Here is a 258,407-nt window from a genome sequence, read left to right as displayed (position 1 = left end):
TTCCAGGTTTTTATAGCGTTGGAACACTCAGCAGCTGCTCGTCCCGCACAATTTCATCCTGCGTTTTTTTCCCAACAGATACGTACAAAGTGGGACGGATGGGTCATTAGTGCACTGGCGAAAGGGCGGGAAACATGTTGACTCTTGTTGCCATGGATACTGCTCACTGCCCTGTTAGATCCGCTCGGCTCATTGTCTCGGTGGTATTCATTTGTTTGCACTGTGCTGCAGAATTTTCAGTCAATGTCAAGTCTGCAATCGTCGGGTGGTCTTCACGTCAATCACAGGCAGTATTGCAGACGTTGTTTTCGATTATTTGGCCGTCATTTCGACAGTCAGCATGTATTGTTCGGTTATACTGCGGCTCGTGTTTCTGTTTTCAAGAATCTCTTCCATGATTTGGTGGCTTTTCAGTCACTGTTTGTACAATCTTGGGCAGTCTGCATGTCAATTATCGCAGGAAGATATGAAGACCTTTGGCGACTCGCCAGCCTGCTTACTGTTTCGTTAGCAGGCTATTTCGTCTTGAGAAGACATAACCCCGTGTTGAACCCCGACAATCGCAGCATAAACAAACAAAACACATCGCTTTGCATTACCGAAGATTAAACTGCTTCAACATGAAAAAAAAAAAAAAAACCTTACAGAGAATCTGAAATCTTATTTATCTCCTCCTTTTATCTCAACCGCCAAGCCTTTTCCTGAGTATTAGCATATTGATGCGCGTGCGTTGCAATGCTTCAATTTCCACGTAGGAAATAATGGAAACGTCCCGCCGGCGACGGCGGTGGCGGAAAACAGCAAACTCGGCATCTCGGGTCCAAATCTAATCCCGGTGATTATTTTGAAAGCCCGTCGACACAACGCCGTTATTTTCCCAAAAAATAGACCGTGGCGCCGACAACAGGGAGGAACGTGTCCAAGTAACAACATTATATTGCCAGTGTAGCACGGCATGAAATGTGCATTCACTTGAGCTTTGCTTTCAGGGCCAAGGTCATCCAATTCAATGTAGCTACTGTATAAAGAATATATACAGTACATATTATTATACACATAATGAGGCTATTCTGTCGTTTTCAAATCGACATGGAGATGACTGTAAACGGAACTGACTGTGAAATTGTGGTCACACCGTGGCTCTGTAATATCGTGCCACAAACCATGATAGGAATGAGGTCGGCGACACAAGTGCATGGATACCGTGTCATTTTTTTTTTTTTTTTTTTTTTACCACAATTTAAATAATAATGCATTTCAACAAATGAAGGATTCACCCCTAATAAGTGCCTTCTCCCAATTAAAGTTAATACGTAACTAGCCACTATTTGCAGCAAGATAATTTTTGCAACAACATCAATGATATTTTAAAATACAGGCTAATATTAATAATAAAAGCCGAGCCACTACCTTAATTTATTTAATAAAAGCCTGGTGCACTGCAGTTGAGTAAATACATTTGACACTGTCATTATTCAAACAGCACACCGAGAATTGTGGGTTATGACGACAACCAGAGCGTCAAATGCATCTAAACAAGAAAGCTTTTTACATGACAGCGAACAACAGCGTCCATTTAAACGGACGGGAACGATACGCCCTTTCCGTTATGACACCGGCACACACACGCACACACACATCTGGCCGTGATGGCCAAATTAAAGTCATGCTCGCTGGCACACACTCACTGGCAAAAATAAAACAATAAGAGGGGAATAATGTCCATCACTTGCAAACAAATGCCGACATTGCCTCGCCGCTCAGCCAAGTATTTCTTTATTTCGTTATTGCTGGTGCTGCTGCAAGGCCAAATTAAATGCCCATCAGGGGAAGAAAAAGGGAACTGTAATTACGCTATCTCAATAGTGAGAACATCCCTAACATTTATGGCTTGACACTCTAACCCAGGCTCGAAACCCTAATTTGAAACGCCGACCTTACCCCTGACCCTGGATTCAATCCATAACATAGGCTGGATAACCTGATTTGAAATTCTGAACCAGGGTTGAAACCTGGATTTAAAACCCCAATTTAAAAACCTAATCCTACTTTGAAACGTTGACCCGGGCTTCAAAGCCTAATTTCGAAAACCCTAACCTAGTGAGCGAGATGCTACGTTTCCGCCTCTGAGATCTTTATGCTTTGTAGCGCCGGAATATTTGACGAAGAAAAAGCAAAGGAGGAAGAACACAGAACATGGAAACAGTTGAATAAAAAGTCTGGATGCGGCAGGAAGGGCAAGGCGACAGAAACGATGCTAGAAAGTTTCTTCAAGGAGCGAGGCGAGAAGCACGTCTGCTCACATTACAACAATCGCGTTTGGGAGCTTACAACTCGTCGTGCCGCATACTCGCGCACGTCAATCACGTTCCCGTTTTTAGCACCGACACCGTTTTTTTTTTTTTCATTATTTCCCAGAATAATGAATTGCTATCGGGGGCCGCCTTTTCCGCCCATGCGCGTCATTTTTTCTGCATTCAAGCGGCAGAGTTCAACAGGTTTGATATGACTTCCCCCCCCCCCCCCCCCCCCGCAAATAATTGTGTTTGTGCACCTGCGTGCGTCACGCCGCCTTCCGCTGCCAACCGCCTGATTCATTCAAGTGAATTTGGCTTGATTAGCTCGCCCGGATTATTCACTCGCACTTCCAGTTCCGCATGACACGCTGAGTTAAATGCTTGGGTGTGTACCGATTTGCCTTTTGTATATATTCTATTAGGTGTGTAGTGTAAAGTAGTGGTGTAGAACTAATAGCAAGGGAGTTGTATAAAAATTGTGTTTGAAGGACGCCGGGAAAATGACCCTAAAATGGGCGCTTCAAGCCAAAATGGCAGACTTGCTGTCTGTTTTAAGGCATGGCTTCGAGAGACTTCTTTTTTTGTGTGGCTCTCGTCATTATTTACATATTTACATTTACCAAATTTCATGTTGCTATTTAACATTGGCCTCAGGAGCTGTTTTTTTTTTTTTTTAAAGTGCTGAAAAAAAATATTCAGTATTGCAAAATTTGTTTTAAAATGTTATACAATTTGTGTGTGACTTTACTGACCAAAACAGTAATGTTTAGGTTTTTGGAATCCTATTTCATTCATTTCCGTGTATGCTTTTTTCCTTGAATTTATCTGAGGTGTTTTTATCAGGAGTTTCTTTCTTTTTTCTTTTTCTTTTTTTTTGTCTTTATGATGAAAACACAGAGATAATTGGAGACTCTCCTGTGGTTTAAGTCTGGCGCAGAGATGCAAATGAGTCCCTTTTCCCTTTTTATCTATGGCTGCATTTGTGTGAATATGACGATAAAAGGCTCCACCGCAGCAGATTTCGAGGAAGCAGAGACGGTGATGGGGATGATGAGGATGACGAGGATGATGATGCTTTTAAGGGAGACAGACGGAAAGTGTGCATGCGGGGGAGGGAAAGTACATTTTAAAAAGTTGCATAAGGCTTTAGTTTTAAAAGTTAGGTAAAGCTCTAATACTGTGTCCAACTTTCAATGTTGGAATATTCCCCAAAAATGTTCTCGTATAATAACTCAGAATATTATGCCTTTTTTCTCATCATATTATAGATTTATTCTGGGCACCTTTTCTTGAAAGGGAAATTACAATGACATTGTCGCAATATTACTTCTTTTTATTCTTGTCATATTTTGTCTTTCTTGTTTTTTTTAAAATTGTGACTTTTTTTCAAATATTGCACTTTTTTTTCTTGCGCTATGACAACTTTGTTCTTGTAATATTCTATTTTTGGAAAATTGTGACTTTACTCCCTTCGTGGTATCATTTTTGTGACCTTTTTTTCACATATTACAACTTTTTTTTCTTGCGCAATGACAACTTTATTCTCATAATATTCCGCTGTAATTTTTGTAAAATGATGACTTTACTCCCTTTAGTGGTATAATTTTTTTGCTCGCAAAATTCTAAGTTTATTCTCAGAATAGTATGATATTTTGCCCCCCTCGGAAAATATCAACGTTTTTCTATTATTTCTATTTTTTTTAAGATGACAACCCTATTTTTGGAATATTACAACCTGTTTCATCATGTATTAACAAATTTATTATCAGAACACTACGACTTTTCTCCTTGTAAATTTACAACTCCATTCTTATGATGCTCAACCAATATTCACAAAGAAAAATCCGTGACAAAAATGTTGAATTTGATTTACTTATTTAATTTGATTGAAAAACAAATCCTCAAAATATTTTGGCCTTGTTCTAATAATACTGCAATTGTTTTACTTTAATTTTGTAATTTTACGACTTTTTCTCATAATATTCAATGAGTTAAAAAAAATGGAAAGAAATATCTATATTATCTGCTGTAATCCCTTAATTTCGCCTCTGGTGATCAATAAAGAATATCTTATTTTACTTGGAAATGAACCACATGCAGCTTCATTAAAACATTATCTGATCACATGTAGCAGCACGCTCTGGTAAAATTCCATTTCCCATTTTTTCCACGTCACATGACTTTGTCCTCATTTGCATAGCGGCATTTCAAACAGCTCCGCCGAGTCTAATAAAACACAGATGGCGAGCGCAGTCAATAATTATGATGAAAAAGTGGCGGAATTAGCTTTCCGTCTCATGTGTTATTGATTCTACCAAATAAAAGAAGGAAGGCTATTTTTTTTCCCGGGGAATTTAATATCGACCAATTCCCGAGTCTTGCATGGGGAATGAATGCGTTGATACAGTACAGGTTGCATATTTACGCTGAGTTATGTTGTTGATGTGTTTTTTTTTTTTAATGTTCATACCTTTCGTGGGGGCATGAAATAAAAAATAGTGCTCTTTTGCCAAAATGATATTTGGACTGCGCTCCTGCTCTTCTGTTGTTTTGGACTACGAAAGCAATAAGCCACATGCTGCTTCACCAAAATCACCCAATTAATATCTCTCGGCCTAAGAATGATAATGAGGATCTAACAGGAAATTTCAAATAAAGTAAAAAAAAAAATTATTTAAAAAAAAAACATGGAAAAAAAAGCTGCAGTGCTAGAGGTATAAAGTCATATTTTTCAAGAAAAAAGTTGTAAAATGATTATGTTAATTCTCGTAGTAATAAGACTTTTTTTCCCATAAAAGGACGCCGTGGCTCCGCCTCCAGGAGGAGGTTTCCGACATTATTTGCTTATCATTATGACTTTTTTTAAATTCGAAATTTGCCTAATATTTTAATATTATATATTTTAATATATTTAATATATTTTAATATAATAATATTTTTGCTATTCTTGGAGTGTTTACCGTCACGCACATAAGAAAACAAAATAGTAAATATTTCTAAATTTGTGAGAATAAAGTTAAAATTATATATTTTTTTGCAAAATGATGAATTAATTCTCATAATATCAATACAGTTTAAATATTTAATGTATATAGATTATGGATTTTTTTTATATTTTACTACTGTTCTCCTGTAAAATTCCAACTTCATCCTCATAATATTTAATGAATATTTGCATATTATTTAAACTTTTTTTCTCTAAAATTACAAAGAAGAGCAGGAAATTTGCGAGAATAAAGTTGTATATATATATTTTTTTTGTTATTAAAAAGATGACTTTTGTCTCATTTAGAATTTTTTCATAAAATTCAATTTTCATTCTCATAACATTTCGATTTTATTCTTGCAATATTATGATTTATATTATTGCAAAATTAAGATTTTATTTTCATTGTATTTCAACTCCGGTTTAAAAAAAAAACATACAAAAAAAACCTTGCGTCATGCGTTTTCTGTTTTTCTGAGTTTTTGTTTGGGCTCCCGAATTGCATCGAATCCGAGTCCATTAAGACTGTGCAGGTACACTGAACGCAGCACTTATTGGTGGAACACACACTCAAAACTGCATTAAGGCCATTAGCCGCAGACCCTCAATGCGAGCTATTCATCACCAGCTGATCACTTGGCCAACCTTCAAAGTGTTATTAAATATAATTTACAAGAACATCAATTATAAAGCTTCGATTTTGGTGTCCTTCTGTTTATTTTTATTATTGAAGCGAGCACAAATCATACATATTTTATGCAATTACATGTTAGGTATGGATAATAATGTTGGCAGGCTGTGTTGCTGGATGATTTTGTTGTAGTAGCTGTGACAGAAGATGTTTTGCCCTTGTGTTTCTGTTAAATATTCATATCTTTATTTCATGTATACCTTGACTTATGAGTGCTTGACTTATGAGTTTTCTGAGATACGAGCGATCCGTTTGTCTTTTTTTTTTTTTTTTTTTTTTTTTCGTGTTGTGAGCAAAAATTTGACTTACAAGTCAGCGTCAGCCTCTCTGCCACTAGCGAACTGCAAAAATGTAGCAATTAAAAAAATATTTTTTTTATTTCCATTCGATTATATTACGTTACTACTGTATGTTTTATACAGTACAATAATGTTTTGGTTTGTTGCTATTTTTATTGTTTTAAAAAAAAGTTGTTGTTTTATGGTGTGGCTGGAACACAGCATTTCAATTCCTTTCAACAGGGAAAGTTGATTTGAGTTACTGCTCCATGCATGCTCCAGGAATGAAATAAACACTTAAGTCAAGGTACCCTGTACATTGATTATTTTTCTGGGTTATTGAGGCTATGACTAGGAAAGGTGCATCACAACACCCCTCAAAGTCAGGTTTTGCATACTGGAGTCCCACAGGGCTCTGCTCTAGGTCCACTTTTTTCGGTTTCTATCAGTTATTCTCACTGAATAATTAACTAAATAATATATGATTATCATATACTATTATTTATCCACAGTAATTTCTTATAGCACACCAACTACACTAATGACATTCTGGTGGTTGTTTTACACCCTTTCGAACAGAAGAAGAGACTATAACGACCGTAAGGCTTTTGGCTTTTTCATTGATTGATGTGGCATTGGAAGAATGGGCTGCTTGATGTTTTATCAAAATGGATTCTAGCTTGGTTGTACAGTAAATGAATTCCTTGAAGGACAATCCAAAAGTTTGTTCTCCTGCCAACGCGACTGCTTTGATGGTAAAAATGTATTCCAAGGACATAAAAGTGAAACTCCTGTTGGCATGCAAGTTTGTTTTCCAGGGAATTGTTTACCTCAGGGTAGCTGCGGCAACTACAAAGCAGCAGGCAGGCCCGATTAGAGAGGTGATAATTCGATCGAGCAGCTGTTCTGCATGCCTTCCCACCTACCCCCGATGGCAAAACTGCAGCAAAAAAAGAAGGGGGGAAAAAAACACAGAGCATATCAAACACACCTAGAAATGTTGTGTTTGTGCGTGTTTGCATCTTAAATTAAGAAAAATACAATACATTTTTGGTTGAAATACGGGGGGGGGGGGAATATTGAGTCCTGTGCACACAATAATTTAGTACAATATTCAAGAAAATGCTTTGTTATCAGGAGAAAAATAATACAATTTAGGTTGAAATATGTATGAAAAAATGCAGACCTGTGCAAACAGTAATTTAGTATTTCATAATTTAGTAAGCTATTGTGAAATTTTGTGTTTTCAAGTTTTATATTTATGTATAAAACTATTCTGTACAATAATTCACCACAACAACAACAAAAATGAACAAAAATGCCATGTAATTAGTAGCAAAGTATGTGCATCTTTGTGGCATTCACAAATTTGCCTAAATCCTTTGCAGATTGTTATTATCTGCGAAAAGACTCGCCAAAAATAATTACCGTAGCACATTCTTATGCAATCTGGGTATTGTTGAGATTCGGCTTGATGGCGGTTTTTTTGTCTGAGTTTGAGATGTCCCTTTTTTTTTTTTTTTTTGCTGTGTGATGCCACACCACTTTGTGCTAGTGTGTTAATTAGGCTAATACGCTAGCTAATACTACGATTAGCCTCATTTGAAGGTGGCTTGTTTCCGTTGAAAAATGTAACCATCAAATACATTTGTTAATGTAACATAGGTTCATGATTGTGTACATGTTAGATGCATGGTGAAGATGCTATAATGATTATTCTTTGTGCTGGGGAACCGTCGATTATTCACAGATTTTTGCTGTTCGTGGCAATGCTTGGTCCCTATCCCTGACGAATAGCTTGGTTTTACTCTATTTATACAAACTTTGTTATTTCCCAACATCGACGCACACACAGTTAAATCAAAATCCTGTTTTGGATTGTGAGTGAAAGTCAAGGTGTTGAAAGATGCAAGAAAAGTTTGCACAGCAGTTCTCCCTTGTGTTTGAAATGAAGGAATTAGCGTGTCACTCTTTTCAGGTACTGAGACGTGTAAAATATCTGCGTCGCACCTGCTTCACTTTTTCCGCCACCTGCCATCCAGAAGCACGCGAGGCCTGCTGCGCCGGTGTGCCGCGTTGTTCGTGTGATTAATGTTCAAATCATGGCCGACGGTGTCTCTCGGCGTGTGTCTGGCGAACACCTGGAAGAGAAACAAACAGCGAGCTGTTGGTAAAAAGCCTCGTTATTGTCGATCTCCCGAGTCTTTCCACCGCCTCGCCTCACCTCGCTGCCATCCATCACGTTGCTTCTTCTTTTGCGTTTGTACGCTAATGTTGTTTTTCTTTCTTTGATGAGGGGGAAAAAAATATGTTTTTGTAATTGAGTGAGAATGTGTGAACTGATGCATGTGATTGCTCCTCATTGTCAATGTATTTATTTTTGTATTACACACACTTGCCACAAAATCCGAATGCTGCTAAACGAAACCCAATCCAACAGGGACCATTTGAGTCCTTCGAGGAGCGTACGAAATAGTTGATGGCGTTTGAAATTTGTTATTTAATTATTATTTCTTTCAGTACATGTAGTTCAATTTAAAAACTGAAACTCATGTAGACTCACGACACAGAGTGAAGTATGTAATTATTTATGTTTTTAATTGTTTTAATGTTGTTGAAGATTATACGGAGGTTGCATAGATTGAAAAATCAACAATTCATCTTAGAATTTAGAAATTAGAATACAGTGGTGGGTTGAGATAAAAGTTTAATTCATTCTGTGACCACCCCATGAAATTAATGGAAATGACAAAAATCCATTCCAGTCTAACCCCCCCCCCCCCCAAAGACATTTTTTTAATTGTTTTTTAATTAGACAAACAGCACTCTATAATATTGCACTTCATAAATCATACACTAATGACATAATTAAATAAAATATAAAGAAATTTTAAAAAATGTGCTTCAATAGTATGCCTATAAGTATTCTTATATTATCCATCTACATGTGTTGCTTCGCCGTTTGTGCTCCACCGTCCGTGGCTTAAAAGGTTATAACACCACGACACCGATGCTATTCTTTAGCCTGTCTGTGGCGTTTCCCATTAGGCGTTAGCATTAATCTGGCCGACTTCAAGGCAAAGTTATGTGGTTGTTTTAAATACGCAACTTGTAATTGTCTGTTTTATGTTCAGTTTGACAGTAAACTTCAAGTGGGAGTGTCAATAAATAGTAAATAAACTGCTGGTTGTTGTGAACTCAGGTGAGTTGGCTGCCAATTTTCTGCTCGCATGTCAAAGCAAAATCTCAGCCAAAGGACTGCTCGTATCCCGAAAAACCCCTAAGTCAGGTCACTCGTATCTCAAGGGCAGGCCCCACTGTACATGCTTTTGGTTGGACAGCGACAACACACTAGTATACAGCATACAAGCATTTTATTTTTCCTGGATTAGGGTTAGGCAAAAAACACATTTCATGAATAGTGGGGGGAAATGCCATTATTTAGAGATATAAATAGATACCAGGAAATCACCTCTCTTAAAGAAAAGTAATGAGTGAGTTGTCAAAGGGAATTTTACCACATGGATGGTTTGCCAAAAAAGCAATTTAATAACATGAAAAGATTCTGTCCTTCCTGTCCGACAGCTGATGTGGACGTAAGAAAAAAAAATCAAACAAAGACACGCGCTCTGATCAAAGCTGGATCCACACACACTTGATTAAGTCTCAGCCGAACAATAAGACGCGTCTGCAGTTCTTTCGCAGAGGTACTGACAATCATTCTTCAGCTCAGTCCTTGGTTAAAAAGAAAAAGAGCTTCAGTTTGAAAATGTGCAATTACTGGAGAGAGAATATGAAGCATGCTCAGAATGCCATTGCAATAATAATTGGATGTAAACGTATTCGTTTGGACATTTAAGATGCTACGCTAGGATTTTGAATGTGATGTCTTTCACTCCTACGAGGGAATTCTGTCCAATTGATGCCCGAATGACTTATGGGAGCTTTTATTTCTGGAGCTCGCACTGGAGCTATGCCCAAATGAAAACCAATCGGAAGCCGGTATCCTAGACAGATGGATGACGCTAAAGAGTGAAGATTTTTTTTTTGCCCATGCCATCTAAAGTGGGCGGAGCATGGCGTGAATATATTACGGTCATTTCCAGAGTTCTCAGAAAACCAGCCCCTGACACCAGTTTGACCAATCGACACAGAATTCGGTGCGCACGTCTATCGCACGAAGAAGTCTCAAGGACCCATGCCTGAAACGCAACAGGAAGGCGGCCATTGTGGTTTGAAGCAACTATTGTTTTTCCAGGGTTGAGATTCTCAAAGTGTGGCACGGGGGCTCCCTCTAGTGTACTGGTGTCAAACTGGTCGCCCGGGGGCCAGATCCGGCCCACCACATCATTTTATGCGGCCCGCGAAACCAAATAAAAATTGCTAGTTTTGTTCTAGTGGCATACCACTGAGATATTTGCAAGCATTTTTCATTACTAATCCCCCTTTGAAAAGAAATGTAATAGTTGAAAAACATGTTTTTATAGGCTTCTGATTTTACAACTGGTTATCCATCAATGTGTTGTGTATACTGTATGTAATTGCAGTATATGAGGTCATCTTTCATTTATACGGGTTCACAGTCGTAGAAGTCATAACTACGATGTGGCCCGTGACAAAAATGAGTTTGACACCCCTGCTCTAGTGGAATGCGAAATAATTACTACCGAAGTACAGTTCAATTGTACAGGTCTTTCACTTTTAAGTTCAAAGCATTTGCATTAATCTTAACTGTTTGTCTTAAAACATATACTTAGACATAACATTTACTCAACATTTTTATGCAATACATTTTAATTAAATCATTACCTAAGTACAACGCTTTTTACATTTTATTTTAGTGAATAGGCTCCAGCTCACCCATGATCGACTTAAATATCAAACCATTCATTAATTTTTTTGTACCACTTATGCTCACTAGGATAAGCAGTACAATAAAATTGATTGACATTTAGGTGAAGTGTTAATGTTCAAACTGGACAATGTTATGGTGAATTACAATAATATTACATATACTTTTTAGGAGTAAAACGGCTCATTTTTAATGAACACGTAGGCCTACTATGCTGCTGTCTTTCTTTTTTTAAAATGTTGGTCATTACAGCAAGGACAACAGTATCTTTTTATGATACCATGACAGTATGTTAAACGACATAGGCAATTATGCTATTAGGCTAAAAATATGTCAATTTGAATAAATGCTTCATGTGTATAATAATTTAAATACACCTTTATATAACAATTTTCAATATTTTTCCCATAATTTTGAAAGAATTTCTAAATTATTATTTTAAATGGTAAATTGACCTTTGGATGATTTGACTCTCTTGGTAAACCCACTTTAACTGCTAATGGCATCGAAGCTCCATCAGAGCATGTGTGGATTGTGTGCCTAATAAAGAAAATAGCTTTCGGTTCAATAAATTCAGTAAGTTGTCTGAACGTCGTTTCCATCAGGCGGATTCGCGTACCGTTGTTTACGCAAGCTGTTGGTCCTGCGCGGCTGCCATTTCTTCCATCTATAAACGCTCTCTTGTCAATCTGTTGAGTTTGCAGCCAAATGAGCAAACGCACATTGATGGTGTTTGCCGGCGACTGCTCCAAACGACTAAAACAAAGGCGGCGAGGCAGATGAGACGCTCGTTTCATCCTTGCCAGGACCATATTTGGATTTCGAGGGGGTGGTATTTTCCTTTAATTTGGATCATTCTAGTAAAACACTAGTTTGATGCTACTAGTGTAGTTTATATGCTACCCAGTTTCATTGCACCATACAATGACAATAAAGGCTTTCTATTGTATTGTATTCTATTCTGTTCTATTCTATTCTGTTCTACTATTGCTGTAAGTGTCCCTGAAAGGCGCTTTACAATGGATCCCCACATATTTGCGGTTTTGGTGTCCGCAAAGTCACCGATTCGTTGATTTTTTTTTTAAACCTCTGCTTATTCATGCCCCCCCCCCCCACAGTAATTATAAGGGAGTGTGATTATTCGCTGCTTTTATTTGGACAACCTGTTACCTGTTATGCGCGTAAAACCCGCTTACTCACTTTTTTTTTTTTACCCAATCCCCTGCTTATTTGCTTTTTTTTCATGTGATCCCCTTTTTAGCGTTTTTTTCATATTTTTTTTCATGGCAATTGTAAAAGATTGTTAATGTTTCAAATTGTCTTTGGGGGTGGGGGGGGGGCGTATCCCCTGTTATTTACAGCAATCCCCGCTTATTAGTATGTGGGTGTTTTTTTATCCAATACCCGCTTATTTGCGTTTTGTCCGATTTTCTTCCCCACAGCTATTATTTAAATTTTTTTTTTTTTTTTTGCTATTTGTGGGTGTCCACTGTATACACTCCCCTCTTAAAGTATTGACAAATGGACTTTTACCTCTTCCCTTGGCTTCCCAATTGTTTGTTTTTCAACCAAAGACTCTGGTTTTTGTATTGGTTGCAGTGCATTGAGAAAGTACTTACAGCACTTCACCTTTTTCATTCTGCAATGTTATAACCTCGTTGCAAAATGGATTGAATTCATTTTTTCCTCAAAATTTACACAGAACACACCATAATGACAATGTGACAATTGTTTTTTGTTAGGGTTTTGCAAACCTATTAAAAACAACAACAACAACAACAACAAAAACGTGTGCATAAGAAACCAAGATAGGTGTGCCAAGCTTGGAGCATCATATCGAAAAAGATTTGAGGCTGTAATTGATCCCAAAGGTGCGTCAAAAAAAGTATTTCGCAAAGGTTTTGAATACTTACCTATTTAGGCCTACAACGTGATTTCTTTCAAAAAAAAAAAAAAATAACGTTTTCCCTGTTGTTATTATGGAGTGTTGTGTCTCGATTTTTTGTAACATGGAAAACTGAATGTATTCAATTTAGGAAGAATTCTATGTATATTATTATACTTCCTAGTTGGGGAAATTACAGTCTCATCGTTCCGTCAACCCTTTGGGAAATAAATTCATCAAACATGCTTGCAGTTCATGTACTCAAATTCATTTACTGGCCAGTTGCCGTGACCCAAATTCGACCGAATGTTACAGCTCATTCTGGGCCTTGGCAAACCCGAACATACTGAGACTGGCTCTCTGACAGTGAATTATGTAAATACAAGCGGATCTGCCAGCCCCATTTGCATGGAGGCCTGAATAGTAACAGTTATTACATTGGTGTCATCCAAGTGTTATTTCTCACCTGTGTTAGAAAAACACACAGTGGAAGGAGGAAGCGGAGGAGGAGGAGGAGGCAGGTCAATGAATATTTCATGAGTTTCATTACTGCATATTTATCATGCGTTCTACCATTCAGTCAATCTGTCTGTGTCCTCGCCACCAGCCGATCTTTAACCCAGCCGCCAAAAAAAGCCAGACATCTCATTTGACGGTCCCGCCAAGGGACGGAATCTCGTTGGCTTATCTACTGTCGTCTTGACGATAAGGACGGGATTCAGCGGAAATCCACAGCGGGGGGTGGACGGCTATGGCCATTTATACAGTTGTAAATGTATATTAAAGCTATGTGTGGCATAACAATCGCACTCTGATGTAGTTCAAACAAAATCACTCGCAAAGCTACTGTATGTGTGGCATAACAACCACACACTCACAAAGTCAACACAAATAACTCTCGAAGCAATAACACACTTGTTGGGTAGAGCAATCACTATAAAATATATGCCTGACATAACAGTCACTCACTTTTGGAGTCCAACCAATCACTTGCAAAGATACAGTATGTGTGGTGAAACAATCATACTCTGGTGGAGTCAAAACAAATCCCTCGTAAAGCTACGTGCGGCTTAACAACCACACACTCGTGAAGTCAAAACAATCACTCTCAATGCTACGTTTGGCATAACACTCAGACACTCGTGGAGTCAAACCAATCATTTGCAAAGCTAAGCGTGATATATAAATCACTGGTGGAGTCGAAACAAATCACTGGCAAAGCTATTTGTGCCATCACAATCACACACAAGTTCTTGTGAGAAATAATAGTGGCCAAAGGACATGTTAAAGCTATATGTGGACTAACAACCACACACTCGCAAAGCCTAAACAATCTCTCGCAAAGGTACGTGCGACATAAAAAAATTAAAAAACAAACGCTCAATGTTAAAAACCATCACCCGCCAAGCTTTGTGTAGCATAACAATCACACACTTTGGGAGTCAGGACAATCTCTCTAAAATATATGCATGACATAGCAATCACAAACTCATGAGGTCAAAACAATCACTCACAAACCCACCAATCTATGTGTGCATAACATTCAAAAGAAATCACTTGCAAAGCTTTCTATGGCTTAACAATCACATGCTTGTGGGGTCGAAAATAAATCACTGAAAAAGCCATGTTGGGCAGACCAATTGCACACCTCTGTTCAAGAGACATTAAATTTATATCAAAGCCATACGTAGCATAACAAACACACGCTTGCGAAGTCAAACCAATCAACGGGATGTTAACATTTGGCTGTCCTCCAATGTTCAAGACCTTGCAACCTGAAGCAGAGGACGATATAGACACATATATGGGATCATCAGGCCAACAAATTCGGAGAGTAAACACACACACACACACACGCACACACGCGTGACTGAGGTACTCACAGATGCTCAGCTAATGAAGGAAAATGTCATCAAACGCATCGTCTGTCATCCTTTAGGCTCTCGTTCTCGTCCTCTTTCCTTTTCAGCGTGACGACACAGCAAACAGAACAGAAAAAAAACCTGAGTTCATATAAATGTCATTTTACATAATGCATAGCTCATTTGCATACATTGTTCTTTCTCTCTCTCACACACACTCGCAAAAGCTATTTCCAATCCAATCGATGTGTGGCTCACCTCCGCGACATCTGCTGGCAAAATTCAAATCCTTCAAATCTCTGTGTTGCCGGGGCCTGGCGTGATGAATGATCTCTGGGGTCAATCAATTCTATTTAGATAAGCTCGCCTCCGGAGACGACAGGTCTGGGGAAGGAGGATGGATTTGATTTTATTTATTTATCTATTTATTTTTGAGAGCGTCAACAACACAGAGGCCCAAGGTTATTGTGATTTCGTTTGCGCCGCTCTACAACCTGATGCTCAACAGCCAGGGTTGGCACAGAAGTACTCACACTGTGCATAAGTAAAAGTACAGCGACTTTTATTTCAAAAAAAATAAAATAAATAAGTAAATAACTGAAAGGTAGAAGTACTGATTCGACTCGAGGTAAAAATGAATTTGTTTTAAATTATATACCATACCCATTTCGATAACTTCGCACAGTGGGAGAAACAAAACAAAAAAACTGCATTGGCGCCGACTACGTATATGTTATGTTTTACTTCATGTTATAGTTTTTTTTTTTTTTTTTTTCTGGCTGAAAGAACTGTTTGTCGTTTACATCCACAGTTAAACGTTAACAAGCACGAAGGATGAAGTCTTTCTCCACGGCCTCACTGAACTCCTCCCATACTCGAGTTTTTGATTCAGCGACCACCAAAGCCGCATTCCACTTGGCCAGAGGGTACCCATCAGCTGCCTCAGGAGTCGTTCCTCCCAATCACGCCCTTCCAGGTCTCACTGTCATTGCCCACGTGAGCATTGAAGTCCCCCAGCAGAATGATGGAGTTCCCAGCGGGAGCGCTCTCCAGTACCCCCTCAAAGGACTCCAAAAAGGGTGGGATACATTGGCACAAACAACAGTCAGGATCCGTACCCCCACCCAAAGGCGGTGGGAGGCTACCCTCCTGTGCTTTGTTTGGCTCCTCACCGAGGACCCTTTTTGACATGGGGAGACCCTACCAAGGACGTGAAACCCCAGACAACGATAAGATACGATAAGATATAAGATCCCTCAATGACTACTGCCAAACAGGTCCCATATGGTCTAGCGGTTAGGATTCCTGGTTTTCACCCAGGCGGCCCGGGTTCGACTCCCGGTATGGGAACATTTGTTTTCTTCTTCTTCTTCAAAAAATAAAAAAACGCTTTCAAATAATGCACGGAGAAAATGCCTGTACTTCAACTTAATGCGGAAGTCTAATATGAGGCCATTTGTTTTGCACAGAAAGTGCAAATACAGTGCGCATCAAGCACTTGAAAATTCCATGACGTCCGAGAACGCAACCGCAAATTGTCCCCAATTACAGTCGGAAATGTTGAGTGAGGTTTGAGAGGTTACAGTCAATCGCTTTTTTTCATTCATTTCCCAAAACCGCAGGGGATCCTCGAGGCATGCTGTGTTCGGTGTTAATGTTCACTTACGAAAAGTCGTTTTTTCTTTTGAGGAGTGAATAACATGGACCCCAAAAATTGCATTTTTCATGGAGAATTACCAGAAAAAGAGGTGAATGGAAAGCAGATTGAAAGTGTATTACAGTACGTGAACTCAACTTTTGATACATAATGGCACAGCGCCCTCTGTGGTCGATTCGATACACAACACAGACGCCCTGAAAGTGTTTTCAATGTTGTTTTGAGTCTTTTATTTATCTTTTATGTGTGAGCGTCTGCTTTTACATTATAAAATCACCCTAATACATTTGAAAAAATCTTTTGTTGGGGAAAGAAAAAAAGGACAACTAATTCTACAAGAATAAAGTCATATTTTCAAGAACACAAAACATCCAGTATGTAGCTTTTTTATTTTCATTTTAATTTTGTATTTACTTTTTAAGGAAGTATTTTTTTCCCCCTCCACAAGTCGTATATTTATAAGGAAAAACTCCTAATCTTTTTGAGTTACGCGCTCTAGCTCGAAGCAGCGAACTTCACAACAAACAGCAGTTTGGCAGGTAGTGAACACGTCTTCGGAAAAAAAAGATGCTTTGAGCCATTTTTTTGTCACTCCTGCTGCAAGTTTCCTGTAAAACTGAACACAAAGCAACGACAATTACAAATTGTGTATTTATTCAAACCACATTACCGTTGACTTACGTAGGTCCGCTAGCTTGATGCTATCACACAATACAAAACACCATAAACGGGCTAACGAAACTAGCACCGATGTCAAGGTAATTATAAACCTTTGAACTTAAATTTGAACACAAGTATCATACAACCCCAATTCCAATGAAGTTGGCACGTGTTAAACATAAATAAAAACAGAATACAATGCAAATCAGGTTCAACCTATATTTCATTGAATACACTACAAAGACAAGGTATTTCATGTTCAAACTGATCAACTTGATTGTTTTTAGCAAATAATCATTAACCTAGAATTGTATGGCTGCAACACGTTCCAAAAAAGCTGGGACAGGGTCATGTTTACCGCTGTGTTACATCACCTTTTCTTTGAACAACATTCAATCAACGTTTGGGAACTGAGGACACTAATTGTTGAAGGTTTGTCGGTGGAATTCTTTCCCATTCTTGCTTGATGTACAGCTTCAGCTGTTCAACAGTCCGGGGTCTCCGCCGTCGTATTTTACGCTTCATAATGCGCCACCCATTTTCAATGGGATACAGGTCTTTTTTGGAACGTGTTGCAGCCATAAAATTCGAAGTTATTGATTATTTGCTAAAAACAATACAGTTGATCAGTTTGAACATTAAATATCTTGTCTTTGTAGAGTATTCAATTAAATATAGGTTGAAAATAATTTTGCAAATCATTGTAGTCTGTTTTTATTTATGTTTAACACAACGTCCCAACTTCATTGGAATTGAGGTTGAACTTGCCCCCATGGCCAAGGCGTGCACACCAGAAGGAGCAACACAATGCCCATTGAATTATCATGATGCACAAACTCTTTAATTCTTTACATTCAATCTAACCATTTTATTACTGTATGTTTTGATCAGGAAAATGACCGTAGAGTGCAACTTTTCTCATCGTTGTGAGTGTTTTTTTGGTTGCGCTGGAATGTATTAGTTGCATTTCCATTCATTTCAAAGCACGACTGTATGCTTGTTAATCAAAGTTCGTTGACGAGAGCCTCGTCCTCTTCACGCCGAGTGAACCGACACATCCGCGCGGTCTTCCTCGCTTCCTCGCTCACCCCCCGCCATCAACCCCGCTGCGGCCGCCCCGTCGTCACGTACCTCCCTCCCACTCTGTGCAGGCTCGCCGCCACCCGCCTCCTCGCCGCCGGCGCGGCAGTTGAGTAAGAGCGGTGGCAACGGGACGCTGCGGGCCAGCTCCTCCATGTGCCGCGCAAACTCTTTGGTCTTGTACTGCGTGACCTTAGCCAGCTCCAGCGTCTTGGCCGACGTGACGATGGGGATGTGGCGGGCGATCTCCAGGGCCTTCTGGAGCTTCTCGGCGCCCTCAGTGCGGAAGAAGTCGTTGATGGCCCGCTCCGTCTTCTTCAGGTGGCTCCGGACCATGCCCAGCAGGGCCATGTTGAGGACCATGGTCATGGAGAAGGCGGCCAGGCACACGCCCACGTAGTACACGCCCAGACCGCTGTGGGTGTAGGCCACGCGGATGGTCACACTGTAGTTGCCGCCCTCCGTCACACACGTGTAGCCGCCGCGGTCCTCGAAGGAGACGGCCGTGATGTTGAGTTCCCCCGTCTCCTCGATAAGCCACTTACCACCTGTGGAGACAAAAACGACGGGTGTTAAGTTGCCCTATTTCCTCGATGAGTCACGATCCAACTGCAGTGACAACTCTTGTTTACCCAAAAAGCCATGTCTACCTGCAGAGATGACTAGGATGCTAAATTGCCCTGTTTCCTCGATAAGCCACTTCACAACTGCAGTGAAATTGCCCAGTTTCCCCAATAAGCCACTTCCCCAATATTAGTGACATAACAATGGAGACAGGTTTGCTGTAGAGTGGCCCTGTTTCCCCGATAAACCACTTCCCACCTGCAGGGATGAAGCAATTAAGTTATCCTGTTTTGAGTGCTAAGTTGCCCTGTTTCCTCAAGTCACAATCCAACCGCAGAGACAAAAACAAGTGCTACGGTACGTTGTCCTGTTTCCTCGATAAGCCACTTCCCACCTGCAGGGATGAAGCAATGAAGTTATCCTGTTTCCTCAAGTCACAATCCAAATGCAGGGATTGCCCTGTTTCTTTAATAAGCCACGTCACACCTGCCGTGAAAAGACAACAAGTTTTAATTCTCCGTTTTCTCAATAAGCCACTTCCCCAAAAGAGGTGACAAAACAACTGAGATTACTGATGGTAAATTGCCCTGCTTCCATGCCAAGCCACTTCGCCGCTTGCATCGACAAAACAACGGAGATGACTGAATTTGAGTTGCCCCGTTTCTTTGATATGTCTTTTTCACAACAGAAGTGACAAAATAGCCAAACGCCATCTGTATTGTTAAGATACATCATTCATCCCACATACAAAATTAAATTGAGTGGCCCTGTTTCCTCGATAAGCCACTTCCCCAACAGTTATGACAAAACAAACAAGATGAAATTCCAATTGCCTTGACAAGCTCCTTCCTACCCGTGTGATGCTAAATTACCCTCTTTCCTCAATAAGCCACTTCCCACCCACAGTGACAAAACAACAGATGACTAAGATATTAAGTTTGCTTGAAAAAAATAATTATGTTTCCGCAATACGCCACTTCCCGCCAACAGGAACAAAAAAAAAGGGTATTAAGTTGCCCGATTTCCTTGATAAGCCACTTCCCCAACAATAGTAACATAACAACGGCGATCACTGTCACGTTAAGTTGCTGTTTTTTCTCGATAAGCCACAATGGAGGACTTCCTCCTACCTGGGACCTCGACCAGCAGATGTCCGCCAGGACCGTACCACCTGACATCACTGCGGACCCCCGTCACGTTGCACTCGATCAGTGCATCGGTTCCCTCCTTCAGCACGACACTGCCGGACACGGTCTGCGTATCCGAGCGTTTCTCTGCGCCATCTACCGCGTGCACGCAGAGGAGCAGTAGCACGGGGATGGTTATAGCCGTTAGCATGTCGACGAGAGCCAAACCTGCAAAAACGGGTCAGGTGACATTTTTACACCCCTCATCATCAGCTACTGTAGTCGCATGTACAGTGGAACCTCCAACCATCCATCCATCCATTTTCTGAGCCGCTTCTCCTCACAAGGGTCGCGGGCGTGCTGGAGCCTATCCCAGCTGTCATCGGGCACGAGGCGGGGTACACCCTGAACTGGTTGCCAGCCAATCGCAGGGCACATACAAACAAACAACCATTCGCACTCACATTCACACCTACAGGCAATTTAGAGTTGTCAATTAACCTACCATGCATGTTTTTGGGTTGTGGGAGGAAACCGGAGTGCCCGGAGAAAACCCACGCGGGCACATGGAGAACATGCAAACTCCTCAGAACTATGAGGCAGACGCTCTAACCAGTCGTCCACCGTGCCGCCAACCTCCAACCAATATATCATAAAACTAAAATAAAATTTGAATACAAATGTGAAATTGAGAGTTGGCATTACATTAGCACTGGGGTGATGAATTTGTGCTTCATTTGATTGATATGTAACTAACTATATTTATGAATCATAGTGGTCTGCATGGATAGACCCTGTCCTGTGTCGTAGTAAGACCCACTTCCATGTCTATAGTTATCATCACCCTTCTCAGATAATATCGAACTCACCAAAAAATAAAATAAATTTAAAAAAGCCAAAGAAAAAACAAAACAATTCTCGGAATGAATACTTTCGGAGCATACTAAGATTTAAGTCTACAAATGTGGACCATTTTGGGAAATTGGAGGTTCCACTGTAAATGACACACACACACGCGCGCGCGCGCGCACAAACACACACACACACGCACACAAATATGTGCTAGTAAATTACTTAGTTACTGATTACTTGTACTCAGGCTTATCTTCAAAATCCTCAACCGACACAAACGATTTCAAATTTTAAAGGCTTAATAATTATGTAAATGTATAAAATGACTTGGTCTTTCACCCATAAATCCTCTTGTTGATGTCAATCCAGCATTAGAAGTTTTAAAAAAACAACCTGAGTTCGCTTGGGTCGTGTCGTCGACTTCCGCGTTCAGGTAGGAAATTGTGGAGTAAACGGAGTGGGCGTGGCTTGTTGTCAGGTAAAGCCATCGAGAAACTTCGTTGTTTTTTCCCAAATTAAAAAATATGTTTTTGTTATATTTGCATTTACATATACAGTACATATGTGGTCATAATGTGTTTCTATTTACCTAAATATTACTCATTTTATTATATTACCTACTAATACTTATTTGCAACTCTCGAGGCAAATACGGAAGTTGTTTTCGTCCCCTGTGTTCAGGTAGCCAATAGTAGCCGAGTGAGTGGGCGTGGTCTGTTGTCAGATAATCCACTTGGACAAACGTCGCCTTTTTCGAAATAGCACAATAAATTGTAGTCATAGTGACATTTGTACATACAATTCATGTATTACATATTGATATTTACTTAATTATTGCACTTACTGTCTGCTCTCGAGCCAACTATCGGAAGTTCGGTTCAAACGTTATCACTTAACCTTTATTTTGAAATGTCCAACCAGATTTCCTTTGGTTGCCTAGCCGTTGTTGGCGTAGACGCGAACGTGACGTGGCTAATCCATTTTGGAGACAAAAAGAGGAGCAACATTATGAACATTTAGAGGCTTTATCCCCTCTAAGACCATACGAGTACACCGATTCACGAACTAGTACCGTGGACGTATATAATTTTGTTGTTGGTAAGAGGGAAACTTTGCACGGAGGCTAGCGTAACTGCTAGCATCCGCACTTTGACAGTTGGAGAGGACGAGACGAGGTGAGTTGTTGTTTACAAAATGATGGTCCTAAAAAGATGACCAGTGGTTTTTAAATGCATTAAAAGCCACCAAATCTGCTTTAAAACATAACCGTTAGCTTTCCTAATATGTCTTCGATTAACTCTGGCCGAAACTTGGTTTAATTCGTGTTAAATAAATCAAATAGTGTTCACTGTTTAACTGCTCACGTGGCTGGCTGATGACGTCATCTTTCTATAGTTTTCATCAAATGATAAGGTTCAACAAACGTTCACAATCGTTTATGGGACTTTGTAGCTGCACGTGTAGAGATACTGCGTGTCATGTTATGGTCCAAAAGACGCATTTAACAGCGTTGGGAGGTAGTAAATGAAGTAATATAGTGCAGTAAAATGTATCATGTGAAATATACAGGGTGGGCCCAAACGTACTGTAAGCTCCGAGTGTGAGCCTGTTGATTTGGCGGACATCAGCAAGAAATGAAAAAGGAAAGGAGCATTTCAGATGAAACCGCAAAGGGACATTAAAGCTTCAATGTTGGCTCAAGTTTGGAAGTCTGGGTGTGGAATTATAACTACTACTAATGATAGTATACATTAGTAGTAGTTATTTTACTTACTGTACGTGTATACCTAATTTAGGCCCACCCTGTTTATCAAATGTAACCCTGGAATGTGCCACACTGTCTCGTTAATTGTACACGTCAGCTTTACAGATGCCGGGTATTTTGATTTATTTTTTCACGGCAGGCGTGCGCTACGACTCGACCATGTCGGACAGCGAAGCTAGCGCACGCGACGTTCGGGACGCCGAGACGCCCGACGGCTCCCCGCCGACCTCGCCCGACGTGTCGACGGACGTGGCGCCCACCAGGAAAGCCAGGAGGAGGGCGGAGTCTAAAGCCGAAGCGGAGGAGACGCCTAAGCTGGAGGGGCAGCCGGAAAAGGTAGCCGTCAATTACGGAAGAGCCAAATCAATATATTTTTATTTACAATATGGTTCTGAAAAGAAACTCAAAGCTGTTTTTTTTCCACTTCAAATAGCCCTTTGTTCACTCATTTTGTACGGAAAGAAAAATGGGGGGAAAAAGTACATTGAAAAAGAAGCCAGATAGTGTATTTTCTTCACAAATAGTTTTTAAGAAAGTTCCAAAATAAAGCCATATGTTCAATTTTTTTTTTTGTTATTTAACAAAATGGTTCAAATCAAGGCCTTTATTCACAAATATTAAAACTAAATGATCCAAATAGTCATTTGTTAGTAAAACATTTTTTTTAATTTTGTTCTTTGTTCTCCATTTTTTAATTTATCAAACTACATACAAAAGGTAAAAAAAAATCAAAATAGTCAATTGTTTTTTACTTACTACAAAAATCCAAACTAAATCCTTTGTTTGCATGCAAAAAGTAGTCAATCGATCACAAGAGTTACAAAAAGATCTAAAAATGAAGTTCTTTGTTTCCTATTTTGGTATTTAGCAAGAGATACAAATGAAGTCTTTTGTTCACAAGGAAATACAAATTGTCATTTTGTTCATAGAAAAAAAAATCCAAATGTTAAAAGGTTGAAAAAGTTCAAATACAGCCCTGTGTTTACATTTTATTTAATAAACATCCAAATTGTTAGCAATTTAACAAGAACTTCCAAATAAAGTATTTCTTCACAAAAAAAAAATACCAATCTAGTCACATAAAGTTCTTAAAAAAAGATGCAAATCATCCTCTGTTCAAAAAAAGAAAAAAAGGATAATAATGTCACAAATAGTACAAAGATGCAAGTTGTCCTTTTTTCACAAAAAAGTAATCTGAATCTGTTTACTTTGGTCGTATTTTGGTGATTTAACATATGATCTAAAATGTTGACATTTTTTTTTTTTTTTTTTTTTTTAAAAAGCTCTGAATAAAGTTCTTTTGTTCACAAATGTAAAAAAATGAAAGATTTTTCAATACTGCCCCTGGCTTTCTATGCACCCAAGTGGAATGAAAACAGGAAGTAGAAACCTACCGAAATAAAACACTTGACTGCATGACTGTGCTCCTTCCTTTTAGGCACCCCGTCAGTCCGCAGTTGCCCAGGGAGGCTGGGGTTACTGGGGCAACTGGGGCAAAACCATCCTGTCCACCGCCACAGCCACCGTGGCCACTGTGGGTGAGTACGCCTCAAAAACAACCCCACAAACCTCCACGTACTATGACATCACATTCGTCCTTCAGGCCAGGGGCTGACCCAAGTCATCGAGAAGGCCGAGACGTCGCTGGGCATCCCGAGCCCCACCGAGCTGTCGGCCGACGTGGAAGACGGGGATGAGGACGATCAGAAAGGAGGCGAGACGGAACGGGCGGCCAGCGATGGCGCCACGGCGGTGGGCGGTGCCATGGGGATGCTCACGTCGCTCAGCAGCGTCGTTCAGAACACCGTAAGTCCGTCGTGGCGTCCTTTTAGACAACAACATCGTGGTCGAGGGCATGTTTGGACACAAAATGGATGCCACATGCCTCACTTGTGGAGTTACTACTTCAAGTTGAAGACATTGTTTGGAAGTGTTTGGAAAAAAGTGGACAATTGACTTTATTTGAAAAACTTTTTGAATTAATTTGCTTTCTTTTTTGCATCTATATTTTTGAGCGAGGATATATTTTTACAAGATTTTTCTGGGCAAAGAACTATTTGGATGTTTTGTTATTAAACTTTTTGTTAACAACGGACTTTTGGATCTCTTTAATAAAAAAAAATTGTGAGCGAAGGACTTTATTTGAATTTGTTTTTACTTTTACTTTTTTTTTTTTATAAAATACTGTAAACAAAGGTCTTTATTTGTATTTTTTTTTGTAATCCAAGGACTTTAATTGGTTATTTTGTTGCTTTTTATTCATAAAGGTTGAAACTGTTTTAATCAAAAATACTTTTGTTAATAAAGTACTTCATTTAGCTTTTTCAATTAAAAAACAATTGTGAACAAGACTATTTATAAAACATTTTGGGGATCTTTTTCGTGTGAAAAACCTTTGGAAACAAAGGACTTATTTGGATTTTTAAAATAATAACTTTGTTTACAAAGTACTTGATCTTTAAAAAAAATAAATTCTAGACAAAGGACTATTTGAATCTATTTTTAAATTAAAAAAATATTAATGAAGTACTTCATTTTAATTTTTGTAAACATTCTTTTTAGCAAATAAAGGAATGTTTCTGTCTTTTTAAATATTTTTTTGTTTAAAAAGGACTTTTTTTACTTTTGAAAACTTTTTATTTTGTACAAAGGACTTTTATTTGCGTTGAGTTTTCAATAAAAACTTGGACTGGCGCTCGATCGTCTCGCGTAACAGTACGGTCCCGTGCCTGCAGGGTAAGACGGTGATCAGCGGCGGCCTGGACGCGCTGGAGTTTATCGGGAAGAAGACGATGGACGTGATCGCCGAGGGCGACCCCGGCTTCAAGAAAACCAAAGGGCTGATGATCAGGAACTCCACTCTGTCGCAGGTGGAAAAAACAAAGCGGATAGGAGGAACGGCGAGAGCCGAAGGACTGACGCTTCCGTCTTTTCGTCAGGTGCTGAGGGAGGCCAAGGAGCGAGAGGAGCTTCGAACGGAGGAGTCGTCGGCCTCAGAGAAGAAGGCGGTGGCTCACTACGGGATGCTCTTTGACCAATACCAGGGGCTGGCCCACCTCGAGGCTCTGGAGTTGCTGTCTCGGGAAAGCGAGTCCAAGGTCGGATGGAAGAGAGGGCGAGGAAAGGAAGGACTTTTTCTTCATTATTTTTTATTTTTATTTTCCCCCCGACAGGTGAAATCGGTGTTGACAACACTGTCGGGAAATGAGCAGCATAAGCTCAGGGACGAGTTGGAGCTCATCAAGGACGCTTTCTCCATGACGGAGTTTGACGACGAGGACGTGGACGAGAAGAAAGGTTCAAAGTCCAGCACGGGTTGTTTTCGTTTCAGAATGTCCACGTTCAAAAGAATGTCGTGGTCTAGGCAGTCAGACAAATATGAAAGGTAGACAAACTGCATTAGCAAACAAATATAACGGAAAAATACTCACCGTGACGGACACACCGGGTAATGGAAAGTGAAATCAATTCAGTTAACTAATTCAACTAGCTAAAAAAATTATGAAAATAGAATTTCTAAAGTATTTTAAACATTTAAAAAAAAGATATATTAAGTTGACCACTGTAAAGTAAAACCAAATAAAACTACAGACCATGATGAACACACTGACTAATGGACAGTAGATTACGGTAGATTCAATTCTATGCATTACATACATTCATTCAATTAAGGAATTGCATTTAATTAAAGTATATTGTTAAAAAGACTTTTACACTTGAAAAAGTCCTGATAGAAGTTCGCAACTGTAAAATAAAACTAAAATAAAGTAAAACTACTGACCCAATGAAGACACCTGAGAGATGCAAAACAGACAGGAAACTGTCGCTAGTCGTTAGCTACAATGCTTTTTAGCTACATGCTAACGGCTACTCTTGTGTGTAATTCCAGACCAAGATGGCTCTGAGTTCGAGGCGGAGCTCGCCCAGGCCCTGGAGGGTCTCAGCGTTTCCGCCACGGCCGAAAAACTCAGCAAGGTGCCCATAATTTCATGATATAAAACCTGTATGGAAACCCTTTAAGCATTTATTCCATATCCTGCTAGTGTGCTGAATTGTCTTACTAGTGAGGACAAAAGCGTACTAGTACACAGACTTTAAGATGGATGGCAAGGATATGGAATAAACGCTCAAATGAAGATTTCACCACCTCCTTGGGCTGTTAGTTGATAGCGTGTGGCTCGGAGCCCTAACAGGCTTGTAAAGACGCCTGCTGTGTGATCGTGGACCTGAGTGAACCGGCGGACGACGACCGGGGCGACGAGGACGAAAGGACCAAACTCACAGTGGCGGTACGGACACACTAACCACCCCGAATGTAACGGCACCATCTTGTGCTCAGAGTATGCAAGTGCTCTGAGCACTAGCGTTTAAACATTCGGAGCGCATTCAAAGTACTTTACGCCTTAAATGTACGACATTTTTGGGAAATGCAGCATCCCTCATTTTAGGCAGCATTAAATCCTATTAGTGTTTACAAAAAAAAGAAAACAATTATTTATATATTTTTTAAAGAGTTAGCTAATTGCGACACTATATTTTCTTGGTTAATGACTTCCCTTTTTTTTTTTTTTTTCAATTTTTTTGTGAATGGTTTGTCAACTAAAAATGTGAACAAAGGACTTCATTTGGATCCTTTAACTTTCTGGACAAATGATTTAATTTGAGGGTTTTTTTTAAAGTCCAAAACAACTTTTTAGCAACAAGTGACTTTATTTGCATGTCTTTTTTTCCATTTGTTTGAACAAACATGTTTTAGTGGACAGAGGACTTTATTGGGATATGTTTTTACTTTTTGTAGAAGCAGGAAATTATTTTGTTTTTGTGGACATTTTACTATTTAAATCTTTTTAAAGTGAATAACTTTTGTGAACATCTTTCTTTCCTTTTTGTGAAGAAAGGACAATTTGGACAGATGACTTTTGGGGATTTTGTCAAAGGATTGGATTTTTTTGTTTTTGAGGCCAAGTGACTAAATATTTTTTGAAGTACAAAATATATTTACTATTTGTGAACAAATGACTTTATAAGAAGGAAGCACTGAGTAAAGATGTGAACTGCTACAAAATTCTCAACCTGGCCACTAACCGGTTCGCAGCCACATACGTCCCACATAATGCTTGTTATGTTATAACACAATACATTACAAAGGCTTTAGATTTCATTTAATTTAGGTCCCAGTACTACTTTGAACTATTTTCTCGTCCCCAGGAGGTGAATGCCGCAGCCATCAGGAGTCTGGCCGAGCTGACGGCGCGCTCCATTGAGCTTTTCCACAAGTTGGGCGAGAGCCTGCTGCTCTCCAACGGCGGCGTGGAGGCGGACGTCCTGTCACAGTAAAATAAATACATTGTTGTCCTTTACTCATTCACTGCCAGCCTTCCCAGTTAACATGGATATTTGACTTCTAAAGCCGTCAATGGCAGTGAATGTGTTAAAAGATGGAAATATTTTAATCCTCTGGCCTTTTTCCATTTTAATAGCTTGTTCGGAGCCATTCTTGGCCGCATACGTAGTCTTGTCATTTTTTTTTATGCATACGATTTTAAGCAACATAAGGTCTTTTCATTGGTCTAACATATAATTTTTTATTTTTATTTTCAACCGTTTGAATTCCAGTTTGTTTGCACAACATGCAGGTTAGAAAATAACCACAAAATTTTTTTTGTTTTTTTCAATTATATATTCTATATACTGTACCATTAAAACATCATTCTTTTCCAAAGTCAGGAAAGGGTATCTTCACTTCTGAAAAAGCAAAATTTTGCCATTCATTTACTGTGAGCCCCTGTCGGAAACTAAGAATATTACATGAAATTGCTCATTTGTTCAAAAAATTGATAAATAATAGAACCTGCTAGCAAACAAACCAAAAGTGTTGAGTCCTGAATGAAATCCATTTGACCAAAAATCCAGTAAATAACAAGGAATTAAAAAATAAGGTACAATTTCATGTAAACAGTATATTATTATTAAAAGAGTTGAAGTTGGAAAGGACAAAATCACAGAGGTTTCATTACATTCGCATGAACACATTTAAAAGTATTTGTCTTCCTTTCTTTTCCCACGCTCAGGCTAACTGTCGTGTTGTGTAAAGAAGTCTCGCTGCTTTCCAAGAAGTTCACCGCCTGTTTAACAGCAACCGGGGTGAGTACAATGATCAATATTAAAAGATAGGTATGTACATATGCAACGATAAGTGATTAATTTCAATTTTCTTCTCTAGGTAAACGAGAAGGGAGAAGTCCTCAACCCGCTAATAACAGGAGTCTTCTTAGAGGTTTGTGTCCACATTTAAGAGGACGGGTGGGGTTTGTGGCTCGTAAAACGCTGAACTGTCTTCCCCCTCTCGCAGGCGTCCAACAGCGCGTCGTACATCCAGGACGCCTTCCAACTCCTGATGCCCATCCTGGAGATCTCACACATCCAGAGAAGATCGAACACGCCTGACGCCTGAGAATGAGACCTGTGTGTTTTTTTTTTGTTTTTTTGTTTTTTTGATCATACAGTGTTAAATATGTTTTTGGGGTATGAGTTACACTATCAACTTTCCACTGCAGAACTATTAACCACTGATGCTTGGTAAATAGCGCCCATTCAGGTTGTAAACGAAACAAACAAACAAAAGAAATCCATCAAGAATTTCAAAGCTCAGGTGGTCATATATGAATGAAGCCTCGTGGTCAGGTCATGTGTGGAGCGGCATTGCATTCATCTATGTGAAGTGCTTTAAAATAAAATATTTTAGAGAAAAAGTTTTTTTGTGTATTTTCTTATTTCACTACTGAACTGAAATAAAATCCACTGTGCTATTGTTTTTCCTAAGTAAAAGTGGAAAAAAAAAAATATATATACATATATACATACATACACCTGTATTTGTATTTATATTTTGTATATGTTTAAAATGGATATATATTCATTGTAAGCGGAAGTAATATACATTTTGATATATTGTATAATGCTTTTATAAATTATATATAATCTAAATTTAAAAATATATATTTCACATTTTTGCTAGAAAGATTTTAAATGTTTCAATACATTTTGCATGTTAATATAACACTTGTAAAGATTTCATATCTGAACATGACAGAATAATACATTTTACATATTAATGTAACTTTTAAATATTTCATATATGAACATTATGGAAAAATATATTTAATGATATGAAATGAACACGATAGATATTTTATATAATATAAATAAAATATATTTTTCCACATTTTATACATTTTGAAACTGATTTTAATAATAAATATTAAAATGTAATATATAAATATAAGAATGTGCAGAATTTCTTGTTTTAAATTTAGAAATATGGAAGAGAATTTAGAATATTTGATCACCGGCAGTCAGCGACCCTGAACAGGATAAGCGCTATTGAAAATGGGTATTAGAAAAATATTAATTATTGTGATACATTTTTGGTTTGATTAATTTGAAACACGATTTTGATCGTATTACAATTCTCATGTTGATTAATAAATAATCATAATAATATTTAAATACTGTCGATGTAATAATAAACAATTTCTTTCAAACGTTGCTTTGCACCTTCCGGATGGCAGGTGGCAGTAATCACAGGAACCGGAAGCTGTAGGCACCACAAAGAAGGAAGTGACCCGATCCGCGGGAGGGAAACCACGAAGAAGTGCGGTGCGGCGCTTTGCTAGCTCGACCACGGTTACGTCGAGGAAATTCTCTGGTAAAGCCTTTTATTCCTTATTTTTTTATTACTACTCCACCTTTTTTTTTTTTTTTTTTTTGCTGTCCAAAAAGCGGAACCGTTTAGCGACAAATGACGTTGGAGCCGTCGGGAGCGAGAGGATGCGCTGGCGATAAAACGGAAGCATTTCGTGCTAAACTCGGTCCCGTTTTGAATTAACTACTATCATAAGTTTCTGTTGTTTATTGACGGAGAATTATTGCTGCGTATCGTTTTTTGTTATTTTGTTAGTTTTTTCGTTTTCGTTTTTTTTTTTGTCCACAATTCAAAGCAACGTGTTAGCTCGTCCGGTAATTGTAAACAACTGAAAGCACCATACCCATCATGCAAAGCGCACTGTTTAAGAAAAACATCACCACTTTTAGGAAAATAAAGTTATCGGACGCCATTTTATGTTTTCTCTTAAAATTGATGGTAATTAGAGTTAATGAGCTAAATGGCACCCGTTCGTCGCATGCACTTTTTACTCAACAAAACTCGAGTTGTGAGACTTTTGGGAGTCAAGACCGAGGAACGAAAGAAAGAGACCTTCAAAACCAATTTTAAAAATCATGACAGGGTTGAACAGTTAAAGAGCATCCTCTCTTTAATTTCAATTTTCTTTTAAATACGTTTGACAGGCAAAAATAGCGTCTGCAACTCTTTCAGAGCACGACCCGCAAAAAAAAAAAAATCCAATCTTAATTACCCCCCCCCCAACTAAATTCTCCCACAAAGTAAATCCTTGTGATTATAACCGACTGCAGCGTTTTGTGACTTTAACATGCACTGGGTGGTCTCATAATAATGCCAATTTAAGGTGGAATTAAACCCTCTTTCCAAAAATATTCATCTGAGAAAGACAAAACTAGATTTTCTGGTATTACTTACAGCTAACATTACCTGTGTTTACTTTCATAGGAGATTTTGGCTCAAGTTTCACGTTGTCTGTGCCATTTCAGAAAGTTGAAGACTTGAATTTGCACACACCAGTGTTTTCCTTTTCATGTTGTTTTAACAGCTGAGGTCTTTTTTTGTTTTCCTTTTCCTCCTCCTCCGCAGATATTATTTGCAGCTCCCCCAGAGTGCCGCGGGGATCGTCGACGCTGTCGTGAGCCGCCGCCAACATGCCGGCCGCACTCACGGACGCCAGTCAGATCATCTGCGAGGTGTGGGCCAGCAACTTGGACGACGAGATGAAGAAAATCCGAAAGATCGTCCAGAGCTACAACTACATCGCCATGGTAAGGAAGGCGCGCCCGGTGGGAGCCGTAAAAGCATTTTACTTAAAAACATTCTTTTGTTGGTCGTTTTTTTTGTTTTTTTTTGTAATGTATGCTAAAAATAAATCCTTTTCACAAGATACAAAGGTTATATATGAGTACTTAGTCCACAGTTATGTTTTCAGATTTTTTGTGAACAAATGACTATTACTTTTGTTGTTGTGACAAAGGTTTTTGATTTAAATATTGAGAGAGAGATTAAAAGACTAATTTGCACACCTTTTTTAACTTTAGTGAACGAAGAACTGATTGTCATCTTTTACTTTTGAACAAAGGACTTTAGATTTGCATCTTTTTTTTTTAACTTTCTATGACAGAGTCCATCTTTTAACTTTTTGTGAATAATGGAATTTAATCTGCATTTCATTTTTTTGTGGAAAAGGAGACCAATGCATTTTTTTCCCAACTTGTAAACTTAGAACATATTTGATTCTTTTGCTTTTTGAGAACAAAAGAGTGCTATGCCCCTTTAACGTTTTGTGAACCAAAGACTTAGATTGGCACAAAGGACTTTGATTTAAATCCTTTATTTTTGTGTGTGTGAACAAAGTGCTTTGATTTGCATTTGAACATTTTTTGAACAAAGGACTTCCATTTGCGTCTTTTACGTTTGTGAACAAAAGACTAATTTCCTCCTTGAACTTTTCGTGAACAAAGACTTTGATATGCATTTTTAAAAACTTTTTGTAACTAATGGACATTTTTCGTCACTATTGTGAACAAGACAGATTTGATCATTTAACTTTATGTAAATCCAAAAGTTTAGATTTAGATCGTTTTCTTTTTAATTAAAAAAAACTGATTTGCATGTCATTACATTTGTGAACAAAAGGCTGATATGCTCAACTTTTTTGTGTACAAATGACAACTTTTAGTGAACAAAAGAGGTTTGTATTTTTTTTTAATGAACAATGGATTATGATTTGTATCTGAGGGGTCATGGACTATGTTCCATTCCCCCTAAATTCGACCCGTAAGTGGGATCCTGTGTAATGACGACTTTTATTAAAAAAAAATTTTTTTTTTTACCCTTCACAACGGCATCCCCAGGACACGGAGTTCCCCGGCGTGGTGGTGCGGCCGATCGGCGAGTTCCGCAGCACGGTGGACTACCAGTACCAGCTGCTGCGCTGCAACGTGGACCTTCTGAAAATCATCCAGCTGGGCCTGACCTTCATGAACGAGGACGGCGACTACCCGCACGGCACCACCACCTGGCAGTTCAACTTCAAGTTCAACCTTACGTACGTCAATTTGCAGACATGTGAAAAAGTCACTGAGGGGGGAAAAAAGAAGCAAAAACACACTTTCCTCTGTCTCTCATTTGATTTCAAAATCCATCAATCCATGTAGCGAAGACATGTACTCTCAGGACTCGATCGACCTTCTGCAGAACTCCGGTCTTCAGTTCAAGAAGCATGAGGAGGAAGGCATCGACACGCTCTACTTCGCAGAGCTTCTCATGACGTCGGGCCTGGTGCTGTGCGACAACGTCAAGTGGCTCTCCTTCCACAGGTGGGGATCTGCCTCTTTTTTTTTTTTTCTTTCATCGCCACGACAACAACAACCTCCTCCTCCTCGTCCGTCAGCGGGTACGACTTCGGCTACCTGGTAAAGCTGCTAACGGATGCCAGGCTGCCCGAGGAGGAGCACGACTTCTTCCACATCCTCAACCTCTTCTTCCCCGCCATCTACGACGTCAAGTACCTGATGAAGAGCTGCAAGAACCTCAAGGTGCCCCAACACACAAACACAGTCTACCAGGGTTATGTTTCACAATGTTAAACGCCTATTAAAAAAATAAAAACAATTATACTTTCACTTCAGCAGTCTAAACAAAAATACTTTTTTAAAGTGCCACAATTAATAAATCAATCAATTGTTCAGAGCCAGCGAAGTCCAAAAATCCTCAGAATTTCACCCTCCCAACAGTAAATATTCTCAGATTTCTGTAGTTGTACTTATTCAAAAGAAGACATTTGCAAACCAGTCATCAACATTTTTACCTTTTCTCCTGACATTTTACAGACCAAACCACTAACTGAATCTTAAGCGGGTTGGTTGTGCATTTTCTACACTGTCAATTTGAAATTATGTCCTGTTTTTCAAAAGATAGGGGAGGACAATTTTAGGTTACTTTCAGTGGTCTAAAAATGTTTTATTTTAATGTGCTACCCTAAAATTAAGTCAAATTGATCTTCCTGGGAGTAAGGGGAGGCCGTTTTACATTCGTCATTGGTCGAAGAAAAACAAAGGTGCTATGCTAACATTAGCAACTTGTTTTTTTTGTTTGTTTTCAGGGCGGCTTACAAGAAGTGGCCGACCAGCTGGAGTTGAAGCGTATCGGGCGGCAGCATCAGGCGGGTTCTGACTCGCTGCTTACCGGCATGGCTTTCTTCAGGATGAAAGAGGTAGAACACACTCTTCCATCTGGGGGGGTGGCACTTGGTTTGCACCACCACCAGCACCGACCACCCCCCTCCGCTTTCCCCCAGCTCTTCTTCGAAGACAACATCGACGACGCCAAGTACTGCGGCCGCTTGTACGGCCTGGGCTCGGGCTCCACGCAACCCCAGAACGGCATCGCCAGCTCGGGCCAGGAGGAGAGCAACAATAAGCACTGACTCCCGGCTTCTCACTTTTTGCACTTGTTTTAAAAACCTTTTAAATCCAACAATTTTTTTTCCGTTTTGGGTTCGCTTGTTGTCGTTAGCGAGCGTGGGACCACAACACCAGCGCCTGTTTTTCTTACCAAGCTGCGATCACTCAGTTTTTAAAGTGAACGCCGGTAGGGCCCCACCACCCATTGTAAATTTCTAATGTATCATTTTTCAAAGAAAAGAAATAAAAAATGTTTTAGAATTTTTCTCCAGATGTTAAGAGAGAACATTTTAAACGCATGCGTCCGTTTTTTGTCCGGGCCAAACTACTGTCGGCGTGAAGATGTGACCGTTGTTTTTACGTTCTGACTTGTTTTAAACTGTTGTACATTAAATTGTTTTGTATTTTCAAAGTATACTCCCTTATTTTTTAAGTGTGCAAAAAAGGAAGCTCTGACATATGAGTTTTTATTTGAATCCAACACAAAGGCTGTACTGTCTCAATTTAGTTAAAGAATCGTCGGGAGACCTTCTCCAGCGTCCGGCATGTTCCGTATTTCCGCAGCAGGTCTTCGGCGTCCCCCCGCAGGCACTCGGGGACGGAAGAACCGAGGTGGAGGAGGACCAGGCAGCACTCAGCCACATCTGGACGAGAATTTGACTAGACAACGGAACCGAGGAGGAGGATAATGATTTGTTAAAACGAGCCTGTTGGAACTACTAGGAATAAATTGTGAAATCAAGTGATTCCACTCATCCCGCACCGGTTACCTTGATGATGTCGGGAATGTCGGTCAGCTGTTGTTGATGTTTGGACATCTTCGCAGTCAAGGAGAGGAAAGTCTCCTCCTCTTCAGGCCTGAAGGAGAAGAAAACAGATTGGAGGGTTGGAAACAGTTTTATGTTTTTAGAAAAAAAAAGTGATTATCCCATCAAGTAATAAAATACAAATGTATTTTGGGTCCAGGGTGTTGACAGTAAGGCCTTAAGATACAAGCTGTCGTACGGCCGATATTTTTCTTGTTGCTGCAAACTCGATGCGAGCGCACATGTTGGCTGTGACGTTTCCATTGATTTAAGTCACTCACTGCTGTCCGGCCTCGGCATGCTGCTCTCCGTGGGTGGCCATATTGCGTCCGTGCAGAGCCACCATGGCGGCCAGGCGCTCCTGCAACTCCTCAGTCGCCCGCCGCTCGGCCTGGCAGGCGGCGTGAGCCTCGGACAGAAGTGAGGGAGCGTCGAAGTCCAGCTCACCGGACGTCTTAGTTTCTTCTTCCGGTGATCCTTCGAGATGGAGTCCGTTGCTGATGACATTTCCCGGGCGCCGCCACCAGAACTCGTACAGACGGTGGTAAGCGGCCCACGCCCGAAGGCTGTCGGCAGCGGCTCTGGCTTCTTCGTCCAGATTACAATGGAACACCGCCAAGGCATTTGCTAGAATCCCAAAGAGGGCGGCCGACACTTGGAAGTCGGCGGCCTCCCGCAGCCACGCTGACGCCAGCCATAGCTCCTTCGCCAGCTCGCTGCCGTCGTCCAACAACCAGGACAGGACGCCGCGGGTCACATGACGGGACAAACACAGCAGCACCTGAAAGAGAGGGCGTCATAGACTCATTCCACGTAGGGAGCATAGGTCAAATCCAGCCATTAGAAAACTAGAGTGGGCTAACTCCATTTTTGTTATTTTTAAGTACAGCATTGAATAGAGAAAAGGCATATCCCTCAGATGAATCATCTAAATCTATGTTAAGTTACAATTTTGACATAGAGGAAGCAGCTCATTATTGCACTCAGCACTTTTTATTTTTTTTATTTTTTTACTTTGAATGGATGTTATTCATCATCTATCCCAAAAAACAGATACATTTGGAGTCAACGTTTTGTGGCAGCCATTCGGCGGCAACCGCAAAACTAAAATCACTCCTTATGATGATCCCCTCTCCTGCAAAATAGCAAAACTGGAGTTGGCCCACTCTAGTTCCCTGTGGCCCACCAAGCGGTACCTGCGTGAGGGGGAGGCTGGCGGTGGGGGTGGGGCTCTCCATGCTCTGGAGTTCCACAAGCAGAGCGTTAAGGTTGCTGCGACCGGCGTCCGAGTCGGCCCCAGAGACGCCCATTTGTTGGGTCCAGATGTCGCGCGCCCACTCCAGGATGCCGCCCTCGCCCGGCGACGCCCAGGCGTGCCCGACGCCGCGCATCCCAGGGTGGATGAGCGAGAGCGAGGCGCACAGCAGCTCGGCCACGCTGAGGTGAAGCCTGTGAACCTGCACAACGACATGGACACATATCACTCATGACACTATTTTAAAATGATTATAATTTTTATTTTATCATTACATTTTACTATATGGCTTGAAGACTACATGGTCAAAAGGTGGACCATGATCAATGACTTTTCACATTCGGAACCAAGCCACTGAAGGCACCACGATATGTGAGGTGCATATGTGAGTAAATTGGATAGATTTCAATGTAAAAAAAATTACAAATCGGCTCACTGCAAAAATGTAAAGAACTTAAGTCAACATATTTTGTTAGTGAAACTTTACTTACTTTTTATATTTAAAATAATTATGACCTCTGTATATTATTTCAAATGCTCTTATTTTGTCATTATTATGAATACACAACTTAACACAAATATTTATTACACAAAACAATTTTATATGCTCATACATATTAGTATTATAACTTACATAAACACATTATGACACAAATACATAACATTATGCTGTGCCTTTTTAAAATAAATATTTGTAGTTTTAAAAAAATATTTTTACCCCCCCCCCCCCCCCCCCCCCACATTGGACTTTTATGATGTTTTTCAAACTATGTAAAGTACATTCAAAATAAACATTACTTTTGGATATTTTACTTTTATGGCAGTCATTAAAATATCTAAAAATAGTTTTTTAAGTGCTTCTGATTATTTTCTATTAAGTTAAAATATTGAACGTTAATAAAGTATACTGTGTGTGTACTAAACATGAACTCTTAGGACATGCCATGTACATTCAAAAAATATTTGTAAGTATTTTATTATTTTCTCAGATTTAATTCAAATATTTTTATTACCTCATCTTTAGCTTGTTTTTTAACCAAATATCCTTTCAAAACTTACCACCCCAACTGTAGTCCTTTCACCCACAAAACCAAATTCAATTAAGTCATATTTTCCTCATTTCATTACTTTTTTTTTTTTTTAAGCCCGGCTTTTGCTGTGGAATGATTATTATATAAAAAAAGCCCGCAGGCACCGACCAGCAGGCTGGGGTGTGAGGCGAGGACCTCCTGCGCGGTGATCCAGTCCCGCGCGGCCGCCAAATCTTTGGCGCAGCGCAGCGCCAGCGACTGGGCCAGCGTAACCTCGCCCGCCACGCTCGCCAAACGTGCCGCCGTCCTCAGCGAGGTCACGTCGTTCTTGCGGGCGATCACCTTGGCTGCGTCGAAGCTGTCGCCGACCGCGATGTAACTGGGGGACGGAATTCAATTAAATTAAATTAAATTAAAATAAAATAAAATAAAATACGCACCATTTTGCGGCTGCGGAGAAATGTCCGTCTTTTTCCAACATGACAGCCCAGCTGGTGTAGAGCTCCTTGATGACGGGATCGTCCTCGGGCAGCCGCGCTTTGGCCAGAGCGATCGCCTCCCTGAAAAGGGACGTTGAAAGTATTTGTAATGATTATATCTAATATGGTTATGGCTTAATTTCATTGAGTGACATTTTAATGTATTTAACTTTCAATCATTTGTGTGTGTGTTTATATATATATATATATATATCCATCCATTTTCTGAGCCGCTTCTCCTCACTAGGGTCGCGGGGGTGCTGGAGCCTATCCCAGCTGTCATCGGGCAGGAGGCGGGGTACACCCTGAACTGGTTGCCAGCCAATCGCAGGGCACATAGGAACAAACAACCATTCGCACTCACAGTCATGCCTACGGGCAATTTAGAGTCTCCAATTCATGCATGTTTTTGGGATGTGGAGGGAAACCGGAGTGTCCGGAAAAAGCCCACGCAGGCACGGGGAGAACATGCAAGCTCCACACAGGCGGGGCCGGGGATTGAACCCGGGTCCTCAGAACTGTGAGGGTGACGCTCTAACCAGTCGCCCAACGTGCCGTATATATGTATATATGTGTGTGTGTGTGTGTGTGTGTGTGTGTATATATATATATATATATATATATATATATATATATAAAATTGAGTAAAGCTAATTAAAACCTAATTATAAAAATGTGTAAGACATGAAGAACAAAAAATCTAATAAATATGTTGTACCTTTGGAAACAAATCTAATTAAAATGTAACAAAACTACTACAATGTAATAAACTTTAGAAAACCAGAACATTTAAAAACAAGTCTAACTGAAAATGAAACAGTTAATATTAAAAACCTAATTCAAATGTAATAAAAACCTGTTAAAAATCTAATTAAAATGGAATAAAATCTGCAGTCTTCATTTTATATATGTGTATAAAATAAATAAGATAACCTATTTATCTGCAAAATACAAATATTCACATTTTATGTACAGGTATATGATAAATATGTGATCAAGTACAAGAGCTGTATAGGAAAGTGAGACTTTGTATAAAAAAAAAAAAAAAAAAAAGAATTTAAAAATAAAATAAAATAATACAATTTTTTTTTTTTGTTTATAATGAGAATTTAACAAATTCATTATTGTAGTAGTGTATTATTACATTAGAAGGATTATAACTACTGCAACAACGACGCTAGTTTCACTAGCCTGTCAATGGCGCTTTGCATTGCGTGCTATCATTAAGCTAGTGGACCGCCAAACCGCTCCTTGCAATGGCTGCCAATAATCTACCTGTGGAGCTTGTGAGAGCGCAGCAGGTGTACGGCCTCGTACACTTGGTTGATGGACAGCAGGTGGGCCGCCGCCTTCAGGTGCTGCTCCTGCAGACACAGCTGCTTGACGTAGCGCTCCACGGCGCCGCGCCACACCGCGTAGCCCGCTGCAAGGACCGCATCCGAGGCCAAAAGTTACACACTTGCGCGCGATCGGCAGGTTTGTACAAGTCGACGGCCAAAGTGTTCACCCATGGGAGCCATGGAGACCAGGTGGTCGCTCAGTTCTCCTCTCTCTGCGGCCAGCTGCAGCGCCCCCTCCAGGTCGCCGCTCCACAGCCGGAGGTAGACGGCCGACTCCACGTGCCCGCCCTCCACGTGAGCCTCCTCTGGAATGAAATGTTCCAAAAAAAACCAAAAAAAATCATTGTCTGACTGTCGTCGTCGTTTTTGTTGTCTTACTGAGCCGAGAGGAAGTGGAAATCAAACGCACCTTCTACGTGGAACATGCGACGTAGGGCCGCTCTGTCGGAGAAGAGGCCCAGATGGACGTGCTCGCCCTGGCCGGCGACGCAGCCCGCAGGGGGCGCTAACGTGCCAAAACAGAGCAGAGGAGAATCAAAACTTTTGCCAAGCCGGTTTGTTAGTAAGCTTCACACTAGAGCTGTCACCAGCTAATCTTTTTCAAATCGTATAGATATTTCATCGAAATAAATATCCCCCCCACCCTCAGGCAAATTGTATTTTTTTTTTTTTTTTTACTAACATGAGTTTTATTCTCATCTCTGAGGGCTGGTCTTCTATTCTTAAACTAACAACAAAATCAGACTATGCTGAACGGTTAGCTTTCGAAATTAGCATTAGCGCGTTAGCGATTACCATATTAGGTTTAAAAAAAACAAAAACAAAAACTAATGACTATTCCGCTCACTCATACATCATGTTATATTTATATTACACATCTAATAGTGTCTTAAGAAATCACTTACAGTCGCTCCTCTGTCATTTTTGGCAAAGTTTATCAGTGCCTCAACACTGTGTCCATCTGCAATAAATGTATAAACATGTTTCCGGCTGGAAATGTATTTTTCTTTATTTGGTTCTGGCAGAACTTCGAGGTAGAAATTCTGCGTCGATCTATTTTTTTTTTAAATCAACTTAGCAGAGTTATTAGTTTTTTTTGTTTAGTTTTTTTGCCCGTCCCTACTTCTCACTTTGTTTTGACACTGTCCATAAGTAACGTTAAAACACCTCCTGAAAAACGTCTCGTTGTTGAAACGACATCCTCTTGGCACGTTGTTCGCAGATTCTGATTGCATTCGGAGGATGAGGACGAGGCGACTCCCGCCAACAAGACGCTCACCAGCGGCGTGCGCGATGGAGGCCATCGTGAGGCAATCCTGGAGCAGATCCTCTTTGGGCCGATGGTCCATGGACGTGCTGAGGGGCAGGATGGAGCGAGCCTTCTTCCTCTTCAGAACGTTCGAGTCTGCGCACGTAAACACGCATGTTACACATGCGTTATACACGCACACGTAACATTGGCCATTATATCAGTGGTTACACTTTCATTGCTCAATGACTCGCCACACGCGTGTTTTTTATATCCTAATAAAACGTATATTTCGTCTTAGTGGCAGTTTGTTGCGATACGAGAGTGACTCCAACCACCGGGGGACAAATTCCTTGTCTTGTAACATACTTGGCCAATAAAAGCCGATTCTGAGTGGACCCCTGCTATTTGTGGGGATAGGGACCGGGCCGGGTGCATTATAATTGCAATACAATTCTAAAAAAAAAAAAAAAAATGTTAAAGCCCAAAACATTTTTAAATAAAAGAGAGTAAACCACAGTGTTTTCGTGGGTGGTTCCCCCCAAAAAACAAAAAGATTTTATTTATTTTTTTATAAGATTTGAAAACAAAAAAAAATCTGCAAATTGGTGAATCTGCGGGGGTACACACACACACACACACACACACTTTTGTCTAACTTACCTTGTTTGTCTTTGCTCTTCACTACAGTTGTGGTTTTCCTTTGAGTTGCTCCGCTGGCTAATGAATGGACAGTCCACACAAATGTCGCGTTAGCAATAAGGTTCAAAAGGTTCAACAACACGAAGTGAACGGGGGCCATTTTCACCTGGTGGAGGCACAGGACTGCTCGCAGAGCAGACCTCGTCCTCGTCGGCTTCATCCGAGGCTTCCTGTCCGTTGGTCGCCGTGGTTACCCCCGTAACGCGCTCGCCGATTACTCCTGGAGACGATGCTTCGGTTGTCTTTTCTGTTTTTCTTCTTCTGCTTGGCCTTCTCCTTCAGGTCCACCATCTTCTTTCCTGAGAGGAAGTCACCGTCAATGGCGGAACCACTGGCTTTTCACGGTTTTGAGGGCGTGGCAGAGCGTCACCTTTGGGCGGCGTAGTGAACTCCTGCTTGGAGACTCTCCACTCCTGCACGGTGAAGTCCTTCCCTCCGGTCCAGATGACGTCCGGGTCCACGGGGGACCAGTCCACGCACAGCAGGTAGCCCACGTGACCCCGGTAGTTGGAGAGCGCCGCTTCCTGCTGTACATCCCACACCTGAACGCCACACACACAAAATTAATCTCACAACTCTAAATTTAAATAAATACCGCATTACTCCACTTATTTTAGTATGACTAAAATTTCCTTTGGTAATACCAAACAAAATTTTAAAATACTGGGATATACATTTTCAGTAAAAATGTTTCAATTTTTTTTTTTTTTAAACTATACAATAGAGCAGTAAAGTCAGAAAATTGTGAGTTAAAAATATTTTAAAATATGAAAAAAAAAGTCATTTCCGGAAGAATTTATTACAAACAAAAAAAAACAAGTAAAGGTGATGAGGGAAAAAAAATATTATGGAAAAATGTGAAAATTTGAAGATAGTTAAATAACAGTATTACAAGGGAAAAGTTGTACTTTTCCTACAAAAAAAGTATTATGAAGGAAAAGGTTATTTTACTATGAGAAAATATCAGTTTCCATGGGAAATTCTTAAAAAAAAAAAAAAAAAAAAACAACAACATTTGAAAGGAATAAAATGTTTGTATGAGTTTACCCCTACTGTTGTATTACCCACAGTACCCGGCGGCACTGACCTGGGCGGTCCCGTCATACGAGGCGCTGGCCAGTCTGGCGCTGTGGTGCGGACTCCAAGCCAGGCCGGTGATTTTGGCCGTGTGGCCGCAAAGTCTGCGATACGGCTCCGTCAACACCAACGGGCTTTCCGGAGGGTTCTCTGCAACATGAATGATCATTAACATTACAACTTTTCTTAGGTAATGCACCTTAACGATACACTTGCACACTTCTTGCAATTTTAGGACTTCTTCAAGACAGTGAACTACCACTTTTTTTTGGGGGGGGGTGGGGGTATCACTTGCACCCACACTATATTGTGTGTGTTTAAAAAAAAAAAAAAAAAAAAAAAAAAAAAGTTTTTTTTAATTCCCATGTAAAAGAATTCCCTCTAAATTCCAATTACCTAAGACCTGGCGCAGGTCGTGCACGTAGACGATGGCGTTGCAGGAGCCCGAGGCCAGCAGACCGTGCAGCTCCGGGGGCGCGTTGTCGTCGGGGTGCCATCGCAGCGCGTTGATGACCTTGTGGTGCTGCTGGATGCTGCACAGCAGCTTCAGGGACGGAGCCTGGTAGACGTCGATGCACCTGCGGGGAGGCCAGGGGGTGATGGTGGTGCTGAGCAGTACTGGAAGCAGCCAGGCCTCGCCGTTCACTTTACCCGTCCTCGTTGCCGATAGCGACCGCTTTGCCGTCCGGTTTCCAGCTGAGGTCGGTGTGAGGAGACAGCTTGTGCTGTTTGTTAACACAACGCAAGTCACTATTTACAAACTTTTATTTTTCCACAACATAAGACAGTCACAACTGCTCAGTAAATTGCAATAATATTAATCGTTTTTTCCCGCACGGGATAAAAAAATAATTGTTATATTGTCTGTCTACATGTGTTGCTGCAAAGTTTGTGTTCAAATAACCTTTGTTTAAAGAGTTATAAAACCGCAACACCGTTGGTAGTTTCATTAGCCCGTCTAATTTTACTCTAATTCGAAGAATTGTTCACTATCTGCCAAACTGCTCCCGCTTGTTGTGACGTTTGCTGACACCATCTAGCAATTGTAAAAAAATAAAAAAATAAAATAAATAAATAAATAAATAAATAAATAAATAAATAAATAAATAAATAATAAAACCGCAGCACGACGACTCGTAGTTTGAAAATTCGGGTCACTCACTTTTAAGTTGGGGTCTCAATGCATTACAAGAATACATTTACAATGTCAGAAGAAAGTAAAATGTAGAAGCATTTTTTTACGAGAACGTCACATGAACAAAAGTCATATAACAGGAAAATAGTTGACTCAGGGGATATTTGCATTTTTTCCAGAAAAAGTGTTCATAATACTGCAAGAATGTCCAATTTTTATCAAATGCTATAAAATTAGAAGTATATAGTTGTAATGTCAAAAATGTTATTACACAAAAAGAAAATTTTCAAGTATAACATCACTGAGAAAATAGTAAAATCTAAATTGTACGAGAATAATTTTTCACTAGTTTAACCGTATATTTCAATGTTAAAGACACACCATTTCTGTTTTTACGACAAAAGTATATTAGTAATACATTGTTCCCTGTTTGAGCAAAGGCGTTTGTCCTTTCTTCGTCGCTGATCTGCCGGCATGTGCTTATCAGCAGATTGTGCTGCTGTACATAATTAAGTGGCAGGTGGTGTACACGTATCATTAATAAGCAGTACCAGTAACAACTGGATGTACAATGAAAATACTTTAAGTACTTTGCAGTTCTAGTCCAATCCACATTCATATTTTTTTCCCCTTTCCTTTTGTCGTTCACTTTGCTATAACCCCAAGAGGTCAACAACACTTTGTGCGCTCCCACCTTGATGTTGTTGGTCTGCCGGATGAGTTTGTCGATGTCGCACGCGTCGCCGCTGAGCTCGGTCGGGTTGTGCTGCAGGATGACGCCCTCGCCAGCGCAGCTGTACAGGCTGTGGGACGCCTTGCCCTCCGCTGCACCTTAACGTCACACATACACCGCATCAGTGGGAGAGACAGCGGCGGGTTGACCACGTGCAGATTGCAAATCATCTTTGCCCATTGAAATGCATGGAAATGCCATTAATCCGTTCCAGACCCCCAATCCCCTTCCCCCCCAAAAAAAAACACCAACAAAAATGTTAAGATTTATACCTAAAAAGTCATTTACCAAAACATTCAGTAATAACTAGAGGTGCAACAATTAACTCATTCACTGCCAGCCTTCCCAGTTAACATGGATATTTGACTTCTAAAGCCGTCAATGGTAGTGAATGTGTGAATTGATGAATCAACAACTATGGAAATCGATTATCAAATCATCTATTCTGTTTTGATAATCGATTAGAGGACTTGTTTATCTTGAAATTGTCCAAATCCACAGAATTTCAGTCTTTCAACAGTAAATATTCTCCAATTTATGTAGTCCTCCATGAAAGCAAACTGATTATCATAGTGTTTAATCAAAATAAGACATTTACAAACATTTGCTTTTACTTTGGAAAATAATGGTCAACATTTTTGTCTATTTCCTGGACATGTTACGAACCAAACCAGTAACTGAATCATCATCAGTTTATGTTTGTGCATTTTCTGCACTAGTATCAATCTGAAACAAAGTCCTGTTTTTGGAAGAAGAAAAAAAAGGGATGTAAATAAAAAGATTTTTTTTATCCGATTGATCGTTAAAATAATTGACAGATGAATCGATTCCCAAAAGAATGATAAGTTGCAGCCCTAGTAATAATGTCAAATATAATTTAAAGAATGAAACACTTTATGCATTATGATTTCATATTTTAATTCATGGATTGCGCAGCTCCTTCTGGTGTTCAAGCCTTGGCCACCAGGAGGTAGTATTATACAGACATAAATACACAAAGAAGACAGTCACAACTAAGTGACCAGGTAAGCTGCAGTAAAATGAGTCATTTCTTGCAGAAGATAAAGAATACATGTCTGTGAGTATTGTTATTTTGTCTGTCTACATGTGTTGCTACACAGTTTGTGCTCAAATATCTGTTGCTTAGAGGGTTATAAGTTACCAAGTTAGTTTCATTAGCCCGTCGATGGCATTTTGCATTGTGTGGTAGCAGTAAGCTAGCAGACTTGTTGTGGTTTGGTTGAATACACAACATATTAAGCTTAAGCTTAAACTCTGTTGTTGCTGGAAACTCAAGACAACAAACAATTAAATAAATGGGCCTTGCAATGAACCTTATTATGAAAAACTCTGTAGTCGAGTCACTCGTAAGGTAGACGGATGCCTGTATTGACTGCATTGGCAGTGCCAGTTTAAATGACATTTCCACTCGGCATGCAGGTGTTTAAATGTATTTAAAAAAAAAAAAAAAGCAAAAAACTTTCAAGACACTTAAGACAAATGACCTGTGCTGACATTAAAGGCTTCTTTTTATCCCATTAAAGGCCACCCGGCAGATGGTCGGCATGGCAACACTCAGGGTTTGTGAGCCAGGGTTTGACGGATGGAGTCATTAAAACACCATCTGTCCGAAGCTGCTTAAATGAACGTGGCTGGTTCAATTACGCAGCCAATTACAAGAATGGTGGCTGAAGAGAGCTGTGAGAAAAAAAAAACTATTTCTCACTGTCTTTATTATTGTATCGTGTTGTTGTTGTGGTGGTGGTGGAGTTGGAAAGACGCTTATACCAAATGACATCGGGGGGAGCGGCGGTCCCCAGGCCAGCGAGTACACCGTCTTTTTGTGGTAGGTGCTGGAGATCTGAGGCGGCCTGCGAGGAGACCACAAAGTCACCAATAAATGACGCGACGTGTGTTGAATAACATTCGTTCAAAAACTCGTACTTGCTGGAGAAGACTTCGTAGATTCCCACTTTGCCGTCGTCTGTTCCAAAAGACAAGGTTCCCTCGCGTTTAGGATGCCAAGCCAGCTGCAATCAACAAACATAACCACTTGCACGTGCTTTTCATCTGACGTTTTACAGCTTTTTACGCAAATAATGGAGGATACGTTCCCCCCCAAAAAATCTGAAAAGCAAATTGTGAATATGTGGGGAAACTCTGTATTATTGTCATCAAATCAAAAGGATTTGAATGTGTTTTTAAATGAATGACATCTAAAGGGCTTCTTACCGCCGTGACCTTGGACTTGATGCCCTGCCAGAAGCAGCGGGCGTCGTACTGGTTCTGGGCGGACAGCGTGTTCCAAACCCGGATCATGTTGTCCCCCACGCCCAGCGCCAGGCAGCCGGTGGCGACGGGCGAGAAGGCCAGGCTGTACACGAAGCCGCCCAGCGTGGGCAGCGTCCAGCGGCAGTCCAGGTCGGCCAGGTCCCAGCATTTAACCTGTGGAGTACATCGAATGGCAACAAAGTCAAATTAATGCGTAAAATAAAAAAACGGTGAAAATGTTTAAAAACAGAGAAATAGGACTCTACTGTACTGTACTTTATAAAAACATACAGTAATGACAATTTAATAGAATGTAAAAGAATTACACCGTTTTTGCATCATGATTTCATGCACTAATTCAATGGCCAATATCAATGCTAGCCCATCTATGGCATTTTCCGTTATGTATTAGCATTAAGCTAGCTGACTTTCACAAGGCAAGGTTAATGTGGTTTGGTGAAATAAACGAGGTGTAATTTTCCTTGTTTTATGTTTAGCTTGGCAGTAATCTTCAACTGGGGGGGACATTTAACCGCTTGAAGCCTCGCTTTGTTTTGGTTTTTGAAGAATTGTTGAGTTCGCCGCAACCATCTAGCGCTCATCAGTCGCGTCACTCGGAAGTCGAGGTACCGCCGGATTATGAAGAAAATACAAGGAAACGTTGCATAGAAATGGACCGACGCAACATTGTAACCAATCACATTCAAACTTTGGCGAAATGGGAGTCAGCGGCACAAATAAAGCTCAGCTGTTCGAGGAGGCTTTTTCTGCCATTGTTTTGCTTTCTAGCAAAAGTCTAAATGTGCCAACACTAGCCTGGTTTACATGGAGCACAATAGTCTGATTTGAGCCAGGTTAGAAGAAGAAAAAAAATGCTGCATATAAACACCTCAACAGGAATAAATAGGCCAAAAACGAAAGGAACGGGAAGACTTTTTACATCCACTATACAAGTATTTTTCTTTTTTTTCCCTAATGGGAAAAGGCATGCATTTATTGGCACTCTTTTAAACGGAAACGCGATGCCCACCTCTCTGTTCAAGGACGTGCTGACGAGCAGCTCCCGGCCGTCCGGCAGCGTGAAGGCGGCGGTGTTGAACACGATCCTGCTGTGGTTCTGGCCCTCGGAGGACGAGCCGAACAGGGTCCACTTCTGCTTGCCCGTCCGGGTCAGGTCCCACATCACCAGCTCGCCGCTGCGCATGAGCACGCGCGTTAACCGCCGGTTCCGCGGAATGCGCGGAGATGTGGAAGGGCAAACCTGAAGCAGCTGGAAACCAGCTGCGCGGGTCGTCCTTTGGGCCAGTGGACGTTGAGCCAGAGTCTCTCTTTGAGCGTCGGGTCAACGGCGGAGCCTCGTCTCTTCAAGTAGGGCAGCTTCAAGGTGGTCACACCTGCAAAAACACACCCATAACTTGGTTATCAGAAAAGTACAGTATGTTTGTCTGTTTAACTAAAGGCTGGACAGACTTTTTTTTTTTTTTTTTTTTTATAAAATGGACAGACAGGCCAGGTTAATTGTAGATGTAAAACTGTGTCATTATAATTAACAAATGATTTACTAAAGTAAATACAAAAATGTTAAACATATGTAAAATATATTATTTTTCACCAGCATATTCACAATTTGGCATTCGCAAATTCAGCTATTTGCAGATTTTGTTTGTTTTTTGTTTTTGGAATCTATCCTGTTATCTGCTGAAAAAAACCCACTGTTTTTGGGCTCAGGCCAAAGCAATAACAGGGTCGTTTTGGCGCCATCTTGATGCTGAAGTGAGTTGACGAGCTTTATTCGGACAAAAAGCAGTCCTTTGCTTGCCATCTTGCGGCTTCTACATGCATTTACAGTACAGTATAAAAATTGCCATGTTGTAATTACGCAACAACGACGGGTAATGTTACAAAATACTTGCAAATGCCCTAAAAAAAAAGTGAGCAGCCATAAAGACGAGCATCGATTGTATTTTCACTCATGGTGGCAGCGCTTCATCACCTGGCTGCCAAACTGCACTTGACACGTGAACGCTGGTTGAAGAAGAAACATCTCACCTTTTCCTGTGGCCGTGCTCCAGACCCTCACAGTCTGGTCTTTGCTTCCAGATGCCAGGTAGCAGCCCTTCTCCTCTCCTGCATTCACCCCGTTAGAAGCTGGAACATCCACAAGATACAGTATATTTCACCATACATTTAGGGGGGGGGGAAGGAAATTAAAAAGAATATGATTCACCGTTACCGTCCCCGGCGTCCGCTCTCCAGTTGAGAACGTCCTCGTTGGCGAGCGGCGACCACGCCAGCGAGTGGATGTCGTCGTCGTGCCCGCGGAGACGGCGCGTCACCTCCCCCTTCTTGCTCACGTCGATTAGCGCGATCATGCCGTCTTTGTAGCTTCACGTGGACCGAAGCATGCAAGACATCAACATGCGGCACTAAAAATACTTGAACATTCTAGTTGTCGTTTTAGCCAATCAGAAACCTTGCGACGCAACCTGAAAACCTTTTTATGAATTAAATTATTAAGTAAAATATTTTTTAACATTAGACTTGATAGAGTGTAAAGAAAATTAAAATAGAGAAAACCAAAATGGTTCAAGTATAATAATAATAAAAACAAAAAACTGTGGTATAGTGTACTGTATATTTTAAAAAATAAAAGGTGCCAGGAGAAGTAAAATGAAAAATTTTATTAAAACAAAATGAATGGTTAAAGTACTAGTACTTTGTACTTTAGTAGTAGTAGAATTAAAATGAAAATATAAATATAAAAAAATTAAAAGTTAAAGTGCAAAAAATTTAAGTTTAATTGTAAAAAATTGTGAGGTATATTGTACTGTAATTAAAAAAATCAAAAAGTAATATATATATATATATATATATATATATTCATATAATGAAATACTAATCATCAAAAACCAAAACAATGTGATGTCTTAGATAAAAATACAAATAAAAAAAAATATTTTCATACATTTATGTACTTGTTTTTGAAAAGGTATCAATGCGCATTCAACTAAAAAGTACAGTAGTTTGCCTGAGGACAAACGGGGGAAAAAATAAATAATAACTTTAGTTTGTAAACTGTTGATAGTTTGGTCTAAAGTCACAGAGGAGGCCCTGCAGGAGGTCTCGATGTCAGCGGCACTTTGTTTCAGCTGTGGTTATGGGTTTTTTTTCGAGAACCCTTTTTCATAAAGTTGAGTTGAGCGTTTGTGTCCTCATCTTACCCGACGGCCACCGTACTCCAGGTGTGCGGGGAGCAGGTGAGGCAGACGATGGTCCTGGGTTCGGGGAAGAAGCGTGCCGTGTCTCCCGTGTTGTACCGGTGACACATCACGATCCCCTTCTCGTCCCCGGACACGACCAGGTTTTTGTCCAGCGGGGACCAGTGCAAGGCCGAGACGGCGCTCTGAGGATGAAACGGCGCTCGTTATCTGGGACTGGGATTAGACCCGGAGCGGTAGAACTGACCTGATGAGACGCGTGCTCCCGTAACACAGATTTAGCATTCGTGTCCCAGAAGATGACGACTCCATCGCCGGAGGAGCTGGCACAGATGTGACTCTGCGTAGCGTCCTGGCAGAAAGAAACGCCTGACACCAAGCCTCTGTGGCCCACAAGAACACCTGAAACGTAAAAAAAAAAACAGTTACACAGTCTTTATAGAGACAACATTGAGTGACAAGATGCACTGGGGTCAAACCACAATAGCAACTGAATCTAATCAATCAGTGGTAATCAGCACATCTGATAAAGTCTCTCTTTGTCAGACTAACACCGCAAAGCACACTCGGAGTTGATTGTAGAGTAGTTTAATGGGGCATGCTCTCACCTTGAGTACTGCAGGTGGCTGCCGACACGTCAATCAAGTAGATGAAGTTTTTGGCTCCAACGCCCAGCAAGCCGCCGCAGCTGACGTCACAGCAGCGGGAGCAGTACCAATTGGGAGATGCGGGAAGGAGCCGTTCGTGCATGATGATGAGCGTTTCACTGATTGCCGAATATAAAAGTCTCTTGGAAAGTCACAAAAATCGAGCTCATCTCACATGTTGCCCAAAGACTGGCGTAGCGTCACAGCAACGACCGTATGTCGAAGCGGTGTCGTAAAATCTTCAAGGTACGGAAGACAGGCTACGTCAAACATTCCTGGTTACAACACATTTGGAGCTAAGTAACGTCTTTAATGGGTTGTTTTCTTAATTTATAAGTATTTATTGAATTATTGATTATACCTAATGTCTTTTATATACGCGTTAAATATCGTTGGACTAGGTTTTCAATAAAGTTACGATAAAAAAAAAAAAAACTACAAACACGACACCGCCGTAAGGCGATTCGGTGACGTTATCAAAAATGGCCGCAACCATGACAGGATGCGGTATGGAAATTAAAACATTTACTCGATCAAATGTCCAAAAAGTGCTTTTAATCAGATTTTTATTCACGATTTATTTACAGGTGTTGCGTCAATAAGGAGTATATTTGGACTTGTTCATCCGAGGTATGTTGCGATGTTTGCACGCAATGCTATCAGAAGGACGAATCGACATTGTTACTCACTATCACACATTTTGAACATTAATTGAAGTAATGCAGCGGTTTCACACATTTATAGCATTTACTATTTAGGAATTATAGCAATTTTATGTAGAGTACCGTAAACGATGGAAGTACGGTTATATTTGTAAATACAGTGTGGGGTTTTTGTTTGTTTATTTTGCATCGTTTATGAGCTTGGTTAGATCGGATTTAAATTTCCTTTAATTCCTCCTCAATGGTCCACTTTGTATTTGTGTGTATGATTTACTGGCGACCAGTCCAGGGTGTGCCCCTTCCTTTCACTCAAACGCAGCTGGGATAGGCTCCAGCTCACTTGTTCCCAATAAGTGCTAGAAAGGCATTCAACTAAAAATAATTCAGATTTGAATATTCATTTTAGCCCCTTTTTCTATTCGTGTGTCCAGGTTGGCGACAGTAGCCGTTGGTCCTCAGCAGCTCTGCTGCCTCCACACCAGCACCACCCTAGAAACAAAGAACTGGGAGAAGAGGAACAAGATTGTTTATCCGCCTCAGCTGCCCGGCGAGCCTCGCAGACCAGCCGTATGTCCTTTTCCACCGTGAAATTGTGTTGTAAATGTCAAATATCAAACACGCCGTCACCCTCCTACATACAGGAGATCCATCATTCAAGGAGACAGATCAAGTACAGTAAAGACAAGATGTGGTACCTGGCTAAAATGGTGAGAAACAACATTCCGGGGGAACATTTATTTATTTATTTATTTTTAAATGATTTATCTTGGTCTCATTTATTATTTTATTATTATTATTTTTTTTACATCACAAAAGGGGTGTGTAGACTTTTTTATATCCACTGTCACTGATCCTGTGACGGTTCCCTGCGCAGATCCGAGGAATGAGCATCGACGAGGCCGTGGCGCAGTTGCAGTTCAACGACAAAAAAGGGGCCAAGATCATGAGAGAAGTCGGTGATGAGCTCCACGTGTTGTTTACCAAATTCAAATGTCCACATTTTCATTGAAATTCCAACGTTACGTCCCAGGTGCTCCTGGAAGCTCAGGAGATGGCAGTGAAGAATCACAACGTGGAGTACAAGTCCAACCTGTACGTAGGTGAGTGTCACAATAAGGACAAAGGTATTGGGACACCAATAAGCGGTTACCTTATTTGGTCACACCACACGGCTCGCTGTGAGGCAGGAGAAACGTGTGATTTCTCCCAGCCAGTCACTGAACAGTGGCAATAATAAGAAAGAGGTTTAATGGAGAAAGCAATATATAAACGTGACTAGTGTATCATGAGTAGAACTGTATTGATAAGACAATAAAGTTGTACTTTTCTTGGGGAGGAATAGTAAAATTGCAAGACTGTTGTAATTTAACAAGGTGGAAACAAATATATTTCTGCAAGAAAAACAACATTGTTACAAGAAAAATATGGCAAAATTACGAGACTATTGTAATATTACAGAGGGAAAATACATAATTTTATACAAAAAAATGTGGCAACATATTTGCCAGAGTTACTAGTTACTGGCTAGTAATTACTTTTTTCCAAGATGACATTTGTAATATTACAAAGATTTTTTTTGTTTTTAAACAAAAAGAAAATAAATCACAGTTTTACAAGAAGAGAAATGTAATTTTATAATAATACATTATAAATATATATATATTGATATGGACCTGACTGGAAGTCTTCATCAATGCTGCCGGTAACAAAGTACATAAAGATGAAGAGGTTTAGAGAATGAAATGTATGCATGAGCTGAGCTCATTCACGCATGTTATCATCAGTAGATAATAATAATAATAATAATACACATAGTAATCAAATCTCCACCCCTATTGGATGAATTATGAAACATGTCAGTCTATGTGCATCATATAAGACTACCTAATTTGCTTTGGAAAAACCTCACAGTAAACTACCAAACAAACATGAAAAGTATGAATACTGAAATCATGATGATTTCTCAATTTTCAGTCACAAATGTACTTTACTCTGTGAAATCTGGACTTGTTTAATTGAACATGATATATTTGCATTGAGCCATCAGCAGAATGAACAAATGGTTGTTTCGGATTCATACAAATCATTTCAATGATAAGACAATAACAACAATAGTAATTCAATGAAATGCTGTGATCATACATCCTGTGTTAATTTCACTTTGAATCTAACTATGCAAGACATCATTGATTTTCCTCGGAATCATACCGAACCGAAAACGGTGACCGCAGAACCGAGATACGAACCGAACCGTGGATCCTTCCTCTTCACCTCATCTCCGTTAATGCTTTCTCTCCGGCGCTCTCCCTTTGCCCGTGTGGCCGCCACGGCAGCCGAGTCTCACACGGGCAAAGGCATGTACCTGAAGCGCATCCGCTACCACGGCAGAGGCATGTTTGGCATCATGGACAAAGTCTACTGCCACTTCTTTGTCAAACTGGTGGAGGGCCCGCCGCCTATCACGGAGAAGAAGACCAGCCTGGACCAAGGCCAATGAGTACGTGCAGCTTCTCAAGAGGAGGACGGTCATACACAGTCTGTAGACCACCCGTTCAATATGTGTGTGTTTTTGGCAATCATTTTTGTAAATAAATCACTCGAGACATTCTTAGCGCTTCTCTTTTTGTGTACTGCGATGTGAACTCCGTTTGTCCCAGGGGATTTGTTCCCGACACACCCGCAAAAGATGAAAATCCAAGTGGTAAGATTACACAAAAACAGAAAAAGTGGTTATTTAACAAGGAAAACAACTATATGAGTAAAAGAATAAAGTAGCAAAATTTCAGGCAGTGGAGTTGTCATAACTCCAACGTCTTTCCCCATTGAAATAAATATAAATAAAATGAATCAGTTCCAGCCTCCTCCAAGAGGGAGCAATAACAAATATGTCCACAAGATGGAGCCTTGCATTTTTTTTTTTTCCATTTAAAAAAATAAAATAAAAAATCCCATCACCTGAGTAAAAAACAGGACATTATTTCAAATTGACAGTGCATCTACTGGTTTGGTCCGTAACATGTCAGAAAATAGGCAAAAATGTTGATCATTCTTTTTCAGAGTAAATGCAGATGTTTGCAAATGTCTTATTGGGATTGAAACACAAGGATAATCAGTATGCTTTTTATGGTGGACTACAGAAATAGGAGAATATTTACTGTTGAGAGGACAATTGAAATGTAAACATCATCTTTAAGCCATTAATCCATTTGCAAAATAGTTGCCGATTAATCCGATAATCAATTAGTTCTCGATTCATCGAATTGTTGCAATGGCTGAAATGAAAAGCAAAGTTCCATCACCTTGCAAGATTCCCCCCAGCATGAGGTTTCGCTGTCGTGCAAGAAAGTGGTGAGAAACATTCATTCAGGCCTCTTCAACAAATGAACGTCGTGACTTCCCTCCAGTTGGGAACAAATAGACAATATAATCGTGAAGAGTAAAATCGGGTAATTGCTCCACAAGTCTATGAAAAAATAAATGGAGTATTGTTTCTTTCTACCGAAATAGCGAACCTGTGTTGGCTTTCACGCCTTGCTGGAATTGGAGAAAAGTCCGTGGGGGTTAAACAAAATCAGTTGGTTATCTTTCACATGAAGTACTGCGAAAATAATAAAAGGTGCAAAGACATTGTACCACTTATGATTTCTTGATGACTACGTTGAGGAGGGGGTAAAAAAGCCACATGCATCCACTTTTTACTGTTTTACAAAATGCATTTGTAATATTACAAGAAATATTTTATATGAATAAAGTCGTAATGCAAGATTTTCTTTTTTTTATTAATAAAGTATGATTACAAGAATAAAGTCATATTACAAGTGAAATTTCACAAAGATAAAGCTGTCATAAATTTTTTATTTTATTTTATAAAAAAAAAATCGGATTTGTCACAAGAATAGGATCATAATTTCCAAGAATTAACCTGCAACACAACAAGTCATAGTGTTACAAGAAAGGTATTTTTACAAAATAGTACAAAAACATTGTAAAAATACTACAACTGTACAGTAAGTTTTTTTTTTTTTTTTACAAAAATAAAGTCAATTTTTGATGAGGACAATGTGCTCTGATTATGATAAAAACAATTTTATGAAAAAAAACTCGATGAGAATAAAGTGTACACGAGCAAAAGTCATGATTTAACTAGAAAAATGGAAAGATTACATGAAAAGGTTATTTTTTTTTTGGATGAGAATAGAGCAGAATGTTTTTAGAATAAAGTTGTAATATTCCTAAAAACGAAATACTGGTTTGTAACGACTAGAATTGTAATGATCATGAAAATAAGATCAAATATAAATACAAAATTCAAATTGACTATGCAAAGCTGCAGTTTTATTTCAGTACACTAGATGGCATTCTAACACCACCAACTAACATGTTTTTCGTCCTCTCATATTTACATCTCAGCCCTCATTAAGGTAGTTTGAATTTTTACAATCCCACAAGGCATCATAAAATGGCGACTATGTACCATTAGGTGAGCTAAATGTTGCTCTTCACCTCATCTCCATTAATGCTCTCGCTCTGTCTCTCTCGTGCGCTCTCTGTGCCTGTGAGGCCACCTGGCAGCTGAAGCACATCCGCAACCACAACAGAGATGCCATGTTGGGCCTCATGGACAAGGTCTACTGCCACTGCACTTTATCAAGCTGCTGGAGGGCCCGCCGCTCACGACGACGGAGGAGAAGACCAGCAGGGACCAGGCCAATAAGTACGTGCAGAGCCTCAAAAGAGGAGGACCGTCATTCTCAGTCTGTAGTCTGTTTCATGAAAACAAAATGCAACATAAATGTCACCCAACAGTTAAATAAGACACTTTCAATGAACTGCGGGTAAAATAAACACGACATGAGCGATACGTATTAACATCCTTATTGTTGCAACAGTTCACCATTGCATGGTGCAATGCATACTGGGAACCAAGTGGCTTCACAATTCATTGTCGCTACAATTTAATCAGAATGTAAATCGTTTTATTTCAGCCACCGTAAAAAGAAAACACATTTTACAGTAATACTATACAATATTATATTGTGAAATAATAATAGAATGGTGATTTCACAATAACATCCTCAAAACAGTATTTTACTGTGAAATATAAAATATTGTGAAAACCTGGTAACATTTTACAGTGTAGAACAACCTAACATCAGAACTTCAGAATAAAATAATATTACATGAAATGTTTTTTTTTTATTTATTTTTTTATTTCTTTAGAATACACCAATATTATGAGAAAAAGACAAAAGGTTACAAGAATAAAGTCATAGTATTACAAGAAAAAACAAAAAGCTCTCACAATTTTCAGTGACTAAAGATATAATATTACATAAATATTCTGGAACCAAAAGGTTTTTGTCCGCTAATTTTAGCAGAAACAATTTAAGATTAAAATAATATTCAAGTTTTATTGGAATAAAATGCCATTATTGGAAAAAAAAAAACTACAATCATACAAGAAAGAACATTTTATTTTATGACCATACAAGTTTAATTTGTATCAGGGAAAAATAGTAAAATTACAAGAAAAACATCATAATAGGTCGTAAGAAAGAAGAAAATAATAAGAAAAAAGTCCCAATATTACCCCATAAAAAAATCATACGATATTCATAAAACATTCCAGTTGTAATATTACAACTATAATCCCATAACTTCTCTCTAGTATCATGTGTGTAGGCGTTGCTCCCGTTAGCTGAGTTGTAACACTTTCACATTCAAACCATTCGCCGGCTCCAATTTCATCGAGCGAGCGCCCTCCGTCTCGGGCTGGAAGGTCGGGTTGGTCCCGCGCGGCAGCAAAACGCCGACCGTTTCTTTCAATTGGGTGCGTAAGAATTTTGTTTCTCTCCTCTCGAAATTCATGACGCTGCTGTTGCCCTTGACGATATGTCTCTCCGAGTGCAAGCACTTACAGCCGTCATTTAGCAGAATGTTAATTAGCACTCTGAAGGTCATGCTCGATGTTTGAGGCAACAGTTTAAGCATATTGGGTCATTTGGTTGACAGAAGTTTATTTTAAAGTAAGGTATTTTTTTTTTTTTTTTTTTTTTTAGACCTTGACACTTGACATTTTATGTGACTTGTAGATGAGTATCATATTTCCTTGTACAGCAGATATTATTGACTCAACTGCAGGGAGTATCAGCTGTCGATTTGAAGTACGGCATGTATGTATTGGGGTGTTATTTAAGGAAATGTGGTATTCTATGCAAAAGCATAACCACAATGAGGGTGAATTAATGCACAGCTAAAATAAACTTACAAAAATGGTCAGGTTTGAGGCTCAATTTAAATATATTTGGTCTTCATGGAGACAATTTACAAAGTTTATTCAAGTAAGGCATTTATTCTTCACATTTTCTATTTTCGACCTCAAAGACTTTACGCAGCATGTAGATTTTTATCATATTACCTCTTATCGGGTATTTTATTAACTCAAGTGCAGAGGCTCAGTGTAAACATATTAGGTCTTTATTCAAAACTTTGCAAAGTTTTGAATAAGGTGTTTGTTTTTCAAACTCCCCATTTTAGACCACTACATTCAACACTTTATGCAGCATGTAGGTGTTTACGGTGATGCTTCATGGTGTGTTTTTTTGTTTTTTTTTTACTCAACTGCAGAGCATAAAATGTTTCTATTTGAAGTGTGGCGTGCATTTATTTGGTGGTTATTTGATTAAATAAATACCAGTGACCAAAATGTGGGTGACGATATAGCTAAGATTAAATTGCATTTGAAGCTCCGTTTAAACAAGGTGGGTCTTTTGGAATAGAATTCAGGTTTATTAAAGTAAGGCCTTCAATTTTTTTTTTTCATTCTCTGTTGTTAGACCTCTACATTTGACTTTTTACATGGCTTGCCGATATCAACCGTATTTCCTCGTGTAGTGGATTTTATTGCCTCAACTGGAGAGTGTACTGGGTGCGTAAATTTTGGGGCATTATTTGAGGAACCACAATACCACAATGTGGGTGACTTATTATTTTTAACTGCACACCAAGTTTACCAGCATTGTTACTGGCACTTAAATATTTAAATAACTGCTAAAGAAGTGCGCACACAGTACACCGAGTCCCCAAAATCAGCAGGACAAACAAAACTTTTTTTCTTTGATGTCCGTTGACAGAAGTCGCTGCTGCTGGTGGTGAAACATTTATGTGGGTCCACTGTGATTTTCATGAGAACACACACACACACACGCGCGCAAACATGAATAATTGAACACAGACTAGGTTCTCGGCAACACCCCCACGAACCATGTTGCCCCCCCGTCCAACGGAGAGACAAGAAAACATGCTGCAAATGTCAGAAATCAACAGGAGGAAAGATCTGAATGAGTCTGGGCTTTTTTTAAAAACATTTTTATTTATGAGATCAAGAAAAAACACCAAATCACTACACACGCGCACACACACCTGGATAAAAGTCTGTTGTTTTGGTTAGCTATGGCGTTTCACGTGGGATCAGCTCTGTTAGCTCTTTAATGTCCGTGTCTATTCACCAACTGATGTGAGTTACGGTACTTTTCTTAAAATAATTAGAACGGATTGGGGGTACTAGTTGTTGGAGTTCAGTGACGCATGGCGTCAGAAGAGGGATGACACTTGGAACGGGACAAATGTGTAACAGACCCTTGATACTGTTGAGGCACTAGAGTGACTGAAATGGGTTGAGGGTAATAACGGTCAGTTCTGTGATGTGATGTCAGAAGTGGGATGACATTTGCAACAGGTGACACCTGGGAAACAGATTCTTGTAAGTATGATGACTAAAATGAGATTAGGGAATTCCTCCTTGGAGTTCCACGACACGTGTTATCAGAAGTGGGATGACACTTGGATAGCAGACCACTGTGTGACAAACCTCGGAGGTGGGTGAAGCACTAAAATGACAGGAATGGGTTAACGATGCGATTTCATAAAGTTCTTTGACACATGGTGTTAGAAGTGGGATGACACTTGCAACAGGTGTCTACTTTGCAAAGCACTCTAGAGATTGCTGAGGCGCCAGAATGACTGCAATGCATTGAGGGTTCTACTTCTTGGAGTTTTGTTACACATGGTGTCAGATGTGGGATCACACTTGTGACAGGTCAAACTTTTGCATAGGGGATTCTTTTGATATATTAGCTACTATTATTCATGTAAATTTAACTTCTCCTGGAATTTTGGAGCTGTTTCAGGTTATTCAAGCAGTAATCATGTCTTTAGCGTTAAGTGTCGCTGTTTCATTGTCGACATTAAGGCCAGCCACCCTCATATTACTCGTCCACAGCACGTCTTTTAGCGCCGCGTGACGCCAGCGATATTACAAAGCCACGTGTCAGGGTCCTGCCGGGTACCTGCACGGCCCTCCATTCATCAGGCATATCATTTCAATATTCAAATGTGGCACGCGCGGTGGCAACCCAGCAGCGAAGAGACAATGTGCGGCATGCAAGAAAGGTCATGTAGTGTTAGTTTGCTTGGCTTCCCCCTGGTTCTATCCCGAGCATTTACATTTCAGGTCCTCTTGAAGCCACAGTTATTTGTAATAACAAAAGTCTAACACAAAGGAAGATACCGTTCTTTGATTCTTTCAACCTGGATTTGAACTCAGTTTACAGACTGGGTTAAATATGGCTTTAGAACACTGTTTGGCAAAGTTATGTTACACGTGGTGTCAGAAGGGGGATGACAGATGGGGCAGGTGAAAACTCTGCCTCAGCCCTAAAGTTAGTTGAGGGTCTAGAATGACTGGAATGGGTTGAGAGGACTACATTTTAGAATTATGTACACATGGTGTCAGAAGTGGGATAAGACTTGGGACCTCTTTTATGATAGACTCTGTGAGTCGAACAGTGAGGCAGTAGAATAGTTGAAGTGCGTTGATGGTACTCCTTGGCAAAGTTTCGTGACACGTGGTATCAGAAGTGGGATGACACTTGGGACAAGTGACAGCTTTGAGACAGACTGGAGATCGGTAAGACAGTGGAAAGATTGAAATGGATTGAGAATACTACTTGTTGGCATCCCAAGGCACATGGTGTCAGAAGTGGGATGACACTTAGGATCAGAAGTAACTGTGACAACCGTGATAATAACTTTCGCCCAACCTTGACTGGCACTGCCAACCGAAGACTAGAGGTTATTGTGCAGAGAAAACCAATACGCCAGAAATCAATCAATCACAGTCACCTCCGTTGCATTGCGCTGGTCCAGCCTGAAACTGCTCATACATCATTTTCAATTTGTTCCCACTGAAGTGCGTAATCTCTACTGAGGAAAAATGTATGAAAAGTCTCGGGATATTAAACAAACCAGACCCACATCAGATAAAAGCTTTTGATTGGTGAACGATTCGAGTTCAGAGGGTCCACTGTACCTCATTTTGGCCTTTTAAAAAAAACAAAAGAAAACAAAAAAACAAAGACTCGGGCTAAAATCTATGTTGAGGGTACTACACATCATAGTCCTGTAACAAATGGTGTCAGAGGTTTATGACAGAAGACCCTTTGTAATAGACCTAGGCGAAGAGTGATGCAAATTATGTCAGAAGTAGGATGACACTTGAGACAGGGAGAGATTTAGGAGACGCCTTCGAATTTGTATGCGATTTGGCAACCATAAAGAGGGACCAGGGTTGAAATCCAGGTTAAGTGTTCGATAGATTGAAGTTCCGAGACAAATGGTGTCAGAAGCAGGATGTACTATGGGACACATGATTTGTGATTTTCCATGAAATCATGGTTCAAATGGAGGTTGAGATTACTACTTATCATACATTCTGTGACAAACAGTGGCAGCTGGCCAGTAAAGGGCGCTAGGGTGCCGCGCCACCCCTGCCGGTGGTCACCACATTACAATACTGTGTAAAATATTTTCAAAATATATGCATTTATAATTTTATATGGGCAGGATAAATAGCATATTATTAATGATGAGTAAAGTTGTTTTGTACATCGCTGCTGTTTGATTGCTGTTTGACTTCCAGTCTGGGGCACAAAAGCTGCCACCGGTGACGATTGGTATCAGAAGTGGGATGATCGGCAAAACGATCCACTGGCTTCGACCCTCCTGTTTTCGACTTTTCTTCCCATTGTGCCTTAGTCGTCCTGACCTTTTTCCTCCAAAGACGAACAGATCGTTCAGAAGCGATCAATGCAAAAGAGGTACTTTTGCCGGAGTCGTCCTGAATGATGAAGAAGGGCAAAGAACTTAACTTTCTCCGACCCGCCGGGCTCGGATCCCGAGTACGTCGGCGCAGATGTTGTTGTGTTACCTTGCAAAGTCACCCGCGTGCTCGTCCATCACGCTTCCCCGACGCCCCGAAAAACACCCGTCCGCGATACAGTCGTTTCGTCAAGGTCCTGCGTGATGAAGCAAACCCTTGTCTACGATCTCCCTCCAATTTAATGATAAGCATCACCTGTTGCTGGAGTGCTTTGTGAGTAATTGGTCTGTGCCTTTTGCTTGATTAATCTGATTGCGGCATTTTTCACTGCCCCCGCCTCACCCCCACCCTCATGATTGCGCCTGTGCTACAGGTGCCCAGCTACATTAATTACCTCCCTAATTGCTTTGGAAATATGCTGTGCACAAGTTTGTTTTAGCGGGGAGTCGCCATAATTGTGGGTAAGGAAACGCGTGTGTTTCTTTGTGTTTTTGCTCACAATAATGTTTTTATTCCTCAAAAAGTCCACCTGTGTTCTGTCTAAACATTCACAAGGCAATTATACAGTAACCATATAGCCTCTAACTAATACATTCTTTATAGATGCTTTATAAACTGGTTATTAAGGCGTAATAATGGTTCAGTAAGGTGCAAATAAATCTACTATTATAGTACAAAAATATAATGCTAAATAGTGAGCCCACCTTTGGCTTTACTGCTTTGCGCTTGCTCACCCTACAAACAATTAAATCTCAAAAGAACTATTATCTTAAAAAGACTCTAAAAGCAAATGCTTATAATAAAGAGGACCCCCACTATTCGCAGGGGAAGTGGGCCGAGCCTGAACGCGAATAGCAAAAATCTGAGAGTAATTGACACTTCCTTGAAATTTTGTCATGAAAATGAATTCTGAAAAACAATGAAGTGGGGCATCGGGTAAAAAAAATAATGGGGGAGAGGTTCACCCCCCCCAAAAAAAATCCACAAAAAGCATGAACAAACAGGCATCCACTGTATGTCTGCATCATAGTTTTAGAGTTTGGAGGTTAACGGGGTGTAGTTACAGCAAGGGGATTGATTACGAGGTTAAAATGAGGGTTAGGTGGTTAAAGTTCGTGGATAGGGGCTATGGCTCGGCTTTGGGTTAGCGGGTATAGGTTAGGGACTAAGGTTAGGGCTCATAGGGCAATAATGATGACTGCAGAATCAGACATATAATATAATAGAATAGTTAAAAAGTGAATTACAAAGTGGTTATAACTAAGCCAAATATTAGCCAAATAACCAATTATTACATACTATATCCCCTGTCACAGGAAAAATGTGAACCCTTAGTAGACAAGACGGTAAGCTCTTTGAGAGAAAATGAGAAACAATTTTCTAAGACAGTTCAAATACAGCCACGTTGGCGGCTTCTCGGAAGTGCGTAACTATTTTTCACAAGTGCACACAGATATACAAACATGAACAGGTAGTTAGCTTCTGCCTTGACGCAACTGGCACCACCAAACATATCATGTTTTGTCTGTTTTGTGATACTATAATATCAGAGTGAGACAGCGAAGTAGGCAGGAGCATGGTGACCTTGTATTTGTCTTCACACTGGACCAGAGTACATATGCTGTTATAATTAAAAGAGTAGAATACATATATTTTATGAGTGCAAAGAAATACTTTCCTAACATTGAGGCGTTTGTAATTGCGATGAGATGCCACAAGTTGGTGGCAAAGCACTTCAATGGAGAGGACCATAAAGCACCAACACCATACATCTGGCTTGTACGCAATCATGAACCCATGATCAATAAATGACTTTATTCAGTTGTTCAAGTAATCAACAAAAACAAACCGCCTTCACATGAGGCTCATCAATAACATTAGCTAGCATACTAGTCTACATAACACATTAGCACAAACTGGGGCAAACAAATACGCACACTCGTGCGTTTCACAAAAGATATTAAGTCATTAAACTCACCTTTTGGCATTGAGGGACAAAAATAAATGTTAGGTCCTACAATAAAGTTGTAGTGGCTGAGTAGACTACACAGGCTACTTGTAGCTCCATCGGAAGAGAAGCAGAAACATACTTTCAATTTCACTTCCGAAGGGGCACAAGGTGCATTCGAGGACTACCAACAAAACAGGGCATCTCAAATGCAGACAAAAAAAAAAAAAAAAACAATAGCAATGGATTCAACACAACAACAACACGATCCTACCTGAGGACGGCAAAGTAATCTGATTTTTTAAAACGCACCATCCATAAAAGCTAGCATACAAGCTTCAAGCTGCTACAGTGTTAATTTTGTTTTCTATATTTACATTTCAGTATTTGACGGATGCAAAAATTTACAGTAGATCTTTAGCTAATTTGCCTACAGTATGGCTCTTTCAATTTCTTGTGTTTCTGCGGTCTTTTTGTCCTCTTATCAACAAATGTTTGACTAATTAAAGTTCTCCAGGCAGTCAGTACCATGCGAGTGTCAGAATCTATCATTTGAAGTGAGCTGAAGGTCAGGAGAAACCGGGGGATGGATGGGAGTTATTCATGTCGCCGGCTAATTAAGGAGAAACCCCTCCCTTTAAGTAATGACTTAAGATAGAATAATACTTTAAAATACTCCATCTTTTTACGGCAGTGTGAGTAAATGTCTGGAGATGACGCCAGCGGCGGTTGCGATCTATTTTGTGCTCTCTGTCGTAAAAAGGCGCCAACGAGCACTGATGGCTGACTTTTAGGGGGTTCGGATTGAGATTGATTTTTTTTTTTTTTTTTTTTTTAACCGAACGTGTTCTTGATTGTGATTCACGTTCCGACACCGGGCATTGACAAGCTCATAAACACAGAGCATTGCTTATATTGGCACAGCGGGTGGACTGTTTAGTCGGAGGATTTTTTTCATGTCGAAGCCTGATGGTGATAAGGGTTTATGTGCACTTTGCCGGGTTACGCAAAACTTAATTTTATGGTATCATTACGAGATCGCTAGGTGAGTTTATGGTTGGTTCGTTTGTTGGATAGCTAGTAGCAGTCCATGCATCCATCCATTTTCTACACCGTTTATCCTCACTATGGTCGCGGGCGTGCTGGAGCCTATCCCAGCTAATTACGGGCAGGAGGCCGGGTACACCCTGAACTGGTTGCCAGCCAATTGCAGGGCACATATAAACAAACAACCATTCACACTCACATTCAGACCTACGGACAACTTCGAGTCTTCAATTAACCTACCGTGCATATTTTTGGGGTTTCAATATATGTGAAAAATAGGTGAGGCAGGATGCATGTGCCACCGTTTTGCCTTAGCAGAGGCCTCTACGGTGCTCTAAAATAATTTTCTGTATAACTATATATTAAAGGGAATTAAATATAGCACAAGCGTTAACAAATAATTTCGCTTTGTATTTCCATTGGTCGTCATCATCATTCCAGACACATTTGTGATTCCGGAATTGATGGTACTTTAGGGACAGCTGGGCTTGACCTCATTTTGTTTTTAATTTTTTACTTTTTGCAATACAACTTGATATAAATGAGGTCGGTAATGAAATATGAGTATGAATGTGCATAATCAGAGTCTGCATTTGGAGTTTGGACTCTTCTCCGGCCTGATGAGGCTAAAGCAACAAGCTTCTTGTGCACTCATTCGTGACCCCGCACTGCATCTCAGCTCGTCTTAATCATGTAATATCCTCCACGGCATGATCTCAATAATGGATCTGTGCTCTGTAATGTTTGACCCTCTGATCGCTACGTCTGGCCTGACATTGTGACCTCTCTTTGCTGAGGAAGAGAGGAGCCCAATTTGCGGGTGTACACAAACTCTGACATTCATGCAGCCGTCAAGTACCTTTGAATCTACAATAAAACCATTCATCCATTTTCTATACTGGTTGTTGTCATTAGGTTGAGCTGGCGCTTATCTAATCTGATTTTAGCAACTCTATTACTGTTCTAGGAAGTAGTACCTTCAATCTGGACTTCAACTCGGTGTATCTATCTAGTGTATTTAGTGTTTGCCCGTCTTTAGTTGTCTTTTGAGCCTTGTTTTCTGGCTTGACAGACCAAAGTCCTTACATGGCCTCCTTGCTCGCTGTGCGTGAAGTCTTTAAATCGGTTGTTAGCGGTTCTGACATTCAGAAATTCCTCCAAGGTTCCGAGGAGCTAGTTTTTATTTGCATCTGGTCACTTCTTCCCGTGTCCGCCGGCCAGCAACAATCAGATCTGCTTTCGAGTCTTCTGTCATTGATTACTGAAGCCACGCCTGTCAAACACAGTCAAAGGCACCTTGGAGGGGGGGGGGGGGAATCGCCGGACTCCGGCCTGTCACAAGCTGTTTAGAAGACGATGGATGCCCCCTGCCCCTAATGAGCTTCGGAGTCACCATCGCGTTAGTCATGACACATTTGCACCGACAGTCCAATCGGCTGTAATGGACGTCAGAAGAGAGGCAAGGCCGTTGTTGACTTTTCAGGTGTTAGATGCTCGTGGTAATGAATGATGTCTGTCAGCCTGCTTTTACCGAACAATCAGTAGCTGGAATGTTCGGCCGACGGATCGCATCTTTTAATGGTTACAGAGACATTATCTATGTGAAAAGAATAAACAAATATTGTCTTAGCTTTGGATTAATCAGATAATAGTATGGAATAATGAAAAAAAACTCAAATCTAATACCTCATAAAATTACATTTGATGAACTTTTAAGCCTTGATTTTGGCAGTTTTCTACTTATTAGCTTTTCATACTTAAAACACCCTTCACCAATTTCTCACCCCTTGCTGTGATCTTAAAACAGTTTAAAAAGCAGGAGACCATCATGTTCCATTTTGCTGTTTCTGGGAAACGTGGCAATGAACCACACTAATATCGCCCTTAACACACTAAAACCAGTGGACCGTTTTAAGTATGTCGTCTCAGGCATCAAGAGGTCACGTAAACGTGATAGTGGCCCAAGGCAACAGAAACAGGGAGTCTTTGTCGCCCGTGGCAAATGACGTGCCCGTGCATAGCAAATAGGCGTTTGTTTTTCGACAATTCACGTCACTGAAAATGTTGATTATCTTTCTATTCCATGCCTCATCTGGGAGTTTTTAATAGAGCTTCGCCAGAGCCGCGTGGCATGTTCTCAGCATCAAACCTTTGAACACAACGAGAAGTTTCACCTGCCGTTTAGGAATGGTTGGTGCAATGGCTGTTTTCTTCTTCTTAAAAATACGGCGGCATCTTTGATCTTTAGTACAGTTGTATTTTAGCTTACAAGTGCTCCAACTTAGGAGTTTTTCAAGTTAAGTGCTATTGCTTCTTAGATTTTTTTCCTCTCTGTTGCGAGCCAAAATGTTAGTTATGAGCGAGCGTGTATCTTGAGATTTTTTGGTTGGTCTTCTCATGATAGACATGTCTAGCAAATTTAATCTTTCTAGCTGAATTTCCCCCCCCCCCCCCCCCCCCCCCCCCAAAACTAACGGGGTGCTACCAACCTGGAAATGGCTAAAATGGCCCCAAAAAAACTTGATGTTTATTTTCAGACAAAGGTTCTTGAGATTTTTTTGTGGGTGTAGTCATGATTGACACACCTACCAAAACTCGTTTTTCTCATTAAAACAGGCATTTAATTCTGGGCCACTACTGACCTGGAAAAACTAAAATTTCCCCAAATTGGCTGATTCAAAGAGAACTCGAAGGTTTCGTGTGTCTTTTTAGAAATGGATTCTTGAGACTTTTTTGTGGGTCTGCTGAAGATAGACATGCCTGCCAAATTTCATGCTCCAAAGTGAAACTGGCTTCAGGAGATGACTTTGAAAAGCGTACACTTCCACAGCCAAAGCTGTAATGATGTGAATGGGAAAAACAAAACTCCTTCTATTATGGACTTCATCAGCGTCCTCAAAGCTCTTCAGGTTGGCCGCGGAGTCAACTCGACATAACCGAGGTAAGGTTTTTTTTTTTTATGCCTTGCGTTTGTTAGCCTAAAGATCTTGTACACTATGTTTCATGGAGCACAGTTATGGGAATATCCTGCTGTAACTTACCAGAGTGAGGCATCTACACGTGATCTTCCTGTTAGTGCAAAGATCTTGTACACTGCATTCCATGCAGCACATTTATGACAATTTCTGGAATTTACGTGATCGGGGCGGCTACATGTATTTATATGTTAATATCTTGGGTCAAGCAGCATGGTAAAGTCTATCGCCCGAGGTGATTTCGTACGCTGTGTTCCGAATAACTGTACACAACTATATGTTTGTGATCACATTTGAATGTTAGTCCAAGCGCCTTATGTACTCTGCATCTGGTCTACGCAATTTCTCCTCTTCTTCTAAGCTTAAAAAGACAACTCTTAGTGTTTATTACAGTGTTCCGTTGTATTTTTTCATTATCTAATTTACGCCAAAATTGCATATAGGCAAATTATATCTTTGAACAAGTGCCCTATTTAGTGAAATGCGATATTTTAAAGGGGTTTGACGGAACACATTTAAATTAAACTTGAGGTTATTTTCTGTTCATTAAGTGATCAGTGAGACTAAATCACGTTTTTAAACGGACATACTGTTGCTGCCTGAACTTTTCACAGGGCATCAATCAGTGACTAAAAACTTACTGGTCAACCCTTCACCTCATAGACACACACGCAAACACTTTCTCACACACACAAACACACGATTGGCCTCCATGACTGCGAGACAACCCCAGAGTGGGCAATTGATTGACGAGTGCCAAGTTTAAAGCAAGGACGCCGGATCATCTGCAAACAAATATGTGTGAGCAGCAGTCCAGAGCTTTCAATCATAACGCACCACCGCAGAGTGTCGACACGATGCCCTCGTCACAGCACGCGGATTAAGGCATCCAGGCGACAATTTTATTAATGATTGTCATATGAAAGCCAGAGAGGTCAGGCATCCGGGATAAGCGTCACTTTGACAAGCTAGATGACGCTCGATATGTCTCATCGTATTCACTACATCACTTTGAGAGCCTTTTAATGGCGGTAGTGTCACCAGGAACAAGGATTAGGCGAGGCAAAAAGTTAACCTCAGAGTCGTCAACGAAACTCCCGAACATACAAGTGTTTGCAGGCTGGAACAGGCCCGTTCGAAATAGCCTCGCATAATGAGTCACACCGTGTTTGGCTTTTTAGTTAAACATTTTTTTTGGGGGAAACCGCGCAGAAATAGTGGAATGGTGGCGTACAAGGTCTTCGGACTAACACTGCGGGTGCTGTAGCACAAACAGAGCTGCCTGGTGATCACAAAAGTACAATTACTGACAGTTTTCTGGCATAGAGTGTTAAAAAAATAAAATTTTTTAAAAATTTAAAAAAAACTGGGCAATGACCCTCATGCTGCTGCAACAAGTATAAGGACAAGGAGGTGACGCGCAGAATGGTTGCATACAAAGTCTTCCGTCCTTTTATTTTCACTGGGCCAGCGCAGGAAATGAATCAGGCATCCACTAAGTATAAAAAAAAATAATCAAATACTGAAAAATAAATCAACATGTTACAGGAGCTGATAGGCTTCATTAGCATTGTGTCATCTCTTTGAGGATTTTTTTTTTTTTTTTTAAACAAAAAATAGTAACATAATGTAGGTTTAAACATGTCACTTACCGACTAATACATTACCCTCTTCAGGTCTGGCAGACAAACAAAAATAAAACAAGTCCATAAAGTACCAACATGATTATTGCAATGTTTTAAACTTTGTTTCTATTTTTGTTTCCCTTCAGTTTGATTACCCATAATTTGAATGAATTTGCCTGAATGAATGAATACATTCGAAAATTTGCTAATTGTTCATTAACCTCCCAGAAAGAGCGGGGTCATTATATGCTGCTTCTTCCCCCCCCCTCTCCTGCAGTTTTGACTGGCAAGCGTGCCGGGAAAAATACGGCAATTTAAAAAGACATCATGTCTCCTGCTCTCGAAGTAGGTCGTAGCTAATTGCGTCTTTGCGGGAATGTAGGACGGCTGGAAGCAGACACTAAAGGTAACATTCTCTTCTCATGTTCAGTACAACTCATTTGATTCTCTTATTAAAAAAGTTAAGCGGTGTTCATTTTCTCTGCAGCTTCTTGTATTACATACAGCTTATCTATTTTTTTTTTTTACACTTAATAAAGGCCGGCGGCTAACAGAGTTTTCGCGTGTTGAAATTATGGCAATTATGGCAGCTCTTCATAAGCAGTTCATCCAGGAGTGTGAATTAGAAGAAAAGAAGAAGTGCATCTTTGTTGAAATTTGATTATTTGACAAAATGGTTGTGAGTGACATTTTTCACCTTTTTTCATCATAAGTGGGCGTTTTAGTCTTTGCACGATTTGTTTCCAAGTTATTTTTGTCATGGCCCTGTGTTTCCAATTGTTTTCTTTGTGTTGCAGTGTCTGGGTGAGCAAAGGTGGGCGTTGACATCGGTGACGCACCTGTCATGAATTGTAATCATCAGCCTTTTTAGGGGGCACCGTGACAGTGTGTGGGCGTCGGTTTTTGCCCCATGTTGGCCGCCGACGTCTGTCCTCTGTCCCAATTTAGGTTCTCTACGGTTATACCACACGGACCTTTTGTCGTGTCCCCATGCGTTATCTGTTTTTGATTCCCTCTGGTTGTGAGTCCCTTTACCTTAGTATGTCTCGCCATCACATGCTCTGTCGTTGAATTAAAATTTTTCGGACCTCTTACCTAGAGTCTATTTTTTTGGGATCTGCCCTTACGGCATTGCCGTCCGTGAGAATTTTAAACAATTACAGTGAGCAACTTGTTTTGTAGCCTGTGATGTGTAGTTTTTACCAACTTATAAATAATTTGATTTTCTTTAACCATTCCATCCTAATACATTCTCTCAATTAGCATAAAAGTTAGCCTGGTTCACCCTATCCACCGTCATAATGAATTGTTTCGACTAATCACAAATGACGTTTAATATTTTGATGAGCTGCACGCCATGTAATTTCAATTCAGCGCACTAGTGGCAACAGTGATGAATAATGCATTTCATCAATTTACGTTTCTTTTTTTGGGCCTTTTTTCAAACAAACGTTTTGAGTTACAGTTTGACGTTATGTAGCGGCAGCCCAGCGGCTCCTCGAATGTGACAGCTAATTAGTGCCTTGTTTATTACAGGCAGGTGCTTTTTCATGCTGTTGCACAACAAAACAGATAATATATGTGAAAAAGTTTGAGGCGGAATGCGAGTACAGGGACCAGGAACTATATTAGCGACATAAGGGAAGTGGAAGCAAAGCTAGCATTATTCTGATAGGATGCTAATTGTGATAGTGTAATTTATACTGCTACGAACAATTAGCGTCAGTTAAAAAAAATATATATATATTTATTTTATCATATATCAGTAACAGTCCCATTTTTTTTTTGTTTTCGCGCCAAAAAAAAAAAACCCAAGGCAATTCCCAAAACAATAGGGTACAGGCGCAACCAAATTCGGCAAAACAGGTCAAAGCACTTCCTATAGCAGAACCATTTAGCAGGCGACCGAGACAAAGCATATCGCTAACCCTTGTCAAATGCCTTTTTTAAAAAATGTATTTACTCTGCTATAAACTAATAGCCACTTAGCTAAAAAAAAATATTCTCAATAAAAAAAAATTATTTACTTGGAAAGGGAGAACAGAGCAATGCAAAGCAACTGATGCTAAAGGGACACTAGCATTAGAAGGGTAAGATGCTTGCTGCTTCCTTTGCTAACTTTTATTAAATGAAAGGGGAACTTGTGAAAGCTGCATGTTGCATTTAAAAGTTACGTTAATACTGTATAAAGAGTCATTTCCCAATAGTTACTTATATAACCATTAGCCAATTAGCAAAACAATTATGTGAGATGTATTCAGTTTCTTGATGAATTTTTGTCCGTCATTTATTATTGCATTAAGAATATTTTCAATTAAAAAGGTTGTCACGGCAGAGTCAAGGCACATCCATTAAGTGAATCCTTTTAAATTTGACATTTCCGCGACAGTGACAAGATCAACATTTGAATTACACGGCCATCTACTTGGCTGAAGTAAATGATTTAGAATTCTGAGTTTAGTGGGGTGTTGGCACTTAAACCCTCTGCACTCTCGATCAAATATTGCAGTAAAATAACGAAAAAGGAGACTCAAATGGTACTTTCAGTGTTATAAGTCATTATTATTTCAATGATGGGGTCTGGAGGTGACTTCATTGCGTTACAGGTTATTGCCTCATATATCAAAAATGCAGGTGGCCTGGCTTTTTGTGTGGCCGACTGGGAAACTGACTGCTCTCCACCAGCCAGTCATTAGTTTGCTGCGTATATGGAGAACGAGAAAAGACAGTACCAATCGCTGATATCGTGTTTTCCGCCCAATAGTGTAGTTTGATACGAATTTTACGGCAGTTTTTTCTATAAAAAGGCCCAATATCGGACCTGTAGCGTCCAGGTTTTTGGGGTGTCCAGTTATATATTGAAAGACAAACAAACTTCCAGTACAAATTATTGTAATAATTGTTTTGAATTTTACAACAATACAATAACGGTGGTAAAATAATTTTGGCAACAGCATACGGTACGACATTTTAATAGGCTTGAGTTTTGCAATAAACAAAATCACAAAGTTGGCTAAATAGTTGTGGTAACTAATTAAGGTACGACTAAATCCATTGTAAAATGGCAAAAATATTTACTAAAATGTTGTAACTACTTACAACTTAAAACATCTTTTCACTTTTGTGAATAAACAAAAACAAATATTGGTGACATTTTTGCAATTAGTAACTTTTTTACTCTTGAAGTTTTGTGCCACAATGTCAGCTAAATTGTCGTCATAACTACTTGGGGTATGACTTTTATAGTTGTCTAAAACTTTGTGGGAAATAATTTTTAAAATGTCACATTAGTCGCTGTCACTGTAGGGATTATTTTGATAATTGTCTTGAGTTTTGGAAATAAACAACACAATAACTTTGGCAAAATGAAAAATAAAAAATCGGAACTACTTAAGGTACAACCTTTTAATAGTCTTTTGTTTTGTGGAAAACAACATTACAAAGTTGGCTACATTGCCGTGGTAACGACTTATGGTATGTCCAAATGCACTGTAAACTTACTTTTTTTGTGTGTGTTGGCAACATTTTCATAATTAGTAACGGTACAACTTTTAAATTCGGCCCTCAAGTTTAGCGAATAAGCACCACAATGTCGGCTAAATTGTTGTCGCCGCTACTTACGATGCAATTTGTTTTATATTGTCTTGAATTTAGCTAAATGTTGGCAAACATACAACTATACAACAATTTTATTTAGTTTTGATTTTCTCTAAAATGTTTTTGGATTGTTTCTGAAAAAAACAGCTTTGATATTTAATGTGCACCCTCAACAATGTGATTGAATGTTTCTTAGTAAGCGCTTGCCTTTGAAGCAATGCCATTGGACCAATTTATTCACATTATTGCTTTGTATATTATCTTGCCTTTTATCTCTTCATACAAAAAGTCCAATATTTGGGCAAGGATACGCGCTTTGGCTGAGAAAAGTAATAGCTCGTCGAGTCGTCCACCCTGGAAGAGTCGCCCATTTAGTTTGAGTGATGATGTCGCTGTCTTTGTTTTATGCTTGTTTGTTTTCGACTTTGGATTTATGGCTGGTGTCGTCACTGCGAAAACATATTTTTAACATCTTAATCTGAAAGTATGTCAACAATATACATCACTGTGAAAACTTTTACTGGTAATAAACCGGACAGATTCTTAAACTCGCTCATGCATTTTAAGTTTGCGGCGCGGTATCAGCCATAAAAAATGAATAAATAGATCGTTAAAAGTGCGACGTTTGGCTGCGGATGGAGACGTTTTATTCTGTTGTGTTTTCATGATGATGTAGATGTCTGCGTTTGGTCATTAAAGTTTAAACAGAGCTTTTGCGGCGAGAGGCGCCATAGTGCATGATTTATCCGACGGTCTCTCTTGCGGTTGGTGGAAAATCGGCTTTGTGTGCGGTTGATGCAAGTTAGCTACACATGATAAACAGATCAAAGGCAAATATTGTGTCCAAGTAAGAACTGCTTTGAATAAACCAAATCATAATACAACTTCAAATATTGTTTACAGTTTTCAAATAAGGTATTCTGAGGCTAACTGGTTTTAGCAATTCTGATAAGGACCATCATAGGATGTCTTTATTCTTTATGCATCACCTTCCATATTTACCACCCCCCCGGACTGCTGCGATAAGTGTTGCTGATTCATGCAGAAAATTGTTAGCTTCCTCCCAGCTCAACTCCAACCACTTTCTATCTGCTCTATCCATCCCTTAACTGATACGGTCTTCAATCCCACCGCAAACCACTGGAATTTAACGCTCTTGGCGGTGACGAACTCTCTCGACACAAGCAACGGTAAAGACGCTTGGCGCCATGCGAGGGACCCAGACAGCCAGAAAGCACAGACTATATTTCAATATTAGGAAGGACACTTCGAAGACAAAGTGGATAACTGGGATAAGCTAACCTTTTAACCCTCCTGTTATATTGTGGGTTAAATTGAGGGTCTACATCTAGGTTTGTATAGGGTCTAGTCAAGGTTCATGAATGGTCTGGAGGAGGCTTATGTAGAGACCAGGACTAGGTTAATGAAAAGTCTTGGATTAGGTTGATGTAAGATCAAGAACTAGGTTTATATACGGTCTAGTCAAACTGGTCTAGACATAGGTTCATGTAGGGTCGAGAGCAGGTTTACGTACAGTCTAGACCTAGGTCCATATTGGTTCTAGATTAGGTTTTTGTTTAGAACTATGTCAATGTAGGGTCTAAACTAGGTTCATGTAGGGTTTAGAACTTGTTTCATGTAGTTTCTAGGACTACTCGGTCCATGTTGGGTTTAGAACCAGGTTACTGTAGGATCTAGTACTAGGTTGATGTAGAAATAGAACTAAGCTCATGTAGGGTCTAGATTTAGGTTCATAAAGGGTCAAGACTACTTGGGTCATGTTTGGTTTAGAACTGAGGTATTGTAGGGTCTAGTACTAGGTTGATGTAGGCTTTAGAACTACGTTCATGTAAGGTCTAGAATAAGGTTCATAAAGGGTCTAGACTTGTTTCATGCAGGGTCTGAACCTAGGTTCATGTTGGGTCTAGAATAGGTTCATGAGGGGCTTGGAACCCAGTCAATTTTGGATTTAGAACTGGGTTCATGTCAGGTCCAGACTTGATTTATATAGGGTCTATTACTAAGTTTATGTCGGGCCTAAAATAAGGTTCATGAGGGGTGTCGAAATAAGTTTTTGAAGGGTTTAGACCTAGGTTCATGAAGGGCTTAGAACTCGATCAATGTAGGGTGGTGGCCTAAGATAATGCAGTCTATAGATGCAGTTTATGTAGGGTCTAAAACTAGATTCCTTTAGGGCCTAGATCTATGCCTATGTAGGGTCAATAATTAGTTTCATGTGGGGTTTAGAATTAGATTAAAATAGCGTCTAGACCTCGGTTCCTATAGGGTCTAAAACTGTTTTTGTAGGGTCTAGAACTAGTTTTATGTGGGATTCAGCACTGTAATGTAACCGATCTCAATGTCTTTAGCCAGAAGCAGTTTGTGTGCATGCACTCCCATTAAACAGGTCTGAGCCGACCAGACAAATCCTCCAGCCGTGTTTAAAGAATGTGTCACATCCACTTTTTAACAAGTAACTCTCGCCTCGCGTCCGGCGGAGCTTAAATTGGCTACAGATTAGATTAAATAAGCACTTGCACATTTGTTTTTTGACGCATGCTCGCGTGTGTGCATGTCAGTGTGTGTGTGTGTGTCTGACGGCGTCGTGGCCCCTAGTGGTGCTATTTAATATACACAACCAACCACGTCTGCTGACACACGCACACACACTGCAGATGTATACCATCTTGACAAAACCTAAAGGACCTTTGGGGGCTAGACTCTTCAGGCTTCCAAGCACATGAGGCACAGACAGCTCAAGTGCTAAAGTGCTAAAGCTACCAGACAACACAAACATGACCGGGTTACGAGTGCAGCTTTCTGATACATTTCATCCTAGAACCTACACAAACCTAGGTCCAGAACCAACATGAATCTAGTCCTAGTCCATATATTTTCATAGGTCTAGATCCTATACGAACCTAGTAAATAGACCCTTCATATACCTATTCCTAAAGCATAAATTTTGTCAAGACTACAATACAGAATCTAGTTTTCTCCAGAATCAACATGAAAAATGAAAAATCAACATGAAAATGACCCTACACTGACCGAGTTCCAAACCCTACATCAACCTAGTTCCGGACTCCACATAAACCTAAATGTGGACCCTTCATTAAACTAATCTCCAAATCCTATAAAAATGTATTCTAGACATGACACAAAACTAGTTCCAGGCCTTACATGGTGTAGCTGTAGACCCCAGGGCACCATATTTCTAAACCGTACAAAGATTTAGTTCTATTCCTATGCAGACATACTGTAGCTCTACACCCGGCATGAACATAGTTCTAAACCTTAAATAAATATAGTGAACCAAGTTGTAGACTCCCCATGAACCTACTGTAGTTATATAACCTACATAAACCTCTCGAACCCTGACATAAAAATAGTTGTAGACACTCAACAAACCTAGTCTTAGGCTTAACATGAATTTAGTTGTAAACCCTACAACACCCTATTTCTAAATGCTAGCTAAACCTAGTTGGAGACACTGTGGGGACATAGAGCTACATTTACCCTCCACCTGCAATTAACTAGTTCTCAACCCAACATGAACCGAGTTTCAAACCCTACATAAACCTCGTTGTAGATCATCTGGCGACATACAGTAAAGAGGCTCTCCACATACATAATTAAACCCTCACATGAACCAAGTACTAATCCTTAAATACACTGGTTTTAAAACCTACATGAACCTAGTTGTAGCCCACCATGCACTCGATTGATTCTTTTCCTGCTTGGCTCACACTGCGAGGATTTGGAGACAGGTGGCTGAAAGACGAAACATTGACGAACCCTGGGAAGAAGAAAAGAGCCAGCAACTGGGCCCAAAACGTGATGCATGAAAGAGACTGAAAAAAAGAAAACAATTCAGCCTTCTGACATCAAAGAGCAGCTGTGCCCAAACTATTCTTTTTTGCGGAGAATTCAAAACTAAATGGCTAACGGGAATGCACATTTCATGTATGGATTGCAGCGCAGTCACAAGTCGGATTGCTTCAGGTTTTTTGTTGTTGTTTTTTTTTTTTTTTTTTTTTTTTTTAAGGGTATCAGTGTGATGTCACACACACACTTTCATTTTAATTCCTCAGCATCACCGAACTGTCATCTCTTCTCACACCGTGCGCTTGTATTTCCTTCGTGTACCGCAGCATTGTTACAAAATATATATATTTGACTATGATGCAACAGAACCTCGTTTGCAGCAAGACAGATAAACACGCTGGGCAGGGAAGTGGAGGTTCTTGTGAAGGGTTCGGTGCGAGCCTCGGGGTGCGACGTTCCGAGTGCCGCTGCAAGCAGCTCGCCTGCCTCGATAATACTACAGGTGGTACTTATTAATATGGGTACCGAATATATATAATATATATACGTACGTAGCAGGGTTTATTTTTCTCCGTCGCACCCGAAGAGGCGTGCGGATGTGCGAATGATACGATCAATATTATGCTACTTCGCAGCAGTCGCCGCGGGTCGGCAACACCTCGCCGGATAAACGATCGACCTGCTTTCAAACTCCAGAGTACAGCCACCTGAACCGACAGTGCATGCTGTAAATCAGGTCCCTGCGCGGTATTAAAGATGATACTGGGTGATGTGGGAGGCGGTGTCTTTAATGACGATTAGCGTTCCAGTAGACACTCACATGTGGTCACCCCACAATGTTGTGTGCGTCCTAGTTTTTAGTCTGGCAAATTACTTGTTCAGTTCTTTTTGTTTCTCCATAATTCTCCTTCTAATTTGGTTTGAAACTCTACTTGCATTAGCCTCTGGTACGTGGTCGAATGTTGTGCACATCCTTGTTTATATTCCACCAATTGTTTTCTTCTGCATTCTATTCTTGCTGTTTTTTTTCTGCGTTTCTCTGTAAAAGTCTTTTTATTTGGGTTTTAACTCTTTCACTTGACTCTTGACTCTGAATGTTGTGTGCATCCTTGTTTTTAGTCTATCAGAGCATTCAACTTTTTAATTAAGCATAGAGTAAATTAAGGCAAATGCAACCACAAGAAATGGTTGTCAACTAACTTTTGTTTACACTAAATAACACAATAGGTTCACCAGGCAAAAATTACATGCGATACGGAAATGTGTTTTTTCAAGTTTGAAGTGGCGTTCTTGTAGACTGAAATCGGGACATTTTTAGGCAGACACAGGTAACAGCATATGACATAGCTGTTCTTTATCATTTTCTGTAAGATAAATATATATTTCCGCTATGCTTCATGTACAGTCAATGAGTCACATTGCACAAGTCTCTCATACAACCCCCCGCGAAAATAAATAAATAAGATCAAGCAATAATTAACAGAAACAAATAGAAGTACAGCGTAGAGTCTCAGTCAAATGAATGGAGTAAAAGTAACATTTAAAAAAAAAATTGCATTAAAACTACGCTGGAAACTACAAGTTGTCCCATAATGTAAACGGAACAGAGTCATCTTGATGTAGATGCACATGATTTGTTTTAGCAGGCCACATAAATGATGTGACGGCCCCCATGCCTTGCATTTGACACCTTAGACAGATGAGAGGCAGGGGGGGAATCGTTCGCGCGTAGAGTTAATTACAGCTGCGCGCTGTCAAACGCGCATACGTAAAAAGGCGCCCGCACGCCTCCCGCTGTCAAGGGAGCGTCTGACAGGTGCAGGGCCGACCGCGGGGGAGCTCTCTCCTCCGATTCCGAACTGTCGCGATGCGCCCGAGCTTACTCTGTTCCCTCTACGCCGGCAACCGTTGGGGGAATTCTGGGCACAGAGTGATGATAAAGATGCGGGAAGGCTGGAGCTACAAGAGGAGGCCTTGCCCTCCGCTGTTGTAGTTTCTTGATGCGAATGCGCCCAGTGGGGAAAAGAGAAGCAACAACAAAAACAACAACTGCTGGGCTTCCTCAGCTGGATCCGGGACCCGCATTCCGAGCACGTGCCGCCGATTTACAATGATGCAAGTGGAGTCCAAATAAATATGGACTTGGCTGGACGACAATACTCCACCAAGGCTTCTATTAAAGCCTCGTTTAAACCTGCTGTAGGTGCAAAAGTAAGAGTTGTTAAACGGTAATAACATTTCTCTTTAATACAAAGGACAGGAGTGAAGTTTTTCACAGCACAAGGGTGGAGGAGGTATCAATAAATGTTCTGAGAAGAAGAGAAAATATGAGTCAGGAAAGCGCAAAGAAAAAAACTAAGAGGCCATAACGACAGTAAAAGCACAGTTTGTATTTCCCTCAAAGAATTAGATCAACATGCCAGCCAATTCAACTTGGCAATTACAGAGAATGACTGGAATGATGTCAAGAAAAATAATGAAACTGTTATGAACAAAAATGAAAGAACTTTAATTTTTAAAATTATAAAGACATCATTTTAAAAGAAAAAAAGAATCATAATTATTACATAAAGACAATATTTGACGAGAATAAAGTTGCAATTTTCATACAAAAGTTTTACATTAAAACAAATTAAAAATTTTTTTGAATTAATAAAAGAATAAAGTAATTTTACGAGAAAAGACTAATTATTCCGAGAATAAATACACAATCTTACAAGAAATAATATTTTTTACAATAAAAAATAAAGTCATCATTTTATGAAAAAAAGCCTCACAATTTCACAGAACTGCACAGGATTGATTTAGTTCAGGTTAAGATAAGAAAAAAAAGGCACATTTTTTTGTCGTTAGGAACAAATCACGAATGTCTGGGTGGAGCTTTGCCATAGTGCTAATTTAAGGAACTGCGATAACACATCTAACATTAATGAAGACAATCAACATGTATACTCATTCAACACAGCCAAAAATGCTTTAAAAAACAAAACAAAACAAAAAAATATAACGGCACAGAATATTTTTTGCTCTGACAGTCAGCTCGACGGGAATCCGAGACCTTGTCGTTGTCGGGTTTTTGCTCCTCCAATTAGCCTCCGTCTTGACAGTCGCCCCACTGTGTGTTATTTACACAGCTACATTTTCTAATTGTTATTTTCTTTGGTGTGACAGAGCAATCGCTCCTCCTCCGCCTCCCCCTTACGCGTTACTGTCAGCGAAATGAACTTTTGCCGTAATGACCTGCTTGGGCGCTCGCTTATCGCCGCTCTTATTGGTCGGATGTCGGCGACGGAGTGGAAGGAATCGCACATTCTCATTGGCTGCTAATTGAATTGCCCGAGTAGCGTCTTACTAATTATAGGACAGCATGTACAGTTTATTTTGTGTAAACCAAGGATAGCGTTTTTCTTTTTACATGCTTAGCCTTGTATTGCAAAGCCTGCATGTTGTCCATGTTGGCATGGTAACCAAGTCAGTCAGACGGTCCTCCATTAGGAGGAAATAAATGCCCTTATTTTTCCAACTTGAAATCGGACTGCGTTCTGAATACATTAAGATGGGGCCGCGTTCGCTATGAAAAGCTTTGTGAACGGTGGAGTTGGAGGATACTGTATATACTGATGGACCAAGAATGTTTTTTGTTTTTTTTAATCTAAAACAATAAATAACATTATAGAAAATCCAGAGACTAGAAAATAAAGACATTGGGGGGGTACATCTCCAAAAGATGTATTACTGATTCGAACAACATTATTCTAGTAATAAATGTGTAACTTAATATTTACAAATATAAAAAAAAGAGAGAGAGAGATAATAAGATAATTTATTTTGTTTTACATTTATGATGAATGGTTAAAGGTGTGTGGATAAAAAATATATATATATATTTTTTTTTCACTGGGTCAACAGCATGTTTTGCTGAAATGGAATCCTTGAATTGTATTGTTGTTTTGCTTTTCCAGCTAAAGTGACGAGAGGATAAATAAATAACTCCCAAGTGACCTCATGGACATGTTGACACCCCCAGGTAAAGATAAGTTGTTTTCCTTTTTGTGTTGAAGTCCTTGGAGAATAAAACAAGTATTTTTATTTTTTTTTCCCCCCCAGCCACTGCGCCTACTCTGAGACCTCCAGGTAAAGATAAGTTGTTTTCCTTTTTGTGTTGAAGTCCTTGGAGAATAAAACGAGTATCTTATTTTTTATTTTCCCCCCAACCACTGCGCCTACTCACTTGAATTGTTTGCCTTTTTTTTTTTGTTTGCCTTCTCGTCACTATCACAATAAAGAAAGAGGTCACCGTCCGTGGCAATTTATTACATTTTAAATGTACACGCTCTTAGTTTTTAACACAGTCCTTGCAAGATGTTTTGCAGGGCCGGTGACACGTGTAAATACTTGAAGAGTGTGCTACATTGCGCTACTACTCGGAATGCACATATTGGGTTAGCGAGAAACATTGTTTGAGTGCTCTTGTGCCAGCAGCTTGAGAAAAAGAAAGAAAACCATATATGCAGACATCTGCGAAGAGAACGAACCGCTATCTTGAAGGCAAAAGGGAAGAAAAAAAGTTGAATTATTATCAGAAGACAGACGCAATCTTATGAGAAAAAAAGTCCAAAATGTACGAGAATAAGGCTGGAGGATCACAAGAAAAGTCAGAATTGTACGAGATTGTTATGAAAGTAAAGTTATAATTTTACAGAATTGTAAAAAATATGGGAAAAATTCATATGAAGAGAAAAAAAATATTGAATTATTACAAAAATAAATACAACATTTTATGAGGAGAAAAAGCCATAATGTATTACTTTATAATAAATTAAGACTTACGAATCTGAGGGAAAAGTTGCTATCTTAGGAAAAAGAACTGAATTATTTTGACAAAAAAAAATTTTAATTTCCAGAGAAAAAAATTAGAATTATTATGGGAATAAAGTTATATATTTTTTTCAGGGGTAAACACGTAATTTTTACAAGACAAAACATTATAAAAATAAAAAAAGTTAAAGTTTTTAAGTTAAAAGTTTTAATTTTCCTTTGTAAAAGGCTGAATTATTTCAAGAATCCTACTAACTGTAATTTTTACAAATAGTCAACAAGTTGAATTTTTGCCTTAAAAAAAGTAATTATTACAAAAAGTCATAACTTTACAACAACAAAAGTAGAATTATTACAAAGCATAAAGATGTCATTTTATGGAAAAAAAGAATGAAATTTTGTAATAAGTATTTTTATTATTTATAGAAACATGTTAGAGGTAGAAGGGAAAAAAGGGAAAAACTAAATGTTATACTGAATTTCTTCAGATATTTAAATTACTATCAAAAATATTTATGATTGTACAAGTAAGAAGCTCAATCATCATGAAAATAAAGTTGTGCTCATATGAGAATAAAGTCTAAAGAAAAAGTTGAATGAGTACAAAAACAGTAATCTAACGAAAATGGACTTTGTCATTTTCAGTTGTAATATTACACGTTTAAATCTTAAAGCAGAAACGCAAGATGAAAGTCGCCAATTTGTATGCTGTATGTAAAGCACCAACAATAATATTACAGGAGACTCCTGCACCGTGGCTTCATAATGTTTCCATTCCTCACGGTTTATAAACTTTAACACTGATAAACACATTTACAGTCATCTAACGCAACGGCCTACGGCGCAGTGCCGCCGGATACTTTGTGCACTGCGCTGACAACGTGGCAGTAATCCTTTTTCAAATATGTTCAACATCCCATAAAAAAAACGCTGACCTTTTCAAGACAAGCCGATGGCTTGACATTTGCAATGACAAGAGCGCTTGTGTCACCGCGCCATTACGGGACAGGTTGTAAAAGAAAATCAATGTAGCGCGTACGGGGGCGGGGATGCGGCGTCGGCGTCTGGTACGGACAACCTGGCAGGTAGACTTAAAAATAAAAGAGGGAGATGAGAAATGACAGAATACAAACAAATTGATGAGACAACAAGGCACACCTGGACGAGACACAAGTAGCTGGAGGGAGCTGATTGGTCGACACAAGGAACTGGGCTGACGAAAACAGGTGGAAACGGAAACCTAACGAGCACGACAAAACATGAACACGGAAGAAAGGAAAACAAAACTAAATATAATCCAAACAACAAAAACACAGATCATGACAAGAGTCCTAATTTAAGGGGGGGAAAAAAGTGCTTGATTATTTCTGGAATAAAGTCGGAATTTGACCTAAAAAAAAAAATAGAACAATGGTGAGAATAAATATGGATGTTTACGAGATGAGATGAAAGTTTCATTATGATGAAAAAAAATGAAGTTGTAATTTGATGAGAAACATTTGAATTCCCTTGAGTCGTAACAAAGACATGCTTACCTTTTTGTACTAAATCCTTCGAAATCCTGTCCAAAAATCATTTCCGAACGTGGAAATGTCAAGAATGTCATATCCCCCTCAGCAGGGCTCCACATCAAACCGTCTCCAGATATGATGTCTCCCCCTCTTTTTTGCCCCCACGCTTTTAACGTCAAATTGAATTCCCGCATCGACCTTCATCATCATTAAAAATCCACTTAACAAGTTCTTGACTCTCTCAGCATCCGGCCCTCCATTAGTATGTAGGACCCCACGTGTCATTAGCGGACATGTGTACTCTCCTCGGCCGGGAGGACATAACGCGTGATCTACGGCTCCTCCTATAATCCCACGCGTGTGCCTCCGTTTGTGTGCATGCGTGTGTGCGTGCGTGCGTGCGGCGGCCTCACATGCCGTTCGGCATATTCGAAATCCAAAGTCCTTGCACAGCACCTACATTTCTTTCATGTCACTCGCTATTATAAAAAGTCATTCTACAGCAGACCACAATAAATTTGTGACTTGTTATATATCCTGCATACTGCAGGGGGGGGGGGGGGGGGGTGTCAAACTCATTGCAGTTCGGGGTCCACGTGCAGCCAAATTCATGTCAAAAGGGCCGGACCACTAAAATCATACCGTATTTAATATAATAATAACAAGTGTGTCTCTTTATTTGAATGCAAAACAAGTATATAAGGAACATCTTTTTAACAATTATTTTTCAAAACAACCACAGATTTGTGCATAATAACTGATCGCAGTGATTGTATTTTAAGGCCCCAAACCACAGGTATTTGGAACTTAAAAACTTTAACATCAAATCAAATTATGAAGACCTAAGAATGATTACCATTCCATTTTCTACATGAGCATAATAATTCACAAATGTATCCTTATTCCCCCACCCACCACCGCAGTGACTTGTGTATTTCTTCACTTTCAAATTCTTCCCGCGGGCCGGATTGAGTTTTTTGTTTTTCATTTTTGTTGGTGTGAGTATACTGCATTTGCTCTGTCTGTATGTAGTTGTGTTGAATGGTTAGGTTTGGTACAAGATGGTTGCAAAAGCTTTGACTTTCCAAAAGCCAATTCTCACCGAATTTGGCGGCGGGGTGTCGAATACACCGAGGGAGACGCCATTCAATTTTTCATGCTGTTCATGCTGAAAAACCCGCCATTGTCGGAGGAAGACTCGGCCAAAATATCTTCACCGAGATGTAAAAGACGAATTGCTAGTTATAGAAAATGCTTGATTTCAGTTGTTGCTGCTGATGACGGCCCAACCAAGTTATTACGTTTTGGTGAGGACTTACTTTTTCACACAGGGCCAGGTAGTTCCGATTTTTTTTCCCTCCCCTTAAGAAATACAATCACCATTTAAAAACTGCACTTTATGTTTACTTGACTTTTTTGTAAATTTGTTTGTTTTTTGATGATGTTAAACATTAAAGTGGGGGAAACCATGCAAAAAGATGAGAATTTGAAAAGGGGGCCAATACTTTTTCATGGCACTGTACATGGAGTTAGTTTGACGTTAGTCAGCATGCATTCTTCCATTTTCGCTGTGGCTGGAATAACCTATTCACAGTGTCTCTTTTAGTAGCCAGGATGTATTTTTTCTTAAATTTCCCCTTGGGTGCCTGCGAATCAAAGTATAATTCCACTCGGCTCCCCCGCCGGCAGCCCCGCAGAGGACCCCTTGCTGGTCGAACAACGGCGGGGGTCACGCGCAACAAAGGCTAACATTTGCGGTTTGGTTCGATGACACGTCTCATTTTCGTTCGCACTGCGAGAGTTCCGTCAGGCTCGGAGGCTCGCGGATGATTCGGGGCGACACGTGTTGCTTACCTCGACCGAGTCGGAATGGCGGCTCCTCTGTGGGGAAGTGCGGCAGCTTTGCGGATGTGGGTTAGGGTCCAACAAACACGGGGATTGGTCTGGATTTTTGCGCTAAAAGAGAGAAGTTCAGTGAAGTCGTCACGCGAGACGTGTTCAGCCTCGAGCAGTTGAAAACAAGACGACATTTCCCGGAAAATCAAGAGAAAAGTAGCATTCGTCCACCCTTCATTCATTTTCTATGGCGCTTATCGTCTTCATGGTCACAGGCTAGGTGAACCCTATCCCTCCTGACCTTTTGCAACAGAAGCAAGGTACACCACAGAGAAAATAGGGATATTCAGAACCCAATTTTTTCAGACCGATACCAGTATGAATATTCATACCGATGAGTACCGATGCATCGAGTACTTTCGCTGCATAAAATTTCAATGAACACAATGATCTATCACACACACAAACTTCTTTCTATTTTGCCGATGTGTCAAACTATCGACAAGGAGGACCTAATCTATGTAAGATTTTTGTTCTTTTTTTTTTCTTTTTTCTTTTTTTGCCTAAATTATCGGTGGCTGGTATGAGCAGTCTTTACGAATAAGCGATACCTTTAAATAAGGCCGGTATCGGCCCGATACAGATCCCGTGATGGGTACTCGTCCATCCCAAATAAAAAGCATTTAAATGTGAACAATTATTTTCCATACACATATTTCCTTTCTTCCTGTTTTTCCAACTCCCTGGCCCATCTGTCTGTTTTTAAAAATAAATATGTGGCCCCGGATCTCAAACGTTTACCCAGTCCTGGGTGAGACGACAAACTTTCTCGGGACTTGCAAGGAAAAGCCACGCAACAATATTCCCCATCTACTCCAACTGTATTTTTATTCCAAATGCATTGTCTCTTCCCTTGTTTTGTATTCCGCACGGCATCCACCTGAAGTCCCATATAATTGTTGTGTGGAAAAGCGTTACTGATTAATCTCTCCGGTCAGGGTTTTCCCTCTTATTTTATTTATTTTTTTTTGTAGCGTGAGAGCCCGGAGGCTGTCATCGTACTCCAAGCCGGAGTCATTTTAAATAGCTTTGCCCCATTTATTTTGGTCACGGTGCTTTTGGCCGAGGTGTTACCTCCGAGCTTTATATCTCCCGCATTTCACAGCGTGTGAGCTCGGCGCCAGGCGAGGAGTCGTCTCCACGGAGTCATCCGTCCTCTCTTTAGGGTTTACAACTATAATCTACCGATTACTTCGTGTTTTCAGACTTTCCGCCGGCCTGTGCGTGCCTGGGAGCATACCTGCTTCATTTTTATAATGGCACATTTTCCATAAAGAACCCACAAGAAATACAACTCAAAACATGTAATAGGAAATACACTAAAACAAATCTACCAGGGGCATTAAGTCATACGTCAGAATATTATGAGAAAGACAAAAATATGACTTTATTCTCTACAAAATATGACTTAATTTGTCCTATTTTGTGGGGAAAAAGGTGTCATGTTACGAGAATAAAGTTGTAATTATACGGGAAAAGTTCTTTTCAAGAAAATATAATGCAGTTATAATATTTTGAAAACAAAGTTTTAATCACGAAATATTAATTAAAGTCATAATTTCCCAATTATGAATTTTCAATGGCCGGTAATCCAATTAGGACCTTTTTTTTTTTTTTTCCCACGGAATTAATATCTCTCAATATGAACTTTTATGTACAGGTCGCTGTGTCTTGCACAAGCCAAGTGGCGATGGCAACTCGTAGCATAGCTTCACTTTAACAGCAACAGACTTTTTTTTTTTTTTGCTGGCTGTAGGCCAGCTGACATTTACCGCCTCTGCTCTCTCGCGCGTGTGTGTGTGTGCCTGTGAACTGGCAGTTAAAGTCAGAGGTAAATACGATGAAATCCAACAAACCGTCCTGACCTTACAGCTACGTCCCCGTTTGGGAGCTTGAACACGTTAGCGTTGAGATTTTTTTTTCTTTTTGAATGTTGGTGCGGTGGTTGGCCTGCAAATTTGAGGAAATGACAACATGAATTTTTGGGGGTCGGATGAACTTCTGCTCTTGTTTTTTTGCCAAAAAGGACATTTTAGAAGTCCTCACTCGTCTTTCGACTCGTGCGCTGAATCCGTCTCGAGCATACTAGTACTAGTACATTATGCGTACATTACACACTACTAGTGTGCAACTACATGCAGCCAGTAGTTACATTTTTGTAACATGTATGACATTTTTGGACAACTTTGGCTAATAGTAGGGCTAATAGTAGGGGCAAGTACATTACTCGTCAGGCACAACTGAGCACTAGTTGACAACTGTGTGCTACTAGTACTACAGTTACATTCTCAATGTCAAAAAATGCAGTTTTGCTTTCCAAGTAACATGTACTATAGTTGTCCCATTACTACGCTAAAGTAATGTATGCAGAAATATCATTTCTTTTTACATTTTTCTTGTAGTTTGTACTTTTTTACTCATAAAATTCCATCTTTATTCTTGTGATAGTTCAGCTTTTTCTTGTAAGACTGACTAATTCTGTAATGAAGAAAAAACAATTCTGTTTATTTTAGCGCATCTGTGGCATTCTAAGTTAACTTTTTTCTTTTAAAAATGTCACCCTTAACCTTGTAATAATCAAAAACAATGTCCCATAAAATTACAACTATTTCAATTACCTAATTTTTGTGTAATAATTCACACTTTTTCTTGCAAAGAGAAACATTTTTCTCCTAAAATTACATTTAATTAAGTTTTTCTTGTAAAATCACAACCTCTCAAAAAAACTACGACTTTATTTTTTTTAGCAGTAGTTTCCTCCAGACATTCTTTTACAATAAAGCCTTTTTTCTTGTAAAATGATGCTATTATTCTTGTAATAATTAAGAACAATTTCTTGTAAAATTAAGACTATTCTTTAAAATTATTATTATTATTTAATGAATATTTTTCTTAATATTTTTTTAGACTGACATTGTAACACATAATGCTGAAATTTGCGTGGATAAAAAAAAAGAAGTAAGAATAGACTGTTGGGAATAAATGAATATAATTTCATGGAACGAAAATTAATTGTAACAGAGCCAAAATGATGGCCAAATAAAAACTTGGGGGAAAAAAAATTATAAAAAATGTACAACTAGGGCACAAGTGACTAATTTAAAGCTTGGAACGCATCCACGGCGCTTTGCGAGATCGGACGCAATCTGATCGCGTCTGATCCGTTCATGCTTAATTACTTTCTTTCCACACACACACACACACACACACACACACACAACACAACACAACACGAATGATGCTAGCTGGCCATTCGATTGTTGATCTATAGACATGACATTAGCCAATTACCCCCCTTCAAATACTGTCGAAATAAAAAGTCTACACACCCCTGTTCAAGTGCCAGTTCTTTCTGTCGTAAAAATAACAAGATGAGTAATTTCAAAAACTTGGTCCGCTAATAATGTGACCTGTACAACTTAAGTGGGGAAAAAAAAAAATCTTTTTGCGAAGGGAAGTAAAAATAAACTGAGTTAATGTGTTTGCACTAGTGTGCACACCCCCTTATAACTGGGGATGTGGCTGTGTTCAGAATTAACCTGTCACATTCCAACTCATGTTAAATGGAATTCAGCACACACCTGCCACCATTTAAAGTGTCTCTGTTTCACCCCAAATAATGTTCAGATGTTCTAGTAGGCTTTTGTTTATTTTTACTTTTCCTCTCTCAATTTGTTTCCTATTAAGTTGTACAGGTTATAGGTCACATTGATAGAGGTAAACGTTTTTGATGTGATATATGTCATGCTAAATTGTCTTCCTTTAGCGGTCTTTGTTGTTTCCGTGCCTTTTTCTTCACTGTACTCCTTATTGATGCCCATTTTACCACCATTAGCATTGCAAGCAGCTGCAATGAGTTGAAACAGGTACATACTGTACTCTATTTAATTCATGTTGTTTATGACAGCTAATAAATGTATAGGAGTGAATTTGGACCAAGAAAAATAACAAAGCTAAAAGCCTCTTTGGCTACTGAGCGTCTTTTTCACCATTCTTCTTCATTACGTTCAGCTAATTTGGCCGCTGCACAATGTGTGTCGCCATCTGTGTCGTTCCATTATACGCTCGCATGAAACATTCCTTTAGTGTTTCCTGGGATCGATAAAGAGAATAAAGATTATCATGTAGGTTTCTCATCGTATAACTTTTGAGTACAGTGCTACCTTTACACAATTTGACAAACGTACGAAGTGCTGCATCCCTGAGTAAAAACACTTTTATTGTCTTCACAGGCACTTTTGTTTCCACAATCTGGGCTGATATTTTCGCGTCGAGGTGTCGCACACCTGGTTGCAGTGCCCAAGCTCCGCCCACGGCTGTCATGGGGATGGAAGCCATGGTACCATTGGCAGTAGAGGTAGCTAACAGGCAAAGTGGGCTACAATATACATATATGCAATATACAGTGGTGCCTTAAGATACATATAGCAAAAAAATGCATCTCAAATAATCGTTCCCTATTGAAATGAATGGAAATACAATTATACATAATACAATGCAGCCCCCCAAACAACACCCAAAATAATATGTTGAACATTTTTTCATTTAAAAAAATTGCACTCAACAGTATTGTACTGTATAAAAACACACAATAATAACATTAAACATTAAACTATAGCTCCTTTAATATTAGAATGGTTAACATCTGCGAATGTTGTGACTTAAAACGTTTCCTGTACTTTTCAGAAAAGCAATGATGCCAAATGTTTGACAGTAGGACAAACCATTGTAATTAATCTCGACGGGGAGCTTTTGTCTGGAAAGTCAAGTAAATGTAATTCATATTCATAGTAGTGGTACACGACATTGAATTTGATCACTCCCGTGATATAAAGCCAACATTCATCATCCGTAGCAGCCATCCATCCCGCCCTCCACTTTATTATTCCCCCTTATTTCCTTACATCAGCCCCCATTCATCTTTTATGCGCCCCGAACAAGAGAGTCAGTCGCCCTTAAGGACCGTCCTCCAGCCAAAGGCCCAGTCACTGGTGGTGGCGTTATCCATAATGCATTTCTCTCCCGAGGAGGCCCGCTCCCCCACCCCCGCCCCCATCCTCTGATAGAGTGACAATTTCCACACACACACACACACGCGCACGAACCAAGGGGGGATTCGAATATCGCAAGAGTCGCATCTATTATGCATTGAGGGGGTCCGCTCTCGGAGCACGGTGTGACTGATTCCCCCACATGACAATAACAAGAGGAACAGTTAGGGGCCACAAGTATTTGGACAGCACCAGAGTGGATTTGAAATGAAAGCAAATCAACATATGATACCGTAGACGTGCAGACTCTTGGCTGTCACATTTTAGGAATGACTCGCTTCCAATTTCCACGAGGAAAAGGGTGATGATCTAAAAATATGGAGCATATAAAAAGTCTACACATCCCCGTTCAAATGCCAGGTTTTTGTGATATATGAAAACAAAAAATACAATTCAAAACTTTTTTTACCGCCATGAACGTAACCAATAACCTGTACAATGCTCCTTTTATAACACAAAGAATATGACATTTTTCCACTTGCCGAGGCTGCTAATCTAAGATTTTAAACTTCAGCTCTTTCTTTCTTTCTTTTTGTAACATTGGTCTCTCCTGAACTTTTGTCTTGAGATTCAGGACTTACGTTTCTCTGCTTTTCGTCCTGAAGCTCCTCTTTCCAAAGGTTCAGAGAATATCAGGCACATCCACATCAAAGAAGAATTAGTTTTAACACACAGCTGTTGTTTATATTTGCGGGTTATGACAGAATATTCTCACTTTAATTTCATTTTCCACTCATTAACATTAGACGTAATACCTGTCCAGGGTGACCCAGGAACTGAGTCTTTCTATTTTAATTAAAGTGAAAAAAAAGAAATTTATATATATATATATATATATATATATAAAGGAGCGCTACGTCTTATAAACACACATTTACCACTGAAAATATGATGGTAACATGACGCTAAATGGATTCCATAAGTGACCAACTATGTACGCAGTGTAAATAATTGTTCATCCTTTGAAATAAACATTTGAAATGGAAGCTAAAACACATTTATAGTCATTCTAGCGCTTGCCCGTGGACAGACAGCGCAAGGAACTCAGCCTTCACACCACCAAAGCTGACATTTGATCAAATTCTGAATCCTCCTGCTCGTCTTTTTCCTTCAGTGTGACACGACATTAACATTTCTATGTATTCTCCCAGTATGTGTGCACACATATATACTGACTTAGACAACCTCTGAGGAAAAAAAAAACATTCTTCAACGTGAAACAAATGAAGTCACAGGGACGTAAACAGAGAAGCTACGCAACATTGTAGTTGTGTAGAATGTAGTTTCCGTGGCTAAAACTGAAACCTCTTACTGGTACAAATCTAGTATTCTCTGTCAAAACCCAAATCCAAATTTCACAATTGACAGTTTTTCATCTGTGGACATGCATTCTGTTTTTTTGTGTTGGTTACACCTCTGGTATCAATGTTGTATTCACAGGCAAAACCCAAATCTGAAGCTTCACAATTATTATTATTATTATTTTTCTTTTTACCTGTAGCGAGAACGTTGGATTTCATGTTTCCTTTCATCTTGGTATGAATGGGGTCTTTGCAGCTAAATCCCCAAATCTGAAGCTTCACAATTGCTCATTTTATACCCTTACACAGCTGTCTTGTTTTCATAGTTGTTGAACTTCTAACCTTTATTAATGTAGGTAAAACCCAAATCCGAAGCTTCACAATTGATTGTTTTTCACTCGTAGACAGCCCTTCAGTTTTATTTTGGTTACACCTCTAACTCGATTAAATGTAGCCTTCATAGCCAAATCTGAATCTTGACATTTTTTCATCTGTTATGCAGCGCTCTGGTTTTCATGTTGGTTACACCTCTAACTGGTACCTCTAACTGGATTTCACGAGCAGAACCCAAATCCGAAGCTTCACTTGTAGACCTTGTTAAACCCATGATTTTATGTAGTCTTCATGGGCAAACACTCAAATCTGAATCCGAGCGGAGACATTCAGCACTATTTTTTTTGCTTGATCCAGATGTAAATACCTGGAAAAGTTGGATTACTAACTGTAAAAACTTGGGCGCCTCGGTAAGCGTCGGTCGGCATCAGTCAGACCGACACCGAGACTCGGTCAAGCGCATAAAAAGCATCACCTGCGTGTGATGTACAGCGGGCATCCAAATAGCATGTGATGACCTGCGGAGGCCGTCAGCCGCCTCCGGAGAGCGCGTTTGGCTGCCGGCCCGGCGGAATAATGCATGTGACACCAGATGAGTTCTATCGGCGGCGTGATGACTGCCTGTCGCGCTTACTCGGGATGATGAACATCGGCCAGGGCGGACTGAGCGCAAGTGACCTTTGCAGTGCTAAAATGACGGCATTGTTATGTCGGGCGACAGCAGCCGCCTTTTAACTGAGTTGTCGACCATACAACACCACCACCGTGACAAATGCCCCAACAAGGTTTTTCGAGCGTGAGCCAAAATTTGAGTTTCGGCTGAATTTGAGGGACTTTAGGGTGAAGTGAGAAAAATATTCAAATACTTACTGCCACCGACCAATTTTTTCGTCAAGTACACAACAGGTGGGGGTGGAAAAGAGTCTTGCTTGTCTGTGAAATTCAACTTTCGACATAACTCTAATGACAAACAAATGCCAGTCGATGGCGACTTTGTATCGCTTTGGATTTTAGTTTAGCACAGCATTCGAATAGAAGATAAAGATTAGGCGTCGAATCTCAGCTTGTGACATCGACTGTCAGCCGTTCATTAAATGGAGCAAACACACAAATTAAAAATGAGAACACTCGCAAGGCGCTGCTGTAAGCCTCAACTCACCCTCAGACGCTCACGGCGAACTACCCTGCTCCAGCTAATGACGTCACTCACCAGGCCACGCCCCCTAAAGCCACACATCAACACGTACTGTAACTACAATTCATTAAACACGTTTATTTCTTTACACTCTCTTTTGGCCTATTTTATAAGGTTTTTTTAAACAAAGTGTGATTTTTCTTCATTAAAACCCCATTTCAATGGGGAAAATTGAGCTGAAATGAAATTTGAATAAATTGTGTTACGAATCTCTGACCTTGGTCAAGGATCGAATTAAAGTCGTAAGTCAACGCACCGGTGTATTTAATTATTGACTCCGAGAACCTTATTGATTTTGAATGGTAGCCGTGGCTGATGTCTCTCTCGTCGAAGTGTAAAGCATCCAGGGGCTCTTTGGCAATTTAAGGCTTGAATGTGACATTAAGAGTTATGTAGCCAAACGTGAGGCTAATTCCAATGTCACATTCGGGCTGTTTGTCTAAAAGATGATGATTACGCCTGGGCACAGTCGACAGGCTGACCTTCACTGGTGCAGGTAATGGGAGGAAAAAAGGGGTGGAGACACCTCGCTACGGAAAGCCGTTTAAACATTTATCCCATATCCTTGAAATCCAGCTTGAGGTCTCTGTGCTATGTCCGTCCCTTTATCCCTTGTCGCAAACTTTTAGCCGCGCTAACGATTAGCATCAGTAGTCACAATCCTAGAACCCTTTAAGCAAGGGATGTTTCAGCACAAATAGTGGCGCAAGACATGTGGACAGACAATATAACAACATTTACTGTACATATAGTCTTCGTCCTCTACAAAAGAATGACTAGTGGTATTGTATCTTATCTGGTATATGTAGAATGTCACATGGCCAAACCCGGAAAAAAGGTTAGCGGACTTCCAGTGTATGCTGCACTAAAGGAGAAATATATGAATATCTCCCGTGGGCTTACGTTGAGGTCGTGGCTCTTTTTGCATTCGTACCGGTACCCAGTACGCCCGGGGGATAAAAAAAAAAAAAAAAAAATCCATCCATCCATCCATCCATTTTCTGAGCCGCTTCTCCTCACGAGGGTCGCGGGCGTGCTGGAGCCTATCCCAGCTGTCATCGGGCAGGAGGCGGGGTACACCGTGAACTGGTTGCCAGCCAATCGCAGGCCACATACAAACAAACAACAGTACGGCACTCACATTCACGCCTACGGGCAATCTACAGTTGTCAATTAACCTACCATGCATGTTTTTGGGATGTGGGAGGAAACCGGAGTGCCCGGAGAAAACCCACACAGGCACGGGGAGAACAACTCCACACAGGCAGGCACGTGGATCGAAGAACTGTGAGGCAGAAGCTCTAACCGCCTGAGATAAACAAATAAAATAAAAAGTCATATTTGCTTAGCCTCGGGACGCCGTTTGGGGAACGACGCCAGGGTCCGTCCTCCGACGCTTATCAATTTAATGCACGGAGGCGTCTTAATCGCGGCCCCTTTGCAGCCAGCCTGGCCTGGGTTGGAGATATTATCATCGCTATTCATGAAGCTGGAAAAATGGAGCAGCTTGTAAAGGTTTGTAGAATTACATCACGAGATATTTCCTTGTATAATATGGACAGTTTAAAGATACGCTTTAAACAAAAGAAAGAAAAAACATTTGGCCTGTTTACTGTACCCATTAAATCCATTGTAACAATTAAGGATACACAACTAGAATGGACAGAGATAAATGTGAATGGTAATGTTAGCTTAGTGCAGAAAGCCACAGTCTCCACTTTGCTGCAGTTTGCCGTCAGTCTTCTCTCAGATAAAATGTGTCCAGGTAACCACGAACATTATTGGGTGAGAGATTGGTCGCTATTACATTTGAAGATGCAAGCCTTGAAATTGATAAACTTAATGTGCATGCTAATGTTAGTTTGGCTACTTACTGTATATAACACAGTCTCCACTTTGCTGCACTTTGCCCTCAGTCTCCTCTTGGATAGAATGTTTACGAGTGATGCAAAACAATTGATCTCTCTGATTTTAACGTTTGAGAACAGATTACAGATTAACATGCGTACTGATGTTATTTTAGCTCTGTGTTGTTACCTTCCACAGTCTCCTCTTTACTCCACTTTGCCCTCTCGCTTCTCTATGATAAAATGTTCACGGACAACATAAAACATCATTCGTCCCACAGATTGTTACATTTGAGGATATACTGCTAGAAATGACAGAGATAAAAATGCATATGGAGGTTATCTTAGCTTAGTTTATTAGACCCCGCAGTCTCCACTTTGCTGCACTTTGCCCTTTAGCTCCCCTGGGATACAGTGTGTATGAGTTACGGGGGGAAAAAAAGAGAAGGATACATTGCTAAAAAAAATGACAGTGATACACAGATGCTAAGGTTAGCTCAGGTCAGTTTATTAGTCTCCACAGTCTCCACTTTGCTGCATTTGCCCTCATTCTCCTCATGGATAAAAATGTTTCATTTGTTAGCGCTTCTCGTTCTGACCGATGCCTTCAGTGTGACGTGTTTTCCCCAGTTTCCGAATGAAAATCATGTTTCCAATGAAATCGAACTCTACTTTGAGTCTCATAAAGTTGAGTCAAAAAACAGGAAATGCCTTTAACGAGCTGGGGCGTATTCATACATCTTTGCCTGAAGAAATATGTCACACTTTATTTCCTGTTTTCTGATACACGATAGGAAATTTTAACACATTTCTCCCTTTCAGAGTCTTGATTGACAGCTGCAATCTCATTTACGCTGTTTGCTGTGACGATAGCGGCGCCTCGGGGGAGAAAAGCCATGTTCTTTTGGAGACGGAAACCTGCAATTTGTGCAAGAATTATTGTTTTGTAGCATTAAAGTGTCCTAATTGAGGTAACGCGGCCTCTGACATGACGTTTTGAGTGGGATGATGTTATCATGGTGGCCCTCTTGTTCATGGCAAGCTATAATAGAAATAGCCTACCCTGTTTTTTTTTTTTTGTAGCACAGACTGAATATGAAATAGGGCAGATTGCATGGTTGATAGAAAAAAATGGGTTGGCAATAGAATGGGAAACAACAATATGAATCCCCGAATATTTATATTGAGTTGGGGAAAATACAGAAAATATCAACGAAGGGAGAGAGAGATGGGATTTGAAGAGTCAGGGAGGGCGCTTTTATTTTTTTGTTATTATTATTATTTTTTTTTTAACTTCACTTGACGTTTTCATTTCAGAGGCAGAAAAATATGATTAAAGCCAAACAAAAAGTCAAAAAACAAAACAAGCCAGCAAGGTTGAGCAGCATGGCTCGCTTCATTCATTCAAATGACACTCGGTACAGTGCCGATATTGTGTCTGGGACATTTGAAATAACAACAGCAAAGGTCTTTTGTGTTCTTAGTTTTCATTTTTGCTTACCATAGGAAATAATGGAAAAACAGTAAGCCCTTGTAGAAGTTGAAAGCCTTGGAATTCACTCATAATGCCTGTTTCAAACCAGAACGGCCGACTTCCTGTTCCATTTCGGACATAGGTCCTCGCGACTTTTCCGTGTGTCCTGTTATGATCGACATGTCCGCCCAATTCCATATCGATCAGTTATCCCTATGTTGGGGCCTGAATTTTTCAAACTTTCCTAGGGGGTGCTACCTCTGTAGGTGCTGCTGCCTTTGTTAGCAACAGAGTTCAAATGGGCTCATCTCTAAAATCTTTGTGTAAATAATAGCAGCTATGAACTCCGATAATTACACTTTCTGTTCTTCTAAGGGGAAAATGGAGACATTTATTTTTTATTTTCACTTCTATAATTCTGTTCTTTTAGTCCAATTTATTGGAGCAGAAACAGTTTGTTTTGATTGTGGAGACCACCGCGGCAAGGCATCCACTGTTGTCCCGCTGTGATGTATGCATGATTTAGCGAGGCGCAAGGGAGATCTGGCATCCTCACACATGCTAACATAAGCCGACAACCCCCACCCCACTTCAGATTAATTCACGTCTGTTGATAGAGGAAGCCGTGGTAGGCTAATCGACGCTTGCATAGTTGCATAAAGTTCACTTGGCTCCACCTAATTGCGGGTCAAAGCACCCCCCCCCCCCACCTTGGTATTAACATTCATAATTCACTATTATGTGTGTGAGTTTTTTAGCTCCCCAGGAAAGTGAGGTCATAAACATTAAAGGAGTGCAGACAGTGGAGGTTAATTGCTCAGCAGAAGGTCAAATCACTTATTGGCATACACGAGGCGGGTGAAGAGTTCACGGACACTCGAACATTTCAGACCCCCCCACCCCCTCATCCGCTGCCACAAAGCAAAGACCACTCATCAAGGAATACCTTAAATGGAAATTCGATTAAAATGGATTTGAATTATGCACACCAACCAATAATTTTGGATTCCGTTAATGATTTCCAATACATTGATTGTGTGTGCGGGGGGGTGTGGGGACGCGTGCGTGTCTGTCTCTGTGTGTGAGTAGGTTTGTGTGCGTTTTTGAGTGTGCGAGATTATGTATTAAAAGACTAACCATTAAAGTCCATGTACTGTATACTGGTGAAAATTAAAAGTATTTCACGGGACTCGAACAGGATCCCCCTAAACTCAGTAGTGCTCCACTTTCACTGAGTCACAAAAAATTGGGCGGAGACATCTATCATGACAAGACGTACAAAAAAGTCTCAAGGACCTTTGCTGGGAATTGAAAAGCAATTCTGCTATTTTGGTTTGAAGCAAGCATTTTGGGGGAAAATTCTATCGTGATGAAACGGTATGTATTTTAGGGGTCCCAAGCACAACACCCTAAAAATCACTCAGTAGCACCCCCAGGAAAGTTATAAAAAATTTAATTCTGCCCGCATGTCAGTTTGACTGATGGATACAAAATTGGGTCTCAAGAACCCATGCCTGAATTTGAAGAGGAACTTGGTCATTTCGGTTTGAAGCAGCCATTTTGGGCAAATTCCAGGGCTTGTACTTTGATGATCTCCTACTAGGGAATTCGTCCAAAATGAACCCCAAACGATAGCAGATATCATTGCCCATTGACCGACGCTCCAAGCTTTTTTTCCCTATGCAATCTAATGTGGGCAGAGCATGGCATCAAAGTTAGACAATGGTTTAATGCTGAGTGAGATGTACATGAGACGCATGGTGGGAAGTCATTTTCAACAAGATCAAATCTCTTATCAATGTAACAAGAACCTCAACGTTACCTTTATTGTTTTTCACCGCGGACACGTAACCATGCTGCAATTTCCCTGAACTTTCAATTAGCCCATGCCGCCTCTCAGTAATGGCTTGCGATGAGAAATGACTTCACTGACAAATGAAACACTCTTTTTTTTGTTTGAAATTGGACCGCGTTGAATTATGATGGCCCGTCTAGCCTTTGAACGACCTCCCTTCTTGTTCATCTTCTCATTTTCAATGCAGGCCTTTCGCCAGTGAATAATTAAAACATTAGTTCCAACGTAATGAAAAATTGTTCTCGACAGCGACAGTCGCACTGACGCAAATCAGAATTAATTGTCATGAAAAGAGTTGTTGGACCACGGTACTATGTAGCTTACTTCACGTTCGGACGACAAAAAAAAAAAAAAAAAAAAAAAAAGCATGAATAATAGTTCAGTTATGCACAGTTTACACAACATATTTAGTTGTACTCCCTGGTCACTATAATCTAGTATAGTATGAAACACAACCAAAAACGGACAAAATCAAAGTCAATCACTTTTGATTTGTTACAAAGTTGCTGAATCATGTTCATCAACAGCAACTAAATGGCTTCACATTCAGGGTTTGAAGTCTAAACTGGTTCTGCATGCATCATTAGTTTCAATAATACACTTCCCAAGATCCTGGCATATGGTCTCTCTTTGAGGACTTCGGCTCATTACCGTTTGAAAATTCAGCCCACAAAGCCAGTTTTACCTAGCAAGGTGAAACCATTTTGGTTTAAAGTGGGCACTTTTTGGGTCACTTGGGCCGTTTCCAGGTCAGTAGCGACGTGCGCCCCAGAACTTTGTCTTATCATGAGTCGACCCACAAAAAAGTCTCAAGATGCCATGCCTGCAAAGACACAAGAAGGCTGCCATTTTGGTTTGAAGCAGCCATGTTTGGGTCATTTTCGTCGTTTTTCGGTCTGTACCATAATGATAGAATGAAAAAAAGAAAATTCATCCCCTGTAGCCAGTTTCACGCAGAAACTTGACTTTTGGTAGACACGTCTATCATGAGTAGCCCTACAAAAGACGTCTTAAGAAGTCATGCAGCAATCTTTAGGTTATTTCCAGTTCATGAGTGCACACCCGGAATTTTTTCTAAGATTCAGCCAGTTTCTGAAGCCAGTTTCATTTAGCATCATGAAATTCGGCAGCGAAGTCTATCATGAGTCGACCCGCACAAAAAGTCTCAAAAAGGCATGGCTAAAAATGGGCAAGATTCTCTCGATTCTTGAAGCGACCCTATTCGGGTCATTTTGACCTTTTTTTAGTCAGAGCTTGACCAAACCACTTGTGTGTGTGAACCCTACTGGCAGCAAAAGTAGAGATCCAATAACTCCACGAGAGCAGATGGACCGACGCGTCTTCCCGCCTGTCACCGCGGATTAAACGTTTCCTCTCCGCGCTATGTTCCTAATGAATCTGGCGGCGATGAAGGCAGGCGAGGACACGGCAAGCGATCGGTAAAGCGAAGCGAAATGTCCCGTCACGGAACAATTTAGCCTCCTTCAATTTAGCGCAAAAGATAAGGCAGCTAAAGTCCTTTTAATAGAGGCTTCAGTTCATAATGTAACTGCTGCATGAGTAATAGGCTTGAGGCAACAATGTTAATAAGATGTGACAAGAAAATATATGTTTGGAATAAAAGCACACTGTAAAATTGTTCGTCTTCCTGGACTAGGTGATTAAGCTTGTAAATGACATTCAGTAAAATATTCTTATATTCCCCCAAATAATTTTTGCTTTGCAATATGGGCTAAGGGCAAAACTAAAAACATATATTGGAGCACAAATGGTTAACCGCGATATAACCTGGGGTTTACTGGAGAACTTTTTTGAGCTCAATTTCACTACTCATGTTTTAAAGTGTGTGAGCCAATTAAAAAAACACAGTGTATCAGAAATCATTAAAATCCAGACTTCTTTCCTTGATTCCCCCTCGAAGACGCTTCAGGATTAAATAGTCTGTCCTTGTTTCGCAACCCCAACCTTCCCTTCATCTGGAAATTTCACTGGCGTCAAATAAATGCAGGCAGACGCTGAAGGTGCGTTTATAGCGGCGGACGATCGTTTCAAAGGAATCTCCGGAAAACGTTACTTTAGAGGCGCCCGATCATCCGGTTTGACCGTGAGCACTCGGACGAGCAAACAATCGAACACCTCCTTTCCTCGGAGGTGTCATCCTTCAATTAGGCCTCATTACTCCCGCCGGCCAATAGAACGCCTCCGTCATTGCATCGAACACCATAGCGCTAGAATCATACGAAGGTAGCCGCGGCTATAAAAGGATGACACGTCTGTGTCCTATCACCTTCGGGCGTAACATGACACAGTTATGGGAGTGTGTCACTCTTATTCTCAACTTCCAGGGGGGCACAACCGTGTGACTTTGGTTCCGCACAAACATTTTCACCAGCATACACGCACTTCCAAACTTTGGTGAACCTTTCGGCCTTTTGAGACCCCCAAAATGCAATTCATTTGGAGTTCCCGTAATTTCTTTTCCAAAAATGCCTGCTTCAAACCAAAATGGATGACTTCCTGTTAAATTTCAGTCATTGATCCTTGAGACTTTTCTGGTGCGTTCTGTTATGATAGACATATCCACCCAATTTCATATTGATCTGTGAAACTGGTGTCAGGGGCTGAATTTTTCTCTTTTTTTTTTTTTTTTTTTTAAACTTTCACAAGGGAAGGCAAAACAAAAGGTAATCGAATGGAAAGTAAATTCCAAAAGTCCCTGAAGGCGACAGTGCAAATGACAGTTCGGCGCCGCAACTCACCGGTCATTATCATTCACGTCAAGTCACGCGAGCGAGATGGTCTCCGTTGGCCGAGGCGAAAGCATCCCACCTCATACATAAGCCGTTATCTGGCCCGGCGAAGGCAAAGCGCCATTGCTCCCGACGATTTATCGGTCAGCGCCGCTTCGCTATCGAGGTCAAACAGCCAGTCATCGACTTCCCCGAGAGCCGCTGCGGGAAAGGCGATGGAGGGAAGACACGCCACTTTGTTTTTAGTGGATAGAAACATTCAGCCAGTAGAACAGCTGTCGCTACTATAATATGGAAGGTTACAAAATAAGAATGGAGCGCTTTGGTCTCCTACCTTTGTTTTTTTCCCCCTCTGTTTCTCAAAACGCTACACTGTATGCTTGTAACAATTTTTGTTACATTTCTTACGATTTCTCAGACTCATTTGTCGTTTTCTCTCGCGGCATCTGATCTGCGTTTCTGTTGACTTGGTTTCGACTAGATTTAGTTTTGTTTCATGTTCTGCCATGTTTTTCTGTGTCCTTTGTGCGTGACTTATCAACTCGTTAGGTTCTCATTTCCACCTGTTCTCATCCGCCCTCTTCGTTGTGTCAACCAATCAGCTCCCTCCAGCCACTCTTGTCTTGTCCAGGTGTGCGTCGTTGCCTCGTCAGTTTGTTTGTATTTTGTTCCTTGCTTTCTTCCAGTCTGTCTGTTTGTTGCTGTTGCTCCCGTCGCGTCAAGATTCCCTGTAGTTCGAAGTGGTGAGTGATTTGGTTCGCTGTGTTCCTTTCTTAATTTGAGTCTTGTTTGCCTTTTTGTTCTTGAAACTTGAAATTTAACCTAAACTCCGGTCTTGCCTCCCTGCTTCACTATGCTCGAGTCCTCCACTTTTGCTTTCAACACTACGAAAACCCAAATACCCGACATTTTGCTTGAAACAATACTACTGTCGTAACGATATGACTTCTCATTTATGAATTTTATCACAACTTCCGACTTTTCTCATACACTTCATTACTTCTTTTTAATCATAACAATGACTTTATTCTCATCACATCTTTTTTTCTTCCAACACTGCAAATGTATTATAGTAACGTTTGTCTTGTGATTTTTGTTTTATTTATTTTTTTCCTGACATAAGTTGTCAGGAAAAAAAAAAAATCTTGTACAAATTCCTTGACCTCACAAGGAATTTGTATAAGATTTATTTTTTTTCTCACAACAGTATGGCTTTTTTGTAACATTCTGACTTTTTAAAATGTTTTCACTTATTTTCATTAACTTTTTTCATAACATGAATATATTCCTAACATTATCACTTTATTTTCATTTTAATAACCTTTTTCTTTAACATTACAAATGTACTCGTGATATTACCTTTTTTTTTTTTTTTTTTTCTCTTGGAATGTGACAATTTGTGTAATATTAAAACTTAATTCGGGTAAATCTAAGATTTTGTTTCTTGTAAAAATAAAAACCAACATGCCTTATACATTATTCATAACTGTACAACCTTTTTCTCGTAACTGTACACTTTTTAAAATGTTTTCCGTTAGGACAACCCCCTCCCCCAAAAACAAAGATTACAATTTTACTCTAATCATACATCCTCATTTAACCATTTCTTTGTAACATGTTGTCTCATAACGTCTCCACTTTATTTTCCGAACTGTGCAACTTTTTTTTTTAACCAATTTGACCAATTTCACTCTGCACATAAAAGCTAACCTGTCAGTCCAGCACCAGGAAATAATCCTGTTGAGCAAAGATGTCAATTTTTTTGTTCACGTGCACCCAAAAAAAAACCAAGCACAACTTCTGATGATTAGAGAAGAAAAATGCATCTAAAAGGAGCTTTAAATGTTTAATGAGAGCACATGACGACTTCTGCGCCTTCGTACACGTCTGCGTCACCGCCTTGTAATCCTCTCGAAAATGAATTCTCCCTTCTCGCTTCTCCTTACACGCATGTCGTAGATATGTTAGGACATCAGGAAATGTCAGGAAACGTGTACTTGGCTGAGCGGCGGCGGGGTACGCAGTGTTGCCGCAAAAGCAGGAGGCAATTATAGCAAGAATGTGTTCGTGGGCCGTACCTGACACACAATTTCTATTGGTTTGAGCTTAAAAGTCACGGCTGTAACACGATTCGAGAAGACGTACACCGAACCTTCGTTTACCGACACACACAGTAAGAAGGAAACAGTTTGTGCATCATGATAATTCAACTGGCAGCCTGCGGGCACACTTTGAATGGCCCCTCAGTTAATTTTAGGAGGGGAAAAAAGTTGGGGGCAATTTTTATTTATTTATTTATTTATTTATTTATTTTTTTTTTTTTTAAACGTGGTAGACTAAATGCGGCCAGCACCCACACTTGGAGTAGCCCCTAGATTGTTTAAAAATATAAATTTTGCGGGAGCACTGACAAAAAATTGTGGCCCCCGCCATCATTTACGTTGCCCATCCCTGAATTAAAAAGTTTGTAATGAATTTTTTATATATATATATATATATATATGCATGCATATTGTATGCATCGTGATTTCATATTTCGGTGTCCATTGATTGACATTGTCCTCCTCCAGCTGTGTGCCTTGGCCATTAAAGAAAATATAATACAGACATACAAAATACACGAAGATGAGTTTCACAACTAAGTGATTCAGTAAGCAGCAATATTTTATGGTTAATATTCCGGTGGACCTACCGAGTTATAATAAATATTCCTTTTCAAAGCTTAACGAAAATGAGGCGGACGGACAGATGGACGGAAAATGTTCGCGCAAAATTAGCTGCAATCCTGCTGCAACACTTCAATTCCCTCATCCCCTTTGTTGTTGACGGATTTTTCTGGGATATTTTTCAGATGAGAGAAGCGGGTTGTGAGCTGCCGCTGCTATACGGAGGCGGGCGGGGGTCATGCCGCCTGACAAGATGGCACTTTGTCTTCTGCACATCAAAAGGCGCTTGAGGATTGCACTCAGTCAACACTTCATTGAAGGGGCTTCAATCAGGTGGGTTTGCGCATGCTTAAAAGCTAATGACCACAACGTCTAGACGCGTTCGACAAAGTCACAGTGCTCCGGAATGACGTACAATTAAAATGCTCATTTTCACAACTTTTTGTTCAGGTATGATGGAAGGAAATGCATGCATCTCCTTTTTTAGCCCCAAAACATTTTTTAAACTGGAGATTGATGGGAAAATTCATGATTATTATTAGGGTTTTTAAAATTTACTACTTTTTTTTTTTAATTAAAAGAGCAAAAATTTTCAAATGAAAATAATTTATGGTGTTTTCCTGGCTTTTTTTTTTAAAACTTTTTTGCTGAAAAACTCAACTTTTCACGCTTTTTGTGCTTCGGTGCAATCTTGCGGCATCTTGGTACCAAGGAACTATGTTGAAGTGAGTTGAGGACCAAGTATTTTTTTTTTTTTTTTTTTTTTTTTTTTTTTAAGAAAACCACACGCACAAACAGAGTATGGAGGGGGGGGGGGGGGGGGGGGAAGCACACATCAGTGACTTTTCCGAGTCTTTCTGCCTCTGGTCTCAAGTGGCTTTCTGGCCGACACCCTGACATGAAGACGGCAAGCAACGGAGAAGAAAACCTCCACTACTGTTGCTAGGTCACTCAACACTGCTCCGAGTGCCGTATTTAACTTGGCACTGACACACACACACACACACACACACACCTGATTAACGGGACAGAAATACTTTTTTTTTTTTTTTTTTTTTTGTTGTTGGGACATTTTAGGCCATGAATGACCAATTGGATTTTGCTACCAATAAGTGAGCTAACTAATAAATGCTAGCTGTTGTAAGATCATGCTACTCGTGCTAAAGTTTAAAAATGTATTTAATGCACCTTTTCTTGCAGCCCTTACATTTAGCTCTGGTATTATCTTTACTCCCTCTGTGAGTTTTGGGATGCCGACAAGACCCTTTTTTCAGGGAGCTCGTCTGCCTCCTTCCTCCTCGTGGTGGTGAGCGGCTGGCGTGTAGCGGACATTTTTTTTTTCTTCTGGCGCGTCTGATGCTTAGCTTGTTAGCGATGCCCTCTTGCCTGCTCCCACGAGGGCAGAGCAAAATGTCAATGATGTGGCAGCAAAGAAGAGCCGAACCCGCTGGGTTTGTTTGATAGGCGATCACCAAAGGCTGCAACAACAAATGAATGCTGCTAAAAATCGATAACCTGTTGGTTACGAAGTTCATTATCTATTTTTTTTGTCGTGTGATTATTTGCGCTGAAAATATTGTCCCCTGTTATTCCCGACAGAGGTGGGGGTTGTCGTCGGGGGTGGCCAGTGAAGTGGGCCCCCGTATTTCCGCCCCTGGGCAAGTTGACCACAAAAACTAAGAAAAAAAACAAATCACATTTGGTTTTAATGGACTTTTGAGGTGGCTTTTCCCCTAAATTGTCGCACTTTTGGGGGCGTTTCAGAAAATGTAGGCCACACGCAAGTTCCCGCGGGCACGAGTCGTCGCTACTTTCGACCTCTGATTTAAAAACTAATCTGTCCCCTTAGATAGCGCTCAGAAGTAGAGCGGAAAGTGCGCCGCTAAACCCTTTTGAACATCTGTTATTGGACGCCACTTGTCAGACACCAAATGAAAAGCCTCAGAGGAAAAATGCGAAACTAAAAAAGGCAGCAGATCGTCATCACTCTCCAGAGGCCAGAATGTGGTGCATGTAGCGACACAAGCTAACGGGCGACAGATTTATACGGTGCCACTCAAAGCTGATTGCTCAAGTTTGTGTGTGTGTGTGTGTGTGTGTGTGTGTGTGGTTGTGTTGTCTTTTTGTCAGTTTTGTTTTTTTGGCTGTGTATTGTTTGCGTTTTTGAGGTTGCATGTTTGGTTGTGTGCCTGGTTGGTTGTTTTTTATGTAATGGTGTGTATTGTTTTTGTCGTTTAGTTTTTGTTCCTGGTTGTTTGTTGTTAGTTATTGTTGAGTGCTGTTTGTGTCAGTGTTTTGTGTCGTGGGTGTGTGTTGGTGGTTTGTCTGTATTTTGTTTCACTGTGTGGTGTTTTTGTGGCTTGTGTGTTGTTGGTTGTGGTGTTTTGTTTTTGTGGCTTGTGTGTTTGGTTGTGTTTGTGTGCCTGTGTTGTTTGCTGTTCTACTGTTGTATGTGTTTTTGTCTGTGTCTGACAGCTGTTTTTGTGGCTTCTGTTTTTTTTTTTTTTTTTTTTTTTTTTTTTTTTTTTTTTTTTTTTTGTGGTTGTGTTGGTAGTTTTTTGTTGTCTGTGTTTTGGCCGTTTCTTTTTTCTTTTTTTATGGTATGTTTTTGTGTGCTGTGACGAGGGCATTGTTTTTGTGCTTTGTGTTTGTATGTGACGAAAGCTTGTCTTTTATGCAGCCAAAAACGATCGTGAGATACATTGTCATACTTGTTTTTTTTTTTTGGGGTGGGGGGGAAGGTAAAATATATATTTTTTTAAATTTTATTTTGTATATATATATATATATATATTTTTTTTTTTTTTTTTTTTTTGAGGGTTTGAAAAGACTATGCGGATGACCATATAGCTTTCTCCTGAGTCTGGATCCATATATCTGATATCTCTTCCACATAGCCCGCCCTCCTTTCTGTTTTCGTGGCCTCGCTGGTTCTGATTAACTTTGCTTTCTACCTCACAAATCTGGCAAATGGAGACCCGCTCCAATAGAGAGGTGGCAGAACGAGCGGCCCGCATCCGTCCATCTGACCGTGCCGACGAGGCGGCGACTTGTCCTCTCGCTAATTTATATTTGCGAAAAACCCAGATGTTTTTGAACGTAGCGGGGTATGGGGCTTTTCATGGCGTTAGAATAATTTTGGATAGAAAGGTGGAAATGGTGTGACATTTCCATTTGGATTCCTTGTGATTTTCCGCAGTGGAGGCAGTTCTCAGATGTCATTTCTTGCATCCATCTTGCTCGGCAACAAGCGCAGCGCTAACTCTGCTGCCGTGTTCATGTGCGTTTAGAAGCAACAAAGTACAAACACTGTACAACTTAGGTTGATTTTTCAGGTATCTTTACATGGGTATTTATTTTTCTGATGACTTTTTACCTTTCAGTCTCTACATTTGAGAAGAGATGACTCCTTCGGTAAAATACATTGCTACGTCGATTTAAGAATGACTCGTTGCTTAAATGTTTTTATTTTTTCTGTCAATTCCTCAAAAAAGGCCAGTTGCTGGCTTAAAAATGTTCATTGCCACTCCCAGTAGAAGTTCACTATCAAAGTAAACTCGGAACAAAGAATTTGGCATTTCGTATTTTAACCAAACCACATTATCTTGCAAAAGCTTGCTATCATAACTCACAATGCGAACCGCCGTAGACAAGCTAACGAAACTAGCATCTTTGTCGCAGTAATTATGAACCTTTAAACATTATATATATGAACACAAGCGTTGGCAACACGTACAGGCGTAGTGACTGATGCACAACTTTCACATCGTGGCTTTGGAATAATTTTCCACTAGTACGTTACGAGTATCAGTAACTGATGCGTAATTTTCACATTAATACTCGCGCATATAACTCAGCTTTTGAACAATTGTCCAACGTAGTGACTGATGCATTGAATCATTCTCCACCGGATTTACATTTTCTGTACACTGTAGTGGCTGAATGCATAATTTTTCCATCAAGACTCGCGTACATAGAAATGCAGCTTTTGAGTTCCTGTCAACTGTAGTGAGTGATCGTCTACAGTAACCCTTTTCCACCATTGTGACTTTCTCCCACTTTTGGCGTTAAACTACCTGTAGTAGTCTGTTCACGAACTTTAGATTTGTTTGTTTGTTTTTGTTTTTTTTTTTCCGCCTGGATAGCGCAAAGAACAAATGGCATCCCGAGGTAAGCCGACACCAGGGTCTGTTCATCCCGCTCCCATCCAATGGGTTTGCGTTATTTGTCCCTCCTGATTGAACTCGCAGCTGGAGGAGCTCTGTTGCCCGTTGAGCGGAATACCAAAAAGCACTAGCGCCGGGCCTCTATGGGGATTTTATTTTATTTTTGTCTGGTTACCGTGGACACGGTGGAAATAATTCAGTTGAGGCGATTTTTATAATTTGGCCGTGTTGATGGAGTCGCGCCAGTGTACGACGGGAGGCTCGGCGCTAATGTACGCTGCTGAGTGACTCCGCCGTCCCGGAGTGCGCTACTACTGCCCGTCCCCGTTTGCAATCAATGCTTCGCCGACCTTTTAAGCGTCTAGCCTTTAATCGTGCTGATGAATTAATCAGGGAACTTTGGTCCTGGTCCCGGTGATTCGTTTCCGCAATCCTCTGTACAACCATAAAGAATGGGAATCTCTTTATAGCAGGGTGTGAAATAGTGCACTTCCCCCCCCCTATTTCACTTTACTATAATTCCCTTCCTCCCACATGTCAGCAGAACATACATTCAGCGTAGACTCATAGCGTTGCATGCATAATTAATCTGCCGCACTGAAGCCGGGCTTTGTTTGTGGTGCTTCAAAGCGTTGTTTATTGCTTGCCTTTCATAAACAAGGCACGTTTATTTCTGTCATGTGGAATTCTGAAAAAAGTGCCCGTAAAGGTAGCATGGAGTAAGGGCGGGACTTTGTGAGGGAGTAGTGTGCTAAGCAAATTCCAGAAAAAGTGAGCAGAGTTAGCGTGACAAAGTGCGATAGCAGTGCGCTTGCACAAAAGCCTGAAAAAGAAGCCCAGAGCGCGGCCGTGACATGCGTGATTGCAAAGTGCCACACATGCCTGAAAATGCACACCGAAAGAGTGTGATAAAGCAGTCCTGCGGCGTGCTACATAAAAGTCTGAAAAAGATGCACGGAGTGAGTCTCATCGAGTTGCTACACAAAAACCTGGAAACTAGGCACAGAGTGAGTGTGACAGCAGTATGTTACACACAAGCCTGATAATAACAGTGAGTGAGTGTAAAAGCCTGAAAAAGCACCCAGAATGAGTTTGTGAAAAGGCACAAATGCGGTGTGCTACAGAAAAGCCAGAAAAAGAAGCACTGAGTAAGAGTGCGACATTGTGTTACACAAAAGTGTGAAATCGGTGTGCTACACAAAAGCTTGATAAAGAAGCACACAGTCAGAGTGTAACATCAGTGAGTTACACAACGCTCTGAAAAACTATAGAGAATCGCTTGTCCCTTTATAGCGTCGCATTGTAAAATCTATTTTGCATGAAAGTGACTCTAGTATCAAAAGCACATGCATGTTCCCCGTACGGCGTCTTTTTGCCGCTTAAAACGAGGACTTTCTCCGACAATGGCTCGCATGCATAATTAATTTTGCCATGTTGCAAAGCGTTGTTTATCGACTCCCTTGTCGCAGTCGCTCAGTCGTAATGATGCCGGCGACCGCTCAATCCGGCCTCGCTTGTTTCAGCGGTGTCAAATGTTCCGAAAGCCCATTCGTGAGTTCGATAAGTTAAGGTTGGGATTGGGGATCAACTGCTTCTTGCCGTTCCTCAGTTAGCTCCTGGTTTAATTGTTTCCATTATGTACTAATTATATATTTATAGTGGAATTATTTACAGTTGACCATAATAACAGTGCGGAATATTATTGCTGCTGCCCTTTGTTCTGCTTATCAGTTATTTATTCACAGCTACCATTGACTCCTGCATATTTAGTATTTTGTTTCTTAATGTTCTTTCAATGCCCCAAAACGCTCGTTGGCGGTTTTCCCCTTGCTTTTCAAGAAGTTTTTTTTCCGAGTTCAGAAAAAATAAAATAAAAATCACATTAGCATATTCAGTACATAGTATTGACATTCTCATATACAGTTGCCAAATACAACCGCTGCAGACTATTCTTGCTGCCTTTTTGTTCCCAGTAATATCTCTATTGTTTATACCGAATGGAACATTCGTTTCCACAATAGTTTTGAATGAAAAGAAAAAAATCATGACTAGACTGACACAAAGATTATTCACGTGCGTAGCAACCCAGTCGGCATTAATTATTCCCCCATTTTAACTGTCTTGTCTTTGGTGACGGCCAACTGAAAAGCAAGCTGCTAATAATAGCGACGGCTGCTCAGAGAAGCGTGTCTTTGAAATGTTACATCATAGGTTTGGATTATTTTTTTATTTTTTTTTTCTTCCCCCCCCCACCCAGTTTTAATAGAGTAGACTCAGTCGAGTTTGACCTTTTGTCCTTCATCACTTTAAGCTTTAAAAAGTATCAATCTTGATGCACTTCTCCCTTCAATTTAGTAGTGTGTGCGTGCGTGTGCGCACACCAGTCCCTTTTAAGTGTGCTTCTTTAAATATTCGTACCGATGTTTATGATCCTTGGCAAGAGGAGGTGGCGTCAGAGCGCCAGCTTTCCAAGTGCGGGCGCGCACACACACACGGGGACATAGTAGCCTACAGTTGATGGAGGTGGACCACACAAAACTCACTCACTAGTAACATGCAAACATCCAAAGTTGTCCTACTAGTGTGCAGAATTGCACCCTAGTTGTTCTACTAGTGAGGACAGAGTGTACTAGTACATGGATCTTCAGCTGGTTCTCATGGATATCAAATAAATATCACTTGGCTTTATGGAAACCTGTTTCTTGTCACTAGTAAGACAGTTCAGCGCACTAGTAGAATCCCTGATCTGCACGAGTAGAACGACGTTGTCTTACAAGTAACAATCCACCCCCCACTGCATGACATTTCTGCATACTAGGACAACTGCATTTTACTAGAGAATAGGGATGTTCAAAGGCACTTTTTTTTTTTTCTTTTTCTTCCTTCAGACCAATGCAGTAAGAGTATTCATATTCTTTCAATCAACGCTCTCGCGGCTTTCCATACCCCGCCTCTGTTAATGTAATCGCTACCGTCTCTCTCTCTCTCTCTCTCTCTCTCTCTCCCCATCTCCACCTCCCTAAGAAATCCTCCTCATCGCTCACCGGATCCACTTGGCGCTCGCCGCCTCCTGCTGCACTCCACCTCTCCTCCTCACACACACGCCCGCATGCATTCGCTACCTCGCACGCGCTTTATCTCCCAGTGCAGACTTGTGGAGCCCGGAGAGGAAGACCAGATGCTACCCGAGGAACTGTAGTTATTTTATTTCGCTTAAAAAAAAAAAAAAAAAAAAAAAAAGAGAACGATGTTGACGGAACGCCACGCGTTTTGCCTCCTGTCCAGAATCGGAGCATGTTGCTGCAAAATTGGATCTTCTGACGACTGAAAGGATGCTCATTTCGGACCAGGAATATTCCAACTCTCAGACTGGACACATTTGAGGAGGAGGAGGAAATGATCGCTCTCCCGATGGACTTCTTCAACTAGACTTCAGATTATCAAACCGCAAACACGCAGCTTCATCCCAGCCAATTTTTGGCATCGGACTAAGAGGTAAGGTTTTTTTTTTTTTCTTTTTTTTTTTTTGGAGTCACTCTAAAGTCTGTCAGATTTGAGTCTGTAGACCTCGGGGCTTCTTAAACATCACTCGGTGCTCCGTGTGATTGGGCATGACTGGTGCTGCTCTGTCCTGCTTGCTATGCATCATTCAGCAGTTGGAGCAATGAGCATCACTGTGTCGTCTCTGCTCACCAGACAGAGGGAAGAGGCAGCTGACACGGGCGGCAAGGCACTTGGTTGGATTTTTCTGCATCCGGCACCTCGGTTTTTGTGGGGTCTGGTCTGAAGGCAGTCAGGTGATTTTAATCCATGTGTGAAGAGGGTTTTTATTTATTTTAAAAAATTTATTTTAATTTTTTTAAATTTTAATTTTGCATTTTTTTTAATTTTTTATTCAGTTTTTCAAATGTTTGGTTTTGCAGTTGATTTGGTAGGCACAAGAGGTTTTTGTGGTCTTGTTTAGTCAGTCGGTCAAGTTATTTAACAGTCAACTGTGAAGAGTTTTTATTTAAAATTCTTCATTTAACCTAAAAACTGTTCGTTTTTGGATCTGCCACTAGAGAATTTTTTTTGTGGGCTGATCTGCAGACAGTCAAGGTGTTTAACTACCTCTGTAAAGAGTTTTCAGTTAAATGTCTATTTATAAAAAATTAAAAAAAAGGCATTTGGTTATGCAGTGGAGGTTTCTGCATCCAGCACCTGAGATTTTTGGGTTTTGTCTGCAAGCGGTGGCTAAAGTTAAATATCAAGTGTGAAGAGTTTTGATTTCATATTCTGCATTTAAAAAAAAATAAAAAATTGGTTTTGCAGTGGATTTTTCTGCATCCGGCACCTGAGGTTTTTGCGGCCTTATGTGCAGTCGATCGGGCAAGTTACTTAATAGTTAGGTGTGAAGAGTTTTAATTTTAAATTCCACATTTAAGAAAAAAAAAAGTAGCGTTTAGTTAGAATTTTTCTGTATCCGGCACCTGACGTTTGGTGGGGTCTGGTCTGCAGTCAATCAAGTTATTGAATGTGTCATGTGGTTTCCTTTTTATATTCTGCCTTGTATTTGAGATCAGCAGAGGATTTTTTTGGAAGCTGTTTCTATTGAGGTTTTTGTGGTCTTGTCTACATCGAGTCGTCGTCATTTTGAACAAGATGAACATTGTTTAGGACATTGTCAGATGGAAGCAGCTGATATTACTAAAAATGGCTTCGTTTTGAAGTGATTTGTTCTGCATCCGGCACCTGAGGTTTTTGTGGTCTTGTCTGCACTCGGTCATGATTTTCACTCCATGTTCGAAGAGTTTTTGTTCTGAAAACCACTTCTGACTGAATGAAACATTAATAATTAACATTCATTGCTATTCCGCTGCATATTTCCTCTTGCGTTAACGCTTTGCTTGACTGGCTTTTAAGATGCCTTCCAAAAATGACGTCCAGCGCTTTTATTCATATATTTTTTTGAGGTGCTGCTTTCGATGATTTGTCGTCAACCGAGCTCGGTGTGTGTTTTCTTGCTGCTTCACACAAACAAACGAATCATAGCGCTAATCATGGGATAAAGTAGGAATTTTGGTGCCTAGCACTGACAGTTGGTGAATTTGTTGAAATACTCCCAATTAGCTTCGGAAGAGGGATTTTGGGCAATTTTTCTGATCAAGGAATGATTTGTGTCGGTTGAGAAATTATAATTTTTTTTTTTTTTTTTTTTTTTTTTTTTTTTTTTGTTAAAAGTGAATTTGTTAAATTTCTCCCAAATTTGGAATTGTCAAATGTAGAATTTGTCAAAAAGTAGGCTTTGGGGGAATATTACTGCCGTTAGAATGAATGGAATGAGATGAAAATGGTGAATTTTAGTTGAATTTGTTAAATTTCTCCCAAATAATTTGGGAATTTTATCAAATGCAGATATGGAATTCTTGCAAAAGGGAGTTTGTTTTTGTGCATAATAACATGCACAAATTGACTATTTTTATTACCTTTGCTAGTAAAAGAAAATACCCCAATAATCACAAAAATGAACTTGAAAATGACTAAATTAATAATCACAATTTAATGAAAATTAACAGGCATTGTTCTACCTTAGTGCTTCAACAGAATTATCTTTAAAAACAAAAAAAATCAACAAATGAAAATAACTGCACAAAAATGATGGTACTTATCTTAAGTTGGTAATTTGAGGTAATTGCTCCAATCAAACAATTTCAGAGACTTTTTAGCATGTCAGGAGGACAGATATTTTTGCCCACAAAGTGCTCCAACGTCACATGTCCTGGATTGAGGAACGCAGCCGCAGAACACAACTGAGCCTGCTGTTTATTTCACAGTAGGTACAGTGTTCTTTGAACCCTTTTTGTTAAAGAATGAAAAATCCACAATCATTACAAAAATGATTTGAAACTGATGTGACTGGATTTTGTCAATGTATATTGACGAACACTACCATCGTTTTTGTTTTTGTTTGTTTGTTTGTTTTTTGTCGTCCAGGCCATTTAGATTGGTTTCATTTTTGGGATAATTCTGTTGAAACACAAAACATGCCTGCTTTTCGTTTGGTAATTTCCATTAGTTTCACTAGTTGTTTTTTTAAATCTATTACTAATTTTGTCAATTTATTTCTAGAGATTTAATTCTTAGTAACAACAATTGTCCGTGTTGAGTGAATGCTCTTCCCAAACGAAAAACAGAATCCTTTTACAGTAGTCTGCGACTGTAGCCACTATTAAAAAAAAAAAAAAAAAATAAATGAATAAAATAAAAAATAAAAACCTGAAAGATCAAGAAAAACAAACATTCGATTATAAAAGAAACTAATGGTCGGCAGAGGAAGGAGCAGGTGTTGACGGGAAGACATCCAAGTGGCAGTGACGGAAAAATGCAAGGATGCATGAATGATGGATTGCCAGCAATATCATACACACCTTAGTTATGTCGCTAATCACTTGGGCAGAGTCTATTGTGAAGGAAAATCCACATATACAGTGCCGACCAACTTTATTAGACCGTTTAGAGACCATCCGGTATCATGAAGTGCTTTAATGCGGACGATTTTAATGTCTTTGAGATCCCATTTTGAACAGGAATGAATGATTTTAAACTGAAATCGCCGTTTTACGCTCCCAATTTCAGCCGTCAGAAATGAATGCAGCCCAACGTTAAAGCACTAAAACTCATTTTTCTGTTCAGCCTTGGAGTTCGGCCCAAATGACTGCTTCAAAACAACATGGCCGACTTCCTGTTCGATATCGGTGATGGGTCCTTGAGACTTTTTCGTGTGTCCTCTTATAATATAAGAGACATCCCCACCCAATTTCACATCAATCTGTAAAACTGGTGTCGAGCTTTCAAACTTTCCAGGGGGCGCTACTGAGTAAGCTAAGGGGCTTGTGTTTGGGACCCCTGAAATACATAAATGTTCACTGTATTGTGTAGGACAATGTTTCATTAGTTTTTATATGAGAGCTCTAAAAATGTACATATTAGAATCTGAATGACATATACAGTACAAATAAACTATTTGCCATACAATTAGCATAACATTAAATGGGCGCCACTGTATGCTATTGATGCAGCTAATACGCGACAAGCAAAACAAGCGCATGAATGGAAAACAAAACACGACGACATAAACAATGACAAATGGCTCGGCATGAATATTTAACGCGAGGGGGGAAAATGCAAGGCGATTCCAAATAGCGGATTTGTCTTCGTCGTTTTTGTTGCCTGTCAACACAAGGAGCCCGATTTTGTGTTTTGTCCCGCCCCAGCCTTTATTTTGCTAATGCGATCTGCTGCGGTGACGGAGGAAGCCTTAAGTACGTCTTTTGATGTTCAACACGACTGCAGCTTATTTGAAATAACATTTAAAATGGAAGCGCTTTTATTTTCCAAGGTACAGTTTAATTAGAAGTACACACAAGCATATCTTGTACTTCTGGAAGTGGTAGCTAAAAACAACCGTTAGTCTTTCATTAATCATACTTAATCGGGCAAATGGTTTATAAATTGCTTATGAATCTGTTATGAATGGTGAAAAAAGAGAAGCGCGAAGAGGCGGGGAGGACTTTTAAAACATGCCAGACTTGACAGTCATAGTGTGGGCCGGGGCCGGTTTAGAGCGCCTTGTTGTCTCAGCATGGAAAAGCCCGATGGGATATATTCCAGCCTCCAGAAGCTTTTCACCGGTTTTTATTCTTTGGTGCCTCAAATATTATGTGTAGGCATAAGAAGGATGCGAGACAAAGTACCATCAATTTTTCCAGGTTGTAGTGGGTGTGATTTTAGCGCATTTGCCGGACACGCCCGCAACAGTTGAGCGTGACGAGAACAGCTTGATTTTGCACCATTTTGAATTCTTATTTAATCATCTTGCAGGTTTTTTTTTTTCTCATTATTCAAATTTGGCAGGGATGTGAACAACACATTTCTCTGTAGTGTCAAATTTACAAGACATATTTTCCCTTCACGGGGACTTAAATTTAACAAAAAAAAAAAAATAAATAAATAAAAAATAGCACATTTGCAAGAATACATTCACGATAGGATTTAAGACTTTTAAAGCTGTATAAAAATGTAAAGAAAAATCCATGAACTACTGTGCGTTCAGGCTTGGGTTTCGACTTGCTATATCGATTTTGGCGGCGACGTAATGATGAAAACGTTCAAGTTTGACGATCAGCGGCGAAGCCCGATCTTCTCGGCATGCCACAGTCACAACGTGTGATGAACGCACACGAGAGGCTTGGCAGTTTATCATCATCCATCTGTCTATTATAGCCTGTCGGAATATGGAAGAGATCCGATAATTCCCCGTTTGAGGAGAAGGTTAATGCCGAACACCTTGAATTTCGGGCCGTTTCCAACTATAGTTACGCCTTTCTCAGACAAACTTTGCCGCCGAGCTCTATGAGGGAGGATCGTCTCTCACACACACTATGTGTATATGAGAGGATCTCAGTCGCGTGTGTGTGTGTGTGTGTGTGTGTGAGCATGTAGCCTGGTTTAAACTTGCAAATAACTTTGAAAAATACACTCCAGCGTGCGAGGTTTCCAACCTGCAGCAATGTGGATAATTCATGGGCTAGCGTCTCGTTTGCTAGCGCCGCTTCATCATTTCATTGCGATTCCCGCTGCGAGAACGAGTTTCTTTGTTTTCACTTAAAAGAACACCGTAACACAACAAAAAAATTTTTAATTGATTTTATTCTCCTTCCCCAGGACAATTGGTACAGTACACCTGGCCGCAGAGCTAGAGCGCTGTTTTGGAAGTTTTTCTCTTACCACCCTACCCCAAGTCCCAGCCGTATGAAGAATACTGCAGATTGTTGTCTGCTCCCAACTCATATGCGCTGATAAATTTGTCGTAAGGGAATATTTTCTGATGAGCAATTGATTGCAGTAAATCAAGGCCTTGTTGCGTTAAGGGTAACCCATTCCTCAGCAGAGCAATTTGCGCAATAAATACGGAATTCATGGATCGAGGTGCGGGAAAATGACCTCTTTGGCCAATAGCTGCTGGAAAGTATGGAATTGTCCTCGAAGAAGCCAAATTGTTTTCCTTGTTCGTCTGTCGTCTTCTGGAGTCTTTTGGCTCGTGGAACGCGAATTACAATGATGCTTTCACATTTCTAGTGTTTGTTGGCGCTGTCAAATGAGGTAGCTATATTTTATCCTTATGTTGAGAATTAAGGTAGTAGAGTTAATATAAATGGATGCTAAAATGAGTCCTTTTTTTTTGGCAGGACTGCTGACTTGGACTGTCTTGAAGCAATTGAGGCAAAATTGCACACACTCGTCTGCTTTGGCCAGTGTTTGTTGTCTGAAAAGACCCAAATTATTCTATTTGGTAAATAGAGCTACAGCAAGATTATTCAGCGGAATACCAGACTGGCACGGAAACAGAAATTCAGAACATTTTCCAATCACTCTAATAACACAAAGCAGTCGACCCTACCCCCTAAACCCTCGTTCTTAAATTTAACCTTGAACCCTAATCTATATCCCTTGTACGCAAATCTAACACGCAACAACCTACATTTATTCTAACCTCTCAGCCTAACCCTTTCACCCGAGACCCTAATCCATGAACTTTTATCCTTTAAATTTTAAAACCTAAATGTAACCCTTCAACCAAACCTCTCAGCCCTAAACCCCAATCTTGAATCTGAATCTAACTTTTCAATCCTAACCTTCACCCCTGAACCTCACCCCCAAAACCTTGACTCTAAGATGAACTGCAGTGCGAACCCTCCGCCAGAACGAGAAGCACGCCGCATAAATCCAATGTAAAACCCATTTGAACCCACAGAGTGACTTCCACACAGCTTCCAAACACATCCACTTTCTCTCCTGTGGCTTTTATGCGTGTGTGCACATAAATCCCTCTAATAACACCATATTGTGTGGAGCTCATCCACTTCAGCTGTGGGAGACGCTCCACCGTACTACATTACCGACTGTTATTTTGTGTGTTTGTGGCTTGTGTGTATATCACCGTTGTCCTGTAGACTTCTAGTACCAGCCCCCCCCCCCCCCCCCCCCCTCCGAGCTGTGGAGAAAATCAAGCGAGTTGGGATGTAAAATTCATTCATTATTTGATTTCCATCTCCGTTGGCACAATAACACCGGCGTATCGTTCTCATGCAGACGCGCGAGTCAAATGTAAGCCGGCAGACTTGTTTAGTATTACGTGCTTTCTCCCCCAAGCAGCGTAATTTAGTGTGTTTACCGAATGGAATGGATCTATCTGGGAGCTCCACAAAAGACGACTCCTTGGCTCCCGTCAAGCCGAGGGGTCGAGTGAGCCCCAATTGAAGAAACCAGCAGCTGCGTGCGAGGAGTCATATTGACTGTATGACGGATGGTCATATTCCGCCTGCTCGAGGGATGGCTGATTTGACTAATGACCTCCTGATTTTTCATTTTCTGCAGTCACAGTGGTTCAGCGTGAATTAAAAGACCACGAGGCGGCGAGTCACTCGAGGCGTAATCCCGACCTCCATGTGTGAGTTCCAGTTCTTGGGTAAAATTCTGACTCGGCATCATTTCAGTCCAGAGTTGTTGGAGGTTCTACTTCAACTCAAATTTTAAAAAGGTCCAGATCAAGAAAAAAAGCAGCGGAGCACAGCAACAGCCAGAGTATGCTAACATTAGTATGTGTGTTTTTTGTTGTTGTCATTTCTAGCTACTAGTACCTCATTGTACTGAGTAGCCTACTAGTTACCAATCACTTTGCCATCTGACACGGGGAAATATAGAGGTTTGGTTAAAATTTGACAAAGTTTGGCATTTAACCACAGTCACTTTGTCAGCCGTTTTGTGTCAAATATCATTCCAATTCAAAACGGTTCTTGCACATGGTACTTCTGACCTTAAAAACGTTACCAGCTTTGGTTAGAAATGACAGAAAGTTGGACAATTTGTTTCAAATATAATTTACAGCTTTGAGTATTTCCTCCTGGCACCAGAGTTTTTCCAGTTTTACCAGTCATCTTGGACCTCCCATTTGTTTTTTGTTTTTTTAAATCAATATGCCTGTAATTTGTGCATACATTGTAATGTTTGCTATGCAATTGATGCCGGCAAATGGCTGAACGTGTTGTCGTTCGGCCGCCTGTGGCCTAGTGTATAATCAAAAATCGATAGGGTTCCCTCTGTCTCTTTTGGCCTACCTCTTCCACCAACGCAGCCGGTTAATTTGACAAACCGCAGAGCACGCACGGAGAATATGAGCGCGCCGTTTAGTCTGCAGGAGGCGATTAATCCAAGCAATAAGCAGCCTGACGGGAATGAATTGTGACAGAGGAATGTCTCGGATCAATGTTTGGAAAATGCAGACGAGGGAATTGAGAACAAATGAGGAGATTAAATGCTATTCATCGTTGTTGTTTTTGTTTTGCTAATATCCCATTTTAACACAGGGTTACGCGCCTGAATGAGCTCGTCAAGGGCTTTAAATCAGGCATCTGTACATTTTTTTTCTTTTTTTTAGACTTGATGAGTCATGATATATGGATTTGGTTGTAGGCTCGCTATTAAAACGTGATGTACCAAAGGCTACTCTCTCTTTGAATTATCCAATATGCGGATGCACCAGCTCGGAGCCCGTCATATTTGTCTCGATATTCCGGGAGATTTGACAAGCAGATGTGAAGCAACTTTCGGGGATGTCAGCAAGTCTTGCGGTGGCAGCTGCTCGTGCCGCGAGTGAGTGAGCGAGCCTCTCTTGCTTTCACTTAAAAAAGAAAAAGAAATCTTCTTCCCAGATCTCTCACCGCCCTAACGCCCAATATGTGGCAATTTTGTTTTATGGTAAGTTGTGGAACTTTACGCACGAGCTTCAGGTGCCGACTATCCCAATGATTCTAATGTTATGCTACAGACCTGGAAATGGCCAAGGTGATCCGAAAATGCGCCTGCTTCCAATAATACGAGGCCGACGTGGCCAAGCATTGTGCAAAAAAATAAACTAAAATGAGCGATTGCCATAGCGCCGAAAGTCTTTTTTTGCGGCATTGATTAAATCCACCCGTTTGCTCTGGAAAAACAAAGTAGCTGAGAAGAAAATATCTTTAATCACTTTAATTGCAACATTCAGAGGAAGAAAAATGAAGACTCTTGCGTCCAACAATATTACATCTGTAACAGGCTCTTATTCTTAAGTGTGTGAAAGTACACCGCCAAAACAGAAGCTCCTTGTCAAATACGCATTAGTGCTAGCTTAGGGAATTTTCCTCTTCATTATCACACAGTCGAAACATCTGAATGCAAGATTTTCTTGACTCCTTCCTGACTTTTAGTGTCAAGATTGGGCAGCGACAGCGTGGAAATAAACCTTTTCTGATTTAGCCTGGATTTACGGCAGCTTCTCTGAAAGTTCTTTTTCTTTCTTTCTTTCAACTGAAAACTGAAAATTTCTGGTGAAATAAAATCTGGGGAAGCTGGGCGTAAGGCTCCTATGACAAGCTAAATCCAAGGCCTGAAATCAAAATTGCACCACTCTGTAGCAAAAACAAAATGCTTTTTATTTTATTTATTTTTTTAAATCACAGAATGCAAGCACGGGGACATATTTGTCCGCATGCGCGAGTGTTCAATCTGCCGTTCCTCCGAGCCAAGTGGATCAAGCTCGCCTCTCCAAAAATGAGTGGAAGCACTCGGCCGGAGCTCATTAAAACACCAAAACCTTCATTTCCTGCTGCCTCAGCCTGCAGTCACTCTGCCGGCACCTGTAACCTCCACCAGGTACCAAATCCCTAAAGAATCCCTGTTTTAAAGGGGGGGAGGGGAAAAACCTGATTTTGATTGGAGGCCACTACCTGAAATTAAATGAGTGAGGGGGAAATAAAGTCCTAAACTCTAATTAAAGAAGTTTAGTGCGTCTGAGGAAGGGGAGTTGATGGAGAATAAAAGCTTCTAACAAGCATACGGAAAGAGCCAACCCGTCACCTCCACACCAATATTTTATTTTATATTTTTATAGGAGCACTGAAGAGATGACACTTTGCTATAATGTGAAGTAGTCCACGTACAGCTTGTATCACAGTGTAAATTTACTGTCCCTTGATACACAGATAAGGGCTGAACGGCTGGCAACAAAAGTGACTACACCTCGATGTGAAACTGTCCAATTTGGGCCCAATTAGCCTGCTGTGTATTTTATTTATTTTACTAGTTACAATTAAGCCAGAAACGTGAAATTGATATTTTCAGACAGGAAATAACGCAAAAATGGGGAAATAAAAATTATATTTGAAAAAGTGTCAGACTTTAAGACTTTTTGTTGGGCTATATTCATGGGAAATTCAAACTTCACATTTTCACAAAAACAATCCAGATCCAAAATGCGTCATAACCTTTCTCATGTACTGTATATTTCAATGTCATTCTTTAGAAATGATTTGAATCCGCTAGGACTACTGATGATGTTCCAAATAATTTCCAGTCATTTTCAAAATGTAAAAAAAAAAAAAATTAACAATTTATCAAGTGTAATTAACATTGTAACCAAAGTCACAACAACTGTATTGTTGTATGTGTGCCTTTCAGGGGCGTGGTCCAGTGCGTGACTTAAGGACCTTGGCTGGTTAGCCCGTGTGTGAGCGTTTGGGCAGGAGTTGTGGTTAACAGCAGATCCTTGCGAGTGTTGTCATTGTGAATGTTCGGTGCTTTCAAGTATTTGTCCCGGTCAATAAACAGCTGAAAGTGTATCAGCGACTGTGGTTCTCCATTTTAATTTTTGATTTATTTATTTTTTCTTTCCACTTCACTTGATCGGCGCCTTGTCTAAAGCTCACTTGTAACACGAATTTTGACTGACAACACAGAGTTAATTGACTGTAATCGTAACTTGAAAAATTCTGGAGTCGGGGCACTCGTAAGTCAAGCTACCACTGTAATTATTTTCTTTAGTTACAATTTTGTTCAATAGAAGAAATGTTCACGTTTAAGCTGTTTTGTACATTTTGTGAGTAAAACTCACACTTTGGGACATGAACAATGTAACGAGCCGAAGCCCTCGAAATCAAACTTTGACGCCACATATTGGATTGAGATTAAAAAATGCTTGGCAATTTAGTGTCAGCCATCTGTCAAGGATGATTTCTAATTGGTTGGGACGATTTGAAGGAGTTCGATGAAATACGAGCCCTGGAATTCGACGGCAACGTGGTAGCTCCAAATTAAAATGGCCGCCTTCCTGTTGGGTTTTGTGTTGCGTGATAAAACTGGTGTTGGGGGCTGATTATTATTTTTTTCTTTTCTTTTTTCCCCCCTAAAATACCTAATTCATGTATTTTCCGACACAAAAATGTGGCGAGTTTTGCGCATGTTAAGACCTACAACAGGCGATTTCTCTGAAGAAAATTAGGTCGATGAAAATTTCGAAGAAGTGTATCATATTCTCTTAGTTAGTAAAAGTAAGAATTATTGTTCACTACAGCAGTTTTGCAAAGACTACATAGATGTAATTTTGACTTGAGCCTAGCCTAGCTAATTGCACGTCAAACCTCAATGCCAACAATCAAACTAGCGGCTAGCCTTTGCAAATTCATAACATTTAGTTTCCGTACAGTCCACTTAATGTCTTGCAAAAAGTTAACTCGGGCGTGTTTACAATATGTTGTTCAAACTGTTCACACGTTTGTCATAATTTATGAACACACAACATTCGCTTGTTAGCCGCGGCTGCTAGCTCACTTCCCGTCTCGTGATGCTGTCAAGGTTGTAAACGCGCGCCCCCACCCCCGTAATAACGCGGCATCCGGAATGAATAGGCAGCACTCCAGCTGTGTTGACAATGCACAATTGATGGGCGGGGAGAAGACTGGCGGCGCAAAATGCTGTAAATCCACCGATACAAGGCGCGCTTGGGGGGGACTTTTATTTATTTTTTTAGGTCATTTGCGACGTGCGGAGTGGGAAGAAAAAGACAGACTGCGGCTGATTAATCGCCTCCACAAAGAGGACGAATGAAAGTCGGGATTTGTACAACTAAAGGTGTTTGTTTTCTCCCTTTTATTCGAGACGACTAGATCATACAACACAGAAAGACGCACGGAAAAGGCCTATCTTCTTTGGAGAATTCTTTGCTGTTATCTCCAGCGGCATTAAAAGGAAAAAAAGACAAAATCCTACTTTTTTTTTTGCGAGATTATCAAGGCGCTTGTTGTTGTTTATCCAAACCGCCTAACTTAACATCTGTTTGGCTTGTCAAGCGTTGTTTGGACAGCCAAGGATTTGCTTTCCATTTGTATTCTTTGCCGACATGAACTGGCCTGTCGATATTTGCTGAATGTATAAATCCGAAGAACTCAAAGACGGATGCTGGGCGGATCGAGCCAAATATCTAAATGTTCTCTTTAGGGGTGTGAACTTGGCTGAAAGCCCACTAATTTTTGCAAACTTGTGCATCCTGGCCATTATGATAGGCCTACACCCAATTGTCTGTCAATTGGTAAATTATTATTTCCCCCCCCCCCCCCCCCCCTAACTTGCCAAGAGGCACTATTGAGTTGTGAGGGGGGTCGAGTTCAAGCCCCCTAAAATACATACATTCCCACCAGGGTGCAAGCCCTTATGATGGAGCGCTTCTCCCAAAAAGGCTGCTTCGAACCAAAATGGCCGACTTCCTGTTCATTTTCACGCATGGGTCGTTGAGGCTTTTTCTTGCATCTTGTCGTGATAGACATGTCCACCCAATTCCGTGTGGATTGTTGCAACTGGTGTCCGGGGGGCAATTTATTTTCTAAATTTCCAGTGGGAGCTACTGAGTCAGTTTTGGGCTGTTGTGTTCTCGACTCCTGAAATATGAAATTGTTTTACCTCACCTGTGAGCTGATTTGAACTCTCTTAATTAGTTTTCAATTCTCTAGTGCTGAAAGTTTTATTTGTCTTCTGAACTGCAAGGTTGGATCCAATGCGCAAATGTGCCCACGAGCCTTGGGTTGCCAACAGTTGTGTTCTACCGGAACAATCTGTCTTTTTTTTTTTTTTTTTTGTCTCAGCTGTCCAGCCTTGGCAAAATATGCTTTCTGTCTCCAGGCGGCTCCTCGGGCCACTGTCTTCCAATTATCAAACGATGGCTGAGCAAGAAACCAAAAAAAAAAACAACCCCCCAAAAAAAAAGAAAAACGCAAAAATGTGCATTGAAGTATCTAAGGAACATTTGACAGTGAGATGTTTCACAAAGTGGGCTGTTTCCTTTTCACCTGTTCCAGCCAGTAATTTCAATACGGTATCTAACTTTAGCCGCGCTAGCAGCAATCTAATGTTGTGTGTGCCAACGCCAAGTACAACTTTCATTACCGTGACGAGCACAGCTACAGTGGCTATAAAAAGCCTGGTATTTTAACGGGGTGTGTAGACTTTTTATAACCACTGTACTTTTTGGGGTATGAGTCTAAATAAATGAGTGTGAAAAGTGCACGTGATCCCCCCTAGTATGGTAACAGAAAGGAGGCCGGACAGCATGGGTTGTATTTTCACTCGTGGAGGCAGCACTTCGTCACCGAGCCACTCAATTACAATGTTAATTATGTGGTGCGTGCAGGGGACATATCGCCAGACACAAACGTATTCCTCGCACATTCGAGTATCTGCCGCTCATCGGAAGCAAATACTAATCATGCTGCAGCTCTGCTTACCTGTTGTCGTTTCCGTGTCTTTTCACTTGCAAATGCCGCATATTCACCCAGCCCAGCTGCCGAGTCACAGGCGGGCAAACCTGAGTGTTGTGTGACAGTCGGGAATCGAAAAATGTGACTTAAAATATCGCCTCAAGAAATGAATGAAGCTTTTACGACGGCGACCGCTTTTAGATGTTTCTTCTGGGGGAATCCATTGATTTCCTGGGAAGCAATTTTGAATTGGATTCGACCTTCCACTGTAATAAATATTTATGTTCATTTTCATTTTGTTTTCATCAGTAAAAACCAAAATACATGAATTAATCTTTTCCTTGTACTAATTTCCTACTTGACAGCACCGGCTTAATATTATGCAACTGCTGCTCATTTGTGTTAAATTGTTGCCGCAAGCATGGGTGTCTGATGAGGAGCTTGAATAAAATAAAGAAATAATAATTAAAGCTGCAAGCAGTGATGAAGGAGCACTCGCATCCCATTTTCCTCGATATTATCATCAACCTTTGATGCCGTGCCACGCCCACATAGATGACCTCGTCAAAAAAAGAATTCACAATGTAGCGTAGCCCACCTGCAGAGGATATCCGCTTCCAATCGTGGCTCAGTTGGGTGAATTCCCTAAATCAGGTGTGTCGAGGGCCACATCGTAGTTACGGTTTCCCTCGGAGGGCCGTTATGACGGTGAACCCATATAAACGCGTGATGGCTTCATATTATGACATATACACAACAAATTGATGGATAACTCGTTTTGAAATCAGAAGTCAGTTAAAAACTCTTCAATTAATGTTCAATTTCAAATTCCCTTCATGATACCTGACGGCTTGGGAATGTGTCCAGAATGGCAGCTTCAAACCGAGATGGCGAAGATTTGGGGCATGGGCCCTTGAGACTTTTCCGTGCAGCCTGTTATGACAGATGTCTACCAAATATTGTCAATCGGTCGAACTTGTGTCAGGGGCTGCTTTCCAGGGGGCGCTACTAAGAGAGTAACTCTTATAGTGCAATCTGGGGCCCTTGCCAAAAAGCGGGAAAGCTAAAGGCAGCCTTTTCCCAGGGCTTGGGGCTAATGACCATAAAGTGAATATACATCTCGGCAGCATCCCGAGCTTTAAATCTGCAGCAAAGAGCTTCCCCTCCATCACGGGCGGCGAGCCAGCGCCGGATGATTTAACGGCGTTGTAAAAAATACGGTCCCGGATGCAGGCGAGGAAAGTCGCACCTTCAGCGGTAATTAGTTTCCCCCCGGAGGGCCTCCTGCGCCGCTTCCCGACATGCACCTGCCGGCCGCCCGGTCGATATCAGTCATCGGAATGCCGGCCGCTATCGCGAGCGGCTCATTTATTTGCACGGCTTCTATTATCATATGCTTTTATTGCCGTAGCCCGCGTTGAATACTGAGTCTCTTTTTTTTAAAAATTTTTTATTTATTTATTTTTTTTTTTTTTTACAAGCCCCCTCGCTTCTCAGTTTAGATCACACTGTACATCCGGCTCGTGTTTAATCATTTATTTAGCCAGGGAAGGAAAAAAAAAAGGTGGAGGTTTTTTTTTTTTTTTTTTTTTTTTTTTCTTTTTTCTTCTTCTTTTCCCCTTGAATATGTGGCGCGCTCCTTTCTGGCCTCGTTTCTGCTCGACTGATGACATACGCTGACAAATCCTCAAAAGAGCAACATGGCCGCGAGCCTGGGGGGGGGGGGGATTTAGGCCGATTTTGAAAAATTATTCCGTGTAATTAGTACACGACTGCCTTTTTTTTTTTTTTAAACAAAATCTCAGACAAACTAATAGATTGCACCACAAGGTGGCGCATCAAGGTAATACTTAGAAGTCATATTTTGAAAAAAAATTAATGTTTGAGTCTTCAGCAGAATGACGCATAACCGGAGAGAGCAATTCACAAGCGTCATCTTTAGGAGAGAGTGATATTTAAAAAATATATCTGCACTTTTGCGGCTGTTTTTCCAAATGTAGCTGAAATTGTAATCATGGAAATTTCCAAAAGCAACTGTAATGTAATTACACATTTTCATCCAGTAATATAATGGATTATAATTACTGAAATTTTGTAATTGAATTTTGGAATCAAGTTACATGTAAATAGCTACTCCCCAACACTCCTTCCAATAATATTTTGGAAAAAAAAAAAAAAAGCATGTTGGTGACACCTTGATACTTGAGTCGTGTCAGGCCGCCGAGCCTTTTAAAACTCCCGTGCGACAAGACAGCATCTCGTTACTTCGGCTTCAATCGGACGAGCTCCGAGAGACGCAGGCAGCTCGTCAGTGTGAGCGACAGCGGCGGCGTTGCTCGAGTTTGCGGCGGGCGAGACTTCCTTCAGACGGTGTTGACGGATAGACGCGGAGTGGAGATTACAGGTTTCCTTCCAACCAAGTACTTCTGTTTTCTTATGCCGAGTCAATATGAAAAACGGAAAACACTAATTAATAATTGAAATATGTTTACTTCAAAGTCGTGTCATGTTTACTACAAAATGTACAGTTTTATTACTCCAGAAGATACTGCCAATGTTAACCGCCAGGCGCTAACCAGAAAGTAGCTTGCTAATTACCAAACACACTGACAAACAAATCAGAAGGCTGTGCTGGGATTTATTCGTCTTTCTAGCTTGACCATATTTCGTAAGCGGTGGGCAAAGGTCGTGTTAAAAGAAGACATGGGTTCAAATGCAAATGTTTCCTTGCTGATGCTGGCCAAGAACTCTCTTAATAACACCAGGCGGTGTTGTCTGAAGACGTGGGGATTGAGCGCTAGCATTAGCTGCTAGGCGCTAACCAGGAAGTAGCTTGCTCACCAACAGACAAATCCAAATGATGCGTTCTAACGTCCTACTTCATCATACGATGAACTAACTTCTCTTTGGATTTTTCTTTGGCTATTTGTGTGATTAACTGGACTGCTAAATAGCCTGCTAACTAACAAACGTAGGGATGAACAAACCCAAATGAACACTAATTTGGTGCAAATTTGTCTGTAGATTTTATCGTTTGAATCGTAATGGAACGGTTACCCCGGCCCCGCAGTAGAAATGGTACGTTCCTATTGCTTTTCGTTGTAGAGTGTTCGCTCAGGGCTTCGACCTTGGTGGAGGTCTGGACTGTCACAATTGGGATTGTTATTCAAATTATCTGCAGTACAAGCTGAAAATTGGATGAATAAAAATGCAACAATAGCGCTAATGTTATAGGGACTAGATTTCTTGTAACCGTTGGTCCCAGTTGACTGTGCCATGAAAAATCTTTTGAAGGTAATTTGGCCTCCTCAGTGGAAACCCTATCCTTGACCCCGGTATAACAAAACCAGTGGGTGGTGAATGGGTGGTGGTCCTCAGTGGGCTACAAGTGGGCATTTTTGGTCTCTCCATATGCCACAATCCACATAGTTAGACTGAGTACGTCAGTTATGTTTTATTAATTTCCTCCCACTTCCAACCTTTTGCGCTGAAAGAATCCACCCAACAAGTTCAAGTCATGTTAATTAATTCGGCATCAAGGCAGATTAGAACAACATTTAAAAAAAAAGGGTAAAAAGTGCTCATCACCACTTTGCTGGTGAAGACTTTGAATGAAGATGGAGGGAAAAAAACAGAGGCTACTTATTTAGCATTCATAAGGCGGCCGGCTAAGCGAGATAAGTCTTATCAGCCAAGCGTAGCGGGACGTAACTCAGCCCAACTGCATTTACTGAATTCCCGGTAAAAGAAAATATAATTTTACATATGAATTAGCGCTGACATTTATTTAGCTCCCGCTGTAAAACGTCAAAAATGTTTTTACCAAATAATGGAAGCTGCGTTGTGTTATTCATTGATTTAAGTGAGACGAACGGATTAATGGCATTTCCGTTCATTTCATTTTCCTCTGCTATCGGACATCCGGAGCTCCAGTAAGCAAACCTGACGCTGCATAACGACCCGTGAAGGAACCTTTTTGCGGCGACATTGACAACGAGTCGCTCGCACTGCGTCAGCCAAGAGTAGTGGCTAGTGACTGCTAGTGACTAACCCTGTCACCTCTGCTCCGGTTCTGCATTTGTCATTCACTCGTCCTGCCGGGAGTTGGAGCCGCTGAGTTGCAACACTGGAGCGAGAACGCACGACATCCTCCATTTTGTCTTTTCACTGCTGTGGACGTTGAATGTTCTTCAACTGGAATCCTTCCACCAACTCGTCTTATTTAATTATGTTGTTGTATTTGTCAAGTCATGTTAGACAGGATACAGCAATTTGTTTTGAAAAGAGCTGCAGTTCGTAAAATGTCAAAAATTATGATGAGGCTCTTCTTGGGCCGCATGGAAAATGAACAGATGAGAGCATTTGTACAGCGTCCATGCGCAAATCGATTAGATGCGGCTCTTCCCGGCTGTTTCGCACTAACAGTTTGACGGGTTTTTTTCCCCCCCAGTCCGATCTATGTCACCGGCATGCGGGCGAGACGTCTCCCGACAAGAACTTGTTCGATCGATTCTCGCCAATTGGAACACCGGCAAGTCACACTCAGCCGCACGTTTAGCTCTGGTGTACAGCAGATGGGAAGGAGGGGGGGAGGGGGGGGGTGTAATCCTCAAGAGCCTGGGAGGTGGTGGTGGTGGGGGTGATTGTACTTTGGAAACTGCAGCACAAGGTGAATGTAAGTGTAGGTTTTTTTTTTTTTTTTTTTTCTTGGATTCAAGGGAAAGCTTGTCCTTGAAATCTACCAATCTGACAATGTCCATCCATCCATTTTCTGTATCGCTTATCATCACTAGGGTCGCTGGTCTATTGTTACAGAGGAGTAAATGGGCAAGAAAAGCAATTGTAATCCAAGAGAATAAAGTCATATTTTTTTAAAGGAGTCTCCAAGTTCTCAAAAAAAAAAAAAGTAGAAAAGTCCTAATCTTACAAGAATAGCGTTTATTTTCAAAAAGGTTATTTTTAAAAAAGGCATGGATTTCTTTCGACATTATTTCCCAAGAAAAGTTTTGATCTTCTGAGGGGAAAAAAATGACTTTTTTTTAGATGAGAGGGGGGAAAAAAAACAATAAACAAAAACCAAATCTTCAAAAAAATTCACAAATAAATATATATAATATATATTTAATGACAAAAGTGCTAATCTTACAATAGTAAAGTTAGTTTTTTTTTCAGGACAAGTCATGCTTTATTTCAGTAAAATAAATATATAGTTTTGGCAAAAAAAGTTTTAAATTTAAAAATATATATATATTGCAAGGAAACAAAACCTCTTTTTCAATAAAAAAATTTATTTACTAAAGAAAAAAAAAAAATTTGATTTGAAAGGGGATGGGGAGTCAAACTCTTACAAGAATATAATGTATTTTTTTTAGGGGAAGATTTATATTTTTAATTTTACGAAGAATGTCCCAATTTTATGAAGTATTTTTTGGAAGTTATTTTTTAATTAAAAATATTTTATTCCTATATATTTATTGGTCTTATTTAATTTGTTTAGAGAGCTATCTATTTGTGTATGTATGTATTTATTTATAGAAAAGTGTTGAGTCCAGCTGTACCAAACTTACTACAAAATTGAGTTTGAAATTGCCGCCGATGTGGACTCATGTTAGCTGCCGCTAATCCGGTTTAACGGCGACATCAGACTCCTTTACACTATTGCTTACTGCCAGGTAGCTAGCGTTAGCCATAGAAAAAAAAGGCTCTTTTTTTCGTGTGCTTTTCTGATACAATGTTTACAATTCTACCCCCTGCTTCAAATATGCGGTGTCACCGCGAGTGATGAGTGTCGCAAATTATGAGCTTTTCCAGATATGAACCGTCACTCTGCCGTTTATTTTTTTTCTTTTTCCTTTATTTATTTTTTTTTTCTTCTTGAGTTGCGAGCAAAAAGTTAGTTAACAAGTGTTAAAAAAAAGAGGCTTCAAGCTGTTTATTGTCGCTCCCAGTTGAAGTTTACTGTCAGAAAAATATATAAAACAAAGACAATAACATGTTAGGTAGCTGGCTCCATCTGTCTCTCCCTGCCGCGTCACCGACTCAAACCGCGGGGGCTGCGGGGTGGGGGGGACTACACACCCATCCCTTGATTTGTCTCCGCAGACGCTAGTGCACTTTTCATTTTAACGCCGCCATTTTCTTCTCAACTCTTAAATTAACTTTGAGATGGGACGAACCGGTGCCCTTGACGCCGCCGTTGTGTGTTTTTATTTGGAGGAAGTCCGACCGGACGTGAGGACGTGCAGATTCTATTAGAGCCTTGCCGTCTATTATTTTCCTGTAACCTTCCCAAGCGTCTGTTGGCTGCCCTTCACCAAGATCAGGCCTCTAAGCCTGTTAGCCAGATAATGCAAAAACTACACACAATCACGGGGAATATGTTCCAGAGCCACTGGCGAAAGACGAAAATACACGCCATAGAAAGACCGCCTGGAAAAAAAAATAAATAAATTGGCGTGCAGTTTTACTCCTCCCGCATGCTTTAAATACATTTACTGTAAACTTATTAAAACACACTTAACAAAATTGTCCCTTTGTTGGTCCTTCCTAACAAAACAAAATTCTGAAATCCATTTCCATATATGACTTTCATATTTTACAATATCGTCACAATATTTGTATGAAAGACGAAGTCAAGTTCTTGTAGCTTGTTTATCATAGTACCGTGCATCTGACTTTTAAAGAAAAAAATAGTGGTCTGCTAGAAGGGGGTTGATAGGTTGATTAAGTATAAACATGACATCACACGCGGCACGGTGGACAACTGGTTAGAGCGTCTGCCTCACAGTTCTGAGGACCGGGGTTCAATCCCCGGCCCCGCCTGTGTGCAGTTTGCATGTTCTCCCCGTGCCTGCGTGAGGTTTTCTCCGGGCACTCCGGTTTCCTCCCACATCCCAAAAACATGCATGGTAGGTTAATTGATGTCTCTAAATTGCCCGTAGGTGTGAAGGGTTGTTTGTTGATGTGTGCCCTGCGGTTGGCTGGCAACCAGTTCCGGGTGTACCCCGCCTCCTGCCCGATGATAGCTGGGATAGGCTCCAGCACTCCCACGACCCTTGTGAGGAGAAGCGGCTCAGGAAATGGATGGATGGATGACATCACACTAAATTTTTAATTTTAAAGAGGACTAGCACTGTCACAGTTTGCTTGCATCGGGGGAAAGTGGGGCTGTGACCCATCAAGAACAAATGAGTCTTTTGACTGTTATTTCTGGATAGCTTAGTTTATCAATGTTACAGTCTGCTCGCATTGGGACCAAATGGGCAGTGCTCTCCCGGGTCCATCCATCCATGGCTGGGTGGAACGTGTACCGCCCTCTACAGGACTGGAGTGTGTTGCCTTCCAGGTTATGAGTTCTTCAGTCCAACGAGACGAGAAAAATGATCCATTTTCTACGGTGCTCATCCTCTTTCGGGTCGCGGGTTCTCTGGAGCCAGTTGCAGGGCACACGTTGACAAATGACAAGTCACACTTCATTCACACCGATTGGCAATTTTGCTTCTTCTATGAACCAACCGTGGATGTTTTTAAAATGTGGGAGGACGTCTTGAGTACTCTTAGAGAACCCACGCAGGCACTTGGAGAACATACAAACTGAGCCAGGGTTCGGACCTAGCTTCTCTCGACTGTGAAGCAGACATGCTAACCACTATCCCATCTTGCTGCCCTCAGGGCATTTAAAATTCTGCGCGCTCGTCGGCAGAAAACCATTCAAATTCCTATCCTGCTGTTCTTTTGCCGTTTCAGTTTTGACTGGGTTACATTACAAGTGGCAAACTGTCAGCATGCCCCACGTAGTGGCGCAGCCCGCCTGCCCTTGCCTTGTGATGTGTTCAAAGGCCCCCGGTGAAAGCCAAGCAGCTGACTAGCATGGGAAATATCCAAAAGTCCATATTCTGAATGTTGTTTCAGCACTGCAGGTGGTTGGCGTAGAGGTTGCAGTGTGTCTACATAGCAGGAAAGGTCAAGAGATTTTGTTGGTATTCCGCAGTTGTGCTCTTTCTTTAAAGGGGGAGGTGGCGGGGGGGTCAGAGTACTTGATGGCACAGCGGGCACTCGAGCTTGAAATGATGCGCCTCCCCGTGCCACACGGCTCGCCCGCGAGGCCGCCGTAAATCGTGCTGTGTAAATAAAGATCGACCTCGCTCCGCCAGGTCTCGGCTCTCCAGTCTCTGTATAAACAATGTCCTGCTTCCTCCTCCTCGCTTTGAGATTTGCATCTCTCTCACTGCCGGACCTTTCTCATTTGTTGTACAGCGTGTAATGGACAACTAAAGATGGACGCCGAGCGCGGTATCGTTGGCATGCATCAATACCGGATTTTCTCAAGCACCACGCTTATCTCAGCATCAGAGGTGGGAGACTCGAGTCATATGATTTGGCTTGAGGAAGATTACTCTACTCACAAAGTTCTAGGGTTATTGGGCTTTCGGGTGAGATTTTTCGTTGAACCTAAAATGCGCTATATAACCTTTACAGGTGAACTTCGGTCGACCTTTTCAAAACTTTTGAATGCCCAACTATTCAATGTTTCAGCACTTTTTGCACAACTTGCTGTTCTGTAACAAGGGAGCTGCACTGCAAACTTCACAATTGAGCAATGGGAAATTTCCCAGGATGTCCACTTCTGTGCCTTTCTGTGACTCTTCCAGTCTCTCTGTTGCATCCTGCTGATGACATTCTATGACGCTCTCAGCTCAGTGGCCACTTTTGTTCTTCAGTGCCTTTCTGTGACTCTTCCAGTCTTTCCGTATCTGTCTGAACAAATTTTTCTGCACTACTAACGAGAGGAGCGGCGCTTGCCATTGATGGATTTTCAGGGGGAAACTGAAATTAGAGGTCCACTGATTTGACGTGACCAGAAGGCCCAAATTAGGTCCAAATTTAAATGTTGAAGGGATTTAGCATTTGATCCCAACGCTTAATAGCTATCCAATCAGATGGTCCTTCTTTAATTTGTACACACCAAGTGTGTCAGAAGTGTGATCCATGGTGTGCCTAGTTAAGAAGACCCTTCAAACTGTTAACTTCAGTGCCATAGATACCTGTGAGATGGATTGGAATATGCCAGAAACCGCATTTTGATGGGAACCACTCATTAGACAAATGGTGTCAGAAGTGGGCTCTGCAGTGATCCTAGATAAGAGCCCCGGGACTGGTAATCTCAGTGCCATACATGCCAGTGAAATATTGGCATATTACACACAATTTGTGTTGAGGGCACTACATTTTAGAGAGATGGTGTCAGAAATGGGATATGTGGAGTGCTCAGTTGAGATGACCTTTAGGATATGTGACCATGGTTCCATACGTTCCATCGAGATGGAAATGACCACCAAATCTGTGTTGAGGACGCTAGCCCTCTGGTATCAGAAGTGGGATGCCTAACCAGTACATGTTACAGCAATCCACCATGCTGAAAATGATCTTCCCCAGTTCAACTCGATGATGATTTATATCTGCAACAAAGTGAGACTTCCATGACAAATGGTGTCAGAAGTGAGATCTGTGACCTGTCCAGTACCCTTGCGACCGGTGGCGCCATTGGAATAAATCCTTGTGAGATGTAGTGGAATTGGCCACCAAATCTGATGAGGGGGACTACACCTCTGGTGTCAGAAGTGGGATCGCTCACCGTGACATTGTTTACAATCCGCCATTCTTAGCTTCGTCTTACCCAATTCATATAACCTAATGTTGCTTTACATGTGCAACAAGTTGAGATTTCTGTGACGCATGGTGTCAGAAGTCGGATCCATGATTGGTGGTGTTGCCCGGTTTGAGAAAACCTTAGACAGGAGACCTCAGATGTTGAGAACACGTTCCCTGCGGTGTCATAAGTGGGATGGCTAACTGTGACATGACCTAGGACTCCACCATGCTTAGAATCTTGTTCCCCGACCCATTAAACCCAATGATGCTTTTATAGCTGCATGCCATTTGATAGCTCCCCCTATTCCGTTTAGCTTTCAAGCAGTGGTGCCCATAGTTAAAATATCCTTCTCATGTTCCAGACAATCATCTTTATTTCACATTCTAATTGCACCGTAACGTGCTACTGTCTGCTATAATTCAGCAAGCGGAGGAACGGCATGGCGCTAAATTGAAAATCTCCTCGTGCCACACTCGTGCGCTTGTAATGCGGTTACGATAAAATGTGGGCCGACGTAGCGCGGCGACAGAATTTTAATTGAGCAATTACAATTGGATCTCCGGCTGGCAGATGAAACGGGCCCGGCCGCCGTCGCCACGGCAACAATTAACATTCGCACTTATTAACCCTCTCATTCCGGAGATTTAATAAAGCCGTGCGGGCGGAGTGTTGTTTATTGAATGCGCCAAGACGTGGAACCCGACAACATCTTTAGAGTTAGGGAACTTTTATGTACTCAGGTCGTTGTAGCCAAGTCACGAGTTCCATTTGTGCTCCTATGGTTATCGTCACATCATCGCTAACTTTTTTTATCATTCACTTTTTTGTTGCACTCCAAATCGTCCCGCTTTTGAGGCATTCAACTTGATCAATGTAATCTAAAGTAAAAAAAAAATAAAATAAAAAAAAATAAAAACACGAAAGAGATGAATGAGAACAGCAGTGAGATAAAAAAAAAATAATCTTGTTAAAAATCATTATTAAGGAAGGAGATACATTGGAACAAAACTAACAAATCTATGTTAAATTTAAACAGATTAATGTTATTCAAAGTTATATTGGGGTTTGTATTGGTTTCTCATCGTCGGCGCAGAATTTGAGTGGTTGGAGGGAAGTAAACCGAAGTGTGTTGCGTTATTTGTATATTTTTCAAGCAATTTTAAATAACGATCACAAACAAGTATAACATTGCAAATTTGGATTTTTGTTCATTCTCATCACTCATTAACGTATCAATCAAATCGGCTCTGCATGGTTGTCATAGGCAACGCAGACCTTGGATTGGCTGGAGGGAAATAAGGACCGCCTTTGTTTAGGTGGAAAGGTTAGGTTGCGTACGAGTTTCCGGGGTCCGTTTGTTTCAAGCAACTGAGACGTCATCTGACGTTAAAATAACCTCATTCTCTAAATGTGCGATAACGTAAAGTTGTGTAATATTTCCGTATATTCAATAGTTCGGTGCTGGTACTTTGATGCGGTTTTGCCACAGACCCGCCCATCATGTGTACCGAGCCGTTCCGTCACAGGGATCGAGTAACTCTCGAGACGTGACAACATTGATCCATAAGTATATGCCTGTTATTATTATTATATTATTTTTCATGTTTTCATAACCCCAATTTCTATGTAGACGTGTCTCATTACATTCAGTAATTAGCCACACGGTCCTGCTAATGCGCATTTGCACAACAGGCGCGTCTCATTGCATTCAGTAATCAGCCACACGGTCCCGCTCACGCGAATGCGGACAATAGGCACGTCTCATTCCATTCGGTAATTAGCCACACGCGCATGCGCACAACAGACGCGTCTCATTTCATTAAGTAATTAGCCACACGGTCCTGCTAACGCGCATGCGCACAACAGGCACGTCTCTTTGCATTCAGGCACTCAAGAAAAGAAAGGTGAAGTCAAAGTCATTTTGGCAAAGACAGTGATCACTCATTTGGAATATCACGCTTCAGTGATTTCCATCATTAAGATGCGGCCCTTTTTTTGCTCGCGGGCCTCTTTGAGCCCCTCCTTCCCACCTGTTGCAGACCCTCATGTTGCGCACCTTGCAAGTCAGCGAATCATTTGCAGGTGAACGACGTTCTCAAGTCATTTGCATGGCCGGTCGGCAGCATGAAAGGCACATAACTTTAATCTGGTGATTAGGAATTAATTTGCCACTAAGATTGAATGCATTATGTATCTGCAAATCATATTAGCGGGGAAATGGAGACCGAATAGGAAAATAACGCGAGTAGAACTCAGCAGAACAACAAATAAAACGCTGCAGTGAAGGTTATTTTGTGCTGTTATGAAGATCACATTAATAACGGAAATAACAGAGTCCAAATTGAAGTAAACATGGTTTGGATGAAATCCAGAATCTTAGCTGTTGTAAGAGTAAATGTGTCGTCCATATTGGTGCAATAAGACTCATTAAAGGGGATTCGTTACGGAAAATGTACTTTTTAATAGCTTGGCTCTCCCCACAAAATGTGTATAATTCCCAATATTAATACAGTGTTCCCCTGCATTCCTGATTCGCTATTTGCAAATTGACCCAATAGAAAAGTCGTGCTTGGAAAAGATTAATGGCATTACCATACATTTCAGTGGGCATTACCATACATTTCCGTGGGGAAAGATGATTTGAGATACACGTGTTTTGAGTTACGAGTGGGTCACGGAACGAATCAAACACATTTTAAGGCACCACTGTACTACTTTCCTATTTGCCATTCTATTAGTTTTTGACTCGGTGAGTCGCCTACAGAATATAATATACAAACAAATGTTTTGCCCATAGGTGCCTTCATGAAGCTCCTCCACTTACTTCAACGTAGTTCGTTGACACTAAAATGCCACAACCCACTGTTTTCCAATTCAAAGCGGGCTGCTTAACATTTTTGTACGATGTACCGCTACATTGTCGTGTAAATATGGCGAGATTCAAACTCAGAAACCCTTGACTGCGAGGCAGCTTTAACCAACCACGTCCTTCACCTTGCCGCGTCTTCCATTAGTATTATGACAAAGCAAACTTTCCTCTCAGCTGTCAAAGCACAGAATAAAAAAAATAAAAAATAATAATTCTAATCGGGCATGTTAGTATTAAGTAGCTCCTGACAGCTTCCTGCTATTATTGTTTCAGGGCTTCTCGAGGTCGCCGGTAATCGTGTTTCAGCTTAACTTGACAGCGCTGCACGCTTTTTGGGGGGAGTGGTTGGGGATTTTGTCCTCCCTCTCCCCATTTTGCTTGGAAAAGATCATCATCGCACACAGTAAAAACTGACACACACACACACGCACACAGACACTTATAAATCCTGCACATACAATCTCTCGGGTGCACATATGCTTGTATACACACTGATGGCTTTCTTTGAGATTCACGGCGTGCTGTAAAACCATCTTGTTAAAAAAACCAAACAAAAAAAGTGTTGGGCCTTCTGCCTCAACTCTGGAGTGTTCATTAACTGACACGCACGCACATATAGCGAGGCGCCAACACACATAAAGTGACCCCTGCGAGGAATTCATTCATTTTTATGCCTCCTCCTCGCCGCATGACTGTTTATTTGTTTTTCCGAACCATTAGGTCAGCAGCTTTTTCGGGACTCGATTCACTTTTTTTTTTTTTTTTTTTTTCTTAATTTTCTTTTTTTTACTTTGTTGAATGTGTGCCACAGCTGCTAAAATGGCTTTTAAAAGATCTTAAAAGTAAAACTGTCTCATGCGTTTGACTTGGCAGCAAAACCTTTAAATGCTCACGACGAGCAAGTAAACTTCTGTCGCCTCTGTCATAGCGATGTCGTCATCCGATGCACGAACTGTTGCGCTCCAAGAAAACCGGTATTAATTGTGTAGGGAGGTAGGTTGTGTAGCAGTTTGCAGTTTCATTCAAAAGGGCATGTCACAGAGAACGCATTGCTAGCACTAGCACTGTAAACAAGCCGACGTTGGCTACGGCTGCAACGTTGATGGCATGACTTGTTACTATAACACAAAATGTATTGTTTTGAAGTTTTATTTTTTTTGGGAGAATGTACGATCAAATGTGACTAATTCTATGTCGCTTCGGAATTGATTTCTCATTTCAGGTCTGTGATTTCTTAAAACAAAAAAAACCCCCTGCAAACTCACGCTGTAATGTGTAAAATGCTGGCAACAAAAGTGAATACACCCCTAGGTGCAACGGTCCAAATTGGGACGATAGGATAGTCGTAGGGTGTCACCAACTAGTGCCCCTCTGATAAAACCCATGGCCCTAGCCTGCCCCCCAGTAAAATTGGTCTGGAACCAACACTGATGCACAGAAGGAGCAGGGGTGTCAAACTCATTTTTGTCACGGGCCACATCGTAGTTATGACTTCCCTCGTAGGGCCGCTACAACTGTGAACCCATATAAATGAAAGCTTACCTCCTATACTGTCATTACATACAGTATACCCAACACGTTGATGAATAGCCAGTTTTGAAATCAGAAGCCTATAAAAAGATGTTTTTCAACTATTACATTGATTTTCAAAGGGGGATTAGTAACAAAAAAATTTTTGCAATGGTATTGCACCAGAATACAATGAGCAATTTTGATTTGCTTTCACGGGCCACATAAAATGATGGCCGGATCAGGCCCCCGGGCCACCAGTTTGACACCGGCGCTTTAGAGCAAACGTCCTGATCTGAGCACTGACAAGCGGAACAAGTCCTGTTAAACCTCTTCAGCTCAGTTTCAGGGTGTGCTGTTGCTGTGACCAACCACGAAGCCGCCTTGCTGCCCCCTGGTCAACATGGAAAGCGCCACGCGCTCATATGCCCACCTATCTTTTGATCAGAAGGGTAACGGCGGCTAGCCAGTCGGCGGCTACCAGTAGAAGCTAACGTAGCATTATATATCTTTGCACATAATGTGCCAGGTTTGCAGGGTTTGTATGGTTGTTTGAGCAGCTGTCCGACATTTGCCTCCGGCTTCCCCCCTTTCGTCCTCCTCGCCCTCCTTCTGTATATTCATGCCAGCATATTCGTAGCTCGCGGTCAAACCATCTGTGAAGTCGCCGCGTGCCAGCACCGGAAAACATTGCGCCCCGCCAGTACGAGCCACGTTGTCACAAATCGTATGCGCCCATATAAATGAGCGTTATTACAACAAAAAAAAAATAAAGCTTACATTTTCCGTTTTCCACCTGAGCTTAAACGCAACGTGCTCATGCCCCAGTTTAGACCTTCTTGTGTGGAAATGTCACATCTGACCTTTATAGACTTGTACAGTGTTCGAGAACGATGGCGTGGATGGTTGTCTGTATGTGCCCTGCAATTGACCAGTCCAGGTTGTAGACGGCTTCTCTTGTCCAAAATTAGTCGTATCCTACGATTGACTGTCGACCAGTCCAGGGAGTTGTCAAAATTTTTTCACAGGTATCAATAAAAATTGTCTTTGAGCAATTTAGCAAAACAAAATTGCTCAGCCTGCTAGTAGCATGCTATTCGTTTCAGCGTCAAAAGACTGTGCGCTATTAATCTGATCAATGCAAAAGTCAATTTATTAGCCAGTCCCTCAATGATCATGTTACTTGTCTGAATTTCCACCACTTTTTTTTTTTTTTTTTTTTTTTTTTTTTAAATCAACTTATCTGTTGAAGTGTGACATACACACTTCACACATTCAAACTACGGCGGTAGAGAAAACGCCAGAATAATTAACTTAAGCCGTTTGCCTTGTTTTTAGTCAAATGGGTTTGTTTCCGAGTGGTGCCATCGGGAAATATGTGTGACGTCATATAAATTTAACATCCTACCGCTAAGTAGGAACCAGGGGCCTGACTGGACCAGAAGTGCCACACCAGCAATGTCATCTTTTGATTTGCTTTGCCGGAGTGAGGGATTGTGGGTAATTTATAGCACCGCTGAGAGACCGCGAGTTCAAGAGCAGAACTTATTAGACAAGTTCCAAGACTCCCTGTTGCTTTGTAACATCAAATAATGGACCTTAGGAGAAAATACCAAAAGTGTGCGATTTTTCTTTTCTTTTCTTTTTTTTCTTTTTTTTTGGGAAGACTATTTTTAGATTGTGTGTGTGTGTGTGTGTGCATATGAAGTTTTGGCGTGTCCCCCTGTCAAGACGAGCTCGGGGACACTGGAGCCGGGGGACCTTTTGCAGGGGGAGTCGAGCGACAATAAATCTCAAAAATCAATATGACAAGGCCCGGGGTAATCAGCATCAATGATTTTAAAGCGGAATAAGTTCCCAGGGGCAACGCCAGAATGATAAAATCCTCCGAAGCAGGGGAGTCTAGGGGGGGGGGGGAGCAAACATCCCGGGGATGAAGGATGGCGAGTTGTAGAAAAAAGAGGAGGAGAGTGAGCGAAAAGGATGAGGATTATTGATGCTTTTCATCCAGAAAGCCTTCAAGCAGTTTGGTTGTGCCTCGACTTGTCTGTTTTTGACTCCCCATCACTCACAATCACCCTTTTTCTTGACTTAGAACATTCAAGTAGCTTCTTGTCTCTTTATTTCTCTTCAAGGAACCGGCTTTTGTCACTTTCTCACTCTTCTCAGCTTCACAGTATTTCTTGTCTCTTGGCCAAATATGCTGTAGTGTTTGTGTAATTGCTATTTTCACACCTTTATTGAAACCGCAGCAAAACAAAAATAATTGAAGTGAATAAACCAAACCTGAAGCCTCTGGGAGAATCGACAGGCAAAAAAAGCTCATTAAAAAACGTGTTCTTGTGGGAATTTAGCAGGCTTTGATTTAAAAAGTTGCAAAAATTGTCTACTTATGAACAAGTCTTTCCCAGTTGACGTTTGTCGAGAGACGCGAGATACACTGGATAAATTGTTTCCCTAAACATCATTCAAAAATCGTCACCTGCGGCAGAAATATCAATTAATTGACACACCGCAAGCACCGGGGGGCGCTTTGTATGCGATTCGCAACGTATGGACGATGGCCGCACTTGAACAACACACAACAAAATTGTGACCAAAGCAAGCGTCAGTGGCATGAAGCCAACGCCTTCGACTTTTAAATCTGACATCTGGGGGGGATTTTGGATTCCCGTGTATATCCGGAACGCTGGAAATAGACAAAAAGTACGGTCTTTTGTAAGCTGGGCTGGGCAGAATTTTTATTTTCATCCCAATTTACAGGAAGAAAAAAATAATTTTTTTAAGTTAACATGCACTTTTTCACTGTTTTTACAGAACTGTCTCTCTTTTTTTTTGTGTACTCCATGTTACAAAGTTTATTACTGTGCAAAGTTTTATTTTATTCCTCATAATGTGAGGTGACACATTTCACATGGGCATGACAATGAGTCCATCTTACTGAATCAATGTCAAAACATACAAATCATTGTCGAGCTTTGTCTGTCGGGGAAGGAGCTAAGTTTAGCCTGGGTTGTTAGGGGAAGTTACGGTGAGCCTGTCACATGTGCAAGTTACATGTGCACTTTAAAAAAAAAAAAAAAAAAAAAAAAAAATCAAGTCTGTAAGCCCTTTTATTTTAAAGGATAACATTGAGTTTGAAATGATATCAAAATTTATCGGGATCATAGTCTGCGGTTTACGATTTTTAATCTGTGAATTCAGTCAATTATGACAATTTTTAGGGGCGTTAGTTACTTGTGACTTTTCGCTATTCGCCACAGAGCTTGCAAGGTCCCTAGCCATTGGGGGTTTACTGAATTTATGATTTCAAAATCTGTTGTGATGAATTTTTTTCCCTTATATTATATGATAGTTCCTTTTGCTATACTCTGGGCTTGGCTACTGAACACCCTTCTCCCCATTGTTAAAAATGTTTTTTATTAGCTCCGAGGCTTGTTGCAACTATTGCGACAGTGGCCTTTTGCCCCGATAGAAGACTATCTCGTCAACACTTCCCTCTGTGGGTTCCCGTGATATATTTTGTGTCACCTTGCGACGCTCGAAGCTGCACCCAGGCTGTCCCCGGCCTGCCCGTGCCGGATGCGTCCAAATCCCAGATAACGCTCTTAATACCCTCAGACTCTCCGCATCCTCAACTCCACAGGCATCCATCTTAAATGTTTTTTTTTTTTTTTTTTGTCAGCTGGGCCTTTCTCCAGCAGATAAATGTAGCCCGGATTCGGGGATTAGCCTCTTTTCAAAGCGAATGCAAACCTCCCAAACTCAGTTGAGAAGCTTGGATATTTTTTTTTTATTTTATTTCTTTTTTTTTTTTTTATTTTTTTTTTATTTTTTTTTTTTTTTAGGGCAAAGCTATCCCACCAAGCTACACGGCGGAGATCACTGAATACGATGAATGACATCTGTTTTACACCGGGCTCTGCCCTTCACTCTTCTCGTGTTCATAATGAATAGCACCTTGTCGCACAAAGCAAGTGACCTTCATTCTTGATGGATGATCGAAACATGCCTTTTTTTTTTTTTTTTTAATGCTTTTGTCTGGTGATGAGTCTAATATATTCTGAGTGCTTCTCGGAGTTGCTGCAACTGTTATCTTTTTTTCCTGCATTATCAAGTCAAGGTTTGTGTGTGTTTTAAAAGATTGAAATGGGCTTTGACTTGTATAGCGCTTTTCTACTTTTCAAGGTTCTCAAAGCAGTTTTAGTGTGTCCTCACTCCCCTACTGACGATGCGGCACCAGGGGGATGCCACCGACAAACTACCTCATTCGGCAAAACAGAGTGAAGAGTTTCCTTCTGGCTCGGGTAAATGGCAAAGGAAAAGCACCCGTAAAAACTTTAAATGTCCACAATATCTATTTTCAAGAGCTACAAAGGATGACAATATCCCATGTTTCGGCTTCGTTCGTGTTGACATGTATCATATAATATTCGTATCAATAAATGATATATGTCGATGTGTATTTAACTATTACCCGAAGACACCAGCCATAAGAAAAATGTAATTTTAGAAAGTTTGGGTTCATACTATCATGTCATCGACCCATTGTTGTCCTCGTTATCACATAAGCCATAGGAAGTCCGTTGACTTGTTTTTCGGGTTTGGTCACGTGATGTTCCCACAACCTTCGGGGATAGGTTGTAAAGAACAGTTTGTGACACCAGGCTACATCGCCGATGATGTGTTCAGGCGCATCAGATGTATTTAAGAACTATCCCTAACTATGTTGAAGTTTTCTTTTTAAGAGACATTTTGTAAATTCCTGTCTGAAAGTAACTTCTATTTGTGTTCATTTCCATAAATTATTGTTAATTGCCGTGGAAAGTTTCCAACTTTAGGAACTGACGAGATGGAGCGGTTTCTTCTTCCCCTCCCATCTGACTCACTCGTCTCCGCCGTAGCGCCCATCGATTTGACCCCTGTTTTTAGACCCCTGTAAACAGACCTTTGGAGACCTTTTGCATGGCCAACGAGACCATTCGCGCATGCGAAGGGGGACGACATGCTGACATGTTACCTTTTGCTCAGGCCGTATCTCCATCCGACGGTAAAGGTCAAGCCATGACTGAATTCACGCTGCGACTCCTCAACGCAACACGCGACGCAAGTGCGTCAGGAATAGGAATTACCCGACGTCCCAGCCAGGAAGGGCAAGAACACAACATTCATCAATCATGAAAATAAACGAATATAAAAAATATAAGAAATGATGAATAAAAGTACTACTTTTTTCCTTTTTATTTGGAATAGTCTGATCTCAGTATCTTGAAATAATTTCAATATATAACTGATTGATGACCCATTATCGTTAGCATTTTGCTATGTTATTTGCTGGGGAAAATAGTATTACAGTTTCAGGATTTTAGTGCTTTTCTTGTTAAGTTTAAAAAAATAATTTATTTAAAACTCATTTCCGTAAAATTCCTAAATTGGATTTCTGACTTTAAAACAATTCGATGACTTTGTGAGACATTAATTATTGTCAATTGAGAGTATTTTTAAATTTCTTTAGCAAATTATTTTTGATTTGAATTTCAGGAGTTTTCCTCTAATAATATGACTTTGAAATGACAATTTTTAAAATAGGAACTCCATGAATTTGTTCTTTTTTTCAGTTTTTCTTGCATCCTATATGACAAATTATTATTATTTTTTTTAGTATTTGTAATGAGATTTTATTAAAATGTTTTAAAAATCACATTGTGTGGTGATGGCATCATGTAGTACTACAGATGATGTACCTTAAAATTATTGCACGTCTAGTGGGGAACCTAAAAACAAATTGATTTATTTTTTTCATTAATTTCTGAAAGCTTTCAGTCGGTCTCCCTGAGCGCGTTTAATAAACGTCGTGGTAACCACAGAATCAAGCTAGGGAGCTTGAATGTAGCTAGACTAGAAAATGTATTAAATCTCCTGTTTATTAATGAAGTACAAAGTGTGGGAGGCAGCCAGCTGCCAAACTCCTCGCCTAGCGCTGCTCTCCATTTATGTGCTCGCATTAGCAAATAGTGCCGGATGCCCTGCGTCGTCGCCAGGTGCGACGTCCGCTCAAAGAAATTTGCGCCACCGCCTTGCCTCAAATAGACGCCTCAATTTCTTCCTCTCAAGATAAAAACACGAGAGAGGCGCTGAATGAAAGGGAGGCTTTTATTTGTACAAATATGCAGAATAATATTAAACAATGTTACACGTATAATATTACATGGATATCTCAAGTTATGTCACGTAAATAAATATGGAGTCGGTTTGTTTATCCGAAAGGGAATTACACACTTGGCGAATAAGTGGTGGCGTGGCGTCTAATCGAGGGACGGATTCAAGTTTCTGCTCTTGAATTCGTCCTAAATCCTAAATCACCTGGTTGGTGCAGCTGTTTTGGTTAGCAACAGAGTTGTAAATGGGCTCAGCAATTGAGTTTTTGTTGCATTTACAATCCGGCCTACAAACTGAAATAAGTACACCTGCCATGTTTTTAATGGCAAAGTGAAAGATTCTATTTGAGGGAGGTGTTTATTTTTTTCCTGACTGTCGTGAAATGGAAATGCAGCATCTATTAGTTGGGGGGGGGGGCTAATATACAGTTACTTGCTGCACTATTTCCTGATGATAGAGAAAAGACTATTTGAGGGAGGCGGTCATTTTTCGTAAGTGTAACGACACACGCAGTGACAAATTAGGGTGCAGCGTCAATTAGAGGGACACGATTAAACTACAAAATAGAGGCTATTAACCAAGACAAAACAGTTTGTGACTAACTGGGGAGCGGCCACTATACAGTTGCTTTCTGTACTATTTCCCGATGATGGAAAAAAGGCATGTGTCTCTTTGAGAGAGGCGCTCATTTTTTGTAAGTGGGATGACTCTGGGGCACGGCATCAATTACAGGAACACTTATACTAACTCAGATGGGAAAAGTTTTTTCGTCTCAAGAGAATGACTACCTCGCAACCGTCTTGAGAGCCTCGCCCCTCATCGCTAAAAGCATGCTATTTATTTTTGCATTTTCACGCTCCGTGGTTATTACTGTTGGAGGCACAAAGCGTTCAGCTAATGAATGCACGCTAGTCAAATGTAACACGACTGGTATGGTACTCCAGATGCGAGCGGCAGGGTGTGAAAGGGAACAGATGAAGGAGATACTCAAAGAAAGAAAGCTTAACCTTTACCTTTACAGTTTTTCCCCATTCATCCTTGCCTCCATTAATTTGGAAGCAAGAGTGACACTAATGGCCGCCAGCTCGCGATCGGCGCCGCCTACCTTGTTAATTAGACGGAGCAGGCCGGTGTCATGTCGCTGCACTCATTCTGCACTTGTGCACATAAAATGCAAAAGTCGGTCTCAGTGCCTCCCCTCTAATTGTATCGGCTGACTACCAATTGGAGTCATATTTTTGACCACATGAATTAGAATTAAGGAGCTACTGCATGATATTCAAAATCCATAAAGTTTATCATGCCCTTTGCAAAATGGTCATTGCACCGGACTATTGCAATATTAGTCATTCGAACTGCTCTAGGTGCTAGAGGACTCTGCATCTTTTGCACAATTGTCAAAAAAAAATAAAAAAAATTGTACTGGCATTACCAGATAACTATTAACCCTTTATTGCTCAGTGACTGTTTTTTGTCAATGTCTTTTTGTCTTAAAAGTGTTCTCTGTCAATTGCCTGTCTGTTGTCGTACTAGAGCGGCTCCAACTACCGGAGCCAAATTCCTTGTGTGTTTTTTGGACATACTTGGCAAATAAAGATGATTCTGATTCTGATGTATCGTCTTCAGTAATGATCGGCGGCGTTCTGTCGTCTGAGATATGGCATTTATTAGGAAGGAGGCCTTTATTTGTGCTAATGTGTTTTGCAATAATATTCAGTTCTGTATTTCCTCAACTCGTGCGCCACTACTCTCATAGACACATTTCAATTAGTCAATATATAAGGTAAAAAAATAAATGTCTCCCTCTAATAGTCAACTTCCCCTTTCCCCATACTTAGGAAATAGTAAAAGCAAGTAACTGTATAGTTGTCCCTCCTCCAATAGATGCCGTGTTGTAATTAGTCACCACACATCCCTCAAATATGCACCTCCCTTTTCATCCTCATCAGAAAATAATAACAGCAAGTAACTGAATCGCGGTGCCTATTGCAATAGATGCTTCGTTTCAATTATTTGCCGAGTAGAGAAGAGAAATGTCTCCCTCAAATAGACACCACCCTTTTCCCCAACATCAGGACGTAATGACCAGTAAGTGTACAGTGGTCCCTACTCTAATAGGTGCTGTGTTTCAATTAATTGGCGTTTAGAGAAAATAAACACCTCCCTCAATTAGGCACCTCCTTGTTCTTAAAATATCAGGAAATCATAACAGCTACTAAACTATAGTGGTCACAAAATAGGTAATACAAGCAGTAACGGAGTAAGTGTGAGACAAATAAACGCCTCCCTGAAATAGACTCCTAAAAACTGGTGGTGACAGTCGTGACTCGGTTCATAAATTCTATGAGGATAATAATGTCCTTCTAATTGACACTGCGCCACTATCCGTTGCCGTTTGGACCGTTCCGCCGAATAATAAAAATAAACACCTCCCTGAAATAGACGACTCACTGAAATATGGTGTGTATTTTAGTGTGCGATATGATCTCGCGAGTTAGCTTCAGACATCTTCTAAGAGCCATGCAAATCACAAACACACCCAGTTCGTTAGTAATTAGCCAGAGAATTACCCCCTCGTTTCTGGCGTCTTCACGCCTCCCCACTGTGTCTATTTTATTTTTCTCAGCATGGAAAAAAAAAAACGGAAGGCCAAGTAAAGTTCAGAAGCAAGAAATTTGACTCCTCCTCCTCCTTCCTGTGTGGCGGCGCATGCTAATTTGAAGAGCAGTAACCCAAACCCGAGACCCCGCTCGCAAACGGTGTTTTTAATTTCAGCCCGGAGCAGAGCGGCGCCACCCTTCGTTAACCTGCCCCGACCTGCTCGTTAATTCACACTCCAGCTCTAATTAGGCGACGGCATACGTGCATGTGTGTGTCTCGCTGTGTGTGTGTGTCAGTATTTTATGCAGAGTAGAAACAAAATAATTAATAAACTAAGAGCCAAGAGATCGGTTTCTATCGGCGGGACAGAGTCTGAGTCGGTTGGGGGTTGCTTTTAGAAAGCTACAAACGTCAATTAAAATGAAGAGGAGCTGTTTTGGGAGAGGTTTTGGAGACAATGGGAATCGGGAAGGGTTCAATGTGGGGGGGAAAAAGAATTTGCATCACTAAGTAGTTAAAATTCACCGTTGGGCCAATTACACAAAAGATGCTAATGCATTCACTCTTGTGAGTAATGCTAATAGATCCAATGTTATTTTTTACAACACAAGCTAAGAGGGGGGGGGGGGGGGGGGGGGGAATGTTACAGCCTTAGGTCACTTTTACGTTTATTGCACCACACAGTAGTTTTAAATAAATTAAAATAATATAATCAATTAGAATATGGTAGAAAAGTAAATTTATTTCAGTGCTCATACATTGTATACACTCAATAAACACTTGGGGAAAATACTTTTCAGAGGGCAAATTCCTGCCTAAATAAATAAATAACAAATAAATTTGTGTTAAAGTTGAATTATAGCGTCCTTTGCTAGGAATGTCCTAAGACGCGCACACCAAAAGGAGCAGCACAATCCCTATTGAATATAATCATGAACTCATGATGCCAAAGCTGTTTAATTCTTTACATTCTACTTATGTTTTTGTACAATACAATATGGAAGGGTGATATTTTGCTTTAAAAAAAAAAATTGTTGGGGGGGTCTAGAATAGATTAATGGCATTTCCATTCATTTCTATAGGGGAAAAAATGACTTGAGTTACAAGCTTGGTCACTGAAGTAATTAAATACTGAAGTCAAGGTACCACTTTACATACATGTCATTCTAGGTCTGATACTTGTTGTTTGGACAGAACAGCGACCCACAAAACGGGTGGGGAAAAAAAGCCTAGTGGAAAAAAAAAAAAAAAAAAAAAAAAAGCTGCAGCATGACTTTGTTTTCACCAGTAAGCCAATAAAGTTGGGGCATCAACGTTTTCTTTTTATAGTCAAATGGAGCAGCGTCATCACAACAATGTCACTGCTGGTGACTAATTGCCACTGTACTTTTTCCTAATATTCAAGTGGCGCCTGCAACGTTGCCAATTGGCTAAATCACGGCCGTTTAACACGGAAACCGCCAAGGCCGATGACCACTCGGGGAGGCCAAGCTTCTTTGTGATTTCTTTTGTTTTTTTGCCGATCGGCTTCACCTGTCGTCTCATTTTCTCGAAAGCGATGACGTCGGGTGACGAGCGGCGGCGGACGAAGGCGGAGTCGTAATGACCATGTGGCCCCCGAAAGGATGATCAGCTCAGCGGCGGCCCGCCCGGATCGCTCGGACGCCGAGTCAGCAAACTCGCACGCTGAGGTGAGCTTCTTTTTTCCCCCCTCTTTTGTGGTACCATTTTTTAAAAATAAATAAATAAATAAAATTTTTAAATACATTTTAAAAATTCATTCCACTTGGAAGATATGCAGCTGATTGGTTACATTACAGACTGTTTTGCACTTCAAGGAGGGTACCAAACACTGGGTATGGTACCGAAAGAGTCCTGGTTTTCCATTTACAAAAGGCACTTTGGGATACCAACTGCAGTGGAACGGTACCAAAATGATGGCGTTTATAGGGTATCAAATTGATTTGTTACACAAGGTTATTTTTATTTATTATTGTTTTTTTTTTTTTTTTTTTAAAAAGAGCCCAGTAAATAACAAGCATGCCAGCTTTGTTTAGTTGGGTACAATACACAAGGGTACCAAAATAACTTATCTATCATTTGGGCTACCATTTATTTTGTAATCCTCATTCCAACAACGGGTGGGTTTGTTTTATTTTAATGCCTTTTTGTATATTTTTTGTTTCCATTGCAATGACGTGGTACCAACTACAGAGGTACGGTACCCAAAAGATAGAGCTTGTCGTTAGGGTAAAATAACATCCAACCGTCGGGGTTCCTATAACAACAAACCTTACATTTTGTTTCAGTTGGCTAAACGACAGAAGGATAATTAACCGATCGCTTCTGCTTCTTTTCATTGGGGTACCAAACCCCAGTGTTTGGCACGGCCTAAAATTTTTTTTTTTCCCCCCAGAGTTTACAACAAGCATGGCAGTTTGGTTTCGTAGGGTATCTTAAAAAAGATTATATCTTTTCAGTGAGCCAAAACACACGATTGACCAATTATACGACTTCAAGCTGTCACGGCCATTGGAGATTGATAAAGTCGACGTGTGGACTATTCGACGAGTCGGTTCAACCCCGAACGAGTGTTTTGAAAAGAATTCTCAGAGTGCTCCATTGTATTCATTCGACACTTGAGTTCGTATGTGCGCCCTCATTTGTTAGATGTTGAGCGTATGAAAGATCATTTTTAATGGCAATTGCTGTAGTTTTCCACTTTCTTCTGATGAATTGAGTGCATGCTGAGGCTAAATTGCCCCCTTTCAGATCCCCTCACACCTTTTCCGCTCTCTTTTATTGCCAATTTGTACTTTTGACCATTTTCTATCATCTAGGACCATTCTTTACCGCTTTCCCAGTGGGACAAACACAGTAGTTACTCAACTTGCACTCGGAGGCATTCAGTTTTTAATCTTCAGAGTGCCCGCAGAGATAAAACTGCCTCAATTATAGCCATTATTGCACCATCAGGGGTATAAAATTCACTCCGGAATGATGGTTTGAATCATCAGAGAGTGAATATCGCAGCGATAGAACCGCTGTGCTTGGTGCCTTTCGTGCGTTTCGAACTGCCGGCCAATTTGACATCACCGAAATAATTAGTTGCCGCCTCTTAACCGGGCAGGAAACAGCCTCTCCGGTGAATAAACCCAAAGGCGGAGTGCACTGCAGCGTATTGTCATCTCACAACGGCACGAAACGGGATTTCTCAGGTGCCTCCCGAGGCAACAGAAAATAAAAAGGGATTTATTGAAATCAAACCAGCAGGCACGATATCCAAATCTGTCACATCTGCTAGATTTGCAAGCGTGGATGTATCGGGCTTCGTTTTATGGCGTACACGCTGTAAAAAAAAAATGACAGATTGAACTTGCAAGAACATTTGGCATATGCTGGTTGCTGCAAATGTGTTTACTGCTTTTTTTGGGGGGGGGGGGGCGGATAACTTGTGACCCTAAAAGACATTTACAATGGTTCCCTGCATATCTGCCATTAGCAAATTGTGCAATTCTCAAATTTCTTTTATGAACCCATCCTCTGTCATTTGTTGAAAAATTCAGTTTTTCACTGTTTTTTTTTTGTAATCGGGCCGGTAATGGTATTGCTATGGCGGCCATTTGTGGCCATCTTGGTGCCAAGGAACTATGTCGGGGCTTCACTTCCACATGCAGTCGCAACCGCCAAGCTCCGCCCCCCCGGTCGTCATGGTAATGAAAGCTGGACTCGCCACTGGCCCAGCAGTATATATGGAGGGCTCTCTTATCGCTCTTATTTTATATCTGTCTTTGTATCATCGGTAGATTTGATCCTGTTGCCATCGAAGAAAGTAAGTGTTTGTCCTATCAAAAGTGAATGTAAACTAGTTGTATTCACACGTACAGTATATGCAAATTTCTGCAAAAACAAAATAAAAACCCAAAAGTCTCGAATTGATTCCTGTTTGTCAAAGATGAGATAATCACCGCACTCTGACTGCATTGTGGTCCCGATGACACCTTGGGAGCGTTTAGCTGAGCAACAGCAAATGAAATTGCAAATGTCTTCTCGCCAGACATGAGAAGAATTATAAGTGCATGACGGCATTCATTAGGAATTCGCCATCTAAAAACACGCAAAATGTTTTTTTTAAAAAAAACACAAAAAAAACAACATCTGGTATTGTTAATAATGCTTTTAATTTGAATTTAAATTCTGTTAGTAATGTCTTGAAGCATCCATCATGCCTTTTCTATCCATTTTCTATGGCGGTTGAATTGGGTTCCTGGTTCACTGCAAGTGGGCGACACCCTTTATCGCAAGGCACGTACAGTAAAGATATCATCTGGAGTAAAATGCTGCATTACTTTCATCTATTTTAAGTATCGGGATATTTGATGGTGGAGAAAGTAATAACTTTTCCACTGCAAGCTTCCACGAATCTCCTCGCACGACATAAATACTGACACACATCTCCTGGATTTAATATTTACTTGCCCCGTCTCAGGCGACGTTTCGGCACGCGAGCATGTTTCTGCGATTCGACTCGTTTTTTTTTTTTTTTTTTTTTCGTTTTTTTGTTTTTCTTTTTCATACTTTTCCCCCGAGCTCCCGTTTCATATTTTATCAGCTTCTTCCTAAAAGCGTTCAAACGACTAAGCCGCCGCTGTTTTTCCATGCATCAAAAACGCTTTGCTCAATGGAAGTGGAAGGAAACTTTTACCTACGACATTGTTGAAAGAAAGCTTTTGGTAAATATTGATGTGACTATGGGCTGGGAAGAGAAAAAATGCAAAATATGAAGCTACAGTAAGTTTGGTCGAAGTTTTGGAGATTCCCAAATATCCTCAAACGCCCCTTTCACACTGTAAGACAAAACTCGACATAGTGTGCTTTCACACGGCTCCATTAACATAATTCAGGGTTTTTCTCAGTCCAAATGTCAATGAGTGTTTTCATTCCCTCATTCACTGCTAGCCGTTTTTGGAGCATTTGGAATTTTGAGTTCTGTGAAAACATAAAATATAATATCTAAAAAATATATATATATATATATAATATATATATATATATATATATATATATATATATATTTTTTTTTTAAATAAAAGAATTCATGTCATGACATTTTTGCTTCAATTCAGTGAACGTTGTGCTGCTCCTTCTGGTGTGTGCGCCTTGGCCACCTGGGGGAAGTATAACGCAGGCAGTAATACCCTCCATCCATCCATCCATTTTCTGAGCAGCTTATCCTCACAAGGGTCACGGGCGTGCTGGAGCCTAACCCAGCTATCATCGGGCAGGAGGCGGGGTACACCCTGAACTGGTCGCCAGCCAATCGCAGGTCACATACAAACAAACAACCATTCACACTCATATTCACGCTTACGGGCAATTTAGAGTTCTCAATTAACTTACCGTGCATGTTTTTGGGATGTGGGAGGAAACCGCAGTGCCCGGAGAAAACCCACGCAGGCACGGGGAGAACATGCAAACTCCACACAGGCGGGGTCGGGGATTGAACCCCGGACCTCAGAACTGTGAGGCAGATGCTCTAAACTGTCGGCCACCGTGCCGCGGCAGCAATACCATTTGTGTTATAATATTTCCGTGTGTTTTATTTATTTATTTATTTATTTTTCCAGAAAATGTAGGCTGAACTCCCAAGTCTGCACACTTTTTGGCCACGTTCTGTTGTCGGAAAATGGAGACGTCGAGTGTTATTTAGCACACACACACACACACAAAGTTTTGTGAAAGTTTGGCATGCGTTGACAACTTTGTGGAATTTAACTTCACTCTGTCTCCGTTCTGACAGTGATGGTGAAGAAAGCAAAAAGAAAGTGAGGGGGGGAAAAAGTGAGTCTGGGCTGGAAATAATGGCAGCTGATGTGGGAACAGAACAGAAGCTGCTCGCCATCCTCTGACCTTCTCTTAAACATCCTCCTTTTTCCACGCATTGATAAAAATAGCCCCTGTGACGACCGACAAAGGAGCACCAAAAAAACGCCTTCTGGCATTTTAATGCGCTTCCCCCTATGTCCCTTCCTGCACAATAATGGCCGCCTGAAGAGTCCTCCCATGAGGCTTTATTATTATAGGTACATATGCTGACACTAATTAATTGCTCAGCGGAACTCCACTCCGGCGACTTCCACGCGTTGCATACTAGGAGCAAATGATTTAGCATTTTGACCTTTTCCTTAAAGAGCCACGGACTCACCAAATTAAAGCTCATGGAAGGATATCTTCAAGACCCCACTTCCCCCACCCCCCGCCCCGGGATTGTTCCTATTGTAGAAGAAGTGCCGCTTCTTTTTACTTGGAGCTGAAAATTCTGTGAACTTTCCAGAGAGCTGCTGCCGCTTGCACTTTGTATTTTTATGGCAGTCAATCATCCGAGAAAGCGTCTCTACGTAACATTTTAACAAGAAGAAGAATAAAGCTCGTAATAGTTTCTCGACGAAAACGTTAGGCGTCGGGTCCTGGCTTGCGTTTAAATCTATTCATTTCCCAATGGTAAAAGCCTTCTGAAAATCCTTGAAAGCCCCTTTCATGCAAGCATTTATTCACTTTTCCCTTTAAAAGCTCAGCTCGAAGTGTTAGATTTATCACAAAAGCTTAAAAAAAAGAAAAAAAGTAATCATTCGGAATGAAAATTGAAGATATCAGCGTCTTTCTGAGCAGTCGTAATTACATTTTGGATATTTGGAGTTTTCATTCACAGAACTGCGGCGGTATAAGCGCCAAATTGCCGAAACGTCTTTTTGCCAAGGTCACGTTTACGATTCAGGCGTGTGGAGTTTCTCATTTCACATGTCTAAAATTCAGTTGCAGATATCTGCAACTGAATTTTAGATATCTTTAACTCCAGTTACAGATACCTACATCTTCATTTTGCCTGGTTAAAACTTGAGTTAAGATATCAGCAAGCTCAGCGTTTGTCTATCAAAATGTTGTGCATCAGGCTGCTCGCATTGTGTACTTTTTTTTTCGTGCGTCACGAGGAAGCGCGGAGGCAATTTTACTGTATTTTATGGTGGCTAGTGGCTACGTTGTTTAAAGAAAGCCTCGGGTAATTTTGATGCAAATGTAGGCTGGGAAAGCCAAGATACGAAATAATACACAAAGTTTGGGTGAAGTTTGTAGGGTTCCAAAGTCCTCAGAAGCCAATTTCACGCTAACTTTGTTCTCCTTTCCCTTTAAAAAGTCATGTAGAAGTGCAAAATCAGATTTGCTCTGACATTGGGCATCGAGTGCCGGCTTTTGTTTAACACAGATTCAAAACATTATTCACACATTCACTGCCATTGACGGCGTTCGAAGTCAAATGTCCATGTTAACTAGGAAGGCTGGCAGGAATGAGTTAAGTTGAGAGCATGAAATAAAAGAACTTTGAATTTGAAATTGAAAAGCGTTGAGACACATGAAGGGCAAAGCTATACACTGACATTGGAAAAATAAATATGACAAATATGCACTTCAAATAGTTTACTATTCTAATGTTTGTACTTATTTTTAATGGAAATGCAAATGCTGCAAATGCTTGCTTCAATGTCAATACATTATTTTCGAAAATGCCTCATTTTGTTTTCATTGCCAAAATGAAATGGCTGTGTCCTGACCATTTATCGCTAGAACAAAAACAATTTCCCCATTAAATCCACAATGTAGATGTATGTTTTTCATCAGCAAAAAGCTGTACTGAGGTCACAGAATAGTTGTGAAAATATTTATACACATTACTGTAATAACCACGGAGGAAACGTATTCTGTTTATTGTAAACCTACGCCATCTCGTGTTCACAAATATACACATTTTGACAGTTCCCTGGAACCGAGAGTGCAACGTAACCTTGAGCCACATGATCTGATCACTGATATTGTATGTAGCATAATGTGTTCCCACATACATAATGTATGACAAAAATAAATTTGACATTCTGGTTTAGTTGGTGCATTTTCTGTCAAGCTAAACATGACGCAAAGACAATTACGGGTTGCGTATTTAAAACGACTAAACAACTTAGTAATACGCCCGCTAGCATGCAATGGGAAAACACCACCGTAATATTCAGTAATATCAATATTTGAATACAAATGGTGAAGCAACGCATGTAGACAGACAATATCACAATACTCACAGGCATATATTCTTTTTCCTTTGTTTAAAAATATATATCTATTATTGCTGTTTTTTAAATATGCCTAAGGGTAGGTTTAGATAAATATTGTTGAGCGCGGGGAGATTTCCAGCTGAGTTTCCCGATGTATTCTCTTAATTGGACGTGCGCCGCTAAGATGCCTGCCCGCGCACACTACACTGCGCGGCGCGCTACACGCACTTCGGCTTCCAGGCCAGCTGCGTGCCGAGCGGAGGCAAACGCGGCGGTTGAATTATTAAACAAATCAACATATCCCGGGCTTGCGTGCTCATGTGAAATCGGTAATGAGGCCGCTGGAGATGCTTCCATAAGTTGTCTGAGATGTACTGCGTCTCTATTTGTCCCACACTGCGTTAGAGTGCATGAGCGTCACAGCTTCATTTAACTCCCATTCCGTTCCCGAGACCTCCTGCTTGATGGCTTCATTCATCATCGGTAATTTCACCAAACCGTCGGGTCTTGGCTTCCCCCCCCCCCCCCCCCCGATAGTAAAAACTCAGTCACTGTTAAAAAAATAAATTGGAATGTGCACTTTTTTTTTTTTTTTTTGGACTGTGTACAATTACAGTTATCCCTCGTTTATTGCGGGGATAGGTTCGGGACCACCTCCGCAATAGATGAAATCGGCAAACTAGAAATCACATATTTTTTGACTTTGTGTTTCAAAACTAATGATCCAACCATTTTCATGTGTAGCCTGTGTGTAATAATACGACACATTCATATGGTTTCGCATTCATAACAGCCCTCGAAGGGAAACAGTCTGACCCATAACAAAAATGAATTACATTTTAAAGCACTTTGAGTTGCGTTTGATGTATGAAAAGTGCTGTATAATCAAAGTTGGATTGATTGATGACATTTGATCAAGTTTTTCCACGGCAAACTCCTCCAAGCATGTCTTTTCCGAGCCTCGTTTTGCACACTGGCAGCAGAAAATGACCTCTCCCGAAACTGTTCCTAACCTTCGACTGAAGCATGTCGCACTAATGAATACCTACGGAAATCTGCATTATTCATAAGCTGCCTATCATGGTTCCCGCCCACACGCCCCCGCCGCGCCCCCCGCAGGCAGGCGACATCATCATCATTATCGACGCCCGACCCTGATCCGAGCACTTCCCAGCCCTCCCGAGAATCATCCTGTTTGTCAGTCTGCGTGGATTTCTTCTTTAGACAGCAAACCGGTTCAGGCTGAACCAACTACGTGCAAATTCCCATGAGTTCATCGAAGAAAACGGTCTCTTTGAAGAATTAACCGCTGATCCCGTTTCAGCACTATTCTGATTGTTGCCACAAAATGGCGGCAAAGCACTACTTTGGTCGAAATGAAGCGCCGCCACTCACTTCTACATAGTTCTTTGGCACCAAGGTGCCACAAAATGTCAGCAAAGCACCAATTTCCTCTTAATGAAGCTGCTCAACTCACTTCAGCATGGTTCTTTGACACCATGATGCCACAAAATGGCAGAAAAGCACTACTTTTGTCAGAGGAAGCGCCTCAGCTCACTTCAAAATAGTTTTTGGGGCACCAAGATGCCACACAGCGGCAGCAAAACACCATTTTTGTCCGAATGGACATCAACTCACTTCCACATAGTCCCACAAGATGTCAGCACATTTCACATTTACTTGAAATTGAAACATTTTCTGTTTTTAAAAAAAAAAGTCTTATGTTTTTCTCTCATATTAAAAAATGTCTTCATTTTTTTCTGTTGAAATATTTTTCAAAAAATCCTCATGCAATTGCCACTTTTACAAATCCATTTTCGGAATGTGTCAACTTTATTGTTTCAAAATCAACCACTGCCATTGTTACGTAAAACAAACACTTTGAAAAAAGACTCCAAATGAGCATTAAATTGAATACAACATGATTATTAAAATAACACAAGTGTTTTTTTCAAAGCTTGTTCACACTAACTGTTGCCGTGTTTTCCCTCTGTCGCGCTCTTGTCTCTTTGCTTACTCATAAATGATTCATTGGGCTCTTAAGACAACATCTTTGACATGCGCTTCCCGGGACGACGGGATCCAAGCTCCCAGCTGTGATCTCGGCGCTTGTTGCACGCGTCGCTTCCTCCTCACCTTGCTTTTCACCGCCGTTTTTGGATCAGTCAAGAAAATGTTCAAAGAAAAGCCGTTCCGCGTGTGCTTTCGTCGGGATCTTGAGTCGGGTTGGACTGACTCGAAAGTGTAGTTAAGTACGAAGCGCTCGTGCAAGATCATCCTTTAGCTCGGTTGTTTAATTTGCGCCAAGGTTGCATTGTTTCATTAGCTTAGAAACGGTTATGGAAAATTGAATTTGCAATTGCTTGTATAAAAATACATTTGTGAATTTGACTATTCACAGATGTCACATCAGTTTTCTGCTTGCGTGTTATTTAGGCTAGCATGCTTGCTAATGCTATGAATGCCTCGTGAAGATTTTTTTCATGTTGATGAAGTGAACTACTGAAATCAGTCGTTTATGTGACATAGGTTCATGATCGGGTACATGCTAGATGCATGGTGTCGATGCGTTGCTGATTATTCTGTATGTGCTGTTACATGCCGTAATAAATAAATAACTACAAAATACCGTGATCTGTTTTAGGTGCTTTGCTACCATATTGTGGCATCTATAGCCAACTGCAAACCAATTTTGGGGGGTCGGGGGTGGGTGTCAATTGTTTGCATACTTTCACTTTCGCGTACTGTTTTTGACGGGACACCACTGAAGAAATGACACTGCTAAAATGTAGTCAGTGTACAGCTTGGCTAGCGGTGTAAATTTACTGTCCCCTGAAAAGAATTCATTGCTCTGCAGTTGCCTAATCCGCTGGCAACAAAAGTGAGTGCACCCCTGAGTGAAAATGTCAACAGGACATGGTTCCAGTAATCTATGTCCTCAGTCTATCTGTCTTTTGCTTGCTTTCTTGCGTGTGATCTGTAGAAGAGCCCCCACCCACCCCAAGTGTGAAGTCAAACAACCATGTCAATCTTATGTAATCTGCCTCCCTTGGGAATTGTTTTCAAATTGTCATCACGACTGGGGAAATTTGCAGAACACATCCCGAACACCCACTTTCTCCTCCACATGATCAGGTAGGCTGGTCGGAGATCCAGAGCCACTTTAGAACGTGCTGGCGGTTTTCCTAGGAGGCTAGCAGCTTTGCTAACTTTGTATTGATTTATTTATTTATTTTGGGGATGAGTCCGTATCATGTGACGGCGAGCATACAGTATGAATCACTGGAGCGTGTCGTCTCCCTGCCGGCCCGAACTCAAACATGTTAAACGGCACAAATGAGTCCCACAGCTTAATTACGCTCCCGTTAGCCTGAGGCGAACTGTTTTCATACTCGCGTTGTTAGGAAATGATCACATGACTCAAGTTAGCAAGCAGCTGCATACAGGAATACATTCATCCATCCATGTTTTATATTGCTTTCTTTTTATAAGTGGAGCCTACGCTAATGAATAATTGCATTAAAATGCTAATTTGGGATTGCCTATGATAGCACGTTTATTCGACGTTGAATATTGGCAACGTCTCGGTAGGGCGGAGGCAATGCAAATGAGGGAAATTGGGTTACATGAGATTTTCTCTGACATTAAACATTGCAGTGTATCAACTATTCATACAGTCTAATACAATTATTTTTCAGCCGCTGGAAGGAGTTTTTGTTTGGTTACAAGCGCGTAGAGGAGGAAGAAGCGTGTTTGTGCCAAAATATTTGTATTTTTTATTCTCATACAATGATGTCTTTTTCCTCGCAAAAATGACTAATTTATTCTCATTTGACGAGATCAAACTCGTGAAATACTTTTGTAATCTTTCAGTTTTATGTAAATTAAGATTTAGATAAAACGATGTAATTTTACTCCAGTTTTCTTATGAATTTTTTATTTATTTATTTTCAGAAATGTTTTTCTTTATTCTCTAATTTGCCACTTTATCTTGGAAACTTACGACTTCATTTCCACAATGTTCTCATTTTATTCTTACAAAATGAAAACATTCCTTGTACTATCACGACTTTATTCTTGTAACAGGTTTTTTTTTTTTTTCACGTAATATTATAACTTTGCTAAGTAATGCTCATAAAATCACTTATTCTGATCATTTTTTGCTCTCTTAAGACTTTGACTCAAGATAGACATGGCTTGAAAAGACCATTTGAGGCTCATTTTAGGCTTGTCGGCTATTGTTTCAAAGACGAACCCGTCCAACAGATTTTATCCAATTTCTACCAAATTTGAACAGTATACTCGATAGTTGGACGACAGTAAATTGCGAAACATGAACTTTTTTTGCGTGAGGGTGGAGCACTGACTCACCATAAAACAAAAACTGTAAGTCATCTCCACAAGGTGAAAGCCTAACCAAACGACGTGTGTGTGTGATTAAAGTCCCCGCCTTAAGAGATTTATTGGCGGCCCCCGAGGAACCCACCTGTAATTCACCATATTCGGGGGTCGCCCATTGGGAATCCAAGCGTAGCAATGCAGGACAGTGGTCTGCATCGAGATGTAATTTGCCGGGAGTTCTTTAATGTCAGCCCTCTCGCTCTGTTTCATCGACTAATGTTGTCTGCTGCGAATCATCATCATCCGTCTTTCTGGCTAAACTCCCTGACGGGAACAAAAATGAAGAGCAGCGCATTCCTGCCGTTGTCTTCGGCGTCCTCCATTGGAGCGCAGTGATGAAGACTCAGTGGGATAGGGGGGAAAAAAAGCCAGTTTCGTCGGGGCGGTTCGGACAGATTGCATTGTGGGTCCTCGGAGAAAAGGGATAAGAGGCTGTCGTGGAAAAAAGAGAAAAGAAAATGGATCAAACGAAGCAGCAGTTTATGTTGCATCCCAGGACGGAAGAAGCGGAAAATGTCATCGGCACATGCTGAACCCTCAAACTTGTACTTGAACGCACAAAAAGCAGCAACACATAAAAACAGAGCATACAACAACAGCAACAAAATACTTTAACACTGAAGTCTTCTTCACAAGGAGAAGATTCGTCAGTAGATTTGAAAGTCTACATGAAGGATGAACCGCAGTATTGAGAGCGCGATAGAAGAACATTTGAATCTTGCCTAATTCAGCAGGCAGCAATCATTCTAAAAGCCATGCAGTTTTTTGGGGCATTCTTCACTTCCACTGTTCCCCTCGTTAAAACTTGTATAATACCCGCCACCCGCCATGCCGCGCAACCTCCGCGGCCCTCGTTCGTGTCGTCGTCACCCGCAGCTCATAATTAACGGCAAACCCGCGCAGCGCTGCACTGCACCGCACCGCACCGCACCTCTGGCTTTCCATCAGCATTCTCCCCATGTTCCCGTCGTCCCGGCCACCCGGTCGCCAAATTACCTCGTGAGCCTCTCAGGGAGGGAAAGGGCGGGCTGGGGCTGGTTTCCATTACACGCCCGGCAGATGGCGGGGGGCCCGAGGCGGCGCAGCGATCATTAACCTGCCGGGCTTGTCTCCGTGCGCACAGTTGTCGCTTTCAATTTGAAGCTCTGTCTGCTCTTAAAGCGCACAGGACAACTGTCACTTTGTTGTTGTCAGCACGTGGATTGTCCAAGGTCATCCGTAGCGTCGCCAACAGACATGGGAACTCGAGTCATTATGACTTGGACTCGAGTTGACTTGAAGCGCTGTTTTGATGACTTGATTTGGCAAAAAACTAAAAGACTTGAGACTTGGACTTGGGAGTGAAATTTTCAACCCCAAACAAATTTGACTTTCCTGGACCACAATAAATGATGTGACGGGCCCGATCTGGCCCGTGAGCCTTGAGTTTAATACGCCGACTTAGACTTTGTTGTTAACCAAAACTGTATTATTTAAAAAAAAAAAAAAAAATGGATGGAGAGCTCAGGTCCTGTGTTTAAGGGCTGAGCAATATAATGAAATGATCTTGATGTTGATCCTAATGTCAGTCAAACTCCTTTCGAGGACAGATGTTGAGTTCCCGTTTCTGTGATCATCATTACTTTTCCGGCTAATGAGATTTTAATGGAAAGCTCATCGGGTATTTAGAGGATGCTGAATATTGTATCGGCAAACATTGCCAATTTGAAACGAGTCTGCGGCCTATTGCATATTGGCTTCATTCATTTTAATGATGGATTTGACTCCGTGGCAGCCTTGACTCTAACGAGCTAACCTGGTACGGCGACATGGCCGCTTCCAAGGAACAAACCTCGTTATGATTAATTACGGCGGATTTCTGCTTACGTTGCGCCTGTAGCAGGAAGGACATTGCGACTCATCAAAAATTCATGCGAGACGGAAACCTGCTGGGGAAATGTCAGCAGAAGCCTTTTCCTGGTCGCAGCAAACGTGTTGCTAAGCAGGGTTCGCGGGGCTCAATCATCACCGCTAATCATAAAAATAATGACGCGAGTCAGCCAAATGAACAGAATTACTCCCAGAACGGGGAATTTTCACATTACAGTGAAAAAACAGATTAGGGGTGTGAGAGGTGTGGCTACTATGAAGCTAAATGTTTATTATGTTTATTGTCCATTGCTTTAAATAATTATAATAACACTTTTTTTTTTTTTTTTTAATTCGGCTCTTTTGTAAAACTCAAGGTCACTGGATAAAATAAGTGCTGTAAAACTGATTACCAGTGTAGCTATAACAGGTACTAACATGTTTTAGTTACTGAGAAGAAATATTTGTTTTTTAAATGTTGCTTGACAGATGATCGAATTCCACCCTAAAATTAATAAATAATGATCTAAAAATAAGTATTAATCTTTCCAATGATTAACTAAACCTATGTATTCATAATATTTAAGATTATTATTTTCAATTTTTTTTTTTTAATCGAGCAGAATCGTGAAAGGCTGAAAAAATTGACAGCAATTTAATCGAATATCAGCTAATAACAATAACAGCAATGATTATTATTACTATAACTAACAATAGTAAATAATGATACCAAAATATTTTGTTATAAAATTAACTGAAAGTTTTTGTATTTTTAAATATACAAACAAGACCAAATCTTCTCTCCTTTGAACTGCTAAAAAAGTGTTTTACCTTGAAATTCGATAGGACCCCACAATTAAAAACTAATTACCATATTGAAAACATGTAGTAGTAGTAGTAGTATAATTATTATTCATAATGCTTCTGTCCTTTATATATATTATATATTTTATGTATATATATGTATAGTATATATATTATATATTTTATATATTATCATTGTACGCATCGTATTGTTTTTATTTTTTTATTTTTTTGTACACTTCCTGTGAGATTGAGCCTCCAAATCAGGCACTTCTGACTTCGCCATCATGACAAGATTAAAAAAAATAATAATAAAAAATAAAAATACATTTTAAAAAAATCAACACACTCCAGCACTAAAATCAGCGCAGCCATTCTCTTGCATTCTGGCTTAGTGGAATCCACTCGTCGGTATTGGAGCGCGGTGCCCTGATTGCTCCATTATTTATAGGAATAATTGGTTCCAAATATGGCATGGTGAATAGGGGGGAGGGTGGTGATTTTCAGCCAAATGGAAAATATGGATTTGCTTTTTGGAAATAAACTACCTGGATGGGGCCGCTCTCGCTGGAATTTGACAGGAATCGAACTTGAGCTTGTTTTCCCAACTGCTTTTCGCATCTTTTCTCTCTTTAAGAATTATTTTTTTTTTCCGGTGAAAAATATATGCCAACATTTGAGGTTTTAACTTGCATGTGTGTTTGACTTTATGGGACTGGATGATGTGAGACAAATAGGAGCCCAAAGTAAAGACGGATGTGTTAGCTTCTTGCTAGTCACTTGACCAAAGTAGCCAAACAGACAATGTAGCGCACATGCTAAAAGTAGTGCACATACTAACATTAGTGCGTGTCATTGCTACGCCTTAGCTCTGGGCTTTTATTTTAATTTTTGTATTCAATTTTTGTGGTTTGTTAGCTTTTCGACTAGTGTGGTCAACGCGCCGTATTTTCTGCAGTTTCCCGCGCGACTGTTTTGAGCAGCAAAACAAGAAAGAGCACTTGGTCAAAATGTAGACTGCTATGTTAGCTTCTTGCTTGTAATAGTTTCATGTTTTATTTGTTTATGTTTTAATGCTCTTTTTTTTTTTTTTTCAATAAACACCGTATATTTAAACACCATAACGGAAGTCCGCTAGCTTAATACCAACATATAATGTGAAACGTCATAGACGGGTTTACGTAAATTAGCATAAACGTCACAATATCTAAAAAACTTCAAAAAACTGCCACTTAAACACACGCTGAGCAGCAACACATACAAACAGCATACAACAATATTCACAGGCACACTGTATGCTCTCTCTGCTCTGTGGGACCAGCGACTATTACTAGTTGGGGACCTTCCCTTCCCTCTCTTCTTTTTGTTAATAATCTCTATTTCTGGTTAGTGTGGTGTGTATTTTTTTTAAATGTTTTTGTCATGTTATTAGATAAATATTGAGTCTGAACTGCTTCAGCTGATGTACATGGCACAGTTGCATGCTGTTAATATTATGGTGGATTAAGATCGGCAAATCCCCCACGGAAGGCCGAGGTACTAAATGCACCGCCCGCCAATATCAAAATGAAAGGCGCTAATTAGTCCGATTGATTTTTGTTTTGTAGCCACGCTTCCCTGTGGGTCACCCGGTGAGCGCATTGTTGCTCGTCTTTGTAACGCGGGGAACACATTATCGCCACTGCAGTCGCTCGAGTTCCGTGAGTTACGCGAAGTGACACTCGTTTTGTTTCTCCATCACTCATCTGTCAGCGCTCGGCGTCCCTCCGGGCGAGTGTTCCGCCTGTGTCGCCGCTGCTATACAAATACACAGCAAATGTGCTGAATGTTGTTTTCGCCGGGAATAGTACTGTATACCCCAGATGGCCCAAATTAAAAAGAATTAAAAAAAATAAAATAAAATAAAAAATAAAAAAAACCTTTGTTCACAGCCAATTAGGAGCCCGGGCGGGTCTGCTGCTTGTGGTGGTCGTGGGGGTTTTCTCGGCAAAAGCAGCTGAATATGTAGTGTGGCACAGATGTCATCATGAATAAACACAGCTGCGTATTGGATTCAAACTGCACTCCACTTGTGTTTTTTGTTTGTTTTTTTGTGTGTGTGCCATTTCCCTCCTTCAGATGCAAGCCTGATTCTTCCGGCAGCTTTTAAAATAAAAAGTGTTTTCTCGCTATATCGCAGATCCTTATTAATTTTTTATCATTATGGATTTGAGCTCAGCACAGCTTCTGATGTCAAAGATAAAGATTAGGCAGTGATTTTGTCGATTATGAGGGCGAGAAAGTCGGACAGGTTTAGGCACCTGACACTCAATCCCAGTGTATATACAGTATGTATGGTAGAAACCTAGTGTTATACACATTCTAAAGCATTATGTACAATACCAATACAAAATATGCATGTAAAGTATTGGTTTTGTCCACTTGGGGTCACCATCCTCACGTTCTACACGGTGGCATCTGTGACTTTGAGTGTGTGTGGCTTTAAATGGCAGGGCCTGGCCTTTTGAGTGACATAAGAATCCGCGAATGAGAGTTTAAATGACTGTTGTTAGCTCAGGTTAGCCAGTCTGCATGTTGCGTCCCTGGGCGTCAGTTGTGGCGCTAGCAGCTAGTGTATGACGTTGCTTTTGTGTTTCTTTTGTTACCATTTGTTCAATAAAGCGATTGAAAGTGCAATTGGCAGTTGTGTCTGTCCTCTTGACCATTTGTGGGTGCATTAAAATACTTTCTAACTAACGGTGTTAGGCTACATGAAATCAGCTAACAATGTTTACGTAATTGTGTCGGCGCGTTAGTAGACACTTTACTATCGTTTATGATGCGTCATTTTCTATCTTTTCCCCGCAGCACAGTTGGCTTGTGGTTAGCACATCCGCCTCACAATTCTGAGGTTTTGGGTTCAGAGTCTCTGGTCCTGTCTTCCTCCCGCATTCCAAAAGGCTAGGTTCATTAAAGACTCAAAATTGTACAAAAAACCCTTTATACTGTGCATTTTGTTCTTTTACTGAACCCAACTATGACCTTAAAAATATACCTTAAGGTGCATACCCGATCACAATTTTCTTTTCCCCCCCGACGAGCTGTTACCTTTAGTAACAGGTCCGACTAGACTGTGTAGCTAATATGGTTGTCCATGCTTGACATGCAGTCCAGCGAGCACATTCCCTTGCTTTTCTGCCCCCTTTTGACGCAGGCCTTCTCAGACCCGCCTCGGCTGCAAAACAATCATTGCTCTTGTTTTGTTTGTAGTTTTCCTGCGCCCACACCAAACAACCCTCGTTGGCTGCCCTGCTGGCGAGACACAGCCTTGCATTTTCATCACGGCTTATGTGGGCGTTCACTGGCATGGAAACCCAAACACGGCATTTACTGCAATTACCAGGACATATGGAAAAAAAACAATTTTTAAGGGCTTCTTCACAAATAGTTGTCTGTGGAGTGCCTACCCCATCATCAAGTGTGAAATTAAATTCTATTAAGCTACCCATTTACAAAAATGTCTCTTTGAGTTAGCTGTTTTGAAATTTTTGTTTTGCATAAAACCGCCCCCACGCTGAGTTTCTCCGCCCATGACTTGGCAGCTGGGCTGGGTGGGGGTAATACGGCATTTTCAAGTAATGGCCAGACTACACAGAAAATCAAAAAAATAAGCAGAGCTGCATTGAGATTTTGTCGGATGCAGAAAGAACTAAGTGTTGGCTAACAGCATTAGCTTCTGATAAGCGAAACATTCTTGAATGCTAGGTGAAGTTTTCCATGTGGTGGGGGTGGGCGGACTGGTTTTTGTGTTTGGCAATGTCTGTTACACTACTTGACAAATGTATTTCAAAGTCTTGGTGATGAAGTGCTGTTTCCATGAGAGAACATGTCATCCTGAATGTCTTTTTGGGGGCCTCGGTTTTTTAGACCCATGGCTAAACTTGACTTGACTGTCGACTACGCCTCAGGTACACCATTGGTCGAGTAAAATAAAAAAAATTAAATTAAATTGGAGCAATTAAAGGTTTGCAATTTTCAAACCACTAGCAAGATTTGAACGTAGCCTGACTTTGTTGGCTACTGCTCAGCTTTCCGTGTTGCTTCTGAATGCTCTCAGCTGCCCTTTGCTCTGCTTCTGTTTGCTATTCTTATGCTCAGTTTTTAGCAAATGAGGAATGGGCATTTTTTTGTTTTGCTGTTGTCTTTAAAGCAAACTTTTTTGTTGTTGTTTGTTTTCGGGGTAAATTGGGTTACGAGCTAGGGCACGGAACAAATAAAACTTAGCCAAGGTACCACTATATTAGTAAAGCTTGGTTTACGCTTGAGGTCCGCGTGGCAAAATTACGTCATTTTAGCAACCACACCCGTTCACGAAGCGTTTCCGAAGTTTTCCGCACCGCGCACCTCCAACAATATGGAACTACGCGAACGGTCCAGTGCAGAAAAACATGGCAGACGAGCAAGAGCTCCTACCAGCAGGGGGTGAAACAATAGTGTTTTCTATTTCTATTATGGTGTAGTGTTGTTTATATGCCATAGATGCTCCACACTGCCGCCTGCAGTCTGGGAGAATAGCGCCTAACACCGGGGGCAAGCGGCACAATATAAATGATGCAAATGTTATGTTGTGTTCTGATTCCGTGCAGAATGTACATGTGTCACGCATAAACCAAGCTCAAGACACCTGGTTGTTGTTTTAAATTGAGATATTTTTTTTTTTTTAAATAAAAGCATAATATGTTAATTAGCGTTGTTGCGAGTGCTTTTACGAGGTGTCTTCTGAAGCCAAATGGGTCACAGGACAACAATGACTAAACTAGGGAAGCTCATCTAGCACACTGACTGCAGTTAACAGCAATTTCCAGCTCAAATTAGCCCCCATTTCCTCCCCTTGTTTGTCCAACAAAAGCACAGTGAGCGAGTCTGCTGGCTGCAGCATCAAAGCACGACCCCCCACCCCAAACCGTCAGCATCCGTCTGGCGGAGCAAATGGGATCACAGGGGGTGGGAGCTCCAAGGAGACGGGAGAAGGAGAACCTTTGTCCTCGGTCGCTGTTGGGAATTTGCATTCTCGAAAGCGCTGCTTCTCCCGCTGCAGGACTCACTGTGCACCCCTAACAATGTGCATTCTTAAATTGTGTTACCATTCTAATGCAAATGAGATAAAGCATATATACTCTGCTTTCTTATGTAGTTGTCTTCACACCAGCTATGTTTAATCCAGTTTCCACCCCAAAGCTAGTTTTCCTGTCTTGTGAACAAGCGGTTAGGGCGTCTGCCTCACAGTCGAAAGGTTCTGGCTTTGAATACTGGAGGCCAACCTGTGTGGAATTCGGTTAGGCTCTTTGACGACTCTAAATTGTCCATAGTTGTGAACGGCAGTGTTTATTTGTGCCCCGGGATCGAGTGGCAGCCAGTTCAGAGTGTACCCCACTTCTCTTACCAAATGTATGCTGTGCACAGTGAGTGACTGTAATCTGGAGATTTAAAAACAATAGAATAAAATACAAATCCTTTGTCATTGTATGGTGCAGTTACAACATAATTGGGGAGCGGGTGACCGTACGAAAAATACAAATAAAACTCAAAGCTGGAAGCTGCTGCGATTGTACGTGTTGCCATTTTGAAATATTCTCCCATATAACACCCACTTTACCATGTTATGTTTTTCCGCTATCTAATTTAAAAAGAAACCTTTACATTTCGATTAGTGAAACAAAACCTAAACTTTCTTAACGCTGCAGTTTCAAATTACATTTGACCATTGTTATCTGTCATACAAATGTAAAAACAAGTTGACATAATATTGCAAAAAAGGGTGTGGGGGGAGGGGGCTTGGCCTGGGTCGCCGTGACGACGTATGGCAAGTAAGCTCGGCCCCTTTCAACTTTCCAGCACATGTGGCTTCTAAATCTGGCAGTCAAGGCAGAGGGCAGTCTGCAAAAACTTCACTCGGCAGCAAGGGAGGAGAGGGAAAAAAAAAAAAAGTCTGACAGTTTGGGTCACGGGTGTCTAGGAAAGAGTGAAAATAGGCGGGGGTCGGGGGGTGGGGGTGGGGGGGAGGCGTTGTGGTGTTGGAAAAAGCTGACGAGAGAGTGAAAAGAAGTGCAGCGAGCACCACTTCGCTCACGTCCTATTTTGAACAGCCCAAGCCGAATTATTGCGTGGAAGCTTGACAGGAAACGGGACGGAAGCGAAAAAGCGCAGCAGGCATCATGGTAAGTTTTGCTTTTGCTCGGAAAGTGTCGTGGGCGTGGAGGTGGGCCGAGCTGGATTCCTCTTAACTCTTTCCTAGCCAGGAGATTTGAACGGAAAAGTTGCAACAGTCATAGAATACTTAGTTTTAGTTCCGCTCTGCGACCTAAAACAAAACCTGCTTTAATTGAAATTGTTTAATTTTGTGCATCCTTTTCTTCGCAGTTGTATCGTTCCAGATTAATTTTGATCGCTTGTTTTAGATCGCTTGCAATCCTTCAAACGCACTGTCCATCATCTGTAATAGCTCCTCCTATGGGACATCTTTAAACGAGCTTGTTTCTTAGTTTGTATGTTGTGAGGCCTTTTGTTAGGAATATTGTATTCTTTATATATTATAACATTGTTATATTCTTTATTTTGTTTAATTTAGCTGACTAGCTAGCCTCTACATTTTTAGCATTACCTTCAGTACAACAGTTGAAACCGGTTTAAGCTCTTTCTTATTTTGTGCATTGTGAGCCCTTTTGTCAGTGTTTGATTTCTTCCAGAATGGCTAGATTTTTATTTTTATATCTTTAACTTAACTAAAATTCTAGCTTGTTGTCACTCGCTAACAATGTTTCTTATATAGTCTATTATAGGGATTCCTGCTGTCCGACAGCTTTAAACTTGCTTGTTTCTGATTTGATGTCCTTTTTAAAAAAAAAAAAAATCAATTTTCTTCCACCACTAGTACACGTTGTTAGTTTTCTGACTTGTTTGAGCTCACTGTCTTTACTTTTAGCGTTGCCTGTAGTGGCGCCTCCTGTGGTTTCTCTTGTAGTTTCTTGGTTCTCATGTTGTGCGGTGGGCTGGGAACATGAAACCAAGCCAATGACTGCGATTTGTGAAGAAATGAAGTCCACTGCTCACATTTTCCAGCCATGTTTGTGTACAGCGAAGGGGAGGAAGCGGGGGCGTTGAGGGTTGGTTGGGTGACGGGGTGGCTCCCGGCCACACATTTGGTTTCAATTGCGTCGTCTCTCTGGGGAAAGGGAATCTGCTATAAATAAGTAAGACGGGGTTGCGTGCTGAAGAGTAAAGCTACTGGCTGCTGGCTGCGGGGAGCGCAGCGAGTGACCTCCCGAGGAAAGCCAATATTTGCTCGAGGGGCTTTTTGGGACGAGTTCAAGTCTGGAATCTTGATGTGGTCTAAAGTATTCAAAATTCATTTTAAAAAACCTATAGATTTTCTTTATATTATGACTTAAAAATTCAGAAAGCATGTTTTAGCTTGCTCGTTAGCCTGTGCATTCTTTTTGCGTTATGTGTAATAGCGCCTCCTACGGTACCGCAGTGCTTTAATTTTGCTACTTTCTTTTATTGTGCGTTTGGAGTCCTTTTGTTATCACTTTCTGATGGTATTTTCCCCTGGTTCCAGCTTGCTTGCTGGTCTCTACATTTTTCTAGTTTGACTCTTATAGCGCCGACCATGGTTAACAAAGAAAACCAGCTTTAATCTCTGCTCTTTTTTTATTTTGTGTGTTGTAAATGCAATTGTTAGCACTTTCATTGAGAACATCGTTTCTTTTACATAATTTCCCCCGTGTTTTAGCTCGCTCGCTAGCGTGTACATTGTTTTACCGTTATCTGGAGTCGCCCCCCCAATTTTACAACATTTAAAACTTGCTTTAATTCTTACTTTTGCACATCATTTTGTGCATCCTCGTTTTAGCTCGCTATTCTCAACATTCTTTTTTCATTATTGCCAATAGCGCCTCCCATGGTGCAGCAGTAAAAACCTGCTTTCATTTTCCTTGTTTCTTATTTTGTGAGTTGTGAGTCCGTTTATTAGCCTTCAGTGTCTTCCATAACTTCTAGATTTTCTTCATTTTCTGATGTTTTTTATTTTTATTTATTTTTTTGGGTAAAGGCTCATTCATTGGCAACGGAACCCTCCTTTGACCACGTCTCAAAAAACATTATTTCAAAATTGAGGTGCCCCAATACAGCTGTTGTGAAAAGTAATTAATAATTCCCAATTGATGCCTCAGGATTTGGCATTATTCTGCTCTCATTATCTCCATATTCACAACAAGGATATCCGCGGACCTCCAAGACAGGACGTGGCCAAAACCACGCTCGATTAAGCTAATTGAGAATATGTGCCTTTTCTAGCCCAGGACGTTCACGAAGGGCAAAGTTTGTGAACATTTGTTGTGTCATTCATTTACAATATTATGTGGACTTGTCTTCGAATAGACATACATACAGTAAGTGTTAAAACAAGAGTAGGATTGTTAAAGTCTCATTATCCTCTTTTTCTTTTCTTTTTGTGGAGGTTTCAGACGGATCGTGATTGTGCAGAAAGCATCGCCTCCAGCCACATGAAGCTTCATGAGATCCTTCTTCTGATATGAAAAATAATTCCCGGGTAGTCAAGAAGTTTGTAGCTGCTAGAGCACGGACTAGAATCTGAACTAACATGACACAGTTTGGCCAAATAGTCCCTCTGATGCAATCCGAAATGAGCATTACCGCTAAAGAATTTAAGACTTCACCCACCTGAAGCATCTGGGGTCGGAAATATGCTCAGTTCAATAAGATACGATGAAAAAACTGTGGCTGGCAGAATGCGGAATTGGAGAACCAGCACTGGTTTAACGCAACAAAACTTTACACAATAATCTCTGTAAAGCAATACTTAATTTGTATTATCGCTAAAAAATACCCTTGTTCTGGTTAAAAAAAAAAAAAAAAAAAAAAAACATGGTGGCCGACTGGTAAGCACAGCCACCGCAGAACCTGCATTGGTTTAATATGTGTAAAAAAACAGAGCTTTGCTTTGTTCAGATGAAAAATCCCCGGATTTTGAAAAAAGTTGTGGCTGCTCGAGTGCCGAATACAACCAGCACGAGTTTAACATTACACAGCCTTTCATGTCCGTCAATACTTAATTAGCATTATTGCTTAATAAAAAATAAAAAAATTAAAAATTGATTTGATGGTGCTAGATTGCTGACTTGTTTATCACAACACGACTTGGCAGAAAGATCCCTGTGACTCAATCTTTAATTAATTATTATTATTATTATTTTTTTTACAATTAACAATTCCCCTATATTAAAGAAGATTGCTGCAGGTAGAGTCCCGAATCGAACCCGCACTGGTTAAACTTGACAAAATACTCCCAGTGAAATGATCCTTAATTACCGTTAGCGCTAAGAAAATGTTCCTTTTTCTGACAAGATCCCCCCCAAAATATCCAGCAGATTTCTGCCTATTGAGTGGTGACAAGAACCCACTCTGATTTCCTGTGTGTCCTGCTGTTTTTCCCCCCTCCCCAATTGTTTTAAAGGCCTCGGTCTGAAGCAGACGAGGCACGTAGCGAACGCCCCGCCCCCAGCGTTCCAGTCGGCAGCTGTCACTCGACACACTTTTAGTCCTGTCCCCAAATATGTTGCGGCCTTCCAGCCCGCGACCCCGTGTCTCCGTTCCCCTTCGTGTTTTTCATAGTCTTCGCTCCTCCGCCAACCGAAGTCCCTGCCAACTTTTTTTTTGAAAGGGCAGAATTGAACAAGGTTAGTATTTGAAGTTAATCCTTATATGGTGTCCTCTATGGAACGCCACCTGATATCCAGCTTAAGGTCCCTGCTCTAGTACGCTCCTTGTCCTCTCTAGTAATACAACAAGTAGAATGACTGTCTTACTATATTTTTTGCCACTTTTGGCCTTACAAGTACACGATTGAACCTTACTAGTAAACATCTGTCCAGCACCCATAATACTACTAGGCTCAACAAATAGGCTTGTGTCACGCCCAAGTAGCCTTCTGGACCCTCCTAGTAGCACCAAAAATTACATTTAGTAACAACTAAATGTTTTGTTTTTTTACATACAACAGTTGTTCCACTAGTGCTCTTACTAGTAATCTTACTAGTGAAGACGAGCAGAGTAGTGACCTTAAGCTAGACAGTGAGACGTGTTATGTCAAAAATAGAGTAAATGGAGGGCTCTCAGGGGCTGCATTATTTAAAAAAAAAAAAAAAAAAAAAAAAAAAAAAAACATGCAAAAGGTGAATGTAGCAATCCAGTCATTCGACCCTGGAGGCGACACAGCATGGCACTTGAGAGGTGCAATTTTGCAAAGCTTTCAACTGTAAGGTAGAGCCATTAAAAGTACATGACAATTGCACTGTAGAGCCTGAAAAATGTAAAACTGCATAAACGCAGGTCTCAAAAGTGGATTTATTTTTTTTTTTTTCAGGGGGGGGGGGTGCAATTATTGATTGCGCCGAAGTGCTGAAAAGGATTGTCTGTAAAAAATAAAATAAAATACAAAAATAAATTTAAAAAAATACGACTTGTATGCTGAGTTACAAAAATGTTAGAACACAGATTCTGATTCACTGCATTGTTGTAGCGTTTGTGCTTTTAGCTTTGAGTTCGCGATACCGCGACTGCTTCTTACTTACAAATTACAGTATGGAAAAACAAAAATGCTGAACCTTGCTTAAGTTACCAACCACCACATTGTTCAAGTTGATATTATACCCTAAATTGCTACCATATACCATTGTGCACTAACCTCAACACGGCACCACCCCAAAATCATGTTTAATCGCTACTTTAATACGCTAACAAATCCCTGATCATCAACCACACAATAAGGCTTTAAAGCTTCACAATTTATAGCAAATGACTGTGGTTACATCATCGTCCCAAACTTTTTTTTTTTTTTACAGCTCTTAGAGCCATGAGTCATGCAACAAATAAAATAATGAACTGACGAAGCATTGTAATAGGCAGAAATAAATCTGTATGAAAGTTACTTTCGTGGCTGACCGCTTCCTTCTGTACCGAAGCATTACAGCGAACCATTTTTAAATAAACAGGCTTTCAATCGTTACTGTCTTAAAATTTTAAAAAAAAAAATAATTTACAGACTTGCAATCTTGAGGCGACAAAATGCCGCACGGCTCCTGCAGATTGGCGGAAGAGGCGGAGTAAATATAAAATATAATGCGAAACACCATTGATGAGCTAATAGAAATTAGCATAGCTATTGCAATAATAACAATAATGAACCTTCAAATGACTCCTACTGTAACACACAGAGCAGCAACACATACAGCGCATACAACGTGTTTGATAGTAATGATTCTTTATGTTGAAAGGCCTGCTCATGACGATTCCTTTGGTGGATGTTAAACAGTCATACATACTCATATCTTTTTTTTTTTTTTTTTTTCCCCCTTCCCTAACCTCATCACATCAAAAAGTTATTTTGGCCTTTCATCCTTTGGGCGGCTGCGCGTTGCCGTGGTTTACAACTCTTTGTTTGCTGCGTCAAGCGGCGGCTTGACAGTGGAGCCAGAACGATGGTGGAGCCAGAACGATGGGCACTTAACGCAAATGTTATTGTTTTAGCAGGTTAGCAAGCGGCGTGGCGCATACCAATGATCAGTCAGCCGGCTTCCAAAAGCGAACACGCACACAAACAAATACAACAACAGGAAAATCTGACTTTTAAAGAGACGGTTACGTCGAGAGTGGGATTCGTGGCGCCGGTGAAGATAAAACGGGCCAGACAGCTTGGGGAATTTGTGCATTGAAGATTCATCCAGAATTGCGTGTTTTGCATAAAAAATACTGTTAAGGACATGAACTGACTCTGCTGAGTTGTAATAAACCATTGGGAAAAACAGCACAGACCTCCAACAAGGCTGCCAAAATCATTTTTCCTTAGCCTTTGGTTGGGTTTCAGGGAAAAATCAGTAGATTGTTTTTTTGTTTTGTTTTTTACATCTGTGCTAACATACAGGGCAGCATGGTGTACTAGTGGTTAGCACGTCTGCCTCACATTTGAAGAGGGAAAGCTACGGACTGTTCAAAAGAAATTATTATAACTGGGCAATATGACTTTAAAATAAAATGTCTTTTTTTTTTTCCCACAAAAATCTGCTTTCCAATTTTGATCGATTTTTTTTCTTTCCTTATTAACCGTTCACTGATAGAAAAAGCAAATGAAAACTAGACAATGCACTTTCTGTAGAAATAGTGTGTTAATGCTATGAAGCTGAATTGAAATGCTGTGGAATCGATTTAATTGTTGAAATGCGGAATGTGAGACTTGGAATGGTTTGAATAGATCGAGAAATGTGTAAGGAGGAGGAGGTAAATACAGTATATAAAATCGCTGATTTATGAATTTTAATGTTGGAAATTTGTCAATTTCTGGAACGTGACAAGTAGGTCCTAACATGTCCTGAAAGAGCGGAATATTTTGATGTTGGAATGGTTTTAATCGGTAACGAAATGTGTAAATGTGTAAAGGAGGTAAATGTGTAAAATGTTTCTTAAATTTGGGAATTGTATTGTAAAAAGTGTGGAATTTGGGAAATGTGGGAATTAGTGGAATGTGGAAAATAGTTTACAAGATGATGATGATCGATTAATCGTCATTTTAAAATATTGTTTGTACCGGGATGAGAGATTGTTCCTGAATGTTATGAAGTTAGACTAACACTGCCTCTGATGGTTCTAGCTTGGTATTGCACTCCATTGTGCCTTAAAACGCTGTTAATCAATAATCGATCTGACCGAATCGAATATACTCATTGCTAAAACACCCGATCGAATGATGACCTAAGACTTCTGCACAATATCGTACAAGAAATGAACCTAATCCCTAAATCCCCTAAATCGAGGAAGGCCGGAGTTGCGAGAGACCGGGATACCTTTCTTCTCGCAGAAGACACGGCAGTTCTCTAAATCTTGTGTGGATAGTTCTAGAAGCTCACTTCAGCCCACTTCAACTTCAAAGTAAGGAGACGAGTCCTCATACCTCCCGAGTCAATCGCCATGACCGCCCCCCTTGGCTAAAAATACACTTTGGCGCTGGTGGGTGGTCAGAAGTGTTGGGCGAGCTACTTCCAAAATGGAATATAAATAAACTACTGGTTACTGCTATTCGAAAGGATTCGTCGTATTACAATGTTACTGCGCTGTGATTGTAATGGGTTGTACTACACCAAAACTGCTCATTTTTAGGGCTCATTTGGTCAAATTCCCCTTGTAGGAATTTGCTTCAAACCAAAACGTCTGATGAAGAAGATTTTTGTTGATTGGTCAAAATGGTATCCAGGGCGGATTTTTACTTTTCAGGGGGCGCTATTGAGAGAGTGAGATTTTGGCAGGTTGTGTTCGGCACTCCAAAACTACATTTTCATCAGTTTATATACACACTTGTCTTTGAGTCATCCTTGGTGACACTGTAAAATGTGAACAACGGCATTTTATTCAGCGTTTTCCTCGCCTTCCATCAACAAGACAGGTTTTATTCTCATACGCACTGGCCCTTCGCGTTGTGTTTAATACTTGGAGACCGTAGGAAAAAAACAAAAACAAGCAACTCCCTAATCACAGTCAACACTTAAACGACTTTCAGACCACATAGAGCTATTTTTTATTTTTTTTTCCTAAAAAAGGATGAGAAAGCAATAAATGGTCAGCCGGTTACGGCTTTGAACGCAGGCCCGGCGGCAACAAAAGAGACAATGCAAGTTAACGGTTGATGGATGAGTAACTTTGTCCTCTTCGTGTTTATTCCAAATCGGCGGCGTGTGCGGGAAATGTTTTTGGGAGCGCCAAGTAGCTTTAGCAATGCTCTTCAGCGGCTTTGATAATAATGACGAGAGAAAACGTACTGATTGTCGCCGTTTTGTTAAAAAGCGGCCAGCTGCAGGCAACCACTGCAAATGAACTTTATCAAAAATGTCACCCACAGTAATAACATCCGGCCATCCATTTTCTAGAAGCACTTGTCCTCGTTCGGGTGGCGCTTAACTGGAGTGTCTCCCGCTGAACTTTGGTGAGAGAAGTTTGCAATGAAGCTAAGTTGAATACAAACTATTTGGGTTTTTTTTCTTGCCATCTTTGACTTTTTTAAGTCTCAAACACACACACACACACAATCTAATAGCTTTCATCCTGGACTGGATTCAAAGACACCTAGAGTGGAGTATCTGAGGGAAATAGAAGTGAGTTTGCCAGGCTTAGTCTTCACTGGCACCCCGCCGTCATGACGACGACGTATCCCAGGCTCCGAAACCTCCAAAAGCCTTTTCCCCCCCAAAAAAGACGGGAAATAAATTGACGGGGAGAAGCTAGCGAGTGAGCAGCAGACAAACATTCTAACAAAATAACACAATTATAGTCATTTGTATGGGCTTTTAAAAAAATAAAAATAAAAGTTAACTTCCTGAACTGAACTGTTGAAGCTGTAAACCCTAAAAATCCTCCCTTCCTCCCTCAAGTTCCCTTATGAATGTTATACCTCTTCCCTTTTTTTCTTTTTTTTTTTCTTGTCACAGTCTTGCCAGAGTTGATGTACCAAAACGTCTGAAAGAGGCTGGGGTGCAACCCTTAATTAAAAAAAAACCTAACCTCCATACTACAGTTTTAAACAATTTTAGACCCATTACTAAACTCCCTTAAGTTTTAAAAATACTGGAGAAAATTGTACTCTGACAACTGCAGTCTTTATATATATATATATATATATATATATATATATATATATATATATATATATATATATATATATATATATACACACACACGTACGTGGCATCCACGAGGTTATCCAATCTGAAACAGAATCAGCACTTGTAAGAGTTTGTAATGATTTGTTTACAGTGACTAACAGTGGGGACTATGCCATTCTTATTCATCTTAGACCTTACAGATTCCTTCGACAGAGCGGACCACAATATCCTCATCTCTCGCCTCGACCATTGTGTGGGCATTAGTGGTACTCTTCGGTGGTTGCGGTCTTATCTGTCCAATAAAAGTGGTTCTGTTCGTCTTGGTAAGCATCGCTTTTTCCGCTGCGCTTCTTGAAAAACGGAGTCCCTCAAGGCTCCATTCTTGGGCCTATCCCCTTCTACCTGTACCTGCTCCACTTGGGGGCTATCATTTAAAAAATATGGCATTTCATTCCACTTTTATGTAGACGATAACCAAATCTACCTGCCCCTTAAACCAAATGTCTCTAATTGTGTAACGACCTTGCTGGATTGCCTGAAGGACATTGAAGCTTGGATGGCTATAAACCTTTTAAATTGCAATGAAAGTACAACCAAAATCATAGTGCTTGGACCCATTGGTACCTCTAATGCCCCTCCTAACTTGAGTTCCCTTGCTCCCAATATCAGACACACTGTTACGAATTTGAGGATAAAAATTGACAGTGATTTTAAAATGGATCAACGGATAAATTCAGTTCTAAAATCCATCTTTTTCAATTGATATTTTCATCTAAGGATGAGCCTTTCCTTTCCTTTAAGTACTGTGAGAGGTTTATTCATGCTTTTGTCACCACCAAACCTGATTATTTTAATGCCCTCTATGTTAGTGTCAGCCAGGCTCTCCTCGTTCGTTTACAATTGGTCCAGAACGCTGCTGCTTGCCTCTTAACTGGAGCACGCATTTTTTACATTTTTAGGAGGCTGCCAATTACTCACTTTTTTTTCCACTCTCTGTTACTTACTCTACTTGCTGAAGTAAGGAAGCAGAACTAACATTCTATTTAGCATTGAGTGATTTCCTGCGATATGAAGATAATTTGTTTTTGCCTTCATTTTCCACTCAGGGATTGATGCGTCAACTTACCTTTTTCCTCCTTTAAAAATGATTTAAAACCCAATTTCTTTTCCGCACCTCGTTTACTATTCAGCGGTGATTAATTAGCGATACGCGTGGATGTTTTTGTTGCAAGCGCACGCCGCCTTAAAGGAGTGTTTTTTATTTAAGGCTTTTTTGGAGCACGGAAAGCATCGGTCTGGCTCCAAGCAATTATATGGTGTTGTTAATGATCAAGATGTGGCTGAAAATGAATCGCACAAGGCCACAGTGAAATTAAATGTTGCGTTTATTATATCTGCCCACTCCCCCTCAGGACAATCTCACACTTGAATGAAAAATAATACTTTTAAAATGTCATGGAGGACAGGTCAATGGCACACCGCTCACCATCCTCCTCGCAGAAAGACAGCGACGCTAAATTGATTTTCTCTTTATTTTCGTTTTTGTCTTTTGTTTTTTTGCTCCTCTTCGCATTCACCTCGCGGTGAGAGGCTAACATCTTAATCATAATTGTGTCATGAACCGTAAACACTCATATGCTTGGCGCAGGGAAGGAGCCTCTGGCTGAGTCGCAAAAAAATACAACACAATAAATTCCAGCACACAAAAATAATAAGTGGCGTCGCTCTGCAAGATTTCTTTTTTCACTTTTTGTCCGTTGAATATGATACGGGATAAAAAGGTCAGCTAAATATAGCACAAATACCAGGATTAATCCATATGCCCACTAAATTAATGTGGTGTTCCCCCTGGACTGGTCCCTAGTCACCAATCGATTGCATATAAAAATTGCGGATGCTCGATGCGATATCATCCATCCACCCATTTTCTAACATGCTTGTCCTCCTTAGGGCGGCAGGTAACTGAAGCCTATCCTAGCCGAGTTTTGGCGAGACAAGCGGGATGCCTGTGAACAATTTAGTCCGTTACCTAAAATGTATTATTTGGGAATATGGGCGGAAGCCAGAGTAACTGAAAAAAAAAAAAATTCTACTCAAATATAGGAAATTTAGAAAACTGTCCTAATGCAGTGCACAATGGTTAAATAAAAATGGTACCTAAAACAAACAGATCGAAAAGATTAAATGCAAATGTATTGGACTTAAAAGTTAAATGCAACTGAATTATACTTTACAAATCTACTGTAGTGAATTAAAAAAAAAAGTTTATACCACTAGCATTGTATGGCGTTTGAACATATAATTCAGTGAGTCTTTTGCGTACCACTAGAGGGAGCGTGTTTTTTTTACGTTAATATATTACTATAACACTGTCTTGAAATGAACGTTTGCAACCAGCTGTCAGAGTTGGCGTGTCTACAATTAGTGGAATAAATACGATAGACTCGCTATCAAGTCAGATAACTAGCCAAATAGCAAGGCTAATATCCGTTTGCTTCCGCCCGAACGTTATTTCACAAACCGGGCGTGAGCAGAGTAGTAACTTCTCATTTTCTGAGAAATAACTACTTTTACTCTTGTACTACATTTTGATTTGAATGAAAACAGTTATATTGTTTATTGTCTTTTCATGTTTACTAATGTACGTGCAGCGCATGTTCAATGGGGGGGGGGGAAGTTATTTCCCCAAACATTTCAATACATTTTAGATTGGTAATTGCACTACCGTGATACTGTGAAACCGCAATATTTTTACTCACGGTTGTCATAACAGAATCTTGACACCGGCCTGTGCGTACGTGTGCCACGCTCTAAGAATCACTCTCCTGCTTCAAACAGTCAAGAGTCTATGAGGGTAATCCTTGCATTTAACCAATCATTAGCCCCCCACCCAAATTTACTTTTTTACCCAACTTTGCATGCCACTCTTGTAGTGAAAACTCATTCGGTTTCTTTGGCTGGTGGAGGTGTTGTTCCGTGACCTTAAACTTACACCCACTAAAACTTTTTAATCATTTCTGTAACGGTTTGTTTATCTGCACATTGTGCGCTAATATAAAGCGCCGCTGGCTCTCGGCCATTGGCTCGATTCGTATTCGTACGGCTGCCGAGGGGCCGCGGCCGTTGGCTGCGGCGGGTCCTGGCTGGTACGCGTCCACGTGCAGTCCATAAAAGGGCTGAATCGGGCAGCTGCTTGGCTGTTTGGCGCTCTGACGCGGCCAATAACATTTTTGTAAGAAGCTCATTTCTCTCGTAATAAGAGCTGTACTTGTTTTGTTGTTGTTGTTTTTTTTGGGTGGGGGGGGGGTTGCTGTTTTTTTTTTTTTTTTTTTTTTTCTCCTCTCTAGTTGGTTGAACAAGTGTCGCAGCAGTGCATGCACGAGGTCCAATAGTTTGTTTTGCCTCTGATTAGCTTCTCCTCCCCCGTCGTCCATCGCTGATTTTGGCACAGTGATTCTTTTTACTGGAGCTCCATCATTGGATTTTGTATTTATTTATTTTTTTTGTCTTTTCAGGAGAGCCTTTGAAAACAATGTCACACCGAATAATCGAGTGAGACAAAACGGCAATTAAATCTGATTAACGCCGCCGAAAGTATTTTTAGCGCTTCCGGCGATAACACTCCCTAAATAGTCCGCCAAGTCGCCGTCGCCGCATCTTTGTTCCTCGACTGACGGATTAGGCTTTCGTGAACATTCCATCACGTTCCCTTCAACAGGGATTTCATAAAAATGTCTTTCTTGCGTTGAAAACAAAGTATGTGTTTGGCTTTTTTACTTTTATGGTCATTTTTACAGCTCATTGCAAACAGGGATTGTCGTCTGTAAAGTGAAACGTTTTACAAATCCTGTATTTACGAGGTTGTTCTTTTCCAGGTCTACCCCAAGAACCTTTTGTGGGTTTGTGGCATAAACACTTTATTTATTTCGCTTTAGAAGAGCTGTAGGCGCCGAGGGCGAGCTGCTTCGAAATCCATATGCACTTCCCATCCCACTGTGAACAGCCTCCAAGTTTTTATACGCCCTATTACGGACTGTCAGCTTTAGTTGTGATATTACTACAGCCGACTTGGTTTCAGATGGCGTTGCGGGGATATGTCTGTGGAGACTTCAGTGCTGGCCGGCATGACTCGTAGCAAAATGTCGTACTACACTGAAAGGCGTCCAACTCAGAATTGCAAACAAAATTTGTACTGACTTGAAAGTGTTCGCAGGTCTGAAATGTTGGTTGTTGTTCATTTGATTATTCATAAGTAAGGTTTTGCAGTGGCGACTGTAACCCGAATTTGTACGCAAGTCAGACTGCGCCGTAGTCTGTCACTAACCTGCACTAGCACAGTCGTAAAGTTATACTGTAAATATTTGAAAAATATGAAAGGCACTTGAAACAGTCAAATGAAAAAGCAAGTACTGCGGGAACTCATGGACCACATATTCCTACACCACGGAACAAACGAGTTCATTCCGCGCAATTGCTAACCTCGAAACGCCGTATGTTGGTTTGGTCGTCAGCCGAGGGCCCGCTGCAGTCGTTGCCACACCTTTGTTCCTCTTCTCATAGATTAGGCTTGAGTGAAGAAGAGCTCACGGCGGGGTGGGGACACGAGTTGAACTAAATCCCAGGAAATGAGACTGCCAAGCTTGAAGCCTGGTGCGAATAATCGGAATTTTCTTTGCTAGCTTTGCCCTCCCGCTTCGTGATTTCCCTCCCGTCCTTTAGCCCGAGACATCAAACAAAAGATCCGCCGTCCAATCGGAATGGAAACAAGCAAGCTAGTCTACAACCGGGGCCTCACGTCTTGTGCCATTTGTTTCAGTTAGCCGCTAACGCGCCTGCTTGTCAAAAGCCATTTGACGGCCAAAAACACTGAGGTTGTCTTTTAGCCGCAGAGTTATTCAGGCGGTTATTTCAAGCGCCCCCACTTCGGCGTAGTTAGACAATTAGAATCATCATTAATCGCTATCGGATGGCATCGGCAGGGCTGAGGAGACACGGAAGCGTTTTGCTGGCTTTATGGGCCGATCAGTCAATGTGATCGCTAACTAAACTTTTGTCAAGCACTCGACGACGAAGTGCATCGCGTGAGCAAAATTTACGGCCACGTCGTGCCAGCCAGGATGGGAAGAGTTGCAATTTAAAGACTAGACAGATGACGTCAAAAAAACATTTATTGAGACTGAAGTCATAAAATTACCAGCAAGTTCTATTTTTCGCAAATAAGTTTATACATTAACATGAATAAAGTCGGAATTTAATTTTTACGAGAAAAAACTAAAAATAGTTATGCGTCTAAGAGATTGAAGTCAGAACTTTACATTCTTGATATTGCAAAATTATTACATATATTGTATCATAGCAATAGCCACGCAAACAAAAAAACAAAAATAATAATTTTTTTTTTTGCTCACCTCACAAGTACCAAAAATCATTCCGACTTTGAACCTGTCGAGTCAATTTGTCATATTTGTTGTCATTCGTCATTTCCGTGACGAGACCTCCATCGATCCTGATCCTGTTCTGTCGATCCTGTTCTGTTCTCCCTGGCAGATGACCCAAGAACAGTGCAGTCATAGGAACAATGTCCAGAGTTCAGAACAAGCGCAAGTGTACAAAGTGGGAATCTACGGCTGGAGGAAACGCTGCCTTTACTTCTTCGTCCTGCTGCTGATGATACTCATCCTCGTCAACCTGGCGCTCACCATCTGGATCCTCAAGGTCATGAACTTCACCATCGTAAGTCCCGTTGGTTTTACTCGCTTACAAATGCTGCACATATACAGTAGCTAAAAGGGAAAAAAAAAAAAAAAAAATCTGATGATTTTTATTTATTTTTTTCGTTCTTTTAAAGCTCCCCTTCCATCAGAATATTTTTGTATAAATCAAAATAAATCTGTGACAGTGTTTAAAAATGTTTTATGTAAATAGCCTCTACATTTTTTGACAAAATTAATATTCAAGTACATGCCCACTTGGTGGTTGGTACCCACTCAATCAACTCAGCTGAACGGCAACATGCATTTCCGGTTTATAAGCGAGCGAGTCTCAGCCACACAAATACAGTCTATAAATATACAAATGTTGTTTTACAGCAGTTCTTAATTGTATTTATCATTTTTAATGCAACTGCACCAGCAATGATCGTCGGGGCAGGTTCAATTGAAATGAAAGTGAACGGATGACGAGCCCGACCTCAAAATAGCCCCCTCTCTTCATTTTTATACACAGCCCCTTTCAGCTCACATAGAATTAAAATTTTTATTTCCTGTATGTTTCTTCTCCGAACACATCACATTTTTCAAAATAAATAAATACTACTTACTTGCTTTTTCCTGAAAAATAAGTTTTCTAAGGGGGGGGGGGGGGGGGGGGGTGTAGGAGGGAAATGTAATTTTTGCCCCAACTTTCAACTGAAAACTGTCTCGATTTTATAAAAAAAAATATCCTGGAAAATTCAGGATTTTTCTAGAAAATTACCTTTAAAATAAATTTGCAAATGTGGCCGTTTGTTTCTGAAAAATATTTTTTTTTGTATGGGGAAAAAAAAAATATTTTCCTGAAAAATCAAATGTATTCTTGCAATATTACGACTTTATTCCAGTAAACGTACATATTTTTCTCAAAAATTGACTTTTTTCTGAAAAGTTATGGCTTTTTTTTTTTTTTAATAAAAACTGTTCCTGAAAATAAAAATGCCATGAAAAATGATGCCTCTTCGGAAAAAAGAAAAATTATCCCACGGATTCCGAATACTTTGATTTATTTTTTTTTCCCAGAAAAAGTCCGACTTACAAACTTTTTTCTTTTCTTTTTTTCTATTACATGGTTGTACGAATTTTCAAAGATTAAAAGCCGTGACACACCCATGAAACGGCCGCCTTGTTGTCGCAAAGAAATACGAGGCCCGATCTTTAGCTCGTCGTCCGTCACCTGGGGCGAGAGCGGCGCTTGGAAACGACGACGTCCTTGTCGCTAATGCGTTTCTAATGTTTTTGCCTCCCTTTGAAACTCGCAGGCCGACATATTGAAGCGTCATAGCGCCTCACGCGTGCCACGAGAAAGTACTCACTGATTTATGTAGATCTCATATTAAAGCCCCGCTGTGAAGTGGACCTCATGTTTTATTCATCACTATCGGCGTTTGTGTGACGGCATGTTCGGCGCGTGTGTTCGTTGGCATGTTCTGTGTGTGTTGCGCTTTGTAATATGTGAGTCATCGTGAGCGTTGTGGTTTACAGAGGGGCGAGACAGATGAGTTGACACAGTGAGCGGGAGAGACGGCATGAAAGCCAGAGGCGGGAAACAAGAGTGGAATCTCAAATCACGTGATTCCAGCGGAAGAGGGAAAGTTACGCTACTTCCGAAGTGTCGGAATGTGCAGAATCCAGCCCATTTATAGAATTCAGTCAATTGGTGGAAAAAAGAAAAAAGAAAAAATCAATCCATTTTTTAATTTAATGAGAATAAATCCATAATACACTAGTGCAAAATAAAATGTTTGTAAATGATTTCAAAAAATTTTTTTAAAAAAAAGCCGCAATAGTCTGATAAAAATGTATGTATGTTCAGGAGAATAAAGTTGAAGTAATAGGATGGAAAAGTCATAATTAGAGAACTTGCAATTGCATGAGGAAAAAGACATGACTTTACGGCAAAAATAGATTTGATTTTAATTTATTTTAAAAAAGCAATTTTACAAGGAAGAACTTGCAATTGTATGAGATGAAAAGGAATGATTTTACAGCAAAAAACTATTTTTTTTAATTAATATATTCTGGAAAAGGTGGTAATGTGAAAAAAATCAGAATATTAGGCCATCCATAATTTTCCAGAAAATGTTGTAATATTACGAGAAAATAAGAATAGTCATATTTATTTTACAAGAATGAGATCAGGATTTATCAATTATAAAGTTGTAGTAATATGATAAATTTGTTGCATTTAAAAAAAAAATAATTGTATATGTGGAAAGAGATACGTTTACAACAATTGTCAGATTTTGTATTTATTTATTTATTTATTTTTCCTGAGAATTTCTTTAATGAATATACTGTAACGTTGTAACAACATGATTTTTAAAAATGGGTTTGCAGACATTAGTTATAAATATTATGAGAAAAACATTCTGACATGAAGGATTTTAAAGCTGTACTAACATGACATTTGTTGTAATTTTCCAGAAAAACAAATTGTATGTACGAGAAAAAAAATCAAAGTTTGCAAGGATGAAGTTAGTTTTTTTACGAGAATAAAATCAAAATTTAATGAATATAAAGGTTTGGTAATCTGATTTATAGAATTTTAAATGTGCAGGGAGGAGTCGTAATACAACGAGAAAACAAGTCTGAATGTATATATTTGGAGTAATTTGATACTTTTTTCGCAATTTTCTAGAAAAAAAAATGGTAATGAGACGATAAAAACATTTAAGTTTACAAGGATAAATTCAGAATTTTTGATCAGAATAAAGTCAGAAATGAATTATCATCGTCGTAATATGATCATTTCTTTTGTAATTTTTCATTTCATTCTTTTTCAAGAATAAGGTCTGACTACAAAGTTGTAGTCATATGATTTTCAAGAATTTGAATTTACAGAGACTAGTCATAACATTTGGTGACAAATTCATCATTTTTAGAGAAAAGTTAGCTGAGAAGAAAAAATACAGAGGAAAATTCGTAATTATGAGCACACGTACAACAACTACTTTGGTTACAATTTGACATTTTTCTAGAACAATTGCTGCTGTATTCTTGCAGCACGAAGGGCGCCGACTGCATAATGTCGTAATGTTCGGTGTGGGCTGAGCAGATGGCGTGTGCATGCGAGAGGCTTTTGCTCCGAGGCGGCAGCGAGAATCTCTTTGCATATTTGAGCAATTTAGCTCCCAGCTCAATGTGACACTCTCCAAAAGCATCCGAATGGTCCGGCGGATCAGACCTGAGAGTCGGGAGGTCGTCTCCCTTTTCGTCTTTATTTTTGCCCCGCTGCACTTCTAACTTTGGAAGACGCAGATGTTCCCTTCTGGCAAGCGCGCAAGAATGCTAATAGCCTTTTTATTTAAAGAAACACTCGTTCGACGCAGGACGGAAGTCTTGTGCACGGTTTCGCCGCCAGCAAGTTGTCTTTAACCAAATGAGCCCGTCGTTTTTCTCCAAATAGGCCGTAAGGCCGTAACGCTCATAAAAATTAGATTTTTTTAAAAAATTTGCTGTAAAAGGTTTCTCTTCCTTGAAAAAGAATTAGTTCTTCAGAAAGGTACATCTTTTTTTTAAATTAGATTTTTTGTTGTTGTTGTCATATTTTTTTAGTAGTTTTACTGTACTCTTGAATGAGTGACTTTTTTTCTCAAGTATATTTTTTTCATAAACATACATGTAATATTACTTTTGCCCCCAAAATGTATTATTTTCAGAAAAATATTTTTGGTGAGAAAAACATTTTAAAAAAGTTGTTGTTCTTAATACTAAACTTTGTAATCATGTTACAATATACTCATACAATAACGTTTTCTCAAACGTATATTTTCTAACTTTAACAATTTTTGCAATATTATGACTTTATTAGCTGTTGTTTTTTCTTCAATCAACTTTTTCCTAAAAAACAAAACAAAAATACAGATTTTCTTTATAGTGAACGATTTTATATTCTTTCCGAAATTTTTTTTTGAGTGGTCAAGGAACCAATTAAATTCATATCTCGAGGCACCACTATATATCCTGAAAGAAATTGCACCCAAAATTACCAGAAAAGTTCTTGAAGCGTGAGTTCTTTTCAGAAAAATAATTCTCAAACAAATCTGAAAAAGTTCTGAAACTGTGACTTTTTTTCAGAACAAAAAATTCTAACAAAAAATGAAAGCAAATGCTGAAAAATTCACATTCTGCGAAATAACAAAACAAATATCCTGAAAATTTGACATTTTTGAAAATTGTTTTTATTTCCTAGAAAATTCTGATATTCGGTCTGACAATTTTTTTCCTGAAGAATTTTGCCTTTTATTTTTGAACCAATCCTTGGTAGATTTTGACTGCATTCCCCTACAATAATGACTCCTAATATTACCACTTCTTCTTAGCACGTCCCAAGTTTTTTTTTGTCGCAATAATTCCATCTTTACCCTCGTCAACCGGTAGCGTGCCACATTTCCGTCAGATCGATCGTGTAGTTCTACCTGAAATGGTTGTCTACAAATTATACCAAATCATCAATTAAGACATCAATTTTGTGAGTTTGAGGTGTCCAGAGTACCAGGAAGTTGCTTTCGTAAAATAACGCCTGTACCATGTTGGATTTATATTGCTGCCAAATGTGCAGTCTGGATTGAAATTCACTTTGGTTTAAATCGGTTTGATTTTGCTGCTTGCACACGGGAAATTTTGTTCAAATTTGCTACCGATGTCCACGCATGTTTATTGGGATTTTCCGTTTTTCAAATTTGCAATCTGGATCAGATTCGAATTCAACTCAATTTAATATTCGAGTTTTTGATTCGTCATTCACGTGCGCAACTTTGGTTCAAATTTGATACTCATGTCTGAAGATGTTCATTGCGATTTGACATGTTGGATTTAAAATACGCGATCTGGATCCGATCCGCATTCAACTACATTTCACTTTCATTTTACGTTTCAAATTGGATACCATTGGGAAGAGATACAAACCAGCAATTTGTGTTGATTTGAACTTGCTTTCCGAATCTGGATCGGATTGAAATGGAACTTGTTTTTGACATTTTACTTTCTGCATACACATAAAACAAAAACAAAAAAAAACTGCCTGGACACTAGTTTCCCCGATCAGCACAAAATTGAGTGAACTATCATCACAGGACTGATGAAAACCTCCAAGGACGTGTTCCCTAAATTGAACAGGAAGTAGGCAATTTTACTTATCAACATCAAGTATTTTTATTTCTTTATTTTTTTACACGTACTTGTTTTGTCCCACTCTTTATATCATTTTATTTTATTTCACCCCTGGTAGTATATATTTAAAAAAAAATAATAATAAAAAAATTAAAAAAAGTGAAAATGCACAAAGCTGCACTGAAAATAAAAACATAACTCTTTTGGTGGCGCATGAACAAAAGATAGCAGGTAAAATAATTGAATTATAACAGATTTGCAGCCAAGGTCGAGTAGTCACGCTTTATCTATTTATTTTCTCGACGGACTCCCGAGCTTTCTCGCGAGCTGCGCAATTGGCTGCCGGCGGCCTTAAATCTCCCGCCGCTGGTGAGATTGGAGCTACGTGGCTCTCATTTGAGGCAATTAATTTATTTATTTTCCATTCATCCCAGCTTTGGTCAAATGGTCAGTGGCAATGTCGTCAAAAGGAACACCGGGAGGGGAGGAGAAAAAGAAAAAAGAAAAGCGAACTCTGCGGCAACCTGTTTCCACAGTTCATGTGCAATTTGCTGTGTGGAATGGAGGCAGTAATGAGACATGCAGTCGAGAGCAGTTACAGGAAGGAAGACTCTGCAACTTTGCTATATTCAGCGAGAAAAAGAGTCGTATTGTAGCCGACAGAAAGTGATTCAATACAAAACAATAAGGAACACACGGATTTGACAAATAATTACCCGTCGCCGTGGCAATATTGGATTGTTTGCACGTGTGTGCGTTTGTTTTAATGTCATTGAAAAATACAACTTTGTAGCGTGGCGTTGAGATGAAACGAATTCTTCCATTTTCCACTCGGCTGCCTCGCGCTTGTTTGGATGTAATTGCCTCGGAAGAAAACAAGTTTGAAATGAGGCTGCGGTGCCGTACCTTTTTGTTTGGTGATGTTGGTTGACTTGCGCGTTTTCAAAAGTCGGGAATAATAATAAGGGAATAATGTAAAGGCAATTTTGCCTTTGTTAGTTGTGCAGCGTTATTAGACCATAAGCAGGGCCAATTTGGTTTAAATAGAAATTTTAGCTAACATTTATATTTTCTTTTTTTCTTTTAGATTTTCTAAAATGTGCATTTAAATTTTTTTCATTTGCATTAATTTTGTATTTTATTTGTACACGTCATAAATGTGTGAAGATATGTTCACTGCAAGTAATAAAACTTAGCGTAACAATACTGAACACATTGAAAGCATGTTTTAGAGTACATTTTGGAGTAAACTTGTTAATAATCATAGCCATAAATTTTAAATGAATTTTTTGCTTTGGATTTTTTTAAAATGTGCATTTATTGAAAATGTTTCATTCAATTTTCATGTGCCTTTTTTTTCTTGTCATTCAAGTATGAAGCAAACTACATGAAAATAAAGTGAAACTAATCACCCTTTGAAAATGCTTTTCAGAGTAAATTTGCAAACGTTGAAATTGTGTTTGAGATAGATAAATACTTTATTAATCTCGCAGCTCACAGTCAAGAAACCCAAATGCATACATATGTACATACACAGAAATACATGAATAGCAATGCAGGCAAAAGACAGGCAGCCAGTAATCAACCACTGAATCCAAATGATAGAAGTCTGCAAATCAGTTTAATCAATAAATAAATAAAAATTGTGTTGGCGTAGATTCCAGTTGTATGTTGTAGGAAACTGATTGCTTCGGAGTAGCTTTATACAGAATTGACTGGCCACCCATCTAGGGTTTACCCCGCTTCTTTGGCGAAGTGTCAGCTGGGATTGACTAAGGAAAATGAATTTGTTGCAGGGTTTGGGGGCTTATATGTAATAAAAAATACAGTTCCTTTGAGGTTTCGTTTTAGTTTTGGGGGGGAATTTCATGGTGGACCAGATCAAATGCACTTGTGGGCCCGATATGGCCCACAGGCGGTAGGTTGCCCACCCGTGGATCAGAGGAATGTAAGGCCGCTTGGCGCAAACACTTTGATGTCTTTTTTTAGCCTTTTCTTTTCCTAGCGGCCTTTCCATAAGAAAACCAGCAAAAGTGGAAAGCAAAATGGCGCGGCGGCGGCGGCGTCCTCCAAGGCATTACTAGTGGCCGCCGCACAAAATTGTATTTTTAATAAAAGAAACGCTCCATTTCACCATACAAAGCGAGACTCAAGGTGCAGTATAAAGGAGAGAGCTTTTTATTTTATGTTGAAAGTGTGAAGGATGCGAAATTCAAGTGATTTTAATGAGGACTAACGAGCTTGTTCAGCGTTCCCTCAGATTGTGACATTCTGCTCAGTGATTTTTATAGTATTGAATTCATTAAAAAAAAAACTTGTTTCCAAAGGTTTCATACCTTCAAGAGCTTACTGCAATAAGAAAATTAGCCATCCATTTTCTGTCCTGCGCGTCCTCTTCAGGTTCATGGGCAGGCTGGAACCGATTCGAGTTAACTTTTTGCAGAGAGAAATGGGGTACGACCTGTACTGGTGGCCAGTTAATTGACTTTTGGTGAGAGAAGCGGGGTGCACCATGGGCTGACCAACCAATCGTAGGCCACATAAAGACAAATAAACTCTAATTCTCATGGACAATTTAGTCTTCAATGAACATAACATGCATGTTTTGGGGATGTGGGAGGAAAGCTGACTAATCGCGGTGAAAGAAGCGGGGCAAAATATGGACTGGTCGGCCGGCACAAATAGCCGATCGTCAGATTCATACCTACGGGTGTAATTACGCTTGCTTCCTTTTTTGTTTGGCTAACGGAAAAAGTTGACTTGCTCCTGAAGGAGGCTTTGATTTCCCTCAAGTGGCTTTGCTGCAGTTTTTAGCATGAACACATTAATGTGGCTGCGACAGCGGCCATTCTCTCGCCGATGAGCCGTAAAAACAATAAGCACATCCAATTAAGCCAAAGTAATGACTTAATAATCACTCCACTTTGGCTCCATTTATTCACAACAATGTGTGTTTGGGGGTGTTTTGTCCTCATGGGGACCGGTCAACATTCAAGAGAGAGAGAGCGCCCCCCGCAGGTTGCAGGCATCAGCCGTCGATCGCAAGCGTAGCAAAATCATCGGTGGTGGGCGAGCAGGAAAAGGGGTGTGTAGAGTTATTTTCTACCCACTTCATGTCGACACTGTACGTACACTGACGATAAAGACCACAACAGACTGTCATCGGCCGGTTGCAAGAGTGATACAGAGACAGCGCCCCACCCCTTCTCCTCACCCGTGCCGTCGTTTTATCTCTCCTCATTTGGGCCGCGACTTGTGGGCCCTATGCCCTAATCTGCCTCTGCGCGTTTGTCTCTCTGTGTGCCCCATCGTTCATTCTCAGACTGTCGACCCTCGCCCTCGCCCCTCTTCGACTCTCATCTCATTGATGGATGATGCGGTACGACGTCGAAGACCTCCGTCGGGCCCGTTCGGGTGGGGCGCGAGGCGGCAATCTCAAAGCTAATTCCGCTGATAGCCATCGTGTAGCACTGAGTAATGATATCGACTGCTACGTTAGCTGCCATATGCTTTGTCACCTGGGATCCAAACCAAAGTCCTCTAGCTTAATGCTAACCTAAAATATAAAACCACATTGATTGGCTAATAGAAATTAGCATAGATGTTCCTGTAATTATAAACTTTGATTAAAAAAAAAAAAAAATTGTTTCTTGACTAATATACATGTGACAATACAGTAATATATGTTCAGTCGTCCCCCCTCCATCACGGGGTCACGTTCCAGACCACCCCCCCAAGTGAAATCTACGAGATAGAAATACCCTATATAAAGACACTCTAGGCATATTTTTATACCATTGACGGATTCACACTTTTATAACGAGACAAACACATTTAAACACACACTTTGCAATATATTGAGAGAGAGCAAGAGCAATGGATAACACTAAAATATTGTACAAACAGTATAAAAAAAAAGAGAATTACAGCTGTTGTGATTGTGGTGTGCAATTCTAAATTCGGATTTGCCCGTATACTGTTAAAAAAAAAAAAAAAAGTTGCTTAAAAATCTGTGTTATAGCACGACTGCAAACGATGAGCTGATGCTAAATATCGGAGGTCCACTGTATACTTTATAAACAAAAAGAACATCTCTGGTTTAATGGCAGAACCAGACAATTTGACTGACATTCTATAACAAACAAGTGTTCCCCTTTTTCTTTTGCAAAACTCTTGCTGAACAGATGGCCCCAGATGGTGACTCATCCAGTCAGTCTTTTATTCTCAAATAAACCTTTTGATCTTGATTTTTGAGAATAGATTTTTTTTTTATTTTTACCACAGTTCTCGACGAGAGAGAAGAGTCCTAAGTAGGTCGTCCATGCAAAAAGGTGGCGCAAGACTAAAATCCCAACTGACTTTGGTGATAGAAGCGCCATACACACTGAACATGCAGTAGAACGGAAAAATGACCCTTAACATTCCTATCTGTATTCACATCTCTGCTCAATTGTTAGCTGTAGCAAGTTGAATTTTGGTGAGCGAAGTAGCGTTCGATCTGAGAGTCTTTAATCTGAGAAGAATTTTTTCGGGGTGTGTGTGTGTAGGTCGGGTAACTTGAGAACGGAGAGATTAGAACCCGAAGCTCCTGACTGTGAAGCACTTCATCCCAAACGGTTTGATCAAAGTTGAGGTTTGGCTGGTTATGTCATTGTTAGCGTATCCCTCATGCTCCTTGCGAGTGTTTTCATTTTGTATTTGTGTGTTTGACCATGTGTCTCGTTCAGTAAGTGAATCGGTGACTGTGGCTTTACTTGCCCACATGCCAGGGCATCATGGCACATTACTTGCTCTGGAAAGCTCCAAAGCTTCCAGCCAAAAAATAAAACAAATAAACAACCAAACAAAAAAATCAATCCATTAATGTCCCGTATAGCTCGAAAAACCTGTATGTTGGGGCACTCGTATGTCAAGGTACCACTGTATATTAAACGCTCCCTGATTGTTTCGGTTAGTTTCCGTGCCTCCATCTCAATATTGTGAATTATGAAAGTCCTCTGTTCTTTGTCGACTGGTGTATTTTTAATGTCGGGAGTCATTGTGATATTTCCCCCCCAGGCCTTCAGAAGTCTATATTTGCTTTCGCCTCGGGTTAGCCAGGGCTTGATGCATATCGACGCAGACACTCAATAATAGCCTGAGTGCTCTGTATTATTGATAACCAGACCTCGCCGTACCTCTGAAGGCATCTAAAGGAAGACGAAGGAGAAGGATGATGAATGGTTATGGGGGGGAATACGAGCTGCTGCGTTAGCGTCCATGTTGCTGTGGCTCGTCTGTTGCCAATCAATCTGAGTAGTCCAGCGACAAGTATACACACACACACACACACACAGAGAGAGACACAAATTCCCAATCGTGCATCAGGATCAGGGGAGACAGTGTAGGCAACGATCGATGCGGTCCTTGTAGCAGAAGCTGTCTTTTCAAATACGTACACACAGACACAAGTGTGACCGATCGACACGAAATTGGCTGGCATAACAGGACGCACGAAAAAGTCTCAAGGAACCATGCCCGATATTGAACCGGAAGTCTGGCGTTTTGGCTCAAATCGTCCATTTCGGGAAATTCCAGAGTTCATACATTCGCACAATTTAGCCCAGATCAAAAACCTGTATCAGTTTAAAATGTCACATCACAGGATGCACAAAAAAGTCTCAAGGGCCCATGTCCGAAATTGAACAAGTCGTCGGCCATTTTTGGTTTGAAGCGAATTCCGGAGCATGTACTTTGACAAACTCCTACTAGCGAATTCGACTAAATGAGCCCTTATCAGAAGCTGCTGTAAGACAGATGAGATCATTTTTATTGTCCACTTAGTGACGAACTGACTGAAAACTGCTTTAAAGAACCATCCGAAGTCTCCCTAGATTTGCTAACAGCCTTTAACGAAAGTTTTTTTTAATGAACCCTTTTAATATACTTTTTTTCTGCATTTCTTTGAATTCCAACCCATTTGAGCGCAGCTGTGGTTGGAATGAACGTGAAAAACGAAGAGCCGCAGGGCCCCGGGCAAAAGGATGGCAGGTGGCATAAAAAGCCGAGTAGACAAGGAGGCAACCATAGTTGTCATCAAGGGAGCCCAAACAAGGGTGAAGACTTTTTCAGAAGATCAAAGTTGACGTTAGAAGACAGCCCTGAAGAAGAAGGTAAAGCTGCTCATCTGAGTGTCCTGCTAAGAAGTCGTTATCATGTGGTGAATTATTCATGGGCGCTCGCCTTGCCATGTGCACGCAAAAGAGAAGAAAAAAAAAAAAAAAGTTAGGATTGGAAGGCGAAATAAAAACAGTTATATTACTGAGAACTGAACAATGCAGCTAATTAGCATACATCAGTGTTATTTATTTACTGGGATACATCGTGGGGGGTGGGGGGGGACACTTTATTAACTAATTCACCTCAAGCTGTTTTCAAAGCAGAGTTCCCCATTTTAGAGCATTTTCAAGATCCCCCAAAAATTGTTGACACTATAAGCCCTGATCCTCTTCTTTTGCCAGAAAAAAAGTTTAACTTGTTCCATTCTTTAGTAAACATCGGTTTCTGACTATTAAGTTGGGGGAAAAGATTTTTTGGGTGAAAAGAAACACGTCAAGCAGAACAGTGACTTTGACGCTAATGTTTTTGACTTTTGTAACCCATCAAACTATAAAAACGACAAAAACACGACTGGGAAAGGGCTTGATGGCAAAATAATTAATTTAGAGATATAAAACTTTGAAATGTGTCGTTAGTGACGCTGACTTACTGCGTGACTCAAGTTGAACGTCAGTGGCGTTCCTCATTCCCTTGCGTCATCATCTCTTCTCACGATCATGACACACACTTTCTACTCCCTATCGCGACAAATACCATTTATACCAGACATTGTCATACAATGTTGGCGAGTCAGGTGCCTAAACTTGTCAGTCTTCCAACGTTTTGGCATTTCTCTCCCTCATTTTTGATGTGAAAAGCCGAGATTCAACACCTAATCTTTATCTTCTAAAAGCTGTCCTGATTTCAATTCCATAGCGATACAACGCTGCCATCTACAGGGATCTGTTAATCATGACAGTGGTTTACAAGCCTGGATTTCACAGACTAGGTGGGCGAGACCCTCTTCATGTGTACCCGTTGGAAAAACGTACTTGACGAATATATCCGTCGGTGGCAGTAAACGGTTGGATTCCAGTTGATGAATATCAACGTCCACAACAGTGTCCCCTCTGTGCTTGTGTGGGTTTTCACCAAATAGCAACGAGAAACGTTGCAGTCGATTTTGACATATCACCGGCATACAATGTTGTACGCGTCTGTTTAGAAACCTTCCCTGTGCCTTCCCCATCTGCAGTTGAGTAGCTAACTATCCCCTGCCACTATAGATGGTATTTTCTCATCGGGAGGCAATAAGCCATTTCTGCAATATAATACAGGGAGAATCGTCCTCTGCCACGTCGGGATTCACCTGCCTTGATCTCCATGTGCTCCCTTAGAACCCGAGGGAGGAGTAAGAATATTTCCACTTTCACGCGCCGTCTTATCTTTGCACTGATCCAGCAGGTGATGGAAAAAAAAAAAGGCAGGATATAAAGTCGCTGGTTAATATCCTCTCTTGCTGCAGTGTGCGTGAGTGTGTGAGAGACAGTTGAGAGTAGAGTGTAAATGCGTGAGTGACAATATGGACGTACATTAAATAATATACACAATATGACCAATGTGTGTGTGTGTGTGTGTTTGTTTCCGTGGCAGGACGGCATGGGCAACCTGAGAATAACGGAGAAGGGCCTCAAACTGGAAGGGGACTCGGAGTTCCTTCAGCCTCTTTATGCCAAAGAAATCCAGTCCAAACCAGTAAGTCACTAACTTACGCTATATATTTATTAAATCAGAATCATCTTTATTTGCCAAGTATGTCCAAAACACACAAGGAATTTGTCTCCGGTAGTTGGAGCCGCTCTAGTACAACAGACAGTCAATTTACAGAACACTTTGGAGACATAAAGACATTGACAAAAAACAATTGCAACATTGTATGACAACAAAAAACAAATCATTTGTCTCCTTTTTTTTTTTTTTTTTTTTTTTTTTACATTTCTGTATCATTAGTTTTATATTAATAAATAAAAATGTTAATTGATACTTTCATATTTTAGCAATATAAGAATTATTCTATATTATGTCATTATTAAAGTTACCACATAAAAATAAATAAAATGCAAATATTGGTTATTGTCTTGTTTCTATATATTGCATTCTGTAAGGAATTTTAATTATTAAATTATATATACAGTTTTGTGTTTTTAATTTTAGTTCCTCTATTTATATTTGACTTATTTTAATATAATGGTTATTACCAAATCTAGAACAAATAATGTATTATAATATATTAAATGCATTGTTTATTTTTATTTCTATACATTCTATAATTTGCAATTATGAATGTAAATATAAATTATTTTTATATTTCTATTATTTCCTACTTGTCATTTTTTGCATTATATCAATGTTATGTCATTCTATTGAATGTGATTAAATTGAAAAACAAACTTGATCAACCTAATTAATAGTATAGTACTGTATATTTCATGTTTTATCATATCATTTGATAAAAAAATTTTCAAATTTTATCATTTGTTTTTTATGAAAATCTATATCCATATAAAAATATTAAATGTAGTGTGCAAATATTTGTGGTCTAATTTATATTTTTTATATATATGATTTTGTTTTTTACACTTTTCTATTTTATTTCCTATATTCATTTTTTTATTGTCATTTATTGATTTGATCATACAAGGCATTTGTATTTTTAAATTAGTACATGTATCCTCTTAATATTGAAATTTTTGGGACATGTTATCTGATATATATATATATATATATATATATATATATATATATAGATGTCTCTCCCTGTTAGAGCAGAAAAAAAATCCACATTTTGTTGTTCTTGCTCAAGCAGTTGCCGCTCACACTTTAACACATTGAAACATTTGAATTGCAGAATTTTGATCAATTCTTCATTGAAAAACTTGATATTCAAAGACTGAAAATTAATAAACAGATGAAAAAATATATATATATTTCGGCGCTTGAAATGACACTCCACTTGACATCTCCGGGCATATTTTCCCCTTCAAATGTGCTCAGCCCACGAAGTTTTTTTCGTAACCGCAGACTTTTATATGAAGGCTCTGGGCCTAAAATAAAAGCAATGCAGACACACAAACACACGCACACACTTTCTTTATGTTTCGTGAGAGACGAAGACGTCCTGCCGGGACTAACATGCCCTGTTGCCTCGGTGACGGCAGAGGATGTGGGACGGTGGATCAAAAGCTGGCCGTCGCCAACCATTTATAGTGAACCCCCCGTCGTGCCAGAACTACCTAGGATTTGCGATACAGAGAGACCATATAAAAACATTTTTTGCTGTAGTTTTACCACTTCCACATGCTGTAAACATAAAGCTATTGGGGGGGGGGCAAACACTTATTAAATCACACTTTAGTGTTATTTCTCATTCTCTTGCTGTCAACATACATACAGTACAACAATACTCACAGGCATATATTCTCTCTCTTCTGTGGAAAAACTATTACTGGAGCTTAGTAAGGCACCGTGTCTGCCTCTTCTGCTTGCTAATAATTACACTGCATGACTTCCAGTCGAGTTCAGTGCTGCCCGGCATGTTGCGCTACCAGGTGGTGCTACACTGAAGATGTGCAAGCCTAAATTTGAAAAAAAAAAAAAAATTGAGAAGCAGGCAGACTTTTTCTTGTCGCTGTAGTTGTTATATTTGCGTATGACTTAAGAAAGCCAAAGCATGTAAGATTAAATAACAGTGGGCTAAAAAATTACCCTTGGGGGACACCGTGTGATGTCCGTCCTACAGGACTAAAATCCCTAACACATACGAAGTAGTGCCTGTAATGTAAGTTGGTTTTAAACCAGTTAAGAACTGGACCAGTTAATAGAACCTATCGTTCAAGCCGCTGTGAAAGAGGTCAACCAATGCAAGAATGGATAATTTTGGCGAGTTTCTGTTTTTGTGTAGGTCATTCACAACTTTGATGTGAGATTAGCTGGATGCAAACTGTCTTTTCAACTATTTTGCTGAGAAATGATAAGTTGGAGAAGTGCCTGTAATAGGTTATGATACTTGGTAGGTTTTTTTTTTTCTCTTCATGCGAATTTGTTTTTATTAAAAATAAATGAAATAATTGTTCGTCCGCAGGGTCGCCCTCTGTACCTGCAGTCGTCCCGAAACGTGTCTGTCAACATTGTCAACAGCAACAACCAGCTGCTCACGCAACTCGTAACAGGTATGACATGGCCCGAGAATAAAAAATATACTTAACGATGCTTTCACTTGTCAAATGTTTTCAAAACGCTGATGACACCGACTGCAACAACACAACAAAAAGTTTTCCTCTCTGATCTTCGTGTGTGTGTGTAGTTTTTCGCTTGTCTGCCGCTTACACTGCCCGATGGTGGCAGTCGCACACATCAGAAGGAGCCACAGTGAATTAATCAACATACATAATCTGTTTAATTATTGACATTCTATTTAATCATGTTATTACTATTTGTTTTTATCAAGTGAAATATTACAGAGTGCTATTTTCCTTATTACAAGAACAAAATGGTGGTGTGTTTTGGGGAGGCTGAAACTGATCCATGGCGTTGCCATTCATTTCAATGGGGAAAGCAGTTCCAAGCTTGGTCACAAAAAAAAATAAATAAATAAACTCCTAAGTCCAGGTACCACTCAACTTTGTTGTTTTTTTTCACCAACGTCTCCTTGTAAAACTTCACGTGGCACTTTGTAATTGTTCATGCTATACCGCGCCGCTCCTTTCGTGTGCCATCAGGCTGCCTGGATCCACGGCCGCCGTAACTCCGACGTTGCGCTCTCGCGGCTGATAGAGTCTGGCAAACTGCAAGGTTTACAAATCACTCCGCGTTAACCTGCACGCCGAGCGCCTTTGACTCTGACACGCAAACGGTGTCTGGAAGGGACGTGAACAACAACCGCCCACCCACCCCCGCTGCCCTTTTCAAATGGAGAGCAACAGAATCAATTGGGAGTGTCAATCAGCTACCGTTTTCTACTCCTTTGTATAACTACTTTTTGGGGGTTGGTCATCTCGCCGTGTCAAAATAAAATAAGGCTTTCAGTATTCGAGCAGCTGCGGCTCATTTGGGTTTATCAAAGTACAAGTCCTGGATTTTGTCCAAAATGGCCAACTTTCTGTTCAATTTCAGCATTTGTCCTTGAGGCTTTTCCATGTGCCCTGTATTACTGTATTATTACTTTATTTACATGACCTAATGTTAGATATTACTAAGTGTTACTTACTTTACTTTATTATTATTACTGTGTTATTATAGACATGCCAACCCAATTTTATGTTGGTCGGTGAAATTTGTGTTGGAGGCTGATTTATTTATTTTTTCCCTTCTGTGTTTGTTGGGTTTAGGATCCAGCGGGTTCAAAGCGCGAGGGAAGATGTTCGAGGTCAAATCCACGACCGGCAAGCTTCTGTTCTCGGCCGACGAGCAGGAAGTGGTGGTGGGCGCAGAGAGGCTCCGGGTGATGGGTGAGTGGTTCGTACCTCGTTTTTTTTTTTCGTCGGATGACGTTGTGGATCGAAGAGTTTTGTTCTGACTGATGAAATTGTTTTTTTTTTTTTTGTTTTGTTTTTTGTCCAATCAGATTTCAGCCTGTATGTGTTGCCATGTTAATGTAATCTGCCCAGGGCCTTCATAATCAGTAATGCTGGCCCATGTATCTTCAACTATTCAGCATTATTCTGACCTCTGAGTAAATATTGATTCTTAACTGCTCCGGATAATGTATGTGGCGCATTTGTTTGCTGTTACAGTATATGGCGTCTGTGTGTGTGTGTGTGTGTATATATATAGATATATATATATATAAAATAGTATTGCAACATATAGTGGTGGTATCATTCAGATTCCACTGAATCTTTTGCATAAAAATACCCATCAGTCACGGCGATCTTTTCACCAGCGTAATGCGCTCATATTTGAGTAAAAATGTATTTTGCAAAAAAAAAAATAATGTGAATGAATCCCCCTCGAGGCGTCGCCTGAGACAATTTGCGCCTCGCGTTTACAGATGAGAGCGGTTATTCCGGCCGCTCATCTCCATGCACTTAACATCCTTCGCGGTCATATTTCGTTAGCGTCAGCCCGCTGGAAAGTGCCGCCGAGCCACAGATGGCGGCAGAGGAGATGGAGGGAAGGATAATGGGACGGACGCGGCATTGTTCCACTTTTAAATCGCGGCGAACACGTCCACTCTTTGCTTTTTGTTCAAGGAGTCTTATTATGGTTTATTAATTTTTTTCTTAAATAACAACATTAGTTCCCAGGTGACTTACGAACATGTCTGCGTTGCACTTTTCGTCTCACTCTAATTTTAGCCTCGCTGAATTCAGCCTGTTTTGAGAGGGAGGTTCTCTCTCTTCTGCGATCATGACAAACAGGGGTGGGGTTAGGGGTTGCGACAAAGTGAGCGGTTTCGACTTCAGAAGGACGGTAAACACATCTGTTGTATTTTCACTTGTGGAGGCAGCACTTCATCACCAAGCTGCCCAGTTACACTTGTCGATTCCTGTAGGGGATCTGTGCATGTGGCGCATGCAGACGATGAAGTCACAATCCTGAAACATTCAGAAGGGTTTACAGACAGAATTTCAGAAATGGGCAGAAAACAAAAAAAAATTATCTGGGTGTGTGATTTTATACTACTTCCACTATTTGTGTTGAATAATTATAAGCAGTAGATGATTTTTGGCACTGGTCTGCAGTCAATCATGCCTAAATCTACTCCATGTGATACGACACCACCCATCCTTTAGTTTTCTATCGCGCTTGTCCTCATTAGGGTCGCAGGTAACTGGAGACGACCCAAGCTGACTTTCAGCGAGAGAAGCAGCGTCAGACCTGCTCACCAGTCAGCCGTTCATAAATCTCATTCTCAATGTGATACAATACTGCCCATCCATCTATTTTCGACGGACCTTGTCTTCATTAGGGTCGCAGTAACAGACAGACAAATTCACACTGACATCCTCACCAATGGACAAATTCGAGTTCTGCCAAGACACGTTTTGGGGATGGGATCAAACGTGTGGCAGACTTCTCCATCGTGCTGCCTACTAGAGCGCCATTATTTCCAATTTCGCGCACCCCCTGAAGGGTGTTCAACTGCAGTATCGGAATCTCTGGCATAGACCGTGAAATAAGGTGTAAATAAGTTACATTAGCAATGCATAGACCTTTAAATAAGGAAATAGAGAGCCAACGGGGGCAGACGGCGTAATGCTGTGGTTACCAGTTAGTCCAGGCCAACTCAATGTTATGTAATCTCCCCCCCCCCCCCAAAAAAAAAAAAAAATAATATATCAATAAATAATAATTTATTATAATAAATATGTTTTACTTGTCATATATGAGAGATATGTTTGGGACCTAATAGTACACCTTCAAATACAGTGCAGGTGCAGTCTGAATGGATTAAGTCTGAATTTGGTGATGTGCTGCCTTTGTGAGTGAAAATACAAAGTTTTTTTTACTGAAGCTCCAATCAATTTTAAGTTTTGACATTCTTTATGGGCTTACCTATCCCCCGTTATTTGCCGAAACCCCTGTTTATTCGCTTTATTTTTTTCATGATCCCCAACTTATTTCTTATTTTTTCATGGCCATTGTAAGGGAGTATCAAATATTTGGAAATGTTCACGATTTGCAGCCGAACTAGTTCCAATTCCTCAGCTATTCGCCGGGGGACAGTCGCTGACGCCCTTTCATCCGTTTATTGATTGAATGAGACAAACAGTCAAAGACACAAATTCAAAATGAGAATACTCACGAGGAGCTGCTGTAGGCCACAACTCACGCCCAGACGCTCACACGCAGAGAAACTAACTCCAGATCCTGACGTCACTCAGTAGGCTACACACCTTAAAGACACTTTATAAACCTACTTGTTGTTGTTGTTGGGTTTTTTGTTTTGTTTTGTTTTTTCCTAAAAAATGCAGTGCTATTTTCTTTTTTTTTTTTTTTTTTCTGGTACCGTACTGAACGGAAGCACTTGAAAGAAACGCTCGCTAAAACCCTAAGGACACGAAAGCTTTCAGGAGCGAATACCCAGTTGTAGTTAAGTCCAAACCTGAAACATTTAGTAGAAGCGCTTCCCCGTGTCGAGGCGACTTCTCCCCGGAGTGGCGCCGACCACCTTCTGAATCAGCTCTCGTTTCCTAAGTAAGCGCTGCTCACTCGTGCGGCGTGTTTCCCCCTCGGAGATCAGCAGCGAGCGGACGTGTTCAAAGTTTGACTCCTGCGGAGAGACGCAGTGGAGTGGAGGAATGGAGTGCTGGGGAGCAGCAGTCACCTTGATGCTGAGGTTCAAGCGCATGAAGGGGGTTTATTTACCTGACAAATGGGGTTATTTACCGATCCGACCGAAAGGACAGGTTGCTTAAAGCGTTTGTCTCTGCCTTGGCCTTCACCTTGTCACTGAAACAAATTAGAGCGACTGTCTATGGCCTTGGATTTAGACTGCGAAAGACGTAGATTCCGCCATCCACTTCTCTCACCAAGGGCTTGGCTTCAGGATCGGTTTTGTAGGGGAGCCCTGCAAACATCTGTTTTTTCAAAGTATATGAAAAAAATATCAAAATCCTGAAAAATCGAGTCGTTTTTCTCTGCCCTCCAACGCTGTGTGCGTGTGTCCGCTGAATTTGCTGAAAACACGTCCTGAAAAATAGATGCTACTTTGTCTAGCATCTTTCATGGCTGAGCCGCAAAATACAGTATAGCCGCTCAAAGCCTCTGTGGCTGGATTATATCCCACCGGGTCGTCGTGACTACGAGCCGCTCTAAAGCAGCTACGCAAGAGAAACGTAGTGCTATGCCACCATCTTGTGGCATTTTGGTGCCAAGGAACTATGTTGAAATGAGTTGGAGTTTCATTTTGAGAGAAGTAGTGCTTTGCTGCTATATAACTGGCAAGGAACTATGTTGAAGTGAGTTGAGGTTTTGTTTCAGACAAACATAGGTCTTTGCTGAATCCTGTGGCATATTTGTGCCATGGGACTATGTTGAAATTAGTTGAGAAGCTTCAATCAGACAAGTGTAGTGATTTGCCGCCATCTTGTGGCCTCTTGGTGCCAATCAACTACGTTCAAGTGAGCTGAGGAGTTTCATTCACATAACTGTAGTTCTTCGCCATATTGTGGCATCTACAGGCAATTATAAACCTTTTTAGCGGGGGCCTCAGTTCCTCACAGATTTTTGCAATTCCGCCGTGCGAGGCCTCCTTTTCTTGTTTGGCTCCTGCTGTTGTACCATCAACGGCGTGATCATGTTGTAAGTTCATGGAGACAAGGTGTCTTCCTTTTTATATTTGCCATCCGTCAAAGCTCCTGCCGCGTTTTATTCACCGCTGTCCTTCCTCCGGAGTGGACGCCGTTAAGCTGTAATGAAACGATAAAAGACAGCCGAGTTACTGTGCAGAGGCGGCGGTGCGCCTTTCACGCCGTTATCTGGAGCGCGTGGCCAATGTGCAACGGATTCCTGTCGAGCGACCGCGTTCCGTGCAAAGCCCTGGCGACGGCCAATGTGCTCTTTGTGCGTTTCTTTTCTTAGGAGCCGCATGTTAGCTTTATACACGGGCGGTAAGCAGCTTGAAGGGTGACAGGGTATCGTAATAATAAGGCACAACCGTTCCTTTCAACCGTTCAGATATTCCAAAGACTGCTCTGTAAAAATGTTCTCTGGAATTATATTAGTCTTGGTGCAATGTAGGTTTAATGTATCGGAGACTTGGATGATCATAAAGATGATTTACTACTGCTTTTTATATATATATATATATATATATATATATATATATATATATCCATCCATCCATCCATCCTTTTTCTGAGCCGCTTCTCCTCACTAGGGTCGCGGTCGTGCTGGAGCCTATCCCAGCTGTCATCGGGCAGGAGGCGGGGTACACCCTGAACTGGTTGCCAGCCAATCGCAGGGCACATTGAAACAGACAACCATTCGCACTCACAGCAATTTAGAGTCTCCAATTAATGCATGTTTTTGGGATGTGGGAGGAAACCGGAGTGCCCGGAGAAAACCCACGCAGGCACGGGGAGAACATGCAAACTCCACACAGGCGGGGCCGGGGATTGAACCCGGGTCCTCAGACCTGTGAGGCTGACGCTCTAACCAGTCGGCCACCGTGCCGCCATATATATATCAGAAGTTGAATGGTCTTCATTGACTATAGGGGGTGAACAACTAAATAGTTTTTATAGTTGACTGTAATTTGATGAAAGCCCAGTCAAAGTCGAGGAATTGAGTCGAAAGTCCTTCGCAAATTGTCTAATTGAAAGACAAGATGGGGGGGGTGGAAAATGCAATTAAGGATTAGTCGACTTCAAACTTTTAAACTAGTCGACTAATCGGTTCAACCCCTAGTTGACGGTTGTTGAAAGTACACATTTTATTCCGAGTTCAAGTTGAACCTTTATTTTTTGTTTTGGCACAGAAAATGCAACAAATCTGTGCGCCTCTCAGAGCTTTTCTCCATGACAACCAAGGTAATGTTTGCATACGCACTTAACGGCCATTTTTAGCTACAAGAAAGGATTTTAAATCCAAAGAACAAACAAGGTCACTGGTGTATCATCCAATTAATCCTTAATCCACCTTTTACCATCCCAAACAAAACTAGTTCACACAGGGATATTGACGAACCCGTTTGAACTCTGTTGCAAACCGAGACAACGGGAGCGCTGCCATTCGCCGACGATTGCAATTTTTTGGAAACGGCAACAAGACAAGTGGCCGACAGTCAGTCAGTCCGTTCCGTTCGGCTGTGTCGCTTAGTGTGGGGCGGGCCTCAGTTCTGCCATTTCGCTGCATTTTCGCTGTCCTTTTTATTTCATGTACTGTAAATATTGTAATACAGCGATCACGTTGCTTAATATTATTCGACGGTTGCTCTGCAGTGTTGTATATATTGATGTTTAGGTTCCAGGAAGCAATTTATTTGTTTCACTCAACCAGCCTCTCTCTTTGCTCCCCCCCCCCCCCCCCCCCCCCCCCCCCCCCCGTAATAGCCCTTTTTGTGTTTTTCCCGCCACTGTTATTGTTTGTGGTTGTAGTATACGAGTAACATTCCACGAAGCTGTGATCTAGCGGCTTCTGTGCTCTCGGCCCTAAGACTCGCAAAAGTAAACCCAATCGATTTAGACCTGCTGTCTCTTTATGGGGGTTTAGTACCTTTTTATCGAAGCAGGATATCCAATTTCCTGGCTAAGGAATCTCGCCTCGTTGTGTGTTTGGCCGGAAAGGAACGCGTGCGCCTCACACATGGCTGGCCGCTGGGTTCGAGGACACCGCCGCCAGCCTCGTTTCATGGCTGACATAAATCCCAACGCCGGTGGTCACAAAGCCCGATTAGATTGTAAACAGGGCTCTGGGTGGGGGCGAGCTCCTTCCTCCACCACCCCCGCAAGCCTTCCATGCTCGGGGGGCTTGTGAGGCTGGCCTGAAAAATGGGAAGCTGGTGGGTCCTTAAAGAATTTCTGAGGACCCTCCAATGTCTATTTCCTAGAAAATAAAACTTAATCTTTCGATTAGAAACTCATAACTTTGGGAGGAAATGCAGTTATGAGAATGAAGTTGTGTTTTTTTCCAAGAAAAAAGTTATCTTTACTCGTTATTATCAGGATAAAAAGTTGGAATCATACAAGAACAAAGTTGTATTTTTCCAAGATAATCATAATATTATGGTATTAAATTCAAAGTTTAACGAGGTAAGAAAATCATATTTTAACAAGCGAATTTCAGAAATACGACTAAATGAATGCTCAAACGGCTTTTCGTCGAGGCGCATTATTTTGCCGTGAGAGATCAAAAAGTGTGCCGTGGCAAATTATCCAATTTCACCTGATTGCTCCAAAAATGATTAATTTACGACAATTATCTATCTATGCTAGCGACTTATAGTGAATATGGTGCTAAAGCTTACTTTTGTACACAGAGTTGTTCAGCGAATAATGGAGGATAGTTTTCACAAAGATCTGCAAACATTACGGCCGTTAGACAAAAAACTGCAAAGTAGCGACTGCATATATATATATATATATATATATATATATATATTTTCGCAGTCTTTCCTCCTGTGTCGCACTAATTGCTACGCAAGTCTGCAGTGACATTAGTCCGTTTGGGGAAAAATAATCAGTGCAAAATCCCGCGGTGTGGCGAAAAGCCCAAGATATATTTACACATACGATTTTAAAAAATCTGCCAAATAGTGAGACCCTAAAAAGTGAACCGCGTTATGGCTAGTGACAACAGTATACTCTAACAAATACACCATTTAGTACAAAAAAGACGACTTTGTTTGTAATTATCATTCATTTAGATTCATGTACGTAACAACCTTATCAGAGCTTTAACTGAGCCAAAGCTGACGTCAGGAGGAGTAATATCTTGATGTATATTTTATTAACCCCTCCTATGTAGGTTTGCGCTTTCTCCAAATCGTACGACTTAATAATTTATTCCAAATGACTTTTGGGGATCCCCAAGCTACGGCTCGTGGACCCCAGTTGAAGAATCACTTTCGTAGATCTCATGAGCTGCACCGATCTGTCTTCACGACCCCCCTCCCTCCTCATATGACGAAGCATCCATCAAGAGGGAGGAGGCGAGCGCACTGTGTGCTAATGCCATTACAGCATCCGGCACGGAGGCATTATCAGCGACAGCGGCGATGCCGGCGCATCATTACTGATGGATCTCCAAGGTGACTGTGAAAGTCGTCTCGGCGCAGAGAAGAGAACATTAGGAGGATTCTTGTATGCTTGAGGGGCACCAGATGAAAACTGAGAACTATGTATTACTCAATTGTGCCGATATAGCATTGAACTGTTTTCCCACCATCCAACACAATTACGGCATGCGGCTAGCTCGCAAGCTATGCCTATGCCCCAAAAATGCAAATGTCGGCCATCAGTGCGCGCATGTCACGCTGAGAAAGTTGGAAACATCAAGAAAGGAAAAGAAGAGGGACAATTTTTTTTTTTTTTTTTTTTTTTTTTTTTTCCCCCCAGTCTGACCTGACTAACAACGTGGACCGAGGCTTCGGGCTGGCATAGCCACATAAGAGCGCCTCGTTGTCACAACTGGACAAAAGCCCCTACCGGCGGCTTTAAGTGGATATATTTGTGTGGCTCAAACGGAGTTATATGGAGTTATAAGAAAGAGGCTTAGATGGAGGAGCATCCATTTTTCCAGGCCGCAGAGCAGCTGTAGACATACTGGGTTTGTGATTTCACACTCCTGAGACACAACTATTTCTATACAAGCAATTGAAGAGTCCATTTTTCTTAGCGTCTTCGTTTAAAACGCATCGTTTTAATTTTAGGCTTCCAGTGACCTGTGACTTGAGTTGTACACTCGGTTTTGTACTCTTGAGACTTAAAAACCCCATTTTTCCTGACATTTAATACACAGCAAGGTCATCCGCATTGTGTTTGAGAGAGGCTTTACTTCACCTTCGCTTGTTTACTGCGCATCTTTCCTTGTTGATGCAAACTCAGCTTACCCCAGCTCCATCTAATTGTCACCATATTTATATATATTTTTTTGTGTGTGTCAATACTGTACGATGATGATTCGCTGTAAATGTAAGGCGCATGAGCTGTATTCAAACAATTCTGCCTTTACAAAGAGCTGAGTTGTAAGGTAACCCATTCATGGATCAAATAGGCTTTTGGGTGTCATCTGAAATCAAAAGTGCTTTGCTTACATGGAAGCAAATTACTGTTCTAATTATAGTCACCGTGTTTTTGTTTTGCGACCGAGCCCCTCTTTCCCCACCGCCCACCGGTGAAACGGAGCAACGTGTTGTTTTTGAAATACATCATGAAAAGTGTGGGATTATTCAGTTGAAGAATTGATTGAGCTGGGCATTGAAATAAGCGCATGTCAGCACAAAGGATAATTACTGTCGCAAGCCTTGTCGCACTTCAGTACGTATCTGCCTCTCTGTGAAAAGGATTTTTTTCTGATTTTTATTCGGGCTTTTGTTTTGCGCACAATTGCAAACAGGATGACGAGAATTCAGTCAAAAAGTGGTAAGGTCTGGTAATTGCATTTGTAATTACCAAGCTCATTTATTTTATGTTTCTATAATGGTTAATACACACTGGTGTATTAACCATTATGGAAACACAACCCAAATTACATGTTTGATGATAAAATATAATCTTTCAGGCTTTTACCATACTCCATAAAGTGTACAGCTGCATTAATCCAAGTGCAAGTCTATGTGATGAATTAGCTTAGTAGCGCATCCCAGAACCTTTGAAACATTCAGTGCCCGGAGGCAGTTTTACCGAGCAAAATGAAATTTGGCAGCCAGGTCCAGCATAAGTAGACATATAAAACATTCACAAGAACCAATGCTGTCAAATGCACAGGAAGTCGGCCAGCTTGTCTCAGGCGTGACTCCCAGAAATTGGCTCAGGAGCACCATCCGGAAAAAGATTTGCCCCTGGAAGCAGGTTTTACCAAGAAACATGAAATTTGGTAGGCTGGTCCAGCACAATAAATATTCTAACAAATATGTTATGCACCGTAACTGTGCACTGTATTTTCTATTTGTCTCACCATGTCCTTCCATCCGGTCACTCACCAATTCTGTTCACCGTCACGGACACTAACTCCATCATTCAAAAAACATCGCCAGCTTTTCTTTGAGCGAGCGTGTCTCATTTAGTCATCTCGTCTTTGGTCACGGCATCTCCTCCGGCTGTCTTTGACCCGCTCCTAATGAGTCAATGGCCTGGCCGCCGCCACATATTTCATGCTAATGTGCAATCTCGAAAAAAGCTCCAGTGATCCACCCTCGAGGACTCGTGCGGTTCAAGACCCTCATCTGCTGTACACCGAGCCACGCCATCACCTTCGTCCTCCCTGGGATAAAGATGGAACTCAGTCTTCGCCCCCACTAGATCGCCGTTCATTGTTTGTGGTCCTGCTATATTTTTAAGCAATAGTTGTTTCTTTTTAAATGAGCTTTTACAGTATAGATATGTAGTATGAAGTGGCGTGGCTTCAGTGTAGCTCCACATTGTGCCACAGCACTGAGGTCTACTAAAAGAAATGCATTGTAATTCAAAACAAAGAAGAGACAGAGATGGTCCTCAACTAAACTCTAGTAAGGGTCTTTGTTCCCACAGAGCGGAGACGGTGTCTGTTTTTCTATGCGCTGACTGTACACACTGCTGCTCAGTGTGTAATGAAGTAGCAGTTGTTTGAAGGTTTCTCGTTACCCTAGCAACTCTGCTCGTTTCCTTTAGCCAGTCGTGACATTTTGCATTTAGCTGACCTTCGTTAGATGAAATTATGACTTGTTTGAACATTTTGTCGTTTAATTGTTCAATTGTGTTTTGTTTTATGCCAGTTTATAAGTACATTTCAAATAGGACTGACAAATAAACGGCTCGAAGCAAGCATGCTGTGCCTCTTATTTGGGCAACGATGCATCAGAGAGAACAGGCGCTAGGAAATACTTTAAATGTGCCTGTTAATGAGTGAAGTTAAAATGTGTTTAAAGCGTTTTGGAGGGGTAAATTATTAAAACAAGTATTGTTTTTGTACACTGTACTACGGTCTCACTTACAGCGTGGCTTTTCTCCTATGGCAGATGGGTATGGAATACATCCTCTGCGATAAATGGGGTTCACTGTCATGGCAGAGAAGGAATATGGAGGGGAGTCACTGAACTTTTTCCGCAAAATGCTGAGTGAGGACTAAAGAGAAAACCCGGGAGCCGTACACCTTCCAAGCTGTGGCTCCCATCACAGATTGATGTCGTCTTTTTTTTTTCACAGCGAATGGAAGGCGTTAGAGCTGAGGGCCAGATGGATGCAGCCAATTTCCCCTCCACTGGGCCACCTGCTGCTTTTTCAGCTCGGGAGTGGTGTAGAATTTGGCATGCAGACCCTGGCTTCCGGCGGCTAATGGCGGCAAGCCATTAAGAAAAGCCTCATTCCAGGGGTGGAGAAACAAAGGGATGCCATTTTCAAGGGTATTCCAATATTTCATCTCTGAAATGTGGACGCTGATGACAAACCACCAAAAGGTTTGCTTTGCGCCGACGATGCGCTTTTCTCCGCTCGCCGCCGTTCGCTTTGGACTGATGGGCGTAATGACGTCGTTTAGCGGCTGACAGTTAGACAACGGCACGCTAATTGCTCAATCAAATGCTGCTGTTTTATCATGTTTTAATCGCAGGTGAAATAGGGAGCTTTGCAATTTTCCTTGCTTTCTTTTTATGCCTGCCAATCGCTCGGTTGCTTAATGTTCAGACAGCCACTTAACTGATCGGCTGACATTAAATCGCTCCCGAGTAAACAGTCTTCCGACTAACACTGCAGTCGCTGTAACGACAATAACCTTGTGCGATGAACCACATGCTGCGTCACAGTGTCTAAAAGACAGTACAGTAATCCACTGCACGTTCATGGTTCACTAGTCGCAAATTCAACTATTCTGTTCTACTTTGGGGAGGAACCTATCCTCCCATTCAAAACGTTTGCACTTTAAATAGGAAAGTAGTACGGTTCGTCCGAGGAAGTGATGCATCTTTGCTGAGAGACAATCTTTGTATGTCGGGGAGTAGATAGGTTGTCGACTCGACAAGCCAAGATTCACCCGAATCTATATCTTCAACTCAAAAGCTGTGCTGATCTCAAATCCAAAGCGACGCAATGCTGCCATCTACCGGCCGCCGTTTGTCATTACTGTTACGTCGAAGTTTGAACTTCACAGCTCAAGTTGGGCGAGACCCTGCTCCACGCCTACTGTTTAAAAAAAATGCACATGACGAATATATTCGTCAGTGGTAGTAAACGGTTGGATTTCGCTGGATGAATATAAACGTTCACAGCTGGGAATGAGTTAATATTGGCAATCATCAACATTTGTAAGGTGGGCGTCAAATGTCTTTTCCAGTTTTTGTTTGTTTTTTTAAGGTCTCCTGACTAACACAACAGTCGCTGTACAAGAATAAGCTCGGGCGAAGAACACCATGCTGCTAAATACATTATATGATCCTGTGTCTGCTCTTGCAAATTTCCATTAGCCAGAGATGTCACTTCTTTTTTGTAGCAGCTGTGCTTTGATCATACGTTCTTGCAGATCCAGCCCGAAATAGCACATTGCCGGCTGACTTTTGTTTTTTTGTTTTTTTTTCGTCAGCATGTTTATATGAGGTTTATGCCAAGACTGGTAAAAACCAAGACAGATACCACATGCCGGCTGACGTTTTAAGGTAAACCTTGTGGAGTCGCCCTGACAGCTCTTAAACGGGGTAAAGGATTTACTGCACGACGGGCTGGGGAAAAAAAGGCGTGTTCGAATGAAATCTTCTGACAGCTTGGGCGATGGAGCTTAGAGGTGGGTCGATGTGATCTTAATGGTCTGAGAAATGTCTTCCACGGGAAAATTTGGGGGGGAACAGATGGTTGGTCAGGTTATCAATCTACTTGCAAAATACATTCACTTCCTGGACTCGGCCATCTGGGCTTGAACGGCCCAAGTGGCTCATTGGCAATGTATTTTTTTGAGAAAGATATTACTTTTTATCGGTACTCTTGGCTTTTTTATGTCTTTCTATGAAAGTTCCTGTCGCCCAATTTTGGGAGTGTAATATATACAAATGTATTACAATATCACTTAAAGTAGGCAATGTATATTAGTTAGAGACCAGGTTTTTTTAGCACTAGTGCAAAAACGTATGATAATTCCTCTTATAGTGGCCATTTCCTCAATTACCTGGTGAATAAGGTGTCGATTTGAAAGATGTCGCTTTGGGGTATTTTGTTTGCTGTATTTTTTACCAGGGTTCGACATACACAGTAAGTTGAGCTTTGTAGTTGTAGCGAATCAAGACAGAGCAGTCCAGAAAGTCATTAACAAATAAATCAAAACAATTCCTCCAGTGCTTATTCAGCTCAGCCAGTAATCTATATTTCTTCATTATTCATTTTACCAATGCAGCTTCACCCACTCAGTTGTTGGTAATAATCCGTTTTCAACATAACAGCGTCGCCTATACCTTCCACCACGAATGGCCTTGCTATGGATCAGCAAAACCACTTCAATTGGAGTATGAATGTTTATGAATCTTCTGGGATATGTTTCATGTTTGCGTCCACCCGCGTTTTTCCACGTTGCTTCGGTTCCGCTGCCCTCCGAAGCTTTACTCACGTCAAGCATCGCATGCTTCATGAGGTTCTGATTTATCTGGATTGTGCCAGTAAGTGAGGAGAAGCAGTGAGAATGAAAAGGCATGCAGGAAGTGGGAGTGTGTGTGGGGGGGAATCAAAGTTGGGGGGGGGGAAAAAGACTGATGAAATTGAAGATAATGTGGTGTGTGATGAGGGATTGAGTGATAGCGAGAATACGAAGATGGAGGGACAGGAAGATGAAAAGAAACGCGCATGATCACGTTTTTGGAAACCCTACCCATGAAATCGTCTGGCGAAAGAGGAAATTAGACGACGAGGTGGGTTCTGTCGATTCTCGCGTGGGTAGAGGAAGGCTCCCGGTGTTTACGAGAGCAAGAGGAAGCCGATGCGCAACCGCAGCTCGTCTACATTGATCGCCGGCGACTGAGGCGCCGATGGCGAGCGATTATGCCTGTGATGAGGCTTGATGGCTCAAAGGACACGTCACAATTCTTTACTTCGGATTTGCGTCATTCATGGGAAATGTGGAGATAAACCACATAAACCCCATCAATGAGAGTACAAGCGTAAAATCTGATTTAACCAGTCGGGCTGCGACTGTGGAATAATTTTAGAATCAAGTATTCTACCGATTATCCCGTCGATTAATTGGATTAAAATGCGTTTTTTCATTATTAAATCCAACGTGCATGTGAGGTGCAGGTTTTACTTTTGTCCACTTTTGGTCGTCATCCTCACATTCTACTGTAGTATCTGCGACTTTGAGTGTGAATGGCTTTACAAGGCAGAGCCTCAGCTGGCGAGTGACGTGGGGGTCAGCGAATGAGTCTTTAGATTTGGCTGACTGCTGTTGAGTTAATCGACGTGAGTTGTGCCCTTTGGGAGCTTGGCTTTGAATGTACGAGCGATTACAGTTAGTTGGCCGTATTACAAAAATTGCACTTAATCGTAATGTTAAGGGTAAAATGATCGCAAACTTTGGACATTCTCTCTGTCTTTTACGGATTCTTTCCTCCTTGCCAACTTCTTTCTTCACAGAGTGGTGCGTGCGACTGCAGTAACATTAGTCCGTGTTGAAAAAATGATCCCTGCGAAGCTTCGTGTCAGAGATTTTGCTTTGGCAATCTAATTACTATTCAATTAATCGTTGCAGCCCTTCTAACCAGTCAATGAAAGGTCAGCATAAACACACGGATTGGATACGCCCCGTCAAAGTGAATGCGGCGTAAACGCAAAAATCGGATGTAACCCGTCAATCCAAGTGCAGTTTAAACACGCAGATCGGATACATCATGTCAATGTCAGCTTGACATTATCGAAATACATCGATTAGTGATGTACACACAGCCACGTCTGCACAAACAACACAAATAAACACATTAAAAACACACATACACACCTCTGCGACAAGTAATAGCTTTGGAAAGAATTTCCTGAATTTTGTCTGCGGTACCACTTGGACCCACGAAGCCCTTTTTCGTCTTTATTGTCACATAACGCCTCCTAATCCTAGAAAGTGTGCGCGCGTGTCTGCATGTGTGTTGCTGGACAGATGACAAAGAATATTTTAAATGTGCGTGGGTTCGTTATGGAGCAGGCCCGTCCAATAGGTTCCTCTCCCAAACTATTTCGTGAATGTTATTTTTGTGCAAAGAGAGACTGAATATAAATAAGTTTAAAATACGCCCACACACACACACACATCGCTAATCAGCCTGCGCCCCCCTTTTCAAGTCAACGGTGCCAACAGGCGCCATTTTTTGCAGAGGGGGATAGCAAGCGTCCCATTCATTATCATCGTTTCCAATTAAAGAATTAATAGGAGAATATACAGTCGGTGTCACTTTAAGGGTTGAGGCCTTTAAATAGCACTATTTTCTTTTTTCACATCAATATGTATTTCATTACAGAGCAGCAATCTATGAAAATACTTGTGACACAGCTCTTATAGTGTTGTTTCTAAGTGACATTGTAGTTGAGGTGTTGTTTTTATTTTGGGGAGGGGGTGGTTCTGTTCACCGACAAGGACGTCATGATTGAGCCCTATAAATTCTGCCTAGCAGCAAGTGACACAAAAGAAAACTTTGTTTCTAAAGTAAACCCCCGCATACTCGGGGTTCAGTATTCATTTGCGTTTTTTTCTTTTAGGCCAAATAATATATTACATATATCTTGGTGCAAAGGAACTATGTTGAAGTCGAGGCAGGAGCTTCCTTTTGTCAGGCCACAACTTTGACAGAAACAAAGTGCTTTACTGCCATCTTGTGGCATCTATAGGCAATTGCGAACCTTCTACTAAACATCGACTCATTAGTAGATCATGCAATTGTTAATTATGTATTAAGAATCCCAGAGGTGTTTATTACTTTATTATTACAAAGTAAATGTTGGGAGTATTATTAAACACTTTATTAAAAGTGGAGTCATTCATTTCTTGTGATTTACACATAAAAGTTACAAAAAATACATAAATGTTAAAAACAAACTGTACTGATTAAATAAAAGTGTGTTGTACTTAAATGTTAAATACAACTGAACGAACTGCACTCGAAAAATGTACTCTGCTCAAAATGAAACTTTTTTTTTTTTTTGTCATAGGCCTGCAGTACGTTTTTGTAAACAGGCTTTATGCATAGCTACAAGCTTGTATGATTTGTATTTTTTGTTTTAAAAGTTGTACAATTTGATTTCTATGTAATTCAGTGACTCGTTCGCGTACCACTACACATTTTGATAGTCACTGGTCTGACGGAACGGTAATTGTCGTCTCCAGATTACGTAAATTCATCTTTATTACTACGCAGAAAACAGACGCGTTAATATATGCAGAGATACTGTTTACCTTCTTTGGTAGATTCAAATAGGCCCAGCAACTGAACTCTTTAATATTCCTATTACTGCTTTGAAATATCACAGCTTTCCCCCCCAATTACTCCGAATTACAGTGACCTTTTTTTTCGTGCAATATCCTACTAAATTGCCCTTTGTGGTCTCGGTGGGTTCTGTGAGGCGATCATGTGATTAAATGATCGCTGCCTCAATGTGAGAGTGGGGAGGGGAACAACAAGAGTGAGGGAGAACTTGTCGACAAGAAAAAAGAAAATGTTCTTACAAGATGTATTTTCATTTGGCTTTGCTGTCGCTGTCAACACACAGTTGTCGCCGAGTGATACGAGCGAGGATAAATGATTTATATTCAGCGCCAGCGCGGGATGAACTGTCAGGTGTTCGCCACGTGACGGCTTGCGGCGGAGCTATTCGCCTTCTTGTCTCTGTTTTCTCTTTCTTCCCTGGCGCCCACGTTTTCAAGGCGAATCCTCGGGATAATCGGCAAAAATTGGATGCCACATCAGATGGCGTGCTGAGGGCTCTAATAGGATAAATAATTTGGGGCTAAGCCCCGCTATTTGCCCCAAACGGCTGATTCGAAGCAAAATGGCCGACTTCTCGTTCAGTTTCGGGCATGAGTTTTTGAGGCGTTTTCGTACGACCTGTTATGACAGACAAGTCTGCCTAATTTCATGTCTTAGTGGCAAAGCACCTCGGCGGGGTACGCTGAGTATTTATTAGCAAAGGTCTGGGGGCCTCACCTCCGGCCTGACTGCAAAAATAAAAAAAGGGAAGATTATTCAAAAGTGCGGCGCATGGAAAAAAAGAGTGCGCAAACTACGGAATGAGATGCAAAGATGAATCTGAAACTTCTATCGGAGAAGAAGTGTTTCTTTAATGGAACATATTTATGACGGTGACAATTTAGTGAGATTTTATATGAAAAGTAATTGAAAATATGACATTTGGGTGTAAGTTCATGGGAATTAGGTCGAGGCTTTTGACGAGATATTTTTTGATCGACAATAGGGAAAATGAACACTTAATTAAATTATTAGTTATGGAGGGTTTCGTTGCAATTCGGGTACAATTTTGTAGTCACGTGATTTCCAACATGTAGACTTGGACCAAAACTAGACCTTTGCCTACACTTCCTTGGTTGACTATGAATTGAAATCAAAAGCTGATCAATTCCACACAAGTGACAGCCTTGCTTTACATTTCTGTTAGCATTAGCGGTTAGCAATGCTTCACTGTCTTCTTGAAGTCTCCTTTTCTCTGTTCTTCGCACGTTGAGCTACTGCTCGACTTGCATTGAGATAATGCCAAATCTAATAAGTGTCGTTGATTTGCCACTATGAAAGCAACGATAAGTAGCCTTGATTTTAGCCGATGTAGCTAGATGGTAGGATTGCAGGATTAGCGGTGCGCTAGTATATTTTTTTTTCTTCTTTGCCATGCTGCATTGGTATTTGCCACGACTTTCGCTAGTCAGAGGCTGAGCCGCACTGTGATCGTTTACTGTGAGTACAAATGAGCTTATTGTTGGTTGTTTACCCGTGGCATCACCAGTCGCCGGAGTTATTCCTGGAGGGGATTTTTTTTTTTTTTTTTTATTCTCTCTCGCCATGTCACGTTTCATCATTGATGAGCGACTTCGGGCTAGAATTGATACCGGCTTTGGTCCCCTATAAACACACTACACACAAACACGCACACACATGCATTCATATTTAATAGCTTCATTCATTCTCCCCACCTGACCTGCGAACGCGTCGGCACGGCCACGTAATCAAAAAAAAAAAAAAAAAAAGCGCTTCACTGGTTGTGGAATTTTGCCGGCAGGGAAAATGCGGGGGACGCGGTGGGATACAAATAAAAACCAGCGGCGGCCAAACATTTAGACGGCCTAAACGTGTCAATAATGCTTGACATTTAATGCCGGTAAACACCCTCCATCAACGTCCAAACACAGCATTCATGGTGACATGATATTTCCAGGGATGTTTTTTTTTTTTTTTAAATTTTAACTCTGACAGAGAAAAAAATTAAGTCTAAAGGAAGGTTGAGCTAGTTGACGTCCAAGTTTTGTTCTACCTTTTAACGCCCTTTTGTTCTCAAAGGAAATAATGCAAATGAAATACAATTTTTCCAGCCTTGTCCTCATAAAACCTTCATGTCCTGCTAAAGCAGATCATGTTTTAACTAGCATACAAGTCCCGTTTGTATAATTAAATTGTAATAAAGTAAAACTACTCGCCTTGGTTGACATCCAAATTGTTCTTGTTTCAACATCAATGTAAAGTCAAATTTGTTCATCGTCAGCATTGTGAAACCTTTTGGAGTGTGAACGGTGTTTGTCCATAAAACGAGTTTAAATGCAAAAGCAGGCATGTCCATTTTTGTGAATATATTAAAATGACATCATCTCTCTTGAACCGTTTCATGCAATTAACCACCATGGATTGTATTTCTTACATCATCCTGAACTACGACTAAGTGTCAACAAAATCCAGTAAGGCGAGTTTTTATCCTTCAAATGTCCTGCATAGAAGCAAAGGATTCATTTGTTCTTTTTAATCCCTTCAGAAACAACAACAGCACTTTTACAAGCCCCTCTCCTTTTCACCAGCCGCCACCGTCTGTTTCTTCACGCTCGCCTGCGCGCTTAGTGTCCACATCACGAAAAGTACAACACTTGTTGCCTTTTTTTTTTTTTTTTTTACGTGAACTACCACGCTAATGAAACTCCTTCGCAAGTGACAGAAATGATCGTTAACGCGCGTGCGTGCGTTTGTGTACTTTCTGATAACGTTTCATCAGCTCCGCAAACGTCTGTTGGAATAAAAAGCATTGGGGGTGCTTTAATTGTGTCTCTAAAAAGCGCTACTTTGAATACAAAACGCTACTTCTGGCCGACAGGCTGAGCGACGTGGGATAAAAGCTGTTATGCCGATGTTTGATTTATTTTATTTTTTTCTGTTTTCAACACAGCTTAAGAGACCTAAAAAACTTGAGCGTGCTCCTTTTATATTCCTTTTATGCTGCTGCACTACAGTTAAACGTTAAACCTGTTTTATGATGATATTGCCATGCACCTGTGAATTATTTGACTTTTCTACCAGCGTTGCAAGCGGTGAGACAGAAAGTTGAGTTTGCCCACAAACAATTAGTTCCGATTGTTTATATAAGAATTATCTTTTGCATTTTGTCAACTTCGTGAGTGGAGAGAGGGGGGTGCGTGCGAGGCAGGCAAACGGTGAAGAAGAAAATGGAAATGTTTGTTTTTTTAAAAACACGCTAAAATGCTAACGCTAACAGTATGTGATATCTGGCGTGACGGGACTCATTTTTCACTCATTCTTGCACTATGGGTGATAAATGAATGACTTTTGAGTTATTTCTAATATTAAATTGAGCATTTTGTTGTTTTTGTTCCAGGCGCCCAGGGAGCCGTGTTCAGCAAGTCGGTGGAGACGCCGCACGTGCGGGCCGAACCCTTCAAGGAGCTGCGGTGGGTCTTCCTCCGCTCCCGGTGTCAAAGAACGTTTACAGCAGGACAGGAAGTACCCCGCTTCTCTCGCCAAATGTCAGCTGTGTCCTGTCAGAAAGCTCGGATCAAAGTCCTTTGGACCACTTTTCAGCACGTCCAAAGGCGACCTGTGTGTCATGTTGGGCTTGTTTGGGTAGCTCGTACTTAGTATGAGAAATGGTACGCTTCAATCCGTGTCAGTCTTTTGATCTGAATTTGAAAAGTAGGCGAGCGGGAACATAAAGACTGCGCAAGGCGACGAGCTCGCGAGTGTAGGCGGCAAAAGATGAAGATGAGAGAAAAGATGAAAGGCAAAAGAAAGAGTGGCGAAGGTTTTATTATATTTATTTATTTGTCTTGCCTTTTTGCCATCCAGGAAACGCGAGCGTAAGGCGAATAAAAAGAACCTCTGATGACAAAGACCTTATTAGTATTTTTTCACTGTGTCGGGGAACTTTGCAAAGGCACCTTATCAGGTCCAAGTTAATTAGGGTAAGTGAAGACTCTAAATTGTCCATAGGTGTGGATGTGGGCAGGAATGCTTGTTTGTCTAGATGGAACCCCGCTTCTCTCACAAAGTCCTGGGTGTACCCCACCTCACTGTCAACCGTGTGAAGGAGTATGGGCCACTCCAGGCTGTACTCTGCTTCTCTCGCCGAACATCAATTGGGACAGACTCCAGTTACTCGAGAGTGGCTGAACGGATGGACACTTAACCGAAATTATTTGAGACGTTTAAACATTTGCTGGTCCAAAGTCAGTAATGTAAATGTTTCGTAAGACTTGTCAGTCTCATCAGCTTTGATGGGCCAGGTAGCAGTCGGGCATTAAGAGATCCCATTCGGGAGGCTCTTATGTTAAATCGCTCGGAGCTGTCACTTTTAGAAGCGACGCATCCGTCTGAGCGTGTCCTTGCATCACAGCGACGACTTTGTCCCCAAGTAAAATGGCAGCGTGGGCGCGCAGTGATGGATGCCAATCCAGAGCTAAAGATAAAAAGCAAATATTTATGAGGCAATAAGGCGCAGTGACGCGTGGGGCGGCGGGCGAGAGCCAATAAAAGAAAGTAAGGAGTTGTTTTTGGTTTGTTTTGTTTGGCGTCGCAAAAAAAAAACAAAAAACCCTCCAACCTGTGATGATGATCGTCCTCCCTGGAGTCCTGAATTATGGACGCGCGATTTATCGTCCACGGCCTTCAACCAAACATCAGGATGCGCAAAGTCAAACTGCGGCGGGGCTTCAAAGTCGTCAAGTGTACTTTTAGGGCACAATTACAACACAGTGCAACCTCTAAAGTGGAACACAATCTGTTTTCACTGTACCGTACCCTGCACCAATTTAAGACACCCTGTGCCGGGTGGCACAAAGCAGCCCCAGACCATAACCTATTATTTATTAAAATATTGATATTTATCAGTTGCCTAATTATTGTGAAAATTCATAAACATGATCAGTGTCTTCAGGTAAATGATTACCATTAATTATCATTAATAACATACAATAACAACATTATTCAAGGTAATTGGAGCAAATGTATTATTTCAAAAGTGTGTATCAAACTGGTAGCCCCTCGCTTTAATCAGTACTCCTCTCAGTTTGAAAAAGGTTGGTGACCGACCCCTGGATTAGGATAAATACCTTTAATTTGATTATTTGTTTGGAATTAGTAACACTTTACATCACTCATTACTGACAAAAGTTGTCATATTAGAAGAATGCATTACTGGCATCACTGGTCTGAGACTAAGTTTTCTGACACTGGGGGGCCAATTTTACTGCCAAATGGAAGCCCCCTATCCCTAACCTAACCCTAAACCCAAACCCCTAACCTAATCCTAACCCCAGATTTAAGATTTCAAGAAAGCAAAACCTGTTATCCAAAAACAACAACTTTTCGACGCTTTGAGCTTCACATTTCGCTGCAGAATATCTTGATAGGTTTGACATTGCATTTAACCCCGCACAGAATCAAGACACCATGTGCCGGATGTAGCGAAGCAGCCCCACAATGTTGTCACCACAATGTTGTCACATCTTAGTTCTGCCCATTCTGGCTCCATCATTGCCGTTTCTCTGCATTTTACCAAGATTAGTCCTTTTTATTTTGGTGTAAACTTCACTTTCACTTGACAGGTATTGTAATATGCCGCTAACATTGTTGATTACAAATGAAGGCAGCTTCCTCATTAGGCGTTTTGTTCACACAGATCTTGATAAAACATGCCTACTGATTATAATTCTGCGCAGCTTTCCAAATTGAAATCCCATTGCATAACCTCTGCCATCATCTAAGTTCCATAATTATATTGATTAATTAAACACACATGCACGCACAGGTTTTATTTTCAATTCAATTCCTTTTCCAAGGATCTCTCTCTCTCTCTCTCTCTCTCTCTCTCTCACTGTGTGATGAAACCGCGTTCATCCCGTCACCCCCGCACTCACTTCAACATCCTCTATTAGCATTCACACAAGCCCACGCCAAAGAAAACACAACAAAAAACGATTAGCAGAGTTCAGAAATGTTGCAAATGCGGACAACACTTTAATCTCACACTTTGCAAAACAAGAGTGAAGAGAAATTGATTGCGTTCCAAGGTGCTGCCGTGAATACTGACGAGTTCCGGACAAAACGGTCGGCATTACGCAACTCACAAGTTTCATATCAGGAAGTGCACTGTAACCTTAAGAGACGAACTTAATTTGACCTTCTCTAAACATTTGAATTCACCTTCAACTGTTGGTTTTTCAGTACGTTTTGCACAAATTGTTTCCAAGGAGGTCCACTTCTATGCCTTTCTGTGACTCTTCCAGTCTCTGTCTTGCAACCTTGCTGATGCAACTGTGTGACATTCTATGCTCATTGGCCACTTGAGAACAGAGAACATCCCGTCTCGAGCCTCGCCGTGTCGCAATAGAGATACAGTTAGACTTGAATGAGTCGCAGAAAGGCGTCGAAGTGGGCAGCGTCCTTAGAAATGGAACCCTTGATTCCGTGGATCAAACGCCTATTGTGAATTTTGCCATTCAGCATGTGTACATGTGCCTTCAAAAGTTTAAAGAAGGTCAAATTAAGTTCACCTCTTAGGGTTGTATTTTTTTAGCGGCACTTTTTGTAAGTATCTGCGACCGCGCTCCGTCGCACGTGAACATGTTACTTTTGTTTTCTCGCTTTCCCAATCTCATTTCCCCTCAACGATCGATAAGCTTTCATCATCCTTGCAACACTTCATATCTGCAACTTGAATCAAAGGTTAATAACTTTGGATGCCGCACGCTCATAAGGGGCCCTACAGGGACGTGTGAAAAGAAACAGCGGAAATGGTTAGACGTCACTCACATGATAAGAGTTTGCCGCCTCCTTGCGTCCTTTCCCTCTCTTCTCTGATTTGCGTCCTTCGTCCTTGGCAGCCGTCCTCCGCCGAGGCCGACGCAAACGCTGGGAATACTTCGGGCTTATAAATATATAAGCGCAGGAGCAAATTACAGGTTAAATGGCAATCCGGGCTGCTCTGTTGCAAGTTTGATTGCTTTCGTTGGGCTTTTGTGAGCGCGGCTGAGCGGACAAAGAGAACCTCGTCGAAGAACTGAGCGCCCTCTGCATTAACACGTTCGTCGTGCCATGGTAAAAGTGAGTGAAAAGGGAGGTAAAAGAAGAAGAATGAGAACAAAAGAGTATGGTTCACTAGTAACAACAGCCATAAAACATTCACAGGCATTCTCGAACAAAAAGTGCCCGTGTCAGAAAGCTCAGTCTGGATCCTCCAACAGGATCATAGATTATGTTCTAGGGTTGCTTTACTGCATCCGGAATGGGATAGAATACAATTTCAGAAAGCTTGATCTCAGCCAGTCATAGCACCTCCGACAGGATAGCAGGTTATGTTCTGGGGCTGCTTTCCCACATACGGCACTGGTTTTCTTGAATCGCATATCTATTGATGTCCGTTCCCATCCGGACAAGAAACAGTATTGACTGAGTTGATTGTTTCGTTTTCCAGGCTGGAGTCACCTACCCGCTCCCTGCTCATGGAGGCCCCCAAAGGCATCCAGATCCTGGCTGAGGCCGGGGACATCCAAGCCATCTGCAGGAATGAGCTGCGACTGGAGTCCAAAGACGGAGAGGTGCGCTACAGTACATTACATTAGCGACTTTTTGAGAAACCAATAGAGGCCCATATGTTCTATGCATTTTGCCAATGCAGAGGTTATTCTTCTTAGGCAATTTAACAGGGGGCAGTATATTATCATAGAATATTAAATTTTTGCCCATTCAAAGAGGGGCAGTACGTGGGCAGTACATGTTAGCTTTTTTTTTTAAATGGAGAAATATAGTGAACCCCCACATATTCACGGCTTACCTTGGAACATATGCTTCATTATTCACCGTGTTTGTGCACAGGCCAAAGCCATGTCTAATATGAAAATATTGTTTGACGAATAGAATAATAGTGCTTTACCACCATCTTGTGGCATCTATAGGCAATTACAAACCTTTTTGTGTGAGTTTAAATTATTTCCGCTATTATCCATCAGGTTTATGATGAACTCATTCAAACCCAACAATCAGCTTTTACCCAAACAATGAGGGGCGCCATTTAGTATTAATCCTTACTTCTAATTGGAGCAAACAAAGTGAGCGTCAAGGTCACCCTCCTCCTCTTCTTCGTTCATATCAGCAGCAGCAGGTCTTAATGTACACTGCTAACTTTTTAAAAGACTTTCTTGATTTCCCCCGCCCAACCCCCCCACCCCCTTCTCCATTAATCCTCCTCGGCTGATATGAAACAGATCTGACACCACGCCACTGCCGCAGCGCCAGGGAGGGAAATCCTTTTATCAGCGTCGGCTGATCGGCATGGAAAAGATGAGTGAGGGGGAAAAATGTACATGAAGCACAGAGTTAGAGACAGAAAGGGGACAAAGGGAAGACATTAAACAAAAGGCAAGGAAGATTTTGATTTGTGATTAAAAACGATGATTGCGTAACACCTCATATTTCATAAGCACATTTTTGAACATCAATCCATTAGGGACAAAAGGGGGGTTGCACAAAAGTATTGGGACAAGCATGGGGAGAGAGAAGCAGGGTTCACCCTGGACCAGCCACCCATCGATCCCAGGACACGAATGACTATAGGTGAGAAAAGCGGGGTTTACCCTAGGTTTGCCGCCAGTCAATCACAGGTAGGAGTTGACTTTTGGTGAGAGAAGCGAGGTACACTCTGGACTGGTCATCAGTCAGTTGCAGGATACAGGTGATATTTGGCGAGAGAAGCAGGGCACAGATAAAAGTCTTAAATTACCCTAACATGCATGTTTTGTGAACTGACTTTTGGCGAGCGAAGAGGGGTAAACCCTGGATATATGCAGACAAACAACCATTCACAACTCACATGTACACCTATGGACAATTTAGACTCTTCAGTTAACCAGGGTGCAACTGACTTGGCGAGAGAAGTGGGGGCAAAGTAAGCCAATGTCATACGGTTGTTAGCTGGTTAGTTAAACCTCTAACGTTATGCTCGCAACGTTTGAGGTCTAGTACAAACAAGGCTAGTCAAGGCCTTTTGAGTGATTTTTACGGTAAATGAAAGTCGAGGCAGCGTTTGAGCAACATTGTTGTTGTCCACCACCTTGCTCTATGATTTGTATACATTCACTTCCTTTTTGTTTTAAACACTTCGTTTTCCATCAGGCAAAGCTCGAGCTCACTTGTGATCCTATTGAGGGTCACCCCATTTCTTTCATGCCATTTTTAACCATTTTCTTCTTATTATTAGAACTAAAGCTGTTCGCATGAAATGATTATGTACATTCAAAATGTACTTCCAAATAGTGCAATTTTGAAAACGTTTCCAAAAAACAACACTGAATCAAATGTCTCTCGTCTTTCTTCATATGAAAAGTCGAAATATATTTAAGTAACAGCTTTTTTAGCCAGCAAACCGGTCAACTGATTCAGCAGCGTCTTTGCGGAGGCAAATTAAAAATCAAGCGAGCAACGGGGGCGGCCAGAAGCAGACTTTGCTTGGAGAGCAATTACAGTGAACCGCGGACAGGTTGGCCGAGGTAACAATCAAGAAGAAACCCAGCCTTTGGAGAGAGAGAATGTGATGAACAGGCCAAGTTGAAATCTCAACTGAGGTTCAAAGGAAACACCATTTTCACTTTCTTTTCTTTACATTTTTTTTTTCTAATCTTAACAAAAGGTGAATTCAGTTTGAAACCCCCCTCCCCTTCCTGCTCAAAATGGTAGCACGCCATGGACACTGAAATTTTTGAAATGGTCCGCATTAAAGCAATTCATGATGGTGGATGCTCCATGAGACAAATAAGCAGCCAGGTAAAATTTGAGTGTGAAAGCCATTATCCTGTTCAAAGTGGTGGAACGTCAAGTGTGCACTGACATTTTGAAAGAGTCCACATTAAAGCACGTTATGATGCTGGATTTTCTCTGAGACAAATAAGTGCTTGGCTCAGATTTGTTTCTAAAAAGATGAATTCCACTTTTCTGTTCAACATAGTAGAATGTGGAGAATGCACTAACATTTTGAAAGCATCTGCATGAAAGCATTTCATGACTCTGGATGGTCTCTGAGACAAATATGTGACTGACTAAAACTTGTGTATGAAAAAGATGAAATCACTTTGAAATTCCTGAAATTGAAGAGTCTGCATTAAAGCACTTCATGATGCTGGATGCCCTCTTGGATAAATAGGCGGCTGGCTAAAATGTGAGTATAAAAGCAAGTGATTTCAGTTTGAATTTTCCCACCCTCTTCCTGTTCAAAATCTTAGAATCCACTGAAATTGAGAGAGACCCCATTAAAGCATGTCATGAAAACTTGGTAGACCTTTTGTCAAGCTCCTTGACATGGAGATTACCCATATTTCTTTCACTTTTCCGAGCTCACCAGCCTTCTTCTTCTTCTCCGTCTGGTCCTCCAGATCTCCTTGGACGCCCGCCGTATCCGCCTGATGCGTCTTCCGGAGGGTAAGGCGTCCTCCAGCGCCTCGCCGTCCGGCACCAGGCAGACGGTCTACGAGGTTTGCGTTTGCCCCAACGGGAGACTTTTCCTCTCCCAGGCCGGCACCGGATCCACCTGCCAAATCAGTAGCAACATCTGCCTCTAGGACTACCGAGCACGACGATACGAGAGATTCTGACTCATGGAGTCTCAAACGGAACGGTCCCCGGACTGATCTTTAAGGCCCTGATCCGTATTTTTCTAAATAAGTGGGGGAAAAAAGCCTCTGGACACTGTATTTATTACATCATATTCCGTCGCTTTCTACGTTAGGGAATTCAATTCGCTAGACTGAGACTTTTTTTTTTTTTTTTAAATGTGTATTGATGCGGGCGGAGTCGGCCCATCAGGAATATCGACAAGGAATAATTGCTCTGAAATGGCGTGACCTAAAACTGCCATACAAACTTTTGATCACATGGACAATGAAAGGTAATAGACGCTGATCCAGCACCAGAACCACTCGAGTGATCGTCAAGCCCCGCCCAATCTCATGTCACTCATCCTCGCTTTGGAATTATTTTTGTTTAATTGAAAGTTTTTCCTATAACATTTGGTGCTCAACAAATGTATTAGATGGCCGCCCCAATGCAAGTCTTGGCTGACTGCTGGAATATCAATACTGTTGTTATCTATGAATTTTCAAATTTACAGTTTCATACAAAAAAATGTTTTCGGGGTTGAATGGTAAAAACAGAGTCTGCATTTAAGCACTTCATGATGCTGGATGCGCTCTTAGACGGTGGCCTTCTCAAGTTTGTGTTTGAAAAAATTGGTCGAGCTTTGAGAGCGCACTGAAAGAAAGAATATGCATTAAAGCACGTTATGAGGCTTGGATGCTCTCTGACTCAAATAGGCGGCGCTCTCAAATTTGGGTCGCAACATAGTGAATTCACTTTTGAAATTCCACATCCTTGTTTAATAGTAGACCATCGAGACCACACTGAAATTTTAAAAGAGTCCGCATTAAAGCATTCCATGATGCTGGATATGTCTCTGAGACAAAAAGGTTGCCAACTCAAATTTGAGTATGAATTCAGCGAATTAATTAAAAAATTCTTCATTTGGCGGGACGGTGACCGACTGGTTAGCACATCTGCCTCACAGTTCTGAGGACCGGGGTTAAAATCCCGGCCCCGTCTGTGTGGAGTTTGCATGTTCTCCCCGTGCCTGTGTAGGTTTTCTTTGGGTACTCCGGTTTCCTCCCACATCCCAAAAACATGCAGGGTAGGCTAATTGAAGATTCTAAATTGCCCGTAGGTGTGAATGTGAGTGCAAATGGTTGTTTGTTGATATGTGCCCTGCGATTGGCTGGCGACCAGTTCAGGGTGTACCTCGCCTCTCGCCCGGCGATAGCCGGGATAGGCTCCAGCACGCCCGTGACCCTAGTGAGGATAAGCGGAAGGGAAGATGAATGAATGAATTTTTCATTCTTGTTAAATATGGTATAATTTTCAAAAGCGCTGTAAAATCGAAAGAGTCCACAATAAAGCACTCCGTGACATTGGTTGTTCTCCTGAGAAATATAGGTGGCCATCTCAAATGTGTTGCTAAAAAAAAAAAGGTGAATTCCTCATTTCGGTTGCACATTGTAGAATCTGGAGAGCGCACAAAGATTTTTTTATATTCAAGCATGTCATGATGCACTCAGAGTGAGATACGTGGCTAGCTTACATTTGGATATGAAAAGGGTGAATTCAGTTTTGAAATTCCTCATGCTAGCACATGGCGAGCACACTGACATTTTGAAAGCGTCCGCATTAAAGCAGGACATGTTGGTCTTCTACGTTTGCTAAGCACTTTGACAGCATTATAAATCCCTACTTTGCTTGTCCAGTGTGGCTCAGTCCAACTTGGAAGCAGCAACTCTCAGATCTCCTCCTGATCCTATCTCCCAAAAATTGTTTTAATTGCATACAGGAGCATTTATTAAACATTAATAGGAAAATTCCCAAAACAAACCGAAAAGCTTGAGGAATTTTGATCTCATGTGGAGCGTGCCCAGCGAATGTTCCGGCAAATTACGAAGCTACGGGCGACATTCCGTCTGGCTGAAAACAACAATCCCGCCCCCAAAAAATGGAATTGACTTAACTGTGAAATCAGCTTCTCTTGTGCCAAAATGTCACCATTTTTTATTTTTTTTTTTGGGTTGTTTTTTTTCCACCCACTTGTGCCACTCTCCCGAAGGCTCCCGAAGGCTCATTTTGCGGATATTGTTTGGACTGCGATCCGTTCTGCAACTGTGGTCACCCCGACTTGTTTCTTGCACATTTTGTCAGAGGAGCAAGTGTGCCTGTGCCTTACACTTGTGGCAAGAAGAAGCACATCACCATCATCATCATCATCACAACATGGCCTCCTTTTTCCTGCCTTTTTCTCCCATCGAAATGCAAAGACCATCAGGAATTCATCATGTCCCAACATCGAAAATGTGCACCTCATTTTTACCATCTTTCCTTCAATAATGGCCTTATTTACTTAATAATACTTGAACAAATAAACCTGATAATAAATAGGGAGGGAACAACAGCTTTAAATAATTGGATGGTGACAATTGGTTTCAACACAAAGATTTCTTTTGTGTCTTCACGAGAGTCCTCCACTCTGGTAGATGACTCCTTCATATAAGCACCTCGGCAATAAGCGGCCACTATTCGAGGAAATGTGGTAATTTGAATTTGTTCCACAAGTGTGTAATCAAAGGTACACTGTGTTGTAGCGTTTTGTTTTGAATACTTTTCATAGTTGCTCACTATTAAACCTGTGTGTGTGTGTGTGTGTGCGTGCGTGTGCACGCGCGTGTGGCCTGAGGTCTTTGCATTCTCATCTCAAGTGTGCTGAGTGTTAAACGTGTGCTACTTTTGACATTTGAGCTTTTGGTTTTGTTTTGTTTTTCTGCCCAAAAGACAAAAGAAGATAGAGAAGGGAAGTACGCTTGAATTTAAATGTTTGCTTTCATCCAGCTTTTTTTCTTCAGTCCAAAACTGACATCCATGGACTTTTTTTCAATGGTGCCAAAATAAAAGGCTTTGTTCAAAGTGGTCGCTCTAATCAATGGAGTTATTTCTTACCAAAACACTGCTGCCAAACAACATCATTCTCCTATGTTATAAAATTGCTTAGTTGCCTTAGAGGTCTCCAACTTAGAAGTTTAATGGCTGCCGCCAAAGTGAAATAGCGGTCTCAGTTCAAATATCTGAAAAGAAAGATGGCAACTAATAATAATAATAAATAACGTACATTTAAAGATAATAAACTTAAAAATGACCACAGTGGAGTTAGCCAACTCTAGTTCTCAGTGGCTCATTTTGTATTGCAACACCAACAAGTTTTATTCAGTTCACTGGGGGGAAAACAGAATTTACTTCATGACACTTAGCAATTAGCTTGTAAACAAAAATGCTTGTGTGTTTATCAGCCTCCGTTTTGAATCCGCGGCTCAGTTAATTCCGAAATCCCTCTTAAAAAGAGCCCAGTACAAATAAGTCATAAAAAGACAGTACAATGCAATAATTGGGCATTGTTGACGACGCGTGTCACTTCCAATCGTTGCGCACAGCATGGCAGCCGTAAATTAATCGAAAAGACCTCACAAAAGTCTCACTACATTCAAAGTGTATTTCGGAACACAAGAAAACGACCGTTTTTGTACAGTACAAGGATTCATTTTAGCTGACACTCAAGTGGAGAAAAAACATTAACCAGTGTAAATGCAGTGGTCTCAAATTTAGTAGGACAAAAGAACATTTTAAATGTTATTTTTAGAAATTGCTTGTAATTTATTTTGACTCTAAAGTAATGTATTGGTGGTGGTTTTTGTTTTTTCCCCTTATACCTCTAAAACTAAAATTGAGCCACTGAGAACTAGAGTGGGCTAACTTCATTGTAGTCATTTTGCAGGAGAGTGATTTGAAGATGTATACGGCTACAACAAAATCTGGGGGATTTATATCTTCGTGATTTATATGGCAGTGATTGCGTCTTCTGGAAACATGTTTTTTAAAGAAATTCTGGTTTTCCTCAAATTTTGGCATTTAGGACTTGGCTCATATTGCTTGCACTTTTATCCCCAACTGAGGCGCCGTCAATAGCTTCAGTTTCATTGGTTCGATCCCGGTCAGTAACATCTAGGTTGTCTGAAAGATTAGGGGGAAAGAAAATAGTGGTCCAAGTCCAAACATCCATCAAATTGATATTTTGTGAAAGACAAAAGACAAAAATTGTGAAATGTTCACTTTTACTAACATGCGGATACACTGGAACCCAAGCTAAAGCCCAACTTACTTTCTGAGTCTTTTGTCAGTCTCTCATCCTCATTTGCAGGGATGTTGGCCCAGTGTTGCACGGATGAATCAGGAAATGTGCTGAGTGCAATAAAGGCCCAAATGTGTTTTTCTATCCATTGTTACACTTCACTTGAAAATAACAAAAAACTGAGTTAGCCCACTCTGGTTCTCAGTGGCTCAATTATTTCACTCAAAATGATGCGCTCCTTCCTTCTATGTGCCCCAACACTCCCCTCCATATGCTCCCCATGGGAAGTCAGTGGGAGTGCATTAGTGCTGTTCCCCACCGCACCACCCACCCCACACCCCGCAGTCACTTCATTGCATTGTTTCCTTAGCAAAGCCGCTAAAAATTTGCAACAAAATCACATCACAGGTTTTCGTGACTCGAGCATCACCGGAGGACCCACCGCGGCCCCACGGCTCCCCTTTTCCCGATCAAAAAGTACGCCAGCTCAAACGTGGGAAATGAGACGCCATAGATAACAACACCTCACGGGCCCGAAAAAAGGAATGTAACGAGGTGACGAAATGCGCACAAAAAACTTTTAGTGTCAACTCTTTCTGACTTTCACTTGAAGGTAACACCAAAAGTTGTCTTTTATGTTTTTACACTGAGTGATAACAATCACATGTTCCAGCTCAGTGTTACTTGTTACTGGTGTTACTTGGAACGGAGCATTGAAAAATGAGGCACATGCTGCTTCACCAGGATATGTATAAAACTGCCACTTTTGAGGGGTTTTTTTCCCCTTAAAAAATATTACTTTTTTTCCACTGAATTACACACATTTTCTTTTAGATTGATAACGTTTTGTCATAAAATTATAACCTTAGCCCCGGAAATGGTGGTGGTGTTTTTTCTAAATCAAAATTTTCTCTCTGTACTGCATAACTTGTATAAAAAAAAAATAATAATAATAATAACAAAAGAAATTATGGCTTTTCTCATAAAAGACTGACTTAATGTTCTCAAAATTGTGATTTTTTTTTTTCCTCAATATATTGTCTTCTATTTTTATGTTGAGTTTTTTGTTTGAATATATTTATCAAGATTTCTCATAGAATTGTCACTTTTTTACATAAAATTTTACTTTTCGTATCGCAACTTTTTTCTCATAATGTGACTTGTTTTGCTTAATCTTTTTCTCTTCATATTATGACTTTTTGGGTAACAATCAAGACTTTATTCTCGTAATTTTTCAGCTTTTCTCATCTGAAAAGACTGACCAAATCTTCTAAAAATTGACACTGTTAATATAATATTTTTTTTGGTCATATTCCGATTTACTCTCAAAACAGGAAGTATTTTATTGCCAAAAAAAACGATTTTTTTTCATAATACAAGGTTTTTGCTCTTCAAAATTTGTTATTTTTATTTGCTCCTGATATTCCTAGTTTATTCTCGGACAAACCACAATGATCATTTACAATTGCTTTTGGAATATTAAGACTTTATTCTCAGAAAATTACCACTTTTTGGATCAAAAATGACAAAAATAATGTGACATCTCTTTCTTTACTGTCTCTTTTCTTTCTTCAATGATCCCAACTTTATTGTCATAATTACCTTTTCTCATCAAATTCCACATTTATGCGTGTACGTAATCACGCTTAGCAGCTGATTCCTTAATCGCTGAGCAAAGTATTAACTTTAGCTTTTTCTTTGTTTTTTGTTTTTTTTTTTGTACCGCATTTTGTACTGCTCATATTGTGGATTAAGAAGAGACCGATAAGCATCGCAAAGAAATAAGATATTAATACTAAGCAGCTGCTGCGGACTCACTGGCGGGTTGATAATCAGCTGCGGACTAATTGACAAATGTTGTTGGTCTTAAATAAGGCAAGAAGAGCCAGCGGGCAAGCACGGAACAGGAAGAGCAATTTCCTCTTGGCTTCTGAGGCGCCGTTGAGCTCGGCCTTCCGTTTTGCTCCCCGTCTGCACATCGGCTCCAAATTATGTTCTGCCGTGCTCACAACGTAAGGAAACAGGAGAAAGGAGTTGCAATATTAGCGTAATATCACATTTTTTTCTGTAAGGATAGTCCTCAACGCCGATATACGATTCCGTTTCTACTATTACAACTTTATTAGGGTTGCAATTCACGATTATTTTAATAATCGATTACTCTGTCAATTTGTATTTGATTTTTTTTTCGGTGAATCGACAAATCATTTTTTTAAAGAAATTGACAGTGCAGAAAATGCACAAACATGAATTAATGACGATTCAGTGAACGGTTTGGTTGGAACATAAAAAAAATAATAATTTTAAATCAGCAAAATTGTTGATCATTGTTTTCCAGAAGATGTTTACAAATTGCAAAAATGTGGATGAAACACAAAGATAATCAGTCTGGTTTATTATTTTAATAAATTAAATTATTAGTATTTACTGTTGAGAGGCTGAAATTCTGATGATTTGGACAATTTTAAGTTAAACAAGGTCTCTAAACAATTCATCGATTGTCAAAACCTGTTATCGGTTAATTTTATAATTGATTGGTTGTCGATTAATCGATGAATCCTTGCACCTCTAAACTATATGCTCAGAAATTTGATACGTTTGTCTGGTTAACAATTTAGACTTTTTTGTACACTGGTCATATACATATACAGTCTGGTAATGTTACATCTATACCCTTAGAAAATTGGCATTTATCCCTCATAAAATGGTGACTTTATTTCTAAAAATGAAGTTTTCGTGCATAAAAATTAAGACCTTTGAAAAGTCATGTTTTTTTTTTCACAAAATTACATCTTTTTAGTAGTAATTTTCCAATTTCACACTCAAAAATATATCCCCTTTTTTCTCGTACATATGGAAACTTTGTCCTAAGAAAATTGCAATTTTTTTTTCTAAATTACAAAATGTTTCTTTTAACATTATAACTTTTGGGGGAATTAAAATGTCCTCTTTATTTATGGAATATTTTGAAATGTATTCGTTTAATTTGGATTTTCTTCTCAAAACGACTTTTTTTCTGCAGCTATTACAACTTTGTTCTCAATCCCCCCCGCCCCCATACACAGACACACACACACACACACACACACTCACTCTCTATTAGGAATGCATTAAAAGTGCCACGTGAGAAGGAATAGGACGCGTACGAGAGAAGAAGGCTATCAGCAAACAACAATTGCACTCATTACTATTCATTGAAAGCCACGACGACGACGCCAGTGGGAGCTAATGAAGACGCTGCCAGCTCCAATCACACGCCAATATTGTTCACGAAGGCCTCCCTGACGGCGTGTCATTCAAAAGTGAGCATCTGCGGGTTAAATGTTTGGTTAACATCCACCCCAAATATGTTTTATCCCCACCAGGCAGGAACATTGTGTAATGTAAGGTTCTCTCGCCAAAGGTCAGCCGGGATCGGCTTCAGCTCACCCGTGACCCCGATCAGGACGAGCAGTATACAAAATGGATGGATGGACGGATGGAAGGACAGTCCACCCCACTTCTCGCCCCAAAGCTCAGGTGGGTAGTAACCTGTTTCTCTCACCAAAACTCAGATGTGATTCCCCGTTTCTCCCGTCAAAATTGGGTACATTAGACTTTGGTTACCTCCAACCATAAGGATGACAAGATGTGTAGAAAATGTATAGATGGAGAGTCCAGGGTGTAACCCGCTTCTTTCACCAAAAGTGAGGTAGGTCACCCATTTTTCTCTCCAAATGTCATCCGGAATGCTTCGCTTCTCTTGCCAAAATTGGCTGGATTAGGCTTCATTACGTGCAACCTTAATGATGTTAAATTGTGTAAGAAAATGGATGGACCATAAATTATGTAAGAAAATGGATGGACAGCTTCTCTCGCAGAATATCAGCCGATCCCCCCCCACTTTTCTCGCCATAAAGTCAGCTGGGATAAGCCCTCAAATGGAAAGAAAAACATGCAGTCACTGTAATTATCTCAGCCTGAGTTAATTAAAAGGCACATCAAAGACAATAAGAAGTTGTGTGAATGTTTATGCGGACTCCGTCGAGTTTGGCGCCATCTGTCAAATCCTGCAGGCTGTTGCCCCCCCCCCCCCCCCTCGTTTGTTCATTTTTTCTTATTATTATTATTATTATCCTTTCTGAGGTCTCTTTGTCTCTTGTGTTTGCATACACAGAACGGTTATGATTCCTTCCAACACAAACTTTGGCTGAGCGAATCGGCGCAGCTGTTAATCTGGCCTTGGTGCGTTGACGCCATTCAGTTTGCCATGATTGTTGTTTGTAAATATACAAATTTTATATAAATGGAATGCTTCAAGCGATGAATATTTGAACACAAATGATAAATCGACACATGTAGACAGACACTATAACAAGCACTCACAGGCAAATTCTTGATGCTCTGTGAAAAATGATTACTGCAGTTTGCAGCCAGAGTAGTTGTGAAACTCTTCTTCATCTTTGTCTGCACGACTGTATTGTACTGCCTCCTGGTGGCCACACACCAGGAGACGAATCATCATGTGCGTCAGAAAGCAAGAAAAGTCTTTGTTGACAACTGTGTTAATCGAAATGTGCGCGGGTGAGTACTCGAGCGAATTCTCGTACTGCTATTGTTCTGGGAAAAAAAAGTGGTATCCGATAGCCCGAGTTACGGAACGAACTTGTAGTTTAAGTCACCGCCGTGAATCCTCAGCATCAAAAGGCCACAAGACGGGGCCAAAGCCATTCGCGAATGCCGAACCGCGAATAAGCGGCGGTCCACTTTACTTGAAGTTTGTCCTCATTGTTTTTCCACTCCCCCCATTTCTCTCGCCCAGTTCCTTCCCTCCGTAATTGCTTCCACACCGAGTCTTTCTCTTTAACGAGCAAAGCGTGGGATTAACGGCCGCCTGTGGAGGCAAACGGCCGTCCGGAGAGTTTACCCGTCGGGATCCGGCGGCGGCTCATATACGGATGCCGTTGCGCAAGCCTGGCAGCCGACGTCACCTCGGAGGAATGCTGGAAATGGAGCCGAGGGTGGGAGGGTAATGGGGGCGCAGGTTGGCCAGACGGGGGCACGGAGCGAAGGCGTAATAAATAAAACGTGATGCGCCGGGCAGGGGTTGTTTACTCGTATGGATGGATGGGAGTCGGCTTTTTAAGGAGCCATCAGCGCGGCCATCTTGAGACTCATTCTGCTTCCTGATAGTCTCTGCAAGCGTTCGGGGGTCCCCGCGCAGTCGTTTTTTTTCTCTCTAGCTCGGACTGCTGTCCCGAGGTCATGCGGTAAAAACGAGGTAGGGGAGGGTGAGGGGGGGGATATCTCTTTGCAGCTACAGTCCGTAACCTCACACAAATCGGACAAAAGGACGCCGGGCCTTTGTTGAATTCAGGACGGATGGATGGGTCCCAAATGCGCAATGTTTCCTTTATTGAGACGACGCACGATTTATTTTCATTTTAAAAAAATGTACAATGGCAAAATCTCACAGCACATCACCAAACAAAAATGTCACTGAAAGTATATACAGTGGTGGCTTGAGACACGAGTGACTCGGCTGACGAGTTTTTTTTAAGATACAAGCCGCCGTTCGCCTGATTTTCTTTCTTTCTTTTTGTGCTTTGACATGCGAACGAACGAACTTCATTCAACACACTTCACAATAAATAATGAACAATTCTCCAAAAAAGAGCCTTCAAGCCGTTTATTGACACGGACCAGTTGAAGTTTACTCTCAAACTAAACATAGAGGCACCGCTGTTTTTGTTCTTTTGTGCTCTTTTTTCGCAGATGCCACGACATGGCGAAAGGAAATATGTTTCAGTGATTAATTTTGGCTGAAAGACAAGCTTTGTATGTCAGAAAGGAGTTCAATTTAGGCTGGTTCGAAACGGAGAGTGTTCCGCTGCATTTTCTCTTTTTCCAAATCGAATCGTGGAAGAGATTTCTTTCTAATGGTAATGTTGTAAGAAGGGTTTGAAACATTGAAATGTTTGTGGTTCATTTACAGTTTAAACTATTAATATTGGCAGGTAAAAACATTTTTAGGATGGGCATCATTTAATTTTCACTATTTCACCTTTTCACTATTCGCTGCAGGGCTCGGTCCAGATGATGGGTGGATCCCAAATGTGTCTTCACTGGGCTTGTTCGTCCAAGTTTTTACTCTTTGCTGTTACTGGAACCCTTCTGTGGCAGCATCAGAAAGAAAACAAAAAAAACAAAGCGCAACACGACTAGAACCGTTGCGTCGCAAATGATTTACTGTACCGTAAAATCTTGGATGAAAACCTTTCCTCTGCCAGAAAACTGAAGAAGAGCGGTGGATGGGTGTTCTCGTAGTGACAATGCCACTCTTTGTTGCATGCCCACGTTTCCCCTCCACTGGCACATGCACTTGATTGGACTCGACACAGTGTCCGGAAGGTATTAAAGGTAGACGCGGTGACATCACTCCCAGGCTCCCCCCGAAACGGCATCGCACCGAGAGCTGTCAGCTGCACCGCTGCGGCAAGCGCATAGATCGCCCATGAACGGCGTGTGTGTCACACACAAAGTATTGCGCTCGTGACCACTTTTAAAGGGGACATATTAAGGGAAATTGACTTTTTCATGTCTTGTACACAAATAGTCGCGCGTCTACAGTGCCTGCCCGCGCATTGAGTGTGAAATTAAACCACCGCTGAAATCGTTAGTGAGTGTGATTGTGGGTGAACATCTCCTGCTCTGACTGCACCGCAGCTGGGCAGGCGTCACCAGAAGTCTGCGACCTTCTGCCCCGCTGTTAGGTCAGACGATGAACCCTCATTGCCCAAAAATTCATGTGGTTGAACGGGTTTGGATGTTTGGTGGTGGTCGGAGTGGCTGTGGGCACAGAATGGCAGCCACGCTTCCATCAGACTGCCTCAGGTCAGTTTTTATTTTATTTTTTTAGCTTTTAGCATTTGACGTGCGTTTTGGTGGCTTGGCCATCAAATCAAATGTGATTATGCAATTCAGTCTCTTGACTGTTTCATAATGTTTGTAAACAACAGGCACCAGGATACTTTGGGTTGCCAGTCCTCCATGTTAAAATGGATATTTGAATTCAACAGCCGTCAATGCCAGTGAATGAGTCAAATTAGTTAGTGGTGGCCTCTCATAGTAAGCAGAGTTCATTTTTTTGGCGTTCATAAATTACGTAGCGCATTCTGAAAAACTCAGTCCATCCTCTACATTCTCTCGTTTTTGATCAGCAGGGGGTGTTAATTGGCTCCGGAGCTCGCCGGCAAGCCCACCTTTGATTCGACGGACGTCACGCCACGAAAGCATTTGGGGTATAGGATCTAAGTATGAACCGCCGACTCCCATGGGTCTTTGTTATCCCCATCAGGTGTCTCCTACGTCAGTTTTATGGAAGCGCTGACATTTTGCTTCACAGAACGGAAATGTCAGTGAAGTGATGAATTGACATTCTCAAGACTGTAAATACTGTGTTCTCAACGTGTAGTATGTGTAACACGAGTGGTAAGCAGGGTCCCTCTCGTGGTATGTGAAAGAATCACTGACTAAGTGCAGTTCAGTTGTATTTAACTTTTAAGATCAATAAATTTGCATTTAATTGTTAAGAAATGTTTGTTTTTAAACGTATTTAAGTATGTTTTATTTAATGTCTGTGCAATATATTTTAATTCATCAGCCTTGGAATGTAACGGAGTACAAATACATTGTGGTTTAAAACAAAAAAAAACAGACGGAAGACAAAATCAAGGCTAAAGATATATAACAGTGGCATCCTATATGCAGACAGCTGCATACGGCTGGGCTTGGAAAACCACCGCGTACGTCACGTCACCGTTCTCACTAGGTCGTCAGGTAAGTTGATCACCTCTCTTATATTTTGAATTCATTCTACATTCCGAAAAATACAACATCAAACGGGTAACATTTTGTGTTTGGCAAAAAAAAACATGCTCTGCCTTTAAATATAATTTTCATTCATCTGTACTTTACAATCATAAAGTGTTTTGTCCTTGCTTCAGCTCAGGTTAGCAGTAGTAAATTACTTTTCAGCTGCCCCGAAGTCTTCTGGCACCTATTTTTCTTTTTTTCTTTTTTCCCATACATTCAAAATTTGTCCTAACAATTAAGAATATTAAATGTGACTCTTGAACCTTGCATTACACGACATTATTATTTAATCCTCCATCCACTTCGTCGATTACAATCCCATGCACCGTATGCATTAGCCACACTCAATGTAAATATGTCACATGCCATCTCAGAATTAGCTTCATTTCACAGGCAGCGTTTTATCCATCCTAGCACGCGGTGAAGGGGATTTGGGGCCGAGGCTGCGTGCTGCTGAGTGCAATTTAATTACCTGCTTTGCTTTGGGAAAACGATTAATAAAAAAATAAAAAAAAACTGCTGGGGATGCAACTACTAATTGAGGTCTTGTTTGAAGGGTAAACAAATGCGCTGGAGGATCCCTGCCATCAGTCTGCCTGCACCGGAAGACAGAAGGGCTAAAGCGACTTCCTGTCAAAATGTATTGAAGACATTCATGATGCTGAATGTTTCATCAGGGCTTTGAGGAAGTACAGTATAAAAAGCATTTGGAATAATAATAAGAAGAAGAAGAAGAAGGAGTGAGTTTTGCTTTGAGGCTTCTAATTTTGGAGTGTCACGCAAATGTTTCATTTTTATACCAGTGCTGCTGTACGGTGCATGAACGAGTTCAAGACGAGTTCAGTGTCAGAGCCACGCAAACTTCCCCGCCTACTGTCTACGCTCGTCTTTTGTCGGAAGACACCCTCGAATAGCTCATGTTTCCTTTTGTTTGTTTGGGGTGTAAACGGGACGCGTTACAAGTCAAAACTGCAGTCGTGTCATATTGTGAGGAAATGGGATAAACATTAAACGAACTTGTTCAAGTTCTGTCATTTGTATTTCCACTTGTGGTGTAAAAAAAACAATAAAAACCTGCAAAGCAGTATGAGCGACTCAATATAGTACAAAATGCAACCTAGAATCTAAAATAGCAACAACAACAAAATGGTGAAAATTGAATTGGTGTAGTGTACAACAAATGTCGGAATACATAAATATGTGATTTTTCTAGGAAACTTATTGTCCGTTATTCAATAAACAAAACAAAAAAACGCAACTATTGCTAAACTATATTTAAGTGTCTATCTATTGTTTGAGTAGATGTAGGTTATGCTCTTTTCGAACATGTTCATATGATTTTATATATTCCTAGACATTTTATTTGATCACAGAAATTCCAAATCAAATCAAATCAAATTATGCTCTGAAGTTGTCTCCCACATACATGCAACTCTGTTCCTGAAAGCCTTTTTAGCCATCTAGAGGAAGCGAAAAAAAGTGAGCTACACGACTCAGCAGAAATGACATCATCAAGCTAATTGCTCTCACCATAGATGGATCAAAGCTAAGTCCTCTTTCATATTTTTTTCAATGTTTTAAGCCATAACAGAGGATGTTACTCAAACCAATGCAACTCTCTTACGTCTATTATCAGAAATACATATTATCAAAGTTTTTCTTTTTATAATTATATAGACAAGTTTGATCTTGACGGCATGTAGCCTTGCGCGTTCCTGAGCAGTGATCGGCAACCCCGTTACGGTAATAAGAGTAGTACTAAAATAAAATTGGTATGTCATTATTTAATTAAAAAGGATTTATTGAGCAATATTTTTTAAATACAGCATATGTTTTTAGGTGTCTGAGTACCCATAACATACTTGCACCAAAAACACACATGACAAATAAAATGTCTCATAGAAAGTGTACCAGTAATGGATGAGATGGACGAATCAAATTATATGATAGTTTTGTCCATGTCTATCCTGAAAACGTAACGTATGTCTATCTTTAAAAGATAAAAAGTCAACATTAGCTAATGTTAGCTCTGTGTGCAGTATGATAATCCATAATCTCTGTTTTGCTGCAGCGCCCTGTTTTCTTGCTGCTACAGGAGACCTTTGTTTTGTGTCACATCATTAGTGTCGCAAAAAAGAAATGCCACAACAAGCCAAATAAAAAGCAAAAGTTACTCCTTGGATCATTTCTGAGCTGAGGTGTAAAACTCAAAATTCCGAGTGACTTTCGAGACCTGTATTTCCATAAAGTCTCGGTCTAAACCTGAATTGTACTACTGTACATATTCTTTCTAAACAACATTTGGGGCAGGCCATAAGGGGCCGGAGAGTACCGAGGGTGTTTCACAAATTACATACAGACTTTTTGCATCAAGTGTCAGGGCCCCCTCGCTCCCTCCCCTTCCTCCCATTCCTCCTCCTCCTCCTCCAGCACAGTCCAAGTCACCCTCAGCATGAGTCGTGACAGAGCAAACGCTGCCCACATGGGTTGATAAACTCACCGCCGCACTTTTTCCACGGGGAGTATTGAATTAATTCAGTATGGCGGTGAAAACGCCGCTGCGGAGATCACTCAGCGAGCACATGAAAGTTTCCACCAACAAGGCTTGGGACGTCTTCTGGAGGAGCGTGAGGGAGAGGCGGCTTTGGGGTGAGTCGGGATGGGAACGGCCACTGTCCAGCATGGAAAGCAGCAGTGTGCGCAAAAGCTGATTAAAAAAAATAATAATAATGTTGTATGTTGGTAATATAGTCCCTGAAATTAAAGAAGTGGAAAATGTGTTCACAAGTAAGAAATCATAAAGATCCCATGAAAATGTCAGCGTAAACAACACAGTTATGCAAATATTCTAAAACTGCAAAATCCACATTTTGTGTCATCATTTTTAATGATTTAAATTATGATGAAATTCTCGGACATTTTCACATTGATACGTTTTCTCTGTAGCCTTTCGTGTCATCGCTGCCCAGTAAAAATGATTTACTTTTATGATTGATTGGACTCATTTTTTTATTTTCTTAATTTTTTGTAAATATTTTGTTGTTTTTATTGGGGGGTATACAGTGAACCCCTCCATAGTCGCGGTTCGGCATTTGCGGATTTGACTGAATCAGCAGCGCCTCTGCTGGTTGCAGCCAAGTAGTGCACTCCAGATCAATTACCGATCAATTAATCCATTACTATGCCCACCAAACTAAAACATAGCATTCACTTTAGCTTGACTAAATGGTGCAAAAACAAATTTCATTTTATCATTTGTTAAGCTGTTTGTTGTTGTTGTTAACTTTCAGCCAGCCACTCAAATACAAGTTGCATCCGGGTTAATGTAAATGAAATAAACATTTCTAAATATATTTTTGTTGATGAAGATAAAAAAGGTGTTGCAAAACAATTGACATCATTTCGTATTCTAACAACATTCTCGTTTCAATGGTATTACATTTGAACAAGATGTGTAAAAATGTAAAAGTAGAACTAGGTGTCTTAACGACATTTCTGTGACATGCTGTTCATCAAAAGTATTTGTGAATCTTTGTGAAATTGGTTAGAAAATCTACTGTATATCTGTTTGAATACAGTATCTTGTTGACATTTTGATATCTTGTTTGCCTGGGACATGTAGTTACTCCGATATAAAATTTTATGCGATTCTTGAACTCATGTAGTTCCACGATGGCCTACAATTTTGGCGTAGTCTTCAACATTCTGCCGAGCAACAAAACTCTGGGCAAACGTGTGCACTTCTGTTGATCTATCTTGTTGTAACTGCTCGGTAGCTAAAGTTTTATTTGGGTTGTTAAGTTTTTTTAATGAAGTGTTAATGACATGTGAAATTGCAGTTGGAAGAGAGAGTAAATAAATAAGAGAAAGAGCTGTAGTTTTCTAGTTTGTATGCAGTCTACTCAAGTCGCTGGTGGCCCCCTCCAAAAAAAAAAACCAAAAAAACATAATTGCATCAAAGGGCATTGTGTGGCTCAGCTTCCTGTCAAAAGACCCCTAAAAGAGTCACGGACGAAGAATGATTGGCCGTTTCACGACTGATTTGAAGCCGCAGGTCGCATCCTGACGCTGACGTGCATACATCATGAATCATGAATTGGTCTGCGAAGGTGTTTTTTTTTTAATGCGTTTGTGGTATGGTGCAGCTTCAATGGCTGGTTAACTCACCGGACCGTCAAGGTGACCCGCAGCCTCCCCCGACTCCCGCCTTCTATTCTCCTCAAGCCGCGTGGGGGTCTCGGGTGTAAATATGAGGCTGGAATGTGAAGCGAAGGGGGTCCAAATTCTACGTAATGTATCCCAATTAGGCTAAAATCAGCTTCGTGTTTGGACAATCCAGTCCCATGCATCAACTGTGCATTTTCCCGCTCGCAGCTGCGTGTATCTTTTTGTTGCCTGAGAAAGTTGACACTAGGTTCCAGCTGTGTTAAGTGTGTGTTTTGGAACGTCAACACGTGATGTCAGAGCGGTCGTGCAGGCCGAGTGGCCGAGAAGCATTGCGTAATCCCGCGCTTCACAACGATCACGTCATCAAGAGAGCGAACAAACTTGTGTGTTCCGTGTAACGAACGAGAGTTGAGCTCATATCTAAGTCCGATAGCCGTTTTGCAGTTGTCTTTGAAGGCCGCCGCCTCATTATGTAGAGGCACATCAAGCGTTGCGCCTCTGGCAATATTTATGAAAATATGTACGCGTAATAAGTGATTATGGAGCTGATGGATCTGTTTTGTTTCTCTTCATCGGTTCCTCTAAATTGTGTGCGCAGCAGACCTGAAAATTTCGATCGTCCTTCAGATAGTTTGTGGAGCCTTAACCAGCCTTCTGAACTGTTGAAATAAAATTGCCTTATTTAAACACTGCAATACCATTATCTGAATGAAGTGACGATCCCCAGGCTGTCTCAATATCTCTGCAATTCAGTGTGACCGGGAGCTTCAGGAGCAAAAGTTTGAACCATTTTGGACTCAAAAAATAAAATAAAAAAAAGTTATTAAGTTTGCTGTAAATATCGCTTTGTCATAATGTATGTGCACAGAGTGAGGTTGCCCAGGCTTGCAAAGTTAGCACGCCTCTGTGATTTATTGAAATTTCCTCTGATGGACTGACTGTCGCGATAGAATGCTTTCATACTCATATTTGTCAACAAGAGTTTTTGCTTGGAGCGTAAGGCAATTTTTAAAGTAGAAAGATAGAAAGGATTTCAACCATTTTGGACTGAAAATGATTCATTTTGCTGTAGATATTGCATAGTGTACTGTGTATACACATTCCGTTGGAAAGTTAGGTTCCTAACTTAGGGCTGGCAAAGTAGCATTCCACTCCACAATCTTGACGGACTGCCACTATAGGTCGCTGATGATATTGAAATGCGCATTTAGAATCAGTTAGCTGGAGTTGCTTTATTTAGTCACAGAATCTCAAGCTGATGTTTGCTGTATCATTTTGCCTACATATTAATACAATGCCTTCTTGTGCATTTTTTTTTTCTCAGCAACTGACAGATTAAGGACATTTAACAAAGACCTCATTAGAATTCTTGGCTTGCAAAAGAGATTTATTGGTCATCTGCGCTCACTCGGCGTGTCCCGTTGCCTTTCCTTCATCATCCCCGCATCTCAGTATTTACGCTTCCGTAACTCACAGGCCAAATAAGGTCTCTGACCCACAGCGGTGCTCTAAACAAACGTCTTTCTCGAGGCGCATTCTGTAAACTTCTCTTCTCACGCCTCCACTCACCCATCAGCCAATGAGACATTGAGACACTTTCCAGAAGCCCCGACGCCAACGAGGAATCTAAAGCGATTGCAAATATGTCTGATTGATCCACTGACGTTGCCACGTTAGAAACATGATTGTCACGGTGTGAGGTTTCTTTATAGTTTGAAAGGGGGTTCTAGTAATACGACAGGACGCGTTCAATCGAGTTTTGTCAGGCCACCGTGCCTCACGAAGTGGCATAGTGGCAACGTTGGTTTTAAGCCGCTTCCTTTCCAATGCGGACAGCTTTGAATGTCCGTAATTAACCTTAACCCGCGGCAAATGCGACTCTCGGCGGGACAGCCAGTGCGGACGTCTGATAGTTCAGCTTTTAAATGTTCCTCTGCAGGGAATTACAACATTTCAGTGATGTCGTGCTAAAGGCAACGTGATCTTAAAAATTCATTTGTGATTAGGAATATTAGAATTGCCCGCTTCACTGGGCTAAAAAAAAAAAAAAAAAAAAAATTGGGGGGACGTTTTGGGTGCTCTCCTAATTTCAATTCAGTGGGTCCTCGGTTTACGCCACAGTTCCGTCTCTAAGGCGGCCACGTAACCCGAATTCCTATGTAAATCCCTAACATATGCTAATGCACTATTAAAGTCATAATTACAGTAAATATTTGTATGAAAAAAAACCAACTCTGGTATAACTACGAAACAATCCAAATGATAAACCATAAGTACGGTGGTAATTGAGCGGCCATTCTTGTGTGTCATTTTCAGTCTTCGTATTAACCTAACGTGTGGGAGGAAGCCTGATAATTCAGAGGGAAAAAAATGCAAAAACAGGGAGAACATGCAAATGCCACACAGAAAGGCCTTAGACGAGATTCAAAGCCTGAACCTAAAAACTGTGAGGTAGACGTGCTAACCAATAGTCCACCGTGCTGCTCCGTATTCCAAATTGGATAACATAATTGACTTGATCGGGTCCATCGCGGTCATTACATTTCATAAACTACATATTTTTTGGCTGAATTTCCTGTCAGAGGAATGACTCGCCAACGATTATGCAACATTTTTCACGTTCTTACAAAATGAGGCCATTTGGCGACATAGCGATGATATGGGAGCTCTCGGCCAAAGGTACTCGGAGGAATCAATGCGACATCTTCCTTTGATTTCTACTAGAGATGCGCCAAGCCTGCAGAAGAAACTGAGGTTTTTAACCTGGGAAATAGAGAAAATGAAACCAATTCCCTCGATCCTTTTTGTTTCTATACGCTCAGGAGATGTCGTCACGGCCGCCTGGATTCTGTCCTAAGCACTGCTGTCACGTGACTCCCTCCTTCGCCCCCCCCCCCCCTCCCCTTCTGATCTTTCGTTAGATGTCATCCGTTTTTCTTATTTTTCTCGCTGCTTTGCTTTCCCACTCGTAGATTTGCCATCTCTATTACAAGCTCAGGGGATAGCATTTAGGTTCCCACTCTTCTTTTGTTGTTCACATTTAAGAAATATATATATTTCCAGATGTGAAATGGCAGAATGATCCTGGCCTGCTGTGAAATAAGAAAATGTCCATATGGAATAGAAATGTACAGGATTCAGGTTTCAAGTTCCTGGAATCCAACATTAAAATAGGGAATGTTTGAGTGATTTGCCTTCACAGAAACATTCCTTACTTTTGTTTTTCAGCATTTGAGGCCCATTCAAAACTGGGGAAGGGGTAGGTACAGTATGGTTAGTGCACAGTTAGGTTAGAGCAAGAGGCAGACAATTGAAAAGAAAAGAAGTAGAGCGGACAGCACGAGGTTAATAAGACGGCTGGAACGGCAAGTGCGCGTGTGTTTGGTGTGGTCTTACCAATGAGTATTTTATAGATAAACACGGACCAGTGAATATGTCTGCGTCAGAGGATTTTGGGTTTGTATTAAGGGTAGCATGAAGGAAGGTTAGGTGTTTGCAGCTCGGGTTAAGTTGTAGGTTGAGGTTAGAGGGTTAAGATTTTGGTTCAGCTAGTGTTACTGTTAGGGGTTTGGGAAGGACGGAGTGGGGTGTAGGGTTAGAGTACAGTTACGGTTGAATTATGTAATTAGGATTAGTGACATGTTAGGGTAGGTTTTCAGTCAATTAGGTCAAGGGGATTTGGATTAGGGTTAGGATTATGGTGTAGGGTTTGGGTTAGAGTCGGATGAGGTCTTTGGGCTAGGTTTAGAGTTGGGTTTGGATAGGGTTAGGATTATGGGAAGGTTGCTGGCTCCATACTGTCTACCGTCCATCCATCCATCCATTTTCTGTCCCGCTACTCCTCACTAGGGTCGCGGGCATGCTGGAACCTATCCCAGCAGGAGGCGGGGTACACCCTGAACTGGTTGCCAGCCAATCGCAGAGCACATACAAACAAACAACCATTCACACTCACATTCACACCTACGGGCAATTTAGAGTTGTCAATTAACCTACCATGCATGTTTTTGGGATGTGGGAGGAAACCGGAGTGCCCGGAGAAAACCCACGAATGAAAACTCCACACAGGCGGGGCCGGGGATTGAACCCCGGTCCTCAGAACTGTGAGGCAGACGCTCTAACCAGTCGCCCACCGCTACATTTATCATAATGAATTACATCTGGATCAATGCTCTAGCATCCTGTTTTTCTTAAAGCATATCTAATTTTATTCATCCCTCGGTAAAAGATAATGGAATCTGGACTCTTCATAACAAAGGCATGCGTTCTTTCCAACCTCATTTGCTCTCCTCTAAGCATGAAATCCAACATTGCTAATATGGTGACAGTCTTAATAAGAGCGAGATAAGATGTCGAGCCGGGTCAAGCGTTTGTGATTAAGTGCTCGCTAATGATCTGATATTGTTTTATAGGGTTGTTTTCTTCCACACTGAGTGTGTGCGTGCTTGCATGCGTGCGCATTTACGTGTGTGCATTTGTTTGTTGGTGTGTGAGCCCAGCAGGGATTTGAGTTTTTGGACGAAAGTGAGAAAGAGAGAGAAATAGAGAGAGAGAGAGAAAGCAGCCAACAGTCTCAGCATCTGTCACATAGGGATGGAAGCAAACAGACTAACCTCTCCGCAACCTCTAAAATTGTTCATATTGAATTGCAACATACACAAATACGCAAATGCCATTTAGGTGATATCAAATGACAAAGAAAAATGCTTTTCTGGTGTGTATATTTATTCCCCCCCCCCCAAGAGGAAGACAACCTGCTCCTCCCTCACACTGGACACCTGTTAGGCAACATTCAATTTGCAGTTAATGTGTTTTCCATTTGCAGTTAGTTGCCTCAATGGCGAACGTAAGAGCTCACTGAAACATTTCATTACTCAACTTTTCTCCCAAGATTCAAAAATTGGTCCTGGGAAGGAATCTGGGTTCAAAGATTTCACCTGTAATTTCATTCCCAAGGAGTGAATCCATGGTCCTTAAATTCCAAGCATGTAAAACAAGTGTTATGTAATTTACAGGGGTACCACGTCATGCACCGGCTGATGATGTGACCTTTTACTAGGGAGGACAGCGGGAGGGAAGCAATCATGATAGGGAGCAAACCGGGTTCAGCGCTTCTTGTTCTTGACGGCAGTGTCTTCCACGCTGGCAGATTTTAAAAGTGTTTCGTCGGACAACCTCAACGCCCTAAGATAGCTATGATAGGCTGCAGCACGCCCGCAATCCTAGTGAAGATAAATGGTGAAGAAATTGGATGGATGGATGGATGGATTATGGTTTAGGGTAGGGTTATGGTTAGGTTTTTGGATTAGTGTGAAAGGTGTGATTAGGGTTAGGATTATGGGTTAGGTTTAGTGTCAATTGGAAGTAAATTGACTGTTATTTCTCAGCTAACCCAAACACTGGCATGGAAATAAGAGCTCAGATCATTCAGACAAAAACTCTCCTCTTGATGCCTTTCTCAAAGGCACGAACTTGAGCCTCTTATATCAAACATTCCCAATTGTCATATTTCGGCGGCGTTATAGGTTTTGAACCAGCTATTTCTGGTTCCCAAATCTTTATATTGACTGACTACTGTTTCTACTTGCCCTCATATTCTCTCACACCATTAATAATGTAGTGGTTCACAGAGCTGACTTCCTCGCAGTTGCTGTGGGAACAATTCCCAATCCATCTCCAATCAACAATCAACTGCCGACCAGTCCACGGTTGTATTGCGCCTTGGAGAGGCTCCAGTTCCTGCGGTGGCATTAAGCAACACAAGCAGTCTAGAAAACGGATGGATGATTGTTTTTTTGTTGTTGTTTTTTTCCAGTTGCTCAAGCAAATCTTGTCTGTATATAAAAAGTAAAATCGTGCTACTGCACTGATGAAACGGAGCCTTTTGCCTGCAGGTCGGATTCGACGCACAGCGAGTGGCGGAGGCGCGGCGAAAAATAAATCTGGTGGTGTTTGTGTTTGGAGGTCGCCCACTGGCCTGGGATCGGATTTGGAGACGTTCGGGGGTTTTGTTTTCAGTTTGTTTATTGTTGGAAACTGCGGGATGCTTATTTTTCTCCTTACTTTGGCTCATTATTTTTGTAAGCGCAGAATATTTTGATGCGGCTCTATTGGATGGTTGCAGGTATTACAAATGATAAAAGCTGCTCTTTTCTTAGTATGACCAGTAATCCCAGTATAAATCAATCATCTTGTACATAAAGAATTGACTTCTCACTTTTTTGTCCTAAAATTTCCGCCGTTCTTTAAACCAATCATCTCAGTTAAGACATCTTTGGAACAATTTTTCACATTCACAAAAAAGTCCCCACTTTTTCCAAAATTCACAAATCAATGCAGGCATTTTGCAATTTTACCTCACCCTTCCACATTTCTCAAGCAATTCAAACCATTCCGACATCAAACTGTCTAGCTCATTCACGACATCTTCAGAAATATTTTTCGCATTCCAAAACCTTCGCACTTTTTCCACTATTCCACATTTCTCTTTGATTCATGAAGACATAAATCTTCCTAATCCTTCCACATTTCTCAACTGAGTTTAGGATCAGCTTTCTATTTTTCTATACTTTTTTTTCCCTTTTTTTTTTAAACTGGACTCCACAGTTTTGGAGCATTATGTTACTGTTGTCAGATCTCCCCCATCACAAAGCCTCTTTTCATCATTCCAGAGGGTTGAACGTTAAAGGATGCTTTAATTACATTTAGTCCTTAGGTAGCACAGCAATCTGTCGTACTCCCATGCCTAAAATAATAATAATAGTGAAGTTTAAACCGCTGTCTCACAGGGCAAAGTAATAGTTTTATTTTATTCCAGGCCTTGCAAGCCAAAACATTGGTGTGAATCTGCCGATGTCAAAATATGCCGCGGGAGTTCTGCGCGTCTGATTAAATTAGAGTTCTGCTGTTTTGACAGCACCTCCCTCGCAGTCATGAATCAATCCATTATTTTCTTCTCCTAATGGAAACACAGCAACATGGACATGTGTGGTAAAATGGCTCCTTTAGAGCACGCTAACGCAGGAGCCAGGAATCATTTGCATTTTTGTACCTAATTTGGGGGGCAGAGCCGCCTGGGAGCGAGGCTTACCTTCTGCTAGAGATTTGGAATCTGTAACGGTTGGTTGTTTAGCATTTTGTTTGTTTGGACTTTCACATGGACTATTCGGGTGCCTATAAACCGACCATCAGTCAGACATACAACTTGAATCTGTTCTCTTCCTGTTTACTTTATATTATGATTTCCACAGTAGCCACAAATTAATCGGGCCTGCATTAATTCCAGCTTTTACAGGCGTACCTTTGCATAATCAAGGAACTCAACTCAATTTCTTCAGCAACCCATTTAGGCAGCAAAGTGGGTAACCTTACACAACTGACTTTCCATCAGGTAAAACATTTTGTGCAATGTTCTTTTTCCCAAAAATGGTCTCAGTTCTGCGCCTAACTTTCCTCTCTTCCCGTTTAATTTTCTGTGTTGAGTTCATCAACAGCCCATTTATGCAGCAAACTAATCGGGGAACCTCACTCAACTGATTTTTAACCTGTCTATTACAATGTTTGCACAATTGCAACATTATTTTTGTTCAAAAATGCTCCCTGTTCTGCCCAAACCTAATTCTCTTCCTGTTTGTCTTTTTTATTTTTTTATTTAATCAGCATCCCATTTAGGCAGCACACCCAAGTAAACCAATAACTACACAATAATCAAAACTTTGATTGAATTCAACAGGATTGACCAAAGCAATCCAAACATGATTTATCGCAGCCATCCCAAGCGCATACCAAAGCGTTCTGTAATTCTGTGACACCTGTGCTTTAAGTGAAGATGTCTTCTGTTATTTTTCCTTCGTCTTCATGATCATGTGCAGTGCACTCTCTCTGCACCGGTGCCTCCTGGTAATGTTTCTCCACTTTCATAATACTTGTCAGCTCAAGTGACTTCTCCATCTCCGCCTACAAAAGGAGATGCCTCTATCTCCGGGTGGCCAAGCTTTCGCTGCCCTTCTAGCCTCATGTCAGGTGTTTTCGCTGCATTTCCATCTGACCGGCTTATCCCCACCCCAGAGCTATTTGCCAGAATCCTCCTAGCCACCCGCGGAGGTGGATTGGAAGGTGTAAGAGGGTTGGACCATAGAAGAGGCAGAGAGAAGTGATAAAAGTGAGTGGTTTTAAGGTAGGAGATGAAGGAGAATTTGGGAGAGTAAGTGTAGTCAGAGAAGCAGCTTAGGAGCTGTGACGGGAGAGATAAGGCAGTGGCGCAGATAAGCTCCACGATAAGAAAAGGCAGTAGGTCAGGGGCCTGCTCGCGGTAACGGTAATAAAACTGAGGAATTTTGGTGGGGATTTTTTTGTCTTGTCATCAAAATGCAATCGGATTCCCCACAAGTGGCACCTTGACTTACGAGATTCATTCGTTCCATCTGACCAAAGCCACGCCCCTCACTGACATGCGCCGCCCGTAAGACGTGCACCGTAAACAAGCCGATGTTAGCCACAACGGCTACGTTGGTAGGTGGATTTGCTCGTAATGGAATGTTACTATAACAATAAATGTTATCGGCTTGAAGCTTTATTTTGGGGAATGTCAAATCAATCAAAAATCACAGAGGTGAGAATTTACCTGTCAAGCAGACATTTTTCTAATTCCGCGTCAGTCCTAAATCCTCTTAGCTGCCTGCGGACACTTCAACTCGGAAAGGGTTGCCGAGTTGAAAACCCTTGTTTTGTCTCAGGATCTGTTCAATTCCTTATTTTTACAGTCATGTTTGGAGGTGGATATTCCACCACAGATTCAGCAAAGCTCCTCAAGCCCAATTTAACAAGTAGCTAACAAGTGAGGAGTTTAGCAATATTTTCATAACAAAGATAGTCATGAAAAGGTTGGCTCCCATTACGGGTTCAAGATGTAGCCTTACAAAAAAAAAAAAAAAATGCAAAAATCTTCCAATTACATTAGATCCTACTTGATGCTCTGTACTGACTCTCGTCATACTCTTCTGCCAGATGATTTTGATTTTCTGTCAGCGCGCGGCCATCCTCCGTCCATTAGCGTTCTCCCAAACGCTCCTCCGGAAAGAACCAGCGGGGGCCCATTTAACGATCGTCCGATTGTCTCGGGCTTAAAGGGAAACCAACAACTGGCACTTCGGCGAATGAACAATGGCGGGAGGGTCGGGGGCGGGCGTGGGGGGGAATTGCAGGTGTCTGGAAACAGAACAACCGTGGGATGGATGAAGCCCAGAGTTTCATTTACTTTCACTCGGATAATGATGTTTTTGTTTATTCTTTTTGGGGTGGGGATTGGGGGTAATGTTCCTCTCACTGGAGACTAATTTATGTGTCCCTAAGAGTTGTTGTGTGTCCTCTCGACTTATATGAGCACATCCACCTTCTCTCCTTGACAGATTGTATCTTTACCCTCCAACCATTGCCACAAGGATAAATAAATAACACACTCAGATGCCTGATGTCACAGTGTAGCGGCAGTATTCTGCCACCAGGTGCCGTATCAGAATCAAACAAGCACATTCAGGTCTTGGAAGAGAGAGAGGTTATCTACATGCCAGAAGACATTGGTGGGAAATACTTTTTTTTAGGAATCTGCACTTTACTGGAGTATTCATTTTGCTGAAGATGTTAGACTTTTACTCTCTACATTTGTAAACTGATATATGTACTTTCTACTCTTCCTTTGTCAAAATAGGCTCCTTACTTTTTTCAACTTCTTCGGATGATGACACGACGTAAAAAAAAAAAAAAAAAAAAAACTTTAATAGAGACAGCTGAAGTTAACTGTGGTTGAGAGTTTGATTGACCGTTGAGCAGTAAATGAAAAACTATTTTGGGTGCAGATAGGTTTTCAAAGAAGTTATCAAAATGGGTGTTATGCGGTATATAATTAACAGTAAAAATCAATACTTACTTTCGTTCCTCGTACATTTAAGTCTGTACTTTTTTGCTTTTACTTAAATAAAAGAGTTGCTTAAGCACTGTATATTCTCTGAAACTGGCCTTGATAACAGAAGCACAGAAATGATCACAGGACGATTTGAAGGCGAAGGAAACTCTTTTAAAACATTAAATCCTTCATAGAGTTGAAAATGTCCCGCTCCATGTAATGCCAAGTCAACTGAATCTCGAAAAAAAACATCTGTTGACCTGTGACGGAATGTAAAATAATTTTTTGCGCCGTGTCAATAATAGTAGGACCAGCACCACCAACAGCAGCAGCTAGTCATTTTCTCTAACTTTCAGTGACCCACTTCCAGCCTGTGTGATGGCGGATGTTTTTTTATTTGGACCCACAAGACCATACACACACACGCACACGCAACCGCACACTGATACGCGCACACACACACACACACACACACACCTGCTGCTCTAATCATTTGGTTCCACACAGTGTCTGCTAGCGTAGCATTAGCCTAAATTCATACAGTATGTCTAATTAGGCCTGGAGCACGTTGGCCTGGTTTCTCTGTAAGGAACAGATAGATGCTAGTCCACAGTCGCTGCTGCAAATAACACTTCTCGTATTTGCACAAATAGTGTCCGGAAGTGTTTATTTACTCAACTGCAAATGTGGACGGTGAGGCTTTAATTTGTATGCAGTTTTAGAATACAGTGGTATCCTGGCTTACAAGTCTAATTCATTCCGTGACCAAGCTCTTAACTTAATTTACTCGTAAATCATGAATTGAAATGTCATTAATCTGTTCCAGCCCCCTAAATAACATTTATTGTTACATTTTAAGTGACGTAAAATAGCACTTTATCGTATGAGAACACAATAAATGAGAATGTAAAGAAATAAACTGGTTTTAAAAAGTGTATTTATTGCACGTTGGGACAAGCCAAGTCACAACAACAGCTGTAGTGTTGTATGTGTGCCTTTAAGGGGCGTGGCCTAGTGAGTTTAGTTTTTGTGTAAGTGTCTGGATATTTTTTTGGTCCTACTGTAGCTCCTTGCGAGTGTTCTCATTTTATATTTTTGTGTTCGAATGTGTCGGAAAACTTTGGCATACTAGGACAACTACATGTTACCAATGAGTACATGATGCTACTAGTGTGTGACATATTCCTTCTAGTTGGGCCTTGTAGTGTTACTTCTGTAATGTTTATGTTAGAAAAATATGTGTGTATGCAGAGGTGTGGAACCGAGTCACATTACTTAAGAAAGATTACTTGTTCTGCATGATCTGCGATAATTACAGTTACTCCATGTTTCTTTTTTATCTGATGGAGGAAAATGGAGCCATTTATTTGAGGGAGGCATTTATTTTATGAAGTGCAATATGTTTTGTCAAGAGGGATGGCCACTATTTAAGAAAAGACGGAATTTCGAAGCAGTATTTACACTAGTTTCAGTCACTATTCTTCATTCGTACTGTCAGATCCTTAATATATCCATTTAAATGCAACACAGTTGTCCTTTTAAAGGCCTTGTAACGTGCAATATTATGCGTTCCGTGCCACGTCACGTGATCTGCGTTATCATCCGTTCACCGGTCCACCTTTGCCACGGCCACCGCTCCCTCAAAGCCGGCAAGATCATACCTTTAATGTCATGATCTTTTCAGGCTAATGATTTTCAATAGCGAAAGATGGCCTAACCTTTTTGTCGGAGAGGCCTCGTGTAGCCCGTGCCGTCCTCATCTGAGAGGGCAAGCCTCTCGGATTCGGGTGAGGGTAGCGAACTAAGTGCAAATGGAAGTCAACTACTGCACATTCGTCGGTTTTCGGGTGGAAGCGAAAGCACAAATGTCAAACGCCAATTTGGAATTCTACCAAAAATTTCAGGAAAAACACGACTGAAACATAAAACATCCAGGAGCGAGATCCTCGCGAGACGTCAGTTTCTGGGCGCATGTAACAATTGTTTTGGTTTTGCTTTTTCTTTGACTTTATAGCAGCACTTGGCCCAAAACAGATGTGATAAACGACAAACAAGAAAAGAGAATAAAAACTGGAATTCGAGAACTACTACTTTGATGAGACACAGACTGAAACTGGGGTCCCTAACCACAGGGCCGCAGATCGGTTCTGGAAAGGAAACTGCAGGCCGCACAGAGAGACGGAACAAAATATATTTTGTAAATATTTATGTATTTATTCAGGAACAAACAAAGCCCACAAGCTAGCAAAAATGAGGGGGAAAAACGTGTCTGGTGAGCTTCTTCGAAAAGGGGAACAGGCCAAATAATGAGACGATATCAAATTATATTAGCCTAGATATTAGATAGATATTGGCAGCCCTGCTATAGATGTGGGTTTATTGCTAGTTGACTTGCACGCACCAGAACCTGCTCTGCATAATATGTTGCGACAGGCTTACAAATGAGGCAATGAAGCCAGCAAAACCGCTTTGGTTCATGAAGCCCAAGCACCCCGCCTGCGTTTTTGGAAAGAAAAAACGATTACACCATGATTGGACCCGCTCGCTGAAGAGAAACAAGAGCAAAACTGCCACTAATTACTCGACAACAAGTGCATTCAGCATTAGACTGACTTGTCGCTTTAATCATTTATTTTGATTTGTTTCTATGCCGGTCCTTCAAAATATCACTTTACATGAAACCGGATGCAACAAAGGTTGGGGGCCGCTGTGCTCGGTAAGTCAGCACAAATCAACCCCAATTAGAATAAAGTAACCTAGACAAATGGGCGACGCGAAATTGCAAAGCTCCTTTTGCCTACGCCATCTAATGTGGGCAGGGCATGATGTTGCAGTTTGATGGGCATTTTTATTATGCGCAAGGAAATAGGGCTTTCATATGTCAAGTGGAGTCAACATTTAAAAGATAAATTGGATTATCTGGAATTATCATTGCATATATCAACAACATCTTTCTCACTAGACATAATTATGTTTTGAATAGTTGGAATTTTCACTCGAGATATCTGTAACGTAATTCGGACGAGTCAAAACGCAGACAAAGATATCTGAAATTCAGTTTTCTTCTTCAAAACTGATTTACACTTATATATATCTGCAACATCATTTCCGCTAGGACAAGTTACACTAGGTTTTCTCATTGCAGATATGTACAATTCAAATGCAGATACCCATAATTCACTCGCAGATATTGTAGCTATCTCTAAGGAGAAACCCCATAAACATGATCGGCAAAAGAGACATAATTTGTACTCGATTAAATGGCATTGCAATGCAAATGTCTTGCGGATATCTGAGATGTTCTTCTTGAATAAGCAAAGTGCTGTTTACTAGTTTACTAGGTTTTTGGTTTTTTTTAAGGTCTGATCATGATGTGGACGGAGTGCATTGATCAGCTCGCAGTGTGCAGGAGCCATTATAGAGTCTGGCATAAATGCCAATGTCAGAGGGATTCAGTCTCACAGTTAATGACTCTCCAGTACTTTTTAAAACAATTTGTCTTCTCGTCGGCCGCGTTAGATTGCAGTACTTCCGAGAGGTCGGCGGATGCATTAAAGCATATTTTGGTGTGCTCAGTGTGTGAGTTCTATGCTCCAAAGTACAGCCAATGTCATGTGAAAACCACACTGGACCCGCTCCTCCAGGAATAATCAATCTAAAAGTGCAATTTAAAGCCCAAAGAGAGACGAGTAGGGTGACGTAAACATTGATCGCGACTAAAGCAGTAATACCCGGGATGTACAGTGTATGTCCAAGTTTCCTCAAAGTGCTCAGAATCCCCAAAAGGAGAAGTCCTGGGCAGACAGCCAACGGCGCCATCATCACCCGAGCTCCCATTAAGTCCCTTAAGCGGCCAAAAGAACACTGCTGGGGATTTAGAGCGAGTACAAAAAGAGTCAATTAAACATTTGCCGATTAAATATGGCTCCCTATTAACACAGAAGTGGATTATGAATGGCCAATAATGATGCAGCCCCAATTTTTTTTTTTTTTTTTTTTTTTTTTTATATATAAATTCTCTTGTTCCCCAGATATCAGTCATTGTTCTCCTCCTCCAAACATTTACAGGCCTTAGGAGAGGAAAGGGCCACAGACGTTGGACGCTGCCAAGGCTAATTGAAGGTCTGGTGTTGAAGTCAAGTTTTTAACAACTGAGCAAAGAAAGTGTCCACTGTTTACCTTTTCTGTCCCGCTTGTCCTTGTTGTGGTCGCGGGTAACTGGAGCTCATCTCGGTTGACTTTTGGTGATGGAAGCGGGGTACACCCTGAACTGGTCACTAGTCAATTGCAGGTAACATATGAACTGGGGGGGGGGAACACACACACACACACTGCATAACTTTAAAAATTGAAAAAAAAAAAAAAAAAAATTTAAAAATCTAAAGTAGTAGATGCATCACATCTACTACTTTAGCTTTGATTCATTGAAAATGATTCCTTAGTGTATACTGAAAGTTTAACCGAAAAGTTTTTGGTTTCACGGAAGCCATGTTTGAATGTTGGTACAAACATTACCAGTGTTAGCCAAAACGTTAGCTTGTTAACTTAGCTTAGTTTAAAAGCAAAGCAGCGAGGTTCATTGCTCATACACATTCAAACATTCATACAAGCTTCATACAAGGCAAAAGCTTTTACCTGTTGTTTAACAATGTTTTATGGCGTCTTTCTGGTTTATCTGAGAGAAATATAAAGGTTTAAGCACGTTAGCCTACTGTCTTCAGTAGGCTAACGTCTACTTGGCTAGCACTCTCCAGACAATAATGCGTTGGATTCGAGGGCTAAATATTACGTCCTTGAACATGTTTAAAAACATACATGACTTAAAACTAACTGTCAATGTCGCTCCTTCCGTCCAAATCCGCAGCGCATGCGCAAACCACATGGATTTAAATTAAATCATTTGGGCAAAAGGAATTATTTCGGTTCGGTGCCAAACTGTAAAAAAAAAATACAAATAAATAAATAAATAAAACATTTAAATCAAAACATTTACATTTTTAAAGCATTAATTAAACGTGTGACATCTTTGTCATATTTTTTTCACACCATGAGTTGGAGTTTTCCAACGCACAGTGAATCAGACTGTAGATTCATTTGTTGACAATCATCTTTTTGTATGATTGTGGATTTGGTTCAGAGTTGAAATTTGATATGCACATAACTACCATCAATGAAAAATTTGATTCAGAATGTTTATGGGGGATATCAATAAATGCCACACCTTTTGCGTGAGTTGTATTCGCTGACAGATGAGCAGAAATGACGAGCACCAACAATCACATGCGGCCTTCTCAGAAAGGCGCCGATTAATCATTGAGGCATTTCCTGAGCAGAACAACAGGACGGTTCCTCTGCTTCTATGGAAGCCTGCTTTGGTTCTGCAGATCACAGTGTTCTGGGCTGAGACTTCCTCTCGTTACGCTCACTTGACGCCGTCGCCCCGGGACCCGAAAGAAAGCAGGGCAAAGGTTTTTCAACATGAATCAAGCAAACGCTTTCTGGTGAAGGTTTTAAATGTCTTCTCTTTCCTATTTTTTATTTTGCTTTACAGAGTAACAATTACTGATAACAAAGGGCTGCCAATACAATAGACCAAGTGCCTCAGACATTCAATCATCTCTTGAACTTTTACATAAGAAAATAATTATTAAAGGTCCGATACTCAGAAGGGTGCAACTGGACCGCAAACGAGAGGCTCATAATCTGCGTCCAAATGGATTTTTCTGATCTCCGGCCATTGTGTGTGTGTGTGTGTGTGTGTGTGTGTCAAACAACCATCGATGCTTTCTTAACGGGGCTAAACACGACCTTGTTTAGTACGCCATTGTACTCAACAGTGGTCATTACTTAAACGCAAATGTTTGTGTGACTATATTTAGTGAGGTCGGCACCACAGCAGACTCGCCGTGTCACACTACCGCCGAATGCGCAAGTGGCTTTGCTGGGACCTGACCTGAGTCACTGGGCTTTTTTAGGGGTGGGACGGAATTTCCAAACACTAATAGGGCTGAAGGTCCGGTAATAGCATCCTGCTAACCTGCTGCCAGGGGCTCCGCGGGCTCCTGGAAAGTTACCCGGGTTTCCTTCCAGCTCCTGAACAAAATCGTTTTATTTATAGTGTTGTCAACAAGGACACTTTGTTATTTGGTTCTTGGCTCATGGAGGGCCTCGTGAGTTATTTGGCTTCAGATGCTTGGTGATCTTTACTAAACACATTTCTCCACTTTATTGGGGTGTTTTACTTTAACATGCAAATTGAAAAAAAAAAAAAAAGTTTGTATGATGAACACAAAAATTGGGTGGCTGTCTATCATACCGGGACGCAAAAAAATCTCATGGCCAGAATTAAACGCGAAGTTTGCCATTTCAGTTTTAGGCGGCCATTTTACGTTAATGAACCTTCAATATATTTTAACCTAGAAGCAAGTTTTTTTTTTTGGGAGAAATTGGAAAAACTGTGGCCATCATAAAACAGTCATTAACCACACAGGCAATTTTTTATGTACATTTTAATGTTCTTTATCTGTCATATAAAGCATGAAGAAAAAAAAGGTAACTGCTGTATTATAGAACTAACATAAAATAGAAGTACATACCCTTTGAATGTAAGACGAAGTGGAGAGTCTTGCTTCGTTGAGTTCATCGATCACCACTTTTTAACATCATTATTATCATTTTTTAATTTTTAGAAAAAATTTGGCTATGGAGGGCCTCGTGAGTCAGTTGGCCTCTGATCGTTACCAAACAATTTTCTCCACTTTTTCATCGAAGGTTTGAATTTTAAACATACGTATTCAGAACGCATTTTCTGAATGTTTCAAAAAGCTCATATAAATACAGCTTATTCTTAAAGGACTAAAATTGTGTTCTAGGACATTGCTCAGCTTCCAGTAAATAATAGAAATTCGTTTGCAAATCGGTCATTAAACCCAAGAGCAAGATTTGAACATTCCTCACGTTCATTAAAGTTAAAAAGAAGTTCACCGCTGTATTATAAAACTTAAATTACTAAAAAGTACTAACCATTTGGAGTGTATAAGGAAGTGGAAAGGCAGGCCTGTTGAGTTGACTTCATGACTTGACCACTTTGTAACATTTTTAACTGCATTTAAAGAGAATTCACAGATCAAGCTTATTAACATTCTTAACTGTAATACTGTAAAGTATAAAAAAATTTTTTTAAAAAGTTTAAAAGGAGGGGCAGCAAGTGTTTGAGTGGTTTTGCATGTTCCCTTTTCGCTCTCCTTCGCCAATTCCAAAAATAGGTTTGTTGGGTTCATTGAAGACTAAAAATTGTCCATAAATGTGAATATATGTGTCTGAATCCATATTTGTCTGTATGTGCCCTGCAATTGGCTGGTGAACTGTTGAGGATCCGCCTCTCGCCCAAAGTTAGCTAGCACCCGCGATCCTAATGAGGATAAGCGGTATAGAAAAACGAACGGCTTTATTAATAATGTCCACTTATTGTCGCTTTAGCCATATTGTACCGAGAGCACTTTCGTCGCTACGCTTCCGCTATGTCGCTCCTTCCGTAACGTGTGTTATAAAGCTCTGTACAGAGGATGAGGCGAAATTTCAAGAGGGAAGGTCGCTTCCTGTTCGGCTGAGTCGGAAATACCGAACCCCAAAGCCTCAGAG

The 258,407-nt window shown here is 40.7% G+C and overlaps 6 protein-coding genes and 1 non-coding gene across 11 annotated transcripts; 5 read left to right on the top strand and 2 right to left on the bottom strand.

The window, feature by feature from the left end:
• The first annotated feature begins 16,129 nt into the window (after window positions 1-16,129).
• trnae-uuc (transfer RNA glutamic acid (anticodon UUC)) lies at window positions 16,130-16,201 on the top strand. Its single transcript has one exon. It is a non-coding gene; the product is annotated as a tRNA-Glu (tRNA).
• Window positions 16,202-16,768: 567 nt separating this feature from the next.
• Window positions 16,769-21,227, bottom strand: LOC133416065 (microfibrillar-associated protein 3-like). Of its 2 annotated transcripts, none has more exons than XM_061702704.1 (3): window positions 21,185-21,227; window positions 19,943-20,167; window positions 16,769-18,796 (listed from the first exon to the last, which is right to left on the bottom strand). In XM_061702704.1, the coding sequence occupies exons 2-3, from the start codon at window positions 20,148-20,150 to the stop codon at window positions 18,204-18,206; spliced, it is 801 nt and encodes a 266-aa protein (XP_061558688.1). In that variant the 5' UTR covers window positions 20,151-20,167; window positions 21,185-21,227; the 3' UTR covers window positions 16,769-18,203. The 2 variants fall into 2 exon arrangements, with proteins under 2 accessions (XP_061558688.1, XP_061558687.1); XM_061702703.1 differs by having other exon boundaries at window positions 21,131-21,220.
• A 505-nt stretch (window positions 21,228-21,732) lies between these two features.
• fam114a2 (family with sequence similarity 114 member A2) lies at window positions 21,733-29,294 on the top strand. Its single transcript, XM_061702287.1, has 13 exons — window positions 21,733-21,966; window positions 22,696-22,892; window positions 23,995-24,094; window positions 24,160-24,362; window positions 25,292-25,426; window positions 25,496-25,654; window positions 25,730-25,853; window positions 26,446-26,531; window positions 26,750-26,845; window positions 27,765-27,889; window positions 28,628-28,700; window positions 28,780-28,833; window positions 28,909-29,294. The coding sequence occupies exons 2-13, from the start codon at window positions 22,716-22,718 to the stop codon at window positions 29,008-29,010; spliced, it is 1,434 nt and encodes a 477-aa protein (XP_061558271.1). The 5' UTR covers window positions 21,733-21,966; window positions 22,696-22,715; the 3' UTR covers window positions 29,011-29,294.
• Window positions 29,295-30,174: 880 nt separating this feature from the next.
• On the top strand, window positions 30,175-34,560 carry cnot8 (CCR4-NOT transcription complex, subunit 8). The gene is made up of 7 exons (XM_061702604.1): window positions 30,175-30,264; window positions 31,327-31,508; window positions 32,598-32,791; window positions 32,901-33,062; window positions 33,137-33,281; window positions 33,848-33,958; window positions 34,043-34,560. The coding sequence occupies exons 2-7, from the start codon at window positions 31,392-31,394 to the stop codon at window positions 34,169-34,171; spliced, it is 858 nt and encodes a 285-aa protein (XP_061558588.1). The 5' UTR covers window positions 30,175-30,264; window positions 31,327-31,391; the 3' UTR covers window positions 34,172-34,560.
• A 41-nt stretch (window positions 34,561-34,601) lies between these two features.
• Window positions 34,602-50,290, bottom strand: gemin5 (gem (nuclear organelle) associated protein 5). Its single transcript, XM_061702243.1, is given in 28 exon segments — window positions 34,602-34,808; window positions 34,919-35,006; window positions 35,236-35,735; window positions 36,151-36,411; window positions 37,409-37,619; window positions 37,681-37,800; window positions 38,995-39,142; window positions 39,227-39,364; window positions 39,469-39,564; window positions 40,339-40,464; window positions 40,972-41,028; window positions 41,117-41,255; window positions 41,257-41,309; window positions 41,381-41,552; window positions 42,098-42,237; window positions 42,484-42,665; window positions 42,739-42,812; window positions 43,917-44,053; window positions 45,744-45,826; window positions 45,900-45,985; window positions 46,188-46,400; window positions 47,257-47,422; window positions 47,488-47,620; window positions 48,276-48,374; window positions 48,460-48,611; window positions 49,448-49,629; window positions 49,692-49,846; window positions 50,053-50,290. Coding segments are annotated over 28 exon segments (4,209 nt in total). The 5' UTR covers window positions 50,195-50,290; the 3' UTR covers window positions 34,602-34,652.
• Window positions 50,291-50,552: 262 nt separating this feature from the next.
• mrpl22 (mitochondrial ribosomal protein L22) lies at window positions 50,553-53,544 on the top strand. Its single transcript, XM_061702671.1, has 7 exons — window positions 50,553-50,598; window positions 50,679-50,721; window positions 51,185-51,320; window positions 51,395-51,460; window positions 51,628-51,705; window positions 51,784-51,853; window positions 53,087-53,544. Exons 1-7 carry the CDS (start codon window positions 50,574-50,576, stop codon window positions 53,248-53,250), a joined length of 582 nt encoding a protein of 193 aa, XP_061558655.1. The 5' UTR covers window positions 50,553-50,573; the 3' UTR covers window positions 53,251-53,544.
• A 49,344-nt stretch (window positions 53,545-102,888) lies between these two features.
• Window positions 102,889-227,612, top strand: sgcd (sarcoglycan, delta (dystrophin-associated glycoprotein)). Of its 4 annotated transcripts, XM_061703085.1 has the most exons (10): window positions 102,889-102,962; window positions 110,081-110,290; window positions 147,743-147,877; window positions 181,591-181,776; window positions 194,640-194,741; window positions 197,128-197,215; window positions 198,374-198,493; window positions 217,466-217,538; window positions 221,558-221,681; window positions 224,508-227,612. In XM_061703085.1, the coding sequence occupies exons 3-10, from the start codon at window positions 147,812-147,814 to the stop codon at window positions 224,691-224,693; spliced, it is 945 nt and encodes a 314-aa protein (XP_061559069.1). In that variant the 5' UTR covers window positions 102,889-102,962; window positions 110,081-110,290; window positions 147,743-147,811; the 3' UTR covers window positions 224,694-227,612. The 4 variants fall into 4 exon arrangements, with proteins under 4 accessions (XP_061559069.1, XP_061559070.1, XP_061559071.1 ...); XM_061703086.1 differs by lacking the exons at window positions 102,889-102,962; window positions 110,081-110,290 and adding an exon at window positions 125,654-125,800; XM_061703087.1 differs by lacking the exons at window positions 102,889-102,962; window positions 110,081-110,290 and adding an exon at window positions 125,654-125,816.
• The last annotated feature ends 30,795 nt before the right edge of the window (window positions 227,613-258,407 follow it).

This window comes from Phycodurus eques, chromosome 17 (genome assembly GCF_024500275.1).
Source record: "Phycodurus eques isolate BA_2022a chromosome 17, UOR_Pequ_1.1, whole genome shotgun sequence".
Taxonomy (NCBI): domain Eukaryota; kingdom Metazoa; phylum Chordata; class Actinopteri; order Syngnathiformes; family Syngnathidae; genus Phycodurus; species Phycodurus eques.
The sequence above is the reverse complement of the archived record's forward strand: the minus strand, read 5'-3'. Positions and strand labels throughout refer to the sequence as shown.

What these genes read in the sequence shown, in the direction of transcription:
- LOC133416065 (XM_061702703.1), bottom strand. An exon ending in TCTGCTGGTCGAGGTCCCAG is followed by an intron (nt 18,797 to 19,942) that starts GTAGGAGGAAGT and finishes TTGTCTCCACAG; the next exon opens with GTGGTAAGTGGCTTATCGAG.
- fam114a2 (XM_061702287.1), top strand. Translation starts at nt 22,716, where the DNA reads ATGTCGGACAGCGAAGCTAGCGCACGCGACGTTCGGGACGCCGAGACG. An exon ending in TGGAGGGGCAGCCGGAAAAG is followed by an intron (nt 22,893 to 23,994) that starts GTAGCCGTCAAT and finishes CCTTCCTTTTAG; the next exon opens with GCACCCCGTCAGTCCGCAGT. An exon ending in GGACCAAACTCACAGTGGCG is followed by an intron (nt 26,846 to 27,764) that starts GTACGGACACAC and finishes TCTCGTCCCCAG; the next exon opens with GAGGTGAATGCCGCAGCCAT.
- cnot8 (XM_061702604.1), top strand. Translation starts at nt 31,392, where the DNA reads ATGCCGGCCGCACTCACGGACGCCAGTCAGATCATCTGCGAGGTGTGG. An exon ending in AACTTCAAGTTCAACCTTAC is followed by an intron (nt 32,792 to 32,900) that starts GTACGTCAATTT and finishes CAATCCATGTAG; the next exon opens with CGAAGACATGTACTCTCAGG. An exon ending in AAGTGGCTCTCCTTCCACAG is followed by an intron (nt 33,063 to 33,136) that starts GTGGGGATCTGC and finishes CTCGTCCGTCAG; the next exon opens with CGGGTACGACTTCGGCTACC.
- mrpl22 (XM_061702671.1), top strand. Translation starts at nt 50,574, where the DNA reads ATGGCCGCAACCATGACAGGATGCG. An exon ending in TTTGGACTTGTTCATCCGAG is followed by an intron (nt 50,722 to 51,184) that starts GTATGTTGCGAT and finishes TCGTGTGTCCAG; the next exon opens with GTTGGCGACAGTAGCCGTTG. An exon ending in CAAGTCCAACCTGTACGTAG is followed by an intron (nt 51,854 to 53,086) that starts GTGAGTGTCACA and finishes CCGCCACGGCAG; the next exon opens with CCGAGTCTCACACGGGCAAA.
- sgcd (XM_061703085.1), top strand. Translation starts at nt 147,812, where the DNA reads ATGATCAGCTCAGCGGCGGCCCGCCCGGATCGCTCGGACGCCGAGTCA. An exon ending in AGAGAGGCTCCGGGTGATGG is followed by an intron (nt 198,494 to 217,465) that starts GTGAGTGGTTCG and finishes TTTTTGTTCCAG; the next exon opens with GCGCCCAGGGAGCCGTGTTC. An exon ending in GAACCCTTCAAGGAGCTGCG is followed by an intron (nt 217,539 to 221,557) that starts GTGGGTCTTCCT and finishes TTCGTTTTCCAG; the next exon opens with GCTGGAGTCACCTACCCGCT.